At 44.0% G+C, this 288358-nt stretch overlaps 3 protein-coding genes and 1 non-coding gene across 21 annotated transcripts; all 4 read right to left on the reverse strand.

Moving 5' to 3' along the window:
- Positions 1-33470: 33470 nt before the first annotated feature.
- Positions 33471-133086, reverse strand: FBXW11 (F-box and WD repeat domain containing 11). Of its 15 annotated transcripts, none has more exons than XM_084825646.1 (16): positions 132875-133086; positions 123490-123554; positions 114381-114460; positions 96022-96123; positions 71486-71548; positions 68544-68769; positions 59062-59248; positions 58022-58112; positions 47476-47613; positions 46036-46154; positions 44815-45064; positions 43309-43427; positions 41810-41920; positions 41621-41699; positions 38948-39135; positions 33494-35984 (listed from the first exon to the last, which is right to left on the reverse strand). In XM_084825646.1, exons 4-15 carry the CDS (start codon positions 96070-96072, stop codon positions 38974-38976), a joined length of 1596 nt encoding a protein of 531 aa, XP_084681772.1. In that variant the 5' UTR covers positions 96073-96123; positions 114381-114460; positions 123490-123554; positions 132875-133086; the 3' UTR covers positions 33494-35984; positions 38948-38973. The 15 variants fall into 15 exon arrangements, with proteins under 15 accessions (XP_084681753.1, XP_084681772.1, XP_084681721.1 ...); XM_084825595.1 differs by having other exon boundaries at positions 114381-114626; XM_084825610.1 differs by lacking the exon at positions 123490-123554.
- A 19574-nt stretch (positions 133087-152660) lies between these two features.
- On the reverse strand, positions 152661-190026 carry ETF1 (eukaryotic translation termination factor 1). 4 transcript variants are annotated; one of them, XM_084825723.1, is made up of 11 exons: positions 189877-190026; positions 172066-172234; positions 164136-164311; positions 163908-164047; positions 162932-163070; positions 161204-161394; positions 160623-160752; positions 159057-159212; positions 157729-157793; positions 156675-156822; positions 152661-154578 (listed from the first exon to the last, which is right to left on the reverse strand). In XM_084825723.1, the coding sequence occupies exons 2-11, from the start codon at positions 172074-172076 to the stop codon at positions 154496-154498; spliced, it is 1239 nt and encodes a 412-aa protein (XP_084681849.1). In that variant the 5' UTR covers positions 172077-172234; positions 189877-190026; the 3' UTR covers positions 152661-154495. The 4 variants fall into 4 exon arrangements, with proteins under 4 accessions (XP_084681849.1, XP_084681833.1, XP_084681841.1 ...); XM_084825707.1 differs by lacking the exon at positions 172066-172234 and adding an exon at positions 189519-189646; XM_084825715.1 differs by lacking the exon at positions 172066-172234 and adding an exon at positions 189519-189646 and having other exon boundaries at positions 189834-190026.
- A 5563-nt stretch (positions 190027-195589) lies between these two features.
- Positions 195590-221687, reverse strand: HSPA9 (heat shock protein family A (Hsp70) member 9). The gene is made up of 17 exons (XM_084825738.1): positions 221538-221687; positions 219707-219765; positions 217785-217872; positions 217513-217694; positions 216498-216622; positions 214172-214245; positions 213822-213928; positions 212336-212498; positions 210741-210833; positions 209005-209214; positions 207864-208091; positions 205895-205999; positions 204995-205112; positions 203892-203986; positions 202113-202205; positions 199326-199466; positions 195590-196319 (listed from the first exon to the last, which is right to left on the reverse strand). The coding sequence occupies exons 1-17, from the start codon at positions 221598-221600 to the stop codon at positions 196251-196253; spliced, it is 2013 nt and encodes a 670-aa protein (XP_084681864.1). The 5' UTR covers positions 221601-221687; the 3' UTR covers positions 195590-196250.
- On the reverse strand, positions 204652-204717 carry LOC146359013 (small nucleolar RNA SNORD63). The gene has a single exon (XR_014787049.1). It is a non-coding gene; the product is annotated as a small nucleolar RNA SNORD63 (small nucleolar RNA).
- Positions 221688-288358: the final 66671 nt, after the last annotated feature.

Raw genomic sequence — 288358 nt, forward strand, 5'->3', positions numbered from 1 at the left:
CTCCTGAGGTCCTCGGCAGCCTTCCCCAACCTGGGATGTTTTTGGACTACACCTCCCATCACCCCTGACCACTGGTCATGCTGGCTGGGACTGAAGGGAGCTGTAGCCTAAGACATCTGGAGGGCACCAGGTTGGGGAAGGTTGGCCTAGAGACCGTGTTTGGTTTAGGTCAGGGGTAGGCAACCTGGTGATGACTTAGACTACACCTCCCATCACTCCTGACCATTGTGTATACTTACTAAGCCTTATGGGAGTTGAAGTCCAAAACATCTGGAAGGCACAAAGCTGCCTACCCCTGGTTTAGGGGAACAGTGGACAGTTCCTGCTCTGGGAATGCAGGTTTGGCCTCACCCTTTACTTTGCCTGAGGCAACAGCCTCCATGGCTGACGGCAGGGCGATGGTGAACTCCACAAAGACAACGCATTCTCTCTTCTTCCAGTTTGTCTCCAAGTAGTAACGATTAATATTTTTGAACACCTAGAATGTTTAATTTTCAGTGGAACTCCTAACTTCTTTCCTGGCCTTGCTCCCTTGACTTTAACAGTTGCCTGACACGAGTAGGGCAGGGGAACCAGTAGGCCAAGATGTTTTTCATGGCATGGGGCTCAATTGACAGGAAAGGGCTCACCTGCTTAAGTCTGGCTGTCAAGCTGTTCAAGGCACGGGAGCAAGGCCAGTTATGCTAGCTGGCAAACCAAATTATGAGGGGAGCAAACGAACCATTTCAGAACATTATTATATTTATCTCTCCACCACAAAATATGCACCCAACACCTTCTCTCCCATGTGGGGCCCTCAGGGAGGCTAACAATTAGTATCCTCAGTAAGAGTGCAATCCTGTACTTGTTTAGACAGAAAAGCAGTCCAACAACTCCCAGCATTCCCCAGCCAGCCTGTAGTGTGGAGGTAGATGGTCCTTAAGTCATCCAGTTCCCAAACCATTTAAGGCAGGAGTGTTGAACCGCAGGTCAAATCTGGCCTCCCTGGGGGTCAAATCTGGCCTCCCTGGGGGTCAAATCTGGCCTCCCTGGGGGTCAAATCTGGCCTCCCTGGGGGTCAAATCCAGCTTGCTGGGGTTCCCCAGATGGCCATGAACCCTTCCTCTGGCCCCACCCTCTTTCCCCCAACCACCAACTCTCTGGCCCCACCAACTTTTCCCCAACTCTCATCATCCCCGATCATGTGGCAGTTCCAGCTTTGGTACCATTTCTCCCCCCGCCCCCCCTTCTAAAACACTGGCATACTTCTCCTAAGGCTTCACTGCTGGCAGGAAGAGCTTTTAGCTACAATAGGCTGGGATTTTGGCCCCACCCTTTTGCCTTCAGCCCTGCCCACCACTGGAAAGTGGCCCCCAAGAGCTTCTTCAAAACTGAATTTGGCCCTGTGGTTTAAAGAGGGTCAACACCCCTGATTTAAGTCTTTACAAGTAAGAACCTGCACCCAGAGTTGTTCCTGGGAAAAAATGGAAGCCTAAGGTGTTGGTGAAGTACGTATTCTGTGATCAAATAGAAGGGTGCATGTCAGCTTCCTTGCCACAGCATTTTATACCACTTCAAATTTCTGGACAGTTTTCAAGGGCAGGCGCCCATATGGAGTGGATTTCGGTAGTCTAATCTAAATATAACCAGAGCACGTGTATGGCTAGATTCGCTTTTGGTGGGAAAGGCCCCCACTGCTGGTTCTCCAGCCAAAGTGGAGCAAAAGTAGTCTTAGTGTCAGCCTACAGTCGCCACCTGACCATCTCAGAGCAGTGTTGGGGCAAACAGCACTCCCAGACTAAGCACATGCTCCTTTAGGGAGAGAACAATCCCACCCAAGACAGGCTGAACACTATTTCCTGGATTGGCCATCCCTCTTACCAATAATATGTCTGTCTTGTCTGGAAACTTCAGTTTATTAGGCCACACCACCTAGGCATCGTCAGCAAAAGGTGAAATGCCTCACCAACACAGAGGACAAAAGATGACACTGATTTGTGTGAAATTTGTACATGTTAATTTATATGTATAGGTGCAAATTTAGAAATGATTAGAATTTAAACAGAAATACAATTCATCTCACCATGGTGTGGAGGGCTGTGACCTGTGTGCCTGTTTAGTCTATTGTCTAGGTGCTGTTGATGGGTAACATCAAAGCCCCTGATCTCCCTCCTGATGGTTCTTTAACTCAGACGTGGACTGGACAGCCCTTCAAATAGAGGACTCTCCTCTGCAAAGTAGGACACATGGCCTAAATCCAGTCCTCAGAAAAAAGATTCAAGACTTCCCTGGATTCCTTGGAATCAGATGGAAAGGAGAAGTAGAGTTAAGTGTAACAAACCACACCCCATATCTCCAGACAACCTCACCTAGCAGTTTTATATAGATGATAAACAGCATGGGAGACAAGATGGAACCCAGCAGAATCCCACAATGCTAAGGCCATGGGAAAGAGCAGTAGTCCTCTACGGCTATCTTCTGGGGCTTACCCTCCAGGAAAGATTGGGACCACCATAGTAGTGCCCCTGCCTGGTGGCCAGCACCTCCACCATGGTCAATGAGATCAAAAGCTTCTGAGATGTCCAGTAGAACCAATAGGGACATACTTGCTCCATTTAGCGCCTGATATAGATCATCCACCAAGGCAACCAGAAGGTTGTCCAAGGCCATTTCTGTCCCAAAACAAGGCTAAAAGCCAGATTGTACAGCAGCCAAATAATCAGTCATCCAGTGCCATACCATTGTGCAGACTGCACTCAGAATGTAACAAATTCCCTGTTGTAATAGCAGTGGAGCAAGGGGTGGGGGGAAGAGGAAAGAGAGCAGCGAAACACAAGCACTTTAGAGTCTGTTTCTGCTATAATAACTTAATGGTGGTATAACTGCTGCAGATCATCCACTGCAAAGCAGATCATGTGCTAAAAAATAGTCCAGGATGACTGCTAGCTGCAAATCTCTCTCCCAGGTTTCAAGATGATTCCCGTCAGTGCTCAGAAAAGGTGACAGTCTTTCAGCTGAAGGGAGGGGGTGGTGAACAGGTAGCTTAACCCTTCTTGTTGCTGGATTAGGCTTAGTTCAGTGCTGCCTGTGGCACTGAGCTCCCCACTTGGGCAAGCAGTCACAGACCACTCTTACAGGTGCGCACACACAAACACACCTGGTTTTCACAGAGACAAGGACAAAGGTGGGGACTGCTTACTAGAATCACCTTGGATGTATTTGCAGCTGCCTAACTCCCCAGGCCTCATTCAATATGCACAGAAGATGGAGCCCCTCATCAGTAACTTAAGCATCCCACAAATCAATTCAGTCATTTGTGTCCTGCATCAGACAGTATCAGGGCAGAGAGGCTAGAAAACAGCAAAAGTCACTACTGACAACAAGGTCCATACCATCCAAAGACACAGGACACTACAGAGAGCAAGGTCACCAGGGAATGTGAGTCTGGAAACCAAAGAACAGACATTGTTCCAGCAACTCTCTGCCTCCAACTGAAGGCTTTTAAGCTGTCTAGGCACAGCTGCCAGCCAACAGAGTCACCTGAGGGAAGTTCATACTCACAAGGAAAGTCTTACTCATGAGTAACTCTTTACTCACAAGGAGTTGTATTCCTGAGACAGGAATGTCTTCACCTGGAGGCTGACCCAGCCTGCTCCTTTAGGCAGCTGCGCTCCCTTGGACTAGGCGGAAGCTCGGTTTCCCCCTCCAAATCAGAAAGGGGGTGGGGGCAGTTCAGATACTGTCTCTCCTGAGGGCCCAGGATCCTCAAGATGTGGCTCATGGTCCCTGGAACCAAGCTGCTCCTCTATGATGTTCATCTCAGGGAGCGCCTCTAAGTCATCCTCTGAGGGGGATTCCTCCAAAGGGAGCACAACCATTTTATCAACCTCTTTACTAACTTGGGGGGAGATTCCATGAGTAATTTCTTGTGTATGGTGACACTTTGGGTTCATTTTAAAAGAAAGGGACTCCATGGCTTTCACATTGCCTCTGCTAGTTTTAAACACTCCATCACTTCCCATCTAAGCCTCTCTCTTCCCAAGCAAAACAATCCGTAGCTTTTGCAATTTATCCACATACATCAACCCCGCCCAGACCTCTAACCATCCTGTGGCAAACTCTTATCCAATTTCCACGCCAGAAAAGGTTTCCAGAACAAACCTCCAAAACGTCTGAGGTTTCCCCATCTCTGCAAAAGCCACTTTCCAAAAGCACACTCCCTGCAATTTGGGATGCAGCCTTATACACTAACCAGAGTGTAGTCAGGAACATGTCTGGTTATTATATTGTATAATGAACATCTATGTTCTTGGGAAGTATTAAGCAGCGATGGGCAAGCCTCAGACACATTAGATTTTTTTTCTGTTTTGATCTGAAAATCTCAAAATGGCAGTCGGGTGGTGATTGCTTGCACGCAGCGAGACTTTTTCAGTTGACAATACTGGAAGGCTATTCTCAGACACTGCTGCCAACAAGTTCTCCTTAGTTGCTAGTGCCATCACTTCAAATGGTACGGTAGATACATAAAACCATACTCCTTGCGAAATTTTTTAAGGTATGGTGAGGAACCTGTGGCCCTCCAAATGTTATTGGACTACAAATACCATCATCCCTGACCATTGCCCATGCTGGCTGGGGCTGATGGGCATTGGAGTCAGATTCTCCCTCTACCCCCCCCCCCTTTAAGGCAATGTGTGTGTTTTCTTATACTCCTTTCCCACTGGAGGGGTTTCTGTAGCTCAAAACCTTTCCAGCATGAGTTGTGGCTTTGTTATTCGGGAAAAAAACATGCAGATATTGCTATTTGACCTTTGACCTTGCAGAGCAACATTATTTTTCAGGGGACTGTGGGGAGGAGTGGGAATCAACAAAAATTTACTTCCTTCTTCTTGCAGCAGCAGAGAGAGCTGCTGGATCAAAAGCCCTCCCACAAATTGAAGGGCACAATTAATCAATTTCTTTGTTTCTCCATAGCATCCTTGATATAAATATATGAAGCTGCCTTATATCAAGTCAGATACTAGAGCTTATCAACACTGGATTTCCCCCACCCCCCATTCCTGCAATGCTTGGCTCACTCACTTGCCACTTGACCCACTCACCAACCTGTGGTGCTTCCTTGATTTCTGCCTCTAGATTCTGGTGTTTTACAGACCCATTTTATGCCAGCTTTTGTAGTTTATTGTGGTATCGCTCTGCTAGTGATTTGGTGTGGACAAAACCACACAACACACTTTTATGACTGGTATTGGGAGGAGTGACTTCAGCCTGCAGAACTAGTGTGGCAACTTTTCTTCCCTGCCTTCACCTTTCACCTCCAGTAGGGAAGAGAGTGGCTCTGTGACAGGAAATGGGAGTCTGTCCTCCATTTTCGAGCCTCGTGTGGCGCAGAGTGGTAGGTGGCAGTATTGTAACTGAAACTCTCCCCACAACCTGAGTTCGATCCCCGCGGAAGCTGGGTCCCAGGTGGCCGGCTCAGGTCGACTCAGCCTTCCATCCTTCCGAGGTCGGTAAATGAGTACCCAGCTTGCTGGGGGAAAGGTAGTCACGACTGGGGCAGACAATGGCAAACCACCCCACTATAGTCTGCCATGAAAATGCCAGCGTAAGCAGGCGTCCCTCTAGGGGTCAGTAATGACCCGGTGCTTGCATGGGAGGAACCTTTCCTTTCCTTTTTTCCTCCATTTTCTGACTGTTGTTGACCAGGCTAGATGGTCATCCATTCTTTATTTATTTTTGGGATGCTACTTTTAAATGTCCACCTTCATACCTGCACAGCTGTGAGTAACTGTGGAGTGTTTCTTTAATTTTGAGCAAAGAACTGCACCAGCATAGCTGTGCAGCTGCACACAACTGCTGTACTGTCTGTGAGGTTGGCTTGATGCAACAAATCAAAAGGAGAATGAAATTAATCTTAGTTCTTCCTGCCCCCAGGCATTTCTCCTTGAAAGGAAATAAAGTTTAGAGTGTCCATTCAAGCCTTCCCAATTACCCTCTTCCCTCTTTCATTTGCCGCCCTCAAAAAAATACTAGGAATCTGACAATGCAATTGTCTACATGTCTATTTCCTAGCCTTTCTTCTTGATATTCTTTTAAACCAGCCTTCCCCAACCTGGAGACCTCGAGATATTCTGGATTTCAAGTCCCATCAGACACAGCCAGCATTGCCAGTGGTCACGAATGGTGGGAGTTGTAGTCCAAAACACTTGGAGGTTGGGGAAGACTGATTTAAAGTATAGATTGAACCTGGGCTCTTCTCCATGCAAAGCAGGTGCTCCACCACTGAGCGACCCTAAATCGTTGCTTTTTAGAGCCACTTTGCATATTATATTATTTAGATGTACACCTACTTTGCGTGTACACCCTAACAATTTAAATGTGAACTTTTCAAATGGAGATATCACACAGGCCAGGAAGCCAAGGTAGATACGGCTCCTTTTAGAGCAGAGGTGTGGAACGTCTTCCAGGCCAAGGGCTGGACTGAATTTCACAAAAGCTTTTAGGGACTGCATCCCAGTGGTGGACAGGATCCAAGCCAAGAGAAATGGGGATCAAATACTAAAAAATTCCAGTATACTTTAGCTTAAAGCACTGACAACCAGTAAGTAAGCCTGAGGAGAGGCATTGCAACCTTTTAGAATGGGGGGAAAACCTGCAAAAAGCCAGGAAACCATTCAATGATCGGTGGTTGGGGGAAAGGGGTGTGGCCTTCTGGGGAACCCTGGAGGGCCAAATTCAGACCCCCAGAGGGCCAGATTTGACCCCTGGGCCTGAGGTTCTGAACCCCTATTTTAGGAGACTTACACATTACACTCGAAATGGTCACGCTTCCAGCTTTTATCCTTTTTTGCTGGTGCGTTTTGCTCATATTACCTCTTCACATCTTCAAACAAAGATTTCTCACCGTGATTATAGTCATTATATTAAATAGATCTGGCAGCAATTACCCTTTATGTGTCTCATCAGTTGACATGGGCCCAACTGAAGTACACCACGCGTCAGTCCTTATCCAGCATTGAGAAGAACACCAGCTCCCTTGCTATGGTAGCCGATCTCTCTTCATTTTGAGAATCTGAAAACGACTGCATTTAGCAAAACCCACCGATTTAACAAGACACACTGATACCCAAGATCACATTTTAAAATGTGTTTTCTTCATAATAGCGAAATGTACATTCTGACATGCTTCATCATGGTACTAAGCACCATCTGCCCTATTAAGCATGCATGCATAAATAGGCTTGCTGGATCAATAATACTTAGCAGAAGATGCCACAGGCATCCACCTGGGGCTCGAAGCCTGCTGAGAAATCGCTGGCTCGGCCCCCTGGATGCCAGTCCACAAATCCCCCCGCTTGCCCGGCGTGGTGCACACCGAGCTGGGCAAGTGCGCGCAGCTGCCCACTTCAGCGCCAAGCCACCATTTTGCGGAAAAATAGCGGCTTGTCTTTGTTCAGAAATGTCCATTTGTGCAAACGCTGGCCATAAAGGGGGCATTTATGACGATTACAGGCATGAATGGTTGATTTCAGGCTTCATGGCCACCATTTGCACAAGTGGACATTTTATGAGCAAAGACAAGCCACCATTTTTCAGAAAAATGGCGGGTTGGCAAGGAAGGGGGCAGCCACGCACCACAGCACTCACCGACTGGACTGCCCGGTAGCTTGTGCGGCACAGTGAACAGGGGCGGGTGGCCAGCAGGGGTCCAGCAAGCTGCATGCGGCCAGGACCACAGTGAGTTTGCTCATCCCTGCTTAGCAGTTACAGGATTTTTTAATGTTCAAAGCACTGCACATATATAATTTTGGTGTAATCCTTACAACAAACCTATAAGGTTATGTGTTTCCTCCCAAACTATGGAATGCACTCCCTCAAGAACTATGATTGACACACACACCCCGCCTCGGCCTTCAGAAAGTGTGAAGACACACCTTTTCAATTTAGCCTTTTAAAACGTGCCATTTTAATGTTTTTATTGTTTTTAGTGTTCTTGTTCGTATTTTACGATATTATTGTTTTAAACTGTTGTACGCTACCTTGCTGGATTTTTAGCAGATAAGATAGTATACAAATGTAAAATAAATAAATAAATAAATAAATAAATAAATAAATAAGGCCAGTCAGTATTTCAGGGTTTGGCTTGACAGTAGTATGAGTGAAAAGGATCATGGAGTTGGAGTTGATCACAAGCTGAATATGAGTCAGCAGTGTGATGTGGCTGCAAAAACGGCAAATGCAATTTTAGGTTGCATCAATAGAAACATAATTTCTAAATCATGGGAAGTAATAGTTCTACTCTATTGTGCACTAGTCAGACCTCACTTTGAATACTGTGTCCATTTCTGGATACCACAGTTTAGGAAGGATTCAGAGAAACTGGAATGAGTTCAGAGAAGGGGAAGAAAGATGGAGACTAGAAGCAATGAGAAAAAGTTGAAGGAGCTGGGTATGTTTAGCCTTGAAAAGAGAAGACTGGGGTGCCAGGGGGAGATAACACTTTTCAAGGACCTAAAACGTTATCACACAGAAGAGGGCCACAACTTCTTCTCCAGGATTGTAGGACGTGAAATCAAGTTACAGGATGGCAGATTTTGGTTGAACATAAGGAAAAACATCCTAATGTTAGTTAGACAATGGAACCAATTTCCTAGGGAGGTGATGGGCTCTCCATCACTGGAGGTATTCAAGCAAAGATTGGGCAGCCATCTGTCAGGGATGCTATAAACTGGATTGCTGGACTGAGCAAGGGGTTGGACTTGATTGTCTAAATGTCCCCTTCCAGTCTATGATTCTACGGTTGGAGGTTGAGAGAGAGAGAGAGAGAGATATCTTTGCTTAAGGCCACTTGTATCTCTACACACAAGCTGGTGTTCCAAGCTGTTAAGCAAGATCCAGTTTATGAGCAATTTTTTACTATCATGAAGTCCAGCTGAACAATATCTGGTTTCTAATTTTAACTTGGGAGAGGAACTGTTCTGTTTGGCCTGGCCTGGGCAGACAAGCGTTGGCTAGTGACTGGCGGTGGTGTTAATATGTAAGGAATTTGGGCTGGCATCTGACATCCTTCTGAAGGTCTGGTGAGGATTTATTGCTTCTCGATGAACTCTCACTTTTCCTGTCTGCTTCAGGAGGTGGCCTGCAAGAACAGCAAAGAACAGGAGACTTCTAGGGGTCAAGACTTGGCACTATTCCTGAAGTACTGCACATACCCGTGAATGAATTGTTTTGCATGCTGCTAGGCCAGCTCCTGGACCTCAGGTGAAGCCGAGGTCAAGTTGGAACACAGCCATCTGGGTAATGTCATGTTGTTTAATTTTGTCTCAGAGGTCAGGCAAATGTTTATTTGGAGTTTTAGGAAACTCAAATTGAACATTCTCCTTTCGTGATGTGAGGGGAGGGAAGAGAGAAATGTTGGTGTTTGTCATTCTAGCCAGGTGGTTTTTCAACCATGGAAGAGTCTCAAGGTGGATTCTCACAACCACTTTTCTTGAACTTGGGTTAAAACTACACAGGTTTATTTTATTTTATCCATTGATTGATTTACTTATTACATTTCTATACTACCCAATAGCTGAAGCTATGAACCCGTTACACAATGAGAAAGGGTGTGGTTTTCCTTTATAAGGTAAATGCACATGAGGGGAGGGGAGGAGAAATCAGACAAGCCCTCAACCACATGGAAAAATAATGGCTACAGGATGAAGCACTTTAATTTGACCATCCATAGCTACAAATGGAAATACCCTCTCCTTAATCATAGTCGTTTCCACCTATTTCTAGTGCTTTTATTTCTGCTAAGACTAAATGTCTGCCTCGACCAAAAGGAGCAGGATATGCTTGGGCTGGGACTGAGGATGTCATGTGCTAGCTCCTGTCTTTAAAGACAAAGGCAAGACTGTAAGGCCCCTGGGGCAGGGACCTGCCTTTGAAAAAATTCTGCTACTCTGCAAAGTGGTGTGTATATTAATGGTGCTATGAAGATAACCATGGTAATTCTCAGGGCTGCAATATGGTGATGAGGAAACAAGGTTGTCTCTGTCTAGATAAGAGTGGCAGTTGGTTTATCCATCAGCTTAAGCTGCTACTAAAAGGCACTCCAAACCACACAGGCTGCCTGTGTCTAGTGACAATATTGGGTCAGTGAGTACCCTGAAACTGCAAACCTGATCATATGGAGGAGCACAGTGCTCTCCAACACACATTAAATGCCACTTAACTGGGCAGATGAACCACTCATCAACAGTACCCCTGTCTTGTCTGGACTGAGTTTCCATTTCTTGGTCTTCATCCAGTCCATTATTGTGTCCAGAGACTGATTCAGAACCCCCACTGCCTCTCCCGGATGTGATGAAAAAGGAAGATGGAGGTGGGTGTCATCTCGATATCGATGACACCTCCATCAAAATCTCCAGATGACCTCACCCAGTGGCTTCATGTAGATGTTAAATAGCATGGAGGATAAAATAGAACCCTGTAGGATTGAAGTACAATTGCCAAAGGGGTCAAGTGGTGAACCTCCAGCACCACCTTCTGGAATTAGCCATGCAAGAAGGTGCAGAACCATTGTAAAGCAGAACTGCCAACATCTGACTCAGACAGCCTGTACAGAAGGATATCATTGTCAGTGGTACTGAGAGCTGCTGAGAGGGCTAAGAGAATCAACAGGGTCACCCTCCCTTTGTCTTTCGACAGAGGTCATTCCACCGGGCAATCACTGCAGTTTGAGTTCTAAAACCAGACCTAAAATATGATTGAAGTGGATCTAGAAATTCTGCTTCATCCAAGAGTGTCTGAAACCCAAGTTCCTTGTCCAGGAGCTTCTTTACATAAGGCCATCAGTCGCTGTATCTCCTTTCAGTTTCATTGCAGAATTGAGATCTGAGCTCTACACAAAGAGCTTTTCCTTTACTGCTTTTCTACTACATAACCTCTAGGTGGAGCTGAGCCATAGCAGAATAGCGCAAATACACAAGTGGAAACAGTGCTTTTTTCCCCATTCTAAAAAACAAAACGGGAAAGTGCTTTTAAAAAACAGAAGTGAAACTGGAGGATCAAGATGTCATCTAAAGAACTCGTAAACAACCATGAGTAACGAATCACGAGTGCACAATAACTGCCTCATGTAGAAAAGCTCCAAGAAAGGAATATTAGCAAACAGCCTATAGTTTAAGTACGAAGATATACAGAAAACAGAATCTGGTGTTCAAATCCCAGTGCAGTCAAGGACTCTAGGCTACTTTGGACCAAGCAAAATTTCTCCCTCATTTTCTCATGATTCAACTGATACCGTTGTTAACAGTCCAATCCGAGGGTCCTTTCCCCTTCCCAATAAATTTCACAAGGAATCCCTCTTACTGCTTAGTCAGCCTCAGAGTTCAGCAACTACATCCCAATATAACACAGCATGAGATGATTTAGTAGCAATCTTGACCTCACGTAGTATGGTGAGAGGATAGGATCTTGCAATTCTGTGAAATTTGGAGGGTGAATACTTGCACATTAAAAGTGCAACAAAAGTGTCTTGTAATTGCCTTGTCTTGTAATTGGGTCTGGTACTGGCAGCTGAGTGATGCTATCAGCAAGCTCTGGCCACCCTGCACCCTTGCTAGCAGGGATAGGGCTTGGTACAAACCTCTGATGCAGCAGTTGTCCTCTTCAACTGCCACATAGCAGGTACCCGTTCCCTCATTGAATGGAGAAGTCTGCCAAAACAGACAAAGGGAATGAAGCACCCCATTGCAATGAGCATCGAAGCAAATGAGAGGGCAGAAGAGTGATTGTTTGTAGTAGTGCCGTGCTGATCATTCCTTCCACATGTTTTTCCACCGTTCTCATTCAATTTGATAGGAAACAAAATGCTTTTGAAAAGAAATCCAAAAGAGATGGAAATTTCAGGGAATTTCTCATGAGTAGTGCTTGCCTTACGTATGAGGTGCACAGGTGTCCTGTCTTACATTCTACAGTCATCTCTCAAGTCTCAAGGCAGCCAGTAGTCTCCTCAAGTTCCCATACTTCAACTGAAGCCCAGGAGAAGACATCATATAATTCATCCCATAGGGCCTTTTCAGATCAGGAAGCAAGGCGGTCTGGGAGGCTGCAGAGCAACAGAGAGATGTGTATTAGAAAGAAAACACACACCACCCTGGGCTGCCTCGCTGTGATTAGGTGAGCTCAACCAACCAAAATAAATTCAAAATCATTGATAAAAGCCCTGAGAATGAGGCAAAGAAATATGGAAGCCTCTTTAAGGTGTGTGTGTATAGGGGGGAACATTCAAGAAATTGGAGGACAGGTTTTGACACAGCACTAGCTCCAACTCTTCTCTGGAGTTAGACACAGAACTGCCGCCCTCACACCTTCAGCAGGGCTTTCAGGGAAGTAGTGGTATTACAAGTATCTGCATTAGAGACAAGATGCATCCACAATCACCCCTCAGAAATGTAATGTTCGGAAGACTCTAGAAAAGGTGCTGAACCAACTACAGCTGACCCAACATTTCTCAGGAGACATTTTTCTCAGAAACATTCTTAGGTTTTTCTTTTCTTACCCCAAATGCACACCTAGAAATAACAGGACACCACAGAATTTTCTCCAAGTTGTCGTCACCATTTGCCTTCCTCCCCCTCCCCTGCCCCCACAATGCTCTAGGAGGATGCTAGGTGTGGAGCATTGTGGAGAAAGCATACGGTGGGTCATGGTGCCAACCCCGTTGCTGCTGTTGCCACTTACAATGGCAGTGTAAAAAAAAAAAAAACACCTTAGGAAAAAAAGAAAGAACCTGTGCTACAACTGGAATTGTGAACAAAACTGCCAATATCATATTGCCTTTATACAATAGTATATGGTGTGACCACATTTGGAATGCTGTGTACAGTTCTGGTCACCACAAAGGATATTATAGAGCTGGAAAAAGTGCAGAAAAAGGCAACTAAAATGATCAAGGGGCTAGAGCATCTCCCCTGTGAGGGAAGGTTACAATGTCTGGGACTGTTTAGCTTGCAGAAAAGGCGAGTGAGGGGAGACATGATAGAGGTGTACAAAATTATGCTTGGTGTGGAGAATGTGGATAGGGAGACATTTTTCTCCCCGTGTCATAATACTAGAACCCAGGATCATCTCATGAAGCTGATTCGTGGAAGATTAATTGATGGGAGATTCATCCCATGAAGCTGATTGGTGGGAGATTCAGGACAGATAAAAGGAAGTACTTCTTCACACCGCGCATAGTTAAACCATGACATTCACTACCACAGGAAGTAGTGATGGCCACCAGTTTGAATGGCTTTAAAAGGGGGGTAGACAGATTCCTGGAGGAGAAGGCTGTCAATGGCTACTAGTCTTGATGTCTATGTGCTACCTCCAGTACCAGAGGCAGTGAGCCTATGAACACCAGATGCTGAGGAACATGGGGGGGAGGGTGCTGTTGTGCTCATGCCTTGCTTGTGGGTTCCAGGTTGACAGCTGGTCGGCTACTGTGTGACCAGAATCCTGGACTAGATAGACCCTTGGTCTGATCCAGCAGGGCTCTTCTTATGTTCTTATAACTTCTGGCAATGGTGCGCCCTACCTGTGAGGACCTGTTAAGAATTTCTCCTCACACTGAGAAATTCAGTGAAATTGTCTCTGCCCACAAATAGGGTGGAGAATTTTGAGAGACCATCTGCACACAGCTCTAGTTTGTAGAGTGAACAAAGTGGGGGAGGGGAAATGCGGGGGTTGGGGGTGGAAGAGGAAGGAAGAAGGTAAAGAGGTGCTCCCATTACAGCCTCTTGCAACATGCCCCAAAAGAACTCTTTCCATGTTTACCTTGTGGTATCTTAGCCACCATTAACACAGTCCTGGAAAAGCATCTGCCACTCCAAGCCGAGAAACTGTGATGGATCCAGGAAATATTAAATCCAATTGCTGCGGATAAAATGTGTTTTATCAACAACGAAAAAATCCATTTGATTTATCGTCTAGACTCAGAGCCCAGACGAAGGCACTAAGCTCTGCTATCTAATGTGGTCAGACATGGACTTCTGTCTGGGCATTACTCACCATGTTTGCTTTTCTCCCTTCGACTGTCTTACTCATTTGACCCCTCCTTCCTCATTATTGCTCTAGTCTACTTGATAGATCATAATTTATATTTAATGGGATGAGGCTTTTGTGCCTTTGTCTGTAACCTGAGCTGAGAAACCAAGTTATTTTTGCCCGTCCCTTCTTGCCTGTCTGGTGCTCACATCAGCTGGAATCTTACCTACACTCAGAACTTACCACTAGAAAGCAATAGCCAATAACTTCACAGGGTCATCTAACAATTTGCTTAACTTCCATGGACAGAATGTGAATGTGTTAGTATTGGATTCTTCTCATCAGCATGACTTAGCCGCTCTCATCCATAAAGGGGGTGGGGTGGCACACCATGAGTAAAAGACACGCTGCTCGCCCTCCCCTGGCCCCAAGGTGTTACCTCTAGGCACAGACACATAGGGTTGTATTCAGTGTTTGTCTAATTTAACTCCCATTCATTTCAATAGGTCATCTTTACATAGGACGAACCCTGGATATGACCGATAGGAATCTGACTTATTCCAAGTTAAGCCATTGGTCCCTCTAGGCCAGTATTGTGTAGCTGTTTGGCAGTGGCTCTCAAGTGTCACAGGCAAAGCTTTTCTCCATCACCTGATCCTTTAAAAAAAATGGGGGGAGATGCCATGGATTGAACATAGAGGGGACCTTCTCTATGCTATGCATGTGTTCTGCCACTGTGCTATGGCCCCTCCTCCCCCAGGAGTATAGCACAATCTCAGCCTCCTCTACAAAAACACATCATCTTCCAGCTGAAGCCACTATGCTGAAGCAACACCCACAACTGTAAATTATTTCTTCAACCTCCTACAAGTTCCACTACGTCTCATGTAGTTACACTACCAGAGTGTACAATCCAGACTCTTGTGGCCTTACCAAATGGCCAGCAAGGCTTATCCCCTCTTGCGGAGATCCATGCTCCTATTTATTTGCATGGAGACAAGGATTTGGGATGGTGTGACTGTCCCCTTCCTGATTTTCCTCTTAGACCAACCCTTGGCTCTACTGGCTGAGGATGATGAGAGTTGTAGTCCAATACAGTTGGAGGGTGCCAGTTTGGGGAAAGCCATCTTAGAAGATATCATGGAGGGGGTGGGGTTAGCCCACAGGTCAAACTGTGTGCAATCATTTTGCTAGTATGACCAATGCAAAAATAGCGAAGCTTGCAGTGCCAATGATGCACAAAACACAGGCTTAAAAATACCTCTTCCATCTTCAAAACCAGTTTAATGTATAAAGAAAATAGTTCTGTTCTGATAGTGCTTGGAATGCAAAGATATTGTATGGCATACATAGCATGTGTTGACTTATATGTAGTGATGTCCTTGACCTTAGTCTAACACAGAGTGAAACATGACTAATCCTATCCAGATAGGCGGCCACCTCCAAACTCGGAGGCGACCACCTATCTAAAGCAGGGCAGGAGAAGCACAGAGGGGATTATTCCCTCCGCACTTCAGCCGCCCTGCATTTTTGGCTAGACAGCCACAGGAGGGCTGAGCGGGGAAGGAGGCTGCTGTATGACATATAGGATGTGTCATACAGGCATTTCTGCCATCTCCACCCAGAACGCCCCCAGACATGCCCCTTTTCGGCTGCTCCGTGCTCCTCTTGCGAGCACAGAGGACAGGACTGTTCCGCGTTGCCTCTGAGGCACCGCAGAAATGGGGGGAGGTCAGTTCTCTGGGATCCGACCTCAGAGCGTGGGCTCAGACTTTTTTTCTGTCTGAACATGCATAGGATTGCGCCCTAAATCCATTCATTTTAGTGGGCTTAAGTGTGCCACTGTGTTGGATTTAGACCCGTGAGTATATAATTTTACTATCTATTATCTAAGACAGGGGTGGGGGACACGTGGCCCTCCAGATGTTGTTGGAGTCCCAGTTCCCAGTATGGCTAGCCAGAATGGCCAACTGCAAAGTCACCATTTAATTTAATTTTGAAAGCAGTTTCTTTTCTATCAAACTGAATGAAAAAGTTCGGGAAAAATGTGGAAAACATATTTGGCACAGCACTACCTACAAGTGGGCCCTGCAACAAAATGTTGAAGTGTGGAGTGCTCTAGTTCAGGATGCCACCCAGCCATGCCATGCCCTTTTCCAGAATATTCTATAGCGCCACCCCCCACTGCCCCAGTTTTCCATCCTCACCCTCCCAACAGTCAGTGAGTATTCTGTGCCACTGAGCATTTCATTGGGCTGTTTGTGTGGATCCCCCCGACCCTAGTGTTTTCCCCCTAAATATGCTTTTGTGCCCCAAAGCCTGGTGATATTTCCCTCTTGTGCATGGATGGGGCTATTTTGGCTACATAAGGAGCCACACTCAAAGAACGTGTTTGCTGTTAGTAAATACTGTGCCAGTGGCCCTGGACAAGCAAATGTGTCCTTTGGGTTAGCCATTGGGTTAGCTATTCTGATGTCACAATCTCGAGATGATGTCACAGAGGGCCTGTAGAGCTAGACTATATAGCTAAAGGCCTAAGGTAATTGGGCAGACCTTTGATTCAAAATATGTGGCTTGTGAGTAACCCATGAAAAGTTAAACAGACATTTTTAATGACACTTTGTGGGTGAAAATTAGTTCAGCCTGAGAAAAGACAGACAATACTTCCTGCTTAGAAGTATACTGCAATTTACACTAAGTTAATCCTTTTTAATGTTTTCTCCCCCTCCCCAAGGAAATATATATATATATATATATATATATATATATATATATATACATACACACACACACACACACATACATACACACACTACTGTGCAAAAGTCTTAGGCCACCATTAGAACAGGGTGAAAAGGCTAAAATACGCTAAAGCTCACAAAGATTGGAATGAGGATCAATGGAAAAGAGTATTATGGAGTGATGAATCCAAGTTTGAAATTTTGAGGTCCAGTTGTCGACAATATGTGAGAAGAAGAGTTGGAGAGAGATGGATGAATGAGTGCTTGCGGCCTTCAGTGAAACATGGTGGAGAGTCTGTCCTGGTTTGGGGCTGCATTTCTGCCAGTGGTGTTGGCAATCTTGTCCATATTGATGGCATCATGAATGCTGAAAAGTACAGACCGGTTTTAATTCATCATGCCATTCCTTCTGGAAAGCACCTGATTGGGGAATGGTTTCATTTTTCAGCATGATAATGCAGTGAAATCATATTTAGCGAGGAAAACAGCTGATAAAACACTAACAGTCATGGGCTGGCCTTCACAGAGTCCAGACCTGAATATTATAGAGGCAGTATGGAATCACCTGGACAGAGAAAGAAATAAAAGACAACCTACACCTAAAGAAGAACTCTGGGAAGTGCTGAAACAAGCCTGGTATAATATACCAGAAGATTACTTCAGAAAACATCAGGACAGTCTCCCCAAAAGAGTTCAAGATGTGCTTAGAGCCAAGGGAGGTCACACAATACTGACTTTTGCCTGTACATATTTCCTGTATTTTCTGTTTGTATCTTAATACAGAGACCGAAAAATAATCATGGATGGTCATTAAAACTTTGCTAAAACAACAAAGCTGGTGGTGGCCTAAGACTTTTGCACAGTACTATGTGTGTGTGTATACGTATATGTATATGTATAAAGGTAAAGGTGTCCCCAACCAGTCGTGTCCGACTCTAGAGTGTGGTGCTCATCTCCATTTCTAAGCTGAAGAGCCAGCGCTGTCCGAAGACACTTCCGTGGTCATCTGGCCAGCATGACTGAACACCCAGGTGCACGGAACGCTGTTACCTTTCCCGCCGAGGCGGTACCTATTTATCTACTTGCAATTTCTTGCTTTCGAACTGCTAGGTTGGCAGGAGCTGGGACTGAAGACGGGAGCTCACTCCGTCACGCGGCACTCAGGTCTCGAACTGCTGTCCTGCCGACCTTCCGGTCTGCAGTTCAGCGTCTTAACCACTAAGCCACCGCGGCTCCCTATGTGTGTGTGTGTGTGTGTGTGTGTGTATATATATATATATATATATATAATTTCCATCCTCATGCAGGATCAGGTCAAAGGAGAAAAACAAGGTTTGCATTTCTATATCTTTATTCCTAAAAAAAAAAAAAAATGCTCTTTGCTTTATTAAAATCCTATGGGATTGCCTGCTTCTTTTGTGCAATTAATACCTCTTCCTGTGGATAAGTAAGATACAAGTAAGCATTGCTTTGGAACCAGCCCTCCTTTCAGATGCTAGCGAAAAATCTATCCACTTGTTTTGTTTTTGTTGATTGCAATATCTATATCCTGCTTTTCCTATGCCAGGACATGCATACAGAGAAGAAGTGGCAAGCAGATTAATCTTTTAAAAGGCTATAATGACAAACTAAGATTAAATGTAGTTTAAATAATCCCAATAATGGCAGCAGCAACAGTAAAATGGCACTATAAAACACACCAGCAAACAGGATCAAACTGTAGTGCTAATAACTTGAAGCAAAGGAATGCAACAAAACAGTCTAAAGAGCCCACTTAAAATTGGGCAAAGAAGGGCACAGAGGAGCCTCCTTTGAGATTCTATTTCATATTTTACGAACCACGGTTGAAACAGGCCATCTTCTGGTACCCACCAACCGTACTTCAGTTGACAAAGATATAGTTAGTAGATGTAGAGCTTGAGTAGGTTCATATAGGAGGAGGCACTACCTGTGGTAACCTGGTTCCAGGCCATTTAAGGCTTCAAAGGCAAATAAAGGACCTTCAATTGGGCCCAGAAACACATTAGAAGCTGATTAAGCTGATACAAATTTGGCATCATATCCTCTGTCATGCTGACAGAGTTTCCACACTGCATCACATAAAGCACATTATAGCAATATTTTATTTATTCATTTATTGTATTAATTATATTTGTCACCCAATAACCTAGGTTCTCTGGACAATGTATAATTGAACCATTTAAAACAATTAGAACATAGAATCCATAAAGCACAACCACAATACACACTAAAAAGAACAAACAAACACCCAGATAATACAGAAGCCAAACCAGAACAGAGAAAATAACATGATCACAGGGAGCTAAAATAACTTCAAAGGGCAAAACATATCCTAATTGCCAACCCCCCCGAGACTAACATTTTAATATCAATACTTAAATGATGGTAAAAGTATTAATATGATGTTAAAAGGTCTGGGAAAGCAGAGAAATCTTTGTATGGTCCTGGAACAACATTGGTGAAGGCATCAGGCAAGGTTCTCTAGGAGAGCATTACAATAGCAGGGGGCCAGCACTGAAAAGGCCCTCATCCTCACCACTACCCTTCTAACTTCAGATTGAGGGGGCACTGAGAGTAAAGCCTCCATTGATGACCTTAGAACTTGGGCAGGTACATAAGTTGGTATGTAATTCAACACTGAAGACCCATTTACTGCACCGTCCCAAGTGCCCTTTGCATTTGGGGGGCAAACTACATATTACATGGGAATTTTCTTACTGGCTGATGATGGGGAAAGGGTTAAGCAACCTACCACTCTTCCAATCAGATTCATATCCTCCTGAGACTGTCTTTCATTAAAGCAGAAAGAGCAAACACTAGAATTCAGGGCCATCCATTAATATGAATTGACAATAGATCCAGGACACACAAAAGGATATCCTTATTCACACAACATGCAATTCATGTATGGAATTCACTGGAAAAAATTGCTCCTCACCCACACTGTGAATAGCAATAGGAAGACAAACTCCCATTGGTGCTTTTCTTTCTATCACAATTTACAGCAGGGGGTAGTGGTGGTGGTATTTTTCAGGATCGTATTGTGGGAGGGAAGGGTTAAACCCCTCCTCCCTGTACTCAGTGGTTTTACTCCTGATTCCCCCCCCCCAACATACTTGGTATCAATTAAAAAAAAAAAACACCTTGTGTTGCTGCAGGTGATGCATTTCTCATCACATCTAGTTCTGTCCTTAATTATTAGTATTTATATCCTGCACTTACATAGGTCTCTCATGCAAGGTACTGAACAAGTTCAAGCCTGCTTAGCTACACAACCATTATGAGAATTTCAGAAGAGCCTGCATCAGATCAAGCGTCCATCTAGTCCAGCATTCTGTTCACACAGTGGCCAACCAGATGCCCATAAGCAGGTCATGACTGAAACAGCAGCCTCCCACCCATGTTCCTTGTTCATCATGTTCTATGTTCATCAAATATTCCTCGGCCAGCCTTCCCCAGCCTGGTTCCCTCCAGATGTTTTGGACTACAACTCCTGGCATTCCTGACCATTGGCCATGCTGGCTGGGGCTGATGGGAGTTGAAATCCAAAATATTTGGAGTGGAACAAGTTGGAGATGGCTATCCTAGGCCATTCACTGGGCCTGAGCATCAGGCACTGCCCACCCAAGCCTATATATGTGTCAAGGTTCCACTTATGACTTGGACCCCCCTGAGCAACCCCTTAAGGATCTCTTGCCTCCTTAAGAGTCCCACCTTCCTTCTTTTAAAGTTCCCCTTCCCAGTAACATGGGGTTTAGGCTGTCACGGTGGGGTGACTGACACTCTAGACACAGGGCTTAACCACAACAGTTTACTGGTAAATTTAAAGCTAGCAAATCACAATTAAAGGTATTTACACAATAGAACCGAGTGATACAAAAGGCCTTAAGAGAAAAGAAGATTTGCAAAATGCAAGTTCCTTTACCCTAGCTGTCCTTAGACTTTTCTAGGCTGTTTCTTCCTGCTCACTCTTCAGACTCTGCTCTCACTGTCTCTCTCGTTCTCTTTATATACCCTCCTCCCTCAAAACTGAAAGTACTGCTTCAAACCTGAAGAAATGAAACTTAACTGGAGAAATGAAACTGACCCTTAACTGGAGAAATGAAACTGACCCTTAACCAGAGAAATGAAACTACTCCTCTCAGAGTGACCCCCTCCCAACAGAAAACTCCAGGCCTGACTGTTTTTCCCTTTGCCTCTGTAGGCCTCAAACCTTCACTCCATGTTTAATCAGAAGTCCCATTGTGTCCAATGGGGCTTACTCCCAGGTAAGCGTCCATTGGATTGCAGCCTTAATCTGATGGGCCAGAGTTTGAGCTGCTCAGGCATGGAAGAGAAGCCTGGCCTTCCCCTCTGGGTGCTTCTTTTATGTTTTTACTGGCTTAGATGGCAGCCCACCTCTAGATGTCAGAGAGTGGTTGCCTTTGTTGTCCTGGCTGTGGGATCCCTGGAAGCACCTGACTGACCACCATTAAAACAGGATACTGGACTAGATGGACCCAGCAGGGCTCTGCTTATGTCAGGAATGTGGAATGTGTGGCCCTCCAGATGTTATTAGACTGCCACTTCCCCCATCTCTCACCATTGGCTATTCTGGCTTGGGCTGATGGGAGTTGCAGTCCAAAGACATCTGTGGCTACACATTCTCCACCACTGGTTTATGTTCTCGCTTTTGAAGTTTCTCACTAATTTTTACTGCATATTGGCGCATCAGAAATGACAGCCTGTTCTTATGAAAAGATTTTAGGGTCCCTGACCCTTATTTTTAAGGGGAAATGCACTGAGCATTTTATTTATTTCTTTATTTACAAAAAATACTATATATCCATTTGTTAATTTGTTGGTGCACTTCACTTTTAAGACTGAAAGCCTGGTATGCGTTCTTAAAAATATTTCCATATGCTAAAGGTATGCAAGCTTTTGCCAAAAAAACTGGCTATTAGAGCAGCAGGCCAGAGAGTGGGGGGGGGGGGTTAAAGTGGGGGGAGGGAGAGAGACTTCTGCAGAGACTAGGTATTCACAGAGGAACTAAACCAACCCTAACTACAGTCACCTCGAGATGACCTACAAATCCTCAAATTACAAAAATGAAAAGGTTATTAGTAAATCTGAGGCCAATTAGGGGTTCTTTTTCCTGGAGACATGATGAAATTTCCTGAAACAAAAAACTTTTAGCAAACTCTATAAAATATTTCTAACTTTGGTGGAAAAATAAATAATCACCCTTTTTTATCTTCTCATTCCTGAGGTGCAAAGCTAGCCCATTTCTGTTTATGCAGATGGAGGGGAAACACCCCAAGAAAGAGCCAAACTGCAAAAGTTCTTGGCATGAGCAAACCAAAATCTGAACTTATTTTCAGGGCTGCCTATTTGTTGCTAAAGCAGGAATTCTTCTGTGCTGGGCAAGAGAAAGGCACAGGGGGATATAATGGAAGGTTGACAACAAGTTCCACAGCCATTAGTATGTACTCAAATTCAACTATTATTATGTATTCATATTTATATCCTAACTTTCCTCCAAGGAACTGAAGGTAGTGCACACATTTCTCTCCCCCTCCCCATCCCCCGGCCTCCTCTCCCCTGCCCCCCAGCCTCCACCCCATATTATCTTCAATCTATGGAATTTGCTACCACAAGATGTAGTGATGACCACCCACTCAGATGGTTTTAAAAGGAGATTGGACAAATTCATGGGAAGGGGCCATGGCACAGTGGTAGAGTACCTGCTTTGCATGCAGAAGGTCACAGGTTCAATCCCTGGCATCTCTAGGTAGGGCTGGAAAAATCCCCTGCCTGAAACCCTGGAGGGCCACTGCCAGTCACTGTCAACAATACTGGGCTAGATGGACCCAGGGTCTGACTCAGGATAAGGCAGCCTATGAGGAGAAGTCTATCAATGGCTACTAGTCCTGATGGCTGTATGCTACCTCCAGTATCAGAGGCGGTATCTCTATGTGCACCAGTTCTGGGGAACATAGGCAGGAGGGTATTATTGTACTCCTGTCCTGCTTGTGGGCTTCCCATTGGCATCAGGTTGGCATTCTGTGCAAACAAGAAGCTGAACTAGATAAACCTTTGGTCTGATCCAGCAGGGCTCTTCATATTCCTGTGAGCTAGGTTAGATGAAGTCTAAGAGATGGTGACTGGCCCAATATTAACCTCGAAGTTTCACAGCTGAGTGGAGATTCCAGCCTGGGTCTTTAACTACTACATCATACTGGTTCTGTATCTGAGCCATCTGAATTAATCACATGTCATCTGATGTGTGCATGCACAAGCATGAGAGTGTGTGCGTGCACACATGCACACACGCAATACATACCCCAGGGGTGCCATAAGAGGTAAGCAGGCGCAAAGGACAGACATGTTCCATGATGGCCTGCTAAGCAGATATATCCCATCTATGCTCATCTGATCTCCCTGAAGAAATAGCAGGTTATAAATATAACTGAAAACACACACACAAAGTTGTCCGAGGTTCACAATGAGCAGCAGCACTTTACCCCCTTTTGACAGACTGACACCATGGAACTAATTTAAGATGGTGTCATTAAAAAAAAATGCCAAGGAAGAAAGAGGCCGATCTATTAGATGCAAGTTCTGCTTCTGAATGATCATCCTTAGAATTCCTGGGGGTGACTCTACACGAGTGATTTATATTGCATGCTGGTGATTGGCCAGTTATGGAAGTTTGCAGGTCCTTTACACGACACTGCCAACCTACAGGACATCTCCCATGCCTTTTCCTGTTTAACCCACTTTCAAAAGGATCGGACAGAAACTGGAATATTAAAAACGTAGGATATCGGCAGTGTGATATCCAGCACTGCTGCAGGATATCGGCAGTGCTGGTGTAGCGCTATGAACTTGCTGAAGGAGGACTTGCTTCAGTTCAAACCATGTGTCTGCCATGTAAACGCCTGAGCACGTTTCTTGATCAGAGGGAGAAGAGGGTAAAAAGGTCTCCCTGCAACGAAGGGAGCCAGATCTGATCTCCCACCCCACCAAGCACAGAATCAACATCCTCTCTTGATTCAGAGCACCCCATTAAGTTCAGTGGGGCTTCCTCCCAAGTAAATGTGCTGAGGGTTGCGGACTTACAGCATGATCTTATGTCTATGCAGCAATAAGTCGCAGCTTTCCTGGGGGCTGCGAGGAAACCATACAGCACAAGTTAAGCGATAAAAACAAGATCCCCAGCATCATTTCTTTGACTAAGTCCATGGTGTTTAAATACAACCTCACATTTTTAAAGAGGATTTGGAAATCATTCTAGATCAATTCATTGTTCAGGAACATCTTCAAATTCCCTAGGTGAGAGGTTTCCACATCCCTCACAACTCGCACTTCCTCCAAGTCTGAAATCTCACAGAATCCCCTCACCCTTCCTAGCCAGGGAGTAGCACCCTCTACTCAGAACAAGGCAGCTTCCTGTGTTCCTATGCTTCTTGCCTGCATAGTCAGAACTGGAGAAGGTGCTTCACCCATGAATGTTCCTTCTACTTGAATGCCACCCCCTGGTCCAAGCCACAGTGTGTTCTCCCTGTCCGTCCATCTGCTGGGAGTCAGGCTTTTTCAAAGAAAAACTTGGCCAGGGGCTAGACTGGGAGGCAATTCACAATTCCTCCCTCAATGCAGTCCTTCTCCTGCCTCTGCAGGAAATGGGGGCAGGCTCTGGGCCCGGCAAGCCGATTCTGTCTGGTGAAATCTTGTTTCTGCCATATCATGCCAGGCTCATTCAGAACCTACTCACATCTCCTCCCCTCGTACCTGGCAAAAAATGTGGCCAGAACACTGCCCTAATTTGAATAAAAACCCCACACCACTAGTCTAAATGACAACTTCCTCCTCTTGGTCCTATTGAAGGGCAGTCAATGGACAGTCCTCTTTCAAGGCATTATGTACTTCAGGGATGGGTAACTTGTAGCCTTCCAAATGTTTTGGCCTACAATTCCCATCATCCTTCACAACTGACTATGCTGGCTAGGGCAGATGGGAATCGTCGGCCTAAACATCTGAAGGGCTGCAAGTTGCCACCACCCCTTCTCTAGTTGGTCCAATCCAAGTCCAGTTTAAAGAAGAAAAGCCATAAGCTGGCAGAGCAGGGAGGGGGCCTAGAAGTTGTCCATCAACAGGTATCACCTGGACAGCAGACTGAGCAGGCACACAATGGATTGCATTTTTAAACTGCCCAATAACAAATGCTCTTACAAGTCACCTGGCCACAGTCTTTCCCACTATGGGGAGATGTCTCATATTTCTATTTAAATTCTAGTCATTCTTTCTACATTTGTATCCATACATACAAATTAGCTTATGCAGATTTCATGTAAAGTAGTTCCTCTCTTGTCCCCCCACCTTTTTGGGGGGGATGCATTTTACCCAAGTGGCCATCGTACCAGCATGTAGACTTTGGAATATGCATATGGGATCCTACTATACTTGACTCATTTGCAGATCCGCTGGTAGATTTATTTTTGTAAGCCTGAACTGGAGAAGAATCATAAAATAGTAGGGTTGGAAGGGGCCTACAAGACCATCGAGTCCAACCCCCTGCTCAGTGCAAGAATCCAAGTCAGAACATCCCTGAGAGATGGCTGTCCAGCCTCATCTTGAATGCCTCCAGTGTAGGAGAGCCCACCATCTCCCTAGGGAATTGGTTCCATTGACATATTGCTCTAACAGACAGGAAGATTTTCCTGATGTTCAGCCAGTATCTGGCTTCCTGTAATCCCACTCATAACCTGGGCAGGTTTCACTGCATACACTGTCTTTCTCACACCCACCATTTCCTTCATTCCACCAATTATAAAGGTCGGACTGCAGCTATTGAGTTCCATGCACAGTTCACTCAGCCATGCTGCCGTAAAGACTGCAGGATCTTGCCATAAAGACTGAAGGATCTTGCCCTCCAGAAACCCCTTGGTTTCCAGCTCTTGGCACACAGGTTTATCCACAGGTTTCCTGTACTGAGTTTCATGCCCAGCTCTAGTCTCAGAGTTGGCAGCTGAGCCCAAAGTGCTGTAGAGTAGGGGTGCCATTTCAGCCTGGAAGGTTGTGGGAGGGGGACAGGGAGATTTACTGTATGGTTCAAAGGTGTGATCACTGAATTACAGAGCTGGAAGGACAGGTTGTTTGCCTGTAACTGTAGTTCTTTGAGTGTTTATATGTGAACCCACACATACGGGTTATGCACCTTGCAGAACAGTAATTTGGAACATTCGAGAGCTGAGCATAGCTTTAGGTGGGGCCCTTGCCCACTCCCCTCTGCGCACAATCCAGGGCATGGCTCCTGCCTCCCACTCAGTTCCCAATCCACCATTTTGGAGGAACAATTACGAGCAAGGCATTGAAATGGGGAGGAGGATGGGTTGGCTGAGTTCACAGATGACCACTTGAAGAACTACAGTTAGAGGTAAGCAACCTGTCCTCCTTCTTTGTGGTTTCTGTGACTCACACATACGGGTGACTGATCAGCAGAACTCACCAGAAGGAGGGAGATGTCATGCCAAAACTGTAGAGAGAACTGCTCGTCCAAAGGCTGCACCCACACGTGTTCTGGTATCCCAGTGGATGGTTGAGCCCAGGTCGCCATGCTGCATTGTTGTGGGAGCAGGACGCCCTGGATAAATGCAGCAGATGACGCCACAACCATAGTCAAGTGGCTGTGGACATGTTGAGGAGCTGGAAGACAAGCAAGTTGGTATGCCAGGCATATTGTCGACATGACCCATTTGGCAAAGTGTTGCAGTGATACAGGGTGTTCTTTCTTTGGACCAGTATAACACATAAATAAAAGACGGGGGGCCTGAAACAAGCCTGTACATTCGGAAAAAAAGGGAGAGAGCTCTCTGAACATCAAGCAAGTGAAGCCTAAACTCCAGTGGGGAGGTAGGATGAGGGAGAAACATTGGTAGGACAATGTCTTGAAAAAGATGAAACTGTGAGACCACCTTTGGGAGAAAAGAGAAGTCCAGTCGCAGGACCACTTTGTCTCTGTGGAAGATCAGATAAGGCTGGTCATGTCGGAGGGTGCAGAGTTCACCTGCTCTATGCACCAAGTTGATAGTAGTAAGAAAGGCCACCTTCATAGTGAGTAGGCAAAGGTCGGTTGTAGCCATAGACTCAAAAGGCTTGGCCATTCGTTGTGTAAGAACTACCAACAGGCTCCATGTTGGACCAGTGCCACAGCTGGTGGGTAGATGTTGGCCAATCTCTTGAGGAAATGCTTGACATCCAGGTGTGAGTAGGGGGAGAATCCTCAAATCTTGGCATGATTAGCAGAGATTCCAGCCAAGTACGCAGAGAGCAAGGAGAGAGCCAACCCTCTGGTTTTAAGAAAGAGAAGGAAGTCAAGTACCAGGCAGAGGTCATAGGTCTCAGGCCGTTGTCCTGTACTGCCAATGAATGTCAAAAACACTCTCATATCTTGTTCACGAGGCACGTGATGAGAGGCACTGGGGAAAAGGCATAGTTCAGAGCATCTCCCCAATGCAGGAGAAATGCATCACCCAGGGAGTCCAGGCAGTAGCCTGTCCTGTCGGCACAAAGAGGTCCACAGGTTTGATGGTAACTACCAGGGAGAACTCCCATTCATGGGTGTGGTTTGGGATTGATTGAGCGAATTTGAATGGCAATGGGAAAGATAGGGCAAGCTACGCACCCATCCCAAAAGTTCAGGGTCTTTGTACCCCCTTGCTTGTTGATGTAAAAAATGACAGTAGTGTTATTTGTAGTGATTTGGACCATGCATCCAGTGAGGGTGGATTCGAATGCTCAGAAAGCCTTTGCTATGGTGAGAAGTTCAAGGTGATTGATATGCAGTTTACTCCCCGTGGGATTCATGGGCATGCACTCTGAGTGTGCTGCAGTGGTGGCCCCATCCTGAAAGTAAAGCATATGTAAGTTCTTAACAGACAGGCTAGCTGGAAGTGGAATCCCACTAAGAGGTTAAGTTGGTTGGTCCACCAGCTCAAGGATCATCAGATTCAATGAGGGGAGGTCCAAATGACATGAGCGAGGGTCCCTTTCCGGATTGAAGACTCAGAGGAGCCAGGATTGGAGTGGCCTCATGCGGAGGCACACCAGGGGCATTACTGCTGTGGTCATGGCTGTTAAGCCAAGGAGGCACTGTAGGATGTCCACCCATGATCAAGGGTAAGATCCAATGGAACAGCACAAATGTCTCAATGTATCTGTTCTGTCAGTGGGAAAGTAGGCTTGGGCCCATGTGAAATTGAGGAGAGCCACTAAGAATTGTCAAATTTGGGAAGAGGTAAGGCAAAATTTCTTCTCATTGACCTGCAACCCTAGCAACTGAAGAAGGTCCAAGGTGACGTCAAGGTTGGCTCAGAAGTGATGGAATGATGGGCTGATGAAGAGCCAGTCATCTATGTATGGGAAAACAGCAATCCCCTGCAGCCTCAAATGTGCTGCCACTACAGCCATGCATTTCATGAAGATTCTTGGTTCAGTGGCCAAGCCAAAGGGGATAACCTGAATTAGAAGTACCTGTTCCCCCAGGGTAAAGCAGAGGAAATGACGGGAAACTGGATGAATGGTGATATGAGAATAGGTGTCACGGAGGTCTCTTGTAGCAAGCCAGTGTCCACATCGCCATAAAAGAAATATAGAAAAGAAGGTAGTCAATAGAATTTTGGGGTCTTGATATAGCGATTAATGTCTCATAGGACTAAGTATGGGGAGGAGGCCTCTGTCTTTTTGGGGCATGGTGAAATAGTGGGAAAAGAAGCTGGTAAGCTTTGGCAAAAGCTGATCCATTCTTTGGCTCCCTTGTCCAAAAGTATAGCAACTTCCTTGACAAGAACAGGTGCTGGGCAGGTGGTATGGAAGATCTCTGTTGGGGGAGCATGGTTGAACTTGATGGGGTAGTCCTTTTGGATGATCGAGAGTACCCATGTATCTGTCATGATTGATTCTCACATCGGTAGGAAGGGTCTCAGTCGGATGGAGAAGAGGGTCAATGGTCAATCCCCCAGTGTGAGTCAAAGATGGCATTTCAACTGCTCAGGGTGTTTCCTTCTGTTGAGTTGATGGTATTTGTTCTGGAAGGGTCATCTGGGTTGGAAAGAAGTCTGAGATGCAGGCCTGAACACTTCACTCAAGGCCAATTCTGAGGGGTGCTTATAAGAGCACTGGCAGTGCCAGTAAAAGCAAGGACAATTCACCACAGTGGAGGATGATTGGGATCTCATCCCATTTTCCGGGCCGAAGTTTTCATCTTTTGGACATGACCCAACATTTCATCTGTGGAGGCACTAAACAACCCCATCAAACAGGAGATCTTCCACCCTAGATCTGGCCTCTTGGTTGAGTGTTGCGGTTCTCAGCCAAGGGTGACGTCTCAGTGATATGGCCACTGCCATCACCTCCGAGCCACAGTCAGCCATACGGCATGCTGTATCGATCTGATGGCCTGCCAGTCTGTGAGCTTCAGCCTGTGAGATCATCACTAGATTTTTGACATCCTGAGGGAGATGATCAAATGGCCGCTTTCCCCCCCATAGAAATGGCTGGTAGGCCACCATGTAGGCCTTGTAATTCACCACTCAGAGTGCAAGGGCAGCTGTGGAATAAATTCAACAGCCTATGGATTAATGAGAATGGTGCAGGAAACAGCCTGAGGCAGACAGTGCAGTGGAGACTTCTCAGTACTGAGATCAGTAGTGATGTCAGCAGGGAGAGGAGGAGGAGGAGAGATGACAGGAGGGATGCCGAGTTGCCGACACCCTGACTTTAGTGGGGATTTCCCCTTGTTTTCATCTTCTGATACTGATCCAATGCATTGGATCTCATCAGATGAATGTTGATCAGGAGGCGGCTGAAGCTTCTCCGAAATGGGAGTTGGCAACCTCAGCCAAGATGGCAGCACTAGAGCTGGTGGTACAGTCAACTGCGAAGCTAAAGGAGCCAATGAAGGCAAGCTGACAGCTTGTTATCGGATTCAACCCTATGGATCTTTTTCCTTTTGGTTTTCGGTCCAGGCCCTGATGCCATTGGGCACTTATTATAGGACTTTGCTGGCTTAGCCCTGTCGGTCTCGACCAATGGACCTGACATTTCGAGATCGGGCTGGAGCATTGAAGTCGAGGGCAGGCCCTGAGGCACAGATTACTCTGGTGCCATGTGTAGGTGTCAGGTGTGTAGAAATATAATAAATGAAATTAAACAAAGAACCGTGAAACACGGAGAACATTCCAAACGCCGCTATCACTGTGGCAACAAGGAACTGAGTGGGAGGCAGGAGCCACACCCTGGAAGGTGCGCAGCACTCATGCCTAAAGCTCTGCTCAGTTCTAGAATGTTCCGCACAGGTGCAAAACCCGTATGTGTGAGTCACAGAGACCACAAAGAAGGGACCCTGAAAGGTTATGTAGCTGAACCCCCCTGCCAAGGCAGGAAAGCCGCTGCTACAGCACTCTGATAGGTGGCCATCCAGCCTCTGCTTTAGAACCTCCAACAAAGGATAGGCCACCACTTTCTGAAGCTGTCTGTTCCACTGTTGAACAGCTCATAGCGACTTTAGGTCATCCTAACATTTAATCAAAATCTCTTTTCTTCTAATTTGAACTCTACTCTGAGATCCTACCCGCTGGAGTGTCCTTCGCCAACCTGAGGTGGTCCAGATGTTTTGGACATCTCTCATCACACCTATTGGCCATGCTGATTGGGGCTGATGGGAGTTGTAGTTCAAAACATCTGGAAGGCACCAGGTTGGGGAAAGCAAATTTTCTCCATCATCTGTGTTGCAGCCCTTCCAATATTTCTGATCTTAGGTCTGTTCTACATTCAACGTCAAGGCAGCAGTTGCATTTTAAGAACACCTTTGTGGTTATTATGGAGCATAAAAAAGTAACCACATGATAGGGGTGTGCTTAACAAATGATCATGTGTGATCCTTCCCCAGTCTCCCTAAGTCAGTGGTGAGTTTGTGGCTTTACTGATGTTTTGGCCTACAACTCCCATTAGCCCTAGCCAGCATAGCTAATGGTGAGGGATGCTGGAAGTTGTAGGCTACAAGCAGTCCACCCCTGCCCAAAATAGCATTCATGTATGGCTTCTGTGCAAGGCTCAGAGGGGTGGAAAGTTCCACCAGCAGAGCAAGCAGAGGCATAAAAACAGGAAGCAGAACATCCTCTTTCCAGACTGCTTATTCATCTCACTCCAAGTAGCCATTGCCATCTCAGGACATATCCCATTTCTACTGATGTATATATCACCATCATGCTTTTACTCATGATGCTGAGCTCCACCAGCTAGAACAGCTAGAGGCTGCGCTGAAGGATGCCAAAGTCTCAAAGTCCCAATTGCAGCTGAAAAGAGTGCAGGTTAATGCTAGGTGAGAACCTGGCTAGAAAGCAGTTTGTAAATACAAACAGCTAAACTAAGAAGCAAACAGTTCAACTGATTGGCAAAGCTTAGATGGGCTCGAATGCCAGTGAGCACTTTGGCCTCTTCTTCTTCTGCCATTGGCCTGTTAATGTCGTCATGCTACATCCAACATTACGTGAGCAGGCTCCCACTCAGGCAACAGGACTTCCCTTTCCTCTTCTCCCTCCTGCGCTCCCCCTAATTTGTTCTAGAAGGTCCCCCAATCCTCAGGAGCAGGTTTGGGGGCACACAGAGGGCTGCAGCAAGGGGGAATCCATTCCACCAGCAATGTCCACTCCACTGGTGGACAGACACCACTGGATACAACCCACTACTCTAGAGGCAACGTGGTGTTGACAGGCACCAGTAGGCACCCGGGCACCTTCTTTGCCGCCCGCTGAGGTACCTTATCGCTCTCACTTTTAATTTCATTTTCTTCTTTTATAATTGACAGATTTTCTTACCGGCAGCTGGAATCGCTTCAAAGTGAAGCAAAGGCTTCCAGGCACTGCCATCTTCATTTCCCATGAATGCCCTCGGACGCATGTGGGGCTCAGAAAAATTGTTAGGAAATTGAGACGGCAGGCAGCTGCAGCCCAGCAGTTTCCTCTGCAGTGCACAAGCCACAAGAAAAATAAAGGGAAAGGGGAGAAAAAGGGATCCCTGTTGCTGTTGTCTTGTAAACTGGGGAGAGGGGCTAATGAACGCAGCAGGGGACTAGGAAGCACAGCAGCCAGCCAGCTGGGTGTTGAAGAAGCCTGCAAAAGATCAGGGAAGGCAGCAGGAAGCCAGTGGGGGCCTGGGGAGTCAGCTGGGAACAACCTGGGAAGTTGGGGAGAGTTGTGTGCTTATATGTCTGAATGGATGGGGGCTGCATGTGCGTCAGAGAGGGTTTAGGAGTAATCCAGTGAGAAGGCAGATTTTAGAGGGATCCTGAAGAGGTGTGAGTGTGGTTTCTCATGTGCTTACAGTGAGGGGGGGGCACATATTATGCATGATGGGTACACAGTGTGAGAGAGCAAGCACATGTGTATATAGCCGGTGATATGGGGTGAGAAAAACAGCTGGGGGGGTGAGGTCTCCGGAAGAAAGAGGGGAGAGAGAAAATGAGTTTGCCTTCTGTGAAACAGGTTTCTGTTGACACAGAAAAATGTGGGTTTAAAGGAGTTGCTTTGTGGGTTGGGGCTCAAACCCCACCTCTGCCTTATGCTGTCTTTTGGTTAAGTTACTTGTCCTTTGTGACTATCCACCCATGGCACCCATTTTGTGGTAGTGCCTAGGACAGTTTCTCAAATTTCCAAATGTGGTCTGACAAATTAGTCTTGATTCAACACATTTTACATTCCCCTCTCAGATTCAATCCTAAGCTTCTCAGCTTCCATATATTTTCTCTTTTGATCTTCCCTTTGCCCTCCCTCCTTCTTCTCTCCCTCTTTCCTTTCCCCCCAGGTTTTGCCCATTTCAGAGCTCCATTTGTGCTACTCTCCTGAATTGTTCACCAGGTCTTCTTCCTCTTTGATCCCCCACCCTTTATTTACCTCTGCATCACTGAGATAACTTCTCTTTGTGAGTCTTCTAAACTCTGCTTGCCTGTTCACTCAAACCTATTTGCTTCCAACTCTTGCTTTCAATTAGGAAGGTATCTTTTTTCCCCAGTTTGATTCTTTGGGCTCAAAGTTGGTTCCAATTCAAAAATGGAAGATAATCATTTTAGCAATGTATTGATGCATGCAGGATCATGCATCTGCCATTGACTCAGATCCTTCAACTTTATGTCAAGACACAATTATACTTTTAGGGAGCAATCCTATCGCCACTGGACAGCAGCTAGATATGCCGTTTTCCAGGAACCAACCTCGGAGCCCGTGCTCCAAGGTCAGTTCCCAGAGAACTGACCTCCCCACACTTCCGGGCTGCCTTGGAGACAGCACAGAGCAGCCCCATCCTCGCAAGAGGAGCGCGGAGCGGCTGGAAAGGGGTGTGGCTAGGGGTGTTACAGGGCGGGTATAGCTGCGTGTACGACACATCCAATGTATCATACAGTAGCCTCCTTCCCCACTCCACCTTACCGCGGCTACACAGCTGCAATCAGCTGTCTAGCCAAAAAAGCAGGGAAGGAGAAGCACCAAGGGAATGATCCCCTCCGTGCTTCTCCTGTCCTGCTCTGGATAGGCAGTCACATCTGAGTTCGGAGGCGGCCACCTTCTCAATAGGATTGCGCCCTTATACTCATTTACTCCAAAGAACCAGTGCATATTTGGAACAGGGATGCTGAAACCTGCTCAAAACTATACAAGAAACACAAGAAACATCTTATTTCAGCTATTCAGAAGTAGAACAGTCCATTCAATTTGTACTGTTTAATAGTGTTTCCATCTGGCTAGAAATATGGACAATGAAATTTAGAATTTTTTTTATTAAGCACATTCCACAGTACAAAGCCTTATATCATGAACAATATCTGTACAATTCAACAGTTGTCCAATAAGCTGTTCATACACAAACTTTCCAAACAGGTAACTGGCAAACATAATTACAAGTTAGAATAAGACTATCCCAGTGCTTTGAAACATTAATCTAGCAGTAACATACAGCTGCTCAGTTATGATTAGCGAAACAAAGTCCAGAGTACAGCCAGTACTATCATTAATCCCAAGAGCCAAGTTCCTTGGGTGCCAGTCACAAACTCCACGGCTATGTTACACCAAGCACAATCAAAAGTAGTTTAGGCTGCATCTTCAAATACCATTATTTTCCATGGAAAAACATAAATTTAATCTTACACATGCATTAAAAAAGGATAGTTCTCCATAAATACCCATGTCTTCAGGACTGCAATAGAAAGTCTTTCATATTACAGCTATTCGATGACACAGGGGGTGGGGTGGGGTGGGGTGGGGGGAAGTAATCCACTTCCAGAACTGTCAACAGTATTAAAAACTGAGAACATGGGAATGTGTCCTCGTATGGATTTTGTGAGATTTGATAATATCCATGTCATAAGTCTTATTTTTGCAGAGTTCATTCAGAAGGGGAATTTATGAGCTCAAAACAGTAGATTTGTAACTGGTAGAAAGGCAGAGAGTGGAATACCAGAAGCAGCTCAAGTTGCGCCTTTTTCACATCTGATGTGTGCTTTATTTTTAATTTGACTGACAAGCTGGCAGGTGTGCGAGTGAAAAATCCAGCCATAGCTGTTCCACTAAATAAGCAATATTCATTCATTGGTCATTTAAATTGGTTATCAACATTCCTTGACCCCTCAACCAAAAGGGGGGAGGGAGGGGAGAGAGAGAGAAATAAATCGGGAGTGGCAGCAAAGGAAAACAAATACAAAGCCATATGACTAAGGAATGACCGTGTCCATATCCATGCCAACTACAGCTCCTAGACCAATCAGTATTATATTTCATTAGTTAATAATTTCTAAAATGAGCATTAGAAAAAGCCACTAAACCATGTTGTCCAGCAATAACTTAAAAGATACACAGGCAGCATGTCTAGAGAGTATGCTTTCATATAGGGAAAGATATGACTAATAGCCACGGCCAGTCATACTTTTAAAGAGAGAACAAGTTCCAATGATGTGTGCCATTAACTGCTAGGTTTCTCAGAATAAATGGTAAGGAACAGCAATCTTCTCCTACAAGGTCACAATGGAATCACAATTCATCTTCAGTTCAGCATACAAGCATGGTAATCGAGGACTATTTGAATGGATTTTAAAAGATGCTACTAATATCTGCAACTTTGGCCAATGGCTTCAGATGTTTTGCAAACATTGCAGCAATGGGGGTGGGGGTAGAATTTAACTTTTTTTTAAAGAGAAGTTTTAGACGTTAACATTAAGATAATGCATCCCATTTTTTTTAAAGGAAAAAATCCTAATGAATACCAAAATCCTCCTTTTCTCAGAAATATTTCTAAAGTAATACATCCCAACCCCATCTGGTGCCAGTAGTAAGAATGCCTGGATGCTTAAAATCTTATGCCTTGGCATCTGTATACAGTATCAGGAGACCCTGACTCCCAGCACTTGGAGGTTACAATGTTTATGTACATTATATCTACATGCTTATACAGTTACAGTATTGGAAATAATGAGGCAAGCACACATGAAGGATCCAACTATACCAAACATTAGGAGGAGGAAGAGGACGGCTGTGGTACAGAGCACAATTAAAAGAAGAAAAAAACAGTGCTGTACACCTAGTTTAGATAATCTAGCCCAATTTACAATCTTTAAATTAAAGCAAATTACTGGTGCAGAAATAAGTAAACTATCATCCAAAATATTACTGATCCATTCAGAAATATTTCTACCAGTCCAATTGATACTCCTAGCAAACAGAACAGGATCCGCATCAGTCATGAAATGTAAAGTCTACGGGAGGATGATGACTTTGAAAGCAAAGCCCTGTACATTCTGTGTATGTGTTTGGCACCCACATTTCACTGAGAATGTTTTTCTTCTTCAGAGTCAGATAAAAGTGCAAAGCAAATATAAATTAGGTCAAGTCCTTCCTTGACATCTGATTTACTCCTGGAAAAACAAGCCATCAGTTCAGTGTATATGGGCAATTTACTCATGAAGCTTTGGGTCTTGCATTGCGGTGAAGGACAGACTGAATTTCTTCTACCTGGACTCGGTGAATTCCTAGTCAATTCCTTAGAGACCACTGAGTGAAGGAGGACTGGAAAAGGTAAGTTTAGATATAGAATTGTGCTGCTTTGCATCTACACAGCACCTAGAACCACTTCTGACTTTAGCTCTGGCTAATGTCTTCAGGTGTGTAGTCGCCAAATGTCCAGTAGTTCAAAGACTGTGGAATCCTACAAAACAGAAAATGACAAGCTTGGATTAATTTCAACCATGCCCTATTACTGTCAGATATGGGACACACATCTACAAATGCCAATAGCCAAAGTTCCTATTCAAGGCCTTCTCTGTGGCTGTGCCCAGGGTGCAGTACTCCCTGCCCTGGGAGATCAGTCTGACATCCTCTTTAGTGGCCTTCAATGCCTTTTAAAGACATATTTATTTTGACAAGTCTCTTTAAATCAGCCAGATAGATTGGGGATTTGATTTGCCATTCTGTTGCTTCGAACTGATATATTCTGTGACTGGGTGAAATTTTTATTTGATATTGTTAGGTGTTACAGGTATCCTCTGAAAGGTGGGGTTATAAACTCACTAAAAACAACCAAATACCTAATGGGAAAGAAAAGGTATGACACTTTCTGTTCAGAGTTGGTAGAACAAGATTTTCCTAACACAGATGAAATTTCTATTACACCAGCCTTGTATTTAACAAATTGCCTGGTCGCCATAGGTGACAAGGAATTCCATGCAAGCGAATAAGCAATCTGGCAGAGGGGTGGAGGCAGATCTCTCCGTCTGTCCTCTGTCAGTCTGCTTTGTTTCTGTGCTGGCCATGGAGGAAGGGAAGGCTGTTCCTCAGCTCTGTCCATCCTCTGCCAGCCTGCTTGGTAGAGGGCCATTTTTACAACCAGTCCGCTAAGATGCTAGCACCCGGCATTTCTGCTTCCCCTCCCTCAAGCCCAGTATGCAAATACAGGATGCTAGCCTCTGAGCAAGTTGTTTTTTTACAGCCTACAAACTTTTGTGGGCTTATTTGCAGGGGCTGCATTGTACCATACACAAACAGCCTTTCCCCTTAACTCTGCAACACAGAGAAAATAACAGTTATAAGCATTTCTGCAGCTATATGCCATGGGTAACAATTGAAATGTATCTTTCACCGAAAGGTCTCAATCTTCAATCTGCCCCTCACATCCACTAATTATCATATCAAGAAAGATTCAACGTATTGGAAGAATGACCTTTTAAAAGAGGACAGAGTAAGTTTGCTTGGCAATATTACACTGTTGTACAAGCATCATGCTTTGCTAGCCCTCTGAAAACTAATACAACGTTCAGCAATTAAGCACAAAATAATTAAATCTAATCTTATATTTCTTTCTCTCTGAGAAGGGGGGGGCGCGCTTTGGTGTTCAATTATGGCCATGGGAGTTTCACTGCTAAGATGTTAAACATTTTTAGTTTTTGCTTAAATGTTTAAATAAAGGATTATATTAGATTATCATATGGTAACAATTTTGATCTTGTTACAATAAAAAAGGAATTCAACAGAAGGCAATAAAGTCTGCTTATAGCCAAAAGTGCCAGGGTTGTCAGAAATGATAGACTTTAAAAGGCATATTCATTTGGGACACTATTAAAAAAAAAAAAGGTGCAGGGTTTGGCTAAAAATTAGAGACCTATGTTATTTGAGTACAGCATATAAAAACAGTTCCTCTATCATTAGTAATATTGACTGTTTTACAACTTTATGAAACAGAGCAACGTTTCTGCCTGTGATTTGGAAAACACTGTAGAATATATACGAGGCTGCCTTATACAGAGTCTGACCACTGCCATCCAGCCCAGCATAATCCATTGGGACTAGCAATAGCTCTCCAAGCTCAGCCTTTCTATGCCACATCCTTTAAGTAAAGATGCCAAGGACTGGAACCTGGGACCGTCTGCTTGCAGAGGATGCTTTTTTACCAGAGGGCTCTGGACTCTGCCAAGTGAGATACACCTAACAGGCCATGTTCAATGACTTCCCTAATATTACCTGCATCTCTCTATGTCAGGGACACACTGCTTTAAAATTCAGACATAAGCCAGGGTTTGGAAAATACCCAAGCCTTGTAGCAGCAAAAACGTATGGCTCTCCATTAAGGATCACCTCCTGTAGCGATTCATCCCCACACCCATTGCAGATCATGCTTCTCAGCTGACTGGTACTCACTGCAAAAGGAAGGGAATAAAAGCCCTTCATTGCTAATTACTCCCTGCCACGAACACACATATCTATCTTGCAACGTATCATCCAAACAGCACATACCTCAATATGGCTAGGGGTGGGGTTACATGAGAAGGGGATGTTATATCCCCTTTCCCTGCAATTACTGTTCTCCCCAAAGAACAGCCTTCCCAACCTGGTGCCTTCCAGATGTTTTCGACCACAACACCCAGCATTCCTGTGTGTTTCTGCTTCTCCTCCTGATGACTGGCCAGGTTGGCTGGACTGGAAGTCCAAAATATCAGGAGGGCACTAGGCTGGGGAAGGCTGCCATAGAGGTATGCCTCTTACTTGAGGCTTATACTGCTTTTTCAGGGGAAGGGGAGGGGAGTGATTATTACTGGAGATATCAACTCTTATGAATTTGTGAGGACATTAAACATTCTATGTCATATACCCTGGGGTTAATTTATTTTACCCCTGGACAGGGCTTATTCACGTTATGCTAGAGGTAGGTTGCAGTTAATATCTGGCCAATTCAGCCACTCTAACTTCTGGTGGATTACTTCTAGACACTATTAAAAGTGCAGTTATCGAAACACCACCCAGAGAGGTCTATACAAAAGTGTCTACAACACATGGCATGTAATTATAGGTGCTGGAAGATTCATAAACTTGTGTATACATAACAGCATCAGTAGGAGCCCATGAAGACCCCACTTGAAATATATCAAGATGCCACTGTGAGAGAGAGTTACTACAACACAAACCTGGAAAATCCAAACATGAGGATTCAAGCCTAACTCCAATATATATTAAAATTAGCCAATTAATTGGTTACAATGTCAAAGCAATTTGCATTTATTCTACTGGAAAACCACATTAAAAGCATTGACATCAATTCATCTTATTGTCAGGGCAACCACTAGGAATCGATGCAGTAACCGGTACAAAAAGGACATACTTAAGATAATTAAGGCTTACCTTGGTGAGTAGTAAATCGCAGAGTGTTATCTGGAGATGTAAGTGTATGTTCTGGATGGAGAGCGTGTCTCATTTTGTGCATTGGGGGGCACGTTTAAAAAATCCCAAATCAAAATGGTATCATCATGGGAACTACTAATGATCTGAAATTCATCAAACTGGAGTCTAAACACACGACCTGAGTGTTCCTTAAAAAGATGGCAAAGGTTTATAGTTAGTGGGGCAGATGACTCCTTTCACCAGGTGCATACTTGCATTCAGATATTCATTTCTACACAGAGTTGGAGAGAAGTCATGGATTTAGGAGTGGCTTCACAGTTTACATGTCAACAGTGGCTGCTGCAGGCACGCAGGTTTTTCCCCACCGCAAACATGTTTGTAAAGTGGAGACGACAGGTGTGCACCCTTATACATGGAGCTGCTCCAAGTCCATCCCAGGCTTGGGTATACTGATCTGAAGTAGGCCCCAACAATGTTCTGCTTATGGGACTGACAAGACACATCTGAGCCCCAGACACTAGGGCTCTTGAATACATAGAGGCAAACCTAGAAAGACCATCTCTAAGAATTAAAGGGGCCACTCAGAATCCCTAACCCTCTTGGCCTGTTTCCAGAACTGCAAAGCAGCATGTCAGAAACAAACTCTGTAGTGTAGAGTCATTCGTTACTGTAAGAAATGTAAAGACGAGTGTCCTAGATAAACAGATGCCTTCTTGAAGATACAAATATTTTGGAAACCCAGAGACAAAGGACTCAATTTAGAATAACCTATACAATCAGATATTTCAGTGCATCAGGTTGTATCCAGTGTTAGCCCTACTTAGACTTTGTTGTTTATTCAGTCAGTCGCTTCCGACTCTTCGTGACTTCATGGACCAGCCCACGCCGTCGGCTGTCGCCACCCCCAGCTCCCCCAAGGTCGAGCCCGTCACCTCCAGAATATCATCCATCCATCTTGCCCTTGGTCGGCCCCTCTTCCTTTGGCCTTCCACTAGACCCATTGAAATGAATGGGACTTAAGATGGACTAATATTGGATACAGCCCATTAAAAATAAAATAAGAGTGAAACCCATTTGAAAGTGTGCTGCATAAAAAAAATAGCAATCTATGGAGTTCAGCGTTTGAAAACTGTTTTCCTATTGGCAAAATAGGAAAATAAAAGGGATTATCAGGATACACGTTATATGACTGGATTAAGTATGGGTAGCTTTTGCCTCCCACCTTCCCACTGTGAATGGCTCTTGCCACCAAAGACACCCAATTTGTGGAAAGATGCTATCACTAAATACCTACGTGCTCGGCGGCAGCAGCTTTGAAGCACAGTGCTGGCTAGGAGGTCAAGCAGAAATGGAGAGAGGAGAGGACAAGGCCAAAGATGCTGCTGTTGCATAGTTCTGAAGCCTACCTAGGTCCACTATGTCTGGGAACACGTTTCCCCAGGAAGGACTCTGATGTCTCAGAGGTTCCTGCCTGTCCGGGAATACTTTGGGGAGAAGGAAGACTCTCTGTGGCTCTTAAGAGACGATACCTGAAGGATCGTCTCCTCCTGCCCGAACCCTAAGATCATCCTCAGCAGTCCTTCTCCAGGAGCTCCCAACAAAGCTGGGGTGGCTACTAAGAACAGGGCCTTTTCTGTTGTGGCACCCCGGTTGTGGACTGGGCTTCCCAAAGAGGCTCGCCTGGCACCTACGTAGTGCTCTTTTCAGTGTCAAGTGAAGACCTTCTTATTTTCCTAGCATTTTACTCTTTCAGTTTCTGTTTTAAATCTCTGTTACTGTATTTTAAATCTTTGCCCTGCCTTCTAGGTTTTATTTTGGTGTTTATTTTATACTGTAGTTTTAAACTTTTATATTGTATTTTATCATTATATTGTATTTTATCTTTAAACTTTTATATTGTATTTTATAGTTTTAATTGTTGTGAACTGCCCAGACAGCTTCAATTGTTGGACAATATAGAAATGTAATAAATAAATAAAATAATAAAATACAGCCGATGCAGCAATGTAATGAATACAACCAGAAATCAAAGCCATGTTCAGAAACACAAATAGGAATTTATGTAGTGACTCACTTTACATTTTGTACACAAGCAGGCAGAATTAGGGATGTTAAAGAGGGAAATGTGGAACATTTTCTAAAAACCAAGAGGGGCAGTATATAGATTATTATTCAGAGGACAGAATGGCTAGAGTAATCTACCACACCAGTGATGTCTCAGGGCGTTTTAAAACTGATCAGGAGGACTTGAACACACGCACTCTAAATCTTTGCTTTCAGATCTTATTGCACCAGTTTTAAAAAGCACAGAATTTCCACTCTATTACAAGACAATAGATTTGCAAAGAAATTCAGTATGATTAAAAAGTACTACTGTTGAATAACTTTACAAATATATCAATAGCCATCCCAGCAGGCTACACTGAGGGAGGTGAAAGTGGGAAGCAGGGCCATTCCACCAGCTCTGCTGAAGAAAGACTTAAATCTCTCCCCCCCACCCCCACCCCCCAGCCTCTTCCCTCTCCATTCATTTTTCCTTATAAGTCATGTCTTTTTAGATAGACAGGGACTGTCTCGTTTTACTGATTATATGTATGTCGCTCTGGGAGCCTTTATGGCAGAGCAGCAGAATAAAAATACTTTAAATAAATAAATACATAAATATCTACATACCACCAGTGTACGTAAGCATAGTGTACTTGCTGGGGCACGAGGGTCAAGAGCAGCTTGCAAGTCCCAAACTTTGATTTTGCTAGGAAGTAAGGAGAGAAAGTTGATAAGAGCATTGACACACATGCAAGGCTTATGCACCACACAAAACCAACCTCAGAAATAGAGTACAACTTGCTTTAAAGCACATACCCATCATAGGCTCCGCTTACAATCCTCTTGTTATCAAATCGGATGCATCTAACCAGTTCTTCGTGGCCTTCTAGCACTCTTAAACAGGCCCCACATTCGATATCCCAAAGCCTTAAAAGAAAGATCACATGTAGCTGTTTAAAACCACGCATCCCCTCTTCTATACATTGCCATTCCCATCTAAACACAACTGGTTGTTTTCAGAGAAGTCTACACTCAACCCAAAGTTGTCTGTGGAATCCCCCAGGGCCGTTCTGTGCAGATCCCCTGGAAGCATGCTTGCCTCTGCCGCAGTACGTTCAGAGTCAGACTGCAGGAATGGTTCGTTTGATTACTTGGCTCAAAAGAATTTGATGAATCAAGGACAGTTTGCAGTCTTCAGACCATTTTCCAACATTGGCAAACAAACATCCATATAGCCTTGCCAGCAGTTATTTCAGGGGTGTAACTCTCCTCTCTGCCCCGGTCGCTTTTGCTCCTTCCCTTCTCTCCGCTCCTAGCTGATGCTGCATGTGCTTCCCTGAGCACTGTGCCCCAGGGTGCAAGATCCCCTACGTCTCTCCCAGCCCTGAGAGGTCAGCTGGATGCGTGCAACAGGTTGCTTCCTCTTCTAGAAGACAGCCAGAGGAAGAGTGCACTTGGCCTGCCAGGGTTCAGCTGGAGCCAATTGCTCTTTGGACCAGGTGAGTGAGCTTGCAACAAATAGCCATATAAGAAAGCCATATATATTAGATGTCTGTACATCTGGGTTGGGGGGGAAATGAACTTGATCCCAGCCTTTATAGGGATCTTCAGGTCAAAAGTTCTCTTAACACCAGAATTCATACAATTAATTTGTAGTCATCAGTATTATTTTAGAAAACTAGATTTATACCCTGGGTTTTTTTACTATAAGATCCATCATTACTCATTTATTTTATGAACTACAAGGTTGCTTCGGTGGACAATGGAGCTTTGCTTGCTTCAAGTGGCTTGGCTCCTGTCAGCTTGTTTCACCATGACCCCCCTCCCTGGTAGACCATAACCACTACAGCGCACGTAACCACAGGTGTGGAAGGTCAAGGGGAAAGCCAAGGCCCCATCCTGAGCAGCTGGCAGACCAGCTACCCTTCAGAGTTTAAAGCTAAAATCATCCTGGCATTTTGGCCCCACCCCTTTTGTCTTCAGCCCCATCCACCACTGGAACGCGGCCCTGGAAACCTTGTCTGAAATGGAATTCAGCCCTCGGGCTGAAAGAGGTTCGACACTCCTGGCTTAGGGGAAGGGAATGCGTGTTCCTGGGGATCTTCCTTCCCAAAGGGCTAGGACAAGTGCATTCATAGCTGTCCATAAAGGAACTTCAGGGAAGATCGTGGAAGCAAAGGGAGGCACACTACTTGGGAGTGGGGGAAGAGATGACCTTGGGAGGGTGGAAGGCTTTCTTGATCCTCACAACACGTGGAGCATACTTCCATTTATGTCAATACCTTTTCCCTAATACAAGTGAGTCTGCTACCTACCTAATGGTATTGTCTGATGATCCACTCACAACGAGTCGATCCCTGTACTGAAGGCAGGCAATACCCCGCTTGTGCCCGTTAAGAGTGCGAACAAATTCACATGTGCTTGTGCTCCAGACCTGTGGGGAAAATATTTAGCTACAATATATACGTGGGAAATGTGAATATTTTGAAATTCTGCCTTTTGGCTAAAACATGGCTCAGCAGTATTATGAAACACAATATAAATGCTACTGAAGACAAAAAGAGTTTTCATTGCAGAAGGCGACTTCTAACTGCATGGGATGTGTTCCAAGGAGCAAGCCACAAAGTTGTCACATTCAGTATAGCATTTAAGAAGCTGACAGAGGTCAGCATTAGCTCAGAGTATGCACTGAGGTGTTCTCAGCGTTACATGAGCAGAGGGCCCGCTTGTACAACAGGGCTTTCCCACTCCCAGTGCAGTTCCTTTCGCACCCCCCACCCCACCCCCAGCTTCCACTGAGCACCAGGGCTCAAGGGAGTCCGGGGTGGCACAGCGGGAGGGGGAAATCAGTGAAAACTGGATGGAGAGGCAGATTGCCTGACCAGGGAATTGCTTGTGCAAGCCGCCTCTGCCCAATTTTCGGCTATCGCCTCCCCGCAACTGCCCCAATTGCAGCTCCTCCATGTCACATACCTGTCTTTCCTAAGGGTCCCCCCACCCTCAAGCTTTTCAGGGAGCTGCAGTGGGGAGGAGGGAGGCAAGGAAGTGCCCTTGTGTGAGCATCCTTGACCTAACCCTGGTTTGGAAAGCCCTGTTGCAGGAGTAGACTTCTGTTCACTGATATATTTAAAAGTTGTAATCACAAAGTATCTCATAGGTGATTTACCGTATCAGAAGGCAGTATTTGGGGGCAGAACTGCTTTTGGCACATGCTCAGCAGCTCTCTTTCTGGAGGAAGCACCTAAACATGGCCTTTGTGCGCAGCATTTAATTCCTCAAAAGGGAACAACATTTCACATTGCTGCTGAGGAAAGAAGCTGGGAAAAGGCAACTCCATGTATGTTTCATGCCTAGAAGGAGAGTACCAACTGAAATGGTAAAAATGGCATTGGGGGGGGTGGGACGGTGGTGGTGGGGAAAAGCTGTTTTACTTAGCTGCTTTCAAGAGCTAATCAGAGTTTACATGGATCGATCAGGGCCATTAACCCCATGACCATAGTGTGACAGAAGCCACAAACAGAAGTACGAAAGGGTTTAAGTACAAAAGCTTAAACTCTTTTGTACTTCTAAGCATCTGCACAATGATGCTTTAAAAAGCAGAACCTATGCCCCCCCAGACGTTGCTGGACTCCAACTCCCACCAGCCCCAGCCAGCATGGTCAAAGGTCAGGGATGATGGGAGTTGTGATCTGAGAGCATATAGCGGGCCACAGGTTCCTCACTCCTGCTTTACATGAACACTAAGCACATAGCCACAGCATATCCTTAGAAATTACTCCAAAGGGGATTTGGTCATCACCATCCCAGACACACCAACTCACTTTAATGGTCCTATCACCAGAAGCGGATACAATGTACTTGTCATCAAAGTCAACCACATTTACAGCAGCCCGATGGCCAACTAATACACGGCGCAGCGTGATGTCAGTTGGGGAGGCCATATCCCAGACAGCGATTGATCTGTCCTTGGAACACGTTACCATCAAGCCATTACTGAAACGCAAGTGAAGCACTGCCTCATTGTGATGAATCAGTGTGTTCAGGACTTCGCCTGTGTTCACATCCCAAACTCTGCAATAATAATAATAATAATAATAATAATAATAATAATTATCAAATGATACGAAACCAACTGTTAGTCCCCCAGGAGAAAAAGCTCTCAGCTATTTCAAACTCTAGACTGCTATGCTCACACAATTTCTGAAAACATAGTTTGTGATACAGAACAGTTAAATCAGATGTTAGCTGTGGTGGGAACAACATGCTTGCAAAATCACCTTATGGTCAGGGTTTTTACCTTGAAAAGCAGACTATAAATCAGCCTTCTCACCCTGGCAACCCCCAGATGTGTTGGACTACAAGTCCCATAATCCCCAGCCAGCTGTGTTTATGGGAGTTGTAGTCCAACACATCTGGAGGGTGTCAGGTTGGGGAAGGCTGCTGTAATTCCATTTAAAGAATAAAAACTTTCCTCCCATCTCCATACCCAGGGATATGCACCATCAATTTCAGGGATAAGCGCCATGCATTGTACTACACAGTTAGAGGCAGGTCTGGAAAGCAATGCTGTTGTCAAACAGCTGCAGAGTGGCAGGGGGAGGGGAGTGAATTGCCACAGAAAAGTGGCAGGTGGGAGAGGATGCTTAACCCTTCCCCTGCCTACTGCTTTTCTCCCGAAACTGTCTTCTCACAGCTATGTCACCCTCCCCAAATTCCAGATATGTTTGCCATGTTATGGAGAAACATTACTGAAAGAGGAGGGCAGGGGAGGGTGAAGTATCTTTGCCCTGCCTCTCCACTGCAAATCACCCCCATCCCAAGTACTTTCTAGCTGCTGGGTAGAGATCCAGGTCCCCGTCCCCCCGCCCCCGTGCTTGCAAATGTAATGACAGAAGCCACAAAACAGTATTTAATTAAATACTGAAGTGTTAGTAGGTGTAAGACTAGCCAGTACCAGAAATGCCAGAGAGTATGTGGGCAACCCTGCATTTCCTTTACCCCAGTCCTCTTTTTGCCATATTTGTAACTATAAGAATGCTCACCTCACAGTGGAGTCAGATGATCCAGTTACAATGACTCTTTCATCATACTGCAGACAGAGAACGGAGCCAGTATGTCCTGTTAATATTTTCAAACATTCCAATCCATTTTTATCCCAAATCTGCCAAACAGAAACCCAGGTGAGTTACTTAAATGCAGAATCAGTTTCTTGCTCTAGCTGTAAAGTCATGGCAAAGTGAGCCTGCAGTCCATTCTACCAGAAGACACAGATTGTTCCATTTGTTTCTGCACCTTATGTGTTTTGGGAAGAGTAGGAACATATTATGTGACTGAGTACCTGAATTACACTGTAGAGCAGAAGCCAGGACTGGGGGAGAGTCCAAAAATCCAAAAATCATGAAATCCAGGGAAACAAGGTTTGACACTTGATTTGGAAAAAAAAAATGTGACTGGCTAGATTCCTCAATGTCATTTCAACATTTGAAAGAGCTTTTTTTTTTTTTTTTTTAAGCTCTCATGGTTGCAAATAATCTTGAAAACGTATCTCCCCCTTCCCAGTTTTTCCATCAGAAAACTTAAGGAAATGAGTGGGTTGTAAGGATGGAGTATTTTGTCTTGATTTTTTTTTAAAAAAAACTTCTGTTAATATATATTGCATTTATTAGTGTTAAGTTTTAAGGTGTTTTAATACTGACCCAGTTTGCACGTCACAGTGGCAATTCCTGGGTTGTTTAACTTACGAATTGCAGTGATAAGCAGGGCATGCTCATCATGTGCTTGTCACTTCTGCTTTTCATCAACAACCCAGGAATGCACTGTTCCTCGGTTGTTTGGTGATGTACAAACCCAGAAACTCTGCGTTGTTTATGGGTTAAACAACCCAGAATTAACCCAGCAACAAACCAGGGGTGATCCTTAGGTTAACTCTGGGTTGTTTAATACCTAAACAACTCAGAATTCCAGGTTTGGATGTCACGGAATTGAAAATGGAAATGGTTCGTGCACTCCGCTCATCACCACAATTCCTGGATTAAACAACCCAGGAACTGCCACCATGACATGCAAACTGGGTCAATGTGTTAGCTGGCTTGGGTAATTTGTTTTTAAATGGAAAGGTAGGATACAAATGCTTCAGTAATTAAACATACCTCTGGTATACACCAGAAGTTTATTAAATTATGTCCTTTTTTCAGATCATCTCCTTTTTATCCTGAAAAGCAGAGCACAGCAGAGGTTCAATGGATGGCATGTTGTATTCTAGACTATTAGCAAGGGTTTGAGTCTTCCTCAGCTGCAACCAGGCAGATGGTCTACTATGGTGCAGCAATGGACAAATAATCCCACCAGAACCAAGACAAGACAGGAAAATCTCCCAAAACATAAAAATAAAATACAAGCATCCATGCCAGCACAAAGCCAAACTACACTGACCCTCTGAAAGAAAAAGAGAAGGAAAAAAAGTAGTCAATAAATCCCATTACCTTAATGGAGTTGTCCCTTAGGCCACTGATAATCTTCTCATCATCATACTGTAAGCAGTAAACACCTTTACTATTTTCAGAGCGGCACTGAATTCTTTGCAAGTTGTGCCTTCCACATCGCCAGTTAGATTCTATAGTCTACAAGAGACCAAAAGGGGGTTGGGTGATGTACAATCCGATCACATTTTCTTACCACTGGGGTTTAAGTTAAAAATATGTTAATTCGCTCCCCCAAAGAATATTCCATTGGGCTATAGCAGACGGGAGAGATTGGGAGCAGAGTCATTTCATTGTCTTTGCTAAGAAACCAGCTGGCTCCCCTCTCCCTGTTTCCATTGGAGCCGGTCATTATAAGAACTACTATTGAACTTTAAGAATTGGTGGCTGAATTTTCTTGTTTTTCTCTTCCCTCTCCATCCCCTTTTCCTTTTGTGTCATGTCTTTTTAGATCACATCTAAGCTGCCCTGGGAGACTTTTCGGCTGACGAGCAGGTAAAAATGCTTTAAATCAACAAGGGTTTTTTGTTACGTTCTGTAGAGTTCTGTCATATCAAATAGAAAGACCTGCTTGATTCAATGAACCTAGTATCTTTTTTTGATTTAATTAATTTAGCATTATAACTCCGTGGATCTAGTTTGCCTAGTCATTGCCAAAAAAAAAGGGGGGGGCGCACATGACATCACACAATAATTTCTAAATCAGACTGAAATCAAAACACTAATTTAAGGAAAACTTTCTGCTTTGAGTCTTAGTCTTACCCATCTGAAAAGGACAGGTAAATTTTAAAAAATAAAAATATTATATCAAATGAAAAGGACAGGTAAAAACCAATGGGTTCCATTCAATGTCATGTGATCAGACTTCTCCTTTCTCTCCTCCCCACACCCCCGCAAATCCGCTCCAGAGGGGCTGCAGGAGGGATGGAGAATCAATTCTACCAGCAGTTTCTGTTCTGCTCATTGAGCGACAGGACTGGAACCCAATGTTGTTTGTTTTGTTTTAATTCAAATTAATTAGGTTTTAAAAGAAAATCAATTACACTTACGTTTTTAAAGAACAGCTTGGTATAAAACAAAATCTGAATGTGATACAAACATGCTAAATTATGTACCTCTCAAATATCGATTCATGAACCGCTATAGCACAGACACGGAATTAAAACTTGTTTTATTTGACTTCTAAGGCAAACTGTATACATATGACTAGTGGGATGTTGCAATAAAATGGTGCCCTGGGTCCCTGGGTCTGTGGCCAAGGGGACTGACAAAAGAAGCATCACAGACAGGAGTCCCTGCTCTGTTTTTTAAAAAAGTTTGTTGAACATTTAATGTAACCAGTCTGTACACAACTGAGTGCTGGATTTGGCCTGGGAGGAGGTCTGAGGAAACAATTTCATGTTGTACCTTTGCTACAACATGAACAGTATTGGGGATTTCTGACTAAGGCCAGGCTCGTACAATCAGGGAAGGAATATAAGCCACTGTAGCTTATTTTCCTGCCTCACATGTGCTGGTCGTGCACCACATAATTACCCTCACCAGGCCCGGTTTGTTGTGTTGTCCGAACCCAGCAGGAGCATGTGGCAGAGCTGGGTTACAAACCACCCCACAACCCTAGAACAAGTCATAGGTTGTGGGATGGTTTGTAAACCATGCCTGGAGAGGGTAATTATGGTAATGATGCGTCACGCACCTGGTGGGAAAATAAATTATGCTGGCTTATTTTCCTTTTCCAATCATGCAAACCCAGAGTAAGAGTGCAAAACAGCCTCAACCTCACCTCTGACCTGTCATATTAATGGAGGACTACATTGCAGAGCTTCAAGCAAGTGATCTTGCTCAGTGTCTTGCATGTGAGCATACAGCCAAAGAGAAATCCATTCATTTCACAGTTGTCCTTCTTGTCTGCACAGACGTAACTGTGTCATGCAAGAGCCACATGGGTTGTACGACTAAAAGTTTTGGATTATGCTCTCAGTATGAAAATTTTCAGGGAATGCTGATTAAAATCTTCTTGATTTAACATCAGCCTTCCCCAATCCGATGCCCTCCAGGTGTTTTGGACTTCAACTTCCAGCATTCCTGGCCATTGGCCATTATGGTGGGGGCTGATGGAAGTCCAAACATCAGGTAGGTGCCAGGTTGGGGAAGGTTGGTTTAAATCAATCTACCCTGACAATGGATGGGTTCTAATCCAGAAAGACTAATCCAGAAAGGTTGTATTCAATATATGGACCCAGTTAAGAATTTTAACTGGCCAGTGGTTATGCACATGCGCTTTCAGCTATTTACAGCTCCCTGCATCAGTCAAATGGGCATCACTTGAACTGGTCCAAATATTTTGGAACGTCACTAATCCCTGAGGCATTGCATACAAGAGCCAGTTTCACCAAATAAAACCCTAGTCAAAACAATTCTATTTAAGTGTTTAGAGAGAAACATGCTTTCCATTTGGTGCAATTTTCAGGGTTTTTTTTTTTTTAAGCTCCTTTATAAAGTTACCAGAAGTAAATGCGGGCTGCAAATCAAAGCAACTGGAGTGTGTTATTCAACCCTAGGCCAGAGAGCTGTGAATCAGTAAGATCCATGCAGGTGCACAGTTTTAATTCTAGGAGTAGATGTGATTTCAGACACACATTAATGTGGTGTTGCTACTGTGGGAAAATATTTCATATTTTTGAGAATTTGTAAAATCCCTTTTACTGTGTCAGTTGCCAGTATACTGGGAAAGTCGCCACAATACACAAAAAGTATACAGCTGTACAGAAATTGGCAGGAGTAAAAACATATGAGAGTACAAAGTGGGAGGGGGGAGATTTGAGAGAACTAAATATAGCCAAGTGGGTGGGCATTTGCAAGGACCATCAGTAAAAAGGCCAGTAGAACGCAACCCTTTGCAACCTATACGTGGTAGTTTGTTATGACATTTCTCTCCAGCATGTGCAGACTGGATCCAGATACCAGACCTGAACCTGATGGTTTGACCATCAGGAGCACTGTGGCACTTGTGCACGCCTTCCTTCTTATGTGCCCCCCTCCCTTTTCAGTTTTGGAAATTACTATGGTTAGTATTGTGCCATGTCTGAACCGACAATTTTGCTACTATATCTTGCAAAACAGTCTCTTACCCTGGTTTCATAGTTTCTTTCCCTCAGGCAAGGGAAGCTTTTGTGCAATTTAACAGGATGGGCTTAATTGTGCCCCTTGTGGGACAAGGGATTTGCCACACTTGTCATTCATGCCTTGTTAACTCTCTTGGACTGATTACGTCAATGTCTCCTAAATGGTACTGCCCTTGAAGACTGTTCAGAAACTTCAGCTATTATCAAATCCTAACATAGGAACCTGCCTTATACTGAGTCAGACAACTTGTCCACCTAGCCCAGTATTGTCGATACTGACTGGCAGGATTTCTGCCTCTTCAGATTTCTGGCAGGATTCTTTCCCAGCTCCACCTGGAAATTCCGGGGACTGAACCTGAGACCTTCTGCATCCAAAGCAGGTGCTCTACCACTGAGCTATGGCCCCTGTCTTTTGGCTGGGGCTGGGCATAGTTAGCATATTCTGCCAATTCTTGCAACACTGACTACCAGACAACTAAGTTTGATTCTCATTTTAAGGTGTCTATGAAGGCCTAAATGTCTTGGCCTTAGGGCACATGGTAACCTTCCCCTTTCATTAAGATCCGCAGAAGGACCTTAGTGCTCTACATACCCCCTTTGCTCCATTACTCCATGTTAAAAATGGCAGAATTATATCAAAAGGGGGGGGGAAGTATGAAGAAGCTTGCATTTTTTATACAGGTTGTAGAATCCAGCTTTTCTTGGGGCAGAATTTGGATTGACTGAATACAGATTTTAGTTAATTAATTTTAAGTGTGGGGTGCCCACTGCCCTAGCTGTAGCTATAGAAAATGACCATCTTACTTGGAAGCCCTGTCCAAAACCCTAGGGTTGATCAAGCCTAGGATTGATCAGACTATGTTTATTTCAGTCTTATAATTTACAGCTAGTTGGAACAGCTGCCTTCAGAAGGCTAGACCCACTCCCCTGTGGCAGAGCTGAAGACTGCTGGACAGTTACACTCATGAAGCTTTGTTAAAGATTCTAGACCTAGGTCTAACTCTCATGACCTGGTTCAAACATAACAGCAAATCTTGAGCTAATTAACCCAGGATTTGCCATGAATGAGCGGGAGTGAGTGAGCGTGGTGTCTCCTGCACCCTCCCCATTTCTGCTTTTAATCAACAATCTATGATCAGACAGGTTGTAAGTTGTGATTGTGATGTGCAAATCTGGAGTGCTGGCTTTTTTAGGGGCTAAACAATCCAGAGGTTAACCCATGATTTGTTACTGGGTTAACCACTAGGTTGTTTAGCCCCTAACCATCCCAGCGCTCTGGGTTCACATATCACGCTTCACAACCTTCAACCCAGCCGATCGTAGTTGTTGATTAAAAGTGGAAATGCCGGGAGCACAGGAGGCAGTGTGCCCACTCACTCACCCCGCCAACTTGTGGGTTAAATAACCCACAAATTGGCATTACATGCAAACTGGACCACTGAGGTAGAAAGCCTGGATCTGGGGTGACAATTTCAGTAGAAGTGAGTGTTCACAGGATAGAATTCTCCTTCAAAAAATAAAAAACTCCATCAAGAAAGCATGCATATTAGAAAGAAGGATTCTCGCCTAGGCTTTTCCCTGTGATGCTAGTTTTCTATGTGCAGGGAGGGTTGTTGTTGCTGTCATATGGAAAAACATTCAGTCATGTGTACCCTCACCTGCAGACTGAAGGGGGGATGCAATCCAGATAACAGCATGATCACCTCAATGAGGAATACTAGGCCTTAGAGCAAGGGTGGACCCCCCCGGGCTGAATGGGACCCCCCTTCATGGCCGCTTTTGCGAGCCCCCTGCCCCTGCATTTGCCACTGTGGAGATGGTTGTGCAGGGAACACACACTTCATTTGGAAGCAGAATCACACATCCAGAACCAGGATTCTGCTTGCAAACAATGGGTGTGCTCCCTGCACGCCTTATTTCCTTGCAAAGTCACTGGTTTCTTGTTGTTGCTTTTCTGCCAAAGCAGAAATTTTGGTGGGGTGCAGCCCCCAGTAGGTTCTAGGGAGGGCAATGTGGCCCTGACCCCTGTCTTAGAGTTGCCCTCTCCTGCCTTAGAGCCACTGGCATCAGGCTAGAGTGCAGAATGCACCATCCACCATCCTACATAAAAATCATTGTGCTGTGGAACCTGCCTAAGTGGCTTTCATTCTTCCTTCTAGCCTTAGAGTTACTGACACTTTGGTTGGAACGAGATGGGAATATGCAGACTAGCCTCCATAAGAGGTTGCATGTGTGCAGCTCCATGCGCATGTCGGCTCCCAGGTCTAGACAACTCCACAGCAGCTGCAAGCAGCATCTCCCCATACCAAGGGAACTTTGAGAGTAGGTAGAGCCTTACTCTACCTTACTTAAGGTAAGTAAGCCTTAGAGCCTTACTTAAAAGTGCCCAATTAAGCACTTACAAGGCTGCAAAGTTATTTTAGTCTCCTTAAGAAGTATATTACTGCTATCATTTTCTTTCTAGCACAGCTGGAAATAAATATACCTCTTCCAAAATCAGGAATAGGTTTTCCCCAAAAGTCCACATTGTGCAGTGGCAGGCAGCCTGTTGCCCTCCAGGTGTTTTGGACTACAATTCTTATCAGCCCCAGCCAACAAGGCCAATGGTCAGTGATCATGAGAGCTGTAATCCAAAACATCTAGAGGCCACCAAGAACGTAGTGAGCAATGCTCCTATTTCTCTGGCTCCTGTAATTAACTGTGTTTGAACAGGGGGGAAAAATCATGCTTCATCTTCTTTTCTTTTAAAGGAAGCAAATCAAAACTTTCCCCCTACTTGGGATTGAACAGAGGGAATCCATTTGATGGTCTGGTCTCATTTGTGAACCGCCCAGAGAGCTTTGGCTATTGGGCGGTATAGAAATGAAATAAATAAAAATAAATTTTAAAAAAATCATTCACCTCCCCACCACCCAAAAATCTTTTTTGGGGGGGAGGGGGGAGAAATCTCAAAATATAAGCAGAAAGCATCTGCATAGGTTATGTGCATTGTGGGGGGGGGGTCGGCTAGAGAGATGGAGGAAGCTTTTATTTGTTAAAAGATACGAGAGCAGAAAACAGTGTTTGCAACTGCTCATGAGGAATAAATTATATCTTTACTAATTCTAAAGGAATAACTAAGCAGTTGGCCCAGCATCATGGATAATATGGAAAAAGCCCAGGGATTTGGAGTCGGGGGAACAACAGTACACCTGGCAATTTGCCTATTAACACAGTCTGCTAATAAGAGTCAAATTGTACTACACTATTTTGGGACGGTGTCCAAGCACATGATTAACTGAACCAAGTCAGATTTCCACAAAAACAAGTTTTGCATACCTAAATAATATTTCCTGGGAAGAACCCAAAACTAGTCTTCCCTTTAAGGGAATTCCTAAAACACTTAAATCTGGCAGGTCAGCACAATGGATCCAGGCGGGATCAGACGTTACTGGACCACCCTGAATGAAAGAAAGCCTCTTGTTACACAATTGCCCTCAACCACTTGCCGCTACAGAAGTAGAGAAACAACGTACCTATTTCTAAAAACGTTCTCCCCACCCCCACCCCCACGAATGTTATTCTCTTCCTAGTTTCTTTGAGAAGCTTTAGGCACCAACACTGTGTTCTTACAAGATATTTGCTGGGGAGTAAAGACACACTGATGTAAAGTTGCAAGGCAATGTGCCAGTTCATATGACCTTGGAGCAAGTACCAGCTATAGCAGCATCGATTTTGGCCTCAAATTTAAATGCGACTCAAAAAGGCCAGGTTACATTTGATTTTTACTATCTGTAATTTCTCTCTGCCACTGTGTTTTAGAATTACTTTTTAAATTGTATCAATGCATCAATAGATCTAATACATTACAAGAGCTAATCTGTTTCTCTTCACATTAGTAGCGGGGAAAAAATGCGGCTCAGATCACCTCTTTCCCTGTGTCCCATTAGCAATAGCTGCTGCACAATTGTGTGACGTTTGCTTCCTGGAGATCTGCCAAGCCAAGCCTAATCACCTTTTGGAAAACCACTTCTTTTCGGCTAGCTGATAGTAGCGCATGCAAGGGATGGGAGCTAGGTAAAGTTCTTTTTAGCATTTTTTAAATGTCTGATTTATTTTCTATTACTGTTCTTAAAAGAATGATCTGACTGAAGCCGTTGTGACTGAATGCTGGAATGTCAATATATACAATAAAAACTATTTGTATTAGGTTGTGCTTTAATGGCAAACTTTTAATCAGATATTTCTTACTTATGTACAGTTGTGATGCTCTAAAACCCAGGTATCTTCCAGACAAGCAAGGTATGTTAAATTTTCCACAGGCAGTTTTCTACTGATAGTGATGGGAAAATCAAACATCAGATTGAGCTATGGGCAAACCATACCTCCCCACCTCAAAGCATTGCTCTTCAAAGGATTTTTTTTACCAAATTTTGCAGTGTGTTACAACTTTAATAACAATACACACAAAGATGATAATTTTAATCCCCCCCCCAAATGACAGGTACAATCTTCTAAATTTACTAAATTTTTCATTGGGATTAGGAGATCAAACTCTCTTATCTGCAATTTTCTAAAACTTTGGGTACTTGCCCTTTAAAAATCCAAAATGATCACGGGAAAAATGGACAGTAGCTTGGACTGAGTTTTTAAAAAACACATTATTTCCAAAGGATAATAGAAATGTTTAACCCTTGTGACCCCAAATGAGATCAAAGTAATGCCACCTAATTTCAGAGGGGTAGCCTCTAGCCTGTTGCAGCAAACACAAGGAGAGACTTGTGGCACCTTAAAGGCTAAGAAATGTATTGTAACATAAGATTCAGTAGACTAGAGCCTACTTCATGCATCTGACAAAGCAAACTCTGGGCAAGAAAAGCTTATACCATAATGACCTGGTTCACACATTATGCTAACCCATAGTTTACTTAACCCATGGTTTGTTGCCCTACCCAGGGTTTGTCTGGCGGATGACTGAGCAAACCGTCATTTGTTTTCTCAATTCCTGGGTTGTTTCCCTCATCTCACCCCCTTGCTGTATCCCAAATGCCTTTGTGGCACTGTAGTACTGACATGTAGAGTGGCTGGGTTTTTTTTACCACTCTTGCCTGCCACCTCTGTAGCTTGGCAAAACAACCCATGAACAAACTACAGTTCTGGCTTCATATGTTACAACCACCCAAGGTTTAAACAATCCAGAATTCAAAACCCAACAACAAAACATGGGTTGTTCATGGTTAACAAAGCATTGTTTGTTAGCATGGCTCAGTTCGGACATCACAACAACCCAGAATTCCCCAACTCATGGGTTAATTAAACTATGGGTTAGTGTTATGTGCGGACCAGGTCAATAAGTTTATTATTCTTGTAAGGTGCCAGAAGGCTATTGTTTTCTTCCTTAACCTCCGCTGCTGTATTTCATGGCTGGGATTCCAAACGCATGGGCATGCCAATGGAATTTGTGACTTTTTCCTTTGAACAGCAGATCCCAATACCATATCACAGATTGCTTTTGAAGCTCCCCTCCAATTCACAACAGGTTTGCCATGCAGCACTGTGGGCCCAACAAAGGCTTCCTCGAGCATTTGTCATGTAGGTCTCTGGATCCAGCCCTGTGTGCCCTGCTAAAATGAAGGAATTGACCTTCCCATTATGCTTTTTTTGGTTTTTTTAATTTGAGAGTTTCATCAAAAGGTTATTGAGTCGGATACCAATTAAAGTTAGTGAGAGAAAAGGATACACTGCATATCCAAGGTATCGGGATCTAGATGACCCCAACATGGTGAAAAGTCATTTAATACAATAGCTATGTCAACGCAGCAGTTTAGAAGGAGGAGATATTAATGATTTTTAAAATTCATGCCTCAAGGAAGTTGAAAAGAAGTGCACAACTAAGATATCAGGGATCTTTACAGATTCTTGACACCAACCTTGCATAGTTGTACTCTTGTACTATGAACAATAATATACTTTTATACTTTTTCTATTCAACTGGAATCACTGTAAAAAAATTGCTTCTTAAATTTATAATTTGATTAGGGTCTGACTCCAAGCTCTTTTAACAAGCACAGGAGGACTGAAAAATGTCTCTCCAGAAAATAGAGGCAAGATTGCCACTATGAAACAAATATACAAATGCATGCGCCCAACTGCTAAAGGGGTGCCTCCAAAATCTTCCCTGATAAAATATGGCAAAGTCAAACTATTTGAGGAAAGGGGGGGGGGGTAGGATTTAAAGTTTTTCTCTCCCCATATAGAGAAAAAAGGTTCTGTATACAGAAGCCTGGGAGCATATAATATTGCAACATTACTGGTTGCATTATCTAGTCAATCAACAGCATCTTGTGTTAATGCAGTTTTGTATTACAACACTTCTGGCAAGTAACTACAGCTGGGTAACTGGCCAACAGGAGCAGTTCCCTAGGCTGGAAACATGCATGTTAATGTCCCACCTCACCACTGCAGTTTAAACACATTTTGGGAAGATGGGCAAGAGGTGAAAAACAATAGTCCCCCTCCTCCTCCTCCCATTTTTGCACTCTACTGTGTTTTCACCTTCAGAAAAGCACAAAGGGTCGAGGTAGAACAGACATTCTCATGATTTAAAAATTTAAGACCTGCATACTCTGATCATCAGGATTGAAACAAGGAGTATGAGGGGTCATATTACTATATTCTAAATAGAACCTCGAGGAGAAAGGTGATGCTCAAAACTTTTGTTTTTAATACTTGTATTTATTTGTTTTTAACAGAACCAGATAGTTGGCCCTATTCTGATAACAGAGCAGGATTAGTGGCTAAACTGAATTCTCCTGTATTCTGTTTAAGTAGTTGTAATGGAGGAAGGGATTTGAGAATACTGAAGCTTTGCTTTGTTCAGCTTCTTCTAAGGCCTGCGCCCTTATCCTGATACCTCTCCTGGTCACAGAAATGCTGATGCACACACGCTGTTCTCCTGTGTGGCTACAGGAGCAAAGGAATACACACACAGAGACCTTTTGCCTCCACTGAAATGAATGGAGCAACCTGCACGTGCAAAGCAGCTCCCTGGGCACAGCTGATGCATGCAAGCCTCCGAAATGATATGGCATACAATAGCTTCATCTCCTGAAAGTCAGGAAGTTGTTTTGCATATACAATCAGTATTTTTTTATGCTCTGATACTTTCCTATTTCTCAATTATGTATTTTAGAGCACTTACTGAAATTCACACTGTTAGAAATTTTAAATTGACTCCACAGCTGCTGGTTCTCAGGGCTCTTTTTAAATCATTCTACCAGAACAATGGCCTCAATGAAACAGGTAGGACTCCAAGGGTGATTAAAGTTGAGATCCTTATAATACTAAAACACATTTTTAAAAAGCATGGCGAGAGAATAAAGTTGCGTGAAGACGCAGCTTCATCAGACTCAATACAGTTTAAAACAATGTTTTCGAAAACATACCTCTATATCTTGTATTATCTTTGGGTACAGTGACCTGTAAAATGAATTAGGAGGGCCATCTGTGGGTCTGTTTTTAAACAGGTACTGATCCCTATAATAATAAAAAAGAGAGAGGTGAAATTTTGCGTTTAGAAACAAAAAGCCTTGCAAAAAGCACTAAGGATAAGCAGCAGCAGCAGCAGCAGCCATTAAACCCGCTTACTTGGCACAACAATTGCTCCTATGCCAAGAACAAATCAGGAGCGGAGGGAGTGTGCCCAGTTATGCATGCCTACCTTCCTTGGAGCCCCCCCACCCCCTGCTCATAACCTGGAAGCCGAGTCAGCAGCTGCAGCTCCAACTGTACCTCCAGGGTAAGAACATGTGTGACTGCGGCAGACCTGGAGAGGAACAGGCCTGCATAGCTAGATGTATTGCAACACCCCCCATTTTGCTTTTCCTTCCAGCTCCAGCTCTGCTTCCATAGCAAGAGCAAGGGGGAAGTGAAGGGGAACAGTGCTTGGGGGGCCTGTGCCCCGCGTAGTCCCTCACATAACTTGGAGAGTGTGCAAAGGTATGACTGTTATTTTGGTGGACAAGCTCCAATGTTCATGCTGCAGACTAGATACAATGTCCACATTTAGCTGACGATATGCCCCCACCTAATAGAAATGCACACTTGAGGCAGCTGGCAGAGCTGCTATTTACAGATACTTATTTACAGCACGGAAAGATAGTCCAGGCTAAAGACTGAAAAGGGAATTGGAGCACACAAGCACAAGTTTTTAACTAATATTTGCCATGGCCTAGCCCAGCCTTCCTCAACCTGGTCCCCTCCAGATGTGGACTGCAACTCCCATAATTCCCAGTCAGTGGCCATGCTGGCTGGGAATTATGGGAGTTACAGTCCAACACATCTGGAGGGCACCAGGTTGGGGAAGGCTGGATTGGTCTTTCTATTGAGAGTTCAAGAAGATCCCCATTACTGACCAATCCATATTTTGGGAGTACTTCTGTTTTAAAGGAGAAAGAATGTATGCAAATTGTGCACAGATACATACCAGCCCCTTCTTTCTGACAGCCCCTTCCAGAGCGGGTCGGTTCGTACCATTCTCTCAATAAGCTTCTTCCATAGCATGCCTTCTGAAATAACTCGCTGCCATTCCTTACAAACCAGCTCCGCTGCACAGAGTGACCTGGCATCAAGGTAGGATAGGATATTTTCTGCTATATGATCTAAGCCTTGTTCTACGAAACAAAGAACAGAATTGTCAATCTTATCATAGCAAACCACTCTCTAACCTGCAAATGTATTTCCACACTGTGAAGTTGTATTGCCCCTGGGAACCCAGGGGGCGGGGGCAGGGGGGAATATTACAGCTTTAACCTTTTCTCGATATTTTTGTTCAGCCTAATATTGTGCCATTGTGGATAAATGCCAACTAATAGTGTGCATAAAACATACTTCAGAGCACTATGATTCAATATGGCAAACTAAAGACACCCAAATGATGACTTAGAGGAACTCTTTGGCCTCTGAATGAAAAAGTGCTGATAGATCCAAAAAATGTTATCTGAAGTAAATGCCTGGGCTGGGAACCAGAGAGCCATCTTAAGCATGCCAAAAGGCTTTTCCATTTTCTTTTTTTTTTCTGGGAACACACCCTCCCCCCTCCCCCACATATATATATATAAAAAATTGCTTTTGAAAGTGGTTTGCCATATGGCTAGGGGCCTGCTATCCCAATCCAAAGCTTCCCATCTCCCACCCACACTGCCCCCAGGCATGTGGAACTCGTTCCACAGTTCTCTGGATCCTGGCCGTCATTCTTTATGCACACTGATTATCAGGCCTCAGAGACAAAGCCCTTAAAGTAGGGGCTGGATCAGAATAACTTCTACATGTAACTACAAGTATAAGGTCCCTTTTTCAGAGTATCTGTTTTTAAAGTGACTGAACAACCACACCATCCGCATTTGCTGGTCTTTTCTTACATGTCTAACCTTTGGTCAAAAGTTTAGCACATGAATACACTTGCCTTATCAATTGAGTGAAAGTGTCAACAAGATTGTATTGACCACCAATATTGCCTGCTTTTGATTTTGACCCTCCGACTACTCATGGAACCAAGTGGGATTTTCATAGCTTTTCAGACTCCATTACTGATATTTGAAAAAGCCGTGTTTTTAGTGTCTGTGTTTTTTAACTACTCAGAGCAGTAAAATACTGGCTGGCTAGCAAACTGAAATCTAACCTCAATTGTAGAACACAGACCCAAACTTTTAAAAAATTCTCCCATATCCTTCACATCACTAGAAGGGTAAATCTCGGGGGCAGCCCCCAACCATTGTTCCAACAAGGGGTCTTGTGATAAATAACTTGGGCCAAGGGAAGACCATGGTCTTCTCTACTAGAATATGGGGCACAACTTTCCAAGAAGATAGTTTCAGCTGTTATTGCTATTTGATAAAGCACTTAGCATCAAGTTAGACAACTCCCTGCAAAAATAGCTTGCAGTGCAACGGCTGTCTTATTCATATGTAAGTGTCCAGAATTCACCTTGCTCCTTTATTTCTTCTTACGAGATTACTTAATGGATCTCTTTTAGGGATTCTGAAGCTGCATTATACTAAAGGTATCTCCAGCCAAATGGACTGTTTTCCTCTCCAGTCACATAAATGACTCTCTAGCCATAGGGGGCCTCTATATAACATGTACCGCGCCTTTTGGGATATTCTGTTCCAGAATATGGAGGAATGGAGTCATAGCCCGACTTGCTGCGGATTAGAATGTGTAAAATAAATCTGCGGCAAAAAAATAAAACCACAGAAAAGACAGCCGTATAGAAAACACAACACATTTATTTGCGACAAATTTCTGGGGTAACATTCTTCCTCTTCCCCTCCTGAGAAAGATGGGAGTATTCCCCAGATCAGAGTTTTTGTTTAATGTTTTGTATCTTCCTTTGTGCCTCCTGCTTGGCTGGGTACTAATTTTGTGATGCCATCCCTGCAATATGAACACAGTAGCTGGTGCTACCATCTTGAACTAGACAATCCCCTCTAAAAAAAATTCAACATGCACAAGTCTAGCAACCAATGTTGTGCACATTCTGTGCCAGCATAGGAAAACCACCACATAATTTGGCACTGGCTGCAGAATTCAGTAGCCTGAGAATCTCTCCTTTGATGCTTCAAAAAGTTTCAAACCCTCAGGACTGCACAGAGAGGTTTGGGAAGGTGTGGATAAGGCCCCATCGGAAGCCAGAGAAGAAGCAAGAGTCGGATCCCCAGTGGTCAGTAACGGGGCTTCAGATCTATGACCAGCTTTTTTAACACCCCATGCTTAGAAGCAGAATAAATTCTGAAAAACATACGAGCATTTAGTTATACAAATATTTAGTTTGTATAACCTGCCCACAACTTTTCTTGGCATAGAATGTTATGCACAGAGTACATACAAACCTGTCAATACTCTTCAGGCATCTGAAGAGAAAATTTCAACAGGTGGTTCTGCCCACTCAGGAAGCCATTAGAACAGCTTTTCCCAACCCCTAGGTCTCTCCAGATGTTTTAGTCTACTACTCCCATCAACCCTGGGTATTGCCCATGCTGGCTGGGGCTGATGGGAGCTGGAGCTGTATTAGGATGTAAGCTGAGAGTCCTTTCCAAGCTCTTTGGATCGATAGAGTGAGGCGGGATTTGTTCAGTGAACAAGAAGGGGTACAAGTAAAGTCTGAACAAAGAGCAGGCCCTCAAAATAGCAGACTTGGCTTTTTCTAAATGGTTGTGCTGTTATATGAATATGTATATACAGGTGGGGCTAGAACATGGTCCTAGAAACCCAAAGAATATTTGTGGGGTTTAAAACAGCAAAGAGGAACTCACATTCACTTCCCAGGGTATGTTCAGTAAAGGCATCTGAGAGCAGAATATGGAAGTGCCAGTTAAATGTAACTACTTCTGAGGAAAATTCAGATTGGAATCAGCTTGGCCTCTCTTTGGATTAGTTAAATGACATTTCCATGTTACACTTTCAGTGTGATTTAGCTGAGCACTTTCGTGACAGGTAGGAGTAACACAGAGAATAGCCTACTACCACTATCAGCAGTAAGGCCTTATGTTTCCTAAGTATGACTTCTTGAGTACTGTGCTCTTGCACAATATATAGTTCTGCGGCAAGGAAATCAAAGGGCAAAGCTTCCCCCTCAACATCAATGAAAGAAGAAAGCAAAAGTACCAACCACAAAAGCTATTTGTGTTTTAGTGTGCCAGCGGCATGTAACCAGTACAAGTTTCCATGGTGACTTTATTAGATGGAAAGACGGAAGTGGCAATAAGCTTTTGAGAGATGAGAGAAAAATTTAAAAAATGTTAACAGCTTGTGCATTTCAAAAACAGTTTAATTTCCTTCAGACTTCACAAGCATCCTCTCTCCTGTGGTAAAGCAAAACTGGCACTGAGCAGGTCAAAACAATTCTATAATCCAAAGTTAATGGATGAAACTAAGACTTTATAATGGAAGCGAGCAGCAGCTCACGTTCCAATAGCAACAGTAGAGGTTCGAACACTTGGGTTGCTTATATAGGCTGAGATTGCAGCTTATGAGTAATCAGACCCCAAATTAAAATCCTAAATGCTTTAGTTTCTACAATAATAGTACCTAAACACTTTAGTTTCTACAGCTCAAGGTACTCCAATCCATCTCCTATGGATCTAGGCCAGTAGTGGTATCATATGGGATGTTACCTTCTCTAGCCAGTAAGAAGCAAACCTGCCAGAATCCTGACAGGGCAAGACTAGGGAGTTTTATTGATCTCCAGTTAATTATCTGCACCTAGAAAGTTAGGAGTGTGATGGAAGTCAAGACTGCATAAACATACTGGCCAAAGGACCGCAGAACTAGTTCTGTATATTCAATGAAGCTTTGAACTTGGGTTTCTTGAGTACCGGTAAGCCATGAAACATGACAAACTTCTCTGAAATCCAGGAGAGTTTCTAAAGCACTGTAAGATATGGCATAGGTGTTTGCTGTTCTAAGGGTGTGTGAGTTTTTTTGAAAGTCCCATTGGGTTCAACAGAATCCTTGGGTACTTCTAAAGGAGCTCTTTGGAGTACCTTGCCACTGCTTTTAGTCACCTCTGTTGCCCTGGTGTCCTATCAGCAGTTTTGAGAGACATGATACATTGAGTATTAAGAGGCGTTTTTTTGGGTAATGCTTAAAAATATTATAAATATGCTCAGAAGAAGAGTGATGGTCTAGAGCACCAATGGTCAACTCCTTCCAGCGGAAGGGGGGTGTTAGAGAAGAGAACCACCCTGGCCAAGCTGCTGGGGGGGAGGGGCAGGGTTCCCCCAACCCCTACATTTCCAACTCTACCCTGGAACTGAGAAGTGGGATGGATGTTGGTATGGGGCGCCTGCCAGGTCAAAATCAATGCCATATGCTGTGCTTTTGTCCTGGATAGCCCAAGCCCAAGCAAAAATCACCTGCGGAGTGACATTGCACTAGCCAAAAGCAGCATGTGAGGCTCTGCTTCAGACCTGGCAGGTATTTTGTACCAAGCAACATTAAACTCGAGAGATCCATTTCATTCAGGGAGGGTGCTTGCCAGGACAGAAGCAGTGGGCAAGCTCTTGCCTTGATACTTTAGGCCTGGGTAGCACTGTTTCTTGAGCTAATTTGCTCATGGCCAGGAGTGTGTTTTATCAGCTGTGGCAGATAAGCCAGTTGTATCCCTTCATGGTAAAGACAGAGAGAGAGAGAGAGAGAGAGAGAGAGAGAGAGAGAGAGATCTCATCTGCATACCCTGGTCACCTCTTAGTTCTGCTTCTGTAATGCACTGGATGTAGGTCTCCTTTTGAAGAGGTTGGAAACTTCAATCAGTCCAGCATTCAGCAGCCAGACTGATGTTAACCACATGGAATGCAACACAACAATTTTTAAAGAGTTTCACCAGTTACCAGTTTGTATTTCTGTGCTAAATTCAAGGTCCTGATCCTATCCTTTGAAATCCTTATATAGCCTGGGTCTGGGCTATCTGAGGGGGCATTTACTTTTACATGAACCTTCCTGTTCATGAAGGTCTAGCATTGAGAATGTGCAAGTGCTATCAAAGGTAAAGCTGGCCTCAACAGCTAGTACAGTGTTTTCAGTGGTGACCCAGCATGGATATAATTTGCTGCTATCCAGCAATCCAGGACCTTGAGGTGTGCAGTAGATACTTTTGCTAAACAACAGTTAACCTTTTGCATATTTGCATGTTGGCCGTTTTATCTGGCTACATTTCCATTTTCCTGTTTTGCATTAGTTGTCTGAATTGATTTTCATAATGACCTTGCTCTGCCTTGGATTGTAAAACATTATAGATTGTTTCCAGCTCCAGGAACTTGAAAATTGAAAAGCAGGTTATAAATCCCTGAATAAAGTAATGCTTGTTAATCAGGTTTTAGTTAAATCACTTCCTTTCCTACCACCCTCTCCGTGTTTTTATTTTAACTAAAACACTTTAAACAAAATTTAGCAATTGATCTCAAGAGGAAAACAACCAATCACAGGAAATAAATGCTTGATGACTGATCTAGTGTGGTGATGGATCCCATGTGGAATAGAACTAAAGACTGCCTCTCGACAAGGAAGTCGTTTTACTAAGATTACCAATGAATCTGTGTTTGTTGAATCACCACTTCTATGAACACGGACTCTCTCAGTCTCTGTCTCTCTCTGTATGTGTCTGTTTCTTTGTCCTACTGAGAGAAGGGAACATGTATTGCTTTCTGGGTCGAGTATCTATAAACTGATGGTGACATGGCTGGTGTATAGCATTTATCATCTTATCAGTACTAGACATAAAGGAACAAAAGACAGTACTCTACTCCCAAAAATATGTTCTTTTTTTCAAATAAAGCTTACTTCTGTTTAATATAATCATTTGTTTGCCCCTAGATGCTCAAGCATTCTTACTTAACCCACAAAAGCCCATAGCTGCCCAAAACATATTACTTGATACAAAACAGCTAAATAGCAGAGATGGGAAGGCACCAAAGTTAACCGCAACATTGGCCTCAGCATAAAAAAGTCCTACCCTTCCAGCTATAAAGAAAAAAATGGTTGGGGGCAGATGCTTCACGCTGTTACTTAACTTCGATGCACAATACGTTTGGTCACCCATTGCTCTCTCTGGAACCAGGATGCCAAACCCAAGAACAAATGAGCTAACCCATGTCTAGCTGCTCTCCCATACTGAACAAGGCTTTCAGTCCAAGCCTTTCAATCCAAGTCTAGTTGGCTCAAATACGGACCTAAGTCTTGGGAAGTACCCTATCACAAAGCTCTCTAAGCAGTGGAGCCTAGCAGAAAAAAGGTTACAAAGGCACAATTACAAAGCTCCAGCACTCTCATACTTTCTAGCACAGTTCCTTTCTCATGTTCTGTGAAAAAGTACACTGCAATTAAACTTCCAAAAACTAACCCAGCCCTAAGAGGATTTGAGGCCATCTAAATGCAACACCTGCAGGTCCAATTTCATCTTATGGACCATGTGACACTACATCTTGCCTCAAGCCTGAAGCATATGCCTTCATCACTACAAGCTAACCACAAACTACCTTGACAAGAATAGACTATGCAGACTAAACATTCTACTACCATTTTGGGGGGAGGGAAGTTCAGATCATAATTATCACTTTTTCCACTAAAAAAAAGCCAGAGACCACAAATGTTTTCCATTTTGTGTGTATGCGGACAGGTGCAAAATTCAGAATGGATGGTAGCAAGAGGAAGCTACTTGAGCATTCTTTAAGTGATATGAGACTATCTTTTTCAGAACATTATACTTTAATGCAGCATTACCCGATTATGAGATTAATTCAGAACAGCTGACAAGAATAAATTGCCAAGGCCATTTGTGTGTGTCATAAGCAAGACTATGCAAACATATACATACGTACATACATACATACATGTTATTTGTAAGATTTTAAGACTGCACCAGAACATAAATCTTTCTATGCCAATTAGTAGTTGCTCAGAGTGCTAGTAATAAAATACTACTCTTAAGATCACAAAACTAACCAAGCATTTCACAGAAAATGGAAACAGCTCTTCATACATAATGCACTATTTTGTATTACATACTGAGTTTCATGCATCCCAAAGGAATGATAGACCTTTAATTGCTCAGTGAAGATGAACCGAACAAAACCTTTGTAGCAAGTATATTAAAAGGCCAATGGGGCAGCAGTTAAGGTCAAAATCCTGGTATTTCCCCACCCCCTAATAATCTTTAAAAAATGAAATATTAATTGAAAACTTCAATTTCCAAAGTGTAACAAATATTATTAAAGATTCTAAATATTAATGGGAGGTTAAAGAAATCTTTAAGTAATAAGTAGGAAGTAAGTAACTGCTTATTACTTAAGTAAGTAACTGCTTATTACTTAAGTAATAAGTAATAAAGTAATCTTAAGTAACAAGATTATTACTTGAGACAGGTTAAGAGTTAAATAATAAAACAGCACTACAGACAAACTAGGCCTAAGCAATCTCAAGGGCTTCTTGTTCTTGATGGTCTAATATTTCCATTCAAAAAGCTGTGGAGAGGGGTGTAGAAGAACAAATAACTTTGTTGGCTCAGACAAGGTGTAAGGTTTAAGGACTACTGAATTGGTGTGGCCCATATATGTCAAAGGCTCACACACTCAGAATATAGGTTTAGGCAAACTTTATTCCCCTTCACCAATGGGAACATAGTTAAATGTGTCTATTCTAGTACTGGGTTAATGGGTTGATAGTACAAGACAAGCCATTTGAACAAACAAATGTACAATTCAAGTCTTCGATTTGATACTGCTCAAATCATTACATGGTTCAAGCCTAGCAGGGAATGATCTTGGTGGCTTCTGTTGACAAGAAATACTTGTTGAAATGCAGCCCACCTGCAAGAATACACATGAGAACAAACTCAGTTTTGTGTGGATGAGAAATTGTAATGTCTGAACCAGTCCTATGATCAATTTCCTTACAGGACTGGAAGGAAGGAGTTTGTCCTATGGGTGAAACACACTGTTTTGTTTTTATTTTACTCAGGTGTGGTGAATAAAGTAACATTTTTGTGTCAATAGCCCCAGTATACAGAAACCAATTTGCAATTTTATAAGGGGGGTGTTGTTTGTTTTTAGAAGACTAAGATCAGATTCAATTCTGAAGATTTTGCAGACCTCATGGCTATAAAGAAAATCTATATATTCCATACCAAGAGACCATTCAACATGGATAAGACAGAGAAGGCCACACAGATGAAAAGGTCAGGGATTAACAAATGGGTAATGGGGATATAGCAGGGAAAAATCAAAGAGGAGTAGAGGCAGTTCAGAAAAAAAATGATTTAATTAAATGGAAAAGGCTTTTGAAGAACTGAGCACTGAGGAGAGCCTTGAAGGGGGAAGGATGTGGCTTAAGCGTGGGGAGATTTAGTTCCAGGTAAAGGAAAGAAACCCAAGAAAACAGGACTGGGGAAAAGGAGACTTAATAGCAGATGAACTTATTATGTACAGTGGAGAGAATAAGGAAAAGCAAGGGAGGAGATGGGATAGAATAATGGAGAGATTTAGAAGAAGGGAGCAGATGATTAACACTGATGCACACCATAACTGGGAGCCAGTGCATCATCATGGGGGCCGACCCTCTAGCATAGCCCAGTTCAAATTAATTTCTTCAAGTTATCCCATTATCACTCCTATAGAACTGTTCTTGGTCAAACGTTTTAGGAAGATACTTAAGATCTCCCTCAGAGCACCTCCTGAAGATACATTATAAGAACAAACTTCCCTATTTTATCTCTCTCTTTAGAACATCACTGTAGGTACGCAGGAGTCCCAGTAACTTTGGGAATGACAAGCAGATGTTTAGGATGGGCAAAGCAAAAGCAACTTGTTCAAGATCACAGACAGAATTTCTGCAAACTCAACTAAAGCTTGCCAGCCCACTGCCAACCACAAGGCTCCTTTTTTGTCAGTGCATCTAACAGTGATGTTGAATTCCACACTTAACAAATGTATGGGTCATTTCCTTTAAATAAGACATTCAGTTCTGAAACAAAACAGCCAGAAAAGAACATCAATGCGACTAGTTTTTAAATCATGGACCAAAAGCATGAAAACCAAAATAGTAAATTAGCTGAAAGGGCAGGCAGCTTGTTTTCCTCTGAACCAGTTTTTAACAACAGCTAGGAAACATAACAGTGAATAAAATGCAGCAGCAGGCTTTGTATACCAAATGTTGCATGTAGGTTTGTGTACAGGAAGACGCTTAAGGTAAGTTTGCACTACAGATACTCCCATTTAAAACACACACACACATCCCACAGTCTATGTTTAGATGGAACAATACTGGCATCCAGTGGCCACTGCCATTATTCAGACAAAACTGACGAAGGTGCATCAAAATATGCAACATACTGACTCCATTAACAAGTAATATTAGGTCACAGCAGAGCGCACAACCTATGTTTATATTTATTTTCCTAGGTATGATTCAACTTACCTGGTAAAGCAGTGATGAAATCCCTTTGCAACATGGGCTTTAAGTAAGAATTAATATGTCCATGCTGATAGTGACACATTCGTGAAATAAGGTGTTCCACAAATTCAACCTGATCTGATTCAGACCACTGGTCAAAATATTTAATACACAAGTCTTTTTCCTTTTCGTAGTTTCCTTCAGATGGTCGTTTCCTTGAGACTATCACAGATGAAGTTCCATTGCTTATCTGTTTTTTTTAGGAACACAAAATGCAAAATTAAACATTGGCATATCAAGCTTCACTTTAACTTTTAGAACATTAGAGATATGTCTAATGACATTGTGCTGGTATTCAAGTGACAAAATTACTGTACAGAACTTAGGGTGCAATCCTATGCATGCTTGGACAGAAAAAAGTCCTACAACTCCCAGCATGGCTGGCTGGGGAATGCTGAGTGTTGTAGGAGTTTTTTCTGTCTAAACATGCATAGGATCGTGCCCTTAATCATCCTCCAAGTTGCTACTAAACAGCCACTGGTGCACTTTTTCCCTATTCTGGATCAGAGTTTTCCCATCCAACATTAATTTGTACACCACTTGGAACAGTCTTTCTCCATTTCATTTCCATTTGGTTACTATCATGATGTTTAGCATATGAATTACCGTCACTAAATTTATTCTTTTTTTCAATCATAGAACAAAGTTCTGCACTTCACACTAGCAACAGTTTAAGATCAGGGCTTTCTGATGAGAATTAAAATCCTTGCTTATTTATCACTGTGTTTATACAAAAAAACAAAAACAAAAAGCAGCTAGTTAAGAGGCTAGGTAAGCTTCCAGCCATTAACATTTACCACATGAGCAATGTACAAAAGTTCTGCAACAACTTGATCCAATTTCATACAGCCAAGCGACTATAAGAGCCGCAGGTTGTCACAGAAAGAACATGTTTTTGAGTAAAGCTGACCCTGAACAGATCAGGCGAGCTACCAAATGAAACATCTGAGTGCATATGGAAATTGCATTAAGCCAAGCACCAAACGACCATCCTAACTTGACAATCTGTATGTGCAAATTGTTCTAGTCTCTACAAGGGGATCTACAAAAAATGTTATCCAGCAGAGACAGGAGAGCTGTTAATTTATTTTTACAGCTATTAATCTTGGTGCACTAAAAGCAGTGTGTCCGTGTTATTTCCTAATCTTTGTTGAGAATTTCTATCATTGCACTCACAGCACCATCTAGTGACCGCAGAGAACTATGATCACTGATGCAAAGGCATAACAGATACTCAACAATCTGTGAAGGTAAAGGGAAGCCAGAATGTGACACGGTCTGCACAAAACGCCAATTCCTGGGTTAAACAACCCATGAATTGACGGGGCTACACAGGAGTGAGCAAGTGCACTGCCTCCTGCCCACTCACCAGATCTGCTTTTCATCCACTTTGCTAAACAATCGAGGTACAATGAAACAACCCAGAGCTTTAACCCAACAACAAACCATGGGTTCAAACTCTGGGCTGTTTAAGCCGGGTTTGGCCATCACAACTGAAAACCCAGGAATGGGGCAGTCCTGAGCTGTTAGCAAGATGGATGCAAAGAAGTGGTGAGCAGGCGGGAGGCTTGGCCCTGACAACCCGTGGTTTAAACAACCAAAATTCAATGTCTACAGAGAAAAGGTGAATCCACAGTATAGACACACTAGACAGTGTCTTGAATTGCTGAATACCCACAGAGAAATGGGAGATTAGCCCACTGGGGCTTCACAGGTCAAGCAAGAACATTTACTCATTCTGTCCAGTTTTGAACTTGCAGAAAATGCCTCCTAAAGTGTATAAACATGAACCTTACAGCTGCTCCTTGATCCAATGATATACTAAATAAAATCAGCATTATGGAAAACACTTATAAAGCAGCTATGCAATTTACACTTGACTGGGAGAAGTAGCAGTTGTCACCCATGCACACCTTCACCCACCCACTATCCCACCACCATGGCAATAAGCTACACTTCTTGGTCAGGAAAATACAGATCATCTGCTTGCAGCTCTCTCTTTTGGCCTTAAAGAGATACGGTAAAGCACCAAAAATGTAGCTGCTATAGGGTTGCATGTCCTGTGTTGCCCCACTTTCCCGACAAAGCAGCTAGTGTCACATGCACACAACACTACTTCACCCACCCATTGAGAAATGCCAAGTGGTGGCAATGCAATGAATGTACCTGTTTGTTTCCACAGGGGCTGCATTTGTAGCTGAGCCAGCTGTTATTTCTGCCAAAAGCAACAAAAACAAGTATTTTGGCCAAAACAACAGCGATGCTGTGATTAGCAAAAGTCCCAGTTACAAACCTTCCAAAAATAAGATGAAACTCATAATAATTTATCTTATTTGTCTGCATTTCCATAACCCCTATCCTGTAGCCTAGGGCTGCACACCCTGCAGACCTCCAGGTCCTTTACTACAGCCTCCTCCACAAGGATGTCTTGACCCCCTGCCACCACCAAATCCCCCCCCAAATAATTTCCCTGTTGCCTGTACTTTCCACTCCTTCCCCCAGAGATCCTCATACAGATCGCTGTTTCCCTGACACTGCTAGCAGTGAGGAAAGAACGATCTGTATCAGTATTGCTAAGGTGTGGGTGCACGCGAGCCCTTGCTGTAGACTATCAAGAAACCCACAAAGGTTGAATTATAACAACACAGAGCCAGAACTTCAAATGAAGTATTGCTGAAATGTTGAGACAGCTCTCAGTTCTAAGGAAATTATCTGGTAAGCTCTTGCTTATGCTAAAATTCAGAGCGTACCAAGAGCATCTGAAGATACTACACAGCTGGGTAAATGCCCAAGGCAATCGTATCCTTCTTTACTCACTCTTTCAGGAATTTAATGCATTTTACAGCATATACTACAATACTCTATTGGGGATTTGGGGGGAGGGAGAAGAAGAGAAGCAGACCTACCTGCCACAGTGTGTTTTTCTTTGGAGACTCATCTTCATTTTGATCCTCCATTACTGATGTGTTCTAAGGAACAGAAACATAAGCTGAATTTTCTTCTGCATGTATACCTCTGCATGTAAAATCTTGTGCCAATTTCGAAAAGCAAGCCCCCAAATTAGACAGTCCTACTTTTAATAATTATAGGATACACATAATAGTTGAGTTTCTAATTGCTGATACCTAGCTAGTTAGATTCACCATGAATTGAAGGATTGAACAGTAAACCAAAGAATATGGAATAAACAGTAATGGAATTTCTTTGTCCATTTGTCATCTTTTTTTTAGTGGAAAGTCCATTTTGGACTGGATTTCTGGGGACAGGGGAGAAAAATCACTTGATTCAGATTTTCATGCAAACCGACCTAATTTGCACTTCCTATTTATTTATTTATTTCATTTCTATACCTTCTCCGAATTTTGGATACAGTTCTCCGATTTAAAAAATGAGTACAAAAATGCCTACATTATGAGAAATGTACTGAAAAATTAAGAGACCTCCCTTATATGAAAATAAAGGAATTTTTTAAAAAAACCTTAACTTATAATAAAATTACTGAACCTATATAGTACTGTCTCCTTTACACAGATCCTTCCCAGTACCAGATTTAAGATCCACACTTATATTTCAGGCTACACTGTTTAAAATGTGACTATTTTAATAAATCAAATTAGTTCGTAAAGCTGGAGACCAAAGCAAGCGAGTAATAACTTATTTGGGAGTAACAAGTTATTTGGGAAAGTCCATCTTGGCCATTCTACAGAACAGGAGAGATTGTCCTAAAGCCAAATGCATCCCTCCTTGCACCCCTTTTCATGCACTATTTTGACACAAAGTCTCCTCTCCACCCTTGGCTAATCATGTGACTGCTAAGGGCTAAACTCCATGTGACATTACTTGTGTGTTTAAACAAGCGTGCATTATCTAGTTGTTTAGTTGTATTTATTTATTGCAGTTTTAAACCACACAATAACCAAAGTTCTGTGGGTGGTGTACAGATAAAATTTGTTATGGAGAAAAAGCAGCCATGGAACGCCAGTCCAGAACATGCTTTTGATCTGGAGCATGCCCTCCGATCTGGAAATGGAGCATGCACTGCACCACTTGTCTCCTGAAACTAGTCCTTCTTGGTTACTTCCCCCAGCTCCTGAACAGCACCTTTGGGGGCAAATAGCAGCCAGGTAGAGGGCTATTTTCAGCAATCTGGATCAGATGCATGATCGGGATTGGGCTGCTCCCTCCCCCCTCAGCTGCTTCATTTCCAAAAGCAAAGTCACTATGTTACACACGTTTGCTTAAACACGTGATTAATGGCACATGTAGTTTGGCCCTAAGATGGCTTTCAAAGAAGAATCACAGTTCCAAATGGAGATAATTTTTATGATCGAATCTCTACCTCATTTCTTCCTTTTCTCAACAGTGTGGACATTGTTGTTGCAAGTTCATAAATTTGGCCTACTAAGGAAAATCAGCTTCACTGGTGCACACACAAGATATACCAGCCTGCCTACATAAAGCTAATGTGCATGGCTGAGTGCACTCTGTGCTAAAAATAATAATTCTGAACCCAATGTAAGCCAAAAGAACTATGCAGGGCACTAAAACTCCGCCCCCAGTTCACCAGAAATCCTACAAATCCTGATGGCTTTTAAGGTTCCACCAAACATTACCCACACACTTTCAAATCTATCTTCATTTTCACTTGCTGTTGTGGCTGGCAAATTCTCATCAAGTGAGAAAATAAATAACTATTAAGCCTCTTATGCGATATGAACCCAGTCCTCTGCTTAGGCTCACATACTATCTTTTCTTCCTGGCTGTTACTACTGTGACTGAAGGTTTCTCACAATTCCCCAGGAACTTTTCAAAGGTCGTTTTCCCATCTGGAAAGCTTCTACCTTTCCAATTTTCTAATTCAGGTTCCGGAAATATAGTGCATGGATCCTCTTAAGAAGTAAACTTGCCCTTATACTCAGAACCAATTGACACACCTGGTCATGCCATTGACACAAGTGCTCATTCAGAGATGAGGTAGGATAGGAATTAGCAACCTGGTGGCCCGCCCAGAAGCCAAATCCAGCTGAGTGGTGCCAAATGCCAGTCCCAGAGGAAAGAGGGTGTGGACAGGCAGCATCTGTGGCAATGGGGTTTAGCAGCCATCAGGCCCTGTTGGGGAGAAGACCTTGGCGCATTCTCCCTTAAATCCCTGCTCCAGTTGTGGCCCTCCAGCAAGACTTAATGTTGACCAGGAGTTTTAAGATTTCCCACTTTGCTATGCAGTGACTGATGATCTTGAAAAATCCAGGCTGGAGAGATAAGATCCAGCACTCTGCTCATCTAGAACATAGTCCATGGGTAGGCAAACTGATATCATCCAGATGATTTTGACTACAGCTCTCAAAATCCTTGAACATCTGCTATGCTGGCTGGAATGATGGGTTGTAGGGCATCAGGTTGCCGACTCCTGCTGCAGCTCTACATCCAGATCAGTGCTGAGATCTGCTGTTGATACTTTATGCCAGGATTACTCCTGGCCAGACAGCTATGTGGGCACTGATGGAGATAGCCTTAAGAGCTAAAGCAAGTGTAAGTTTGAAGGGCCATGGCTTGGTGGTAGAGCACATGCTATGCAGAAGGTTTGTGGTTCAATTCCCATCATCTCCATGCAGAACTAGGAAAGACTCCTGCAGAAACCTTGGAGAGCTGCTGCCAGTCAGTGTTGACAACACTAGGCTAGACGGACCAATGTTCTGACTCAGGATACGGCAGCTTACTATGTTCCCGCAAGATGGAACACTCTCTTCCACCAAGTGACTCTGAGCAAAGTGCAGGTGTGTGGCTGCTGGTGGTCTATGCTCTGTGCTATACTAAGACTGTGTGTGCTTATGCAGAGACTATTAGTGAGGTACTGCCTGTCTTACTCTTGCACTGTTTCTGGGCCTTGCGGCCCCACTCTTCTTGGAGATATTTTTGGGGAGGTGTTTTTGTTTTTTTTTTAAACAGTAAACTGATCATTAGGTAGTAAGTACACATTTGCCCCTTGAGCAAATTCCACTGGTCCTAAGGCACAGTTGGAGGTGGTAGTTGTGTGAGTGGAAGGTGACAAGGCACTGCATTCTTGCACCAGTGCCTCCGTTGTGGCCAGAACTGAAATTGTCTTTTGAGGTCACACCCGCAGCCTCAACTGCCCTGTGTGGCTTGAAAAGCTGGCTGGAAAGAGATTAGCTAAGCTGAATCATGGGAAGAGGGCCTTTCTGCTGCAGAGCGGCTCAGCTCCCAATGCCAAGGTCTGGGAAACTGAAAGAATGTTGTGAATCAGTCATCACTGCAGTGTATGCTGTGGTACTAAGTGTAGGTGAAATTATCTAGATAGGTAGATGGAACAAAGCTATGATCCTTTTTCCACAGAAAACCAAGCCTTTTATTTTTGCCTCCCAGACCAAATTTCCCAGCAGCAGGGAGATGTTGCTGGGAAGCACCAGCTTGCCTTCATTTTGTCCTCACACTTCCCATCGTGTCTCACCATTTCCATCTTGTCTGTACAAGCCAGCAGACAAGAGCTGGCTATATGCTGTTGTGTTGCCCTGGCCGTGGGCTTCGACCTCTTAATTTAGAGGTGCCAAGATAAATCAGATTCCAAGGTTTACTCACAAGGAGACTTTATTGGGTAACTTACAGCACACAGGCGTATCCAGTGGTTGGATCAGACTGCTTCTCTGAACCACGAACCATTGGGTCAAATGGGTTTTATACAATACATGTTAGCAGTATAACAGCAGCAAGCACCCCTTAGCGTTCATTCCCAGCATAAACTAACAGCACTTGGTTCTTGGCACAGCCATCTGTAAACAAACTTCCCTTCCCAGGAAGAATGCCTGAAAACACTCTCACTCATTAGTATGGAATGTGCTAGGCCGCACTACCCCTTTGAATCATCTTCACATGGTCAGAGGCTTACTAGCAAGGAAATTGCAACAATAATGAACTTAAGCAACCATTATGGATCTCCAGGCCCCTCTAACACTACAAATGACTTGGCTACGCTCCTGGGGCCAATACAGCTGAGTTTGCAGGACCAGTCCCCATCCTTTACTGACTTGGACAAGAGAACATCCTGGCCCTCTATGCCTTGAATGAAGGAGCTTTTGGACACACAAAAGCTAAAGTCCCCCACATCCGAATGCAAACAGGCCATTACTCATGCTACTCATTAATTGTTTATTGAGAGCTCTGATTGAGTTCTTGTGTGATTTTCCAAACACCATAACACACCCAATCCAGAGTCTAGCACTTTCTATTCAGAAAAGTGCAGACAACTGATCTACCCTTTTGTTCCCCTAGAAAATCCCCTTTCAGTTGTCACTCTGATCTTGGACCCCTAAGCTCATTGTTCTTCACTCTTCAAGCATTCTTCATTCTTTCCTGTCTTTCATCATGTGTGTGTTTTTTGTCCCTCATTCTCTGCCTGTTGCTGCCATGCCAGTGAGAGGTCATGCTGGCTCCTACACTGCCCATGACCCTCTCCTCTTTCCAAAGATCCCATTTAGGTCTGGCAGGCAGCTAGTGTGCTGGACCTACTTTAGGGGGAGGCTAGCCAAAGTGGGGGAACAGGGGAGGAAACGGTCTGTTTACTGCTGCCACTGCCTTGCCTTGGAGGGCAGGGGGGAGGAAGCAAGTGTGTGTGAAACTCACACAGCTCTCCTGAACTTTATTTTGAGTGTGGTTCACTTGCTTTTGATGTGTGCAACTCACACTCTAAAACAGGTGCAGGCCTCTTGGCATGCCACCACTGCCCCAGAGCTTTGACCCACATTCCCATCCCCCCCCCCACCTCATGATGCTGCCTGAGAGGGATCTGACTGGCTGGCCCTAAACTGCTCACGCTGCTTCTTCTAGGAGGCAGCTAGAGAGCAAAAGATGCGACTCCTCACTTTTTCTCTTCCCTGCTCCTATACTCTTGCCCAGGCTGCTGCCTGAATTCTCTCTTCCAAGCAGGACAGAGTTCTGCTTGACATGGTGTATTGCCCTGCTACCTCTTCTCTGCAGGTCAGGCAGGCAGTGTAGTTGGGATCCGTTGCCACTTCATAATGGCCCCTCCCTGCTTTGTTGCTGCAGTTTTGAGTGGCCTCCACAGGAGCAAAACAACCATCTCTTGGCACTGGTAGCTGTGCCTGCTCCTCCCCAGCTCTCTCACCAAGAGTTCTGCTGCCTCCTGCAGGGAGGCCATGAGGACTATCTAAGAGATTCCCCTCCTAAACTATAGCATCCACCATGTCAGACAGCTTCTCACCATGCTCCCTCCTCCCCTCAAGATTTTTTTTTTTGTATACTTCTCCAAACTTTGGGGTTTCCCCAAGCTTGATACCTCTGTTTTGCACGTAGATGGTTCTGTTTTGGCAATATAAGGATCCATACTCAGAGAATGAATTCATTACCACTATATATGATGACTGATTTACTGATCCTCCTAAAAGCCATCTGACCGGAAGGTTCTTTGATAATCTTTATCCATGGTGGTTACCGACACAGAGCAATCAAGGGGACATATTTTATTCATAATAAAGAGTCCTGTGGTACTTTAAAGGCTAACAAATTTATTCCAGCATAAGGTTTCGTAGATTACAGCCCACTTCAACAGATGCATGCAGTGTAATAGAAAATGTTTCTGGTTTATATACAGTACATATAGTGGGGGAAGGAGGGGAATTGGAAACAGTGAGGGCAGAGGGAATTAAATGCAGAAAGTACTGACAGTGACAATTACACTGTTAACTATAGTCATTCACAGTGTAGTTGTTGCCAGTAAAACCAACATCGTGGCACTAGGTAAGCCAATTAACAGATGTAGGGTGATTTAAAATATCCTTTAACCCAACCAAGACATCTGGAGGGCACTAGGTTGGAGGAGGCTGCTCTAGGGTGTGGGGTGAATGTTTAATATATTGCAGATCAGAGCCCATCCACAGCTATGAGGGACAGCAGAAATCCAAATGCACAGTCTCCCCTTTACCCTTTACCAAACATACTGATTATTTTTTAAAAAAATGGGGGGGGTCACACACATACCAAGTAAGAGACTAGAGTACTTGATTAACTGTGTATCAGCTTTATATTAGCTGATTTGAAAATGCAGAATTTACTACTACATTTGTGGCATTTCTATCACTGCTTCTCTTCCCTGTACTCAAGCATATCTTTCATACTGCCTCCCAAATCAAATGCTGCTAACCAAATCTTAATAAAAATTCAAGACTGCTCCATATTTTGCCAACCTGCTCACAAATGACAAAGGCATATTATTAGAAGTTTCATATGAATTAGAAGTTTCATATGAATGGAGGTGGGAGTTGTGGTACCCCCCCCCAATATAAATAATGGGCAAGTTGCGCAAGAAGGTACACAGGGTACCAAGATCACCGTTGGTAAGCATAAACAGACTGTCTTCAAATATCAACACATTCCTTTATATATTTCAACGCTGAGAAAACCTTGCTCTGCATCTCCAACTGCTCCAGAACATCTTCCAGAACTAGGTGGATCTATTCTTATTAGCCATCCTAAATATCAGAACAGCAAACAACTAGTATAAATAATGTGACAAGCGGAACAGCTCACACGGAATGACACCCTGTTTTTTTGTTTACTTTAAAGACTGGGTTGTCGCAAACGCGGTGGCATTCTGGTGGACGCTGCCTGATTGCTCCTACTGCAAGCAGGAGCAGCTAAACCACCACTGACGTGCAAATCAGGAACTTTGGCTTGTTGGGGGAGAGACAAGCCAGAATTGGAACTCAGGGTTTCACTCCGTTAAAAGTGGGATAGCCTTTAACTTCACTATAACTTTAACCACGGTTTGTGTAGGGTACACTATAATTGTGTAAGCTAAACTGCACATAACCATGGTTAACACAAATAATGAGAGATGACTTGCATTTGAAAAGGGAGAGGAACATGATCTCACAACATGTCGCTGCTCCCTTAACTATGGTTAAAGGCCAATTGCAGCTATATTTGCACCAACGCTGTACTAGCCAAAATGTTGATTCCCTGTGGAACTGTATATTTAATCTAATTTTGAGCCTTCTCCAGTCCCTCTGCTACAAATGTCCAGGGATCCACATTTTCCGCTCAGCGCCCTCACTGCAGCTAATGTTTCATCGCCCTCTAGTGAGGGCAATTAGAGGAGCCCCAGTTTTCCTCTCTAGCTTGTAGCTGGGGAGGGGATTGCCACACAGTTGCACTGAGCTTCAATGGTGTCGACACAATGACAAGGTCCAAGCTAGAAAGTTGGGGGGTGGGGGGAGAGCTGTTTTGAAGTGAGCAGTTCAGGTGCTCAGACTGCCTGCTACCCAAACAAGAACAAGTGTTTTTTTCCAGCACCAAGCACCTTGGCCACCCACTGCCAAAACTACAGAGGAAGGAAGGCTGATGTTCCCACAACACAATCTAAAGACCTGCTTGCTGTAACGCAAGCCCTTGGAGATGCCCATAATGGAGCCTTATGCATTATCAGCATGATCTAGTCTAGTCACTAGTCCTATTCAGGCATTCAGAATCTGTGCAGCATCAACATGCAAGGAGAAGGAGTGCTCTAGCTACACACCCCTCCCCCCCTGTGCACATGTAGGGCAACTGTCTGAAGAGGAGCGCCTCCTATATCTGTGAAGGCAATCCATAAGTTTAAGAACCCTGGAAAATCAGTTGATGGACAGTTACGTAATCTAAAATTTAGATTCTAAATAATCTGGTCCTGTCAAATATGCCAAGTGCAGCTCATTCAGATGAATTTCACCAACAGAAATGATGATCACGAGTGGGGGAAAGACAGCAGTTTTAATTCCAGTAAGCCGTTTCCAAAACAAATCAGATGTGAACCACACTTTTCTCCCTCCACCCCCTTCCCCCGTTTAGAACTCTTCTAACAAGACGTTGCAGCGAAAAGCCTAAAAACTAGAAGCGAAATACAAAATGATGGTTTGCAAGGCTGGCCACCTTGTGCCACAACCGAGATGGTTCTGCTCCTAACGTAATCAAAGACCGCATTGTTATTAGATTGTTTTTTAAAAGTGGAATTATCAAGACTTTTACACATTGCATGACTGCAGGCTAGACGGGACCAAGGAAGGGACCAACAGATCAGTCCAAACAGGTTAGAAAGGACTGAGTGTACTGTTTATTCCATGCTGGGAATAATTAAGGCAATTCTAAGTTTCTATGGCATTTCCAGAGATCTCAGTCTGAAGACATATGGCTACAAGACAGTAACTCATGTTTATTAACAAAGCAATTTGAAGACAAGCTATGTTTTACTGACATATTCAATGATGCTGTTTTATTTGCAATCACCACAGTTTTGCTAAGCTTTAATTGACAACAAAAAGAGTTAAATTATAAGGAAAGACATCTACTGAAGATGCATTTTCTTATCATATCTTTACAAATTCTATCTTAGTTTTTTTCAAAAGAAGTCTATAGAGTAAATAACTCTCTGATCATTTGTGAAGAGTGAACACTTAGAAATAGGTTCTGTGGAGTGAGGTCACTAAAGTAATGACATGCCATGATTACTGATGTTGCAGCTAATATCTGAAAAACAGCAAAGGTTCACAGCACAATTCTGCTAGTGTAACTTACACAGTGTTTACATTGATGGGAGGTAGTCGGCTCTCCCACACTGGAGGCATTCAAGATGAAGCTGGACAGCCACGCTTTTACTTGGATTCCTGAACTGAGCAGGGGGTTGGACTCGATGGTCTTGTAGGCCCCTTCCAACCCCTACTATTCTATGATTCTATGATGTATTTTGACCATGGATCCAACCAAACGTTGGACTATTGCACATCAGTCCCCAGACAATGAAAACATTTTTAGACATGTTTAAGTATAATCTGCTCAATACCTGGCAACGGGCAACATTCAGTGTTGTGTGAGCAGACTTCGGCTTATGCACAGGCCTAACCTTTCCTCTCCTCCCCCCTGCACTCCCTCCAAATAAGCTCCAGATGGTCCACCAATCCTCCAGAGCAGATTGGGGAGCACAGGAGGATGCAGGGGGAGGGAGAATCCATTCCACTAAAATTGATATCCTCCAAGAATGTCTGTAATTGCCCCACCAGACTATCTTGAGAACCTTCTCCACAAAGGGGGTATTTGTGACCAAGTGGTTGCTGTCAAGTATGATAGGGTCCAGGGTGGATTTCTTAAAGAGCAGTTGCATCAAGGCAGCAAGTATCACCCCCCTCCCACAAGGATGCGTTCACCACACCTAGGACCCATCCGGTCAAACCTCCACGGCTAGCTTTAATCAGCCAAGAAGAGCAATGATTGAGAACGCAAACACCTTGTCCATATCCTCAGGTCAAAAAACCAGAAACTGATTCCATAGAATCTGCCTAGATTCAGCGTGGGATGCCTCAACTGGAATGAAACTAATGCACTGTCAAGGTTGCTGTGAAGATGGGTGATTTCATCCTCAAAGTGCCTAGCAAAAAACTCCCAGTGGGTTTCTAAAGGGGCTAGAGCTCTGCTTATCAGAGCCAATGTCAATAGCTCCTGGACCACCTTAAAAAGCTCCCCTGGACGGCTACTCAGGGACACAATGGAGGCAGTGAAATAAGCTATTTGGGGTGCCCTCACTGCCACACAGAAAAAACACACATGCTCTTAGTTATGTTTGGTCAGCTTTGCCACCAGACTTCTGCCACCTGTGCTCTAACCATCATCCAGCCTGTTTCATTGCCCTCAGCTCCCTGGTTTGCAAATGGGCTCCACCGTGCCAGAAAGGGCAGGCAGGAGTGATCGCATCAATGGCCTGTTTCATCTTGCCATTCCAAAGTAAAATCAGGATCTCGGTAGGATCACCAGCTCTATCCACCATAAAATCCCTCAGAGCATTCAGGAATCCACTGAATTACATTAGTCTCCAGGGGTCATCCTAATTGCTTCCCCATCAATTGGGCCTCCTGCAGGGGTAGACTGGAGACAGAAATCCAAACTTAAACAGAAAGATGTCTCACCACAATAACAGGGTTATGTCAACCCATTCCCCTCCGTGCTACTTCCAGACCACACATCTCTCTGCTCAGACCAAAAACTAAATCAAGTGTAATTCCTGTTCTGTGTGTAGGGCCAATGACAACTACAGACATCCCTATGGTTGCCAGGGAGGCCATGAAGTCCTGAGTTGGTACTCCAGAGGCAGCCTCAGAATGAATGCTGAAGTCACCCAAGACTATTTATCTGGATCCAATCTACTGCTTGTCAGCCAAAATAATGCAACCATCTTGATGATTTATCTAAATGTTGATCCTTTCTATGTCCAACTATAAATCTCTCTATCAAAAACTAGATTGGGGGGGGGGGAGAGGAAGAAAGAAACATTCTGAGAAGAGTTTTTTTCTGTATAGCATGTAAAATAGATGAGATCTTAATGTAAGCATAAAATAAAGGGCCATGCCAAAGTAGTGGCATTGGGTAGTGAGCAGAAGGAGGAAGAAAGGCATCACATACAACATTTGAAGTGTGCATGAAAAAGCACTCTGACAACAGCAAATGAACAATATTCACATGTAGAAGGAATATTGAAGAACAGCATGCATTTATGCCATTATTCATGGACTTTTCAAACATGCTCTGTTAAGTGCAGAATTTTAAGGCATACAAATGTCAGACTTACAAGTAATTATTTGGGAGATGGTCACCCATTGTCCTGCTTATCTGCAACTCCTTGCCTGTCTGCCTGCCTCCCATCCTTCCCTCCACCAAACCTTGCTTTACATCATCATCCCCTCCTTCCAGCACCCTCCCCTGCCTAGCCCAGCCCCACACGCCATGCCCCCAGCGCAACATGTATTCAGCTGAATGCTGCTGCTATATTACAAAGTGCATAGCATTAGGTGCACATGCGGCTGACGCCTCCCTCCTTCTGACTCCTGGCTGCTAGGAGAGAAATCAAGCCCAACATATCCTCTTCCAGTGCATGAACATTATGTGGTCTGAATGCATGCATAACTGGACTCTCCTCCCTTTACTTTAGCTCAGTGGTCAGCTGCCTTCTCCCTTAGCTGCTCCCCAAGATTGCCCGCCAAGCAGGAAAGAGGCAGGAAGTATTGCAAAATTTACTTCCCTTTAAGGCCAAACTTGCTAACATAAGTTCACGAAGGTGGGCTAGTGAAGATGTTTGGTGGACTCGTACCTTATAGACATTTGCAAAGCTCCACTAACAAAAATTAGGGTCTGTACTCTGCCTAGTTATGTGGGGCAGAAACATTTCCTGTGCTTCATTTTTCCTCAGAAAATTTTCCATTTCATAAGTTTAGTAATAACAATGAATGGATGCAAATACAATATTAAGCAAGCTTGGCAGTTTCAAAGTTCAATTAATGTTTTTGTGGCGATTTTTGCTAGTAAGTATGTGAGAGAATACATATGTGTCATTGAAATACATATATGTCTCAGTGTGAAATGGAACTAATAAGTAGTGAAAGCAGAACTGAACGTGCCCCAGCGACATCAGTGGAAGAGAGCTGAACTTTGTTGAAATACATGAGAGGTTGTCAGCATATCATGCACTAAATTTATTACTGTTTTCAGTACCCACCCCCACCCTCACATTTAAACAACGTAAGGGAAGTACATGTGATTGACCTAGTTCGCATGATCAAAATAAGCCATGGGGGCTTATTTAAACTGCTGTGTGTGCCAGGCAAGGCTTGTCACGTTGTCTGAACTTGGACGGCATAGCTTGTTGGAGGGGGAAACAACCCTCCAATAACACATGGGCTGTTGTAGGGTTATTGGAGGATTGTTTCTTTTTCCAACAAGCCATGCTGCTTGGGTTCAGATGACACGACAAGCCATACCTGGGAGGTGATTATGGAAACTGCAGCCAGCACGCATCTCGAATTAAGTAAGCCATGGTGGCTTACTGTGATTGTGAGAACCAACCCACTGTATTTATGTTTAACAACCTACATAATATAACATTTAAATCACAGTAAGTATAATTAATTTTTCCTCAGATATTTTAGGTCAAATACTTGTGGTGTATTGAGACAAAAAAATAACACTGGGTACCTTTTTGAGCATCGCTATTTACAAAAAAGAATTAAAATAAACATGCTAAATTAGATAACTCTCTAGGGCATCAGAACATTTTCCAATGCAAACTGAAAATTTTCCAATGCAAGTTCCCTTACGCAAATTAGCATAGGAAAATTTTAGGGAATGTGAAGTTTTCTGGAAAACCCACTTCAGTAGCTCCGCCTATACACATGGAAAACTACCCTGCTATCACTTCCGCCACCCCGTTTCTGAGTCCAAATATTAAAAACAGTGTTCAGAGTTAGCTAATCTACATTCAATGATCTTGAGTGTACTTCTGGTTCTTCACCTCCCATCCATTGATTCCTCCTCTCTTCCTCACTAGCAGGTACCCTGCTCTTCAAAACCTAATTTTTGACAGTCTTCATCAGATATGGCTCCAAAACAAGGCAAGTAAATTCAATCAGTAATATTAACCAACTAATTTCTCCCCTGCCACCCAGGAATTTGAAATAATTTCCTGGCCATGTGCATGCTTGACCATCCGAATTGTTTTAATTTAACCTCACCTCACAATTAACACACAGCAGCTCCCTAACATCTTAGAGCAAAACAAACACCTTGTGCTTTCAAAGGCCAATGGCCAACACTATCCATTAGATCATCTTTTGCAATTTCATAAGCACCAGGCTTCCTGTAAACCAAGATTAATTAGATATACTGGGGCAGCAACCCTTCCTTACTACGTACACAATTATTCTCCAAAGTCACTTTTTACCAGAAAAGATGCCATCAAGAGAGAGAATGGGTGAGAACCAAATTGCTGTGGATAGCCTTCTGTTCATGCATGAGGTCTTTTAAGCTTCTACCTTCCAACAACAGTTGCCTGCACCCCTTGAAAAGCCTGCAACCTCTCTGGGTGGCACCCCACGAGGTAGGAGGGGCTGCCACCAAAATGAAATGTTCCTCTCCTGTGAAAAAGCACATTCCATACATGCCTGGCGGGTGGGGGGAGGGCAACTGAATCTCAGCCTCTATGTATTTAATCAATACATTTCTAAGGCTAGCAAAGTAACGCTAAAGTATTTTATATTGACAAAGTGCAATGTTAACACAATGTTGGAAAATGCCTAGACAATAGCCCTAAACTCCAAAATCGTGCATGCATTACAGCTCTCTCTTGTTTCAGCAGCTCCCGTGATAATCCATTTTCTGCCTTGCAAAGTTGTTCCCACTCTGCATTGCAGCCACTGGCACTTCCTGTCATATATATAGATGCTACATAGTTGCAGACTGCAATGGTAAAGAACGGAATTTTATTCTCCTGAACATTTCACAAGGCCATTCTATTTCAGTACCAAAAGCATTCATATAGCAGCATCCTTGGTCTTGTGATGTAATGATTGAAATAAAAAAAGATGCTGTCACCATTAGGAGAAACATTTTTAAAAAAGAAGTGGTGTGTGTGTGTGTCTTTCTTAAAAAAGTGAATCTTGCTGTTCTTTAAAGGTCTCCAACATTGAGGGGGGGGGGGGAGAGAGAATCCAGGCTGTCACAACCTTTACAAGTCCAGGTTAGATCACTGTTAAAACAGTGATGTAAATGCTGAACAATCTTTATTATTTGTGTGTGATTATAAGAGGAAGAATGATGTGGAAATGCCTTACCTACAAGTTTCACTCTAAGTATGTATAGTGAATTTCCAGTTTGCAAACCTTTCCTAGCAATCAGAAGGAAAAGATCTCCTGAGAATTATAATGACTGACTCAAAGCAATAAAAATTCCAAAAGCAGGCATAACACTTTTCACCACCCATATTAATCCAAACAGATCCAGTTAAGAGTGTGTGTGTGTGTGTATAGTATAAAAATTTATAAAAATAATTTATTACTGAAAGAATTTCACTGTATATTGACTCTATAATTCAACCACTAGTCCATAAACTTCCTTCATATGTTAAGGACACTACAGATGTCCTCATGAAGATTGAAAAACTAATTCAGGAACGTTGATTTAACAATAACACCATCATCACAATCTTCAATGTTACTTCTTTTTATACTAACATACCCCACAAAACGGCCTCTCTGCCTTAACATGCTGCTTACACAGCAGAACATCCAATGAACCCAGTACTGGAGTCTTAACATTCCTGGCTAAATTGGTACTCACTTGTAACAATTTCATGTTCAGTGGCAATCACTATTTACAACTCCAAAGTACAGCAATGGGAACATGTATGGCCCCATCATATGCTAATCTATTTATAGGACAACTCAAAGAAACTATTGGCAGAACTTCTACTGACAAGCCTAGCATATGGTGGCATTACATAGATGACATTTTTGTCATCTGGGACTAAGGAAGCGACAGTTTGGAAATGTTTACTAAGTTTATCAACACTAACCACCCAACAATAAAATTTGCCAGTATCACCACAACTAAAAACCCAAAATTTACCCTTCCTGGATGTCTTCTTAACCATTGAAAACCATCAAATTGTCACAGACCTGTATTGTAAACCTACAGATTCCCACCTGTATCTCAACTTCAAGTCATGTCATCCGAACCATCTAAAGAAGATTATATATAGCTTGTCTATTAGGGTAAAATGAATTATCTTAGGATAAAACAAAGAAAATTTTCAAGAAGATGTAACAAATTTAAAGAACATCTCCAACAATGTGGTTACCCTAGTCACATTATCGACTACAACATTAATCAAGCATCAATGATATCCAGGGGTACCCTTCTTTATGAAGCAAAGGCTACCTCTTTGAAAGAAAATCACATTCCATTTGTTGTGGACTACCATCCTGCTGCCCCTAATTGCCACAAGATAATTAAAGATAGTTAACCTATTATATCCTATTGTGCTCATTTAATGGAAGCCCTTAATTCTCCACCATATGTTGCATTCAGAAAACCACCGAATCTGCGTAAATCATTTTTTGCACATGTTTGCACTCAAACAAGATATTTGCAACCCAGGATCATACCATTGTAAATCAATCTGTTGCATTACCTGCAGTTACCTCCAAGAAACCACTTCTTTTCAGAGCACAATTACTAGCAAAACGTATTGCATTAGGCAATTGTTAACATACACTTCTACTTGTGTGGTTTACTTAACTGTATGTAAAAAAATGGATGTCATATGCAGTATGTAGGAAATCTACAACGGACCTAAGAACAAGATTCCATAACACAAATCTGCGATTCTCACCAAAAAAAAATGGAGCCGCCTGTTGCAAGACATTTCAACTCTCCTGATTTATAGTTGGTTCCAACAGAACAAACAAAAGACCCTTACACACTTGACAAAAGGGAAACTTTCTAGATATATAGGCTCAGAGTTCTTAGTCCAAATGGCCTTAGTCTGGAGGATAATTTGTAAGTATTATACAACTCATACCTCTGTTTTTTCTCATAAGAAACTTTCATCTCCAGGCATTCCAAGCGGCCACTCCTGATACCCACTTAACAGCTACTGATGAGGGCGGAAGTCAAAACATTTAAGCTTAAAATATATTTTTAATACTCTGGTGTTAGTCTTTCTAACTTTCATATGTCCAAACAAGTCTCCAAAGCACAGGAAAAACCTGTTGCATATAGTGAGTACTACTATGAATACATCAGATTTATAGGGCAGGCAGAAGAGAGACTGGAACTCAAGCTTTCTGTATACAGCACCTCACATGTTTTCTTGCAAACTATCATTAAAAATGAGCCACCTTTGCAGTTGAGAAACAGGTATGGCAAAGAGGCTTCAAAGCCTCTTATCTTCACATAGTAAACTCATATTTTCAACCACAATTCCACTTTCTAGTTTATTACATCTGAATCACAACCCTCCTCCTAGGAGGAGCATACATGGAGCTCTTCTGTTTGATCTTCAGGCTGAAAGGTAGTAGTCATCAGTGTGCTTCATGGCTTAGTGGGGATTTGATCCCATATCTCCCCAGTCTAAGTCTAACACTATCCCAATACCATAGGCCAGGGGTGCAGAACCTCAAGCCCGGAGGCGAAATCTGTCCCTCCTGGGGTACCAATCTGGCCCTCTGGAGTTCCCCAGATAGCCATGCTCTTTTCCTTGGCTCATCCCCTTTCCCTCGACCACCAATCATTTGGTGATTTTCCTGCTTTTAGTTCATTTTTTCCCCATTCTAAGAGGTTGAAATACCTGCCCTAAAGCCTAGTTACTGGCAGTAAGAGCTTTAAGCTAAAATATGCAAAATATTTTTGGCCCCTACCCTTTTGCCCTGCCCACCATGGGAATGTGGCCCCCAAGAGTTTCTCCAAAAGGGAATTTGGCCCTCGGACTGAAAGAGGTTCCATGCCCCTGCCATAATGGCTCAGTAAAGTACAATACAAAGTCCAGAGCATGAAAATGGCTTTATCCCAAAAGTGATTTCTTCTTAATTATTATCAGCTATCTAAGCTTGATTTCATGATGCTGAATTTTATGCTTCTTGAGCTCAAGTTTGAATTTTGAAAGCCAAGAATCAAATCAACACAAATAAACTGTTACATATATTTTAAAAAATAAACACACATCCAGCTGTAGAGAACCATCAGCCTTGATAACATGGCACCAGCAGGCAGTCACATTAAAAAAAAAAAATCCCATTTTTTAATATGTGTACATGGATTTGTACATATCCATAGCAAGGAATACATATAAACGCATGCAATTTTCTAGCAATTATAAATACGCTTCAACAAAAGCGAACCAAATATCCAAATAAGTGTCCATTTGAAGGTGGCATCCACCTGTTCAAATATTAAAATATCCATTGCATTAAAGGAGGTGAGTATTTATCCTTCAAATGTTGTAATATCAGTCTTTTAACTGTCAAAAGGACATGGAGAGTCCATTTATGCTGACCATTTGTTTATTTCCATGAATCAGGTAAATAATTTAAAAGAACATCTACATTAGTGAATATTAAAGACTGTTCCAGTACAACATTTATCTGAGTAATAATCTCATTCCAAAGAGGTAACTACTGGACATTGCCAAAACATATCTTTAAAAGAAGCATGGTGTATTGCACCACCAGCAATTAGTGTATTGCTCCACCAGCAAAGTGGTGTATTGCACCACCAGCAATTAGCTGAATTAAATAATCCCTTATTAAAGAGATGTTGCAGTCTCCAATAGACACGAAACAAAAGATCCATTAGATGCAACAGGTAGACCCCAATGTGTTGATCCACTTATTAGGCATTTTGTGGTGGTGCCCACAACAGTTTCTTAAATTACCAAATGTGCCCATGGGCCCAAAAAGGCTGGGAGCCCCTTCTCTACAGTACAGTCTTAAACAATAAAGCAGGGGATCAGTCCAGATTGCTTCCTGATAATTTAAAGTGAGAAGTTTTTCATCCCTCTGGAGAACAATGTGGGAACTTGGCCATTCAAAAATTCCACTGGCTTTTGAAGGGGGGAAAACCAGTTTTAAGCCGCAATCCTATGCATGTTTAGACAGAAAAAAGTCCTACAACTCCCAGCATTCCCCAGCTAATCATGCTGGTTGGGGAAATGCTGGGATTTATAGGACTTTTTTCTGTCTAAACATGCATAGGATTGCACCCTTAATTACTTTAACCACCTGCAATACACTACAAGCACATGCTTTAATTTATGCTAAATTAGATTAAGTTTAAATATCATGCTTAAAGGCATTGCTAGAATGCTAACACCTGTAAAAGAATGTCTTCTGCTTCCCAATGACAGTAAACACCTTCAAATAAATATCTCTGGAGAGTATTTATATATGTAAGAAGAAAAATCATGAACACAGGAGAGTTCACATAATACTACCCTTTTCCCCACTAACCAAATGGGACAAAATGTAGTAAGAACTGAAACAGAAGTTGACCTAGCTTTGTCATGCAATTACTATGGCAAATGTAGGTCAGTGGAGCACCAAATAAGCTGGCAAGGTAGAATAGCAGGTTATCACACATAACCTCCCAACTCTACTCTGGCATACATTTCAAATTCAAAAATAAAAGCAGGTCTTTACCTCATATTTAACTCCCACTATTTGTTTGTTTGTTTGTTTATTTATTACATTTCTATACCGCCCAATAGCTGAAGCTCTCTGGGCAATTCACAAAAATTAAAACCACAAAGTACAGCATAAATAAAATATAAAAGTGCAGAACTACAGTATAAAAATACAACCAGAATAAAACCTAGCAGCAATGCAGAAATTTAAAACACAGTAACAGTTTTAAAATGGCAAAGCTAAAAGACTAGGTTGCTAAATGCTAAAATGCTAGGAAAATAAAAAGGTCTTCACCTGGCTCTGGAAAGACCACAATGAAGGTGCTAGGCAAACTTCTCTAGAGAGCTCATTCCATAGCTGGGGGTCACAGCAGAAAAGGCCCTCTTCCTGGTAGCCACCCGCCTCACTCCTTTTGGCAAGGGCTCCCGGAGAAGAACCCCTTAAGTCGATCTTAGGTTCCGAGCAAGTACATATGGGAGGAGACGATCCTTCAGATAACCTGTCCCCAAGCCATTTAGGCCTCTGAATGTTAATACCAGCACTTTGAATAGGGCCCGGGCATGGACTGATTTGGATAATGATTTGCTGTTTAAAACACCTGACTATTTTAAAACATGTATTTAGCACCAAGGTGTCCAGCAATGTGCAAAATTACCAAACTGGCATGATTCCTGCCTAAAGGGATTATAAACTACATTTTAAACAGGTCAGAAGAGAGAATGGACAGACCTCAATTAGAGGGGGATGGGAAGAAGAGTATTAACTGGAGTATAAATTAATGAAAAGTGAAACTATGGTGGCCTTGGAAAGTCTTTATGGAAACAGGTTTTCTAATGCTGAAATCACACATGCATTTTAAAGTTTCCATAACTACTCAAGGAATCTTTCCGCAATTCTGTCAGTGCATAACATCACAGTTCACAATGTATTTATCTTCCCCACTTTAGATATCAGATCCTTCCAGCTAATGAAGAAAAAAACACTCACCTGTTTGCCTCCTGGCCCAATATGCCCTGGGACTGGAATAATGAAATCCCTCAGTTATCTTTCTACCCCACCCCAGGGCTGTTTTCTTTACTGACCCTCTTCTGCTCTCCGAAGAAACTGACATAGTCGGGAGCAACCCAGTCAGTTTTACCAATGCCTTCTTGATTTTGTTTTTCTTTTCTAAGTATTACTGTGCAATAGTGCTGGTACATATGCATGCCTTTTTCCTTTTAGAAAATGAAAAGAATTCTTCTCCATTGCAGAGTAATGCCAATGGTGGCAGGAAGAGGGGGTGGGTAAACTTTTCGCAACATCAATAAAACTGAGAACACGGTTCCCCCAACGTTGACAGTTTCATAGAAGAATGGAGGTGGGTGCCCTAAGAAAACCTGCATTGGTGAAAATGACAAGATTTTCCAACCGCATTTCTATGCAGGGAGACGAGGTTAAGAATGAGAAAAGGCCCATTCCAAACATGTACAAGACTATGGAAAAATGGTTGAACTAAAAAATGTGGTTCAGATAGAACTCGTCTATTCATCACAGATCTCTCTCTCTCTTTGACACACACACACACACACACACACACACACCACAGAAAGGTTGAAATATGATCCACCTTCCGGCATGGCCATCAATCAATTTAAAAGCCAGATACAAGCTCATTTAAAACTGCATTTCTGTCTTTCACCTATGCACAGAACAGCAGGGGAGAGAGATTCAAAAGCACTTCAAGTGACACATGTGAAATCTGTCTAAGAGGAATTTAAATCAGATGACGGTGCTGCTTAATAAAAAAAGGTGGCGGCACAGGAAGCTAGCAGTTTGATGAGTTTTCATAGAGATGAAGGTGAGAGGAGTAGACTAAGATTTTGGAGATGAATAAGAATGTTGCTCTAGTTCACATGTAATTGACAACCCATGGTTTAATTAATCCATGGTTTGTTGTTGGCTTAATCACTAGGTTGTTTAGCACATAAACAACCCAGTAGTCTGGCTTCAGACATCATGCTCCACAACCTATGAAGGAGCACATCGTGGGTTGTGGAGTAAAAGCGGAAGAGGCAGGAGCACTGCAGGCAGCACATCCACTCTCTCCCACTTGTGCACAACTCATTGCTGTAAAACCTATGGATTGTTGTTGTGTGCAAACTTTGCCCATAGAGTCCTGGGCAAAGAACCTTAAAACAGCATTGCAATTACCTCCTTATCTGGGGAAACATCCAAACCTATCACCTCAAGCCACAGCATGACCCCTATGATAAGGGCAGACAGTAAAATGGAGGGGGGGGGCGACATCTTTGCAAAGCTGTTTTTAATTAAAGGGCTTGGAGGAAATGCAGAACTAGCAGAAAATCCAGTGCAGTGATTAATAGGTTGACAACAGGATCAGAGGCAGAACAAGAGACAGGATTATAGGAGGTTATAAGTCTAACTTAAAGCCCGAAATGGCTTGGGACCCAAATACCTTAAGGAGTGCCTCTTCCCATACCAACCCGCCCATACATTGAGATCATCAGATAAGGCCCTTCTCAAGTGCCTTTGGCAAGAGAAGCACATTATAAAGGCATGGAGGAGGGGGCATTTTCTGTGGTGGCATTCAAATTCTGGAATGCCCTCCCAAGGGAGATTCGGCTGGTGCCAATGTTGTACTCTTTCAGGCACCAGGTTAAGATGTTTTTATTTGCCCAGGCACTTTGTTTACAGGCTAATGTTGTTCATGTGGTGTGTTGCTGGTTGACTAGGCGATTCATCCCTCCCAGTTACAGGCTTGTTGTTTATTGCCTTTTATTATATAACCAGTGTTTATTTTCTTTGCACCACCAAGCCCCCCACTAGACCCCACTTTTGTAGGTGAAGGGCAGCCTAGATTTTAAGCAAATAAATAAATTCCCCATTAAATCCCAGCCAACAATATACCGAGCACAGATGTCAACACGTTTGACTGTCATAGCTAGGAAGCCCTAAGTAAAACTATCCTCTAGTTATGTACTACAGTATTCACCATTGCAAATAGTAAGCAAGAGAGCAGCGAACTGTCCCTCCAATTAGCCACCTAGCTACTCATGTCTGTCACCACACAGCTACTGAACATATGTGAATGTGAAGATGCTTTATAGCAGGTCAGCCACTAGCCCATTACCATATACTTGGATTAGAGGCAACTGTCCGGGGTCTCAAGCAACTGTATTTTACAGCCCTGCTGCTCGAGATTCTTTTTTGAACCTCAGATGCCAGAGATAAAGGTCTGGTCATCCGCTGGCTCCCAGTGTCAGGGAAGGTGGGCCTGAACCCAGGGCCTGTAAGCACAAGCTTAAGGTATTGGTGCAACTACACCACTGTGCAAAACACATCTGGTACTTCCCCAAGTCACTGAAAGCCAGCGCTGACTGTTTTCTCAGTGTTGCAGTTATGTAGTAGTACTTCTTTTCGTTTTCTTTTTTAAACACACAAAACAAAACACTCCTGACCTTAAAAGTTGCACGTGCAGCAACACAGCATTATCCCAGCCTGGCCCTCCCTCTTTTCTGCAATGTTAAACCTGGATGACAAAGAGGATAACACAGGAACAGCTGCATGAATGCTGTGCTACAGAAACAGAGCACAGTGCTATAGGGGCTGCCTGACCTGGCACTGGGTAGCTGGTAGCAGAGGAATGAAAGAGCAAATGGGGGGGGGGGAGGTATCTGCCTCCTGATTAATTATTCACAAAGGTAATATCTTCTATCGTTTCATGGAATCCTTTTAATAGCTGTTTCTGCTGATATCTACCACAGCATCTGACGACAGTGAAGTACCTTGTTCGGTTGTTCCCATCCACTATCAGTCAACGATTCTTGTGGATGACCCTGAATGCTTGTGTTTTGCAACAACCAGTTCTCCCATATTCACTTTCTTCATATCACTCCATGTTATAAGCATTCTGATGTTCTGGAAACAGGGATGGGGAATGGCTGGCCCTCCAGATGTTGCTGGACCGCAACTCCCATCAGCTTTCACCACTGGCTATACTGGCTACGGCTGATGGGAGTTGCAGTCCAAAATCACCTGGGAGGCCATACATTCCCCATCTCTATCTTAAAAGAGAAACATGCCACTATTTTAAGCTTTTCTTCATCATATGACAGATGATCCATTTTATTTGCCTCTTTTATTGTTTCCCCCATCTGTTATATATTTTGTATATAAAATATATACAAAATATACACCAATGTCAATTGCATCTAATATTCTAAATATAGATGTATCTATCCATAGGCATAAAACTGGATTGACAATTCCTGGGTATTTATCCATTTCCAAGTAATTCTTAATGCCTTGTTAAAGCTGGCGCTTTCAGTGAATTTTGTACTGTGACCCTGAGATCTGTCTTTCACATAGTTAAAGCAAATTAAGAACTTGGTGTACACAGAAGGGCAGGGAGGGATAAGAAATAAATGAATCTAATCCAGCATTATTTTGCCCACCTAGTTTGGAGAGATCCTTCTGGGAGCAGTCTGCTTTGAATGCTACTTCCCGGAATAGTTTGATATCATCTGAAAAGGTTGGCCATCTCACAATTTACCCCACTCCACAGATCATTTATATTTAACACACGCTGGAAAAGGTTTGAAACCCCTTTGATGCTACACAACAGAGAATGACACCATAAAACCTCTGATTCTGTAGATTTCTCTCAATCAAATGACATCCTCTCCCTTGTCTCTCTATCATAGGGCTACACTTGCTCCCTGTCTACCATGTTCAAATATTATTTCTGCCATACACAAGCATCATATGAGTTCAGAGATAAGCATGATGATGAAAGTTAAAAGATACAAAGCTAAACAATCTGAATGAGAAGAAAATCATTTACAAAGGAGACTGAAAATGTAAGGCTGTTTTTCATGCATACAATCTCCCATTGCCAAACAAATTCTGTATTGTCATCCATAGCTTCCCAACTTGGGAAGCATGCTAACAATAGTCTCCCAGGGTTTTAACATATCCACACTGATTTCAAGGACAAACTCATTCATTTTCAGGCAGCGATCAAGGGTGGACTTATCCCATAGCAAGATCTGTATGAAACTACCAAGTGTTTCACACATCAGTTTCCCTGTGTATACAATGATTCACTTTTTGAGGATTGCTGACTTTATGATGGTCACAGAAACCATGTATGTGAGAAACCCCCACACATGAGCAGAAGTCTTCAGAGATTTGGCCATCAGGCTGAATGAAAAACAATTACCTCACAGAGGAAGAAATAATTGTGCTCGTGGACACTAAAACTGATCCTCAGATTACCATTTACATTGTTGTTACCTGAAGATACAGGAAGTTCTCTCTCAAGATATCTAAAAACTTTATAAATAAGTTTATTAACTGATGTTTAACAGGGGTTCAAATCAGTCATCAGGTCCCGACTCCTGTGTCACTATGATGTAAGTTCCATATAACATGCACTTTTTAGTACCGATGTATAAGAACTAATTAGTTTTAGTGTTGATACAATAAATGAAGTAGATACAAAAACTCTCTTGTGTACTTTCAAGAGATACTGTGGTATCAAATTTATACCATAGCTCTCTTGATACACAGCATAAATACAATATCGAGATACCAAAGGATGGATTATGGGCATTTATGTAACACTTATGATTTAATTGACTGCTCTGACACACACTATAGCAAGTATAGCATCACGATAGGATCATTTTTTGTACCATGACTGGTTGCTTTAACATTTTTGTAAAGCTTATTGCACAAGAGAGATTAATCTGAAGCAGAAACTCTATAGAAGGAAATATATTGTATTTGTAGATAATATAATAAATGACTTAGTTCAGCTATTTTGTCAAGTAACGTCCTCAGAAATTAAGGATATATTTGCCACCACACACTGCCTATACAAAGCTTAATTTACAACTGTTAGGAATTAGAGCTAGTAACCTTGTTATTTGCACATATTTTTCCTCTCTCAGTTAAAAATAAATGCATCCATTTGAAAGAAACTCAGGCCAAAGAGCCACTTATCTTTCTTCTCTAAACATTACTAAAACCTTCTCAAGAATATTTGGTGTGAACATTGAGAAGTCACATTCCTGTCAAAATGGAATTAATCTGGTTTATATATGAGTTTGTTTGCTTATTTACATTTAAGGATTTTGATACCACCCCCCATAAATTATCCAATGATTTCAAGTGTATAAACTCAAAATGAAAACAGGCAACATGCAACCCTCATTTGCATCACAACTTGAAAAAAACAGGTAGCGTAAAATGCTTGCCACTTTCAGATTAGGATGGCTTGTGTCATACAGAGCCCTCTTAAGGAGGACTCCTACACAAACAAATGAGGATCATACAGAAAACATTTAGGAGACTATACAATTTAAATTGAATCCAGAGAGGTTTTAACAATGACCACAGCATACGCATAACACATTTACAACAAGAAAGAAGAAAGGCACCTGGAGACATCTGACACTGGGCATGCTCTGCAGGCATCTCAGTGCGCACATGCTCTCTACCAGGTTGGAGCAGCCTAGCCACAAAGACCTTGGCACAGAACACTGCAGGATGACAAAAAGGAAGGAAGAGAAGAAGCAGTTAGATGCCACAAGTTACTGAACGCAGGTAACTTATTAGTATGTTAAAGTGGATATGTAATTAACCAATGGTAAGCAACCAACAACATCACATCCCATTCTTAACTGCTTAGCCAGGTGATCAATCAAAGGCTCAATCCACTAAATACTACTACTGCATATATAACCTACACATTCTGAACCATACTTTGGATTGGGTCTAGACTAAATTAGTCACACATAAATCCTCTGAGATCAATGGGACTTCACTAAGTCATGACCAGCCATTCATACTGATTTCAATGGGACCCAGGTGCAACTATATTTGCATCCAACCCACTGGAGCTTGCAACAAACCCTAACAAAATATAGATGGACAAGTAGCAGTTCTTAGTGGATTGTGCTCCAAATTATCTAACTGGTCTAACTACTTCACCATTAGTGAGCTCAGAAAGGAAATAAATGGGAACTGTGCATTGGAAAGTAGAGACAAGAGTACCCTCTTGAATACTAATTAGCTTTTTATACAAAGCCACTCCATAAAAGCAGGCCTGGCATTGGGATACAAGTTAGGGACTTGATTTAGTGTTTTATTAGTAAGTTTTTTGCTACTAATTTAGACTTATACTAAGAAATAACTTGCTGTTGTATTGACTGTAAACTTGACATTAAATCAGTTCATTTCTCTGCAACTATTTCTAATGATACATTCCAAATTTCATATACTTCACCAGGAATGAAACTAGGCCCAGTATCGTAAGCATTTATGCTCAGACTACTACATGGGTCTTCTGTTAATATGGGCAAAAAGGTGCTCAGAAATGACACCTTTTAAGTAACTATGCCGGGTATCAGGAATTTCTCTTCATTTTGAGGGAGTGTTCCGTTTTAAAGAAAAATAGGGAATTGTCAACAATTGACAATGAGGGCAATAAATAATTAACAACTTATGCTGCACAGACTCCCTATCAATTGTAAATAGGCAAAACATTTTAACACCATCAGATAATAATACTCGACTGGCCTATGCAAGTCCAACCAGGTCACACCTCTTGTTACTATTAAATTCATACAAAGGAGGGTATTTGATAGAATCTATACCATCTCTCACCACATTAAAAAGGGCAGGTACAGGATCTATAACCATCCAGATCATCCACTTTCAAACCATAAGACTTTAAAGTTTTAAAGTGGGTCTTGGGCTTCCCAATTAATCTAAAGACAAAATTATTCAATGATAAGCAGCAGGTAAGCTTTGAGCAGATTTCCCCCCAACTCTCAACTAAATATATCCACTCACTTCCACTATATTTAGCATTTCCTACACCTCCGAAATGAAGAAATATCTAAAGGTTAAAGCCATAATACAAAAAGCTACTTTACATCAGGCCCAAAGGACAGCACATGTTCAATGTGGCATTTGTTTGCATTGCAAAAGGCAAATCACTATATATATAGTAAGCTGCTTTTGAAACTCCCTTGAGATTCAAAAGCAGTTTGTTGTGCTGGAATGGTGAGGGTTGCAGTTTGAGAAACACAAATCTAAAGCTGCACTGTACACAAACTAGCCAAACAGTTCTCTGGGACTGTAGCCAAAGATGGCATGGCTATACTCCTCAGTACACATGCATCAGATGCCTCAAAGCTTCTCTGCCTCCCAATTATTTCCCTTTCATCAATGTTCCCCAACTTGATTCCTATACCTAGTTTTAGAAGTTCCTGCGGAAAAAAATCTGATGTCTACACAGGGAAAATGGCTCTACAGAAGGGATGGATAACTTGTGGCCCTCCAGATGTTCTGGCCTACCACTCCCATCAGCATGGTCAATGGTGAAGGATCATGGGAAGTGTAGGCCAAAACATCTAGAGGGCCACAAGTTGCTCACCCCTGCTCTAGAAATAGCAGCAGATAGATATAACCTTAAGAGTTCCATAAAACTATTTCTGTACTGAAACAAAAGAGAAGGATCTGGTACCAGTGGTAAAAGTATGCCTCTGGATTTTTTTTATCAGTTCTCTTGAAATTTCCAGAATTAAAATGGCAGGGGGGAATGTTGATATAAAAGTTACTGAGGTTCTCTCCAAATATATTTAGAGACAGGGCTGGAAAATCTCAGGTACATAGTCACCTTGGCTCCTAAAACATTTGAACCTGGCTTCTAGAAATACAAATTATTTTCTAGACCACCACAATAACTGGATTCATTCAGAGGTGTAATGCAGCAGCACGTATTTCACTGGTAGAGCACATGATTTTATATATAGAATATCTCAGGTTCAATACCTGGCATCTCTAGTTTAAAAAGATTTCAGGTAGAAAGGCTGGAAAAGGCCTCTGCCTAAAACCTTGGAGAACCACTGTCAGTCAGAATGGACAAGATGAGCCAATGACCTGAATCTGTATAACACAGCTTTATATCTGTATATGAACTCTGCTATATATATATAGTGGACTACATCCAAACGTGACCTTCAACAAACAGAAGGGCTCTTTCTCTTTGCAGAAGGGACCAAGATCCAGTAGAGACGGCCCGCTAAATGGGTGGAAGGTTATTTTTGCCAATTCCTGCTTTCACCTGAGGTACCTGGCGCTACATTCCAAGCTATTCCAGAGGGTCCTGTGAACCTCTGGAGAGCTGGGGTGGGGGTTGTAGGGAGAAGAGGGAACTGGTGAAACTTGCCTACAACCCTTGAGCAGAGTTCCACTCATGGGTAGTCTGGAACCAACCCAGTTTCTTCATACCAACAGTCACAAATAAATAATGTTATTACAATATTAAAATAATGCTTTCGCTATGCACAGATATGCTTGTATTTCAGTATTACGTAGCTTTGACTCATGAATCAAGTATTGAATTACACCACCTTGTATTTCAATCTAAGGCCATAATACATATTGTGACACATGGCTTTGGTCGCTACCACTGGCCTATCACAGAATAACCAAGTGAACAAGAACTTCAGGAACAAAGCATAGTTTTTTAAGTCCATGCACAATTTGAGCCTGTCCTCAAAAAATAAGTAAAGAAGTCAGGTAACTTCTTCCTAGTTAAAGAAAAGCTGTAACCTAAACAGGAGAATTTAATTTCTGGAAGAATTCAAACTTGGTGATCCTCTTAAAAAAAAAAAAAACTTAATTACTTTTTTAAAATGTTCCAGAGAATCAGCTTTGGGAGAGTTCAAAGGCATATCTACTCGAAAGAAACAGGACCATTCACCTACCAGTCCCTCCCCCAATTAATCCAGATCACAGTGGACCAAAAAACAAAGGTAGTGCTTGCACAGATGTCAAGGCAAGAAAGTCAAAACAACACTTCAAGGGAAAACAAAAAGGACACCACTCCACTCCTGCCAGCATTACTGGTCTGTTTGACCTGGGGGGAAATGCCTTCCCAGACAAAAATATGGCGGTCAGCTAGCACATATGTATGTATTTATGTAAGCTGCTATTGGCATACATTTCACCTTCATGTATAATATAGTGAACTGGGTGCTTCAGTGTGCTTGTAAGCATTCTTGGCAAACATCCCTCTAAGCACCATATTTCTCTTAGTGTGTAAGGAAAAGTAGGGTAGCTTGCCTTGAGTAAATTTGAGTTGAGCAGCAGGAATCAAAAATACTAGAGAATACATGCATAGGTTAAGTCCAAAAGAAACAAATTTAGTTCTAAAGCATTAAACATGATCATTTCATGCCACATTTAAGGAACATAGGAATGTTTTGAACAGTGGTATGTGATTACAGAATTTGCGGAATTCGTTATTGCCACAAACTGGACCTGCTTCAATGCAGTGAAACATGCAACTTAGCACAACTTGATGCATTCTTATCAGTGCAGAACATGACCCAATGACCCAACATTCTGTCATAAGCAATTTGATTCAAATGAAGTCAGAATGACAAAAAAAGTAATAAGGAAAGATGGCTTATGTATGGCTTTGCTTTCCAAGGATTAACTTAAGAGCTAATGCTCTCTGAAAAGTTAAGACAACATTATGCTACCCTCCTTTTCCATCTTTTTCTTTGTAATGCGACCACTAGGGACTCATATAAACTGTATTCATTCATGTTTTGCAGACCGCTTTAGTCTTTATGCTCAGCAAGCTCTTTTAATGTGTAAGGACTGGGCCCAACATCTCTGCAGGAGCACTCCAAGAAGGCGTGGGAACAGATTCAGAGTCAAATGAGGAAGAGGGGGAAGGGGAAGGGGTGGTAGAGCTACCAAGGTTGCAGGAGACAGGGAACAGTAACAGCAGCAGAGAGGATTCTCTCCAAATGCTGGCTAATCTGTTGGATCAAAGCCAGCCAGAGACCTCTCCATCTGTGGGAATGCAAGATCTTATGGTAGGGGAGGAGTTGGGAGCGAGGGACCCAAGAATCAGATGTCGGGTTAGGAGGGAGGGGCAACTTCAGGAAGTGAGACGTTCTCCCTGAGGGCGGGACTGGAAAAACTAGTCAGGTTTCGCACTGTTGGCTGGGGCCAGTTTCATTGCAACTTCCTATCACAGTGTACTCATGAAAGGGAGCTTCTTGTAGCTTAATTAGTATTGTGCAAAGCTGACTAGAAAACTTAGCTCTGTGTTGCTGTATGCAGATTACGTCTGTAACCTGAATTGTGGCTGGCCTGGCTCTGGCTTGCATAATAAAATCTATTTACTAAGAGATCATCTTCACTGTGTGACTACAAAGACAACTGGAGGCATGGCACTTCACAGAATGGTAGTGCTACTACAAAATGAACACATGGAGTTGCCTTAGAGACCACTGATCCACCTAGCCCAGGACTGTTGACTCCAGTGAAAGCCCTCCTAGGTGGACTCTCTCACTTTGACTTCCAAAGATCCTTGAGCTCGAGATGCTGGGGACTGAGCCAGAGATCTTCTATACACTAAGCAGGTGCTCTCATGGTGTAGGATGACCTTTCTCCAAAATGAATAAAAGGAGGGATAAAGAAAGTGCAAGCCTTCAAACATGCTGCCTCCTGAGGACAAGGATGAACAATTTGTGAACCCTTTTGATATTTTCATTATAGCTAAGGTGCTTGCATAAAACTTAAAAAACCAAACAGACAAGGTCGGCTTCTTAAAGCTAAGTAAGAGCCTGTTTGGATGTTACCTTTAAGGACAGGGAAAAGGTCCCCTCTACAAAAGATCCCCTCTAGATCCTGTGGTCAGCAAGAGACCACAGGATCTCTTGCCCGAGACAGGAGATCCTGTGGTCAGGATTCAAATGATCACAGAATCTCCTGGGTCCAGCATTCACTGCTCCCTGAATACATCTAAGATCCAGAGAATCTTAGCACATTGTTAAAGCTGTGAAGGAATTCATTTCACTGGACTCTTCAAAGAACAAGTCTCTCAAATAATAGATGGAATGTTATGGGTTGATGAGATACACAGATGATGTTAGTTCACTTTTACTAGAAGTTATGTTACATATATAATCCATTTGTGATTCTCACTGTTGCATTATTTATTGTAATAATAATAATAATAATTGTTATTATAAGGCAGTATCCAATGTTGACTGTGTGCTAGTGGGACCAACCTCCAGCACAATGAGATGCTAATGCTGCCTAAAGTAACTGGAAACAAGCTGAAATGTTTGTTTCCAGAATGGAGCAGGTCAGCAGAAGTAGCAGAAGAAAGCTCTGCTGCCCTGTGCTGTTTCAGAGTTTCAGCTCACTTCCAGAGTTGCTCTCAGAAGCGTCAGCTTCCAGTTGTGCTGGGTTCTGCTGGCACAGCATAACCAGTGGAGGGGTACCGGCAGTATTGGATATTGCCCATTATTACTACTAGATAGTGTCATCAGTGTACAGGGCACTTTAAAGAGTAACATACACAAAAGAGGCAGGTCCTCGCCCACAGGACCTCACAATCTACATTCCTGAGAACGGCAAAGAGAGGGGGGAAGATAGGGAGAGGCAGCCGTAACAAGGGATGAATGCAAAGAGTTACACTGTATGGAGGCACAGTGCAAATATAGACACCTACCCATAGTGGGGTAAGGACTAAAGAAGTTAAGTCGCACACTTCAGGGAAAAGGTGGATTTTGGTGAGGGATGTGGGGGTGGGGGAAAGAGATGACACCACACAAGAGTTCTGGGAGGAAGCTCCACCCATGGGGAACTAGCAAGGGAGAATGAGCAAAGACATTTAAAGGGTCCCCCAATCCTCCGGAGCAGGTTTGGAGGGTGTTTGGGTGGGGGGGCAGTTCCATCAGTGGTAGAACATAATGGGATACTATCCAATAAGAAGAGACTTTTGGACAGCTGAGTGTAGAAATCCTGAACAGGCTAATCAAATCACACATGCAAGCACATAAGTGTGCAAGACAAAAGGTTTTCTACACACCTAAAGTTCTGTGTCCTAGTCAAATGAGCCTTTCTTTGGTAGTAGAAAGACAACTTCCTGCCCTCCCCGCATCCTCCTAACCTTCCTTAAAGAAAAATCATCTTGAGAATGAGATAAAATTGATGGATCACATCTGTGACAACAAATTCTGAACTGCCATCATTCTGGCCATTTTAAAAGGATTGTATGCGTTATTTCATGGCCCTGAGGAAAAATGCTTCCCTTTCAGGCTTTAGCTGCTTATGCTCAGTAATTCAATGGAGTCCTCACCCCAACTATATTTGTCAAGCTACTCTGGATAAAAGACATCATGATGTTTTAGGTTAGGAAAACTACTTCTAAAACTTTATGCTCTAGAAATTAGAGCATTAAAGGATAAGGGCATCACCAAAGATCTTGTAAAATTCCTCTGAGATATACAAATCAAATCCCTTCTCAAAAGGATGTCAAAAAGGACTTGGACAGTAGCAAGGCATGCTACTCTTTTTAAGGGCGAGTATGTATGCATACTTCCCTCCCCCTGCTCCCAGGTTACTAAGAAAATGTCCATCAGTTTGAAGGGTGACAAAACATGCATTTTACTGCTTTTGTTGTAATAATACTTATTATTTTATGCAGTTTTTATATTGTTTTTCATATTGTATGTGTGTGTTTTTTATGTAAACCACTTGGAAATCCTGGGATGTCAAGCAGTATACAAGCAGTTTAAATAAAATAACATAAATAATAAAAACGAGGGCTCTCAGCTCTTGACACAGTTTGGTTGGTCTCTTAGCAGCAGCAACAGGACTGCACTTGATGTGAACCTTGCAGGGGACAGAGGCACTGGCCAGGATCTAAAGTAGTTTGCACTAGCCCCCTGGGATTTTAGCCCCACCCCTGCACTCCGCCCTTTATTATTTTATTTATATTATTTTATTTAAAATCCCCCTGGGATTTTAGCCCCACCCCTGCACTCCGCCCTTTATTATTTTATTTATTAAGGCTGCAATCCTATGCATGTTTAGACAAAAAAAAGTCTTACAACTCCATGCTGGCTGGGAAATGCTGGGAGCTATAGGAGTTTTTTCTACCTAAGTATGCATAAGACTGAGCCCTTAATGTATTTCTTAACTGCCTTTCAAGACTAGTCTTCCCAAGGCACTAACAATATATAACATACAATTTAATATCTATAACTAATTCATAACATCCTAACTGATTTTTAAATCAATTTAAAATAAACCTTTAGCAAAAGCAGCATGTATAATTAACAAAAACCTTTCAATTGAAAGCTAAAGGAAACAAGTATGTTTTAAAAACTTAATAGCAACAGATGGGGCCAGGCATACAACTCTCAGGAGGGAGTTCCACAGAGCACTGGTTACCACTGAGAAGATCCCATCTCTAGTGCCCACCAACCTTATAGATCTCAGGGGAGGGCCACCAAGTAGGGCCTCAGACAATTATCTTAATAAATGGGCAAGTTCATCAGGGCACAGGTGGCCCTTCGAATAACTGGGACCCAAGCCATTTAAGGCTTTACATGTCAAAACCAGCACCTAGAATTTGGCCAAGAAACACACCCGCAACCAGTGCAGCGGGTGTAACATGATCCAACAGTCTAGCCGTAAAGGGACTCAAGTGGCCCTGTTCTTCACCAGCTGAAGTTTCCAAATCATCTTCAAAGGCAGCCCCACATAAAGCACATTACACTGGTCCAGTCTGGATGTAACTAGGACATGAATAACTAAGGATAGGTCTGCTTTCCCTAGATAGGGTTGCAGCTAACATACCAATCGAAGTTGGTAAAATACATTCCTGGCTACTGGCACCATAAGTGCTTCCACAGACAGCATCGAATCCAGAAGCATTCCCCAAGCTACAAATGTGCTCCTTCAGGGGAGTCCAAGCCTGTCAAACAGTGTTGAACCCTTCCATCCAGATTGGCAGTTTCCCCACACACAGAACTACCACCTTGTCCTGATTAAGCTTCAGCTTGTTCACCCTCATCCATCCCAAATCCGCCTCCAAGCACCCATTAAGGAGTTCCACAGTCTCCCTGGGATTAATAGGTAGAAAACAGTGGTAGAGCTGTATGCCATCCACATATCGGTGACACTGCAACCCAAACCTCCATAACTTCCCCCAGGCCATTTCATGTAGATGTTAAATAGAATGAGGGACAAGATGGAACAATGTGGCACCCCTCAGGCCAAAGGACACGGAGCAGAAGAAAAGTCCCCCAGCACCATCTTCTGAAACCGACCTGCCAGGTATGATCAGAGCCACCATGACATCATGGCCCCTAAACCCAACTCAGTCAGGCAAGTCAGATTACCATGGTAAATGTTATCAGAATGCATTGAGAGGTCCAGGAGAACTAAAAAGTTTGTGCTCCTTCTGTGCATTCCCTGACATAAGTCATTCAACCAGGCCTAGCAAGGCTGTTTTGATCCCCAAACCAGACCTAAACCCAGACTGGAATAGTTCCAAATAATCACTATGCTCCAACACTTCCTAGATTTGAGAAGCCACTACCCGTTCCAGAACCCTGTTCAAAAATAGAAAATAAGATAAAGGGCAATAATTGTTTTAGCACAGATTGTAGACCCTAACCCCTGCCCCCTGCCCCTTTTAGGGGTTTTAAAAAATTAAATATAATCATACTACAAGATCAATAATATAACAGTACATTTCATAACAGAGTTACATATTTGCATTTGTAAACTTACAATCTTGAATCTCAGGTACAGGACTACATTTTACATAAAGTCTGAAAACGTTAAGCATCTTCTTTTAGGGTGCTGGCACCATTTCCTCCCTCAAACAAGCATTTATCACTTCTGAAGTCCAACATCTAGCCCTGCCCTGGCAGACTTTAATAAAAGCCAAGATGGGCAAGGATGTAGAACATCGGTGGTTGGCCTCAGTTTTCCAAGAAGCTTGTCCACATTCTAAGTTGCACAAGCTGAAAAGTATTTATAACAACAGGACCAGACTGTGTCCTAGCTACACCCACCTCATAATCTATCAAAAACATGGCATCCAAGTCAGCATGGATGTGAGCGATTTTATCCAAAAATGAAAGCAAATTGGTCATAGTGAGTCGAGGGTTCTACAACGTGAGCCGCATGATCTACATTAAGCAGGCCTCTCGCCACTCAAAATAGCTCTGCTGGACAGCACTGTGTGGATGCAATGGTGGTGGGAAAGTAAGATGACTTCACTGCCATCATTGTCACAATGTAGGCCCCAAAGTGGGCTCTCACTTGTGTGCAGTTGTATTCACTGTGGGCTTTTCACCGTTTGTGCTTTAGTCGCAAGTTCGCAACCCAACTATTCCATTGCCTTCAGCTTTTCCAAACACCAAGGAGCTGACACAAGCTGACATCTCCCCTGCCCACCCATGCCATATCCTGAATTGCTTTCAAAACCCAATTGGTTTCAAAAGCTCAGCCATGCAGAATGGTGGACTGTCACTGGAGAAAAAGTCTAAAGCCCCCTTGAGCTTGTGGAATTAGTTCTACCATTATTTGCTTCCTGCCAACAGCTCCCCCCATCATCTTCTACTGAGCCTCTTACAGCTGCAACACCATTGCCACAGGGAGAGAATGGGAAGGCCTTCCCCCTGCTCATCCTGTAGCAAGCATTGCCATAGCTGATGGAGAGCCCCATAAGGAACAGGAGGACACAGAACTCCTGGAGTTGCGTTGTCCCTTCCTGGTCTTGCTCGCACCAAACTTCCAGTAGGTTGGTATAGATGGCCACAGGCCAGATTCAGCCTCAGAAAATTTTAATCGGCCCCTAGTGAAATTTTAATCAAGTTGTGGCAAAAAAGACAAGAAAAAAACCCCTGCTTACTGTGTCACTCATAAGAGGGGGAGGGGAAAATAAGATATGAGAGATTCCACACCTTAATTCTGCAGCTTTCTTCTAAATTTTGTATGCAATATATAAGCGCAGGTATTTGTATGCAATACTACACCCAAGCACATGTGCTTGCACAACTGGGAAGCCTTGAATGTTAAATAAGGCCAACTTTGTCACAGAGTTGACCACTTTTTTTGGGGGGGGGCACTTTATAAACCCCAATCTCCTGCATCTGAGGTAGTTCATAACAATTAAAAACAAAAACATCACAAAATTTTGAAAAACCAGCAGTAAGACTAACAAAGACACACAAAACAACCCAATTTAGCAACAGCAGTTTTATTTAATTGATTTGTGTAGGAAAATATGCTTCTGGAAGGCATATCACTGACTGAATAGAGTGCCCACCTGCAATTAAAGCAGGGGTGCAGAAACCAAGGCCCAGGGGCCCAACCTTGCCCATCTAGGGGCCCAAATTGGCCCACTGGAGTTTCCTAGAAGGCCACACCCACTTCTCTTGACTCCACTTCTTTTCCCTCAGCCACCAATCATGTGGTGGTTTCCTGGATTTTGTGCACTCCCCCATTCTAAAAGGTTGAAATACTTCTACTTACAGTTAGTTACTGGCAGTAATAGCTTTAAGCCACAATATGCTGGTATTTTGCTTCTCCAACATGGAATTTGGCCCTTGGGCTAAAAGAGATTTTGCACCCCTGAACTAGAGGATATACCACATTGGAAGTCAAGCATGACAGGTGGGAGAGAAGTACCAAACAGGCTGTGTGTGTCTATGTGTACACGCGCATAACGCAAGCCTATTCACTCTGCCACTTCTGCCATATTGTACCAATTTAAAATTTATATTTTCACCTGTTGAAATGTTGCAAAAGTGCAGAAGGTTATTATGGTTCACAGGCACATTGTTCTCAGGTCACAAAGGACTGTTTTCTTCTTCAAAGTGGGGCTGTCATTTACAAATAGTGGAAAACTACAGCAAATAAAGTGAGACACAGAACCATCTCAGTTTGCTTCTGTTTTCTCTTTAGCTTCCGGTCTATCTACACTCAGTGCACAATGCGGGAGAGTTTCTAGGATAGTAATTTTATACTAAACTAAAATTCATTTAAACTTCAGTATCTAGAAGTATTTCTTCATGAATTCTCTCTTGCACCAATGAATTTGTCAGATTAGCTAATATTTCTAGGGCCTGCTTGCCGATGTCCCAGAAGGGGAAAATGACCTGTTCTGCCATCTTATTTACTTGGGTTTCAAGATCACCCTATCCCTTGCATTGATGGAACAGCAGATCCATACGTCCCCCACTTCTGTGCAAAAAAGATCACCAGCAAAATTTACGTGTTAGGACTCGCAGCACTGCACATACTGAGGACTCCAAGAAAGCTCAACAGAGTCCTTCTCTCCCCCACCCCGCCACCATCTATGCATGCACAGGCAGAGCAACAAACTGAAATGGATGAAGATTTGAGAGGCATTCACAGACCTCCCACTCCCCCAATGTTCTATTGCATGCACACACTGGGGGGGCAGGGACAAAATTCTATTGAGCCCTGTTTGAATCCTGAGTTCTCAGATGCTGGACCTGCTATGCAAAGGATCACACCACTAATATTTGCAAGTATTATATATTATGTTGCAAGTATTATATACTCCCAACAAGTAATTGCACATTTACATTAAGTGGAAAGACAATATATAGGAGCAGAGCATCTAAAATGTAGTATAACATGCTCCGAGTCATTTATTTGTCAAACCAACACTTCAGTTTTGTTATATCAAAATCATCTTAATCCCTTCACTGCAAGCAACAGGACAGTGTGTGTATATTTCTAAACTGCTTAGAACACCAAAAAGCCCCTAAAGTATGTGAAGTCCAACAGTCAAAATCTCTGCAAAGATATTGGGCTGGTCTGAACATAATATTAAACCACAGTTCAGAGTTAACAGAACGAGCCTAGCCTCTTCCTGGGTTCACACACTCCCCTCCTCCTCTGGTATTCAAGGAGATGTTTGGAAACTTTCATTTCTGTTTTAGATTATCCAAAGCTTGCTGTGTCATCCAAACTCAGATGAACTGTGCTTAATGGAAACAAGCCAACTTCAAACCATAGCTTATGAAGCTGGCTTGTTTTCACGAAACATAGTTAAGATTAACCACAGTTTAAGTTTCAGACAGCATGCTAAACTGCAGTTAATCAAGAATGAAAGTTTTCTATCTCCTCCTTGCAGCTGCACCAGAAGAGAAGGGAGTGTAAGAGCCCAGGGGAAAGCTAGGTTCATTGTTGTAATGCTAAACAATCGTTTAGTGTCATATCCAAATGCAGCCATTATTTGGTTTCCCTTTAAGTACTTAGGAACTAATAAGAAACTTCATGGGAATCAGTTTACACTTCCCATTGCAAACAATTTATTATGAAAACTTCTAGATCACAGGTTGGTAACCTGATGCCCTCCAGATGTTTTGGACTATAGCTCCCATCAGCCCCAGCCAGCATGGCCAATGATAAGGGATTATTGGAGTTGTAATCCAAAATGTCGGAGGACACCAATCTGCCTACCCCTTTTCTAGACCATTTCTTCAAGCCGGTATTTTAAAAAGCGTATTGTTCTCTTTAGCCACTAGAATGTCAACAAGTGACAATGTTAGAAGAAATATTCCAGGAAACATTGTGCTTGACTTCCATTTGTAAAAGACTCAGTTATATCCCTCAGCTTTAATGTGTACTTCTGCTCTTTTTAAAGACCCTTCTATTACCAGCCGTTCTATGTGGCCAGGAGTGGGCAACTTGTGGCCCTCCAGATGTTTGGGCCTACAACTCAGCCCTAGCAAGCAAAACCAGTGTTGAGGAATGATAGGGATTGTAGGCCAAAATATCTGGAGGGCCACAAGATCCCCAGTCCTGCTATATAAAAGGTAAAGGTGTCCCCAACCAGTCGTGTCCGACTCTAGGGTGCGGTGCTCATCCCCGTTTCTAAGCCGAAGAGCCAGCGCTGTCCGAAGACGCTTCCGTGGTCATGTGGCCGACATGACTGAACACCGAGGTGCACGGAACGCTGTTACCTTTCCCGCCGAAGCGGTACCTATTTATCTACTTGCAATTTCTTGCTTTCGAACTGCTAGGTTGGCAGAAGCCTAGGTTGGCAGAAGCATACCTGCTATATGCCATATAGCATACCTGCTATATGGGGTGCCATAAATTCACAACAAGGGACTCAACAATGCAATGCTATTCCGCTTTCATAATCTTCATCTATGCTTTATGCAATGCAAATCCAGGGCAACGAAGGGACGATACCTCTCAATATGGAAGATATTACATATATCAACCCAAGAAGAAGATAGAAACGAGAAGGTATACTCCAGTGAATAAAATAGGCATATTAAGTCTTCAACTTCTCAAAGTTACAGCTTATTTAAGAAGAGCTTATTAAAGAATAATATTTTATAAGCACCAGAGCTTGTCTCTCTTTTTGTGCACGCAATCTAAGAGCCCCAGGTACAACAGAGGTCTCTTTCTCCCTGGTGCATCCAGGCTCCCTGTAGCACAGGAATGCCAGACTACACATGGAAAGGAGGCAATGTGAGCCCTTTTAGTTTGCACCTTGTAAACAAACAAAATGCTACAGAACAATACATTTATTTAAGCCAGGCTTCCTGAGTTCCCCAAGGGGCAGCTGATCCATTTGTTTAAACCCAGGCCAAGCCCCACTACCTATAAAGCAGGGGCATCCAATCTGAAAAACAAATGAGTTGTGCAGGTGAGGGGAGTAGAACACTCCCCATATCTGTCCCTTGTCCCCCATCCCTTCAACTGCTTTTGCCCCAAGCTGAGCTCATTTTTTAGTAACAGAGCTTGGCTGAAGAGAACACTGCCCAAGACAGACAGACTGCAGGGAGGTAAGCCATGAGAGGGTTTAGCACACTAACACCCACCAATGCATCCCTTTGGCTCTAAATGTCATATTCCTACTGTCTGTATGCATGGTTGAGGCAGACCAAGGTTTAAACAAAATGGGCCTGCCACCAACATGTCTAGTTTTGTCCTAAGCCCAGTCTGACCTAAGAGTTCTTTCACAAGTGTGCCTCCTGATGTCACTACATAGGGAATACACACACACACATGAAGAGGAGGGTGAAGTTGGACAATGTAAGCCAGAGATGGGGAACATCTGGCCCTCCAGATGTTGCTGGACTGCAACTTCCATCAGCACTTACCATTAGCTTTGCTAGCTAGGGCTGATGGGAGTTGTAGTCCACCGACATCTGGAGGCCACACATTCCCCACCCCTGACCTAAGTCCACACCTGGTAGCCAGATTCCCAAGGCATGAGAGGCATTCCACCCATCCCCATCCCAGACTGCATGGTGACCACCATAAGAGCAGCCTCTGACCTTTACCTCTGCTTTAAGGTTTTACAATAAGAACGTGAAATGATTCAGCTTGTGTAAATAAGGATTATCTTATTTGCTATTATACAGTTTCATAATACTGCATATCGATACTGGTATATCATGGTCAACGAACTTACACTGCTCTCAGCCACTTCATTCAGGGGTTTGGTGCTAAAATAGCTTATTCTCCAAACAGAATGATGTTTCCCCGATTGCAAAATTAATTTCTTTACTGGTGCTTAATTGGCATGTATACATCTGCAGTCTCAGATTTTTTAACAGAGCAATTCCATCCAATTTAAAATCTAATTCTGGGGATACAAACAGCTACTCAACTGAGTTAAGCAGATCTTGACCCCAACTTATCAGATGCTGGCTGTAATGACAATACTAGCATTTATACAATACTTTAGACACTCCAACTGCTTCACAAACATTATGCTGTTGCAATCATGACAGGTCAACAATCCTGTAAGACAGCCACTGTTATTATCTCTTACAGCAAAGCGGGGGGCGGGGGGGGAGGCTGAGGGAGAATGGCTTGACAAATGACTTCATGGCAGCAGCAAGGTTCAAACAGGCAACTTTCTGATTCACAGCTTGGCATCTTATGAAATGAGCAGAACCAGTTGTAGTCATCTAAGAAACAAAGAAATCAGCTGCATGTGTTGCATTCAGCAATCAATGTGTTCATTTCCCAGAAAACAGCAGCAGCGCATCTGTGTTGAGACATTCCCTTTAAAGAAAAAATTCACAAGTGCAATCTAAAAAAAGTAGATCTACTCTCCAGTTCAAAACCCTAAATGATTCTGTAATATGCTGTCCCCTGCATGTACTGGCCCTTATATTTTTAAAAATTTAAAGAATTTTGTTCCACCTTACAATGTGGAAAACAAGCTAATGGCATGTTCTTTAAGCATGAACAGTTAATAGGTTGGATCTAGAGTTCAGCAGAGACGAACTCCAGAAAATGGTTGCTCCCACAGGTGGAAGGAGGGGAAGTGATTTTCAATTTCCCATAGGCAGACCCCTCTGGCCCCTCCCAAAAATCTGCACCGGAGGGTCTAGGAACCTACTGGAACAGTGTGGGAGATAGTTCTGGGGACAGCAAGGGGAAGGAGGCCACCTCACCTCCTTTCTCCAGTGGGGAGCCTCTATGGATTTCAGTTCCCTCTACGAAAGGAAGGAGCCCTTTCATTCATTCGTGGATGGGCAAGTCTGGATCTAGCCCAATGTTTTCAACCAAGAAACAGCTAGATCCACTGGTTTGCAGAGCAAGGATTTGAGTTTAAAGAAACCTTGCCTATATGATTACTGTAGACACTTGGGCAAAACCTGATTAACATTTAAAATAACATTCAAAAGCTTGTCCACAGGCAGTGTCCCCCCCGCCCCTGCTGCTTAAGAAATTAGAGCTGTGTATGGGCCTATGTCCAATCCTCATTCTAGGCAGGACAGTTACTTGCAATTCATATGGGATGCATTTGACTGTAATTGCATTATTATTATTATTATTACTATTATTATTTGTATTAATTGAAGATATTTATTGATCTGATTTTCCTACAGCTTCTGCCATTATAATGTCAGTTTAGCTTGAGAGGTGGGGTAAAAATCACTAAATAGAATTTCTACCTAGAAGCTAGGTGTGTTGCCATTCTGGAAAACCAGCTCAATGCATTTGATTTCCAATATGTCCAGGAATGTAGCAAATAAAGGATAACCTTGGAAATACAGCTTAAAAAAAAAAAAAAAGTAACAGAAAGGGAAGGACAAGTTCAAGGCCAGCAGTGAATTTAGAATTATCAAGGACAACAGGAATGCAAAAGGTCCTGCAGTAAACACTGATAATTCAAGATGAGAACTTCCTTGCAATAAAAGTGATGTAGATGGGACTAGTACTGCTAAAACAAAGGGAGGCAACATGGTGTTAACTGTGTCCATAGACTCAGAGAAGGCATCTGTAGAAGTTATCTAGAAGGCATCTGTATGAACAAAAGTCATAGCATAGCAGCCGATATGCCATTCACATAGGGTTTTAGAGCCTATCTACAAAAATACAGCCAGTAAGCAGCAACTTTTAGGCAGCCTTGTGATTGATGATATAGAAAGGGGAAATCACTGAATCAGCCTTTATCCAGCTATTACAGGAAATATTTAGCTCTCAGCACCAAGACATGGAATGGAAGAACTCCAAATACAGACTTTTCTCATCCTATTGTTATCAGAACATGTAACTAAGAAAGACCCTAGCCTATCATATTCTCTGTGGGAATGGGGCAGCACTTCTTAACTTCTAAAATGACCAGTACCAGAGTCAAATCCCAAAACTAATAACAAAATAACAGAGTCAAATCCCAAAACTAAAACATCAGTCGATAAAACTGATTTCTATCATCTCATTTTGGATTTTCCCATTTCGTTTACAAAGCAACCACAAGTGGATTCAGTGCAAAATAAGTAACTCCACCACCCCCCACCTCCCAAAGGGGGCTTGAAAAAATATTTCAAAAATCCTCAAGTGCTAGCACAGTCTTCCAAATGCTTTGACATGGCATCAGCATCAACCCTCTAAGTTGGCAATGCACGTTCACTCAATTTGTCACTTTGTTAAAGGGAACTGTTTGCATTTTAGATGCATCAGTGTTCTTAAGTCTCAAATGAAGACCAATGTGGAATGCATACATTGTACAGAGACCAGGAGCAGGGAATGTTTGGTAAACCAGAAGGAAATCTCTCAAAACACTATTATTGCGGAGGTAATCCATAGCTTCTCCTTGTAAAAAAACAAAAAATGAAAAAATTCGGCAGAAGCAGTAAGGTTTGGTCTGGAGGCAGCAGAATTGGAGACTTTGTACTTTCAAAGTGGGGGCCTGTTGCAGTGAAAACAGAGTTTTATGATGGCACATGACTCTTTATTGTTTTAGACTTTGGAGTGTGCATCTGACTTTGCAGTGAAAAATTCATTTTGCATAAATAGGGTCAAATTTCAAATGGGTGTGTATGTGTGTTTATCACACACATATGAAAATTAATGACAGGGCTAGTTACCATATGTATGCAATGAATATGAACTTGAGCACGCTCCGGGAGAGAGCGCAGGACAGGAAGGCCTGGCGTGCTATGGTCCATGGGGTCACGAAGAGTCGGACACGACTGAAGGACTGAACAACAACAACAACAAAGTTACCATATGTAGTCCTTTCAAAGATGTTTCCACACTCCTTACTTCAGTCAAAACATGTCACATCCCTATACTTCAAGCTGCTTTATGTTGGCTATGAGTTGCTGTAAAAGCCAACTACCCCCATTGTTGGTTTATGAACAATTCACAACCATTATAGTAAAAGCTAGCCCTCACACTACATAAAGCCATAAATCAGACATTTGTCAATTTCCCTCTGTTCCTTTACCAAGAGAACCATATATTTTACTCAGAACCTACAACCAACTTTTCATTTCATCAGGAGATAAGTAATTCAGAAACCCTATCCAGCAGGAAAGGGGTGTAGTGCATTAGGAAGTGGCAGGTCTATACAGTATAAGCTTTAATGTTTTGTGAACTTTATGCAACAAAACTTTTTTGGTTAACCAAGTAACACTATTTAGTACAGGGAATTTCTTACCTGAAACTCTGTTTCTGTGCTTCAGATCCACCAATCCAGAATGAATGGGAATTCGAATGGGATTTCCTTTTCACACTTGTCTGTCAAAAGAGAGCAGCCAATCATCTTCAGCTTGGTGTATCTACTTCTTTTCTTGAACGAAATTCCAATATGCACTTCCTAATGCTGTTAGAAAGACAAGGAAACCTGTACAGCTAGCAGGGTTCCAGTAGCCATTAAATCAGATGGGTCACCGGATTGGTGGATCTAAGACAAGAAACTAAATTAAAGACAAGAAATTGCACTTTCCCATACCTGAATCAACCAATCCAGAGCAAATGATCTTGATTATTTGCTATCCACATGTATCGGCACAAACAACTATGACACCTCAAACATCACTTTAGACCTAGGGAAGGCATTAGCTACAATTTTTAAAGGATTACATATGTAAATGTTTCTCCCTAAAATACAAGGTACCAATAAATATTCTGTTGTAGCAGACTTGCAGGCTATGGCCAGGATCCAAAGAGTTTATTTGGGTTTGCATAAGGACTTAGACACGACCAATGGGATTTCTTTGAAGAACAGTCCCCCATGGCAAAAATTACAAAGTGCTTCTGAAAATCCCCCCAGTTTCAAAAGAGGGTTGAGGGAGGGGGATGCTCTTCATGACCCACCACTCCAAAGTTCCCTTCATGGAACTAGTTGCTGTCCTTTGGATCGTAGCCTATTTGGCCTGTTTTTCTGGTCACCGTGTCAAGTATACCCCACATAGACCTTACTGGTTGATACAAGAACAAGGCTGTATTCAGAATAATGCCCAAACCAAGGTTTGGCATTATGTCCTAAGGTAACCTATGATGGTTATCGTTCTCAAAAATAAGCAGAGATGAAGAAGAGGCTGCATGTCTCTTTTAGCCAAAGTGACCAATGGCAATTTCACTGGAGAAGAAAATAGTCAATTCGCACCACCAGAAACTAAAGTAATGGAGGAAGCAGTCCTATTGCATTCCTGGATTGAAGCAAGCTAGAACTTCAAGCTAGGACTTTGAGAACTTAGGAGGGGTATAAATACTCCAAAATGAATCAATGATGCTAATTCTGTTTCAACTAAGAGGGATTCTTATATGTATCCTTACTTGTCTTTTATGCAACTAGATAGCAAGACCTAGCTACCTCTTGACAGACCTTCTGATGCTCTTGTTTTTTTAACTGCCAGTACAGACGCATACCTATGGTCTACATGGGGGGAAAAACACATCCTTATCATGGCTATATTCCAATACCAATGGTGCTAAAATGCATAATATAAAACGTTATTATTTTAACAGGATATAATTATGATTTACTCTAATCACAAAGGCCGGTCCATAATCATGTATAACTCATCATATACTTCTTTGTGTCACATTTATGTATAAGTGTACTTTTATATGAATAAAATGATAAAACAAATAATATTCCAATACAGAACAGGTCAACTGTTCTCACTGCACTAGAAACCTATCGGTGCACCAAACCCTTGATCAAATCTAGCATTCTTCCTGAATAATGCAGAGCCTTAGACTATACAGTTGTAACATTTGTTATTATGCTGCCCAATAGGCTGAAGATGACAACATTCATGTGGTGTGCAAGGAAACCTCAAGGAAACTCCTTAAGACACAACTACTCCAAGAATGAAGGGAAAACACTGAGACTAGCAGGAGATGTCACTAACTGCACTGTGTGTGCAATCAGTCATTTTAGATACTCCCTAGAGCTAGCAGTAGGGATGATCCTTCCTTCTTTACCTGTACCTGATGTCATGATTCTAGCACGGCAGCATTTAAGAGAAACAGATGTCATGTCAACTTCTATCTGATTCAAAACATAAAATTCAGGAGATTCAATCTGAGCATGTGCCTCCCAGTTAGAGAGAGACAGACTGACAGATTCACCAGACAAGAAAGAACAACAATCATGTAATTTAAGTTATACTGACATTAGTCCAAATGTCTGTTCTCACAAGCTGAAGTTCCTAGCAAATGTGGCCTCTTTCTTAATGAGATGAATAACAGAAATAAAACCAGACTGGAAGGTTATTTTCTGGCTAGTTCCTCTGATACTTGAATAGATGGTCCAGCACAGCTAGCCACTTACAGTCAACCAATATACACTGGTCATTTAAAGTCAAAAGTAAAAATAAGACATAGCGGGTAAAGCTAGCATACAAGACTGAATGGATGGATACTGGATCACTAGAGAGACTGTTGAAGCAAATGGTACTTTTATTATCATGGATAACTAAAGTTAGGAAATGTGTTATATCATTCTTCACTTTCTTCCCATTGGTCCTTCTATAAAATTATAGGAAGCCAAAAAGCCTACTCAATTCTATTAAAAGGGAGGGGGGGAAGGCATATGAAGTGCATGGAAACAACAGCTCTCCATACCTCAGCTGGGTGCAGTGTTGATAAAAATCAATGATTTTCTAAAAAATAAATACTCAGATTTTTTGTATTTAAATTGGATTTTTAAAAATTTAAATCAGATTTTGAAATTTTCTTCAAAATCAAAATTGAAATTGTTTTTACTGAAATAATTACTAAAAAAAGAGCCTAGATCAAAGATATCATCATGAACACTAATTATACAACAGCCATTTATGGAGATGGGAGATAACCTGATCAGCCCCATTCTGCACTGCAGGTGGTGTACAGACCTGCGTAGTCGCACGCTCTCTCTCTCTCTTTCTCTAGGCCTTGCCTCTCTCTAACTGCAAAGATACAGAAGGTCAATAAATAGAGAATTTGGGGAGATGGAGTAGATCTGAATGAGGAATCTGGGTATAAATGCAAGGGATAAGGGAGGGGAATAGAAAGTGAAATCAAAAGTGAACAGAGCATACTCAAGCAGCCCTTCTGCATTGTATACCTGCCTTCTAATGAAACCTACATCTCTGAATATACTTCTACTAAAAATGATTAAATAGGATCTTCCTCACTAGTGATTTAAACTATGATTTAAATCATTAAATGTGAGTCCTTCAGCGAAGCAATTTAAATCAATTTGATTTAAATCAAATCAACCCTGGCTAGGTGTGGAGAATATTTTTCATCTATTTCCCCTTATTTCTCAGTTGCATGTAGTCTTGCCATGTGTACATATAGAACAGTTTTCCCCAACCTGGTGCCCTCCAGGTGTTTTGGACCAAAACTTCCATCAGTCCTAGGCAGCACAGCCAATGATTAGGAATGCTGGAAGTTGTAATTCAAACCATCTGGAGGGCACTAGGCTGGGGAAGGCTGATACAGAGACATACAGTTAACTTCAGAATGATGGCACAACTGACTTCCACATTTTACAACACTATTCCAAGTATTATGTACTGGACAGATAGCAGGTAGCAATGATAAAGGAAACAGAGGCCTGGTGTGAACCCTGCACTATGGTTTAACTATGGGTTGTTAACCACAAACAACCCAGGAAGAGAAACCATGATTTGTTGCGCAGGGTTCGCACATAACATCAACCCATGATTCAACAACAATCCACACTCAACCCATACTCAGGGTTGTCATTATGTGCAAATCAGGTCAGAGACAGATGCATCTAAGTCTCCTGCAGGCTCCCCACAAACCCCGTCAAGGCAACATTTGCAGAATCTGCATAAGATCAGGCCCCACTGGATGAAACCAGGAGGCCCATCTGACTCAGCATCCTGCTTCCAACCAGATGCTTCTACAAGGCCCATCAGGATGGCATGAACACAATAGCCCTACCCCACTGATCCTGTCCCAGCAGCAAATGGTTTCATTTAGCTACTATGGCTAACAGTTAATAAATGTCTTTTCCTCCCTGAATATGTTTAATCTGCTTTTAAAGACACTAAGGGCGCAATCCTAAGTAGATAGGCGGCTGCCTCCGACCTTGGAGGTGGCCGCCTATCCAAAACAAGGCAGGAGAGGCACGGGGGGATCGTTCCTTCTGCGCCTCTCCTGCCTTGCTCTTTTTCACTGGACAGCAGTTTTTGGCTGTCAAGAGGCAGGGGGGGCCCGACCGGGAGTGGAAGCGGCCGTACGACACATAGGACATGTCTTACATGCAGCTCTGCTCTCTCTACCCTGGAACGCTCCCCTCCCCGCCCCTTTTCAGTCGCTCTGTGCTTGTCTTCCGAGCAGAGGTCGGGGCTTCTCCACACTGCCTCAGAGGCAGCGTGGACGAGCGGGAAGTCAGATTTCCAGGAACCGACCTCAGAGTGCAGGCTCTGAGGTCGGTTCCCAGAATAAAGCATATCCTATGGCCCTCTAGACAGTGTCTAGTGGCCATAGGATTGCTCTCTAAGTTTGTGGCTCTCATCCCATTTATTAACAATGAATTCCAAAGGCTAATTATGCACAGTGTGAAGAACTTTCTTTTGTCTATCTTGAATCTACTACCAATCTCATTGACTGACCACAATTTGTAGCATTTTGAGAAGTGGGGGCATCTCAATTCACTTTCACCACAAACATGAGTAGCTGTATAAACCTCAATCAGGCTTCCCCTTAGGCACCTTTTAGACTAAGAAGCCTCAAATACTTTAGCCCAGCATAGGCCAACTGGTGTTTTTGGACTACAGGTGTCTTTGGACTACAAATCTCAATGCCAGCAGCCAGGGGTTATGGGCACTGCAGTCCAGAACAACTAGAGGACCCCAGATTGCCTACCTGTGCTTTAGCCTTTCCACATGGAAAAACTGCAGTAAATCTTTGTTGAAACAAGCCAGCTTTAAACCACAGTTTATGGGTCTGGCTTGTTTAACAAACCATAGTTAATATTAATCAAAATTTAGGGTTTAGATGCCCCTTCATGGATCACTGCCTTGTTGTGGCGAAGGGGCTTGCGTAACTCAGTGAAGCCATAAGCTATGCCGTGCAGGGCCACCCAAGACGGACAGGTCATGGCAGAGAGTTCTGACAAAATGTGGTCCACTGGAGAAGGAAATGGCAACCCACTCCAGTATTCTTGCCAAGAAAACCCCATGGAACGGATCACAAGGCTAAAAGAGATGACGCCGGAAGATGAGCCCCTCAGGTCGGAAGGTGTCCAATATGCTACTGGGGAAGAGCAGAGGGTATTTCCAAGTAGCGCCAGAAAGAGTGAAGCGGCTGGGCCAAACCCGAAAGGACACTCAGCTGTGGATGTGTCTGGTGGTGAAAAGAAAATCCGATGCTGTAAAGAACAATATTGTTTAGGAACCTGGAATGTCAGATCAATGAATCAAGGTAAGCTGGAGGTGGTCAAACATGAGATGGCAAGATTGAACATCGACATCTTGGGAATCAGCGAACTAAAATGGACAGGCATGGGCGAATTTAATTCAGGTGACTATCATATCTACTATTGTGGGCAAGAATCCCTTAGAAGAAATGGAGTAGCACTCATAGTCAACAAAAGGGTGGGAAAAGCAGTACTGGGGTACAATCTTAAAAATGATAGAATGATCTCAGTACGAATCCAAGGCAAACCATTCAACATCACAGTAATTCAAGTCTATGCCCCAACCACTGAGGCCGAAGAAGCTGAGGTTGATCGGTTCTATGAAGACCTACAACACCTTCTAGAACTAACACCAAAAAAAGATGTCCTCTTCATCATAGGGGATTGGAATGCTAAAGTAGGAAGTCAAGAAATCACCGGGATAACAGGCAGGCATGGCCTTGGTGTACAAAATGAAGCAGGACAAAAGCTAATAGAGTTTTGCCAAGAGAACATGCTGATCATAGCAAACACTCTTTTCCAACAGCACAAGAGGCGACTCTACACATGGACGTCACCAGATTGTCAATATCGAAATCAGATTGATTATGTCCTTTGCAGCCAAAGATGGAGAAGCTCCATACAGTCAGTAAAAACAAGACCTGGAGCTGACTGTGGCTCAGATCATGAGCTGCTTCTTGCAAAATTTCGGCTGAAATTGAAGAACGTCGGGAAAACCACTAAACCGTTCAGGTATGACCTAAATCATATCCCTGATGAATATACAGTGGAGGTGAGGAATAGATTTCAGGGATTAGACCTGATAGACAGAGTGCCTGAGGAACTATGGACGGAGGTCTGTAACATTGTTCAGGAGGCAGCAACGAAATCCATCCCAAAGAAAAAGAAATGCAAGAAAGCAAAGTGGCTGTCTGATGAGGCTTTACAAGTAGCTGAGGAAAGAAGGGAAGCAAAAAGCAAGGGAGAAAGGGGAAGATATACCCAACTGAATGCAGAGTTCCAGAGAATAGCAAGGAGAGACAAGAAGGCCTTCTTAAATGAACAATGCAAAGAAATCGAGGAAAACAACAGAATGGAAAAGACTAGAGATCTCTTCAAGAAAATTGGAGATCTCAAGGGAACGTTTTGTGCAAAGACGGGCATGATAAAGGACAAAGAAGGCAGGGACCTAACAGAAGCAGATGAGATTAAGAAGAGGTGGCAAGAATACACAGAAGAACTCTACAGGAAAGATCTGAATGTCCCTGATAGCCATGATAGTGCGGTCACTGAACTTGAGCCGGACATCCTCGAGAGTGAAGTCAAGTGGGCCTTAGGAAGCATTAGTAACAACAAAGCTAGCGGAGATGACAGTATTCCAGCCGAGCTATTTAAAATCCTAAAAGATGATGCTGTTAAAGTGCTGCATTCAATATGCCAACAAATCTGGAACACTCAACAGTGGCCACAAGACTGGAAAAGGTCAGTTTACATTCCAATTCCAAAGAAGGGCAACGCCAAAGAGTGTTCAAACTACCGCACAATTGCGCTCATTTCACCATGCCAGCAAGGTGATGCTCAAAATCCTACAAGCTAGGCTTCAGCAGTATGCGAACCGAGAACTACCGGAAGTACAAGCTGGGTTTCGAAGAGGCAGAGGAACTAGAGATCAAATCGCCAACATTTGCTGCATCATGGAGAAAGCAAGAGAATTCCAGAAAAACGTCTATTTCTGCTTCATTGACTACGCTAAAGCCTTTGATTGTGTGGATCACAACAAACTGTGGCCAATTCTTAAAGTGATGGGAGTACCAGACCACCTTACCTGTCTCCTGAGAAACCTGTACGAGGGTCAAGAAGCAACAGTAAGAACCAGACATGGAACAACCGATTGGTTCAAAATTGGGAAAGGAGTACGACAAGGCTGCATATTGTCACCCTGCTTATTTAACTTATATGCAGAGTACATCATGAGAAATGCCGGGTTGGATGAATCACAGGTCGGAATTAAGATTGCCGGGAGAATTATCAACAACCTCCGATATGCAGACGATACCACCCTAATGGCAGAAAGCGAAGAGGATCTCAAGAGCCTCTTGTTGAGGGTGAAAGAGGAGAGTGCAAAAGCTGGTTTGAAACTCAACATTAAAAAAACTAAGATCATGGCATCTGGCCCCATCACTTCCTGGCATATAGAAGGGGAAGAAATGGCAGCAGTGACAGATTTTACTTTCTTGGGCTCCAAGATCACCGCAGACGGTGACTGTAGCCATGAAATTAAAAGACGCTTGCTCCTTGGGAGGAAAGCTATGGCCAACCTAGACAGCATAGTAAGAAGCAGAGACATCACCTTGCCGACAAAGGTCCGTCTAATCAAAGCTATGGTTTTCTCAGTAGTAATGTATGGCTGTGAGAGCTGGACTATAAGGAAGGCTGAGCGCCGAAGAATTGATACTTTCGAACTGTGGTGCTGGAGAAGACTCTTACGAGTGCCCTGGACTGCAAGGAGGTCAAATCAGTCCATCCTAAAGGAAATCAACCCTGAGTGCTCATTGGAAGGACAGATAATGAAGCTGAAGCTCCAATATTTTGGCCACCTAATGCGAAGAGAAAACTCCCTGGAAAAGACCCTGATGCTGGGAAAGACTGAAGGCAAAAGGAGAAGGGGACGGCAGAGGATGAGATGGCTAGATAGCATCACGGATGCAATGAATATGAACTTGAGCACGCTCCGGGAGAGAGCGCAGGACAGGAAGGCCTGGCGTGCTATGGTCCATGGGGTCACGAAGAGTCGGACACGACTGAACGACTGAACAACAACAACAAAGGGTTTAGATGACACACTCAACTACAATTAACCTATAATGGAAGGAGATGCTTCGGATCTCCTCCTCATGGCCACACTGGAAAGGAGAGGAGGAAATGCACAAGCCTGAGGCTCACTGTAGCTTATTCTCATAACACTAAGCCATGGTTTAGCATTATCTCCGATATTGCTATCGGAGGCACAGAAACACAGGCACCAGAAACTGAAATTGTTTTTCCTAACTTCAAGGGACTAATAAAGAAATAGAAATAAAAGAATGTGGGAAAGAATCAAGCAGAAGCAGGATATTTCTCTCCTTTTCCTACTTCAAACTAGCAGTTTAAATGGTAACATTTGTTTTGTCAGATTGCTTGCATTCTAATTAAAACCTGAAGGTTGCATTTCAACTGACTGAAGATCCTTGTTAAAGCTCAATGGGTGAAAGCCAATGGTGTCCATCCATCAACAGAATTTATTCCCCTTCCTTCCATACAGCACCCCCAAAACAAGCCAGACTTCATAAGCCAACAACAAACTATGGGTTCTGTTTGTGGTTTACAGCTGGTTAACAAGCCATGGTTTGTTTGCAGGGATTGGTTCAGACACAATGTCAAGCTAATTTCAACAAACCACACAATAGATTACCATTATGTGTGAGCCAGGCCATTATCAAGATTTTAAGAAGAAAAATGATGAAGGCACTGAAATCTTATCATATTAATCTTAGCATGCTTAAAGGGCATGGTGCATAAAGATATGTATTACATAGTCCCTGGAAAAAAATAATTACATCTTTGATTTTAGATTTGACTGGTATTGTATCCATTCCAATTGCCCAATTTGATGGATATTTTACCTATTCATAATGATACAAATTAATTTCATGAAACCATGCACTTCTACAAATGGAACATTTTCAGTGGGAAAATACTGCAATAGAAAAGTTTTCCATCTCACATCACTGGATATGATTGGGCATCCCAGTTCAAAATACATTCAACTGCTAAGTAAATCTCATTGATTTCACTAAAACATGCCTCCAAGTGAACATTCCTAGGATTGTAGGCTAAGAGAAGATGCCAGGTAGCTTGAACCCACCTGCACTCCATATGGATACCAGTCATTTGTGACAAGGAAACTTCAGAGCCACGCACTTCAAGAACCTGTAGTGATGCAATAACATACAGCAACTATAATTTGCAATGAGACACAAAGCCACGTTGCTTAAGGAAACTGCTGGAGCCTGTTCATTTTGCAGGACATTTTAGCTAGAGAAATTACAAAAAATATGGTTGACTGGCAGTAGGCTCACAACAAATAAGAGGAAGCATCTCTTTATAATTAGGTTGTGGAATTCACTCACAATGTGATTATGGTAAGTAGCTTAGATGACTTTTTAAAAAAGATAACCCAAATTACAGAGGATAGATATGCTTATAGCTATTGCTGATAGATCTAGGTGGAACCATCAAGTACGAACACAGTATACCTCTGAAAACTACAAGCTGGGGGCAAAGAAAGGGATCTATTGCCCTCCTGCCTTTTTTCTGGGCTTCCTGGAAGCATATGGATCCAGAATACTGGACTAGATTCACCTATCCAGCATGGCTCTTACATTGGAAATACAGATTTTAACTGCTAAGTAAATCTCACTGATTTCACTAATACAAGCTTCCAAATATCCTAGTGTATAGTTCAAATAGCAAGACTATGCCACCCATCAAACCTGAAACTATGACTATACAATTCTCACAGGATATGACCACAAATGCCGAATACATAAGAACAGCTTTGCTGAAGTAATCCAGTCATAATTTACAAATCAAATTTCTATATGTTGCATTTTTGTTCTCTTTCATTGCACCACTGTCAAAGATACTATTTATTTATTTATTATTAAATTTATTAATCGCCCATCTGGCTGGTCACCCAGCCACACTGGGTGATGTACAACATACAATAAAACAGTTTAAAACAATAAAATTCTACAATAAAAACATTTTCTAAAATACCCTAACCCACCCCAAATGCCTGCCTGAACAACCACGTTTTTAATGCATGATGGAAGCTCATTAAAGAGGGGGCATGACGGAGTTCCCCAGGGAGGGAGTTCCACAGACTGGGGGCCACCACAGAAAAGGTCCTCTCCCTCGTCCCCACCAGTCTAGCTGTCCTGGCTGATGGGACAGAGAGAAGGCCATCCGAGGCTGATCTTGTTAAGCGGCCTGTCTGATCTTGTTAAGCGGCCTACTACAAAAACAATAAGCCATCCTTTTCCTCTAAATATCTCAATATCAGACTCCCCTGTTCATTCCAACACCAATAGCTTCTGAAAAAGAGCCCGGTCTCATCCTCATTTATTGCACTAGTTCACACATCACGATAAGCTACCATGGATGAATTCACCTGTGGGGTCTCAGAAGTGCAATGCCTGCCATTTTGAATATGTAAGTCACAGCAGGGGCACACCATGGTGTGCAGTATTCTAGGGTTACCTGAGGGCTGTTTAACCCTCAAATAACCCATGACGCCCAGGTTCGCACGACATGACAAGCTACGATGCACTCCTGCTGCAACCTGCATATTCAAAATGGTGGCTGGCATGTGTCTTGGAGCCCTGAGTGGGTGGCTTAACCCAAGGTGGCTTATCATGCATGTAAACCAAGTCACTGTCTCATACCAATAAATATTTAAGTCCTAAACCCAAGTTATTTTGTATCTAACCAGAAATTAATCTGAACTCTTAATTGCAACAACAAAATGAACCATCAAATATGCTGCCATCTCATATAACTAAATACAACCATCCTGGACATGATTAAATTTTACTATAACATGAAACCTGAATTAGAACTTCATATGAGACAAGTGCAAATGTTTCAAATACCCTGACTCCAAACAAATTTAATCTTAACAGAGATCATCCAAGAAAATAAACCCACTGATTGTTTGATACTTCACAACATCGATTGGTTTCCCATCTGCTTCTGGATTTCCAAGTAATGGCTTGCCATAATTACTTATAAGAATTAAAGATAGCAACGAAAGATTAATCTTTTCTCTCAGAGGCACACAACACAATTAACATCAATTACATTTATACTTGACTACCTGCAAAATCCCACATGGGATTAGACATAACAAATAGTTAAAAAGGTGATATAGAATGCAGCAGGCAACTTTTTAGGACAACTTTATCAAAGGCAGCCCTATTCACCAGTTTGAGAAACCTACAAAATGGCAGTCTAGCTGCAAAGTGGATTATATGTGTAGACAAACGTGTGTGCGCGCGCACGCACACGCACACAGTCAGCTCTCTCCCATAGTTGTTAACCAGGCAGGTGCTATTCCATGATGTTCAATGTACAGAAGCAAGGTATTTCATAATAGATTTATCTTTAAAATCCAGCCCCCTTCTGGACTCCAGTTACATTTAGTACACAAGGCAAAATAAAAAAAGTTATAGATCTCAGATAGCTAAAGAGGGAGGGGCAATGATGCTGGGTACTGGGGTGAAGGCAGTTCAGTTATTGTTCTTCATTTGTTTACAGTGGACCTTTAAACATTTCTGCCTGTTTCACTTTTGATGTGCAACAGATCTACACAATTTAAGGACATTATATGATTAGTGTAAGTGGACACACCGTCAACTATCAAGTAAATAAGAACTTTAGGGAGTATAGTTTTACATATCCTTCCAAAGTCTTCATTCTCCAGTACTGTATTTTGTATACTTTCAGGACAAGACATTCAGACAAACTACGGGATTCCTTTCACTGAATTCTGTTGAATTGTCCTGACAAAATGGAGACCTGGAGATCTCCAAGCCCTGAGATTAAAATGGAAACACACATTACCACATTCAGTTCGTTTTCTCTATTTGCTGAAGTATATATTGATGCAAATTATGAAACTGCCAACACATCTTTCTGCCAGTTAGAGAATCTTCATGCAGAATGAGCTACAAACTTGCAGAATAAGAAGGAAAATGAAAATTTTAGAAAAGATACAAGCTGTTGCAAAGCATGACAAATATGAGTGAAAATTGGTACTTAATAGGTTTTGCTAAATGACAAAAGCAACCAAATACCATACAACCTCTGAGTTAGTCCAATTCAAAATCTGGAACTGGGAAATCGCTCAAAATGAGAGAGTCTTCATAACTTCGTAAAATCAAAACTTATACGTTATATAAGTAAGTCACTCAGTCCATCTAGTTAGTCCTCTTTCAACCTCTGGGTCACTTTATTTGTGCTTTCTCTCATAGCCAACAGGATCAGTTTTGCTAAGAGCAAGCACTTATTTGGGAGAGTAAGAAGAATGAATATAGGCCCTCCCCTGGTGGATCAGCAATATCAAAGCTAACAATTTGCTGCTAAACTGTGTGGAGTTAAAATCATTCATCCTTCACCCACCTAGACAGAAAATGTAAGACTGCCTTTTCTCATTTTGTCTCCTTTCTTCATGCTTTGTATTTTAATATTAGAGGGAGGGGGTTAAGCTAACCATTTCCTTAGGAGTGTGCATGCACAAACATAGATCCGTGGGGTTCTATGGGTTGGGGTCTGTGAGTGTATATATTTTATTATATATATAACATTAAAAGCCAAACATAGATTAATTTAGAATTCTAGCTCAATCAAAATGGGGGGGGATTAACAGACTCAGCTGTGCACACCCCTCCAAATGTCCAAACTGCTGAACCAGCTTTGAACCCCTGAAAGTTTCTCTCACTCTCTGCAGCTAAGCATCTGTAACAGGAACTCAAGTTTTAGCAGCTAAGTGCTTTCATTCCAAGATGGATAATGGCAACAGATCAGGGGTCTCTCTCTGTTGGTACTATACTAGGAGTGCTAGGTAGGAAGGCTGCTGGAGAGAGCACAGCATGCCTATCAGGGGCCTGGAGCAACCCCCGATGTCTTGACAGGAGCATCAGGTGGCAGAGGAGCACATTCACATGAGCTAAAAGAAGCACGAGAGTGCTGCACTTCATCCCCATCAGTGCCCCTCCAATTTTCAAATTGGAGAAGCTCTAGACAGTGGATGGGAAGGGATTTGCATGGATAAGAACTACAACAAGGATGTTCTTAAGACATGGGGGTGGGGAGGGGGAAGTCACATCTGTGCTGGAACAGGATACTAGCAGTTCCTCTGTACTTTATTGAGGGTGGGTTGTGGCTGGCCACAGTTGGAAACACAAATGTTTGGTGCAACCCAGCAAGGCACCCAGCAGTTCTTTGCATGTTTGGGGGGGTCAGATGGAAACTCCATGTATAGATACATCTATAGATGCAGAGGTGCCTCTGATTTTTGTTTGATTAGCCTACAAAGAGCTTGGCCATTGCTCTCAAGTAATAAAGGATAGATAAGGATGACAGCTCAGTGTAAACTTATGTTGTGTTTATTCTCTCTCTTTTTGCAGTTTTTTGTGTTTCAGTACTGCAACAACTTTTCTAAAAAGGTTTCCGTCCTTTCCTGGAAAGTATGCCTAAGAACAGAAAATATATAGAAAGGAAATTTTAATATAAACATAATATGTAAATATAATCGATTAATCGAGTGACAAGCCTTTAAATAACTTTCATCGTAAAATCTGGAGAAAGACAATAGGCAAAAGCACTTCAAGTAAGCTAGTATATATTGCAACCAATAATGCTTGATCTTTACATTCAGAATGTATGCTTTTCACCTTTTTTCATGTACAAACTAATCTCTAAAATGCAAAGACAGTGAAACAATGCCTATACTTGTTTGCACTTTTAATGTCTTGACATCAATGCTTAAGATTAGCTATGGTTAAAAATATGCTGGCCGAAACTGTCTGCTTGATTCATCATACCTGTCTGTGCTTATTTTTATAGTAAATATTTCAACAGAGTGCTGTGACGTCTAAGATGCTTTAAAAAGTACTAGTACATTCTCAAAGTTATTGAACACAGTGCTTAACATTTGCACAGGTTCATGCTGGCACCACGCTGTCATATTCCAAACACTTACACAAATTATTTTTCATATCATTCAATTACTGAAAGCAAATGCTTGAGCTAACCGACAAATTCGGAAAAAAACAATGCCTTGATTCAGTGTCATGTTTCATATTGCGAAGAGTTTTTGCTCCTTGGAGAAACGCTAACGGGGGTTGGACTTGATGGCCTTGTAGGCCCCTTCCAACCCTACTATTCTATGATTCTATGAAACTCAGTGTAAGTACATTACTGATGTTAATATTCTCTAATTGTTCTGAATTTGGACTCTAATATACGTTGAAAGCAGTCTGAAGCAAGTGGCAGAAATCACAAGAGGTCTGTCGAAAGAAGGCCACATTACTATATTCTTACAGGCAACATCTATGTAGCTTAAACTGATTTGAACCGAACAGCAGAAGAGGCTGTGAACATTCTGTACACTACCTGAAGTCAACTCACTTATTTTGAACTTGCAGTGCTATTTGTGAGGGTTTATTTGCACAATCTTTTTTTACTTCTCAAAGGGCTATGCCTTTCCAGATATGATGCACAGGAAAGACTATTAAGGTTTTCAGAGCAGGACAACCCTACAAACTTCCTCCTCCCCATAGCATTGCCATGACTCACTTACTGGGTTTTCCCCATATTCAAAACATTTAATAATGTACCTGCCTGGTGGTGGCGGCAGCAGCTGGTGGGGACACATCTGTACAGAATCACTTGAGAGTGGGGAAGAACTATCACCCTGCTGGGAAATCCAATCCATCCAATCTGCCTCTAGCCTGCTCCAGCTGAGGCTGGAGGGAGAACTGGATCTTATGAAATGATTATTGCTCCACCCCAGGAGTTCTTGTACTAGCACACAGATCCTAAAGCAAGGGTGGACAACCTGGACCCTCTGGCTGCTTACAACCCTCAGTCTAATTTCAAAAGCCCTCTGCAAGCTATTAGATCAGGCCTCCGGTAAGAGCAACCTGATCTTTCCTTAGCAGCCCACTGGGCAGGAAAGGAGAAAAAAGGTGGTAGGAGAAAGTGAGAGAAAAGGCGTGACCCCCACACACACCTTTGGATGTGGCCCACCACTGGCTTTGGCCCCACCCACTGCTGACATGAAGGCCCCCAACAGATTAGCAAGATTGTTAACAGGGACTGGCCAATGAGCTCATATTATGCCAGTACTTTTCCAGCTGCACTGGCTGCCAGTCCATTTCCAGGCCCGATTCAAAGTCCTGGTATTAACATTCAAAGCCCTTAATGGCTTGGGGCCAGGTTATCTGAAGGATCGCCTCCACCCATATGTGCCTGCCTGGACCTTAAGATAATCTTCAGAGGCCCTTCTCCATGAGCCCCTGCCAAAGGAAGTGAGGCGGGTGGCTACTAGGAGGAGGGCCTTTTCTGCTGTGGCACCCCGGCTGCGGAATGAGCTCCCTAGTGAGGTTCTCCTGGCACCTACATTGTATTCTTGCTGGCGCCAGGTGAAGACCGTTTTATTTTCCCAGGCATTTTAGCTCTTTAGACTTTTAGCTTTGCTGTTTTAAATCTGTACTTTAAATCCCTGCACTGCTGCTAGGTTTTATTCTGGTTGTATTGTTTACTGTGGTTTTAATGTTTTATATATTTTGTATTGTTTTATTGTGTGCCATTTGATTTTAATTTTTGTGAACCGCCCAGAGAGCTTCGGCTATTGGGAGGTATAGAAATGAAATGAATACAGCCCTTGCCACAGCCACCTGGACAGGAGAGAAGCTTAAACCATGTCCTTCAAGTCACTCCCTCACTGCTGGAGCTTGCAGGGGTATCCGGCAGAGGTCTTTCCCAATCCTGCTACCAATGATCCTTGAACTGGATGCCAGACACTGAAATGGGTACCTTGTGTGTGCAAAGCACGTACTCTACTACTGAACTGTGGCCCTTGCACTACTGTAGCAGTGACTGGTCCATGAACCTTGAAAGGTGACACAACGAGATCAACGGAGATCATAGCAACCAGTGATAATGGATGAAGAAATGCAAAAACAGCACTCATCATGGCTTATATTGCTGGACCATGATGAGAAGACGTAAGACCGTTACATGTTTCTGAAAACTGGCCATTTGCTTGATGGCATAAACAAATCCCAATTGCTGTCATGTTGTAATAGAAAGTAGTGTTCAGTCAATCATTCAGCAAAACATTCATCACGCAGAAGGCTACATAAAACATCACACATATAATTCAGCTCCACCTCCTGATCATTGCCAAACAACTTAATAGTATTTTTTTTAGTTTTCAAAAGCTTTTATGTAACCTCATTTTACTATTGGGCCTACTGGTTTGCTATAGCAATGTCACCCCTTTCATTCACCCTGTGGCCATTTTGTCCGCTGTGTGCTTTTCCAACAATGCAGAGTTCAGCAGTATTGCACTTGGACCTTTACTAAATTATATGAACTATGGAAAAACAAAATGCTGTACTGTGTAAAATGCAGGACATTCTTGTAAAACAAAGACAAGTTGATTTAACATTTTACATTGGTGTTGCATACTTTCTGAAGTACAAAAACAAGCTTAAGATATTGGTATTCAAACACTCATACAGAAAAGGAATAAAAATTACAGAGAATAACTCAACAGATATGTATGCTTCAGATCCTTCACATTATAAATATCGCTTGTATATATGACAACAGGAAAGGGGCTGAAAAAATCAGGTTCAGGCCTTGCCCCCAATTTGAGATCTCCAGAACATATATGGAGAGTTGTCCCCCTCCACTGCAACAAATGGGAAGTCCCCTCATGAGCAGATCCCCCACACTGAAGCAATGATTCTAAGCACTTGTTTTCATTCTAATCCATACTTCAGATTTTTTAAGGCCAGGATGATCTCAAGAGAATCTCCATGAGCAATAATGATAAAAATAGTAAATTTCACTGTTTTATATCAAATTGGTCAGTTCAACAGAGATCCATCTAAAAGCCCTTTGAAAGCACATCATTGCATTATTCTAGTTATCTGCTAATAAAATAAAATAATCCCAGAGTCTCTCAGTGATGTTTAAATGGCATACACATGATGCTATGGATTCATATTTAGAAGGATATGAGTGGAATTAACTCATTTGGACATCCTCCTCTGGGCACAGGAATATTATGCAAGGGCTAGGGGTACCTCATTCCATAGTACATGCCTACATTTCCCCATTTCAGGCTACTGTATATCCAAAGATGCATATATCAAAGCTCCACAATATCCTATGATTGACAGTTCCATTCTCCATCCAGAAGTGTCAAAAGTGTTGTGTGCAGGTTAGCCTTTTGCTCTCAAAAAAGAGCTTTCAGTACAAAAAAGTAAGAAGCATCTTAGCTTATTATATTTACACCTGCAGGGCTGAATTGATGGCCAGAAACTACCATACCTAAAACCTAAGGCTATCAACTGATACTAAGAATTTTCAAAAATCAATTCAGCATCTCCATCACAGTATTTCCATACTTATCCATTTTAATTCATCAGTTATCTTTGATTGTGCACTCATATTGCGTTCAACAAAGATGCGCTAAAGGAAGGGGGCCGCTTCTCTTGAAGGTGGTCACTGTGATGATGAAATCTTAAGTTACCACACTGCAAGGAGGAAACGCCATCTTTAACCAGTGCATCTGTGCAAGCTTGCTTGGGGAGTAGGCCATCCTACAGTCCTGAGGCCCAAAGTCTTTGCTAGTTGTCCACCCGGGGTGGGGGTGGGAGGGGGGAATGCATCTAACACACTACAAAAGCTGTAAATGTTTAATCACCCCGATTGATCGATCAGAATGTGCAGTCCTGAAGGGCCTGGAAATTGAAGAAACCCGTTTCGGCCAACACAGCTGCTCCCCAAGCCTTTGGTGAAGCTAGGATCTTGTACCACAAGGTTAACTGCGAGCCAGAGCATCCCTAAGGCGAGTTTAGAAAAATCCGGCGAATGTCACCTTCACTCTGGGGTGAAAAGTGGGGAGAAGGGGGGGGGACGACACACAGCCCCTGCACCTCCATGGCCCCAACACCTGCGCCGCTTTGTCCTGGCTGCCTGGGATGCGGCCAGGATGGGCGTAGAGGACAGCGAGCGAGGCCGACCCCGACCCTTCCCGATCCAAACGTGCACGTAATGGGCACCGGGAAATGGGGGTCGGGGAGAGAAGGGGAGGCGTTTTCGGTGCGGCTCCTTTAAGAAGGAAAACGGATTTATTCCTTTCAGTAAAAGTGTGTGGGGCCGGGCGGGGGGGAGAGGAGGAGAAGAGAGAAGCGCCTCAAGTGCAAGGCCCGCCCCCTCCTCGCCCACTGCGGGCCGGGAGAGAAAGAGGTGGGGAGGCGACGCTGCCGAGATCCTGGCCTACAAAGACCAGCTCCCACCGCGCCGGCGCCTCCCCTTCCTTTTTCTCTTCTGTCTCTCCCCCCACCCCCGTTGTGGCGTCTCCTCTTCACTAAAGGCCTCGCTCGCCCTCCCTCCCTCTTTCTGGGGCGGAGGGGAGGAGTGGCGGCCTCCGAGCCCCTCACACTCACCATCAACTCGATGGTCTTGTCCTCGATCACCGATTCCGGCTCCATCGCGGCGGCTGTGGCCGTAGTGGCGGCGGCGGCTCCTCCTCGGCGGGGGGAAGAAAACCCTGTAGCGACCCCCCTCTGCCCAGGGAGGAGGAGGAGGAGGAGGAGGCCGGCTCCGACAGATCGACCGACTGACCCGCCGCCGCCGCCGCCTCCTCGGCCGCGCGCCCGGAAGAGGAAGTGAGGTAGTTGGCCGACGTAGTGGCGGTTGCAACAGCGGCGGTGGCGGCAGCAACAACGTCGTCGTCGCTGCTTCCCTCTCAGCCGCAGCGGAACGGCAACCACTACCACAGAGGAAGCGCAGCTCCCGACAAGCTTTGCGGTAACCGGCGGGAAAAGACTACGAAGGCCGGCATGCTCGGCGGCCGCGCTGGAAAGAGGCCGAAAGTACTCTCCGTCCTCCACGGCAACGGCATCAAACGAACTTCGGTGCCCAGCATGCAAAGCGCCGCTCCCCCCGCCTTTTCCTTTTTGGAACTTGCTCGAAGGAGGAAGCGGCGGCGTGTTTCTTTCAGGGTCCGTTCCTTACTCCGATGAGGCCTGCTGGCCTAGACGTTAGCAATAGGGACCTGCTGGAGGAGGAGGCCTGGAGGAGGCCTGCTGGCCTAGACTTTAGCAATAGGGACCTATGGAGCCGGCTCTTGCCGAGAGCACTGGCCCGGCCTGGATACAGCCCTAAGACTGCATTCCTAAGCACACGTACAAGGGGCGGGGTGGGGAACCTTCCCCCCCCCCCCGTGAGGATGAGGCATCCTAACAAGGAAGTACTGCAGTAATGGGTGATCTCAACTGTCTGGATAAATGCATGTTCCAGTCATGATACAGAAGTTAAATTTCTCAGTACCCTAAATGAGTGCACCCTAAAGCAGTTGGTCATGGAGCTGACCAGATGGGAGGCAACCCTGGGTTTAATCCTTAATAGTGCCACCCAGAGCCTAGTGTAAGATACGAGTGTTGTTGAACTGATTAGAAACAATGACCACAGTGTTACCACATTTAGGGAGCAACCCTGTGGCCCCTAGAAGTTGTGTGAGGGGCCATAGGATAGTGAGGATTTCCCCCTCCTCACTATCCTATGTGAGGAGCTCTGACCTCGGAAGTGGGAAGTCAGGAGATCCACCACCACCCCTTGCAGCCAGCGTGGAAAGAACTGTGCTGGCTGGCTTCTGAGGTTGGAAAAGCGACCTCCGAGAGGGTGGAAAAGGGGGCATTTCAGGGAGAGGGGAGGAGACCAGAGAGGCCAGGATATGAGCTAACCTGAGACCTCTCCAGCTTCCTTCCCTCCCCCTCTGAAGCACAACTGCTACATAGGCAAAAAAGCCCAGCTAGCAAAAACAGGACAGGAGGATGGGGAGGCGAAGATTGCTTCTGCCACTCCTCCCGCCCTGCACAGGATGATTAGAAGCCTTAGAGTTTGGAGGCTTGATCATTGTTGCAATTGAAAGGATTGCGCCCGTCATTTATATTTAAGTGGGAAATTGCCAAGGAAGCCCAACACAGTTATATTTTACTTCAAAAGACACAAAATGAGGGAACTGGTAAGAAGGAATTTGAAAGGAGGAGTCAAGAGAGTTAAATCTCTCCACCTGCTTGGAGGTTACTCAAAATCACAGTAATAGAAGCTCAGCTAGAATGTATACCACAGATCAGGAAAGGTAGCACTAAGTCCAAGAGGTCATCAGCATGATTATCAAGCAGTGTCAAGTAAGCTATTGGCTAAAAAGAGGGCTTCCTTCAGAAACTGGACATCTTATTTATTTATTTATTGCATTTATTCCCCGCCTTTTTTCTTTTTGCAAGGAACCCAAGGCGGCTTACATTATCCTCCTCCTCTCCATTTTATCCTCACAACAACAACCCTGTGAGGTGGGTTGGGCTGAGAGTCTATGACTGGCCCAAAGTCACCCAGTGAGCTTCCATAGCTGAGTGGGGACTAGAACCCAGATCTCCCAGCTCCTAGTCCAACACTCTTGCTACTACACCACACTGGCTCTTGCCCAAATGAGGAGAGGAAAAAAGGGAAACAAACTTGCACAAAGGAAATGCAGGCAGAAAACAGATGTAAAAAAGTATTTTGAGGAGCTTATTGCTAATAACATCAAGGCAAACAATGTTTAAATACATCAGAAGCAGGAAACCGACTAGGGAGGCAATTGAGCCATTGGATAAAAGAGGATAAGATTTTAGAGAAGGTGAATAGGTTCTTGCCTGTCTTCACTGCAGAAGACATACAGCAGATATCTGTACCTAAATATATATATTCAGGAAGGGAATACTGAGGAACTGAGTTAAATAGCGGTGACAAGAGATGACAGTTGAAAGCTAGTAAATCACTGGATCCACTCTATCCTAGAGTTCTTAAAATAACTCAAATGTGAAAATGCTGATCTAACAAAAACATGTAACGTCCCTAAGATTAGGCTCTGTACTTGAGGACTGGACAGTGGCCAATGTAACACCAGTTTTTTAAAAGGGATCCAAGAAATTACAGGCCAGTTAGCTTAATGTGTGTTCCAGGTAAATTGGTAGAATGTAATATTAAAGATAAAACTGTCAAACATAATAGAACCCAGGGTCATCCCATGAAGCTGAATCGCAGGAAGATTCAGAACAGATTGAAGGAAGTGCTTATGCACCCAGCACATGGTTAAACTACGGAATTTGCTACTACAGGATGTGATGGCCACCAACTTGGACAGCTTAAAAGGGGATTAGACGACACATTCATGGAGGATAAGGTTATCAACGGCTACTAATATGCCTATATATTACATCCAATATTAGATGTGGTATGCCGATGTACACCATTTTCTGGGGAACATGAGCAGGATGGTGCTATTGCCTACTTGTGGGTTTCCCATGGGCAGCTGGGTGGCCACTGTGTGAACACAATGCTAGACAAGATGGATCTTTGGTCCAATTAAGCTCTTACATTCTTAAATTGCTTTGTAGTAATATGCCTAAAATGTCATCTCCACTCTGGAAATTTAAATTACTATGTATGGTAATGATGGCTATTAGAAATTTGCAACCTGTTTTTAAATTCCACATGTAATCATTAAAATTAAGCATTGGTATTAGATACCCACTGTTAGACTTTGTTGCATTCAATCCCTAGGAAGTTACATGCATTTTGCTCACTAACATATTGAGTGTCTGGACTGTCCATAATTTGCCAATTTAAAACATGAAATTAATCTCCATGTCAGAAAAGTATTTCTTGTTATAGAGGAATTCTAGATCACCCCTGTATAGAATTAAATAGTTATAGAAATATGATTGTCTGGTATACCACGAGAATCACAGCAGCCATGATCTGGTGCATCCGCCTCAGAACAGTGGGGGGTGGAGGGAGAGCTTGCTATAGGAAAAATGTAGGTTAGAATTTAATTAACATCCTTTCTATGATTTTTGCCAAGTGTAAAAAGGTTCTTCCTGGTTATTACAATGACTCCTTTACCCAAATCAATGGCCCATAAAATTCAGAGCCCTTCTTTTGTGGAAGTCTTGGTAGCTAAACCTGCCACCCAGAGTGTTCCTGTTTACCTCTTTGTTAGAGATGTAATCCTATTACCTATGAAGTTCCTTCAGGAAATTACTTCCAGAGGGGTAGCCAAGTTAGCCGGTTACAGCAGCAACAATAGAGAGTCTTGTGGTATCTTAAAGGCCTAGGCTTTCATGGACCAGAGCCCCCTTCAGATGCACCAGATAAAAGCTTATGCCACAATAAACGTGTAAGTATTTAAAGTGCCACAATACTCTTTATTGTTCAAGAAATCAGTTTGCATCTTAAGAGTTCTGAAAGGTAGATGCTCAAGTTACACTGTGGGGCTCCCTGAGAAAGGGCATCTGGGTTTGGTTTAAAATTATGTCACCAGTCCCTCACCTTGACCTTTTGTTTTCTTTCTTTCAAGTTTGTCTTTCAACTTTGGCCTTTAATCTGTGTTTTAAAAATTTTTCTTTGACTAGGCTGAAATATCACTTATCTCAGACATCCATGCTGAATTTGTGGAATGAGGGCAGAGACAGTCCCAGCTTTGCATCCGTGTGGGAAAAGCTGAATGTTACTTTACTGTATTATTATAATTCTTTGATCAAAGGCAGCCCTTTACCCACTTAACTGGGAGTAAGCCCCATTGAACTCTTTGGGACTTACTTTTGAGTAGACATGAATAGGCTTGCACTGTCAGGATTTGTATCTTTCCTTTAGTGAACATCATCAGTGCTCAGCTAATGTTTAGTTTAAATATCTTACATTTACTTTCTGTATCTTAATTCTGAGCCCACATTTCTGTTTACTTAAGAAAATACCTAATTTAAAGTATTTTGCCTGGGGTTCTAAATTCACTTTCTTTAAATTTTTTATTTATTATTTATACCTCTTCTATCCTGCCTTTCATCATATAGTTCATTATACCTCTCAATCTTAAAATACTGCTTGTTAGACTACTAGTGGGTGGCTTTATAATATTTAAGAGGTAATCCAAGAGTAATTTTGCTGTAGGAGCAAAAGAGGGCACAGATAAGTCATTCAACAGCTGGTAAATTCAGATTGTGTTGTTCCTTTTGGCTTAAAAGAGAGGGGTTGGGTGGCACTGGCAGCAAACTGTCACACCCGTGTGTAATGACCTGAGTTCCTTGGAAGATAGGCAGGCTACTCATGTGAATAACAAGCTAGATTAGATAAGATACAATACCCAGGGACAGGCGATCTGTTTACATTCTGTTTATCTATTCATAACTTCTTGTGACTATCCTGTGATCTCAGAGCCCAAGTCTGATGGGAAAAGAGAGATCAGCTGTGGTCTCATCACACTGTATATGGCAGCGGTAGGGAAGCTGTGGCCTCCAGATATTGGACTACAACTCCTGTCAGCCCCAAGCAGCTCCTTTTAATTTGAACGCTACCCTCCTGCTCCTTTGCATGTTAACGCATGTGCTCTAACACTGAATGATAGGCCTCAACCCCTGGTGCTCTATTGCGGAACTTTGGCCCCATCTCCAGTATCGTTCATATGTAGCAAAACATGAGTGTGACTTGTTTCAGGTACACACACTATTGTGAGTATTGTCGACTTGAAGTATGGGCCTAAAGCAAAAAAAAAGGCATTTGGGCTACCCACAGATGAACTAATTCCTGTGCTAGAAAATTAATGCGTGAGGCTGCCTTTACACTTGCTGAAAGATGTTCTTTGCAGTACAAATTCCTCCTTTAAAAAAAAGGGGTGATCTAATATGTCATTACTATTGCTTCAGAGTTGGGTATCTCCTTCACCATTTTCATCCAGTTACACTGTGTATAGGTATCAGAGCTAAATTAGCCCCTTGCTGTTGGAGGGCTGCCTCAAAATACTAAAATTGAAAGAAAAAAAACTTACTGGAAAATGTTGTTCCCCAAAAGGAATTCAAGTCTGCCAGACATTCTTTGTTTCCATGTATTGTCTGGATTAACTTCCCCAATTGTCACTAGCAAAGCATCTGGATGTGTTAGCTAGCTTCTCAAAGAGTATCTCCTAATCTTTTAAAGCCACCTAAGCAAGTAGCAGACATCTTGTGGTAGTGAATACCACAGCTAAGTTATGCACTATGTGAAGTACTTCCTTTTGTCTGTCCCATTCCTAGGCCTTGGGGATTGCTGTCAAAGGCCTCACTGTGACATCATTTCTAATTTTCCCAACTTATTTTTATCTGGGAAGTACCTACTACCTCTCCTTGAGTCTCATAGCAGAGGTATATACTCTACTTTTCCTCTTATATAATTGTTTAAGCAATACCCCTTCATATACTTCATGCAGGGGTGTTGAACCTCAGGCTCGTGGGTCAAAGCTGGCCCACCTGCGGACCTAATCCAGCTCTTGGGGATTCCCCAGATAGCCACACCCCTTTCCCTAGCCCCAACCCCTTTCCCCCAACTGATGATTGATTGGTGGTTGCCTGGCATTTGCAGTTTTTCCCATTCTAAAAGGTTGACATGTCTCTCCTAAGGCTTTATTACTGGCGGTCAGAGGATTAAGCCAATGTGTGCTGTCATTTTTGTATCTTGGCCCCTCCCCTTTTACCTTTGGCCCTGCCCACCACAGGAATGTGACTCCAAGAGCTTCTCTGAAATGGAATTCAGCCCTTGGGCTGAAAACAGTTCAACACCCCTGACTCCATTCTTACAAATAATCCCACCCATTCTCTGTCCTGGCCATAAATTCACAGTTTATTTCACTGATTATGGACTCAGTGTTGAATATTTCAGTTCTCATTCAAGCTAGCGTAATACATTGTCTGCTAGAGCATACCAATGAAAAAATGGGCCTGTAAGATAGCATCTCAGAAAGGTTTCTGTTTAGTGCATGCGCATGCGCACACACACGTAGGTGCCCTGCCCTAGCTTATCAAGCTGTTACTGCTCTAAGTACAAATCCAGGGCCAGGCTGATGGTAAAGGGAACCAGCAACAACCTAACATGAGACAAAAGAGGGAAAACTATCCTGTCTGTTAGGATCGCTTGAGCTTGGATTATGCATAAGAATACAATTGCAAAACAGCCAACCACAATAACTGTGATTAGCATGCGGAGGACAAAAGTCAGTATTTCTATGTTGTTGCTGTTGTTCAGTTGTTCAGTCATGTCCGACTCTTCGTGACCCCATGGACCATAGCACGCCAGGCTTTCCTGTCCTGCGCTCTCTCCTGGAGTGTGCTCAAGTCCATATTCATTGCATCAGTGATGCTATCTAGCCATCTCATCCTCTGCCGTCCCCTTCTCCTTTTGCCTTCAATATTTCCCATCATCAGGGTCTTTTCCAGTGACTTTTATCTTCGCATTAGGTGGCCAAAATATTTGAGCTTCAGCTTCAGTATCTGTCCTTCCATTGAGCACTCAGGGTTGATTTCCTTTAGGATGGACTGATTTGACCTCTTTGCAGTCCAGGGGACTCGTAAGAGTCTTCTCCAGCACCACAGTTCGAAAGCATCAATTCTTCGGCGCTCAGCCTTCCTTATAGTCCAGCTCTCACAGCCATACGTTGCTACTGGGAAAACCATAGCTTTGATTATACGAACCTTTGTTGGCAAGGTGATGTCTCTGCTTCTTACTATGCTTTTTAGGTATGCCATAGCTTTCCTCCCAAGGAGCAAGTGTCTTTTAATTTCATGGCTACAGTCACCGTCTGCAGTGGTCTTGGAGCCCAAGAAAGTAAAATCTGTCACTGCTTCCATTTCTTCCCCTTCTATATGCCAGGAAGTGATAGGGCCAGATGCCATGATCTTAGTTTTTTTAATGTTGAGTTTCAAACCAGCTTTTGCACTCTCCACTTTCACCCTCAACAAGAGGCTCTTTAGATCCTCTTCGCTTTCTGCCATTAGGGTGGTATCGTCTGCATATCTGAGGTTGTTGAGAATTCTCCCGGCAATCTTAATTCCGACCTGTGATTCATCCAACCCGGTGTTTCTCATGATGTACTCTGCATATAAGTTAAATAAGCAGGGTGACAATATACAGCCTTGTCGTACTCCTTTCCCAATTTTGAACTAATCGGTTGTTCCATGTCTGGTTCTTACTGTTGCTTCTTGACCCTCGTACAGGTTTCTCAGGAGACAGGTAAGGTGGTCTGCTACTCCCTTCTCTTTAAGAATTTGCCACAGTTTGTTATGATCCACACAATCAAAGGCTTTAGCGTAGTCAATGAAGCAGAAATAGACATTTTTCTGGAATTCTCTTGCTTTCTCCATGATCCAGCGAATGTTGGCGATTTGATCTCTAGTTCCTCTGCCTCTTCGAAACCCAGTTTGTACTTCCAGTAGTTCTTGGTTCATATACTGCTGAAGCCTAGCTTGTAGGATTTTGAGCATCACCTTGCTGGCATGTGAAATGAGCGCAATTGTACGGTAGTGTGAGCACTCTTTGGAATTGGAATGTAAACTGACGTTTTCCAGTCTTGTGGCCACTGTTGAGTGTTCCAAATTTGTTGGCATATTGAGTGCAGCACTTTAACAGCATCATCTTTTAGGATTTTAAATAGCGCAGCTGGAATACTGTCATCTCCGTTAGCTTTGTTGTTAGTAATGCTTCCTAGGGCCCACTTGACTTCACTCACTGGAGAAGGAAATGGCAACCCACTCCAGTATTCCTGCCAAGAAAACCCCATGGAACGTATCACAAGTCTAAAAGATATGATGCCGGAAGATGAGCCCCTTAGGTCGGAAGGTGTCCAATATATTACTGGGTAAGAGCAGAGGGAATTTCCAAGTAATGCCAGAAAGAGTGAAGCGGCTGGGCCAAAGCCAAAAGGACACTCAGCTGTGGATGTGTCTGGTGATGAAAAGAAAATCCGATGCTATAAAGAACAATATTGTTTAGGAACCAGGAATTTAAGACCAATGAATCAAGGTAAGCTGGAGGTGGTCGAACATGAGATGGCAAGATTGAACATCGATATCTTGGAAATCAGCGAACTAAAATGGACAAGCATGGGCGAATTTAATTCAGGTGACCATTATATCTATTACTGTGGGCAAGAATCCCTTAGAAGAAATGGAGTAGCACTCATAGTCAATAAAAGGGTGGGAAAAGCAGTACTGGGGTACAATCTCAAAAACGACAGAATGATCTCAATACGAATCCAAGGCAAACCATTCAACATCACAGTAATTCAAGTCTATGCCCCAACCACTGAGGCCAAAGAAGCTGAGGTTGATCGGTTCTGTGAAGACCTTCTAGAACTAACACCAAAAAAAGTTGTCCTTTTCATCATAGGGGATTGGAATGCTAAAGTAGGAAGTCAAGAAATCACCGGGATAACAGGCAGGCATGGCCTTGGTGTACAAAATGAAGCAGGACAAAGGCTAATAGAGTTCTGCCAAGAGAACACGCTGATCATAGCAAACACTCTTTTCCAACAGCACAAGAGGTGACTCTACACATGGCCATCACCAGATGGTCAATATCGAAATCAGATGGATTATGTCCTTTGCAGCCAAAGATGGAGAAGCTGTATACAGTCAGTAAAAACAAGACCTGGAGCTGACTGTGGCTCCGATCATGAGCTGCTTCTTGCAAAATTTCGGCTTAAATTGAAGAACGTAGGGAAAACCACTACACCATTCAGGTATGACCTAAATCATATCCCTTATGAATATACAGTGGAGATAAGGAATAGATTTAAGGGATTAGACCTGATAGACAGAGTGCCTGAGGAACTATGGACAGAAGTCTGTAACGTTGTTCAGGAGGCAGCAACTCAATCCATCGCAAAGAAAAAATGCAAGAAAGCAAAGTGGCTGTCTGATGAGGCTTTACAAGTAGCTCACGAAAGAAGGGAAGCGAAAAGCAAGGGAGAAAGGGGAAGATATAGCCAACTGAATGCAGAGTTCCAGAGAATAGCAAGGAGACAAGAAGGCCTTAAATGAACAATGCAAAGAAATCGAGGAAAACAATAGAATGGGAAAGACTAGAGATCTTTCCAAGAAAATTGGAGATCTCAAGGGAATGTTTTGTGCAAAGATGGGCATGATAAAGGACAAAGAAGGCAGGGACCTAACAGAAGCAGATGAGATTAAGAAGAGGTGGCAAGAATACACAGAAGAACTCTACAGGAAAGATCTTCATGTCCCTGATAGCCATGATAGTGCGGTCACTGAACTTGAGACTATGGATAGGGTGCCATTTTTATTATTCCTTCCCCATATGAAATATGTCCTGCAAATTAAGAAGTACATGAGCATATCCAGAGCAGTAGGAGGAGGTTCTAACCCACCCGATTCCCTGCTTTGTTAGTTTGCTGGTGGCAGGAGGTGTGGTTTTTGGTTTTAATTTTTTTTTTTACATTCAAAATATGACCTCCCCCAGATCCTTGCCATTGGTACAGTCCATTTTACCTCCTCAGGTCTTTGCCACTTCGTTTTGCTGAATGTGTAAACTAGACCCCAGACTCCTTAATGATGCCAAATGGTGACATGCAAGAACAGCGCTGAGAGATGAGTATAGCAGAAGGTTAATGCGCCCTTATTATATCCATTCAAATATGGTGCTTCAAGTTTCAGAGAGGCTTCACCATCTAGGTCAGCATCTGGAGGGCACCACATTGCGGAAGGTTGAACTAGGTTAAAGTAGAAGCGGGATGCCTTTGGAAGAACAAAAGCCCACTCACCAAGGAATTCTGACACACAGATGGACAGGGGCAGGCAGACCCCGCCCGGCCTCAACTGCTGCAAAGGGTATTGTTAGCAGAGAGCTGCTCTCCCAAACATCCATCAGCTTCCATAGTTGTCAGCTCCTGCCCTCAGCCTGCTAGTCATTGGCCTTTATCAGTCCCATCACTGCGACGCAGGCTGACAGATTCGATTGCCTCCTCTGAGGATCCTGGCACAGACAGACAGAGAGAGAGAGTGGGAGGAGTGGCTGGATGGATATTTGTGTTAATAAGCAGAGGGATAGAAATGGGTGACTGACAATTAACTTTTCAGGTACTACTCTAGAGGATCAAGGTCATTCGGGATGCAATGTGGTGACTCAGCAGATGCTGATAAGGGCCTGGAGAATGGCTGGGGATTCTTGGCACACATCCTTACAAGCAGAGCTTCCCTGTCTCCAACTAGCACCAGGCAATCCAGGAAGAGGAGACAAGAAACTTACTAAGCACTTTTCTAATAATGATTTAGTGGTTAGAGCAGAGGCATGCATTCTACAATGCTCACAGCCCCACTCATTGACCATGCTGGCTGGGGCTGATGGGAGTTGTCCAAAACTTCTGGAGGGCACCAGGTTGCCTGCCTCTGGGTCAGAGTGTGCCCTCCACGCCACTGCTGTGGTCACAATTGTGCTAGGGAAGAGGGAGTGCAGGAATTGCTCTCTTCCCTGGCATAATCACACTCCTGACAGTCTGCCAAACAACTGTTTGGTGGGCTCTGAGGAGGAGTGTGATTTAAATGGGGAAGATGTTGCATGGGGAGCACCTGGACAAGAGACTGAACAGGTACACAGGTCACCTGGTCTCAGTCGACCTGCCTATGGTGCAACCATAGTCTACTTAAGTAGACCATTTCTATTTAAATTATACCAATTAGATCTAAATTTTAACCTATACATATAAATTAGCATATGTATTTGTTACATTTATATCCCACTTTTCTTCCAAGGAGCCCAAGGCAGCATACTTGATCCTCCTCCTCTCCTTTTTTCCCTCACAACCACCCTGTGAGGTAGGTACAGCTAAGAGTAATTGTCCAGGTTCGGACAATCCTGGGGGGGGAAGAAGCCATCATGGCTTCTCCCCACACCCATCTCAGCACATGCCACATGCCCCCGTCGCATATGTAATTACCTGTGCTGTAGCGCAGGTTGGTGTGTCATCCAAACCTGGCACATAATGTGATGGGCATGGCTTCATACCCACCCTACAACCCATGACTTGCAGTCGGGGTTTGGGACGGGTACAAAGCCACCCCCACCATACCGTGCACCAGGTTTGGACGACAAAGCAATCCGTGCTGCAGTGCAGGTAATTATGCAAACAACAGGCATGCTCGTGGAGGAGGGGGGAGAAGCCAAGATGGCTTCTTTATCCCTTGCAGTCATCTGAATACCCCCAGTGACTGGCCCAAAGTCACCAAGTGAACCTCATGGCAGAGTGGGAAGTTGAACAAGGGTCTCCCCAATCCTAATCAAACATGCTAACCACTACAAGTAGTACCCTCTTTTGCCCCCCTTTGGGGGGGTTGATGGCCCTTTTTTGGCAATCCATGAGTGGCCAACCTTTGCAGACCATAAAGAATGACTTTGAGCGGGCACATCATGAAGAAATCGAAGAGGAGAGCAAGATCATGCTCTGTAAGAAAGACTTTTTTTGTTTTCATGAACGCAGGCAGGAAAAGGTAGCCAGTGAAAAGAAAAATAAAGAAGTGATACATGACCAAGTATGATGAGAGTAGAAAGCAAAATGAGAAGCAGACTTGAGGATCAAAATGAGAAAGAAAGACAAGGAGGACCTGAGGAGAAGAAAACATAAGGATAAACAATGGTGAAGAGAAATGGCCCTGAAATTTGGAACATGTTAATCCACTCAATGCCAAAGTACCCTGTTCATTCAGGGGTGGGCAATTTGTGGCCCTCCAGATGTTTTGGCCTACAACTCCCAGCTTTCCTACCCAGCAAAGCCAACTGAGGGATGTTAGGAGTTATAGGCTAAAACATCTGGAGGGCCACAAATTGCCCACCCCGGCTGATCATTATGGCTTGTCTTTATGGGAGTTTTCGGACTGCAATTTCCAGCATGAGGTATTCAGTTGGTGGACAGGCGCACCTCACTCACCCTCGCACACACATTCCATTAACTGCCAAGCACAGGTGCATCTCCCTTTCCATAGAAGACTCCGGGAAAGCCACAGGGACTGTATGTATGTACCTATCTGGTCTTTGGGATTGTGGCTTCGCTCCCATTTAGTGTGAGCAGCAAGCAAACTTACTGTTCCGGCACTATTCACCTATGTCTGAATAATGAGAAATAAAGGATGAACCAAGCAAAAGCTAAAAAATGCTTCTAAACTGGACTTTCTCAGCCTTCCAAGAGGTAGGTGGGGATTAATCAAAGTGGATTTCACTCTTTCCTCCTGAAGATTTATCTAGCATCTCAGAGTCATTGTGGATTCTAAAAAACACCCCGAACTTAATTGCCATGTACCGCCTCTGCAATTTTGTGTCACCTATTTTGACTTGGGAATCATAGAATCATATCACAGAATCATAGAATAGTAAAGTTGGAAGGGGCCTATAAGACCATCAAGGCCAACCCCCTGCTCAATGCAGGAGAAGTAGGTTCACCTCAAACAACAAAATGCTTTCACCAGCCAAGTCTGGTACAATAATAAGCATCATGCTAGACTTCCTTCATCTCTAATTTTAAGAAAATCAGCCATGCAATCCTATACATGTCTATTCCAAAGGAAGTCCTATTGAGTCCAAGGGAAGCGAGTTAGGATGGCAGCCTATTTTCATGATTTCCAACATAAAATATTGGCTTATACATATATAAGCATATATAAGAATAAGCAATTCCAACCTCTGAAAATTCCCAGAGTTCTCATACTGTAATTACTATGTTATGTGATGTTTGTATTGGTATCTAGTATTTTTTATTAAATGTTTGTGATGGTCTGATGACTGTATACAAATACACATCTGATCTAAACTGCAATTGTAAATGCAAGTTTTTAAACTGATAGTTCAGTGCACTGCCAAACATCCTTGGAAAGTATAGAACTGCCACTCAGTTTGACACATATGTTGTGAATGGCTTGTTTCACTGTGCATGAACTGAGCCCTCACACCAGTTCTTTCAGAAGAGTATTGCACCACTTGCAATTCTATGGCACTATTGGGAGGTAGAGGAGGGGGAGGTAGGTTTAAAGCCTTCATGTAAGCATTGGACCAGGATCAAGGAGGCTTGAGTTCAAATCCCCACCCAGCCAAGAAGCTCACAGGGTGACCTTTTGCCAGTCGCTCTCTTTCAGCCTAACCTACCTTGCAGGGTTGGATAAAAGGAGGGGAGAACCACGTGTGCCACTTTGATCTTGCAGGAAGGGTGGGATGTACACGCAAGACCAACTATCCTTGCTAGCATTGGCTGTTGGAGGGGCTCTGGGTTGTAGCGTGTGTGTGTGTGTGGAGGACTCTCAGGGAGCAAGCAAGGTTATGCAGAACTCCTAAAAATGCCCCCACCCCCAAAAGTTTCAATGCAAGCTGCACCCTCTCACTGGAGTTTGTTCAGTTTTCTCTCCCCGTCAAACCTCCTTCAAAACTATGTTCCATACAGTCCCCCACTCCCCTTTCATAATACTTTTCAAGAGCTGTACCTGCTTCTCTCCAGGTTATGGGAATGGAAAAAAACAACTGGGCCACTTATGAAACAACTACAGAAGGGAATTTCTTGCAGGTTGGTCCTTAGACTATTACGGACGGCATGCTATATCCAAAGAAACACATTGCTTTTGTTTAAAGACAAAAGAACTGCGTATAAAGGTAAGGGGATTGGACCCAGACTTTGACATACTTGAGCAGAACACATTGAAATCAATGGGACTTAAGTTACTCACGACTAACTGAAGTCCAGCTGATTTCAATGGGTTGGATCCAGATTTACAATGGATCAACTGCGCTGGTGGAAGGAACTTTCCTGCCCCCTCCTTCCCACATTTCCCAGCCCCCTGAAAATGCTACGCAGGCAGTGAGAAGGCCCTGCTGAATGGCGACAGCTATGGTGGGGGGGGAGACCCCCCAAACTGGCCAAACCTGACGTGAGCAGAGCCCTTTATGGAAGGCTGTTCCTGGATCCAACCCACTGAGTCTACTCTGAGTATGACTATGGGTTGCATCCAATGGTGTCATTCTGTCAGTGCAAAGCTTCTGCTGCTTATGGAACCGTTTTCGCCCTTGTGCAAGTGTCAAATCCAAGACTTCGATTCCCCTTGCGCAAGGGCATTGCTCAAGACATTCCACAAGCTTGTTGTACAAGGTGTTCCAAAACTTATACCATCATTAGGTCAAGTATTGCTTGCACTAGTTGTGCTAGTGGTTCTGCTAACAGTTGTGCAACTGCTACCCAAATGCCAACTCTTTTCATTTTTCTGCTAGCATGACCTTGGATATAACCCAATAGCTAGATCCAACCCAAGCTCTTTAAACATACAGCAGTGTAATTGCTGACGAGAAACCCATCCAAAGTTCTGGTATGCTGGGGACTTGAGACCACAATTCAACAAGCTTGATTATACCTTCCAAAAGTGTAAGCCGTTATCCATCCTCTCTCATCAGATCTTGGGGAGGCGGGATGGAGAGACAATTCCTTGTATGGTAGGTTGTTCTAGAAACTGTGGCTAGCACCCTTTTGAAAAGACATCCAAACTCACCACCACCACCACCACCACAATACCTGACCCACCACACCTTTATCCCAAAAACACCTACCCGGCTTTAGGGCAGCAACCTGGTCCCTTCCTTCAGAAAGTACTCGGTACTACTGAGCAAGAACAGAGGCTGCCTTCCATCATAAGCCTTCCACTATGACATCATGACACTTGGTTTTATTGTGAAACCCTTGGAGAAGGAGAGGAAGAAGGAAGTCTAGTGAGAGTTCTGCTTTTATTTTTTCTTGACTGATTTGGAAGGGAAGGATACATGGGAGGCTAAGTGAACACAGTTGCCAACTGGCTGTATTTTCCCAATCTGCTGGACCAGTAGGATTCTTGCAGATGGCCAAAATAATGGCTCTTCATCTTGGAAATGGTGACCTTTTTTCCTGTGTGCGCATACACTAAGGCTGTATTGTTGCCAGCCCTTTTCCATGGGTCTTTACAAATTAAATACTCAGACTGGTTTGGGGGTGTGGGGACATCTGCATTCTTAGTTCTAGAGCACATAAAAATGTAAGAAGAGCTATGCTGGATTAGGGCAAAGGTCCATTTAGTCCAGCATTCTGTTCACAGTGGCCAACCAGGTGCCTGTGGGAAACCTGCAAGTAGGACATGAGTGTATAGCACCCTTTCACTTGTGTTCCCCAGCAACTGGTGTACATAGGCATACTGCCTCTGATACTGGAGATAGCATATAGCCATCAGGACTAGTAGCCGTTAACAGCCTTTGTTGTTGTTGTTGTTGTTCAGTCGTGTCCGACTCTTCGTGACCCCATGGACCATAGCATGCCAGGCCTTCCTGTCCTGCGCTCTCTCCCGGAGCGTGCTCAAGTTCATATTCATTGCATCCGTGATGCTATCTAGCCATCTCATCCTCTGCCGTCCCCTTCTCCTTTTGCCTTCAGTCTTTCCCAGCATCAGGGTCTTTTCCAGGGAGTTTTCTCTTCGCATTAGGTGGCCAAAATATTGGAGCTTCAGCTTCATTATCTGTCCTTCCAATGAGCACTCAGGGTTGATTTCCTTTAGGATGGACTGATTTGACCTCCTTGCAGTCCAGGGGACTCGTAAGAGTCTTCTCCAGCACCACAGTTCGAAAGCATCAATTCTTCGGCGCTCAGCCTTCCTTATAGTCCAGCTCTCACAGCCATACATTACTACTGGGAAAACCATAGCTTTGATTAGACGGACCTTTGTCGGCAAGGTGATGTCTCTGCTTCTTACTATGCTGTCTAGGTTGGCCATAGCTTTCCTCCCAAGGAGCAAGCGTCTTTTAATTTCATGGCTACACTCACCGTCTGCGGTGATCTTGGAGCCCAAGAAAATAAAATCTGTCACTGCTTCCATTTCTTCCCCTTCTATATGCCAGGAAGTGATAGGGCCAGATGCCATGATCTTAGTTTTTTTAATGTTGAGTTTCAAACCAGCTTTTGCACTCTCCTCTTTCACCCTCAACAAGAGGCTCTTTAGATCCTCTTCGCTTTCTGCCATTAGGGTGGTATCGTCTGCATATCGGAGGTTGTTGATAATTCTCCCAGCAATCTTAATTCCGACCTGTGATTCATCCAACCCGGCATTTCTCATGATGTACTCTGCATATAAGTTAAATAAGCAGGGTGACAATATGCAGCCTTGTCGTACTCCTTTCCCAATTTTGAACCAATCGGTTGTTCCATGTCTGGTTCTTACTGTTGCTTCTTGACCCTCGTACAGGTTTCTCAGGAGACAGGTAAGGTGGTCTGGTACTCCCATCACTTTAAGAATTTGCCACAGTTTGTTGTGATCCACACAATCAAAGGCTTTAGCGTAGTCAATGAAGCAGAAATAGACGTTTTTCTGGAATTCTCTTGCTTTCTCCATGATGCAGCGAATGTTGGCGATTTGATCTCTAGTTCCTCTGCCTCTTCTAAACCCAGCTTGTACTTCTGGTAGTTCTCGGTTCGCATACTGCTGAAGCCTTGCTTGTAGGATTTTGAGCATCACCTTGCTGGCATGTGAAATGAGCGCAATGGTGCGGTAGTTTGAACACTCTTTGGCGTTGCCCTTCTTTGGAATTGGAATGTAAACTGACCTTTTCCAGTCTTGTGGCCACTGTTGAGTGTTCCAGATTTGTTGGCATATTGAATGCAGCACTTTAACAGCATCATCTTTTAGGATTTTAAATAGCTCGGCTGGAAAACTATCATCTCCGCTAGCTTTGTTGTTACTGATGCTTCCTAAGGCCCACTTGACTTCACTCTCTAGGATGTCCGGCTCAAGTTCAGTGACCGCACTATCATGGCTATCAGGGACAGCCTTAACAGCCTTATTAACATAATTAATTATTAATAAGGTTAACAGCCTTATCCTCCATTTATTTGTCTAATCCTTTTAGAGCCACCCAAATTGGTGGCCATCACTACATCTTGTGAAAGTGAATTGCATAATTTAACTATGCGCTGTGTGAAGTAGTTCCTTTTACCTGTTCTGAATCTCCCACCAATCAGCTTCATGGGATGACCCCGGGTTCTAGTTTTATAAAAGAGGGAGAAAAAGTCTCCCTAACCACTTTCCCCACACCATGCATAATTTTGTACACCTCTATAATGTCTCCCCTTACCCATCTTTTCTCTAAGCTAAACAATCCCAGTTGTTGTAACCTTCTCTCATAGGGGAGATGTTCCATCCCCTTGATCATTTTAGTTGCCCTTTTCTGCACTTTTCCAACTCGACAGTATTTTTTAGATGCAGGCACCAGAACTGTACAAGATATTCCAAGTGTGGTCACACCATAGATTTGTATAAGAGCAGTATGACAGTGGCAGTGTTATTTTCCATTCCTTACTTACTTATGCCTAACATGGAATTTGCCTTTTTCACAGCAGCAGCACACTGGGTTGACATTTTCATCAAGCTGTCCATCACAAGCCCAAGGTATCTTTGTCACAGTCACTGTTAGTTCAGATCCCATCAGCTTATGTGTGAAGTTGGGATTTTTTTGCCCCAAAGTGCATCATTTTACACTTCCTTATATTGAACATTCGCCATTTGGATGCTCATTCTCTGTTTGGAGAGATCTTTTGGAGCTCTTCCCAATTACTTTGTTTTAACCACCCTAAATAATTTGGTTCATAAGCAAACTTGTCCACCTCATTGCTCACTCTTAACTCCAGGTCATTTATGAGTAAGTTGAAAAGCATTGGCCCCAATACAGATCCCTGTGGGACCCCACCATTTATATCCCTCCATTGGGAGAATTACCATTTATTCCTACTCTGATTTCTGTTCTGGAGGGAGCAATCCTATGGCTGCTAGACAGCAGCTAGACAGCCATAGGATATGGTGTTTTCCAGGAACCAACCTCAGAGCCTGCGCTCCAAGGTTGGTTCCCGGAGAACCAACCTCTCCCCACTTCTGCACTGCCTTGGAGGCAGCGTGGAACAGCCCTCCACGCTCGCAAGAGGAGCGTGGAGCAGCCGGAAAGGGGCGTGGCTTGGGGCGTTCTGGGGCGGGGAGAGTGTAGCTGTGTGTACAACACATCCAATGTGTCATATAGCAGCCTCCTTCCCAGCTCCTGCGGCTAGACAGACACAATTGGCTGTCTAGCCAAAAAAGCAGGGCAGGAGAAGAGCGGAGGGAACGATCTCCTCCATGCTTCTCCTGCCCTGCTTTGGCTAGGCAGTAGTCTCCGAGTTCGGAGGCAGCCACCTATCTAGTTAGGATTGCACCCTTAATCAGTTACTGATCCATAAGAGGATCTCTCCTCTTATTCCATGACTGCTACGTTTGCTCAGGAGTGTTTGGTGAAGGATTTAGTCAAAAACCTTTTGGAAGTTCAAGTAAACAATTGCTGAATTTTTCAGGAAAAAAAATGAAAAAGACATAGAAAGAAACCCAGGGAAAACATCACCCCCAACCCTTCACTCCTCTAGGCTTCCACTTCTGGGGTCCTGTTGCTTAGCCCATATTGTCTGGAGCATCCTCTGCCCAAGTTTCCCATTCCTTGGCATACATCTCCACCAAGCACCCCACCACCTTCCTTCCAACAGCGCAGCTCCTGTGCTTGAGAAAATCTCAAGGGGGTTTAACTTTCCATATCTGTGATAGCTAGAGATCTGCTATCTTAAAAACAGGACTCAGTGGTTGAACAGAAGTGCCTATACATATGAATGCAGTCAAGGGCCCAGATATTACTGCCCATAAATAATCTGGACATTCAGAAAAGCATGGACAAAGGTAATCACTGAGATGGATTATGCTTTTATGTCTCAAGTCAAATTATCTATTTTCACTCACGTGCTCTTAGACTAATACAGCAGTAATTCTCTACCAAACTCCTATCAAGCAGAGCATCTGAAAATATGTCAACATGACCTAGAAAACAACACAGTAACAAATAAAAGAGCTAGTGGGAAGCACTACTGTGAAGCTTTTAGGCCCCATACTTGAGAAAAATTACCAAAAAGGGTAGCCATATTAGTCAACTGCAGCAAAAACGTGGAGACCCTTGCAGCACCTTAAAGGGCAACCAATGTATTGTGGTATAACCTTTGGTGAGTCAGAGTCCACTTTGTCAGATGCATACGTAAATTGGTTATTCCGTTGGGAGGACTAAGACATGAAAGTGCTCTTTTAGGAAGCATTTGCTCTGGAGATGAAATCCAGCCTTTAGTGATGTTGAACTTGGTAGCAAGCTATATGCTGGTGTTTTAAGGCATCACTGACATATGCTGGTGCGCTTGTTTAGAATCAGGTACCAGTCAACTGTGAGAAAGTATAAGTGTTCTGTTCCGAACAATTCAAAGTTATTTGATGAGAGGAAGCCAATGCTGCAACCCTCCCCCAAGTAAAATAAAATCAAGAATCCAGGATATATTCTTAAATATGGTTTAATACTCTTCTCCATTTCTGTACATCACAACACCAAGATATCACTGCTTGGGAGCTCTCTGAAGAGGCTATGTAGTATGCAAAAGGCTAGGATTCTCACCCTTTTAATGTGTCTAAGTGTAATACATATCAGTATATATTGATATATACATCAATATATAATGCAATATATATCACCAGAGATAACACATTGATTAAAGAGATACAAAAATTTGGCATCATTTCCAAACTTAAATAGTAAAAATAAAACTACAAAAAAAAGGAGCTGCATACCCTAAATGTGAAACAAGCAGTATATTCAAAAATGTAAATTTACACCCAATTTTTCTGCTCTTGTCATGTCATAGCAGACCCATTTACAATGGCAAAATCAAATTGTGCTGCTTTGAAGAGCACACAGATGCTTGTGATCAGGCGTTCTGCAAATCAAATTGCATACTCAGACTCACAAAGGGCTTCTGTAAGAGACTCCACCCAATGTGGACACATCTTGTGGACAATCATACACACTGCCTGCTTGCTGAGTTATAAAAAGATACAAATTCTATTGCTCACATTGACAGAAAGTCATTTTGGACCTCTTTTAAGTATACACTGTGATGAGAAGGCTTAGTTAAGACAAACTCTCCCTTCAATTCAAGTGAGACAGGATTACTGGAACGATATGCAAAATTTGCAAGTCGGGGAGCGTTTGACCAATAGAAGAATGACAAGAGGAAAATGAACAGAGCTAGGCACTAAAATATCAGAGTATTCTTAAGAAAATCAGCCAGTCCCAGGGGAATACAGGAAAGTGAGCTAAATGCCTTGCATGAGCTATGCCACAGTGTTGAATGTGAACCTTTGGCACCAAACTCCTAAAAAACCTTGCTGATTCCTACAGAAGCTTCGCAGCCACCAGTGCCAAGGGTTACGTCAATCACATTTTTTGCTAGCTAACTTGCATTTAAAGCAGTTTGCGGAATTTTGATGCTGGTTCACCAAGGCAGCTTATGCAGTCCCAAAACAAAACTAAAAACCCCAAACAACAGTAAAGAATAGAACCAAGCGTAATTACTATTAGCTTGCTTGTGGAAACTGTTTATTATTGACTGACAGGAGAGAAAAGTGAAGGCCACACAATTCATAATCCCAATCACGTTTGCCAAGACCCTGGCATTTCAATTGCCATTCATGAAAGATACTTCCTGATTTATACAAGCAGTGTTTTTGCAGTCTAAGGATGAAATGGGTGGACTTCCCAGACTGTCTGAATTTGTAAGTCACACCTTCCAAGCAGGCATGCCATAGAGTTCAATTCCTTTTACTTCCACCATTGTAGTCTGAGAACAATGGGAGTAACATCTCCCTAAGGTTCTTCTTGTGCAGTCTAAGCCAAGAACGCCATGTAAATGGGTCATGTCACTGCAAAATGCAGCAATAAATTGCCTCCAATCAAAAAAAACAAACCAGTATAATCTTTCTATTAATTTTTTCAAATGAAGGTTGACAGCAGTTAATGTAGCATGAAGGTTAAAAAAATCATTTTCATAAAATACAAGAGCAACCAATTTCACCATTAAGTAAAAGTAAAAACTGGGATCTTTTTTAAATTAGTCCAAAATGGCATTATAGAAACTTAGTAGATTGCTGCTGAACTGACACTATGACAAATCAGTAGGGTTTGCTTCTTTCTTTTTTTTAAACCCGGTATTCTGGATAAAGTTCTGGAAATACTCCAATTCTAAGGCAGGGATCTGTTTTTTTCCATCGTGAGTTTTCTCCTTGGGTTGGATGCTGGAGGGGTGAGGCACGTTTTGCCAGACCCAGGTCGACTACCTAGTAGTCATCAAGGTCAAAAAATTCATCATCTCCTCCTTGGTATTCCATTCCCTGGAAGTCCACTCGGTACCGCAAGATACCTTTGGAAATAAATGTTTAAAGGAAGATATTATAAACACTTCTCATTTATGAAAATGGTTTAGCTCAAAATTCATTTTATCTGTACCCCAATATTGAACCAGACTGCATACATTTCCTTCCTGCTTCTACTGAGTAGCTTTGATTCATATTAACAGATATTTAAAATGGTTAGTAACAGATGAGGGCAGGCAGGTGCGTCAATTCCTGTTTCTGGGAAAGATCTATTTAAAGCTGCAAGGCAGAAAGAGGCATATGCACAAAATGGGAGCTACATTCTTCACGGAGTTCAGGCATTTACCTGACACAACCAACCTAAAGTCAGAAGTGGTGAGGAATTAGCCCAGCCTGGACAAGCAAGTGGCCACAATCCAATGCGAATTATGCTGAAATTCTGTGTTCCATTCTGAAGGGGAGACAGAGCCCCCTATGTGCAGCAAAAGAGGCAGCAGTAAAAAGAAGAGGAACCTAGTGTAGTTCAACAGATCTGAACTACAGATCTCACTACTGAGCTCCCCAGTCCCAGCCAACATGACCAATGCTAAGGGGCGACTGGAGTTGGTCGAAAAGATCTGGAGGGGACCAGGTTGGCACCAGGATATACATTATGATATACATAATATTAGCCTATCCCATGAGTCCTGAGTATGCTGCTGACTTGATATGCTTGATCTCTTTAACACACTGATCAGTGTCTTACCTATTTGACAACAATGAAAGGCATCAACTAAAGATGTAGCTTTTTTCAATGAGAACACTGAATTCTGTACACTGCCCTGTGATTTTCTAATGAAGGGTGGCATAGAAATATTTTAAATAAATAAATAATCATGGAGAATACAGAAACAATACACTGCCTACTCCAACATTCCTATCCATAACCTTATTTACTTGGAAGCAAGTCTCACTGATCTCAGTGGAACCTACTTCAGAGTGAGCATAACCTGAGTCAAAGCCCATAGCCAGGAAGAAGCTTCTTTGCTCTAAAGATCAAATCCAGAGTAAGCCTAGATTTTCTGTCTGAAATACTGGAGCAATCGCCTTCTTTTTAGGGACTTCTTGCATGTTTAAATTGGGCTTCTATGTAGTGCTATCTCTGATGCCACACGTAAATCGGGGATTCTCTCACTCAAATGGAAGAAGGGAGTCATGTGCCACTCTTCTTTTTTCTTCTCTGTACAGACAAGCTCATTTGTGAGCAGCAATCCAATAGAATCCTGAAAAGCTTGAAGCATGTTAGAGCAACTTGGGGGAGGAACAAAGACTACAGGAAGCATCCACTAGAGTGTGGACATCATGGACCACAATCATCTCAAAGCATGCAGGAAAATTTGTATAAACTGATATCTAGAAGATATTTAACAATGGTAAGTATTTACCAAACTAATGTAGGATGTTGGAATTATGGGTTGCAAGGCACAGATCACCATTGTTTGTAGTCATGTCAAAGAACTAAAAACTTCTGGAGGAAAGTCTTGAATTAACTCTAGAAGTGATTTTTTACTGATGCTAAATGAAGAACTCTTGCACAACATTCAAAAGATATGGAAAATACTTAAGATGTATGTAGACTGAGAAGGAAGGTGGATGGAAAACCTCTCAGAAAATGAAAAATAACCATTAGATATGGGAATTAAGTTATGGAACAGGTTGCATTATTAGGGTTCTCCTCTATTTGATGAATTTATATTATCATAAAAGAAATATGATGGACCAGTTCCAGTAAAATGCTTGTCTTCCTCACATATTCCACAACATAAAAGCATTTTCCAATTTAAGGTAGGCCACGATAAAAATGTACTAGAGATCCTTCTTCATTTCAGCAGTGTGAAACACTTGTATATCACCAGGGCTCTGTACATGGAGGAACACCTTTTGGAGAGTTGTAGAGTGTACCATCCCCAAGACCTTCAGGGAGGAGGAGGAGAGGAAGCAGGTCACAAATGAGCAAAGTTGCACAACTGTTGCCATGCCCATCACTGAGTTCATGTTACCAAATGATTCCTGTCCTTTTGAATAAGTTTTCCTCTTCTTTGGCACCACATCAATGCAAGGCATAAAGCAGTCATACACACTGCCATTTGCCCTTTCCATTTACCTCCAATTCCTCCAAATCCTTTCACAAACTGAGATCCTTCCTGTGACTTGTCTGTCACAATTTCCAACGTGGCTCCAAATTTCTTGTAGTTGTTAGCAAACCACTCAAGCAGAGGCATGCTTTCTATCAGCTCATGTTCCTGTCCAGTCTAAAGGTGAAAATTGAAGAAAAAATTAAGCAATTCTGTTTTCTGTACCTCACATCAGTAGTTAATCTGCCACCTTTTTTATTCCACTAGGAACTAAATAACCTGTTGCCAATATAGTCATGCACATGAAATGTGGCTGGCATGATAATGCCTTTCACTCACTTTGCACAATAGCATCTTATCAAGATGAATTTTTAGACAGTCTGCTGTGTACACCTAACTCATCCATGTATGTTTCAGAGCCAGCCCAATTCAGAGTACTGTCTATCACCTTTAAAGCCTTAAATGGTTTGGGACCATAGTATTTAAAAGGACACCTTCTCCCACAAGATCACAGAACAGTAATGAAACCAGGGCCAAAGCTGCTAGGTTGGTCCTCTTTGCTAACTATTGTTTTCCAAAGCAACTCACTCCATGTTCTTGCCTACTGGGGCAAGAGTGAAGAACAGAAACTTCCCTTCTGCTTCATTGCATTGCCACCAGCTGGAAGGACTGTGTGACCATATGAGCATTTCAAAGGAAGTAACGGTGGTGGATGTGCATGCTCATGTAGGGGTGCCTATGATCTCCCTGATTTCTGAATTGCTCCCACTGCTGCTGTAGCATGAAGACAGTCAGCAGATTCCATGAAATGTAGCCAACTACTCAATAATTTAGCTACTGTATTTGAATATCAAGGAGAATTAATATTCCTTGCACTGTTGAGCTCTGAACATCAAATGTCTAAGAAATGTATCCTATTAGTGCCCTGCACATCTTCCAAAGCGCCCAGGGTAACATATATGCATTAGTTCATTTTCTCCTCACAATGAAGCTGAGAGGCAGGTTAACTGAATAGTGACTTGCTCCAATCCACCTAGGTTTCTTCATGGCTAACATAAGAAAAATGTGGCTTTTTATAAATACCTCTTTATCTGTGAAGTGGGATTTATCTTTTTCTTGTTCTGGTGTCAAATAGAGAATCTTCTCCTCTGTGGGTGGGGAAAAAGCATAAGAGGCATAATAATACAATTTCCCAAAGACAAATTAGATTGCTTAAGTACATAAACTAGTGCAAAGCCAGACGTTACTAAGACTAGAAATTCTATTTATTTTTGTGGGGAAGCATGAACTTCAGCCCAAACATCACACACAGTTCTGTGGAAAAAAAGAGTGACTAGAATGTTGTCTTGGCCAAACAAGACTGCAGATGGGGCAGAAAACTACTGGCTAAATGCAAGCAGTTTTAAGTCAGGGCCAACCTGAGGAAGGAGCATGTGTTCACTTTCTCCTTCACCCATTTGGGGATCTAGGAGAGACCAGAATACTTTCCATCAATGCCTAGTTCAGAAGGCAGTTGGCAAGGTTGCAGAGCTCACTTAGTATTACTAAGACTTGCACCCTGCCAACCATTGGATTGTTTAAAAATGCAGAATGCTGTTGTTGCCCAAGGCAGGCAACTCATTCTGACAGCTGCTTCTCTTCCTTTTTGCTTGCTCATGGAAGAACTGCTACTGCTCAATACAGGTGAGTGGGAGATAGTGGGAGTGGCTCATCTTTCTCTGGGAACATGGGTCAAAAGTGAGGAATAACCCCACCTTGCATTTCTCTCCTCCTACTGCCACTTGTCATGGCTAATTGAAAAGAGCCTGTTCCTTTCTAGATTTCAGTACAGATGGAAAGGAAACATGTTAATAAGTCCCTTTTTCTTCCTGTATTATGAACAGAGACTACACATTTACATGAATGCAACATTATAGTTATATCCTTGAAGACTACTCAGCTAGACCACCTTAGAACAGCAAATGTAGGTACTCACCCTGTACAGAGTGAGATCATAGCCCCTACACCCATTACAGTAAAGTCAGGTCTACTTGCAGATATTACATTTTATAAGTCTAGATACAAGTAAATTCAAATAATACAAAAATGTGTCTTAAGGATGGTTAAACACTCATCTTACTACTTTATTCAAGGTGTTTTTTAAACAACGATCTAGGGGGCATACCCAGGCATATCTATAAAACCAATTATTTAGTGACCTTTCTTGTGTTTTTCAAAACACTGGTCTTCCGATGCAGGTCTGTAAAAACTAATGTCAGAGGATGGCTTTTGTGACTATAAATTTCCGTAAATACCATCAGCAAGAGCATTTCTAAGAACAAAATTGCTTTAGAATGATCTACATCAATCCATACAAATAAATGAATGCTAATCCATCAAATCCCATTATCTGGGCATGGGGAACTACGTACCTTCTGTGCCTTGGCAATGGAGAACATATCTCATTATATCCAGGTTCTCATAAACTATCAGGATCTCTACTGCTCCCATTTCTAAGGCTTTTAGAGTGTCTTCAACACCAAAACAATACTTCCCTGTGTCCTGACTGATTTCATCAAAGTATCGGCCTAAATTTAGAGCAAACCAGAGAGATGGAAATGAACATGCCATGCATAATCAATGCTATTTTCAACACAAAGGTAACTTAATTTAGTTACTCTGATATGAGGGAGACATTATTGGTTACATTCAGGAAGATGGAGATTAATCATCCTGACAAGATGCGGACAGCTGATTCACTGGCAATGACACACTCATAGTTATCACATCTGTGAACATTATGTAAGAAGGGAAGGCTCTGACAAATGACCAGTCACTTCAGAAACCGTCTCTGATACGCCTGCTCAATGGAAACAAACAGGACTCTATTTTAATGGTATCTAATTCAGGAATAGTACACCCACAAACTTCCATTTTTCAAGCAGTAGGGTGGTTATGGATGACGATTTTCACTGGTAGCTTTGAGTGACCGGATTAAACAAGTAGCCCAGGTGAAAGATAATATAAGGGCTGTTCACATGACACGACAGCCCATGATGGATTAACACACATGGTAAAGCTGCAGCATGTGCGGACTGCATTCAGGCGCCATCTTGAATATGCAACCCCTGCTCAGAGGTTGTTGTGGGATCTAGGCAAGCATGGCTTATGTGATGGATAAACAACCCTTGCATAACCCATGGTCTGTTTTAACTCAAGTTAAACAACCCTCACATAACCCACGCTCACCGGATTTGCACAACACAACAACCCCCAAGTGGGGGTCGCATATGCAACCTGGCACTTACAGGCACTGCAGCTCACCGTGTGTTAAATAACCCACAACAGCCCACAGCGTGTCATCTGAACCCAGTGACAGAAAAAAGGAGACTGCTTTTTATGTCTCCCGACTTAGCATTTTTGCAGGTTTCATCACTTCCTAGAATCTGATTCAGAATTACTGTGGGTATATCCCTAATTGCTAATGAAATTCAATTGCAATTTCTTTCCTGGTAAACAGATATGGTTACCAACTAACACAGGCAATCAAGCTTTCTGTGGGTAAGCTCAAGGTACCATGAGGAATCGACAGATGAGAACACAATAATCCAATAAAACTCCTAAAAGTTTATACTTGCTTGCATGTGCAATCAAAATATTCACTCCAATTTAATTTAGTACTGAGCTACATAAAAGTGTATTTTCAGCAAGAATTTTCACATAAGTAGCTAATTTCTAAAGGGTGTTTCAACTGGAGAACTGGTATGCAGCAGCACCTTTAAAAGCAAGGTCTAATGAACATCTTGAGACATGAAGGTTTATATTTATAGCAATTGATGGCCAATAATACAGACACCACATCCTTGTTTAAAATATTTTCTCCTGCAATACTGTGGAAGAATACTTTGTGGCTTACGTAACAACGCTTCTACAAAATTTTGGGGACACATTTATTGTGCTTGTAACACAGAATGGTTGGATGAGCATTTTATTCATACCTATTAGTTTCTTTTCTTGAATGAATTTCACATTAGACAGGACCTCAGTGGACAATTCAATTGCTTGATTGAATCCATTTTCACCACCATATGAGATGTCAACTAGCTTTAGTACTTTGGACTGCAACCGCTATAAACACAAAGAAGTGATGTTTTAGAAGAGTTTTAGAAGGGTTTTTATATAAACATACTAGATTAGAAGCTTGAAAAATGCTGAATTCAGATCCACTGGATACAAATAAGGACACTACATATGAAACCTTTTTGATGAAGGTTGGTAGTGTCTCCAAACAATGGCGACTCCTAACTGATGAAAGTATACCTTCTTTGTTGTGAATAGAAATATGAAGTATTTGGTGAACATCCAGACTCTAGATGGAAACTATCCAAATTATTTCAGTGGTCAATGGGTTGGACTTTAATGCCTGCACAGATCCTTCCCTTTCCCCCTCCCAGAAGTATTTCTCTTCTACTCCAGTAGCTATGGATTGCAGCCACTCTCACCAACTTGCTACTGCAGGGGCATTAGGTGTACAAGTTTTACATAACTACATAGTGCCAACAAGATCACTTCTATTTACCTGATCAAACATGTCTGACTGACTTAGTTCAGTTTTAAAGTCAGCTGACCCAGCTAACACGAGACCAGCCACGTTCACCTTGTCGCCAGAAATGAACAGCTGTACGGCCGTTTCTGCTACCTTTCTTACATAGTTGTGCCGCTTCTCCATTCTCAAACGAGCAAAACGCAAGGCCGACTGACCTCCTCTTCCTTTGAGAGACAGAGGTAAAATGTAGCAATATTAGATGGGACAGTTTCATGAAAAGGGGTTTCCATCCCCAAGTATCCCCCCCAGCACTACACCAATTTAAATGAATACTTATAGTATTCTTCTCTCTCTTAAGTGCCTGAACCACATATGTTTGTCAAATCACAGCCAAGTCCACACAAAAATAACTCTCATATTAAAATTCACAGGCACCTGTTTCAATGCAGAATATGATTTGTGACTCAGCTGCAATTATTACAACTGCATTGTTAGGTGAAGCCACCACAAATCACATGAAACGAAGCTAATCTTCTTATCTGCAAAGAATATGAACTAGGCTTGTTAATTTGGTCTCAGGCTTTCTGCTCTAGTACACTGTTTAACTGGTGCAATGGCAGCATCCTTCAGAATCACACCCCTACAACTACTGAAAGGTCTTAACTTAATGCAGAATTAAGGCTAGCCCATTGATCTCAATGGACTTAAGCATGCCTTATAGGACTGTGGCCAAAGATATCGAACAGGTAAATTATTCAGCACAATAACTAACCAAAATCATTCAGGAAAGATTATTACATTTTATGTGTGCTGGCATGTAACAATGACATCAACTTAATTTTTTTTCTCGCAAAAGTAGGATGGGTGCCCTACTAGGTATTCTGAAAATCATTTTCATTCAGTTGTTCGGTTATCATTCTTGCTTCTCTTACTACAGAAACTAGCTCAAGTCCAAAGTTACAGATTCTCATACTACTGTACAGCAGTGTTTTCGCTGGGACTTAAGGGAGGAATTCAAGGGGACATTTTACAGCTCCCCTGCTGATTCTCTTCTGCCCCCCCAATTCCCTTCCACACGCGGCCCCCACTGCATGTGCAATGCTGATTTAGCACTTCTGGAGCAACTCAAAATAAGCATTTCTGGAAGGAGGCAAGTTGGTGGAGTTCACATAAGGGAGCTCCACCGACTTGCCACCTTCCAGAAACCAGCATTTCTGCTCATTTGGGGGCTTCCTCTAGGAAGGACTAAATCTCCCTTGTGTAAGTGGTGGGTCCTGCTTCTGCAACAGAATCGATGGGACCCACCACTTGTGGGAGGGAATTGGTGGGGACATCGCTCCATTGGATTCTGCCCTAAGAAGAGCTTTCAGTTGCATTCTTTGAAAAAAACCTAATTATTTGAAGGCAAAGCCTGTGCTTCTTTAAACAATGAAAAGTTGGTCCACACTACTTTAACCAACATCTTGCTGCAGGGATGGGCAACTTGTGGCCCTCCAGAGATTGTTGGACTGTAACTTCCATTATCCCTCACAACTGGCTGTGCTGGCTAGGGCTGATGGGAGTTGCAGTCAAAGAACATCTGGAAGGCGACATGTTGTCCACCCCATCTTACTCTACTGCGGTTACCCAGATAAAATATCCAACAAAAACTTTAGGTACATAGCCTCTCAGCCCTCAAATCACAAAGGTGCTTACAAACTACACCTCCCCCAAATTCTCTTTTCTGGAGACACACTGATCTGTCTCATTTTTATACATTACCGTGTTTCTTTGGGAGATCCACTGTGAACTTGTGCAGCACCTCTCTGGTGTTTCCTTGAAGAGTTCCAAAGAGTGCACCACTACCATCTATTACAATAAAGCCAAACTTGCTGTCATCTGACAGTAGTGCCGTAAGGGCCTGAAAATCAACATGGAAGATTTATTTATTTACAGTATTTATATACCACTCCACATCAGAAGATTGTGGAGCAATGAACAACAGAGGTAAAAGAATAAAATACCAGGTTAAAATACCAGGTTAAAGGAGCGGGAACAGTTTTTCACATTTGTGCACATCTTCCCTACAACAGTTGTTAATGGAGGTTTCCTCTAGAGATGGAGACGACTCTTGCTAGACCAACCCATAAATTGATCAGAAGATCACTGACATATCAACCTGAACTGGCATCTCCAGCCAATACCCAGGCCTAGTAAGGGCTAGTGTGCCCTTGCTATTACTGTCCTAATCTACAACAATCCTAAACAAAACAGATATACTCATCAGGAAAAATAATCTAATACAAGCCCCCCAAATCTGCTCTAGAGGATCCCCCAACTCTCCAGAGCAGATTTGGGAGGCTGCAGGGGGATGGGGGTGCACATTATTCCTCTAGCAAATGATCAGCACTGGATTCAACCCTCGTATAACCCCTGCCACCCAGATTCACTCATGACAAGCCACAGCAAGTGTGCATCCTCCCCACAGCAACACACTTGTCCACCATGATCACCTGGCCAATGTGTATTCATGAGACTGGTTATTTAATTAGTTTACTAGTTTTGGCTGCATGCATTGGGTGTTAATTATGTACACAATACATGGTATTTCATTTCAAAATCTGAATTCCTGTTCATGTACAGTGATACTGAGCATGACCACTGACTTGTAGAATGGATGTGGTTTTTAAACTCTCCATATCTGCATACACATCTTCTCATGTACCAAAGTTACCAGTTAGATAGAAATGTCACTTACCTCTGTATGGAATTTATTATCACACAGATACAATGATGTATTTATTGGTTTGAAAGGTTCAAAATCAATGTTGACTTTCTTTTCTTTTCCTTCTTCTGTCACAATTGTTCCACAGTAAACAACCAGACCATTTGGAGGTACTGTAAAAAAAACAAATCAGGGTGTAACTTCAGGTGATATCTAAGCATGCATCAAATTATTCACAGTGAAACCAGCATAACCCTTTACCTTTGTTATAAAGTTTTAGCCGTTGCTGTACAGATGTAATGGCGCCAAGGACTGAAAGGCGATTCACTCGAGATTTAATGTTTGATGCTGTGCCAAACTCATCGGCTAGCATTTTTGCCACTCGTGAAATCTGGTCTTTGGGGGGAATGATCAATGATATCATGCTGGTGCCATTGCTAAGAGGAAAAGAAATGAAACTAAATTTAGGAAAACAAATTAACACATGTGTGGCTTCAAGTATGGAAAAGAAAACACGTGTCCAAAACCAACCACACAACTTGGGAGCCTCCCTCCATATTGGTTATTCTCTTTCCTCTATTTGCAACGTCCCTTGGGAATAAATGGGGAGGGTGTGTTGAAATCCATGGAATACTTACCAAACTTAAATTTACCACTTTAAGAAAAAAAAATGCATCATAACTGACCATATAAAATTGTACTATATGGCATATCTATAAAATTTACAGAGCAATCCTATGTAGACCCACCGAGTTGAATCCAGACTTAGTAAGACTTAGGGTAGACACATGGAAATCAATGGGACTTAAGTCATGATTTTTTGGCTGGAGAAGTTGAAGAAAAGTCCTTGGGGAAAAAAACTTTTTGTCCAAGTTGTTCTGGCCTTCATGACTCTAGGCATGGGCAGAGCCCAAAGTTGGCAGAGGTAAGACTCCTACCATTGCTCAGTACGCAATAGGGAAACGACACTTGCATCAAGGCATTTTCCTTCCTCAACTTGTGCAAGGTTCCCTCCTCCAGCTTTGTAGCTGGGGAACAGAGCAGGATTGAGTAGATATCAACAACCCGGAGCAGGGCCAGGGAGGGGACATGGCCTGAGGAGAGTCCAAAGGCCCTGGACATCTGCGTTTAGCCCACTGCCCGAAGGCTCCGCACCCCTGCTATATGGCTTAGGCATTATGCTCCTATCACTGCTGCCCTTGAATTTAAAGCAGGGGAAGCAAAAGCATACTTCTTAGAACATACTAACCTAGCTGTTATAAAGATTTGAGATCCAAGTTAACTCTGACTGTTTTCCTTTGTGCTTCTTATCGTGGTAAGAATGATCTGCCAATTATCAGTAAGTTTCTAATCGTTTTTATGGCAAGAATATTTTTAACCTTTCATCACCACTTCAGAAATGTAGAAGCAGCACATTTTTATTCCCAGTCATTCTGACCCAACAAGACCGTTTCAATCTACACCTGTTGTTCAGAGATGGCTTTTTTACCTTTGAAATCTTATCAGAAGCAACTGAGAAGACTTGCTCAGTAAGTTATCTCCCTAAAGGGGTCTCCAAAAGCCACCATAGCTTTAAAGCCACTGCAGCTTTTTTCTCCAGGTATTTACCTCACTGAAATATGCATGCTTTTGGAGGCATTAACAACTTAAATTCCTAACTGGTTCCTTTCAAAGGAAAAGGCAGAAGAAAGCGGACAACTCAAACAGCCCTGGGAGGCAGCATATTTCTATGAACGTTATTTTCTGAAAACTTACCATTTTGAAAAACATTATATCCTATCAACTAGCAAGCTTCCAGGGACACACAGAGGGGAGATTTATATTACACAACTTTTAAGGGAACCTCCATAGCCTAAGACAAAATTTGACACGCATAGACCTGGTTCACACGTAATGATGACGCATGGTTTAAGCAACCCATGCATTCTGTATGAGAAGGAGAGAGCGAGCGTGCTGCTTCCTGTGCACTCACCACTTCTACTTTTACTCAACAACCTATGATCGGCCTGTTTGTAAGTTGTTGAGCATGATGTGAGAACCTGACCTATGGGTTGTTTAGGGCTAAACAAGCCAATGGTTTGGTTAACCAATTGGCGTTGTTACGTGCCCCATAGTTTAAGCACTCCAAATACTAGAACAATTTGAAAATGGGATATTTACACCTCTCTGCCTTGAAACTTAGGACAGGAAACCCATTAACAGCAGCTTGTACTCCAGCAGAGAGCAAGCCCATACACAAGTAGGATGAGAATGTTGGCACCTAGGAATTCCATGGTGACACATCTGGGGGAAGATTTGCAGTGGCAGCAAGGAATCCAAGGCTCAAAATGGGACAAGCCCTCCATATCCTTTAACAATCCTTACTTTAAAATACCATCAACCATGGTACCCCTCTGGGATAACTGAGCTGGGAGAGAGAGGCACTGTGCCGCAGTGGTTTCGCACCTACTCGGATGGTTGGCTCCAGAAGGTGGTACTTGAGGAATACTGCTCGGCCCTGTGGATTCTCCAGTACGGGGTTCCGCAGGAGTTCGTTTTGTCCTCCATGTTACTCAGCATCTACATGAAACTATTGAGTCTGGTCATCTGGAGTTTTGGAATGCGCTGTCATCAGTATGCTGATGACACACAGCTCTCTTTCTCCTTTTCATCTTCTTCAGGTGAGGCTGCTTAATCAGTGTCTAGTCGTGACAATGAACTGGATGAGAGCTAATAAACTGAAGCTCAATCCAGACCAGACTGAGATGCTATAAGCGGGTGGTTCTCCTGAACAGATGGGGTTGCATTCCCCCTGAAAGAGCAGGTTCATATAGCTTGGGTGTACTCCTGGAGCCATCTTTATCACTTCAGGCTCAAGTAGCCTCGGTGTCATGGAGTGCCTTCTACTAACTTCAGTTGGTGGCCCAGCTATGCCCCTATCTGGACAGGGATAACCTGGCTTCAAATGTCTATGCTCTGGTAACCTCCATGTTAGATGACTGCAATGCACTTTATGTGGGACTGCCTTTAAAGACGGTTCAGAAGCTGCAGCTTGTGCAAAATGCAGCAGCCAGACTGATAACAGGGACAAGACGGTCCAAACATATAACACCAATTCTGGCCTGCTTGCACTGGCTGCCTGTATGTATCTGAGCTTGATTCAAGGTGGTGGTTTTGACCTATAAAGCCTTACACAGCTTGGGACCACAATAACTGATGGAATGCCTCTCCTGGCATGAATTGACCCACACACTATGCCGTGCATCGAAGACCCTCCTTCAGGTGCCTCCTCCGAGGAAGGCCCAGAGGGTGACAACAGGGGGGAGGGCCTTTGCAGTGGTGGCCCCCCATTTATGGAATGATCTCCCCGATGAGGCCCACCTGGTGCCAACATTGTCATCTTTTTGGTGCCAGGTTAAATCTGCCCTCTTCTCTCAGGCATTTGGCAACATATAACAAGTTATTTTGATCAGGTCCTGGATTGTCTCTGGCTGTTTGTTTTAAATGGTTTTAGATATGTTGTTGTTGTGTGTGCTATCTTATGTCCTTACATGAATGGAAATTTTATTTTATTTTGAAAGGAAGTAAAAACAAAACAAAAGTGATACACAACAAGATTCCTAAAGAAATTCACTAGTACTCTGCCTCTGTCACAGAAGGTAGGCAACCAAGAATCCCTGCTTCTTTCAGCTTTGTTCTCCCACCCCCCACTGTTACCATGGACAGAGAAAAGGGAAGGCCTGCTCCTCCAGATCCTGGAGTGTGGATTTTCGCCTGTAGCATGAAAGCTGCATTTTCACTAGTAGATGCAAAACACTCAACAGTAGAAAAGAATTCCACCATCATCTTCACTCCTGCATCTGGCCAATCTCCTCAGGCCTACAGTTCCTGGTGCAGTGATTTGTAGCAGCAATTTGTTTGTACACCTTGTGAAAATAGTTCAAATTTCCTGAGCCACCATTACATTTTTAGGTGCCCAAGAGACCAAACATCAGCGATTTTTCCTGTCCTGCACATAATCCTCTCTACTGGAAACTATTATAGAAGCCCAGTTATACAGAACCATGCCCCAACGGAAATTCAGGAGAGGTTCCATCTACAATTCTATGCCTCCCAAAGTGGTCAAAGGACCCTTCTATATCTGGCAAAAAGTTCTGTTCTATTAACCTTACCAACCATGTAACCTCTGGTAAGTAACAATGGTCCCCAGGCAACTGGCAGCACCAGCTCCTGCAGATGGGAGAAGTACCATGACGCTTTCAAACCCAACGGAAAACATGTACAGTATCTTTGGAGCTGCATCCACCATCTCCCCCAACATTTTTATAAAGCTCAGAGAGGTAAAACAGGCAGCCACAACAGCACCACATCCCTCCTTCTCAGGATAAAGAATATTAAGGTAATATCGCCTTAATATTCCTAAACTTCCTAAACTTTCAAGAGGCAGCAGCAAGAGTGTTTCTGGCACTACATCAACCTCAACAAATGATCACCTCAACACCACTGCAGCTGCTTTTCCTAGTTTATAACAGCTAGAAGAGGCACCCATAGTAATGCTCCAGCATTCTTGCCAGCAGCATGGGATGAATGGCTGAATGGAGAAGCAAATATGAATGAGGGCATGTATGTAGTCTTAAGAACATATTTGCAAAGATGATCTATTCTATCACCCCAACCTCCAGGAAAGTGCTTCTTGTTAACATCTCTCATTACTTCAGAGACATTCATTCGATGCTCTCGTCTAAAGATATTTGAGTCAGGTGTTATCAACATGTATTATATTGTCGGCAGATGGAACTTCCTCCTGCTCTCCTCCCTGCAGCCCTCCACCATAATCTGCTCCAGAGTCTACCAACCCTCTACAGCAGATTTTGAAGGTGCACACGGAGCTGCAGGGGTGAAGAGGAATCACCCTTCTCCTGGTTCTACTGACAGAAGCAGTTCCATTTCCAAAGACCTAAATGGATTTCACCCTGTGAAACTGGAAACCGATTTAACTGTGTCCAGGCATCTGATGTCAATATATTGGTGTGGGAGGTAGGTATCATCTGTGATTGCTTATTACGTAAGATGTCCCTGCCTGTACAGTCAACCAAATATTGATTTATACTGCAGTGTTAAAATGTGTTTTGCATTTCAGATAATGTACAGAACACATTACATACTAAATGGTAATGCATCACTGGTGCCAATTAGATCAGACCCTAAGAGGGTTCAGTGACTTTCTGAGCTGCTAATTCTCAATACAAACTTTTCAGCTGTACTATTTTGCTTTACATCTGGACTGTTTGCATAGCTTTTGAGAAATTCCAAATCTACCCATATAATTCAGTGGAAAGAATCCTGTATCCAATTCACATTTCCACTCAGATATAGCATGCCTTACTAACTACATCACGTTACAGCTACTTCACACATAAGCCCATTTCCACATCACTAATAGCACAAGGGTGCAGTGCAAATAGCCTTGATTATACAAGACAGTCTGCTCGATTCTTCAAAGATTTTTTTTTTTTTAAATACCAACTAACAGATTGTAGAGCATACTGCTGCCACCTGCTGGTTAAATAAGTAAGCAGTCAAGAGAAATTGCAATCAAGAGGACTGGTATCAGATCTGTACTGCCTTAATCAAGATTCAGATTAACTTTCAGCATGCTGTAGTTTCACCGCTCTAGAAATTGATCTCTGGATACTGTCAATTATTCAGAAGATTTTGAATCCTCAACTGACTTCAGTAATCAAACACTACGGGTTGATAACTAGAGCTCAGGATATCTGGATTCAGCCATGTTAAAATAGCTGAAGAGATGTGCAACTACAACATTGGCTAATGGAAAAAATATTTGGAGGCCACCACTAACAATACATTTCACTTATCTAGGTCCAAAAAATATGTTTTTAGGCAAAATATGAGTCTGCAAATTGAAAATAATTTAAATTTTTTTGAACGTACAAAACTCTTTGTAGTTTTTGGTACAGCATGGTGGCTAGAAACATGAATCAGGACAGGCCTACCTTGGCCATTATATGGATTATCAAGATGTGGCTATGAAGCACTTTGAAGGATAAAATCACCCTGTGAAGTAACTCACTATTCTTATCACTTCACAAATGAGGACGTACCTACAACCACCCAAGAAGCTTCATGATGGGACATTTAAACCTATGCCTCCTTCAAACCCACTTTTATTACAGCATACTAATATTTCAATGAAGTACATGCATTCAGGAGTTCTCTTACACAAAATAACAGTATGGTCGTTAGGTCAGCCTCCCACAACCTGGAACCCTCCAAATGTTTTGGACTTCAACTCCCATCAGCCATAGCTAGTATGGTCAATAGTCAGGAATGCTGGGAGTTGTAGTCCAAAACATTTGAAGGGCACCAGGTTGAGGAAGGCTGCACTAGGCCATCTGTTGTTTCAATCCATGCAAGCTGGGTTATGAAGTATCATTAGACTCTCAGAACAAAGGCCAGTTACTAGCCAAACAGGAAGCCTGTATAAACAGCAGATGCAGCAACATCTCCATCCATTTTGGCTACTAGACCACTATAGCAGGTGCACAGCTGCAGGGAAAAACTCTCTGGTGTTTTGCACTCCATTCTGAGTAAAGCATGATGTCAAGTTGGGCTTTGCTAAGGGATAAGCCTAGATCAGAAACAGCCAACTTCTGTATTATTTGGAGTGACTCTGTCCTCTGAAAAGTGCAGTGGTAGCTAAGTTATTTTGACACACCAACTGACCCCTTCACAAGTGAAGGGGTGAAATCCAATGAAGCAGTTCCAGTGACACAACCACTTCTGTTGGTGGAACCAGGAATGGGGGCAATTCCCCATGCAGCACTCAGTCAAAATCTGTTCTGGAGGGCTGGGAGACCCTTGAGAGAAGATATTTAGGGGGGAAAGAGGGAGAAAGTCTCATCACACAAGCAAACGTTCACTTGCACAATGTTAGATTCCATCCATAGTTTGTATCTGCCAGAAAATGCAACTTCTCCAATGCTTGCTTTCCTCCCCATTCATTTTCCCCTTCAAATTGTGTGTACTAGATTGAGAGTCTGCAAGCAGAGACTGGCTTATTTTTTAATATCTTTAGACTACTTATAACATTTTTTTGTGGTTTGTAAGTGTTAATAAAAACAATCTAGCAGCAAGTGTCTCCAGGGATATGCTAAAATTTCCTAGAAGTTTGGATTGGCCCACCCTGGTCTACCTGACTGTAGTAAAGATGCGCCCATACCGGTGACAGAGCACAGAATGCTTTGTTTTGCCTCCAGCATAGATTTATTGTTCCCTTGGCTTTTTAACTGTACAATCCCACAGCAGAACAGACTCCTAAATACTCTTCATTCTTAACAGATTCTCTGACATAATTGAAAAATGTATTGTATGATAACTCAGATTATATTGTGACACAAAGAAGCAAGATGCATTCATGTAATTTCTATATCGGGGGTGGGCAACCTGTGACCCTCCAGATCTTTTGGCCTACAGCCCACATCAGCCCTAGCCAGCATAGCTAATGGTGAGGGATGATGGGAGTTGTATGCCAAAACATCTGGAGTGCCACAAGTTGTCCACCTCCGTTCTATAATATATCACAGGTGTATGACAAGAAATATGTTTGGAATAAGATACCCATGTACTTTCAGCTTCCTTCCACATGAAAAAAATCTTGGCGTTTTAGCACCAGCACTCCTGATACACCAAGATTCAGACATGGCTCTCTGACTCTTCAGGGAAGAAGAAAAATTGGGGTTAAATGAATCCCACCTATCTCAAGGAGCTATTTACTGAATGATATTAAATTAAGAACATGCAGTAACCCTCAATTATTTTACTCCATTTTAAAATGAACGGTTTTATAAAATTTAAGCGAAGTTTTATTGCATGACACTATCAATTCAGACAGCAAACATTTTACTGAGCTGAGAGCTAACCAGTGTGGTCTTGCACTCCTATTTTGGCTCAAAACCCATGAGGAATACTTAAGACTCAACACCCACAGTGAAAATCCCACTCTAGACCAGACGTAGGCAATCTTTCACTAACATAGGATCAAGTCTACATACCTGATGTCTAACTTGGGCTGACATATGATTTACTGTGATATTTATCTCCTCAGTGCCACAATGTGTCTGAGAATAAGGGAAAGACATTAGGGTGTAATTTTTCTATACTTTTGTCAGCCCTGTATTAAACAACTCACCTGGTGGCCATAGGCAACACTGAATTTCACGCAGGCAAGTGAATAGGCTGGTAGCGTCTTCTGCTAGTCCACTTGGCTTCCATGGTGGCTGCAGAGAAAGAGGAGCCCTTCCTCCATGGCCAGCATGGAAACTGGGAGGGATGGAGCAATCTCTCTCTCCTCTAACAACCTGTGTGGTAGAAGGAAATTTTACTAGCTTGCTAGTATCCTGCATTTCTGTGCTGGCTGCAGAGAAGGGGGCTTTCTCTCCTCTTCCACCAACAAGGGAATGCAGGCTACTAGCCTTTCATCCAGCTAAGAAGAAAATGTGCAGGTTAGTAACTTTTGTGGACTTTTGTTCACATCAATTACATTACAGAATTTACTTCGAACGCCTGGGGCAAGCAATCTGGATTGAAATTTAGATAGCTTAAAAAAAAAAAACTGAAGTGACTCTCAAGTTTATACGTTCCTCAAAATGCACTGGGTGTCATGGCAGACAGTGTAGCACAGACCAGTTTACAGCAATAGGGTGACAGCCCAGGAATGCACAGGCCAAGGGAAAAGCTCTGATTGGCTAGGTGAGTCAGACTGTCCATGACCTAATCACAAAAAGAGTTCCCAACCATGCAACTGCCACCCAATGCTTCTTCATGGTTCTGGGCAACTCAAGAAAATTAGCACCCACCTTTGTCTAATGCAGGGCATAAGCGTCTTCCCTGGAAGTACTCTTCCAGTTGGAGAACATGCGTTTTGTCAGTTTACAGAACAGGCAGGCATTCTCCTTGCGACTCTAATATAGTCATTCATTATTGTCCTCCAGCGTCCCACTTGCTCCTTCCCCACTCCATCAGGGCACAGTGAGGAGACCATGCTTTTTGAACAATGGCGATACTTCGGGCATTTCCTATGTCTGTGTCAAGTAACCCTGGGACATCCTTAGTCCCTCCCTTGAGGATATTACTACCCCATATATTGGCAGAGAGAAGGTGGGACCAATGCAGCACAGACCTCCCCATCTTGTCAGAGTTGTGGATGCATCCAACATGGTGGCTTAATTTTTCCAACGCATGCTTCAGCCCCGCTCACTGTAGAGTAGTGTATCCTGGCCCACAATAACCATGTTTTTGTAAGTATCAAATCTACACAATTTGAATACAAGCCTAAGAAACTGAGTACTGAATTCTCCAACTGGTCAGATGCATGCAGCACACCATCCCAGGCAATAAGATGACTTAACAGATGCCCCAATATTTCATCTGCAAGATCCATTCTAAGATTTAAATTTTCCTCATCCAAGGCAGTGGAGACCCAGTATGCCATCTAAATGCCAAGCAACCCACTGCATTACATGCAACATCTTTGTTTAACATACTTTAAATCTCTGACTTAGGCTCAGAAATGTAAAGGCCCGGAAAAAAAACAGGGAAAAATTGTGGGGGAGCCCTTTCCCCCCGTTTTTTCCCCCTGAGGACCATTTTTATTTTTTTCCAGAAAACTGAACAGCTTTGGATTATGAAATATTTCCTTTTAGAATTTAAAACAAAGTATTTATATATTGTTACCCAGCCTTTATTCCCCCCTAAAATGATTCCTAAAAACTATGTAATAACAACACTTTTATAGAAAGACTAGCAACATAAAATGTCTGGATATAATGAAGCCATGGATGCCCAACATAGTTAGTTCTTTATTCCTTATTAAAATTATTGATCTCAAATATATTTTACTGATAGACATTTATGCTCAATTTCACAACATGTGAGTAGAGTCACCACTGTGCATTCTTGACAATAAATGTGCATTCTTGACAGCTTGGGTTTTGTTCTACAGAGTCCTGTGTTCTGATGCTGTTGTTCTTGTTCAGTCATGTCCGACTCTTTGTGACCCCATGGACCATAGCACGCCAGGCCTTCCTGTCCTGCACTCTCTCCCGGAGTGTGCTCAAGTCCATATTCACTGCATCGGTGATGCTATCTAGCCATCTCATCCTCTGCCGTCCCCTTCAATCTTTCCCAGCATCAGGGTCTTTTCCAGGGAGTTTTCCCTTCGCTTTAGGTGGCCAAAATATTTGAGCTTCAGCTTCAGTATCTGTCCTTTTAATGAGCACTCAGGGTTGATCTCCTTTAGGATGGACTGATTTGACCTCCTTGCAATCCAGGGGACTCCTAAGCGTCTTCTCCAGCACCACAGTTCGAAAGCATCAATTCTTCTGCACTCAGCCTTCCTTATAGTCCAGCTTTCACAGCCATACGTTGCTACTGGGAAAACCATAGCTTTGATTAGACGGACCTTTGTCGGCAAGGTGATGTCTCTGCTTCTTACTATGCTGTCTAGGATTGCCATAGCTTTCCTCCCAAGGAGCAAGCGTCTTTTAATTTCATGGCTACAGTTACCGTCTGCGGTGATCTTAGAGCCCAAGAAAATAAAATCTGTCACTGCTTCCATTTCTTCCCCTTCTATATGCCAGGAAGTGATGGGGCCAGATGCCATGATCTGAGTTTTTTTAATGTTGAGTTTCAAACCAGCTTTTGCACTCTCCTCTTTCACCCTCAACAAGAGGCTCTTGAGATCCTCTTCGCTTTCTGCCATTAGGGCGGTATCGTCTGCGTATCTGAGGTTGTTGAGAATTCTCCCAGCAATCTCAATTCCAACCTGTGATTCATCCAACTTGGCATTTCTCATGATGTACTCTGCATATAAGTTAAATAAGCAGGACGACAATATGCAGCCTTGTCGTACTCCTTTCCCAATTTTGAACCAATCGGTTGTTCCATGTCCGGTTCTTACTGTTGCTTCTTGACCCTCGTACAGGTTTCTCAGGAGACAGGTAAGGTGGTCTGCTACTCCCATCTCTTTAAGAATTTGCCACAGTTTGTTGTGATCCACACAATCAAAGGCTTTAGCGTAGTCAATGAAGCAGAAATTGATGCTTTTCTGGAATTCTCTTGCTTTCTCCATGATCCAGGTAGTTCTCGGTTTACTGCTGAAGCCTAGTTTGTAGGATTTTGAGCATAACCTTGCTGCCAGGTGAAATGAGCGCAATTGTACGGTAGTTTGAACACCCTTTGGCATTGCCCTTCTTTGGAATTGGAATGTAAACTGACCTTTTCCAGTCTTGTGGCCACTGTTGAGTGTTCCAAATTTGTTGGCATATTGAGTGCAGCACTTTAACAGCATCATCTTTTAGGATTTTAAATAGCTCAGCTGGAATACTGTCATCTCCGCTAGCTTTGTTGTTAGTCATGCTTCCTAAGGCCCACTTGACTTTGCTCTCTAGGATGTCGGGCTCCAGTTCAGTGAGCGCACTATCATGGCTATCAGGGACATTCAGATCTTTCCTGTAGAGTTCTTCTGTGTATTCTTTCCACCTCTTCTTAATTTCATCTGCTTCTGTTAGGTTCCTGCCTTCTTTGTCCTTTATCATGCCCGTCTTTGCACAAAACGTTCCCTTGATATCTCCAATTTTCTTGAAGAGATCTCTAGTCTTTCCCATTCTATTGTTTTCTTCGATTTATTTGCATTGTTCATTTAAGAAGGCCTTCTTGTCTCTCCTTGCTATTCTCTGGAACTCTGCATTCAGTTGGATATATCTTCCCCTTTCTCTCTTGCTTTTCACTTTCCTTCTTTCCTCAGCTACTTTGTAAAGCCTCATCAGAAAGCCACTTTGCTTTCTTGCATTTCTTTTTCTTTGGGATGGATTTAGTTGCTGCCTCCTGAACAGTGTTACGGACCTCCGTCCATAGTTCCTCAGGCACTCTGTCTACCAGGTCTAATCCCTGAAATCTATTCCTCACCTCCACTGTATATTCATAAGGGATATGATTTAGGTCATACCTGAATGTTTTAGTGGTTTTCCCTACATTGTTCAATTTAAGCCGAAATTTTGCAATAAGAAGCTCATGATCTGAGCCACACCTCCACTGTATATTCATAAGGGATATGATTTAGGTCATACCTGAATGGTGTAGTGGTTTTCCCTACGTTGTTCAATTTAAGCCGAAATTTTGCAATAAGAAGCTCATGATCTGAGCCACAGTCAGCTCCAGGTCTTGTTTTTACTGACTGTATACAGCTTCTCCATCTTTGGCTGCAAAGTACATAATCTATCTGGTTTCGATATTGACCATCTTGGTGATGTCTATGTGTAGAGTCGCCTCTTGTGCTGTTGGAAAAGAGTGTTTGCTATGATCAGCGTGTTCTCTTGGCAAAACTCTATTAGCCTTTGTCCTGTTTTGTACACCAAGGCCATACTTGCCTGTTATCCCACTTATTTCTTGACTTCCTACTTTAGCATTCCAATCCCCTATGATGAAGAAGACATCTTTTTTTGGTGTTAGTTCTAGAAGGTGTTGTAGGTCTTCATAGAACCGATCAACCTCAGCTTCTTCGGCCTCAGTGGTTGGGGCATAGACTTGAATTACTGTGATGCTGAATGGTTTGCCTTGGATTCGTACTGAGATCATTCTGTCCTTTTTGAGATTGTACCCGAGTACTGCTTTTCCCACCCTTTTGTTGACTATGAGTGCTACTCCGTTTCTTGCCCACAGTAGTAGATATAATGGTCACCTGAATTAAATTCGCCCATGCTTGTCCATTTTAGTTCGCTGATTCCCAAGATGTCGATGTTCAATCTTGCCATATCATGTTTGATCACCTCCAGCTTACCTTGATTCATTGATCTGACATTCCAGGTTCCTAAACAATATTGTTCTTTACAGCATCGGACTTTCTTTTCACCACCAGATACATCCACAGCTGGTCATTTAATGTACCTCTAATCTATTCAGACAAGAATTACAAATTTAACTGAGTTTACTTTAATTTTTAAATGTAATGATAATTTTATGAGCAAACTAAGTTACACATAAAATACATGAGCAAACAAGCAAACATAAAATAACCTTAGGAACAGAAAGGGCGCTTCATGTTCCTAAAGCAGCCCTCCCCAACTGGGTGCCCTCCGGATGTTTTGCACTACAGTGCCCAGCATTCCTGACCATTGGCCATGCTGCCTGATGCTGATGGGACCTGAAGTCTGGAGGGCACCAGGTTCTAGAAGGCTATCTTTAAGCAACAACATGACTTTAGATCTGTAAAGAGCTCTAAAAAATAAGTATTACTTATTTTTCATTTCCTCTAAATTGGTTTTTTCCCCAAAAAACATTGAAAAAAGGCTTTTTTTCCCTCATGGACTCAAAATTTCCAGAAAATTTACATCTCTACTTAGGCTGCAATTATAGGGGCAGCCTAAACACAGAACTGCACGTCCAAACCCCTCAGAGGAGTCTCCCTCACTCAAATCGACTAAGTCTTTTCACTTAATTTAGAAAAGCTCAGCATCAAAAAATGCAGACATACATGTCACAGACACAGAAGGGGATACACAGCAAATACGCAGAGGAAAGATGTACAAAGATGGGAAGCAAGTAACAGATAATCACGAAAGAGTAAAAGCAACATAAATTGCCATCTAGAAAGCAGCAGACACAAGGTACACACTGAAGACATATTTTGAGGGCAACACTTCAGAGAAAATTGAGATATAATTTGAACAGAAATCATTGGTTGGTACCCTCCATATGTTCTGAATGACAACTCCCATCGTTTCTGACTATTGGCTATGCTGGCTGGGCTTATATGAGTTGCAGTTTAAAACATGTGGAGGGCAACAGGTTGTCTTCCCAGCTTCTGGGAAACACTTATTGAGGTCAGACTTTTTTTTACAAAACTGCTGCTGCACAAATGGAAGTGCTGCATGTAAATGTAGATAACCAATTAAAAACAGAAACACAGGGCCTGTCTCTGAAGTAGCTCTATCAAGTGCCCACTAAAATGAGGCCTCGTTTATCCCACCCCCGCCCAACATACACAAGTAAACTATCAATTCATAATACTTTGGGTTTTCTAGTCCAGGAGTGAGCAGACTGAGCTTGCAGGAGATCTACTTTATTTTATACTAGAACCCCAAGATCCAACTAACAGAATGTGGTGCAAAAGACATACATTTAGAATTAAAGCATTCTGAGCCCAGGAATTTGTTTTGAGTGTCAGAACTGAATGGAGCCAACAGTCCTCCCACACAAAAATCCACTTCTGGTTATACCCCCGCCCTACCCCTTTCTTCATGTCAGCACTAAAATTTAGGAGGAAAGGAGACATTTTGTTGTTGCCACTGTTAAAAGAACTGGGAATCAGAAATACTTACATATCCACTGCAAATCACTATGAGATCTGCCAGCACATCCCAATCTACCTTTTGCTAAACCCTGTTCCAGCCTATTGCCCACAAAAAGGTGAAACAAGGACTACTTATATAAAAGAAAACATTTTAAGGAACACATCAAAGAATGGAGCAGAAGAATGGCTAGGCAACTGGTTGTGAAGGATCACTTTGGAAAATGTATTCTGAAAGCTCTTACAGCGCGGTGCCAGATAGACTCCTGCCATCAGCATTGACAAAACAGGTAGAGAACCAACAGGCAACACAGCACCCCTATGGAATAGTAAAGAAGCAACTACATCAGCTGGTGAGACTGGGCTCTCAGAAGGCAGATAGTATATAAGTGTGGAGCCCTAATAAGACAGGATGAAGTGGCACTTAATGGGGAAATACATACCAGCTTGTTCAACCACCCTGCAACTTCTACTCCAAGCAGTCGCATGGCTGATTGAAATACAGGTTGCCTTTCTCCTCACCACGTTAACACCACATTCTGAGTTATGCCCAGAAGTGAATCAACAACTAGTAGAACGCCTTTAGAAAAGATGTTACGTGCCTCTATAGCTAATCCTGGCAGCACATTTTGCGTTCATTGTATCTTCCAAACAGTTTTCACAAGCAATTCCATGTAAAGCACACTGTGATAGTTATCCAGACAAGTTACCAAAGTGTGTATTATAATTACTGGTTTATGTAACAGTTTAAGCTGGGAAAAGGTACCACGGCTATAGATGCAGTTTGCCTACATGGAAAGAAATCCAACTGTGAAATACTTATTGCCAGCTCCTTCATATATATAAAATATTTTGCCCGTAATTTCAGTGACCCATTACCCTATTATCCAGGGCCGCAGAAATCAGCTAGCTGGATACTGATGGTTTCTTTAAAATAGTACTTTTAATTGGTGTCTCGAATTACCAGTTACAGCAAAAAGGTTACCATGGGTATGCAATCAGGAATAAGATTTTTCATGCTGTATCAGTTTCAGCAGATTTTGAGTCTGAAAAATAGAAGGAAGTTTAGCCACAGAACACCCATTGTTTTTTTTTTAAAAAAAGATCTATGAACTGAAGGAGGAAGAACTGATATGCCTGTTAGGCTCTAATAACAATTGAGAACAAATATGAGTTGGGAACTTTAAGAGTGTGTATGCAGATGAATTTATGGCTGCCCCTTTAATATATTTAAAGGAATGCTTTTGTTTGTTGGGGATGCAAATGCATTGTTAATTTTCCCTGATATTGGTGAATTTAAAAAATCAGCCTTGTATTGTGGAGGATAAGTAGGAAAGACAATGAGTGGGTATTTTGGGGGGGGGGAACAGTTTAACAGGAAAAGTTGGAAGTTTCATTTAAGTCAATGGGATAATTCTAACTAAACATCTTAACGTAAAATAATGTTGTTCTCATAGTTCACAAAAAAACCACCCACCCATCCCTGATGTAGACCAAGTTTTAAGTATACAGTGCCTATTTTTCAAAAAGCTAGGTTTAGTTCTGAAAGTTATAACGCAGATGTTTCAGGCTGTCTCAACTGCTTATGCACATATGTATTTAAAGGGGAAAGATTTCCAATGCTTACAAAATGCCTGTAAATTTTACATCTCTGAGCTATGTAGGAAGTCTCAAAGTATCTCAGAAAAACTGAGCACTGGCAGGAAGACTGGTAGGAACATACAAAGGACCTGATCATGCTCCCTCCATGCTAGAACTGAATTAACAGTTTTGCATAACACAACTGCATTATGGGGCAATGGAAAGAAAGAGCTGCTGGTACAGGAGCTATTCCTGCAATGGTGAGGCTAGTCTCAGTATCTGGCCCTGCTATATGGGATGCTATGCTTGTAGAACTAGGCTACTAAACTTTTTAAAAATTACAGTGTGCCATCTTCTAAAATTGGGACTGATAACTGTTAGCCTGCAGACAGAATCTAACCCATGGAAAGCTGCCAGTTGATTTCAGAAAACGTGTCTCCTCTTCTGCCACCATTTTAAAATCAAGGGCTAAAGGATAGCAGTTCCTAACGTTCCATCCAGCTTCACTCCAGTTGGGCTTCAAAACAGTTAACCTTGGATTCAAGAGGAAGGAGAAGCAAGGCTACCACAATACCTCTATTACTTCTAGACTACAAAGTTGACTTAGTTACTGATTGGGGCCTTAAAGCCAAGACAGTGAGAGAGAGAGAGAGAGAGAGAGAGAGAGAGAGTCTATCTATCTATCTATCTGATAACACTGAGCTTTTCCTTGTTTCCCTGGGGCTTGAAGCCTGAGGCAGTGACGCAGAGTGGAAAATCACAACGAAAAAGTTTTCATTCCTAAAAATGCACTGTTTAACCATTCCATATGTAATAAATGGATACCAGTCACTAGCTTCACATTAGCAATTTACTTTTTTTCCAGTGACTATCTCCAGGAAGCATATATATTAAATGTGTCTCTTTCTCTAACATATACACTCTAACTATTCATTTGTAAATGGTGAGGAGAGGGCAGAAGGGGGAAATAAAGCAAAGGCCAAAGTACACATAGTCCGAAACATACTAAGATCCCAGCTGATTTAGGATATAATAATTTTTTCCAATACAAAAAATTCCAGAAAACTTGTATCACTTTAGGATCAAAGTATTTAGGCATCCCCTTCATGGATCACTGCCTTGTTGTGGCGAAGGGGCTTGCGTAACTCAGTGAAGCCATAAGCTAAGCCGTGCAGGGCCACCCAAGACGGACAGGTCATGGCAGAGAGTTCTGACAAAATGTGGTCCACTGGAGAAGGAAATGGCAACCCACTCCAGTATTCTTGCCAAGAAAACCCCATGGAACGTATCACAAGGCTAAAAGAGATGACGCCGGAAGATGAGCCCCTCAGGTCGGAAGGTGTCCAATATGCTACTGGGGAAGAGCAGAGGGTATTTCCAAGTAGTGCCAGAAAGAGTGAAGCAGCTGGGCCAAACCCGAAAGGACACTCAGCTGTGGATGTGTCTGGTGGTGAAAAGAAAATCCGATGCTGTAAAGAACAATATTGTTTAGGAACCTGGAATGTCAGATCAATGAATCAAGGTAAGCTGGAGGTGGTCAAACATGAGATGGCAAGATTGAACATTGACATCTTGGGAATCAGCAAACTAAAATGGACAGGCATGGGCGAATTTAATTCAGGTGACCATCATATCTACTATTGTGGGCAAGAATCCCTTAGAAGAAATGGAGTAGCACTCATAGTCAACAAAAGGGTGGGAAAAGCAGTACTGGGGTACAATCTTAAAAATGATAGAATGATCTCAGTACGAATCCAAGGCAAACCATTCAACATCACAGTAATTCAAGTCTATGCCCCAACCACTGAGGCCGAAGAAGCTGAGGTTGATCGGTTCTATGAAGACCTACAACACCTTCTAGAACTAACACCAAAAAAAGATGTCCTCTTCATCATAGGGGATTGGAATGCTAAAGTAGGAAGTCAAGAAATCACCGGGATAACAGGCAGGCATGGCCTTGGTGTACAAAATGAAGCAGGACAAAAGCTAATAGTTTTGCCAAGAGAACACGCTGATCATAGCAAACACTCTTTTCCAACAGCACAAGAGGCGACTCTACACATGGACGTCACCAGATGGTCAATATCGAAATCAGATTGATTATGTCCTTTGCAGCCAAAGATGGAGAAGCTCCATACAGTCAGTAAAAACAAGACCTGGAGCTGACTGTGGCTCCGATCATGAGCTGCTTCTTGCAAAATTTCGGCTTAAATGGAAGAATGTAGGGAAAACCACTAAACCATTCAGGTATGACCTAAATCATATCCCTTATGAATATACAGTGGAGGTGAGGAATAGATTTCAGGGATTAGACCTGATAGACAGAGTGCCTGAGGAACTATGGACGGAGGTCCGTAACATTGTTCAGGAGGCAGCAACGAAATCCATCCCAAAGAAAAAGAAATGCAAGAAAGCCAAGTGGCTGTCTGATGAGGCTTTACAAGTAGCTGACGAAAGAAGGGAAGCGAAAAGCAAGGGAGAAAGGGGAAGATATACCCAACTGAATGCAGAGTTCCAGAGAATAGCAAGGAGAGACAAGAAGGCCTTCTTAAATGAACAATGCAAAGAAATCGAGGAAAACAACAGAATGGGAAAGACTAGAGATCTCTTCAAGAAAATTGGAGATCTCAAGGGAACGTTTTGTGCAAAGACGGGCATGATAAAGGACAAAGAAGGCAGGGACCTAACAGAAGCAGATGAGATTAAGAAGAGGTGGAAAGAATACACAGAAGAACTATACAGGAAAGATCTGAATGTCCCTGATAGCCATGATAGTGCGGTCACTGAACTTGAGCCGGACATCCTCGAGAGTGAAGTCAAGTGGGCCTTAGGAAGCATTAGTAACAACAAAGCTAGCGGAGATGACAGTATTCCAGCCGAGCTATTTAAAATCCTAAAAGATGATGCTGTTAAAGTGCTGCATTCAATATGCCAACAAATCTGGAACACTCAACAGTGGCCACAAGACTGGAAAAGGTCAGTTTACATTCCAATTCCAAAGAAGGGCAACGCCAAAGAGTGTTCAAACTACCGCACAATTGCGCTCATTTCACATGCCAGCAAGGTGATGCTCAAAATCCTACAAGCTAGGCTTCAGCAGTATGCGAACCGAGAACTACCAGAAGTACAAGCTGGGTTTAGAAGAGGCAGAGGAACTAGAGATCAAATCGCCAACATTCGCTGCATCATAGAGAAAGCAAGAGAATTCCAGAAAAATGTCTATTTCTGCTTCATTGACTACGCTAAAGCCTTTGATTGTGTGGATCACAACAAACTGTGGCAAATTCTTAAATTGATGGGAGTACCAGACCACCTTACCTGTCTCCTGAGAAACCTGTACGAGGGTCTAGAAGCAACAGTAAGAACCAGACATGGAACAACTGATTGGTTCAAAATTGGGAAAGGAGTACGACAAGGCTGCATATTGTCACCCTGCTTATTTAACTTATATGCAGAGTACATCATGAGAAATGCCGGGTTGGATGAATCAGAGGTCGGAATTAAGATTGCTGGGAGAATTATCAACAACCTCCGATATGCAGACGATACCACCCTAATGGCAGAAAGCGAAGAGGATCTCAAGAGCCTCTTGTTGAGGGTGAAAGAGGAGAGTGCAAAAGCTGGTTTGAAACTCAACATTAAAAAAACTAAGATCATGGCATCTGGCCCTATCACTTCCTGGCATATAGAAGGGGAAGAAATGGAAGCAGTGACAGATTTTACTTTCTTGGGCTCCAAGATCACCGCAGACGGTGAGTGTAGCCATGAAATTAAAAGACGCTTGCTCCTTGGGAGGAAAGCTATGGCAAACCTAGACAGCATAGTAAGAAGCAGAGACATCACCTTGCCGACAAAGGTCCGTCTAATCAAAGCTATGGTTTTCCCAGTAGTAATGTATGGCTGTGAGAGCTGGACTATAAGGAAGGCTGAGCGCTGAAGAATTGATGCTTTCGAACTGTGGTGCTGGAGAAGACTCTTACGAGTCCCCTGGACTGCAAGGAGGTCAAATCAGTCCATCCTAAAGGAAATCAACCCTGAGTGCTCATTGGAAGGACAGATACTGAAGCTGAAGCTGAAATATTTTGGCCACCTAATGCGAAGAGAAAACTCTCTGGAAAAGACCCTGATGCTGGGAAAGACTGAAGGCAAAAGGAGAAGGGGACGGCAGAGGATGAGATGGCTAGATAGCATCACGGATGCAATGAATATGAACTTGAGCACGCTCCGGGAGAGAGCGCAGGACAGGAAGGCCTGGCGTGCTATGGTCCATGGGGTCACGAAGAGTCGGACACGACTGAACGACTGAACAACAACAACATATAGGCATATCTTTCTGCTAGGAACAAATGTTGAAAATGGAAACACGCTGTGATAAGAACACAGGAATATGATAATATTTGGACTTAGAAATGGTGGGTTGGCTCCAGAGATGCCTTTCTGTGAATGGAAAGGCTCCTTCCATTTACAGAAGGAACTAAGATCCAGCAGAGGCTCCCACTGGGGGAATGGAAGGGGAGACAATTTTTGCAAATTCCCCATTCCCTAGTGCCACCTCCCACAGTTTGAGGATCCTCCAGAGCAGATTTTTAGGGGACACAGGGGAATGCAAGGTGGAAGAAGGGATCTGTGAAAATTTTCTTTTCCCATTCTTCCAGCAGAAGCATCTTCGGAACTCTGGACCCAGACAGTATGTGGAAGCAAATGTAATGAAAAAAGAGGAGAAAATCATGTTTCTAGAGAAAAGCTTAGAAAGTGAACAACAGATTAAAAATAGCAGTAAATGTGGTTATTTAAAATTAATTATGAAGGGCAGTATCTAATACTGCTGCTGCACCTCTGTTCATTCTGTGGCACCAGCAGGAACCACCAGTAGTGCAACAGGAAGCTAGCTCATCCTGAAGCAGCCCTGGAAATGAGCCGAAACTTCTGTGAGCTCTGCTGACCTTCTCTGTTCCAGAAACTGGTGTTTCAGCTCATTTCTGATTGTTTTAGGAACTGCTAGCTTCCCGCTAGCAGCAGGTCTTGCTAGTGCATGGGCAGCATTGGATGCTGCCCAAACTACTGCAGCCCCCAGCTGATCCTGAGGTTCAGAGATCCTCAGAAGTTGCACATGATGTGATGATGTAGGAGACTGCAGCTGGAGGAGAGAACTGAAAAAAAATCAGGGATACCAGCCTATTATGTTCCTGAATACAGCACACTGCTAATTTCTTTAATATACATTTTCCAGACCATCCAGTTCTAAATCCAAGAGTTCTCTTCAATTTTTTCACATTGTCTCTCAAAAAACAAACTTCCCCAGGAGAGGGGAAAAGAGAATTTCTAGTCTTGTTTGTTACAATTCATGCTGATTTCAAAGAAAACCTGCAATGCTATTCTGCTTACCCAACAGCTTAAGATGACAGAAGTTAAAACATCAGTATGGTATGATAATTATCCAATGCTGCACATACGGCCTGATGATGTTGAGTACTGTTTTGGCCTGTCTGGGGTGGATGACTTCATAAAGCAGATTAAAAGGAATCTCTACTCACCTATAATGGTCTACGTTTCCTATTTAATCAAAACCTCCACATTTAGACACATGGCTATGTTGTGAGACCATTTTGCTTTTGTAGTGATCTATACCCTAACACAAATTGCTAGGCATTAGAAAATTATATGGTAAGAAGACAAGAGCACACAAGACACAGCAGACTCAACAATGTGTGTTCTTAGCTAAACTTCAGATGCTACAGTCCTGATATGCATTTACTTGGAACTGTCAAATACAACTCTAAAACAAGGCATAGAGGCACAGTTCCTCAAACTCAAAGCGGGTCTCAGTTTTTTGACAAACTCATCCCTGGTAATACAAATACGCATGGCTTTTAAAAAGCCACAGAGTTGGAAAAGTTAATATTAGTATCTGCAGAGCGTTCTTAGGAACATAGCTTTAAAAAACACGCAATGCCAGAGACTGAATGTTTACTGTCCAGTTGCTACTTTTTAAGCTTGCCAAATATATGGGTGAATTTGTCTATACTTTTAGAACAATCCATGAGGAGAGGGTATAGCTGTAATGATATGAAGGAACAATCTTGCAAATAGCAGTCACTACAGCTCAAAATAATATTTTAAAACTCAGGCCTCACTCTAAAGCATTACCCTGCCTATTCCCTATACTACCAGTAGAATCTAACCTTGCACATTACTGGAATGTGACATTATCAAGAGCTTGACACATGGCAACTGGGCCAAATGGTGTTAGCAATGCCGCACCCAAGAGGGATGGGATTCATAGATGGAACGCCCATAGGGCATTTTGGAAGCTGTTACTACCCGAGATCTGTCCTGGTGCTGTGGCACATTTTGCTTACTGAAACACAGCACCTCTGATTGCTACTTCTTGACATACCACTTTTCACAGTTACCTTGTATTTTGAACACATACATACATCCCTACTACCCTATCTTATTTGCTTGTGTTAACACCATTCTCCAGAAATGTGAAGCTTCAGCTGCCTAAAATACTGTATGGCAACCATTAGCAGTGAGACCTCTCCTGTTGCTTTTTGACTGCTATCGAAGTTTACTATCTGGAAGGAGTATCCAAACTACTGGCAGTGCCTTAATTCTCATATCAGCAATTACGCACAGTGGGTGGGAATCCAGACAGAAAAGTACACACTCAGAAAGCATTTCAACCTTCAGCAAGGCTTTTTAGATGGCTGCCATGAGAAGACTGAGCTCACCTATGCAAAACAATGCCCACGGCACTTTGAATCCTGACCTCTTTCACTGCACTCAAACAGAATCTCCACTCGTAACTTCGTGTGCTGCACGCACATAAAGTTTTTAAACAACTCAAATTTCTTACCTTTCTGCCCTATGTTCAACAGCAAACAGATCTTTTCAGCTGCAGCACATAAAGTGCCAGCAGAAATCAGGAACGGGAGGTTAAAGGTTGCCCTTCAATATGGGAAAGGGTTGCCTATAAACTATTTTCCTCATTCTCTATATGAAGGATAAATGCTAGTATACTGAAAGGAACCATAATGAGGTTCTAATTAGACATAAGGAGTTGCCACTGAATTGGACTACTGGATCACATTTACCACTGGGATTTAACTGCAGGCTTCAAACAAGTCACAAGAAATCCATAATGAAGTGTTACAGGGTGACCAGCTCCCTTAGCAAATATTCCAGCGTCCCAAGTCTCGGAAGCTATGAGGCTGTACATGTACTAAATAGAATCCCAAGAAAGACATTCTCAGTGACATGTTTAATTCAGCCTTCACCAACCTGATGCCTGCAAATGTGCTGGACTGCAACTCCCATCACTCCCAGAATGGAAATGATGGGAGGTGTAGTCTAACATATCTTCAGGGCACCAAGTTGGCAAAGGCTGGTCTAATGAGAGATATAATTTTTAGTACGTTTCCCCTACAGCAAGTCAGCCCTTAATTTAGATTTCTAAAAATCTCAAAAGTCACATATCAAACACTAACTTTAAAAAGTTCTAAAATGAGAGCAAGAGTGTAATACAGCATAGCACACAAGTTGCGTATGGTTCATATGCCTTTTCCTAAACCCTAACTACCCGCCATATTAAATGCTTCCAGCTTATTACATAGAAGCCTACAAGGGACAAACAAAATTAGTAGCAAATTTAATTATATAATGTAAGACACAAAATGGCAAATATAAAATTTCCACATGAATCTAGGACACTACCTAGTCAGTCAGCAATTTCATCATGCCTGTTTGGCAACTGAGGCATTTATAGATAGGTAGTCTCTTTGACAGGGCACACAAGTTTTGATTGGCATTTGTAGTGAGCAATTATTTATGATCACCACTGAAGTTACACCTCTCACAAATCCTTTGGCACACACATATGGTTTAGGAAAAGAGAGGTCATTTTCACTTCATACCAGGCTTTGTAGACACTCAGGAGGAACAGGTCTTACTGCTGCCAAGTACCTCCAAAGCCCACTACAAAGTGAGGATTCCTCCCCTTTCCCAAGTCTTCTGCATACAAAGAGGACAGATGCAAGATCTGTGTCTCCCAGCCAGATGAAGACCCCCCTCCCTATGCCCTTCAACACATGGAGACCCCCCCTCCCTATGCCCTTCAACACATGGAGAAAGTAGGTAAGTGGCCACTTGGCAATCGCATTTGTAGACACCTGGTCTCTCTATTGTTCTTCAAGGGACTACTGATAAAAATCACCTCTGCCTTTATTAGGATAGGTTAGGCTAAAAAATACTCCTCTGTACACAGAAAATTCATTTAGAATAGAAACCAACTTCATAGGGGAAAGGGTTCACATGTATAACCAGAATGCTCCATTTTTGGCCCAAATTTGATCTCTATATAAACAAAAGGCACTACTTTTTCTTAACTCGCACCCCCTTCACAGATGAGAGTGACTGCCAAGCAAGCCCTAGCATGTCATTCAGTAAAGGTGGAACAAGCCAGCCAGACACACAAGGCTAAGGAAATGAAGGAGAGCTGCCCCACCTATACATTTTGCACTGTTATGCACAAAGAGTGGAAAATATTTGTGTGGTAACAGGGAAGCTCTGGGAAATGCCTACTTCATATAGCAGAATACAGAGAAGTGGGGGGAGAGAGAAGTGTTAGATATCAAGGGATTAAGACAAATACAATATTTGAACTGGAGTGGAAGCAGTCTGAACCCATATTCACTGCATTCCAAGGTATTCATTTTCAGAACTAAGAATGAGTGCTCAAGCACTCACTGCTACACTTAAAATATTACCTCTGTCTTCAGCTAAGAACTGGTGGCAACCCTACTTCATGGGAAGAAGAAAACAGGGCTGGCTAAGGTGTGTGTGTGTGTGCGCGTGTGTGTGTGTGTGTGTGTGTGTGTGAGACAGAGAGAGAGAGGTATGGGTATAACCTAGCTCAGGCCTAGTTGTCATTGAGAGTGTCCAATTTGTGTCTGAGATGTACCACACCCAACTACAGGTGGGGACTTATTAGAAGAGCCATGCTGGATCAGGCCAAGGGTCCATCTTGTCCAGCATTTTGTTCACATAGTGGCCAACAAGTTGTTGACCAGGAACCCACAAACAGGACACAAGTGCAACAACATCCTCCCACCCATGTTCCCGAGCAACTGGTGTACATAGGCATACTGCCCCGGCTACTGGAGGTAGCACGTAGCCATCAGGACTAGTAGCCAATGATGGCCTTCTCCTCCAGGTAGGAGCACATGGAATACTCTGCTATACAGAGAAAGGAAGTCTCTCACACACAGAAAACTACCATGAGAGAAAAGACTAGACTTCTCCTTGACATGCTTGCTTTCTGCTCCATATGGGCACTGTCTCCCCAAACAACCCTCAACAGGAACTAAAGCCGAGCTCTCACCAAAGGGGCCCCAACTTCATCACTGGATCGTATCACTTCGGATTTTAGGTGCGTGTGCGGGGGGCTCACACGGCTCAATACTCCTCTATACAGGAACAACACGTTACACGGGGAAAACTACGGAGTCGGGGGAGACGGAGTCTAGCCTGGCCACCACCCTGGTATTCTGGGTCCCAATGCTGGAGGGTTGGGGAGGGACGTGGAAATGAGAGCGGCCCCCGCCACCCCTCACAGCCCACTGCACAAGGCGGCTCCCCGCTCGCTCGCTCGCTCCCTGCCCCCGCGCGTGAGAAAGCGGCCCTGCGCCCGCCGCCACCCCGAGGGCTTTCCTCACCCGCGCGCCGCCTCGAGGCTCTTGATGAGCTTCTTGATCTTCCAGATCTCCACGTTCCTGTCGGCAGCGCTGGGATCGTCCGCCATCTTCTCCCTCCTCCTCCTCCTCCTCCACCGCCCCTCCTGCGGCTGCAGTCAACCACCAAGGCCGCCACACAGACAGAAAGACACGGAGACGGGAGGGGGATGAAAAAAGGACAAGCAGGGGGAGAAAGCGAAGCCGTTAGTCCCGGCCGGGCCCGCACCGCCTTGCTCACGCCCTCGCCCCAGAGCGTGAGCGGCAGCGCGGCCACCCTCCCTCCGCGCGGCCACTCACGGGCTGCCGGGCTGGGCGGACTGGCTGGCGCGCGCGCGCTCACCTCAGGCCTCGCCGCCGCCGCCTCGCGTCCCTTCCTTCTCCGGACGGCAGCGAAGGGCTCCTCGCGACGGCGCTTGTGACGTCGTTAACCGGCTTCTTCCTTCCTTTCCTTCCCCCCTCCGCCTCTCCTGCTCTTCCCCCTCCCTCTCTCGTCTCCTCCGCGCTGCATGTGTTGCAATCGCCTCACATGGGGCTCCTGACCTCATTTCCGGTCCTCCGCCAAAAAAAAAAAAAACAGGAAACGCGCGTGTGTGAGGCGGCGAATTAAGCGTTCCGACACTTCTCCTTCTCTCATTGGCTACGGTCTCTCCGGAGCTTCCTCTCCATTGGATGGCTTCTCCGAGCGACGCCGAAGTGCCCCATCACGCCTTTACGGGGCCTTGCATGCCGGGAAGTGTAGTTTCCTGCAAGGGTCACCCAGGGCGGATGTGCGGCTCTCGCGTTGCAGCGCTATTCGCGTCCGGGTGCGAATTCTTTAAAGGGGACGCGCGCGCTCTTCCGGGGAATGTGCGGAGGAGCCGTGAGTCCAAGAGTTCTGCAGGGCGCGGTGCCTCGGGCATCTCGGGCCGGGCGCTTGCGTTGGGTGTGCGTCCGCGGAGACCAATACTCGATGCCAGCCTAGCGCGCGAAGCTGGAATTAGGCCCTTCCCGCAGTTCCTCCCGCTAAACCAAGACGCTGTAACTATTGGTTGGACGTTGGTTGGTTGGCCTAGTACTTACTACCGCGCTCCCAACTCAGCGAAGGCGAATTACACGATCAGGTGGTTGTTTTAAGATGGTGAGGTCACCAGGAGGGGGTGGGCAACCTCTGGCCCTCCAGATGCGGGTGGACTACAGTCCCTATCATCCCCCACCATTGACTACTGGTCGAGGCTAATAGGAATTGGAGCCCAACAACATCTGGAGGGCCACAAATTCCCCATCTGTAGAGGTTTCGTTCCTACTTAGCACGGGCATAAGAATTACCTTGCTAGAGCAGATCAAGCACTGAGCCCAAATATCCCATTTCCAACAATGTCCAACCAGTTGCTTCTGGGAAACCCACAAGCAGGACAACATGGAGATATCCTTCCCCTATGTCTCCAGCCTCTAGCAATCAAGAGGTACACTGCCTCTGAATATGGAGGCTTGGTTATTTATTTCAAATATTTATATTTTATCTTTCTGCCTTAACTTTGTGAAGGGTAGCTTACATTACAATGAAGAAAATGCAGAATAGCAAGGCACATTAAAATAACAGCACACACTGCACAATCTTGCCCACTGGTTTCATGAAGATCAAAGTTAGCACAGGACAAAATAGAGCCTTGGTCACGTGCCATGGAGCAGAGCAAATGTTCCCCCTGCATCACCAGATTGAAATGAGTCCAGGTAATCTGTGCCATCCAGGAATGGCTGGTGCTGAGCCAGCAACACATATCTAGCTTCCATCTAGCTCTCAAGGCTAATAGCTGCTGCTGGTTGTGCCATGAATTTATATAAGAAAACAATATAAGGGGGTTATATTGATCATTTAGTTTCCCTTTTCTGCACCTGTTCCAGCTCTCCAGTATCCTCTTTGGCAGTGCTGGCGCAAGACATCCTACCGCCCAAGATGGAAGAACACAACACCGCCTCCACCTACCCATTTTTTATTTGCGGGGGGGGGGGGGGGCTTGCCATGGTGGAACCGTGAGAAATCTTGCCCATCAATGCCTGTTTGTCCTGTAATAATGGATACTTTTCCATTTGTATAGTCTGAGGAAGTGGATCCTTGGAGAAGTGAGACCTGCCATTTGTGTCCTGGACCCTCGCCCTTCCTGGCTTATAAAAGTGGCCACTAAGGGACTGTCAGAGTGGGTAAGAGTAGTAGTGAATGCCCCTTTACAACAAGGTGTGATTCCATCTTATCTAACATAGGCAGTAGTGAGACCTTTGCTTAAAAATCCTTCTCTCAACCCACCATTACTGGATAATTTCTGGTTGGTCTCCAATATTCCATTCTTGGGCAAGGTGCTGGAGTGTGGTGGCTTCTCAGCGCCACGGATTTGTGGATGAGGCAGATTATCTAGATCTATTTTAATCTGGCTTCAGGCCTGGTTATGGGGCAGAAACCACTTTGGTCACCAATCTGCGCTGGAAACTGCACAGGGGGAGTGCATTTCTTGGTTCTGCTGGACTTCTTGGCAGCGTTTGATACCATCAACCATAGTATCCATCTGGGATGTCTCTCTGAGACAAGACTTTCAGAAAGTGGTGCTGGGGGACTCCTGTTCTACACCCTGGCTCTTGGCCTATGGCATCCCTCAGGGTTCTTGTCCCTCATGCTATTTAATGTATATATGAAACCCCTGGAGTAGTTTGTCCAGAGTTTTTGGGTTGAGTGCCACCAGTATGCTGATGACACCCAACTCTCTCTCCTTTCCATTTAAATCAGGGTTAGGCAACATGTGGCCAGCCATAGCCATTTGTGGTGGCAGACTCAGGAGTGCAACTCTGCTGGGAAACAGGGCACACAGGGATGACTCCCCTATCATGCTGGCTGCAGAACGGGGCTCCTAACAGCCTACAAACCATTTATTAGCAGGTTATCAGGAGCCCCATGCTCCAGCGAGGCAGGGCACCCCTACGCGCGCGCACACGCACACACACTCTTCCCCCCCGGCAGAATTACTGGGATTTTGACAGCCGCTTGGGTGACAGTGCTGTGGCCCCTGCAAGATTCTGGGGGCAGCAATGTGCTTCCCCAAACCCTGGAATTTGCTCACCCCTGATCTAAATCCAAGAGAGCTGTTATAGTTCTAAGTCATTTTATGATGTTGGTAGCAGACTAGATGAGGGCAAACAAACAGAAGCTTAATCCAGACAAGACAGAGGAGCTCTGGGTTAGTCAAATGGCAGATCAGGGAATAGGGATTCAACCTGTGCTCAGTGGAGTTAAACTCCCATAGAAGACTCAGGTGCAGTGTTTCGGTGTGCTGCTGAATTCAGCCCTGAACCTGGATGCCCAAGGTCTCAGCAGTGGCCAGGACTGTTTTCACAGCTGAGGCTAGTGTTCCAATTCCCTCAGTTTCTTGAGATGTCTGATCTGGCCACAGTAACCATTTCCTACTCATATACAAATCACATTTGATAGCGCTATGGTCAGTGTTTCCAGTTGGGAAGACACCCATAGATGGCCCTGCCCACGTGTTAGCAACTCTTTCAGGGCTAAAACAGATGCTATGAGGGCTATGGGTAGAGCACTGAATTATGTAAAAAGGCCACATCAGCCTCATCAGTTAAATGAACTTACAGTGTGCATTAGCTTGTTTGGGTGTAGCATTCACAATACACCTACCTGCATGTCACTTGCCTGTTTCACTGTTGAATGGTGCAGGAGTGCCATGAAATAAATTCCATGGATACATAAGCTCCCAGAGTGTTCTGGTCATTCAAAACCAGCTGGATTCAAGGTGCTGGTTTTGACCTGTAATGCCTTATATGGCTTGGGACTACAATACCTGACAGAGCGCCACTCCCACCATGAACATACACTACACTCATCCTCCAAGGGCCTTCTCTGAGGGAGGCTCAGAGTGTGGCAAGAGAAGGGGCCTTCTCAGTGGTGGCCCCCCAATTATGGAATGAACTCCCCAGCAAAGTCCACCTGGTGCCAACATTATCTTTTTGGCACCAAGTTAAGGCCTTCCACTACTCCCAGGCACTTGGCAGTGTATGACAGACTTTGACTATTCTGTTTATATTTGTCACTAAACTGTTATTATGCATAATACTGCATTTTAAACGTTTTTAATCTTTGTAAACCACCCAGAGAGCTTTGACTTTTGGGCAGTACAGAAATGTAATCAATGAAATGATTTTTCTGTGTGCTGAATCTCCATTTGCCAGAGCAAGTCTCAAGAACTGGCTTAACCAAAATCCACTGTATTGACTTTATCACATTAGAAAGGCATGCATATAGCACCAATTGCTGGTTATAAGACAATATAGTGCAACAAGTCAAGCATTGGGCACAGATGCAGGAAACTCAGGTTTGACCTCCCGTTGAATGAAAAGGTTATTGATTGGCCTGGAGCAAATCCTCAGCTCCAATCTATACCTTCCTCTCATGGATGAGGTGAAGCCAAACTGTGCTGAGAACTCCTTGGAAGAAGCATGGGCATTGCTGATTAGACTCCTAGTTTAGATGGCAATTTTTACAAACCAACTGGTTGTTGCTCAAAATATTTAATCTAAAAGAGCTTAATATGAATTTGGCCTATTTTTCTCATCTTTCAGGTTAGGGTCTGCTTTATTAAGGAACTAGAAACAAGAAAAAATGCTAGGTGTTCCACAATTGCTAGCTAATAAGATGCTTCTGAAGGTCTACGGATATATGTATTATTTCAATCTGAACACTTTTTAAGCCTCACAGCCTTCCAAGGTGGGCAAACCTGAGACATACTACCTAGAATCCAGCAGAGAGATAGGCACATCTTTCACCTATCTGGCATAAGTTCCATTGATTTCAGCAAGCATGCCTAAGACCAGCTTGCATGGCTGCCCAAACACATACATAAGTCACCCACTTCCTTAACAAGTAGCTTCTTTTTGAAAGGGAAAAAAATTGTGGCCATTCTCCTGTCATTTTTGCTCCTGCTTTGGAATAGGAGGATAAGGTGCACCTGCTCAAAAGCCCGGAGAAATTATGTATCTTTAAGGACAAGAAATCCAGTGTCTGATAGCATCTTCTTTTGCCCTAGTGTGTACGGTAAAAATATTAGGGGTGTTACACAATTAAGATCTTAGCCAATCCTGCAAGTTTTAGTAGATCAGATCTGCACACATTTGCATGGGAATATATATATTTTAAAAAGCACGCTTTTAGACACACCCATATCATAACAGGGAACTAATTGTTTAACATTGTTATTTGTCTCATTCATTAGGTATGGAGCAGTGAGGCAGCACTCACCTTCTGTAACTTGAAGGTGAGCTGCAAGTGCCTTTTATGTCAGAAGTCAGGCATGTCTTATTAACGAAGCCAACTACCAACGATAATTTCTTCATTGTTTTGTTTAATTCAGCTCACTTAATACAGTTCTTGGAATGGCATGACTGCAGCAAAGAAACCAAACCGTGTAGGACCAGATCCACATGGTAAACCACTTGGTGTGAAACACCTGCATACTTACAACCAGAGAAAATCCTCAAGTACCTTAAGGTGTAAATCCATGGGGCAGCACCCAACACTGACTGCTGCTGTGCCTCTGCTGAGCATGTTGCACCAGTGGGACCTAATGTTGACACAAAAGGAAGTGGCTGCTTCCTAGAAAAACCCTCTAGGAAGCCAAATTGCTAGTTTCCGGAATGCAACAGGGTCAGCAGAGCTCACTTCTGCTAGCTCTGCTGACCTGTTGTTCCAGAAATGAGTGACTGGCTCATTTCTGGTTGCTTTAAGGAAGTGCTTGCTTCCTGTTGTGCCAGCGGTGGGTTTTGCTGGTACACGAGCAGCATCAGATGCTGCCTTTGGATGACACCTGGCTTCCCCAGGAGCAAGTTATCTAAGCGGAATGAGATGAGCAGAAAGTTAAAAGGGTATGAACTGTACAGCTGAAGGGATCCTCCCAATACGTGACCTGAGTGGGAAGTCTCTAGTATGTGCAATGTCTCACAGAGTCAGTAGCAGGTAGCATCACCATGGGGTGGGAGGAAAGAGATGGAAATTGAGCTTTGAAAACATACAGGCTAGATCAAGTAAGAACAATTTTATTAATAGGGAAGCAGTTTTTCTGCAAGGAGAAAATGACACTGGGCAGAGCAGAACAGCCTAGACAAGCAGTGCATGGAGCTTCAGAGTAGCCTTATTTATAGTTACAGCTACGTTAAAACAACCCACCTCCTTTGAGACAAGGATACTAAGCCCTAAGGTGCAGATCTGCACATTCTCTACCCAAGTAGATAGCCTGGCCTCTGCTGAGCCCATGCCCCATTAAAATCCCCTCACTGAAGCAGAAACCTCTTCTTCAAAGGAGCATCCATTATTAAAGATGGAACTTACACAATTGTGGCATCAGGAATCCTAGCCCCTCCCTGAATTTGTGACATGGTTTCTAAACCTTCAGAGGTTACTGCTGTGCTTACCCAGATCTACTCGGAAGAGCTCCACGAATCCTCAGGATGCACTTGAAAATGTCACTGACCATCAGGAGCTGTCTTGCATTAATTTTTTTCTTTTAAATCAGCTGATAATTTCACTAGTAGACACCATCACTAAATGCATACATTTAGGAAGTTATGTATAGAATACTGCAAAAACACAGTAAGACATAAATTTGCCAACAGCTGCTCAGGAAGGTCCTTTGGCTCCCAAGCTTTGGAACATTGTCCTCTTCCTGCTCCAATCTACAGAAGTTATTGCTTTTCCTCCTTCTGATCTCCAGAGCTTCCAGAGCTCCCAGAACTCTCCCGTTCTGATGCCATCTGTAGGGGAGAAAAGAAGTAAACTGTCAGCTCAGCAAGGCACAGTCCCTTGAAACTGCTTCTACTCTAGCAAGTTTTTTGGGACCAGATTCTCCCCCCCACCCTCCCCCCACACCTTTTCTTGTGTCAAGTGCCACCCCAGCTGACTGCTCTCTTCTGAAAACCACTTCACTTATTTTAATTGTGATCCTCTGACCCCAGTTTGAAGACGCTCGAATCAAGAGATCCTGTTACCACCATCATGCAAGAATGCCACATTCACAGAACAGGACCTCAGGCCCTTGAAGATAAATGGGCATATCACCCTTCAGATTTGACTTATGCCAGTGGTCAAACAGAAGGGGAAGACCATTACATAAGTTGAGGGGGAAGGATGCACGGTTCATTCAGGCACAAAAGGGCAGGGGGGTCATGTTCTAGAACTCCATGAAGGATGGGAGATATCAAGGGACCTGCAAGCATGCAACAAAATGTCAGCTGAGGGAACACGGTGCATAAGGAGAGACACCATACCAGCTAGAGTCCACAAATATTATCACCAGTGATGACCAGAAACGTTAAGTTTTGGTGACCAGCATAGGAAACCTCCAGTGTACTCACCCACAGGGGTAATATCTTTTAAAAAACTAAAATGATCAAGGGGCCGGAGCATCTCCCCTATGAGGGAAGGTTACAACAGCCTGGATTGTTTAACTTGGGAAAAAGGAAGGCAAGGGGAGACATGGCAGACGTGTACAAAATTATGCATGGTGTCGAGAATGTGGATAGGGAGACATTTTTCTCCCTCATATAATACTAGAACCCGGGGTCATCCCATGAAGCTGATTGGTGGGAGATTCAGGACAAAGAAAAGGAAGTACTTCTTCACACAGCGCATAGTAAAACTATTGAATTCGCTACAAAGTGTAGCTTTAACTTGGATGTTAAACTTTAATGGATGGCTTTAAAGGGTTGTTAGACAAATACTGGAGGAGAAGTCTATCAATAGCTACTAGGCTTGATGGCTATGTGCTACCTCCAGTACCAGAGGCAGCAAGCCTATGTACACCAGTTTCTGGGGAACATGGGCGGGAGGGTGCTGTTGCACTTGTGTCCTGCTTGTGGTTTCCTGGTCAACAGCTGGCTGGTCACTGTGTGAACAGAATGCTGGACTAGATGGACCCTTGGTCTGATCAAGCATGGCTCTTATGTTCCTAAAAAGCCACCAGCAATGCAGGAAGACAGAGTGCACCTCTGTCAAATTATGTCAATCTACTAATGAAATTTGCAAGTTAATATGATCAATTCCCACCAATAAACCAGTTTTTTTTAAAAAGGTGTTATTATTAAGTAGAGACACTTTATAGGCTTTTACTTCCTAATAAAGGACATTAGACATTAGAGCAACTTAGCCTCAATTAACAGGCTTCTTAGTTCAACAGTTTTACAGTGGCCAGCAAGAAGCAATCCCCTTCATACTTCATCTACTTGTAATAAAATGGCTTGGCTTGCCTGATGTCTTCTGCCCACCTTCTGGTGTTTGAAACCATAAATGTGATTTGGCATCAGCATAATTTAAAGGATGTGGATTAACATTTAACAGACTTCTAAACCTGTGTTTCCCCAGCTGTTGGTTTTTGAGTTGTCCCACTGTTCCCCTTTCTCTCTCCCTCCCTCCTCTCTCCAGTGTTGAAAAATACAGAGTGCAGTGAGGGGCTCTGTTGGTTTACTCCTCTAATGGAGCCAGCTGTCCTGTCCCTTCCTGCCTCCCTTCAGAAACAAACAAAACAAATGAGCTGATAGGCTCCAGACTTGTATATAAATGATCTCTCCCTCCACTACACATCATGCCAGAATCAAGCAGATTAACAGGAGGCCAGAAGCAGTGCTTCCCCCAACCCTTACTTCTAGCTGAGCCACAGAAAAGGTGTCCTGAGTGTCAAGGGTTTGGGGGGGGGTAGTTTTAAAGAAGGGAGCAATCAGGTTTTGATTGACCCTCACAAATTAAATAAAATCATTAGTTCAAAACATGTTGCAGCCTTAGCGTTTTCCCCAGCAGGGGATAAACGACTGACTTCGAGTACTAATGGCAAGAGTTGTTCATCTCCACCACCTATGGGACCCAGCACCACCTAACTTCCAAGTACGGGCAAGCAATTTAATTCACAAGAGAATTAAGCCAGAGTCACAGCAGTCCTGTGATGCTATGTGAGCAGGGGGCAACGGGCTGCAGGAGCCCAACTGCTCCATTGGATGGCACTATGGCGAAGCCAAGGTAGCTGCTGGGGCAAAAAGGTTTCTGAATTACCCCACTCAACTTAGCTGAGGAGCCTGGAGTTCTCAACCAGCACTCAAGATGCGCACATATAAGACGTGGGTGGGGAACTTCTTTCAGCCCGAGGGCCAAATTCCATTTTGGAGAAACTGTCTTCCAGTGGTGGGTGGGACCAAAGGCAAAGGGGGTGGAGCCAAAGGCAAAAGGGATGGGCATACGTCAGCTGAAAGCTCTTATTGCCAGTAACTAAACCTTAGCAGAGGCATTTTAATGTTGGGGGGGGGGGGGGAGACTGTTCAAACCCTAGGAAACCACCAACCAATTGGTGGTTGTAGGAAAATGGTGGGGCCAGAGGAAGGGAACATGGCCTTCTGAGGAATGCTGGAGGGCCAGATTTGGCCCCTGGGCCTGACAACCCCCACTCAACTTGAGGTGTTTTGCATAGGATAAAGAAAAATTATGCCGAAATTTAAACACATGGCGAGTACTTAGGTGGTGAGTTACCCAGCAATCTGAAACTGGTCAGTGTAAGCACACATCCAGTAACAACCACTTTTCATTTCTGAGATCAGCTAGGGTCTCTTTTAATATGTGCACAGGAGTATTCAGCAATGCCCAGCAATCGTTCTCTCACATTTTTCACCCAGTGATTGGATTTAGTAACCTTGCACACATAGTTCTAGGGTTTCAAGCCAGCTCCCTCCTCCCCTGCCCACCCCCTCCCCAAAGTCTCCAGCATGCTGCCCTCCTACCTTTTTGTAGGCCATTTCAAAAAGTTTCAGGGATGCTTGCTGCAGGGTGGAGGCTGCCTGCCTGATGTTCTCACCCGTTTCGCTATCTTTACGAGCGAGCAGCTCCCGCATTTTCGCAATTTCTTCTCTCAGCTTGTTGCACTATAAAAAGCAATTGCAGAAAAAACACATCTGTCGCCATTTCAGCTTTTTGTGAAAGGTAGTAGATCTTGACCACAATAACGCCCTGTGGCAATTAGCAAGGCATGGTCAGCTCCCAGTGGGTAGATCCACATATTAGGAGGCCGCATCACTCACATTAGATTTTATTGGTAACTTCACCGGGGGTGGGGGGGTGAAACCAAACTGCCCTCCTTCACCCCAATGCATTAGACCTGGTAAATCGCAATTCCAGAAACAAGCTGCTCTTCATCTAGCTCTTCCTGCAGATAACTGACATCTAAAGTTGTGAGTTATTCCAAAATAGCATCCCCTTGCTGCTTGCAGATGAAATTAGAATACGGTTCTGCATCAGCCTCTGTACCATCTGTCAATACCTCACCCCAATTCCTAATCCTGGCAGCCAGAACAGGCTGTATATAAGATGCTATTGTAGTACAGATACCTTCATAAACTGGAGGGGGGGGGGGGAGAGCCAACTGTTCCGAATAGACTACAATGCTACAGAAGCCTTTGATGTCAGCTTGAAGGGTAGAAACATGACAACTGAGGCATGCTATCACTGCACAGTTGTCTCATCTAAGCCAGCCACATGCTGCACACCCCTGCAGTCAAATTTCCCCATGGCTTCTAAATTTCTGGAAATATTACATCTCTACCCTGGACTAGGAAAACCATGCTTTCTTCCAAGCTTAAATACAAGCCAGACTATGCCATGCCCCCAATGACATCACCAGGAGCTCCGCCATGTCAGATTCCTCCTGCCACCCACTTACCTAGCTGCTGCTCTACTGGCAGCAGGGAGGTCTCCCTCCACCCTGGTGTAGCAGCAACAAGCAAAGGGCATGGGGAAGTTATGTTTTCCACTGTGCCCGGCTTGGGGAAAGACGAAAAGAACCTCTCCCCACCAGTAGGGCAGCAGCAAAAGAAGCAGGTGGGAGGTTGGAAAGTGGGCAGGTGGGAGTAAAACAGTACAAATTTTAAGCCTATTTATGCAGACCATTCACAGAATGATGACATTTAGGTTATGAGAAAAGGGCAGTTTAATCTGTATTTGGGCTAGGCCACGAGTAGGCAACTGGTACCCTCCAGATGTTCTGGACTAGCAGTTCCAATAAACCCAAGCCAGCATGGCCAACGGTGAGGGATTATGGGAGTTGTAGCCCAAACCATCTGGAGGGCACCTGGTTTCCTGCCCCTGGACTAGAAATGTGAAGACCAATTAAAAAATGGACACATTGGGGTGGGGGGGGGGTGCGGGGGTGGACAGGTTTTCGATTCCCACCCCAAGGATCTTTGGTTCCCCCCCAATTTAGAAAAAATGAATGATTCTGGATTATGAAATATTTTCTTCTAAGAGGAGATGTTCATATATGGCTACCCATTCTTCATTAAAATTATTTCTAAAAATAATGTGATGTGGCTGAAAAAAGGCAAATACTATTTTGGGCTGCATTAATAGAAGTATAGCTTCCTAATCACATGAAGTACTAGTTCCCCGCTACTCAGCAGTGGTTAGGCCTCATCTTGAGTACTGTGTCCAGTTCTGGGCACCACACTTTAAGAAGGATGCAGACAAACTGGAGAGGGTTCAGAGGAGGGCAACAAAGATGATCAGGGGACTGGAAACAAAGTCCTATGAGGAGACACTGAAAGAACTGGGCATGTCTAGCCTGTGGAGAGGAAGGCCAGGATCGCTTCTCAATCATCCCAGACTGCAGGACACGGAATCATGGGCTGAAGTTACAGGAAGCCAAATTCTGGCTGAACATCAGGAAAAACCTCCTGTTAGAGCAATACGACAATGGAACCAATTACCTAGGCAGGTGGTGGGTTCCCCCACACTGGAGGCATTCAAGATGAGGCTGGACAGCCATCTGTCAGGGATGCTTTGACTTGGATTCCTGCACTGAGCAGGGGGTTGGTCTCAGTGCTCTTATAGGCCCCTTCCAACCCTACTATTCTATGATTCTATGAACTAAGTAATAGGAAGACTCAAGATGTAAAATTTCTGGAAATTTTGAAGCCACGGGAGTGGGATGGGGAATGCTTTTTTAAATCCTCTGTAAGATTACCAGCACAATAATTTCTTCCATTCCTTATTTGGAGGTCTCACAATTCACTGAGATTTATTATTTCAAGACAGGGACTATGAATTTAAGTGACATTCCTAGTTATCAACAGAACAGCATCCCCACTCCCAGTAATTTGAACATTCTGTAATACAGCCCCTTTGTGCCTTTTCCAGCACTTCAGCACATATGGAATACTACTCCCATACACCAAAGATCGTAAGTTTATTTTCTCCTTAGTTCCTTAGAAGGAAGCTGGCATTTATCTTCTCTGCTAAAAGCTTTCTGGGATTGAAATAAAGGCCATGAATTGTTTAAAAGCCTCTCCTCATCATCATCATCAGCTGCTTAATATCTTCAAGTGATAAGATAGCACAAACAGGAAATTGCTATGAAGGATTATATAGTTTAGGAGGAATTAATTTTATATGTTCTGAACAAACTGAGAAGGCAAGCAAATTCAGCACATGCCCAGGCTTACTGTCAAATCCATATGCATTAATTTTAAATTAGGACAAAGGAAAACAATTACCACAAGGCAGCAGGGGACACCTACCTCATCAACAGGCAACTGATCTTTAAACTCTTCCATCTTGGATTCTGTATCATGGATGATTCCTTCTGCCATGTTTACAGCTTCGACACGTTCCTGAATAAAACAACTTTGATCAGGTAGAATACAAACCCAGTTTGTGCCCATAAAGCCCCCATGGCAACGGGATCACAAAAGTGACAAAGAAGTTGGCATCACTTCCATGCCTAAAGGAAGACATGCCCCACAAGTGACTCTTGCCAAATCTTAGGATATTTTTTCAAACATCAGTTTGGATGCGAGGAAAGGCTCCAATTTGATTGGATTTGAATTCTAACGTTCTCCATAATCCTAATCATGCAGCTGTATGCACAAATGTGCAAAGTGAACGGACTCCTAAAAGAGAGGCCAGTACCTAGCTAAACACAGCAGGTACATCTCCCACCTATGATAATGTTTACATGCTACCAGCTTTATCTATAAGAAACATATCTTCTCCAACCTTATGCCCCCTGATGTGTTGGACCACAACTCCATCACCACAGCCAGCAAGGCCAATAGCCTGCTGGCTTGGGAGAATGGGAGTTGTAGTCCCAAACATCTGGAAGACACCATGTTGGGGACATCTAATATAATGAGATTATGAAATCACAACCTTCAGTTAATTAGTTCAGTGTCTTAGCCATTTGGTTGATGTGAAAAAATTAGATCTTATGAACTTATTTCTGTTTCCCCAGACTTAATATGCACTACTTTTAGCATTTTAACTTGGATATAGGCTGCTGCTATTTTGTTTGTATGCTTTTATTTTATTATTTTCTTTTTTGTGTGTGGTCCTTTTATTGTCTCAAATGACTTTGCTAGCCGGCCTGTGAACATACATTTATGTTGAAGCTGCATAATAATAGTTATGTAAACAAACCTATAAACAAACAGAATTTTCAATGTTAAGGACAACTATTTTGCCACTGAATGCCAGAAAATTACCCAGTGCATGGGTGAGAGACTCACACTAACGTATATGAGCAACACCAATTTCCCCAACGATTTGTCTATTTTACAGTTTTGTTCTGCTCTTGGCTAATTTAAAATGCAGTGACCATATTAAACAGTAAACTCTATGGCAAGACTGATACATAGTTTGCTTGTGCCCAACTACTCAACTGCATATATTTTCCAGTCAAGTTTTGAGATTCTGTAGATGTCAAGTGAAATTATATCACAGTCTAAACATCCTACAATATTTGCAATTTACATAATACCATGCAACAGCTGGGAAACGTGTTTGCCAGGTTTTCTGTAGTTATACAAAAGAGATGGAGATAATGGGACAGAAGTAATGAATGAAAGTACCCTTCAATTCTAAAAATGTTCCCATTTAGGGAAAACTGTCCATTTATAAAGCTATACATTCTAGTATAGTATCTATGTATGTTTGGAAGGCTTTCTCAAAGATTAGTTATTGCAAAATGCAGTTGCACCTGAAAATGTGAAGGCCTGTGGGAAAATGGGGGAGGGGGGGGTCAGAAAAATTCAAGGAAAGCTGTTCTCCCTTCTGCCTCAGTTTTCCAAAAATCCCAGGGAAAACGTGAGTTTTTTTAAAAAAATTATCTTCCCACCCCATTTTTTCCTGTTTTTTCCCCTAGGCTTTCACATCGCCTGTTGCACCTGGTATTAACACAAAAATAGTAGACTGATTTTTGCTTGGCACCCTAGATGCCTGCTCCAAAGTTCTAAAGGCACAGTTGCACTGGGAATGAAGATCTCAGACTGGTGAGCTAGAAACAATCACTGCAATGTTACCTTTCTTCGCCTGTCTTCTTCTGCATATTTCTCTGCATTCTTCACCATATTCTCAATATCATCTTTGCTAAGACCACCAGAAGACTGGATCACAACTAAATAAATTTGAGAAGATATTCTGTTTTCAGAATGCTATCTGTACCTGACCCAACACACACATATCAGGGATACAAGACTACACACCAAGGATCACTTCGTGGTAAGAATACATTCCAAACTTTACTGAGACAACTAGCCCCTTCTGATAAGGTTTATTCTAGAACAGCCTTATTCTACCTGGCGCTCCCCAGATGTGTTGGACTACAACTTCTATCATCCCCAGCTATCACAGCCATTGTGTTGGCTGGGGATGATGGATGATGTAGTCCAACACATCTGGGGGGCGCCAAGTGGAATAAGGCTGTTTTAGGTTTTAACTAATCAGCATTCATTAACAGTGGTGTGTACTCTCATTTAAATTTCTCTAACGAGATAACATTCATCTTTCAATACATTCTGAGCATACCAATCAGCTTAGGACTAGTTCCACAGCATTCTAATTCATTATGCAGATGATATGGCCACTTGATCTTCACTGTACTACTATTTCTAGCATTTATAATCCACCTTTTAGGGTTCTTTTTTTTTTTTTAAGAGCTACATGCCTCTCACATAATTGGCATTTTCTACTACCTCTAATGTTTTGTTGCCATCTTTAGGAACAAATTCTATATCCCCTAACAGATCTCAAAGCCAAGGGAGGCCAGTTTCCCAGCTGTGTTGTGCTCAGACAGAAATCTTCCACACAAGTTTTCAGAATGATGTGTTGATAATTGCATCACAGCACACATCGCCCGGTTCTGGAAAAGAACCAAGGCTCAGAGATCATCCAGAAAAATTAAAGCTCAGGTGGACAATATTATTCTAAATTAGAGTCATGTTTTAGGTTGATAGATGTTATTTGCTTGTATCACTTTTATTTCAGATTTACCCTCCTACCAAGGTTTTTGGGGTTAGTACGTCCCAGAATCCCTTTACTGTTCTCAAACATCACACACTGCAGCAACAATTTGGCTCATCCAGCCTTCCCTTCCCTTGAAAGCAGCAACTATCCATGCACTCACTCTGTTGTTCCCGTCCTGTGCCTTTATCTTTTGCAGACACATGAACAATTCCATTGGCATCAATGTCAAAGGTGACCTCGATCTGGGGTACTCCCCTTGGAGCTGGAGGAATCCCAACCTGGAATCACAAAGTGCTTTGCTGATAACTCAGAGGATGGCTCAATTACAAATTAAGCTTTGGCACAGTAAGTATTCTAGAATTCAACTGCTGATTCGACTAGGTATTCATTAAAGCAGCCTCACACAAAAGCTGTCTTTCTTTACACAAACGTTTTTACAAGACTTCAGGCAGGTTTATGAAAGATGCTTTCCTAATAGCTCTGGGCAGCTGCCACAAATGCAACAAGCTGACCCCAACACTATTATGGCTGACAGAAAACCCATTTGTAGATCACTGCTGTAACTCAGTGGTAGAGCACCTGCATTGCATGCAAGAGGTCCCAGATTCAATCCCTAGCATTCTACAGGTAAGGCTAGGAAAGAATCCTGCCTGCAACCCTGGAGAGCTGCTAGTGAAGTAGGACAAAACTGAATGACATGGACCAGCAGCTTCCTGTGCACACTACACACTCCCTCCCTACAAATTTAGTATAGTAGATCCTGTACAGATACAGTGCTTGCACAGAGATTCTACACTTTGCATTAGGAAAACAAAATGGATGTAACTTTCTAGAGCAGTTTCAAGTATCTGCATTCTTTAGCAAAATTAACACTACAGCAATTCATTTTTTCAAACGTGAGTGAGTAAAAATATGATGAACTGTAATAAACTGTTTTCCTCTCCAGGAAAGGTTTGTGTTGCTGCGTAGAAATGTCTTTTGAAGCTAGCATACAGTGTGAATGACTTTCCATAGCTATTGCCACAGACAGAAATATGCATATGTCAGACATCCAACATACCAAAGTAAATTGGCCAAGTAGTTTATTGTCACCAGCCATTTCCCTCTCACCCTGATGGACTTTGATCTCCACCTGAGTCTGTCCATCAGCAGCTGTAGAAAACACCTGTGGACATGAATCATATTTTTATTTATTTGTGGCATTTATATACCACTGAATAAAATCTCTCAGCGGTTCATAATATTAAAATATTAAAAACGCAACATTAAAACACAGCATAAAAAACACTTCCAACTACAGTAAATGAGCAGTGTTATGTTATATAACTAACTAGCAGTTGTGGGGAAAGAAAAAGACATAAGGTAGTCAAGCCCAAAGGGGCAAAGTAATTTCTTGCAAGTAGTACTAAACGGCCTCAGTCTCTGCCCTATTAACTCTTGGAAAGCAAAACACAGACTAGTGCATTGGCTGCCTATTTGCTTCTGGGCCAGGTTTAAAGTTCTGGTACTAGTGTATAATGCCCTAAGTAACTTAGGACCAGGATACCTGAGAGAGCACCTTCTCCGCTATCACCCTGCCTGGTCACTGCAGTCAGAGGGCAAGCAAGCTCCTGGTGGTTCTGTATGGACCTATGATCCGACTGGAGTTCACCCAGAGAAGACCCTTCAGTATGGTAACCCCCTTTCTATGGAACTCCCTGCATCTGGAGGTCAGGTAGGCTCCAACACTGTGTTGTTTCTGGCACCTCAAGACTTCTTTATTTCAGGAAACCTTCCTTGACTGACCAGCCACGTTTTTTATTGGTACTCCGTTTTTAAAAATAAAAAATTGTAATATGGTATTTTATTTCTTTTATCTTCATATCATTTTATCTTTTATTGTTCAGTGCACTGGAATCTGATTAGATATGCAGCAATATATAAATGCTGTAAATAAAATACATAAATTCCAGAAAAAGTTCCGTATGTGCTATTAGAGGCATAAGACAAATCAATGCTCCCAATGGATCTTCAACCTTGCCCCTGCCCCACAGCTTATGTATATGGCTGGCCACTATCTACCAGTTTCACCATGAACAGGAGTCACTTCCACAGCCATAACGGAGCAGCAGCTTAGCCCTGCAGTCTGATTCACTGAAAGGATTTTTTTCTGGTTGCATGTAAGCTGCTCTGGGAGCCTTTTTGGCTGAGGAGTGGGATAAAAATACTTTCAATAAATCAACAAAAAATCCTCAGCCCTTTCAGATCATCCTAGAGCTCAAGTCGCCTACAAGTGCCAGTGGTCACCTCTCTTGGTGACCACCAGGCTCTCTGCCCCTCCTGATTTTTATTTTATTGGGGGGGGGGGTTAATTAAAAAAATGGGAGGTTGGCATGCTACGAAGTGAAGTTCCTCCTGGAAATTGAGTATCCTGTGACCAGCCATGACCATCATGGCATTCATTTTATGAATGGGCAACCCCCCATGGCAGCCATGTTGTGAAAGCACCCAAACACACTCTCAAAATTCCAAATGTGTCTTCTGGCCCCAAAAGGTTGAGGAACCCTGCTCTAAAGGCTCTGAGCAAAACCATGTCACCAGGCAGCAGTCATTCCTTCAGCTCTGCTGAAAGCCAGCTTCATTGGGCTCCTCTCCCTGAACTGATTCCACTTGATCATTGAAAGATCTACTCTGTAACCTTAAGAACTGGTGCCTGAGTTCCCCCCACCACACACACACACACACACACACACACACACACACACACATTTCTTCCCTCCCCATCCCTTTTTCCTTTTGAGTCCTGGCCTTAAGCCTGTAAGCCTGTGGCACGGTCTGTCTGGTTTTTATTGATGGTATGTAAGCTGCGCTGGGAACCTTTCTGTCTGAAAAGTGGGGTAGAAATGCTTTAAATGAATAAAGCAGCAGATAATGCTCTGGTCATAGGCAAAGAGGAATAGGATTATAGGTAGGAATATTGTTTGGGGTAACACCATAAGGGGACAAAAAGGAATATTTCAGATAAAGCAACATCCGGAATGCTCTCTCACCTGGCTCTTCTTGGTTGGAATCGTAGTATTCCTGTTGATGAGCTTAGTGAACACTCCTCCTAGTGTTTCAATTCCCAGGGAAAGGGGAGTTACATCCAGCAGCAGTACATCAGTAACATCACCAGCCAACACACCTCCTTGGATGGCAGCACCAATGGCAACAGCCTCATCAGGATTAACTGCTTTGCTAGGAGCACGACCAAACATATCCTGTACAGTCTGTTGCACCTGAACAGACACACACAGTTACGTATGGGGGTAAGTGAGAAATGATCACACAGCAGTGAATACTGTAGCTGCAGTTCTCCTTACAGTAGACAGATTGTACATTGCTAGAACTGGAAAATTCTGGCAATCTACGCTGCTGTCCAGCAGAAATAAGGAGCAGAAGCTCTGAGATTCATATACATTATTCTAAAGATCCACAAGACCACCACCATATCTTACAGGAGACAAAGAGCCATAAGAAAACCTATGGCATGTTTGCCCTTTGGCCTTGCAGCATGACATTTATATAATCGTCATTCTTAGAAAAGTACTACCCCTGAACATCGTATGGCAGACTTGTGGCAACAGCAGTCTAGTCAAAGCATTTATCCACAACAGCAGACCCGGAGATGCAGGAAAATCTGCAAACAGAAGGCAGCTCCTTGAAAATAGGTGTCTATCATGCCATGACATTATTGCTCTTCTTTTCACCCCACAATCTGCGGAAAGGGCCCTGCCCTTCAGGCTGAAACACCCTGCCCATGCCTCAGTACTAAAGGGGGTTATATTCTAGAGCCTTCAGCAATCATAGAGAAGCCTTTTGGGGTGCCCACACTCAGCACTGGGAGAAGTGCTGGCAAGATGGGAGGGATGCATGAGAACAGCTGAAACGCCTCAAATAACTGCTAAATCTGAGAAAGCATCTTAACTATCTAGACTTCAGATTTAGCAAACAATATGCGCATGAGCTGCAAAGGCGGCAGAATATCCTGTGTCAAGGGCAATGTTTAGTTTTACACCAGCTCTCTCCACTGATTAACACATCTGTTCACTTTTGCTGTTTTTAAAAGAGCTACGGAAGGTCCAAAGGGCACTTGCCCAGTCCCGAGACAATGGGGTCCAAGTCTATCAAGTCACAAGGAATCTATTCTACCTTTGGCATTCTGGTCATGCCGCCAACCAAGAGAACTTCTCCAATGTCACTCTTGCTGACTTCAGCATCCTGCATGGCTTTCTGGCAAGGTGCTATTGTCCTGCGAATCAGATCAGCCACAATCCCCTCAAACTGAGAGCGAGACAGCTTCATGTTCAAATGCTTTGGTCCCGAAGCATCCATTGTAAGGTATGGCAAGTTAATGTCTGTCTGCAATACAAAGAAGTTTAATATCAAGCATTAGAAATTAGGCAAGAACGAACACCACCCAACTTGACCTGAATGACACTGGACTCTTCCCAAAGGCTTTCAAAGCAACTAAGTTGCTGCTCATATTTCTTCCATCCAGACAAGCACCAAGATGGACTTCCTCCAACCAATCCTTGTAACATGCACGAGCAACACAAACATGCATGCAGTCAACATGTATTAGAAATGTTAAAGGGGAAGAAATCCTTCTTTATGATCAGAAAGAACAATGACAGATGTTTGTTACAATATAGCAAAGCTTGACTGAAAAATATGGTACTCGCCACACAACATCTTGTAGCCATCATGAGCTTCAAGTACATGATGTGCCACATGTTCTTTGTTACATTTTTGGCTAGAGAAATACATATCCAATAATCACTTGCTGCCCTTCCCCTCAGTAACAAGGAGTTTCCTTGGAGCTGTGAAAAAGGGCAGATCTGGCAGCAGCCAACATTCAATGCCTTTTCAGGTAATCATTTTATCGTATAGTCAATGCCTAGTTACGACTCATTTGAACAGAGGCTCTAGGAATCTTTCCCAAAGCAATGCTTCTATTGTAGGGCTATCACATTTTCCCAGGATTCAAAACTACAGGACTTCTGTTACAGGGAAAAGACGATGCTTCCTGCCAAACCCACAGCTAGTATTGTAGTAGAAAACAAAACATGGCTACAAGTATCAGAGACACCTATTAACGAGTTCCTATGTCTGCACATGATGAGATGCTTCCCCTACCGCCCTCCGCCCAATACCACTTATTCATTCTGAAGATTTATGTTTAATTCCATGCTGGAGCGCTGCAACAGACATCAGCCTCAAAAACGTGGTGCGTTCAGTAGTTCATCTTGCCAGTGAAGAGAGCGTCAAACCTGGTAAACATCAGTGAGATGGCAGCCTTATCCACAAAATGGCCTGCTATGTTAAAACATCTTCTGTCTTTAACTCAAGCTCTGTATATTGGCTCTAGGGAGATACATCCTACCACCCTCTGCAGGATCCTTAGGGGTGGAAGGCAGGTTTCGCTTTACTTTTCCCTTCTTTAGTTCTAAGCTCTGTATATTGGACTCGGTGCACCGAGAAATTCTGGTAACCATTCACTTCTATGGGAGAAAGGACATGGGTGTTCTTAGGGACACCACTTAGGTGGGAGCCAAATCTGCTCCTTGCCGATGGTGACCTGAATGACCCACTGAGAATCAAGCCTGTCACATTCTGGGTTCTGAATTTGACGGCTATTTCTTAATCAGAAGCAGCACTTACGGTGGAAGTCCAACCTAATTGCCCCATGTTACAGATATAATAGGGAGAGCCAAAGCACCAGCCACAACAAGGTAATTACTGGTCATATTTAAGTTTGCATTCCTGATGCTGAAGTTATATTAACCTGAAGTTTTGCATTAGCTCTCATCAACTAATAAATAAGGTGCCCAAGCTGGTAATGGCAATGACCCACATACCATGTGAAATCATTTTCAGTTCCTTACCTGGACTGAAGAAGAGAGTTCACACTTCGCTTTTTCTGAGGCTTCCCTCACCCTCTGTAGAGCCATGTTATCTTTAGTTAAATCAACACCCGTCTGAAAGAGAAAAGGACAAGTGTACACATTTCACAGTCTTCTATAACCCGGGTAAACACTAGGTATGAAAAATCCGTAACTCTCTGCAAACTCAATATTCAAACCAACTGTTCAGGTTCCTCTGCACTATAGCACTCATAGTATTAATATATGTGACTGTATCAGCACTTAGTACAGAACTACCAACAATCTTGTGTGATTTAAGACAGAAGACAAATTCCTGATTCACATATTAAAGGATCTTTGAAACGTCATGCTGAGAATTTTTTTTAAAAAAATGCACATTTGAGGAAATGTATTTGTGCTTCACTCCAGCTTCTGATCCCAGACTGTAGTTCCATGTTGGTATATAAGTGCCTCCTCAAGGTGCCAAGCAACCATTTTCAGTCACACCCCAGCTGCAATTAAATTACATCACTCCTTACCTAAGTCCAGCAGTAACTGTATTAACAGCTAAATGTCAACATATACTTAGCAACATGCAATCCATTAATTGAACATCGCATTAATGAGTTCCCAGTCTTTATATATATAGTCCCACTAAGTAATTCTTATGAATTATCTGAATTTGGCACTTCTAACTTTTTCTGACATGAACCTTTTTCTGACCATCCACTGAACTTATAAAGAAAGACACCTAACTCTCTGGACTGCTTCACATAAATGCGCAAAAGCAGTGTGTGCTCAGGGATGTGCCTTTGCTCTACATCAGGAGTGGGCAACTGTGGGAGGCCTGGGGGCCATTTTCACCCCCTGGACCCTCCCTGCCAAAAGGCTTCACTGGGAGGGGGGAGAATTGTTGTTTTTAAAATCACCAATTTGCTGCCAAAATGGAGTAGGAGAACTCTCCATAGCACTCAATAGTAATAAAACAAACAAATTTAGCTTGTTTGCAAGCTAAATTTGTTAATTTTAGCACTCTGTAGCTGCTACGATGCGCCATTTTGTTTTTGTTCCCCCCTCCCCTTTTCAGGATGTATCAGGGGCCATGCCGAGGATGGCAGGGACCACATGAGGCCGCTTTTTGCCCGCCCCTGCCACCATGCCAGGGAGCCATTGCCAAACAACTCTTCAGCATGTGTTTACCATGTGCCCCGAAGTATTCAGAGACATACATCTCCCCATTACACTTTCCGTAAAGGAATGCGGCAAACATGCCTACCACCATAAAATGTGCACTGGCCCTCAGATAATTAAACTGTGCTAAAGACTCATGTCAAGTTCATTTTACTGATGCTGCCATCTCCATGTTACATTCATGAGATGAAGATGCGCTTCACAGAAGAGTTATTTGAAATATGATCTTAATGATCTCAGTAAGACCAGCATCAAGGGAGCACAAGGAGTGTCCCTTTACTGTTTTGAAAACCAACCAAGCATGCAGCTATTTAACTCAAATACTGTGTCAGAGTCTTCTCTTTTTCAAATTAGATTAAACTTACACACAAAATAAATGCTTGGAGGTTGCTTCTTGAACAGTATATGAAACACTAACTGCTTACCTCTCTCTTGAACTCTTTTACAATATGCTGCAACAAGGCCTGGTCAAAATCTTCACCACCCAAAAAAGTGTCACCGTTGGTGGATTTGACCTCGAAGACTCCCTTCTGAATTTCCAAGACAGAGATATCAAAAGTGCCACCACCCAAGTCATAGACTGCAATACTAGAGGAAAAGAAAAGCACTTAGACTAAGTATCATGGGGACCTCCAATTCCTTATATTAACCAAAGCCTATCATCGAGTGCAGTGTTAATTGCCCCACTCAACTACTTTTAATCTTAGAATTTCAGAGTGGATCCTTTATCTGTCTAACCTTATTTCTGATAAGTAACTAGCCAAAACTGGAAGAAGCCTCATAAAAACGGTATCAGGAATAATGCGTTCATTTCTAATAGGGATAGCCAACTTTTTGGCATCAAGGCTTTTGTTGCAGTTACACGGAAGAGGGAATGCTGCGAGGTCTGACGTTGCTGCATATCTCTGGCAAGAGATTATCCTTTCCTATGTTAAGCACAGAGGACTTCATTTGTGCTTAATTTTAAACTTCACTTGAAAGTCTTCCAATTCCACAGTTTGTCTCAAAATAGCAGAAAGTAGCCCTGTTATTGAAATAATCTCAGCTCGCAGCTATGCTCTGAAGCTGCCAGCTAAGGAATCAAAATTATTTATGCCACACATTGTTAGTCTTGTGTCTACTAAAGACAGGGGCATTTAGCATAGCTGCAACAAGCTTATTTATTAATTTAATTTATACCCTGCCTTTCTACCAAAAATGGCACTCAATGTGGCTTACAGAAGCAATTAAACTGGATTAAAACAATACATTAAAATGCAAAAAAAAATCACAGAAAAAATATTATTAAAAACAGCACCCAACTCAACAGACCCACTTACAGGCTAAAGGCCTTCTTAGATAAAGTGATCTTTGCCTGCTGGCAGAAGGACAGCAGAGAGGGAGCAAATCTAGCCTCCCTTAGGAGTTCCATAGCCTGAGAGCCACCACTAAGGCCCTCTCTCAGGTGGCCACCAAACACGCCTCTGAAGGCTGTGGTCCTGAAAGAAGGGCCTCTGCTGAAGATCTTAGGACCCGGGCAGGCTCGTATGGGAGAACGCAGTCTTTCGGGTAGCCTGGTTCCAAGCCATAAACTCTCTTATGGAACTCTCTATCAACTAGTATCAAGCAAGCACCATCACTGGTGAGTTTCCATCGCTTGCTCAAAATATTTCTTTTCATGCAAACTTTCCCTGATCTGTGAACTAGTCTATATGTGTACCAATATTTTTAAGACTGGTTTTAGTGTTGCCTTGTCTGTATTGCATTGCATCTGCTTGTGTTCAATGCTCAGATATTTATGAATTGAGTGGCATAGACATTTAATAAAATATAAAATATTTGATTTACTAGGAAATGAAAAGTAATGGAGTTCAAGTTTCCAGAAGATATAAAGCAGCATTGGTGAATTGCTTGAGATTGCCATTTGCTTACATTTTGTCTTCAGCTTTGTCTAAGCCATAGGCCAGTGCTGCAGCTGTGGGCTCATTTATCACTCTCAAAACATTCAATCCAGCAATCTGCCCAGCATCTTTAGTAGCCTTGGAACAAAAGAGCAGCATGTTAAACATCGTTTGTGCATACAAAGGACCAGATTTGATACAATATTTTGCCTCCACAGAATTGCTTTTGGGCTAACTCTTTGCCAAGCACAGTAAGGTATGATACATTTTGAGTTCTGGCGTTAGCATTTACACAGAGGAACATATATGGAAAATTATTTTAAACATACCCCTGCTAAAGAATGTAAGAGATGAAGGAAACCCAGATTTCAGCAACCTTACCTGTCGTTGAGAATCATTGAAATAAGCAGGGACTGTGATGACAGCATTTTTTGCTGGATGCCCCAGGTAGTTTTCTAGGAAACAAGCAGAAAATATTTATTAAAATAAGCCAATTCAAGCCAGATTTCAATCTGGGTGGGTTCCTACTATTGAAATATGAGTAGCACTTCAGACCACACAAAGATTTCCAGTAGATTTGTTTTGGAATTATTTGGGTTAATTATTTGCATGTTTTATTATTACTATTATTTATTCATGGTGTTTTTAGGGTGCAATCCTATGGCCATTAGACAGCGGCTAGACAGCCATAAGATTTTTCAGTTTTCGGGAACTAACTTCACATCACTAACCAGTGATCCGAGGCCAGTTCCCAGAAAACTGCCTCCCCGCCCCTGTAGGCAGCACAGTTCATCCTCCCCAGCACCACGCCCGGAAGAGCAGCATGGAGCAGGGGAAAAGGGGGTGTTCCTGGGGGCGGGGGAAGCACCAGTACAACACTTCCTATGCACTGTCTGGCCTCCCTCCACCCTTGCACCGCTCCAACTAGACAGCCGAAATCGGCTGTCTAGACGCAAATGCAGGGTGGCTGGAGAACAGAGGAGATCCCCTCTGTATTCCGCCTGCCCTGCACCGAATAGCTGGTTGCCTCCAAGTTTGGAGGCAGTGGTCTATCCCCATAGGATTGCGCCCCCCATCACTTCTTAGGGTACAAAACGGTGTACAAACAGCAAAGAGCCACATTGGCAGGCACACAGAATACTTTGAGAAGTTTGTCTGAAACGCATAAGCTAATTACTATCTCAGTTAAAGACACAACTGAAGAGGAAGGTCTTCAAGGCTTGCCTGAATTCATGTGCAGAAGGGTCAAGATACAAGTCAATAGGAAGACCACAGTTTTGGGGCCACCACCAAGAAGGCCATATCGCTTGGCCATACCAATCTTAACGGTAGGCACTCAAATAGGATCCATACAGATCTTAATGTACAGGCAGGATTGTACAGATATAGGTGGACCTTCACATAAGACAGCCTGAACAGTTTAGGTTCTTAAAGGTAAAGACCAGCTCTCTGAAGTGGGACCAGAAGCTTACTGGCAGCCAGCGCTGGCACAAAATCAGAGTTATCTGATTGTAGACTTCCTGGCCGCAGCATGCAGGTGGCCGCATTTTGAGGCAGGTGCAGCTTCTGGAACATCTTCAAAGACAGTCCCACATAAAGTGCATTGCAGCAGTCCAGTTTGGTGGTAAGCAGTGCATGGGTAACTGAGGCCAGGTCCAGCAATTCCAAATAGAGTCAACTGCTGGTGTACAAGCTGAAACTTATAAAAAGCACTCCAGACCACAGCTGTCACCTACAAGTCCAGGAGCACTCCCAACAAGCTGGATGTCTGGCCCTTTAAGAGGAATGCAACCCCTCCAGGACTGGATTCGCACCACTGTCCAGATCTGCCAACTTCCCAACCCACCAAACTTCTATCTTTGGGTCTTTCAGCTTGTTCTCCCTTATCCAGCCCAGTTTCTCGTCCAGACACTTGCTCAAGCGTCCCACTGCCTTCCTTAGGTAGAAACAAAGTAGAGCTGTGTGCATACTGCTGACACTGAAGGCCAAACCTCCAGGTGACTTCTCCCAGTAGCTTCATACAGATGTTACAGAGCACGGGGATAAAAGAGAGCTCTGTGGCATCCCACAAGCCAAAGGCCATGGGGCAGAACAGAAACTACCCAGCACTACCTTCTGATACCAACTACTGAGAAAGGACTGGCGCCATCATAATACTGTGTCTCCTAAGCTCAGGCCAGACAGTGCAGACTGGATCAGAACCACCGTAATACTGTGTACCTCAGGCCACCATAATAGTGTGCCTCCTAAGCCCAGGCCAGACAGTTGGAACAGAAGGATGCCATGATCAGTGGTGTCAAATGCCACTAAGGACACAATCCTATGCATGTTTAGACAGAAAAAAGGCCTACAGCTCCCAGCATTCCTCCCAGCAAGGCTGGCTAGGGAATGTTGGGAGTTGTAGGCCTTTTCTCTGTCTAAACATGCGTAGGATTGTGCCCTAAAAGGCCCAGAAGAGCCAAGAGGATTGCACCCCCCTAACCAGACCTTGGTGCAAATCATCCAGTACAGCAACCAAGCCAGTTTCCATCCAGACGCTGGACTGGAATGAATGTGAGTAAGCTAAGTAATTTGCCCTTCCTCCAAGGAGTTTAGAGTGGCACAGAAGAAACTGTCACATTTTTCCTCTCACAACCACCCTTCATGTAAGGTTAGGCTGAGATATTGTGGTTGGCCAATGGCCATTCAAACATTGTGCTGTACAAACCTGCAGTCTCTTTCATCTTCATTAATATGAAGGCACCAATTTGGCTTGGGGAATACAGCTTTCCGTGAGATTCTACCCAGGCATCGCCATTAGAAGCACGGACTATTTTAAAAGGAACGTTCTTGCTGAAAGTGTAAGTATTTTCAGAAGGTCAGCATCTGTATCAACAAACTCTTATCACAGGCATCATTCCAAACACTTCAATGGCATTTCTCCTTTGTGAAATACCAAAGTTAGCATGTGCAGAATATTAAAGTATAAGGATTCTGTTACTACAAAGCCATGCCCAAACCCTTATATTAAAACTTTGCATTAATAAACCTCACTGATGAAGTAGGGGTGGCTGCCATTATAATACTGCACTGTGTTTCCATGGCACCGCATTAATGGTAGCTGTTCTCTGTTCCCCCTTCCAGCTGTAGAGCCTTTAGATCTGAAGCTGGATGACACAGCCTACTCATGAAAGCTTAGGAAAGGAGCCCTGCTTAACAGAAAGCTCTGTAAGGAAGGCAGCACTGGCAGCCATTTTATTCTCTCCCCTTCAGAGAGATAACAGAGAATCATCACACAGCCTCTAGAGCAGCCTCCCCGAACCTGGTGGCCTCCAGATGTGCTGGGGACTGAGCATGATGGGAGTTGCAGTCCAACAAATCTGGGGGGCACCAGGTTGGGGGAGGCTGCTCTAGACTTATGGAAGTTATACACACCACCATCTCACATGAACCCACCCACACTTGTTTTCTTTTTACTCAACCCAGGCGAATATTCATGTGGTTATTTACAAACTTGTCTACTCTCTACACCTCCCCTAGCAATACTTGCAAGTTCTACTTTCACAGTTACACTCACAAATTAGCACCTAGACCAGCCTTAAGGTATTTCAATGAGGTTTTAGTCCACCTCTGGAATGATACTACAAGTCTAAAGACACCTGGAGTTAACATAGCTCAAGAAGCACAAATATGTTTCGGTTTGAAGCTCATATAATCTATTTCCATTAAAAAAAAATCCTTACATATCTTTCTGCACTTCCGAATCATCATATCGCCGCCCAATTAGCCGCTTGGTAGCATAGAAGGTATTGTGGGGATTCGTTACGGACTGCCGTTTAGCAGGCATGCCAACCAGTCGCTCACCATCACTTGAAAATGCTACAACAGAAGGGGTGGTCCTGGCACCTTCGGCGTTCTCCAGCACCTATGCAAGAGAAAAGAATCCACAGGTAAGAGCAGCAGTAGTTGGAACAGCAGGTGTCATATGCTGCATCAACAATGACTTCTTACTCACTTTGGCTTGTTTTCCTTCCATGACTGCCACACAAGAGTTGGTCGTGCCAAGATCAATACCAATGACAGCACCTTTGATCGCTTCAGAGCTGAAAGGTAAATTTAGGATGGATTAAAAGAGAAAACTTTAAAAGCAGGTCAGCATCTCAGCCAGTGCCTATTTTCAATTGCGCAACACGCGACAAAGAGCATAACCATCCTGCTTCCAAAGCATTCAGCTAATATAATGCACACATTTGTCTGGTACCCTGAAAGGAGCACGGCACACTGCAACATTTTATTGCTGGTACTTCTGAATACCACTCTGGGAACAAACAGAGGAGTCTCATTGCCTTCATGCTTTGCTTGTGGAGGGATTTAGCTGTTCACTGTTAGAAACAGAATGCTGAATTAGATAGACGCTTGGTGTGATACAGCAGGGCTCTTCCTATGTTCCAGTTTCACCTACTGTACATACTGAGTAGAATGGTTTGCTTTTACCCTTTAGCTAGAGAAGGAACACTCCATATTTTGAAACCCATGGGGAATCCCCAGTAGTAGTTGTAACTCAGCCTTCTCCAACCTGGTGCCCTCCAGATGTTTTGGACTATAATTCCCAAAATTTCTGACCACTCATCATGATGACTGAAACTGGTAGGAGTTGCAGCCCAAAACATCTGTAGGGTGCTCAGTTGGGGAAGGCTGACGCTAACTGTACACAAAACAAACCATCCATAACTATGTCATTTAAATCGGGGGGGGGGGGGACTTGCGGCCCTCCAGATGTTTTGGTCTACAACTCCCATCAGCCCTAGCCAGAAGAGCCAGCAGTTGTAGGCCAAAACTTCTGGAGGGTTATAAGTTGCCCACCCCTGATTTAAATAGTCAATTACAACATTGCAAAAATACAGCCACTCTTCTCTGACTCCTCAGCTGATGTTCTGGTTCACCTTGATTCTTGCAGCCTACTCCCTGCTGGTTTTCTGTTGTCTCACTTCAGTTCCCTCACTTGTATAAAGCACTTTACTGTCAAAGCAATTCATCTCACTCACTCTGACCATGCAGTGCCTCCCCTTAAACCCCCACGCTGGTTTCCTGTCTGCTCTCAGATCCAACACAAGCTCCTCGCCTTCGAAGTCATCCACGCCCCCTCCCGCCCCCCGGCCACATCTCTCTGTTCTTATCCCAATACATTCCCTGCCTTTGACCTTTGCTTGTCCAGCTCCAACACCCCCAACCGTCCAAAGGTTTCCTGCTCCCTCACAACAGTCCACCTTCTCTCTCTCCCACTATCTCTTACACACAAAACTATCTCTCAGAACATCTGCATGATGCCCACCTCTTACTTCATTCCCTTCTCAAAACCTACCTTTTCAATTAAGCCTTTGGCACAGCCCCCATACCCTACTGTAGCTATTATCCCCTTGTTTATGTTTGCCTCCATTTCCCTTACCTTCCTCTTCCTCCTCCTTTGTGTTGAATTATAGAGTGTAAGCCCCTTGTGCTTTATAAAGTCTGTGGATGTAGGTGATGCTATACACGTAATAACATTACTGAAAGTACTAGTATCTCTCAGATTTTTCTCTAATCAAAAGAGCCACAACTTCCAATCTTACACCTTCATGCCAGTCTTCCTGGATTTCAGAAAACTGAAAGTCTGCACACATAGAAATGGTATTCTTGTCTTTTCTTGCTTGTGTGTATGTGTGTACTTGCATATTTCCCAACAGTGACTTATTTCATTTCAAGTGATGCAGAAGACAGGGTCAACTAGTACAGGTGCAAATACATGTTTGGTATCCCTCAAAATGTCCGATTCACACCTCCCTGTTTTTATTTACTGTCCTTTATCTCTGGTGGAAGATATTCTTTCAGAACTCTAAAGAAGCCATTTCAACAGCAAGAGGACGAGTAATTGCTCGTTTGTTCAGCTGCATTACTTACGCATATTTCCTGCTTGTTACAGTTCTGAGGCTATCTTGACTTAAACCATTCCAGATAACCTATAAAACAAATAAAGCTGATAAAATGCATTTGTAAATAACTACTGTAGTCTCCAATGGGGGCAACACATCTACCACCATCCTTAATACTCTTAAGCCTTAGAAACATGCCCTCCTGCAAAGAGAGTAATATTAGGAAAATACTTCAGTTAAGCAAAAGCACTTTTGCTTGGCAAACATCCTGGGCAAGGGCATAAAGCTGCTAGATTTATATCCTGTCCATATGTGTACTTACTTAGAATTAAGTTTTAGCTGGTTCAGTGGGACTTATTCTGAACATACACAGCATTGCACCTGTTGCCCTCCAGATGTGCTGGGACTACAACTCCCATTACTCTCAACCAGCCATTGGACATGCTTGCTCAGGGTGATGGTAGTTGTAGTCCTACACATCTGGAAGGCCCCAGGGTGGGGATCCCTTAGAGATTTATCCAGGAAGCACCGCTGAATAACTCTGCATTTCAGGGACAGTTTTCTTATTGGTACAGGCAACATACTCAAAGGAGTATTTAACTCAGGTGTGTTACTTTTCAGTTCCAGGGAGATCTCCCTTTACTGCTTCAACAGAAGCCAGTCTCATCATACAAACTGTAGGTGTCAATCATTCTAATGCAAATTAACTTCGCTGCCTTTACCATTCTCATTTTCTGAAAAACATGGAACTGGAATTAAAATAGCTTTTACGGCTTTTATTTCTTGGGGTAGTTAAAAGCTGTATTTACCAACTAAAGTATGGAAGTTCTTCAACTTGTTTTAATGGGGATCAAAAGAGAATCCCACCCCCCATTTAATCCAGTGATCCCAGGATTACCTCACAGGCATGCCAAATTAACAGTTCACGGAAACAAACGCATCGGAATTCAAAACTGGCAGAGGGACATGTGCTCCCCTGCAAAATGCTTAGTTGTACAGGAATCTGCAAGTCACTAGTGCTGACTGAGGCCTCAAGTCAGGGAAGAATCCGTCCATTCCAATTAAATCTATAGTCCATCTGACCTGCTGCCCTTCCCACACTCCCAAAGAATTCAGATCTCAGGTTTTATCAATCAAATCAAAAAAATAAAACACTTTTATTTAAATTTAATTTGTTTCACACCTCCCTCTAGAACACGTGTTCTTGTACATGGCTTTCAAGGGGAATTTGACAAATTAATGGGAAAAAAGAGACCCACCCACCCACAGATATTGACCATGCTAACAAAATGGAGCGCCTACGTTCAAAGTCAAGTTACCTCCGAATATCAGACGCCTGAAAAGAGAACAAACAGAGGAAAAGCCTGTTGCCTTCCTACTTTTGCTTGTGGGCCGAGGAACATCAGATTGGCCACCGCCAGAATCACGATGCTGGACTTGATGGACCTTTAGCCCGAACAGCGCAAAAGTCCCTTATAAAGGAGAGATGGAGAACGTGGGCCCTCCAGACGTGTTGGACTACAGATCCCATCACCCCGACCACTGGTCATGCTGACAGAGGCTGATGGGAGTTGCAGTCCAAAAACATCTGGCGGCCGCCCGGTTGCCTCCGTTGTAAGAGTCAGGCGAATTCATGGCACACACGCCCGTCAGCAGCGGCAGCTCCTCCACCTGAGAGCGAGGTGGGCCCCCACGCTTAGAGGCAGTCTACCTCGACGTGCCGGACGCTGAAGGGCAGATAACGAGGCTCTCTGTACGGGGGCTCCCAACGTCCTTGACTCTTCCTGCCTGGGAAGGGGCCAACAGCTCCCTCCGGCCGGGCAGCCTCCGCTTCCCTCCCGCCGTCCCGCGAGTCTCACCTGGGCAGGCCCGGGGGCGGCCCCTCCGCGGCGCAGAACCAGCAGGCGGGCGGCGCTCAGCATGGCGGCAGCTAGTGGCAGGCCGCAGACGGAAAAGAGATGCGTGCGGCGGCGGCGGCGGCTTTCTGGAAGTCTCCAACCCACGTGGGCACGACGAGGCGCGTGCGGAGGGGGCCTCGCTCTTCTGTATAGCTGCCCACACAAAGCGCCCGAACCGAACGACAGCGTCAGAGCAGTCTCCGCAAAAATATCCCCCCCCGGTACCGATTTCCAATGCGCGACTTCCCAATTTTAGAGCTATTTACAGATTCCCCCCAACACACACAGTTCTTGCAGTTGACAATGAGAACAAAACGGTTCTTCCCGAACAGGCGGGTTCCCAGAACAGCCTTTTTGGTCCTTGGACGGCAACCGCACGGTCCAAGGTCAAAGAGTGGAGGTTGATGGATGGATGGATGGCGTCAGCAAGGAGGCGGGACGTGGCCGCGCGTGCGCACTGTGGCCTTCACGCAGGTTTGACGGCGGTTTCCAGAAATGCCCGGCCGCGCGCGCTTCCCAAGTGGCTTATGAAACGGGCTGTAATAGCGCGCGCGCGGCAGGGAGCGTCGTTGAGCACGGTGGGGCCCAATAAGCAGGCGTAGGCAGATCATCTCTGTAGGAGAATAAGCCGCTGTGGAAGCGGGAGCATGCGAAGGGGTGAAATCCTCCCTGTCTGTTGGCCATGGCTTTGCCAGCGTGTCTCAAGCTCTGTCTTTGAACTCCGCAACGGTGTAATAATCAGCAGAACGATTAGGATAAATGGCAAATTCAGATGGCGTAAGCCAGGGATAGGGAACCTTTTTCAGTCCAAGGACCAAATTCCAATATGGGAAAGGGGTGTGTGTGCGTGGGGCCAAAATGTTACCACTTTAAAGCCTACTCTGAAATAAGCAAGACGGAGCTGTGTGTCTACTCAGGAGCAAGTAGGGCCATCATGGCCTTGTAGGCCCCTTCCATCCCTACTATTCTATGATTCTATGATCATGCCTGTTCAAAAGTAAGCAGAGCAGCCTCTGCATGACTGCTCAGAAGTAAGCAGGCCTGAATCACTCGGCAGTACTTTAAAACAGCATCACAAATGCCAAGGCTCCACATGTCGACTCACAAGCAGGACTAAAACACTCCACAGCACTTTCAAGCAGCTTCCTAAGTCCCAAGCCTCTGCACGTGCATTCAGAAACAAGCATGAGCAACATACCTTCTCACAGGTAAGCAGGGCAAGCCTCAAAAGTATGGTGAGTGATTTAATCCTGCTGTTTCCTCCCCGGGCCCCATCCATTCTTCCCTGCAAAAAAAAGCCCTTCTCTTCAATCAGCAGCTGATCAAAGAGTTTCCCCCTACTGCACTGTGACAAAGGCTCCCTTGTTCACTGCAATGCAGGGAACACTCTTATCTCTCTAGTCAGTTGCTGACTGGAGACATGAGCTTTTCACCACTAGGAGAAGATGCAGACCTTCTGTAAACAAATTTATGTTCTTTACCATTGAGCAAAACAAATAAATTGATACCACACATCTCCATGTGATTTTCCTATTTTTAACCTCCATCTTGATATACAGGACATAATCCAGTCAAAGTTAAGCATTTTTATTCCAATATAATATATATTGCATTAGAATAAAAAGACTAAAGCAGGAACGTCAATTCCACAATGATACCTTCATCATAACTTCTGATGTTACTTCTTTATATGCTAATGTACCCCACAAAGACGGCCTCCCTGCCTTAACACACTTCTTAAACAGCAGAATATCAAATTAACCCAATACTGCAGTCAGAGGGAGCAATCCAATGGCTGCTAGACGCTGTCTAGAGGGCCGTAGGATTTTTCAGTTTCTGGGAACTGAAGTCAGAGCCAGAGCACCGAACACAGTTCCCAGAAACCATGCTTCCCTTCCAGCCAGTGCGGTTCTCTCTGCGCCAGCTATGTCTCCACGCTTGGAGCGGAGCATGGAGGCAAGGAAAAGGGGGGTGGACCCAGAGGAGGGGAGAGGCTTCCTATGTGCTGTGTGGCCTCCTTCCCTCCCCCTGAAATCGGGGAGGGAACACATTTTTCCCGAATAATTTTTCTCAGGGCACATTTTTCCTATGTGCTGCGTGGCCTCCAGCTGAAATTGGCCATCTAGCCAAAAATGCAGGGCGGCTGTAGCACAGAGGCTCTGCATCGGATACTCAGCAGCTTCTGACTTCAGAGGTTGCTGACTATCTCAATAGGATTGTGCCCTTAACATTCCTGACTAAGTTGGTATTCACTTGTAACAATTTCATGTTCCGTGGCAATCACTATTTACAACGCAATGGGAACACGTATGGCCCCATCATATGCTGATCTACTTATGGAACAACTCGAAGAAACTATCTGCAGAACTTCTACCTAAAAGCCTAGCATGGATGTTATACGCAATATGGAGGGAAAACTACAAGAGACCTAAGAACAAGATTCTGTAACCACAAATCTGCCATTCTAACCAAAAAACTGGAGCAGCCTGTTGCAAGATATTTCAAATCTGCATATAGTCTCTCAGATTTACAGTTGATTCCTATAGAACAACCAAAATATCCGATTTGCTTGACAAAAAGGAAAATTTCTGGATCTGTAGACTGAGAACTCTTAGTCCAAATGGCTTTAATCCGGAGGACAATTCGTAAGTGTTACACCACTCATACCTCTGTTTTTTCTCCTAAGGAACTTTCATCTCCAGGCATTCCAAACGTCTACTCCTGATACCCATTTAACAGCGCAGCTATTGATGAGGGCAGAAGCCAGAACGTTTAGCTTAAGATATATGTTTAATACTCTGTTGTTAGTCTTTCTATCTTTCTTACATGTGTGTGCATGCCTAACATATGCCGAACTTTCTCAGTGATATCAGTGGGACTTTGATGTTTTTGTTTGACTGGATCATGCCCACAGGGTTTAATTTGTTGTACCAGTGGGACCTGTTTGGAGTTTCAGCCAGCAAGGTATATACTTTTTCCTGGATAGTCCATTCCATTCCTCTCCTCCCTCCAGTTTTCCATTACCCACCCACCCTGCAACAGATACCAAGCATTCTGTGGCTACTGAGCATGCTCAGTCATCCTTGGGCTGCTCGTTAGGGCTTTCCCCCTCAGTTTTCAAAATACATTTCTATAAACCATGTAGTTCCCCTGAGCCTGCTAATATCTCCCTCTTATGAGTAGACAGTGCCATGTTGGCTGCATAAGGATCCACAGTAACAGAATGAGTTTGCTGTTAGTACACAGGATTTCTCTGGGAAATGATAGCTAGTCAAGTTGCATCGCAACAGTCCTTGAGCTTCAAGGGAATGGATAATGCTTGCCAGCCTTGCAAATAAGTCCAAAAATGTGAGTAGTCTATCTGCCCACACATACAGGGTAGTATTCAACAGGGCACAACTGCTAATGTAAATAACATTATGCTAGCGTAAACGACATCTAGCGCAACGTCAATAGCATTAGCTGGTCACCATGTTGCCTCAGAAAACTCAGCACACCACCTAACACTACTGGCATTGAGCTAGATGTAGTTTACACTAGTGCAGCATAATTTACATTAGCGGTTGTGCCCTGCTGGATGCTGCCCATAATGTGTTAGCCATCTATGGCTTTAAAGAAAATAGAACCAGTTATTCTAAAGCTACCCGGGCCTATAATTTTGGAGGGCATTCTTTGTTGCCATGCAGCCAGGCAAATGGTTACTTACAAGCCTGGAATATCCTAAATATCCACAATATTTATAAATTACTGTTTGTTGGCTTATCATGAATATACCTCATCAACAAGCAGCTGAATGCTTTTACTGGGAAACAGCATTAGACTGTTTCCCAATTAGACTATATGGGTTTGGAGAACAAACTAGCAAAACCTCTCTGTTAAAAAGGATGAAACAGCTGAATTCTCAAGTTTAATCCTTTTTATGGAGCAGTTTTCTAAGCATGCTCTCCAAACCCATATAGTTGGGGAAACAGAAGGCCACTGAGCCAAACGACCGTGGCCTTATCAAAAGAGGAAGAATTTGGCAAACATCCATTTCCTTGTAAACTCAAGGACTACTGCAGTGCATCCTTCACAGAGTTGCTTTGAAAAATGTCCAGAGGCTGCAGTTGGTGCAGAATGGGGCCCCCGTGGGGGGGCTTCTTTGGAGGGTTAGAAAGGATATTCACCCCATGCCTTTCAGTTTCAGTGGCTTCTGGGACCAATTTAAGGTGCTTGTTATTAAACCTGAATGGCTTTAAGGCTGAAATCCTAAACACACGTAACTTGGGAGTAAGCCCACTGAACACAAGGGGACTTATTTCTGAGCCAACATGCATAGATTGTGCTGTTTGCCTTGCAAACAGATAATTCATCCAGGCCTTCATCTCTCTCTATTGTTTGTGGTAATGTGAGGAAGCCTGCCCCAGCTCAGTTTGGCATGTACAGCTGGGAGGAGTACAGTGGTCTCTGTAGCAGGGGTGGGCACACTACAGGCTTGCAGGATCTACTTTGCTTCTTTTTTTCCTTTTTTCCCCTTTTTTACTAGAGCCCCAGGCTCCACCAGCTGAAGCCTGGTGCATAAGACATTGGTTTAATTCTTAGGGTTAAAGAATTCTGAGCCCATGAATTTGGTCTGACTACCAGAACTGGGCAGACACAGTCCTTCCACACAAAAATCCTCTCCTGGGACCTGACTTCATGGGTGATTTGCTGTGCATTGGGACCATTTGAAGGTCATTTGCAGCACATGATGTCATGGCCAGTCCGCAGCCACCCTGGAGTTTACCTGTGGGAAAGCCGCATTTTTGCAGAGTATTTTTACTCCATTGTTTTTTCTTTAATACAGCTCCCCTGAAGTTTAGCTGCTGTGTGCCCATCTGTCCACTTTAAATTCGGTATGATCAGGCATTCCTGGGGGTGTATTGTTCACCTGGCCATGACCTCAGTAACCTAGGTAACTAGCCTGCCTTTAAGAACATAAGAGCCATGCTGGATCAGACCAAGGTCCATCTAGTCCAGCATTCTGTTCATACAGTGGCCAACCAGCTGTCGACCAGGAATCCACAAGCAGGGCATGAGCACAACAGCACCCTCCCAACCATGTTCCCCAGCAACTGGTGTACATTGGCTCACTGCCTCTGGTACTGGAGGTAGCACATAACCATCAGGACTAGTAGCCATTGATAGCCTTTTTTCCAGGAATTTGTGCAACCCCTTTTTAAAGGCATCCAAATTGGTGGCCATCACTACATCCTGTGGTAGTGAATTCTGTAGTTTAACTATGCGCTGTATGAAGAAGTACTTCCTTTTATCCTTTCCAACTCATCAAAGCGCTAGAGCACTCTTCCGTGCCTTCAGAATCGCGAATTTGTCCAACCCCTTTTTAAAGGCATCCAAATTGGTGGCCATCACTACATCCTGTGGTAGTGAATTCTGTAGTTTAACTATGCACTGTATGAAGAAGTACTTCCTTTTATCCTTTCCAACTCATCAAAGCGCTAGAGCACTCTTCCGTGCCTTCAGAATCGTGCTGTACTTCCTTCACGCCAGTGGGAGTAACTAGCCTCCATTTTCCAGCCCGTCCCCCTTGAGAGCCTTCTGTGATGCCTGTGTAACTTTGCTTCTCCGATGCTTGGGTTACTTCACTGCTTCTCTGCACAGGGGGAAAGGGCTGGCTGGAGTTGCATCCCTCTGCTAGCACTGCTGCTGCCTCGGCCTCTGCTGCCCGCCTCCTCTCCTCCCTCTCCACATTCTTTAGTTTTCACTGTATCACCTTATCGATACAGCAAAATACTGGGGCTGCAGGCTCCCACTCCTGGCCACCTCCCCTCGCTAGATAGCTAGTACTTGAAACGGCGCAGCTCCGATTTTCTCAATGGGAAAAAGACGCTACAATTTCTCAACAGGGGGAAAGCAGGCAACAGAAGCTGAAGACTGAGAATGGGTGAGGCAGCTAGATCACTGTATTTACTCCCTGGAAGTGTGCAACTGGGGTTTTTTGACTGGGCAACACAGGCTGCAGACTGTCAGTGGTGAAGCAGCTAGGTCCCTGTATTTACTCCCTGGAACAGGAGAAAGAGGCTCGCATGATCACAGCTCTAACTCCCTGAGTGTTGGCTGTAATGGGGTGAAACTGCGCTGGTGGGGTGCTCTCATGGGGAGCCTTCAGATGCTGTCAGGGATAACAATGTATTAGCTGGTGGGAGCCTGGACAGGGGTGGGAAACAAGCCTCTCTCATTGGTTGAGCAGCACCTTGATGATGTTCAGTTCTACTCCCCGCACCCAACCCAGAAGTATGTTGCTTTTAAGCATTGTGTGACCCGTGAAAAGTGGATTTTTAAGGTACGTTCTTGCTTCGTGTGTTCCTGATGGACCAAAGCCAATTCCATGAAAATCCAGATAATACCCCAATGCGCTTCTCATTCCGTTGTCGTGAAGATCCCCCTGCCCCCCCGTTGCCTCAGGTTTTCCTCATTTCAGCAGTATAATTTAGGGCAGGGGTTCCCAAGCCTTTTAGACCCATGGGCACATTTGGGAATTTGAGAAACTGGTGGACACCACCACAAAATTGCTGCCGTGGAGGATCTGGCTAGTGAAAAGAGGTGTGTGGGGGAGAAATAGTGAGGCTAGAGGCTGGGAAGGAGGAGGAAATAGCAAGGCAAACGGGTGAGTGGGAGAGAAAAAGTAAAGCTGGGGCTAGGAAGGGAGAGAAAGAAGGCAGCTAAGGATGGAGAAGGGAGAGAAAGCACAGAAAGGGGCTGGATTGAGAGAAATAGCAAGGCTAGAGTAGGAGTGGAGAGAGAGAGCAAAGGGGAAAGGTCTGCGGGAAAAGTAGATTGGGTGGGACCAGGAAGCAACTCTTCTTACCTGCTCAACAGCTGATCAGCAGCAGGTTCAGAAACAGGAAGGAGAAACTGGCACCTTAATGTTTTTCAAGTGTTATATTAAAAATAATTTTTTGAAGGGGCAGGGAGTGGAGAGCTTTGCAGGTACCACTGGGGGTCCCTGGGGGCGCTGGGTTGGGGACTCCTGATTTAGGGTATCATTTTCTTGCTGCTAGCGTTAAATAAATGGCAATTGAAGACCATTGTCAATCTACTGCAAATCACCCAAAAATCTACTAGCAGATCCAGATCTACCTTCTGACCATTGCTGCTCTATGGTTCCCCAGATCTTTGAAACATTCTACCTAAAGCGTCTGCCTGCAGCCTCCTGAGTCAGCTTTTTTTAGATATCACTGTAAGATGTTTTCGTTTAACCATGTTTCTAAGGGCTGGTGTTACTACCTATGCAGAATTAGGCTCTCCTAAGCTCTTTGAAATCAATTAGCTTAGGTGTGTTTAAATCTCCCTCAGATCAGGCCAGCAAAATGTTCTTACTCTGTTTTGTGTATTCAAATTATTTCATTGTTGGCTTTTACACAATTATATTTTTGGATTTTTAATGGTTAGCTACCTTGAAGGTTGTCCAGCAAAGATGAGTTAAATACTTGGGGGATGGGGGGGGGGGCGGAAGAGTCACACCCAACACAGCACACATTTCTTACTGAGAAACTGAGACCGGGTTCACATGATCACGGAGGGAAAATAAGCCACTGTGGTTTATTTTCCCTCCCCATGCGTGCAGGACAGAGCCGCCTAATTAACATAATTACCCTCACGGGGTGCAGGTTGTCATGATGTCCGAACCCGGCAAGTGTGGGTGGCTGGGGTGGTTTACAAACCATCATGAAACCCTTGGCTTGTTCAGGGGTTTTTTTTTGGGGGGGGGGTGTAAACCACCCCAGCCACTCACCTTCGCTTGGGTTCAGCCGTCATGAGAACTCACGCCCAGTGAGGGTAATTAGGCAGCTCACCTTCAGCACACATGGGGAGGGAAAATAAGCCACCATGGCTTATTTTCCCTCTGTAATCATGCAAGCCCATCCTGGGGGTGCAATCCTATGCATGTTTAGACTTCTAAGACCTTTTTTGGCCTAAACATGCATACGTTTAGATCTTGAGTCATTTTATATAATGAAGTTAGAGTGCAATCCTATGCATGTTTAGACTAAAAAAAGTCCTACAATTCCCAGTATTCCTCAGACAGCCATGCTCGCTGAGGACTGCTGGGAGTTGTGGGACTTTTTCCTGTCTAAACATGCATAAGGTTGTACCTTTAGTTGCTAATCTATGGATTAAAAAATATTAAATTTATTAAACACCTCATAAAATGAATTTCCATAGGCATTTAATAAATTTCTCTAGTGGATGCAAGTGGGCTACTCACATGAACAGTGTCCCGTTAGTAAGGGAATCCACTGAATATCACAGTTGCACTTTCTGTAAACTGACGTCTTGCTTGAGTTCTTCTCTCCTTATGTTACACTGCTAAAGAGAGAAGGCCCCTTTATGTGAACTGTGGCTTGCATATATACAATTAAATGCACAACTGCAATTTGTCATGTAGGATTCAGTCCTGAGATATGGATGTTCACAGAGACCAGCCTCCCCAAACTGGTGCCCTCCAGATGGGTTGGATCACATCTCCCATCATCCCCAGCCAGCACAGGCATTATAGTCCAACACATCTGGGCACCAGGTTGGGGACAGCTGACCTAGACCGACATGGAATGAAATACTTTTGCACCAGAGAGGGGCAGCAAAGAGCTATGGAGAATTTTGTTTCTTCTGACTGCTCTTGTGAATAATGAGCAAGGCCCAGAAAGACAGCTCAATCCAAATCACTGACAAATAGCATGCAAGTATTGGCAGACTGTAATTAAGGCAAAAGCATGCTCAAGGGGGGAGCTATTCCCAAAGCTTTGTTTATAACAACTCCCCTTTGTCGACATTCCATTTGCAGAGTCAATGCTAGAAAGAATGGATGTCAAATCTTTCAGAAAACGAAGCTTTAATTCTTGGCTCAGTCATGCTAACAGCCAAGATTGCTATCAACAGAGCAGCAGGGGAAAATCCATTTCCATGCTCTCAGGAAAACCTGCAATAAAAAATGCAAGAAAAAGTAGTTGATCTTTTCCCCCACTCTCCTTCTCCAAATAGCTGCATTTAGGCAGGCCTGATCCCCGCGTGCTGTTGCTGCCCTCATGATCGTTTTGCTTTATGTCCTGGTTGCTTTCAGAGTAGAGTAAATTCCAGGAGAGTAGCAGTTATCGTCTTTCCAACAAAAACTGTGTATTCAGGCCCTGAGAATTAACTGGGAATTGTCCACTTAAATACAGCCCAACCTGGAGCGAGCTCCCAATTTGTGCTCTCCAGCACCCTCCCTGCACGCAGAATATCTGCCAAGTAGGATAAAGGAAGGGCTACCCTCGCCTGCCCGCTTGTCGAAGGTGGCCCATCAGATTTAACAGGCATTTGCATGGCCTAACAAAACAGAAGGGCAAATAACAGAAAAAGCTGACAAAAAGCGGGACGAAGACCACAGCAAAAGGGACATCACAGCAGATTCTTCAGCCGCAATGTGAGCCCAGCTTCTTCCCAGGTTCATAATTTGTGTGAATGTCATACGCGGCAGTGAATCAAATGCTTGTTTAGCAGTAGGGCTGGCCCAAGACATTTTGCTGCCTGCACAGGGTGCCGCTGGGTAATTTTAGACTCCGGACTTAATGGTCTTATGGGGGGGTGGGGCACTTTAGACAGCCATTTTGTATTCTGTTGTGAAGCACACAAATATTTCTCTTCTTCTACACCCCCCATTCCATGCTTTACATCTGTTTCTGCATTCCTGACATGTTAGAATGTTTCTCAGCCCTGATACATACATACATACACACACACACACACACACACACACGAGAGAGAGAGGGAGAGCATGTGCAGTTTTGTATTTTAAACCCACTTAAATCATAGTACCATCCTGACGACAGGAATCAAATGGCATTTGCTTTTGCTGCCCTAATGGCCTCATCATCTGCCACTCTCTGGTAGTCAATTGGGGCTCCCCTGGACTTTGGCTCCAAGGTCCAGCCCTAACTGTACCACGGTGCCTGAGGTGAAGACACCCCCCCCCTTCCATGGGCAAAAACCAACTGGACCAGCATTGAAGCTTGTTTCAACGTTGGCAATGGGACTGCTCACACTTCGCTGCACCTGAGGGTTACAAGCTAGCTGAGGCAGCATTGGCGGGCCAGGCTATTTTGGACACATAACTCTGCCCTCTAACACTTTGCTGTTGCTCCCCAGCATCTGCCACTTGATGTGGTTCCCTCACACTGCCCTGGGCTGGCCCTGTTTAGGTGACAGTCTTGACCCTCCTCTGCATGCTTCAGGCGGGCTTCCTGTTCGGTTTGGAGCTGGAGATGGTGTATACATAACATACATTCACACACACACAATGTTATTTTCATAAGGATGAACCTGTTGGTGGTGGAATACGGAGAAGGGGGTTGTAATTTAGAAAGTGCCATAAGGCTATTCCTTTTCATTCTTTGCCTTAAACAAGCTTTGCAAATATTTCATGGATGGTGGTGATGGTGGATTCATGACAACGCAGCTCCAACTAATAAAGACCTTGCACAAACAGATTTTCCCCAGTCGAATCAAACCTGCAAAAAAGAACTTGCACTGGAAGAAAGTACATGATGTATTATAACAGCCTTCCTCCCTTCAGCCCCACCCAGCATGACTAATAGTCAATGTTGATGGGAGTTGCCATCCGAAACATTTAGAGGGCACCACGTTGGGGAAGGCTGTATTATTGTGAAGATATTTTGCCACTCTCAGAAATGGCATGTTTGTAAACACCCGTGGAGACCTGACTGAGAAACTTCAGGAACAGTCTTTGAAGGTGAGAAGAAGGAAATTGTGTCCCATTGTTGATCCTTTGAGAGGTGGATGGGAGGCTGAAATGATACCTCAATTTTTCTGCATCTTTCCTAAATTTCTACTTGAGGTAGAATCAATATGCTCACCCTCTTTTCAACTAACCACACTTCTCTAGGTTTTGATAGAACTTCACACCTCATAAATGGAACAATGCCCCCAAAGGTAGGGCTTTTTCAGCTCACAAATAATATTCAAATTTTCAAATATTCAGATTTGCGCCGTACGAACTAGCTAAATTAGATGGGCATCAATATTGCTGTTCCAAAAATATTGTTCACTTCTAAATTCCGTGTCTTACAATAATTGATTTTATACTTATACCTAGGGTGCTTCCGAACAGATGGTTTCTACCACTACCAGTGAAAAGACATTGTAGAATCACAGAATAGTAGGGTGAAAGAGGCCTATAAGGCCATCGAGTCCAACCCCCTGCTCAATGCAGGAATCCAAGTCAGAGCATCCCTGACAGATGGCTGTCCAGTCCAGCCTCCTCTTGAACGCCTCCAGTGTAGGAGAGCCCACCACCTCCCTAGGTAATTGGTTCCATTGTTGTATTGCTCTAACGGTCAGGAAGTTTTTCCTGATGTTCAGCCGGAATCTGGCTTCCTGTAACTTGAGCCCATTATTCCTTGTCCTGCACTCTGGGATGATCGAGAAGAGATCCTGGCTTTCCTCTCGGTGACAACCTTTCAAGTACTTGAAGAGCGCTATCATATCTCCCCTCAGTCTTCTCAAGGCTAAACGTGCCCAGTTCTTTCAGTCTCTCTTCATAGGGCTTTGTTTCCAGTCCCCTGATCATCTTTGTTGCCCTCCTCTGAACCCTCTCCAGTTTGTCTGCATCCTTCTTAAAGTGTGGTACCCAGAACTGGACACAGTACTCCAGATGAGGCCTAATCAGTGGTGAGTAGAGGGGAACCAGTACTTCCCAGGATTTGGAAGCTATGCTTCTATTAATGCAGCCCAAAATAGCATTTGCCTTTTTTGCAGCCATATCACATTGTTGGCTCATATTCAGCTTGTGATCAACAACAATTCCAAGATCCTTCCCGCTTGTAGTGTTGCTGAGCCAAGTATCCCCCATCTTGTAACTGTGCATTTGGTTTCTTTTTCCTAGGTGCAGAACTTGGCATTTCTCCCTATTAAATGTCATTCTGTTGTTTTCTGCCCAGCGCTCCAGTCTATCCAGATCGCTTTGAATTTTGTTTCTGTCTTCCAAAGTATTAGCTATCCCGCCCAATTTTGTGTCATCTGCAAATTTTATCAGCATTCTCTGCACCTCCTCCTCCAAGTCATTAATAAAAATGTTGAAGAGCACTGGGCCCAGGACTGAGCCCTGCGGTACCCCACTCTTTACCTCTCCCCAGTTTGAGAAAATCCCACTGATAAGCACTCTTTGAGTCCGATTCTGTAGCCAACCGTGGATCCACCAGATCGTTGTTTCATCTAGCCCACTTTGAGCTAGTTTGCTCATCAGGAGATCATGGGGCACTTTGTTGAAAGCTTTGCTGAAGTCGAGGTATATGATGTCCACAGCATTCCCACAGTCCACAAGGGAGGTTACTTGATCAAAAAATGAGATCAGATTCGTCTGGCAGGACTTGTTTTTGACAAATCCATGTTGGCTTCGAGTAATCACTGCATTGTTTTCAAGGTGCTTACACATAGATTGCTTTATGATCTGCTCCAGAATTTTCCCAGGGATTGATGTCAGACTCACTGGTCTGTAGTTCCCAGGTTCCTCCTTTTTGCCCTTTTTGAAGACGAGGACAACATTAGCCCTCCTCCAGTCATCTGGCACTTTCCCCATCCTCCATAATTTCTCAACGAGAATAGACAGCGGTTCTGAGAGTTCTTCTGCCAGTTCCTTATTACTCTAGGATGCAGTTCATCTGGCCCTGGAGATTTGAACTCATTCAAAGTAATTAGGTGTTCCTTGCCCATATGCCTATCGACCTCAAGCTGCAATCCTGCCCCTTCAGCCTGTACTTCGCCTTTGCCAGGGGGGTCATAGACCCTCTTTTGAGAGAAGACTGAGCCAAAGTAGGAATTGAGCACCTCTGCCTTTTCTTTGTCATCTGTTGTCGTTTTGCCATCCTTATTTCATAGCTGAACAACCATTTCTTTCCTCTGCCTTTTACTATGCACGTAGCTGAAGAAAGCCTTTTTGTTGTTTTTAGCATCCCTCGCTAACCTCAGCTCGTTCTCAGCTTTAGCCTTCCTGACACCATCCCTGCAATTCTGTGCTACCTGCCTGTACTCTTCCTTTGTTACTTGGCCTTCTTTCCACTTCCTACATGTGTCCTTTTTTTGTTTTCAGGTAATCCCTAGGCTTTTTGTGAAGCCACACTGGCTTTTTCTGTTGTCTTCCACCTTTTCTTCTTGTTGGAATTGTTTGTGATTGTGCCTTGAGAATTTCCTTTTTTAAAAGCTCCCACCCATCTTGGACTCCTTTTCTCGTAAGCGTCGCTTGCCATGGGACCTTACTGATCATTGTTCTGAGTTTATTAAAATCAGGTTTCCTAAAATCCAGGGTATGCGTTTGACTACACTCGGCTTTTGCTTCCCTTAGAACCAAGAACTCAAGTAAAACATGGTCGCTTACCCCCAGAGTTACTGTAAATGCTACTTTATCCACTAAGTCATCTCTGTTGGTTAGGATCAAGTCAAGGATAGCCAACCCTCTAGTTCCTCTACTTTCTGTAGGAGGAAGTTATCCGCCACACAAGTCAGGAATTTCTGGAGGGGCCATGTTTTGCAGAATTTGTCTCCCAACAAATATTGGGGAAATTGAAGTCCCCCATTACTACTACATCATGCTTCCTTAAAACGTTGGCTATTTGCTTTTCAAAAGTTTAATCCTCGTCTTCTCCTTGATTGGGTGGTCGGTAGTAGACTCTGACCACCATGTTCCTTTTATTCTTTGCTCCATTTATTTTGATCCAGATGCTCTCGATGGGGCTACCAAGCTCATCCTCCTGTATTTCTGTGCAGAGATATGTATTTTTCACATATAGTGCAACCCCACCTCCCTTTCTGTTCCTCCTGTTCTTTCTGAACAAGTTATATTCTTCAATTGCTGTATTCCAATCATGAGAGTCATCCCACCAAGTCTCAGTTATACCTATCAAGTCATAATTTCCCTCTTGTATTAAGAGTTCAAGTTCGTTCTGTTTGTTTCCCATACTCTGGGCATTAGTATATAGACATTAAAGACCACGTGCTTCATAGTCTGGCTTTCTTCCTACATGTGTCTGAAGACTATTATTGGGTGCTATCAGAGCTGTTCTCTCCGTTGCGGTGCATGCGCCTACGTCCATTGTTACCCCCAACATTACATCTCCCTTCCCCGTAGGATTCAGTTTAAAGCCCTCCTGATGAAGTTATTCATGCTGTAGCCAAACACATTCTTCCCATCCTTTGTGATTGTGCAGCTATTCAATCTTTTCTGCCTTAACAGATTGAGGGGGCGGGGGAGAGACAGAAGAAGCGGTGAGAAAAGATGGGAGGGTTCCAAGTGGAAAAGGATGACATCTAGACTCTCCATAAAGTTCAATGAAAGGTGCAGGGCACAAAAAAAAAAGCCTTGTCTGGGGAAGAGCCTTTGGTAAGAGGCAGTCACACATTTGCACATGCAACTGTTGTAAGGTAGTCACTTTATATTTCTGAGCAGGGACATCAGTGTGCTGTTTGTAAAGCCCTGCTCTTTCCAACAGGAATTTTGAATCCATATGAGAACACTATTCTGAGAACACTGTGACCCTCATTATTTTAGCTAAAATCTGGGATCTAAGCCAACAGTAATGGGGGCTCCCCTCCATTAACTAGCTGTAGCAATGTGCATTTCTAATGAATTGCACTTTGCTGACCACCACCCAGAGACACTTGGTTCGCTATATTGAGTGATCTGTAAATGATGTATTGCGCCCAGAGAGTAAACAATTTCTGAAAATAATTATAGCATTTTATACATAGAATAGCCTTGTGTAGCAGATGCATGTATAATTCACAGAAAAAATAAATTTAGATACAATTTAAGAGTTTTAAAAAAACAAACACATACCATACAACAGACTTGTTTTCAGAAGCTTCACAGATGATGAGGACGACGAGGATAAATAGATTACAATTTTAGAGAGGCTTCTCATTTAGAATATAGTCAACAGAAAATATCTCCAGTTACGAGTGTTACAAACCCATCCATAGTCATTACTAGTGATTCTAATTTCTACACGCACACACACACACACACACCATGGAGCAAAGGTATATTTTGAAATGTTGAGAGGGAAACATCCTATTCTAAACATAAAACTACCAAGACTCTTCAAAAGTCATGGGGTGGGATTTAGGTCTGGGAGGTAGGCTGTTGAAAACTCTTTGTAACAATCACATCCTGGTCAGTGACTTTCTGCCACAGCCATCTATGTGTTGCAATGCTATATCAGTGCACAGGGGAGGAGAAAGGGTGGACAAGGCAAAGGAAAATTAGACAAGCACAGTGTTGGAGGTGTCAAGAAACGCAGCCTTGCCAGGGAACCCCTTGATATCAGAACCCAAAATAGCTTAAGATGTGACCAACCTAGACAGACATCACTGTATGGCTTTTCTGCAGGAAAATATAAGTAAGGGCTTAGTTCAGCCTTCCTCAGCCTGGTGTCCTCCAGATTCAGTGGTGGTGCAAATCAGAGGGCAGGGGGTTTGGTGCCCTGTCCCTGTTACACACCCAGAAGACAGAAAACCTCTGAAAGTCCATGCCACACCATGCCAGCTTCTTCTATCCAGCTGGCTGCTTCTGGGCTGTGCTATGGCTGCAGCCAGGAAGGAATTCCAGGTCTGTCAGCATCTAACTGCGTGGGCATGCACCCTCCCCTGCTCACCCAGCCAGTATAAGAAAGAAAATGGCTTCCTTCCTGGAGGGCTTGCTCTTCTGAAACTGGATCTTTTAAAAAGCAAATAAACATCAAAGGCACAGCCTTTGTGGTCCAGGGACCCAGCTGGATTTGACCGTGATCCAAAGGGATGGATCAGCAGGGTGCCAGTGAGGGCCCCCAATTCTCCCCTCCTTCCATTGCTGTGTTGCAGTTTCTACTCTCTCAGCCCGGGGGGGGGGGGGGGGGCGGGGTGGTAGAGGCAGCAGTAGACTGGATGGGTGTGAGGGGAAAAGCCTCTCTCTCCCTGGCCTTTTGCTTTATTTAAGCAGCAGAGCCGTTTGGTGACTTTAATATATAGCATCTCTGTCTGGGGGTGGGGGAACCATTTAAAATCTATTTGAATGAATTTAATACTATATTGCATCTCTGCCTGGGAGTGTGTGTGTGTGTGGGGGGATCCTCTCATGACCCCTTGGCTCTGCCCTCTGTTCCACCGACCACAATGGCCACCAGCTGCCACTACAACTTCCATCTGTCCCAGCCAAAATGACCAGTGGTCAGGGGTGATGGGAACTGTAGTCCAAAAATCTGGAGGGCACCAGGTTCGGGAAGGCTGGCTTAGCTCCTGCTTACAGATTCACTGTACCTACCACTGTAGTGATGATAACTGGGACGTAGACAAAGAGTCTTGCATGGTAACTCCCTATCTAGCCCAGTAGTGGCAGCTGTGACTGGCAGCAGCTCTCCAAAATCTCAGGAAGAGATTTCTCCCATCTGCTATCCAATCCTTTTAAGTGGAGATGCCAGGAACAGAACAGGACATCTGCATGCAAAGCCTGTGCTTTGCCACTGAGCTCTGTCCCCTCCCCAGCTGAATTAGCTAGATAAGTTCCTTCCCATGTCTTGATTTAGGTTTATGAAAGACACTAGTGAAATGCTTTATATAGTATTATTTATTTGTTACATTTATATCCTGCCTTTCTTCCAAGAAGCCCAATGTGGCATACATGATCCTCCTCCCTTTGAGGTAGGTTAAGCTGAGAGTAGTGGCTGGCCCAAAGCCACCCAGTGAGCTTCATGGCAGAGTGGGTACTTGATCCCAGATCTCCACAGGCCTAGTCCACCACTCTAACCCAGCGATGGGCAACATGCAGTCCACAAGCCACATGCAGTTTTTGCAGCCCACCCCCAGTGTGGCCCCCACCCCACCCAAATTCAAATATCTGTTTAAAAAAGTTTTACAAAGAAAATGGTGTCCAGTGCTGCTACAGTGAACCCAAAGAGTACTGAGTACTTTGGGCACTCCATATCAGCTCCGGACACCATTTTGTTTTTATCTCCCCTCCCCCATTTTTGGCACTCACGTGGCGGTGGGGTGTGCTGCCCTTGGAGGCAGGTCCCAGGGTGAAAATGACCCTTGGACCTCCGAAAGTTGCCCACCCCTGTTCTAACTACTACACCACAGTGGCTCTCAATCTGTGTAGAGCTTCATGGAGAAGACGGTATAACAATCCTTTATATCCCTGCCGTAGGGTCTATGATCTGTGAGCCCACAGGCAGGAAACCAGCCCAAGAGGGAAATGAGAAATTTTGACTGACCCAGCTCTAACTATATTTGAAAAGTTACTGAGGTTGCTATCAATTCAAAGACATTAAAAACAGGGGCCGACTTTGGAGCCCTCCTTTGGACCTCTTTAAAGTGATCTTTGCTGCATTAGCCTTGACAGGCTCTTCCCATTTGTTATTATTTTGTTTTAGCTATTCCAGGTCCTGTCTTTGGGAAGGCAGAGCGCATTGACAGGAGGTCCAGTCAGTAGCCTGGGTTGGCTGGTGCAAACCAGAACCAATGAAGCAGGCAGTAGAGCAGGGTGTTGAACCTCAGGCCTGCAGGCCAAATCCAGCCTACTGGGTGTCCAAATCCAGCCCTCCAGGGTTCCCTAGATGGCCACACCGCATTTCCTTGGCCAGGCCAGATCCCTTTTCCCTGACCACCAGATTGAAATGCCTCTCCCAAAGCTTGGTTACTGGCAGGAAAAGCTCCAAGCTAAAATATGCTGGCATTTTTGTTGTTCTGGCCACGCCCTTTTGCCTTTGATCCCACCCACTGTCAGAATGAGGCCCCCGAGCTTCTCAGTGATTGAATTAGGCCCTTGGGCTGAAAGTGGGTTGGCACTCCTGCATTAGAGTCTAGGACTCAAAATCTTGAGGACAAAGTCAGTAGACATCTTAGGTCGTAGGTGGGCAGAAGTTGGATTGGGATCTACTGGTATATCAACAAGGATTTCTGACTCCCAATTATCTAATAACAGCAACAACTAAAAAGCCTCCCCTCCCTACAATTACACTGCTGAAGAAGAACTGGGAGAGGGGGACCAGGGGTGGATTATTGTGTGAAAGGATCTGTGGGCTTGGTTCTGGTCCCGATTGCACATTTCTAGGCTGAGCAAGTGCACTTTGTTCCTCACATCTTTGTCCACCTTCCTGCAGTCCACCCACTCACTCCTGGTTTAAGAGACAGGGATGCACATAGGAGATGGACCCAAGTTCCAGGCCTGGAAAACAAAAACACAAGGCTTTCACGACCGCAAAACACTGAGAACTAGCTACTTGCCCCTAGACGGTCTCAGCTCCAACTAAGCATTTATAACTCTCCTGGCCCTGACTAGCCCTCCCAGGCTCCACTCACTTGCTAAAAAGTGAAGGTCCTTAAAGTGGCAGCCCTCACGCCTGGGAGTCAAATGCTCCATTGACTCACCATTACTTCCTGCCTGGAATGCTGCCGGCATCAGTCCCTCAGAGGGGTCAGGCTCAGGAGGACTGGTCCCTGAAGGTCCTAATTTTGGGGCCTTGGGCTCCAGAGACTCCTAGCTGTCAGTCAGCCTCAGGCTCACTTTCAGGGCCTGTATCCCACACCTCTGCAGGTAGTACTGCTGACCTGGATACGACCAGCTCCTTCCCCTCCACTTCTGAGTCCTAGACACCGCCGGAGGCCAGGGATGACACATTTAGGGTTGAAGAAAGATATTCTTTTAAAATTTCTTACAAATGACTACTAATATGGGGTTGAATTCAGTGGTGTCATTCCACTGACAGATGCAGTTCTGTCAGCGGAACATGGAGGGGTGATTCCCCCTCCACTCTGCAGCTCCCCACATGCTCTCAAAATCTGCTCCAGGGGGCTGAGAATCCTTCCAGAGTGGTGCAGAGGACTGCAGGGGAGGGAGAGAGGGAGAAAGTCCCATTGTGGTGGCAGATATTGCCACTAGCGAGACATTGGACTGAAGCCCAGCGTCACACTTATTTCTCTCCCCACCCCATGCAAACTTCAAACAGCATTAATACATAAATCCTGTGACACTGCTGTCTTTTTCATGTGTCCAGGGACTTATCTACTGCATGCATTAGATAATTCATGCATCTCTGCATAATGAGGTGAGGTGTGTATGTAGGTTTATATACATCATAAATCTTCACTTAATATGCAGGTTGTGTTGCATGCCCACTTCGGGGGCGGGGTGGGGGGAGACCTGATGTAGTTGCCAGGTTCATGAGTGTCATAAATCATTCATGCTAAGGTAGACTGCAATTGCTTGGACTTCTAAGGCAGATCAATTTCAAGGTGGTTGCTTAGCACAAAAACACAATCCTTGTTGATTGTTTATAAAAATATGTATTTGCATTCAGGACTTTTCTCCCCCCACCTCGCCTCCTTTCTTCCTCTTGAACAGCTCCTCTGTCCTGGGGAAGAATCTGTAACTGATTTTCTTTCCCTTTCTAGTCTCCAAATTCCATCAGAAAATAAATTACTAAGCTATCGGTTTGTGATAAAATGAACCTTGTAATGCTTTGTTAATGTGATTTGGCTATCTCAATAAATCTTGAGACAGGTGATTATAAAAAGTGAAGGACTTATTTTTCAACATACTGGCATTTATCTGTCATTGACCTTAATTAAATGTTTCATGTCTCCAAGAAGATTTTCCTTCCTGTTTGAACTGTCATTCTTCTGAGAAGGAGTAGCAATGCAACAGCCTCGGGCCTGAGGAGCATGTCACCACAAGTTTCCGTCCAGCTGCTAGCACGACCATGTAGAAACTCCACTTTTTAGTTTACACTTAGTCCCAAGAGCAACCTAGCATGCTGGGCTGGTAGGGGCTGAGCGTGGTGTAAATCGAGTTGGGGAACATAGGGCCCAAGGACCGAAACTGGTCCTCCTAGGGTCCCAATCCTGCCTTCTGGGGTTTCCCGGAAGGCCATGCCATATTTCCCATGCCCCACTTCCTTTCCCCAACCACCAATCGTTTGGTGGTTTCCTAACTTTTGTGCAGTCCCCCTCCCCGCATTCTAAAAGGTTGAAGTGCCTTTGCTAAGGCTTACTTACTGGCAGTAAAAGCTTTAAGCTACAATGTGCTGGTATTTTGTTGTACTTTGGGCCTTTCACCTTTGGCCCCTTTGCCTTTGGCCCTGCCCGCTACTGGAATGCAGTCCCTGAAAGCTTCTCCAAAATTGAATATGGGCCTCAGGAGGAAAGAGGTCCAACACCCCTGGTGTAAATGGAGAGAGGAGCAGATGTGGATTCCATTTTGGGACTCTACATTTAGCAGGTTGAACTGTAGAAGATGGCAGGCAGAAGGTAGACTGGGATCTACTAGTAGATGTCTCAGTGATTTGTAGTAGATTAGCAAGGGTTTCTCACTACCAGTAGTTTAACAGTAGCAAGAAAAACTGAAAGTTAATACAATCCTCTCCTATGGCTGGCTGTGTTCTAATCACTTCCAAATCCCCAGAAGTACTAGTTCCCCTCTACTCAGCACTGGTTAGGCCTCATCTGGAGTACTGTGTCCAGTTCTGGGCACCACACTTTAAGAAGGATGCAGACAAACTGGAGAGGGTTCAGAGGAGGGCAACAAAGATGATCAGGGGACTGGAAACAAAGCCCTGTCAAGAGCGACTGAAAGAACTGGGCATGTTTAGCCTTGAGAAGAGAAGACTGAGGGGAGATATGATAGCGCTCTTCAAGTACTTGAAAGGTTGTCACAGAGAGGAGGGCCAGGATCTTGTCTTGATCATCCCAGAGTGCAGGACACGGAATAATGGGCTCAAGTGAGAGGAAGCCAGATTCCGGCTGAACATCAAGAGAAACTTCCTGACTGTTAGAGCAACACGACAATGGAACCAATTACCTAGGGAGGTGGTGGGCTCTCCCGCACTGGAGGCATTCAAGAGGAGGCTGGACAGCCATCTGTTGGGGATGCTCTGACTTGGATTCCTGCACTGAGCAGGGGGTTGGACTTTATGGCCTTATAGGCCCCTTCCAACCCTACTATTCTATGATTCTATGACTTATCTCTTAGCCTCAGGGCTTCTTTACACAGAGCTTTTAGCTTGCTATTGAGACTGGTTATTCACAGAAGTGTGTGGGTCCTTTAGATCAGGGGTCCCCAACTGGTCCATGGCCCATTAGGAACCAGGCTGCAGTAGGGGTGTGGGAACCCCACTTACCTTGGGTCCATGGGGGGGGGAGGCGATCTGTCCCTCCCCCTGCCCCTGGAATCCTCACCAGCCCTGGCCGACTCCACACTGCAGCGAGTCTGTGGAGCTGCCAGCCAGCTGTTCTTCAAGTAACAGGCTACATAAATCTTTATGTAGCTGATTACTTGAAGAGCAGGGATGCAAATGGTGTCCGCTATGCAGATGCCATTTGCATCCCAGCGGCCAGAGCCGGCCGGCAGCTCCACGGACTCGCCAAGGAGCGGAGCCGGCCAGGGCCAGCGAGGATTCCGGGGGGAGGGATGGATCACCTCCCCCCCCCCGTGGACTCAAGGTAAGAGGGGTTCCCACACCCCTACTGTGGCCCAGTCCCATCCCCCCCCCGGTCCGTGGAAAAATTGTTTTCCACGAGACCAGTTCCTGGTCCCAAAAAGGTTGGGGACCGCTGCTTTAGATTACATTGTCAACCTCCAGGGCATCTCCCGCACTAAATGACCTTTACTCCATTTTTTAAAAGATCAGAGATAATGATCTTATCAAACTACTTCACTTGAGTTCCGCTTGAGTTCTCTCGTGAAAAGAAGAAAAGCCTCAATAAGAGCCAGTGTGGTGTAGTGGCTAGAGTGTTGGACTGGGAGCCAGCAGATACGGGTTCAAGTCCCCACTTGGCCATGGAGGCTCACTGGGTGACTTTGGGCCAGTCACAGACTCTCAACCCAACCTACCTCACAGGGCTGTTGTTGTGAGGATAAAATGGAGAGGAGGAGGATTACGTACACTGCCTTGGGTTTCTTAAAGAGGAAAAATGGCGGGATATAAATGTAATAAAATAAAATAAATAAGAGGCGCTAGACCACAGCATCATCTTGGAGCTGTAGAAGGAAACATAAGGGCAACTCAGATAAGGGGAAAAAGGAGGGGGAATGGGGGGCAGGGAAGAAGCACATGTAAAGGAGTCCATCGTGATCATGCATTTAAAATGGAAGCAGAAAGCCCTGTTTTAAATGTGGGATTTTAGGGTGTAGAGATGCTCTCCATATTCCTCACCAGTAACAAGGGGGGTGGGGAAAAGAGAGAGATGAATCAGTTGCTTCTGACCAGGTCTTTGTGCAGCTCTACAGGACACTTTGAGAGTTTTGTGTTAAGATGCCTTGCTCTATAGTAACTCAGATGCTCATAGGGTGCAGTAGATAATTGAAATAAAAGATTTTATTGTGGTCAAGCAACACTTAATTACTTTGAATGAGTTCAAATCTCCAGGGCCAGATAAACTGCACCCTAGACTGGCAGAAGAGCTCTCAGAACCGCTGTCTATTATCCTTGAGAAATCATGGAGGATGGGTGAAGTGCCAGATGACTGGAGGAGGGCTAATGTTGTCCCCATCTTCAAAAAGGGCAGAAAGGAGGAACCTGGGAACTACAGACCAGTGAGTCTGACATCAATCCCTGGGAAAATTCTGGAGCAGATGATAAAGCAATCCATCTGGAAGCACCTTGAAAATGATGTAGTGATTACTCGAAGCCAACATGGTTTTGTCAAAAACAAGTCCTGCCAGATGAATCTGATCTCAGTTTTTGATCAGGTAACCTCCCTTGTCTACAGCATTCCCACGGTCTACATCATATACCTCGACTTCAGCAAAGCTTTCAACAAAGTGCCCCATGATCTCCTGATGAGCAAACTAGCTCAAAGTGGGCTAGATGAAACAATGATCCGGTGGATCTACGGTTGGCTACAGAATCGGACTCAAAGAGTGCTTATCAATGGGACCTTCTCAAACTGGAGAGAGGTAACGAGTGGGGTACCGCAGGGCTCACTCCCAGGCCCAGTGCTCTTCAACATTTTTATTAATGACTTGGATGAGGAGGTGCAGGGAATGCTGATAAAATTTGCAGATGACACAAAATTGGGCGGGATAGCTAATACCCTGGAAGACAGAAACAAAATTCAAAGTGATCTTGATAGACTGGAGCTCTGGGCAGAAAACAGAATGACAATTAATAGGGATAAACGCCAAGTTTTGCACCTAGGAAAAAGAAACCAAATGCGTTAGGGATGTATGAATCCCCCTTACCTTTGTTTCGCCTGGGGTTGGCCGGGGGGGGGGGGGAGGCAATCCATTCCTCCCTCCAGAATCCTCTACGGGGGGAGGCGATCCATTCCACCACCCTGGAATCCTCTTCGGCCGGCTCCGCAGCAATTCCACAGAACCACCGGCCGGCTCCAAAGCCCCAGCAATACGGCCGCCATGGCCATATTGCTGGGGTAGGTAGAGTGAGTCTTCGGACACAAATGGTGTCCAGGATGCCATTTGCAGCCATAAAGGCCTTAGTTTAAGGCAAATGCAGCCATGGCTGCATTTTCCTTAAACTAAGGCCTTTACGGCCACAAATGGCATCCCGGATGCCATTTGTGTCCTCAGTCAATCCGCACAGCCAGCAATAAAGCCATGGCGGTCGTATTGCTGGGGCTTCAGAGCCAGTGGCGAGGAGGATCTGCCGGCGAGGACTTCGCCCTGCAGGAGAAGGTAGGAGATCCGATCCTCCACAGACTTCAGGGGGCTGGATTCAATGGAATCCGGCCTCATTGGGGTCCGTGGAGGATTTCTCCAACATCCCTAGCACAGTTACAAGATGGGGGATTCGTGGCTCAACACACAAGCGAGAAGGATCTTGTAATTGTTGTAGATCACAAGCTGAATATGAGCCAACAATGTGATGTGGCTGCAAAAAAGGCAATGCTATTTGGGGCTATATTAATAGAAGCATAGCTTCCAAATTCCGGGAAGTACTAATTTCCCTCTGCTCAGCACTGGTTAGGCCTCATCTGGAGTACTGTGTCCAGTTCTGGGCACCACACTTTAAGAAGGATGCAGACAAACTGGAGAGGGTTCAGAGGAGGGCAGTAAAGATGATCAAGGGACTGGAAGCAAAGCCCTATGAAGAGAGACTGAAAGAACTGGGCATGTTTAGCCTTGAGAAGAGAAGACTGAGGGGAGATATGATAGCGCTCTTCAAGTAAAGGTTGTCACAGAGAGGAAGGCCAGGATCTCTTCTTGATCCTCCCAGAGTGCAGGACACAGAATAATGGGCTCAAGTTAGAGGAAGCCAGATTCCAGCTGAACATCAGGAGAAACTTCCTGACTGTTAGAGCAATACAACAATGGAAGCAATTACCTAGGGAGGTGGTGGGCTCTCCCACACTGGAGGCATTCAAGACGGGGCTGGACAGCCATCTGTCAGAGATACTCTGACTTGGATTCCTGCATTAAGCAGGGGGGGGTTATTTATTTATTTATTGCTTTTATACCCCGCCTTTTTTCCTCTTGCAAGGAGCCCAAGGCGGCTTACATTATCCTCCTCCTCTCCATTTTATCCTAACAACAACCCCGTGAGGTGGGTTGGGCTGAGAGTCTGTGACTGGCCCAAAGTCACCCAGTGAGCTTCCATGGCCAAATGGGGACTAGAACCCGGATCTCCCAGCTCCTAGTCCAACACTCTTGCCACTACACCACACTGGTTCCACACTGGTTGGACTCGATGGTCTTGTAGGCCCCTTCTAATCTTACTATTCTATGATTCTATGGTTAATTTTCCAAATACAAGGACAAACATATAAATAAGTAAAAAAAGAAAATTACATGTTTAAATCTTGTTGTTAACAGAGAGTAGTACATTTACAGTACAATCCTATATGTCTACTCAGAAGTAAGTCCTAGTAGGACTTACTCCCAGGGTTAGTGGGCATAGGACTGCAACCTTAACATATATTTTCTTTTTACTTTATGGGTGGGATCCACTGGCTGGTTGGAGATTTTCTTTATGATTCTTCATAATCTTGACATATTCAGTCTCTTTTCCATAATCTGAAGAAAAGTTTTGATAGATGTTGCTGCATTTGTCCCCGATTTCTATATGAAATAATTGCCTTAAGGAGCTGCTAGTCAGCAGCTAGACAGTCATAGGATATGTCGGTTTCCAGGAACCTACCTTCCCCCCCTCCCGCGCTGTCTTGCAGGCAGCTCGGAACGGCCCCGCGCTCAGGAGTGCAGAGCAGTGAAAACGGGGTGTTCCAGGGCCATTCTGGTGCGGGGAAGGCAGAAATGCCCGTGTGTCATCCAGCAGCCACTTCTCCCACTCCGCCTTCCCCCGGCTGGACTACTGAAATCAGCTGTCTAGCCACAAATGCAGCGCAGCTGAAGTGTGGAGGGGATGATCCCCTCCATGCTTCTACTGCCCTGCATTGGATAGGTGGCAGCCTCCAAGTTCAGAGGCAGTCGCCTATCCCCATAGGATTGCACCCTTAGAGTGCAATCCTATAGATGTCTCCTCAGGAGTAAGCCCATTCAGTTCTTTGGCACTTACTCCTAGGTAAGTAGGGGTAGAAGTGCAACATTCGTCATGCATAAGCACTATTAGTGTTGAATCAGGGTGACAGGCAGTATTGATGATCAATAAGCTTTTTAATAATAGTTATTAATATTATTATTAATACAATATTAAAATCAGGCCTCCAAGGAAGATAATCCAAGTGTGTACTGGGAAAACGTGTACAGGCAATGGCCTCGGAATGCATACCTGAACATTTTAGTTTCAATCAGAAAACAGAACAAAAGCTGATGCCCAGTCAAAACAACTTGAATGTCAAATATTGAATACTAAATCCTTGCAAGAAGCTGCTAGAAAATTATCATAACTTAAGTATTTCTTGAGGTGCACACACAAGAATATTACACATTGCAAACAGAAAATATCAAAGTAGTTGAAAAGATGGTTCTGCCTAAAACTATGCAACCATATTCAACCAATTCATAATGTATCTCATTATAAACATGGGGTGGCTGGGGGCAGACCTTATTTACTCTTCCAAATGATAAAGTAATGGTGAAACTCTATGCATATTCAGACAGAAAAACTCCTAGAGCTCCCAACATTCCCCAGCCAGCAATGCCATGGAATAAAGTAATGGAATGAAGTGCAGACATTTAAGCCAAATAGGTTTTCAAATTTTGATACTCTAGAGTAGAATATATAAATTATTTACTGCTATGTATGTTTTGATATAAATAGCCCTCAGTGTCCTTGGTAATTTTAAGCTAAATAATAGAAATGACATAAGGGCAGAAATAAGTAAAAAATAAGGGACACAAAAAAGGATTTTAAAGCGCATGTCACTAATAACATTAAGACCAAGAATGAATTTTTAAAAAAATACATCAGAAGCAGAAAGCCGGCTAGAGAGCTGGTTGGACTGTTGGATGACAAGAAAGTTAAAAGAGTACTAAAGGAGGATAAAGAGATTGCCTAGAAGCTGAATGAATTATTTTCATCTGTCTTCACTGCAGAAGATATAGGGCAGATACCCGTGCCTGAACTGACATTTTCAGGAAGGAAGATTGAGGAACTGAGGCAGATAATGGTGACAAGAGATGAAGTTCTAGACCTTGCAGACAATTGAAAACAAACAAATCACCAAACCTAGATGGTATCTGAGAGTTCTTAAAGAACTCAATGTGAAACTGCTGATCTTCTAACAAAAATATGAACCATGTTCCTAAGATCAGTCTCTGTACTGGAAGACTGGAGAATGGACAATGCCACACCAGTTTTTTAAAAGGGATCCAGGAAATTGCAAACTAAATTACCTTAATGTCTGTTTGGGGTAAACTGGTGGAAAGTGTTATTCAAGATAAAATGATAAAGCATATATAAGGACAAGTCTCGCTGAAGAAGGATCAACATGGCTTCTGGAACATTCATCCCACCTCACTATCCTTTTAGTTTTTTTGAGGTGTCAACAGATATGTGGATGGGATGATCTAGTTGGCAATGTTTACTTGGGCTTTCAAATGGCTTTGGACCAGGTTCCTCACCAAAGTCTCCTGACCAAACCTAGCAGTCAGAATCACTGTTAATCAACTTAGGGAGCAATCCTATGGCCACTAGACAGTATAGTGGATTTTTTGGCTATAGGATTTTTTGGTTCCCAGAAACCATGCTCCCTGCTCCCTCCCCCTCATCCGTGGCATGGATCTTCCCCATCTCTGCGCTCGTAGCTACAGCATGGAGCTGGTGAAAGGGGGGCATTCCCGGGGGTGGGGAGGGGACCACGGAAGTATTATTAAGACAATGCTTCCTATGCACCATCTGTCTCCCCCCCCCCCCCGGTCACTCCAATGTCCCCAGCTAGGCAGCCAAAATCGGCTGTCCAGCTGCAAATGCAGGGCAGCTGGACTGCAGAGGAGAGGATCCCCTGTGAGCTCCACCTGCCCTGCACTGGATAGTCAGCCGCCTCCGAGTTCAGAAGTGGTCAACTGCCCCGATAGGACTGCGCTCTTAACTAATTAACTGGTCAGTTTAAACTGATGATAGATCAGTCAAAAAACAATCACATATTCTCAGGGCCAGATGGGATCTCCATCTTTTTAAAACTTAGCAACAGCTGAAGGACCAAATTGGATTTGGACCATGGTGTAAATGGAAGGGGGGGGGCCTAACCCTTCTTCCCTGTGCATTCCCCCAATTAGAATGGCCTTCCCGCCAAAGCTATATTTGCACCACAGGGAAAAACATGCAAGCAGGTACCTATATGCAGCCAACAGCAGCTTGGTATTGTGCAGCTTAGATGGGGAAATCGCACAGGGCAAAAAGGTTTGATGCACTCTCGCAGTTCCAATCAAAATAAGGGGCTCTGGGCTGTTTAAAAAAATAAAATAAAAGGGGAATCCAACATCCTCAAAAAGCCACCAATTGTGAACCAACCCCAGGCCCGAAGGCACATGAAAAACAAATAAATCTGGAAAGAGATACCAGGTATTTGCCTCACTCTCTCTAGATCAGGATATTAACTCCTGAAACTGTCTATTCACATAATCACTGTATTTACTTTTGGTTTTGTTGCACAATTGAGATCCGTACTCTACACAAAGAGCTTTTCCTTTCCTGTTTTTCTGCTACATAACCTCTAGGTAGCAGTGTGCTATTGCGGAATATCACAATTACACAAGTAGGAAAATGCCTTTTCTTTCATTTTCAGAAATGATACTCCATTCTCCCCACTCTAAAAAAAAGGACAGGAAAGTACTCTTTGAAAAATGGGAGGAAAACTGGATGATCACAACATCGTCTAAAGAACCTGTAAGCAACTGTTAATAAGAAGTCACAAGCACACAATAAATGCGCTTGTGTAGAAAAGCTCACAGTATTTCAGAGAGTATGAAAAATTCACTCCGTTCATGAGGATACTCACTCCCGAATATAAAAATACTTACCCCACTCCACTAGTTTACGCCAAAAGCAAACAATACAGTTTTGGGGTAATCAGCAAAAAATGGAGTAAGTTCTATTGAACTCTGTGGACCTTGCTAAGAAAAACCCCATAGAATTGGCTGCAAGATTACTTACATAGATTATGACAATACTGGAGGTAGATGTGAAGGCATGGGAAACACATTTCTCCTGGCATTCGTTTGTTCAGTAGAAAATCTTTTGCTGAAAGAGTAAGACTTCGCTTCCTTCCTAGTTTAATTTCGTATCACCAAGAATTCATTTCGTTCTCCCCCTTTGTATGAGCTTATATTTGCCCATCTGTAACGCTTGGATAAGGCTTTTAACAATCCTTCTGTTCTGGTCCTCTTCCCTCCGAAGCTCCTCATTTATTACTTCATAAGAGGATTGGTTTCTACAAATGAACAATTTTTAAAGACATCTGAGTTTGTAGCATCTGAAACTTTCAAACTACTCCAAGGTGAGAAATAAAATTGACATCTGAAGTCACAGAATTTTAATGTGGCATTTAAGGCAGAAAGCTGCTGTTTCAGATGTAGTAAGAAATGCTTATGGATTTGAAATTTAAGAGGCTCACTGGATTTTGAGGAACAACTGAAACAAAGCATTCAGAGAGACTACAGGTTATGTCTATATACAATTCTGCCTGTCCTTTCAGAAGTTCTTCAAGGTTGGATCGAAATCTGCAAATCTGGATATTCTAGACATCAACAAAGGAATGGTGTGGTCAAATGCAAGTTTATTTATATTTAATAAATTTATATCCTGCCTTTCCACCAAAAATAGCACTCAAGTCAGCTAATGATAAGTAGAGAATAAAACACAATCTTGACAAAAACACAACATACAAACAAGTTTAAAACCACAGTTAAAAACACAACAATAGAAGATGCAGGCAGCACCCCACCAGCTAAACCCCCTTTAAAAGCAAAGCAGCTTACATGCTGCCAAACACTTCCCTGTATAAAAACATATTTGTCTGCCAGCAGAAGGACAACCAAGAGGAAGCCAACCTGGCCTCCCTCAGCCTGGAAGCAGCCACCAAGAAGGCCTGCTCTTGCATCCCCGCCAAACATGCCTCCAGATGGCAGTGGGATAGAGGGAAGGGCTTCCCCCAAAGGTCTTAAAGTTCATTTCCTCCTGCTTTCTGATTATGGTTATACTGTAGATTTTTTAGTTGCTCTATGGCTGATGAACACATCTGGAGGGCACCAGGTTGGGGAAGGCTGCTCTATGGGGTACTGATGAGTGGAGGGTCCCCTCCTGCTGTGGCTGGATCAGACAGCATTAGGGCAAATTGAGGGGCAAATCCAACGGTGAGTCAGTAACAGGCAAAAAGTTGAGCACAGTATTACTAGTCCAGCAAGAAGGAAGTTCAAGGCAGGAACAGTCAGTAAGTGAGTAAACAGACAATGGTCAAAGGCTCAGTATTACCAGGCAAGAAGAGGAGTTCACAGAGACAGGTCTGAGGTGCGGCCAAGGTCTGAACACAAGTCAGCAGCCAACCCCAAATGCAATCCAAGAAGCAGAGTCAAGCAGGAGTTCAAACACCAGTAGCACAGAGGTTCAGTCACAGAGCAGTCAGGAAAACTAGCTCTCAAGGCAACAGAGCCATCAGTGAGACGTTGTTCCAGCAGCTCTCCCAGCCTGGTACTGAGGCTTATAAGCAGGAGCTGCCAGAACCCCACCCAAGGTTCACCTGTGCTCTTTCTCGAGATGTCCTCCTTGTGAGGAGAACCCCTGCACACAAGGAGCCCTTGATTCATGAGGAGCCTTTTCCTGTAATGGAGCACTTCTTCTGAGTGTAAGGACTTGAGCCGACCTCTTCAGGCATCATCGCTCCTGGGGGCTGGGTGGTCACTCTGGCTCAGCTTCTGAAGCGGAGCTTGCTTCATCCTGGGGGGGCAGGTGGACTCTAGGCAGTTTCCCCAGAGGACTCAGGTTCCTCCTGCAATGCTGGTATAGGCAGTTCTTGGGCATTGTCAGCTACGGAGGCCTCTGGGTTCTCATCTGAGGAAGAATCCCCTAGTTGGAGCATGACAGGCCCTCTCTTGGTGTATGCAGAAATTGGAGTTGATGACCCTCCAGTTGCAGGGGAGCCTTCTTTGCTCCTGTGTCAGATCAGACAAAATGGCTCAGGCCACCTGTGCTGCAAGGGATCGGAGTTTCATCAAGCCTCACAAAGCCCAGCTTGTAAAAAGCCTGCCTGGGATCTGTGCTCCCACAAAGCCACAGCCTTTTCTGCCCTATCAGGGCCTGGCAATTGTCATTGGTAGCTTCAATAACCTCAAGGCTAGACTACTGTAAGACATGGGATGTGCAGGTGCCCCTTGACAGTGTGGATGCTTCAGATGGTACAGAAAGCTATGGGCCACCTCCTCACATGGGTGGCTCACAGAAATTACACTGCCGCAAGCATCTTGGACTGGCTCTGTCTTTATTATACCCTACAATACAATGTAATTATAAGGCTAGGGGAAAGTGAGCTGACTGAACTCAGGACATGTGACCGAAATCACGGAATCGTGCATGGCCGCACATCAGGCTACAGCTCCACCCACTGCATCCAGCTTTAAAGAGCCTCCTTTGCTGCTCAGCTGTTTGTGTAGCAGGCAGGGCAGGCTCGATAATCTTTACCAGCCTTCCCCAACCTGATGCCCTCCAGATGTTTTGGACTGCAACTTCCAGCCAGCATGGTCAGGGATGATGGGTGTTGCAGCACAAAACACCTGGCAGGTATCAGGTTGGGGAAGGCTGATCTTTACAAGCAAAGTTGGGAATGGAGCAGTTGACCTGCCAAACAGCTGCTTTTGTAGGGTCTCCAGGTCCTAAGGTTGGAAGTCCTTGAAGACTTTGAAGCTTTGGGAAGGAAACTCAAGAACTTTGGGGCCCAGATAGTTTTCTCATCCATCCTTCCAGTAGTTAGAAGAGGGATAGAAAGGGAAAGAAAAATACTCCGGGTGAATGACTGGCTATGAAGGTGGTGCCGGTGCGAGAGATTTGGATTCTGGGACCACGGGCTATACCTCCTGGAAGATGGACTGTTGGCAAGGGACGGGTTGCAACTCACAAAGGCTGGGAAGAATGTGTTTGGCCACAGCATGAAGACCTTCATCAAGAGGACTTTAAACTGAATCCTACGGGGAAGGGAGATGTAAAGTTGGGGGTAACAATGGACAAAGGCTCATGCACCGCAACAGAGAGAACAGCTCTAATAGCACCCAATAATAGTCTTCAGAAACATGTAGGAAGAAAGCCAGACTATAAAGTACATGGTCTTCCATGTCTATATACCGCAGAGTATGGGAAACAAACAGAACGAACTTGAACTCTTAATACCACAGGGAAATTATGTCTTGATAGGTGTAACTGAGATTTGGTGGGATGACTTTCATGACTGGAATACAGCAATTGAAGGATATAACTTGTTCAAAAAGAATGGGAGGAACAGAAAGGGAAGTGAGGTTGCACTATATGTTAAAAATACATATCTCTGCGCAAAAATACAGGAGAATGAGCTTGGTAGCCCCATCGAGAGCATCTGGGTTAAAATAAATGGAGCAAAGAATAAAAGGAACATGGTGGTTGGAGTCTATTACCAGCCACTCAATCATGGAGAAGACAAGGATGAAACTTTTGAAAAGCAAATAGCCAATGTTTCAAGGAAGCATGATGTAGTAGTAATGGGGGACTTCAATTTCCCTGATATTTGATAGGAGACAAATTCTGCAAACCATGGCCCCTCCAGGAAATTCCTTACTTGTGTGGTGGATAACTTCCTCCTACAGAAAGTAGAGGAAGGAACTAGAGGGTTGGCTATCCTTGACTTGATCCTAACCAACAGAGATGACTTAGTGGATAAAGTAGCAGTTACAGGAACTCTGGGGGAAAGCGACCATGTTATACTTGAGTTCTTGGTTCTAAGGGAAGCAAAAGCCGAGTGTAGTCAAATGCGTACCCTGGATTTTAGGAAAGCTGATTTTAATAAACTCAGAACAATGATCAGTAAGGTCCCATGGCAATTTTTCTAACGAGAAAAGGAGTCCAAGATGGGTGGGAGCTTTTAAAAAAGGAAATACTCAAGGCACAATTACAAACAATTCCAACAAGAAGAAAAGGTGGAAGACAACAGAAGAAGGCAGTGTGGCTTCACAAAAAGCTTAGAGATGACCTGAAAACAAAAAAAGACACATATAGGAAGTGGAAGGAAGGCCAAGCAACAAAGGAAGAATATAGGCAGTTAGCACAGAATTGCAGGGATGGCGTCAGGAAGACTAGAGCTGAGAATGAGCTGAGGTTAGCGAGGGATGCTAAAAGCAACAAAAAGGCTTTCTTCAGCTAGGTGCATAGTAAAAGGCAGAGGAAAGAAATGGTGGCTCAGCTATTAAATAAGGATAGCAATATGATAACAGATGACAAAGGCTGGATCTACACTTACTACCTTTTTTTGCTTCCAATGAGGTTTCACCGCCCGCCTTTCACACTACACAGTAGCTACCTCAAATTGGAACCAGAATTTCCCACTTCCGTACTCCTGCTTTCAATACCCTAATATCCTGGTATTTCCCCTTAATGTGCTCTGATTTTCTGCCTTCGCTACCGTATCCAGTCATAGACTCGTAGTCCCCTCCCCCGCCTGTCCATATGCGGCGGTGTTTGTATTTTCCTCCTGTCCAATCACAGCTCTCGATGGCCCCATGTTTTCTCCCAGCTACCTATCATATAGCTTCCTTAGCAGCCCCTGTTTCCTCAGCAACAAGCAAAGGTCTGGATGTGCGTGCGCTTGTCTGATCACGGAAGCTAAGTGGGGTCGGTCCCAGTCAGTGCTTGGATGGGAGACCGGGAAAGAGCAAGAAAACAGCACAGAGCTCGAGTGTGAACTGAGCTTGCGCATTCGATGAAGCTCTGCAATGGGGAAAATGGGTGAGTGTGAATAATCACGTTTTAATGCGAGAGCATTTAACCCGATGGGACACCAAATTAATTGCGATGGTGGGCGCAATATAGATCGGCCCAAATTTAAAAAAAAAACATCCGGAGCGGGGGATAGGAGGGGGTAAAACTTAGTCTCATTTGAAGGGATACAACAACCCCCTGCTCAGTGCAGGAAGCCTGATTCCCAAGCAGTCGCCCATCTAACTACTGACCGGGGCTGACCCCGCTTAGCATCTGAGATCAGACAAGCGCGCGCAGGAAAAGAGTAGGAAAACAGCACAGCGCTCGAGTGTGAACTGAGCTTGCGCATTCGATGAAGCTCTGCAACGGGGAAAATGGGTGAGTGTGAATAATCACGTTTTAATGCGAGAGCATTTAACCCGATGGGACACCAAATTAATTGCGATGGTGGGCGCAATATATATCGGCCCAAAGAAAAGGCAGAAGTGCTCAATTCCTACTTTGCCTCAGTCTTCTCCCAAAAGAGGGTCTATGACCCCCCTGGCAAAGGTGAAGTACAGGCTGAAGGGGCAGGATTGCAGCTTGACATCAATAGGCATATGGTCAAGGAACACCTAATTGCTTTGAATGAGTTCAAATCTCCAGGGCCAGATGCAACCTAGAGTAATAAACCAAATGCACAGTTACAAGAAGGAGGCATATGTGGCTTAACAACACTACAAGCGAGAAGGATCTTGGAATTGTTGTAGATCACAAGCTGAATATGAGCCAACAATGTGATGTGGCTTCAAAAAAGGCAATGCTATTTGGGCTGCATTAATAGAAGCATCGCTTCCAAATCCCGGGAAGTACTAGTTCACCTCTACTCAGCACTGGTTAGGCCTCATCTGGAGTACTGTGTCCAGTTCTGGGCACCACACTTTAAGAAGGATGCAGACAAACTGGAGAGGGTTCAGAGGAGGGCAACAAAGATGATCAGGGGACTGGAAACAAAGCCCTATGAAGAGAGACCGAAAGAACTGGGCATGTTTAGCCTTGAGAAGAGAAGACTGAGGGGAGATATGATAGCGCTCTTCAAGTACTTGAAAGGTTGTCACAGAGAGGAGGGCCAGGATCTCTTCTCGATCATCCCAGAGTGCAGGACACGGAATAATGGGCTCAAGTTACAGGAAGCCAGATTCCGGCTGAACATCAGGAAAAACCTCCTGACTGTTAGAACAAAACAACAATGGAACCAATTACCTAGGGAGGTGGTGGGCTCTCCCACACTGGAGGCATTCAAGAGGAGGCTGGACAGCCATCTGTCAGGGATGCTCTGACTTGGATTCCTGCACTGAGCAGGGGGTTGGACTTGTAGGCCCCTTCCAACCCTACTATTCTATGATTCTAAGTCTTAGGGGGGTTCAGCTTCCTTCTTAAGGCTGCCAGAGGAAGGAGTAACATCTCATGGCAAAGGGTCAAGAAATGAGGTTGTTTTATGTTCCACATGGCTTGCAAAGTTTTGCCGCTCACATTGCCCCACTTCCCCATGTCCACCGGGCTCCACCTTGAAGTACTAGGGGCAGAGCCAGGTGTCATCGTCTCTGGCCCACCAGGTCTCACTGTTAGTAGGCTCTGCCCCTATCCTACCAAGCCCCATCTCCTGATCTGGCAGACACATCACCCTTAGCTTCCAGGCTCTGTCTTCTGCATCTCAGGGTTTGAGCATCAACATGAGACCTGGCGAGTGGCGAATTTGCTGCACAGTCCTCATCCACCATCCTGAAAGAGGCACAGTTGCACATTCCTGAACCCACCTCTAAGCTTGCACTAAAAACACAGAAGTGAGCGCAGGGGGTCGGCCGGTCAGAAGCTAGCTCCATAGGAAAGTCATTCACAACTGATATTATGCCAGATCCCAGCTGTACGAATGAAGTGATGATTACCCTAGTTTAGCATTTAGATGCCCTGGTCCAGTAGCAGATTGGCAAAATAGCTAATGCACGACTAACCTGCAATTTGATGCGCATCTCACATGGATTTGTTGAACATTGTCCTGAAAATAATAAATAGCCAATCTCTCATTTAACATGCAGGTAGGTGAGCCCTTACCTCTGAAGTATCTAGGGTACAGTATAGTAGAAGCCTATTCAAATAATTCCAAGGTGGCCTGAGTCCCTGTTTGCCTGAGACTGTGATGTATGCCATTCTTGGTATAATGGTTAAACCTGCTGCCCTCTATATTGATTCCCCTCCCCAACATACCCAGCAACAATTGAACCTGACACCTTGAAATGTGATTCAATGATTCTGCCTTGGAAACCTGATTAAAGGATTCTGCTTCTTTGCAACTGGTTCCCAAACATTTCAAAAGAAATCATGGAACCTGGGCCTCATCTACATGGCATCAATTTCATTATTTGCTCAGTAGGAGCTGGGCAGTATTAGCGCTGCGAATTAACAACTGGGGCGGTAGATGGGAGGGTTAAAGCGGGCTTCCCAAGCCAGGAAGAGCAGAGAGCGCAGAGCTGGGGAGGAGGAGAGAGCATGTAGTCTATTAACTGCCCAATCAACAGCCCCCCCCCCCCCCGCCCGCCGCACAAACACAGGCTGAATGAAGTGCTTCTGAGGACATGTTTATGAAAATCATCTGCCCTGGCACCCACCCTTTCTCAACTGCATAGCTGCAAACCCACAGGCATCTGGCGTTTCTCAGCTGTGTTCCTTTGGAGCTGAACGTCTCCACTCTTAAGCTTGATACTTAAAGTGGGAGAGGCAGCAACGTGGAACTGAAGGCAATGAGTTACTTCCTGGTAGACATGTTTGCCCCTCTGTTCTCCCCCCACCCCAGGCTCCTTTCCCTTCCACCTATCAGCGCTGCTTCCACCTGCCCGCTTCTTCGTGCCTCTGTAACTGCGGAGCTGCGGAGGAGGAGGAGCATCGCTAACGATGCTGCGATTTCAATCCGAGGAAGGGACAGACAGCTCAACCCTTGCAGTGAACCTGAAGCAAGTGAAAACTTCGCAGCAAATGGACTCTGAGAAAACCCAAAACCCATGATAGGGCTGCGAAGCAGGGACTGCATCATCTGTCGCAAAGATCTTCCCTTCGAAGCAGCACCGGGGCAAATGGCTCATGTAGATGGGGCCCTAGTTAAAGGACATTTTCTTTTGCATATTTATTTGTTCATTGATACTAATATTTTGGTTGTTCTTCTCACCTTGGGCATTCAAATTGGCTCACAAACCTAACAAATCAGAATAAAAATATATCATCAAATAAAAATAAAAGCAAATAATCAAGCAGAGGCTGCGATCCTATAAAAGTTTACCTGGATGTATGTCCCACTGAAGTCAATAGGACTTACTTCTGAGTAGACATGCATAGGATTGCAGTGTAAAACAGCAAGCATAATGCTGCAGAGAAACACTTGGTCAAATATAAAAGATCCAACAGAAAGCCCAAATAAAACCAGGTCAGTCAAGATCAAAATCCCAAGGAAAGGAAACATTCTTAACAGCTCACTGGAAAACTTTCAGCATGGAGGCCGGGTCGCCAAAGAGAGGGAGTTCCACAACCCAGATGCTTGTACCACGCACTGTATTGAGAGCTAGGAGGTTGCTGATAAATCACAGGAACTGATTACATTTATAGGGTAAACTGCAATTTTGATAGGACAAAAAAACAGGTTTATGGGAATTTTCAGCAGAGCCATTTCTGACAGGCCTGAAGGAGTGATCTTTAGCATGGATTTTTGGAGTCATGGGAATAAGCTCCAGTAGTCAGGAACTGGCATTGTTTGTAACTCCCATTTTGGCTGGCTGCTCTCCTCTCCATTCCATTCCACAACACTCAGTAATAGATGGAAGATCAGCCCTTAATATCAGTACTGCAGACACTGAAAAATGGGATTTACAGTTTACCCTTTACAGATCATTTAAATGTTCTGATGAGATTCCTTCAAAATATGAAAGAGATGCCTGAAATATTGCCAGATTTGAAAGCAATGCCTCCCAGCCTGTGGTTTTGGGGTTGTTGTTGTTGTTTCAAAAGCACACACACCAGCTTCTCATGTTTGACTGCCGAGAGCTTTGACAGAGAATTTATTGCATTTTGTCCCAATAAAATGTGATGTTTTTATTGTCCTTTTATATAAATGTACTTTTATTTTTGAATTATGCCAAGTGACAAGCGCTAGTCATGGCTGAATAGAGAATAAATAATCTCTCTCTCTCTCTCTAGTTTTATAGGCCTAATTCCTGTGCCAGAAAGTAACTATATTACTTTTATCAGGAAAGCTGCTTATGTCCCCTGGTGAAAGAAAATTATCTAGTAGTTAATCTGCTTTGATTAAAAGCTTGAATATAATAGTAATAGACATAGCGTTGGGTGTGCAAGCATTCCAAATATCCCCCCCCCCGCTTCTCTTACACATGCGGCTCCAATTATGTATTTATTGGTTTTTCCAAAGTCCAGAGATTCCTAGATCAGCCTTCAAGCCACTTATACATTCCACTGAAGTGAGATGGGACTTCTCCAAAACTATTCTGTAGTAAGCGACTTGAGGGCTGTAGCCACAAGATCAGAGCCAGCTCCAGATTTCTGTGAGCCCTTGGCAAAAAAACAATCCTGCAGGATGGGCCCTGTCCTCACAGCACCACCACAAACATACACATAGTCAGCAGGGTTGATCAGCAAGGAGCTCACTTCTTTCCTGGCCAGGTGGTTTAGGGAAATGGCAGTGCAGACTGCTGGAGGATAAGACTATCAGTGGCTACTAATCCTGATGGCTATACATATATGCTACCTCCAGGATCAAAGGCAGTAAGCTTATGTACACCAGTTGTTGGGGAATATGAGTGGGAGGGTGCTATTGCACTTGTGCCCTACTTGTGGGCTTCCCAATGGGGCATCTGACTGGCCACTGTGTGAAGAGAATGCTGGACCAGATGGACCTTGGTCTGATCCAGCGGGGCTCTCCTTAAGTTATTATTCTCCTTTTCTTCCTCGCTGCTATCATCACTTTGGCTCAGATGTAGAGTGCGAGAAGCATAGCCAAGGGAGCGGGCAACTGTGGCAATTAGGAGCAACAGCAGCTGCTGTCTGGCAGCCATTTCTGAAGGCTCCGATTGGCAATGGATGCCAACCCGGTCAGGGTGAGTACACTGGCACATGCCTGATGATGACGCCAAACCCTGATCCTGGGCCTGCTCAAGATCTTCAGCCATAAGAGTTCAACCCTAATCCATTTCTGCTGTTGTCATGCCCTCCTTGTTTTGTCATCTTAGTAGCTTCTCCTCACCAACAGGCTTCCTGGGGAGTTGGAGCCAGTGTTGATGCTTTTAGACACTGGAGGAGGAGGAGGAGGCAGGGTTGGGGGGAAGATGGAGAAAGAGAGAGAACAAGCAGATTGGCAGCCAGGGATGCATGGTACAGTATACCATGATATGCATCGCTATACAGAACGTGTCACATTTTTTTCAGCACAATTGTCAATATCACGGGAGGGACATGCATATAAATGTGTAGTATCTCCACACTTCATTTTCATGTGGCATCAAAGGATACTTTTTACCTCTTGTTTGTGAGCATTATTATATCTTGGGATGATATGCTTACATGCTACCTTTATAGAATTAAAGCCACCCTTCCCCAACCTGTTGTCCTCCAGATGAGTTGGACTACAACTTCCATTATCCACATCCCGGCCAGGGATGATGCAAGCTGAAGTCAAATACATCTGGAGGCACCAAGTTGGGGAAGGCTGGATTAGGAAAATATTATTTAGATGTGGACGCAGATACTCTTATGGCTGATGGCTGAGGATTCCTTTGTTAAGAAGTGGAGGCTGGTGGCTCCAATTTCGGTGGGGCTGTAATTCCACTACAGGTTTCAGTCGGAGCCAGCCAGAACCCTAAGGGAGCTATCCAAGGTGCTGAAACCATTTTGGAGGATGGGTTTCAGCACCTTGGATAGTCCCTTTAGGGCTAGGGTTCTAGCTAGTTCTGACTTAAACCAAGAATGCATTTACAGCCTCACTGAGATTGGAGTCACCAGCCTACACTTTTGTTAAGTAAATTGCTGGTTAATAGACCACAGGGTGGTTGCCTGATATTTATATACTGCTTACCATTTTTTAAAAAATCTAGCAGTAGTAGTAGTCTGGGGCTAATTCTTTTTCTTTATTTGGGGGCTGTGGCGCAGAGTGGTAGGCGGCATATTGCAACCGAAACTCTCCCCATGACCTGAGTAGGGGTGCACGAAAGCCACTTACCTGGTCTCACAGCTTGCTTTGCGGTGGGGGGGAGGCGCTTCGCTGCTCCCCCCGAAGTTCAGGCCGGGGGGGGGAGGCTTCCCGCCTCGCCCGGCCGAAATTCAGGCCGGGGGGGGAGGCTTCCCGCCTCGCCCGGCCGAAATTCAGGCCGGGGAGGAGGCGCCTCGCCTCGCCCGGCCGCAAAATTAAAAGTTAAAAAAAAAACCACGCCCCCGTGATAGGCTACGTGACGATTTACGTAGCCTATCACGGCTAGATCTGCAAAGTCAGCCGTGATAGGCTACGTTAATCGTCACGTAGCCTATCACGGGTGACTTAAAAAAAAAGCGCATACGCAAATGGCGGCCCCCATAGGGAGCCGCCATTCGTGTTCCTTATTTGGTCGCTGTAGTCTACGTAAATCTTTACGTAGACTACAGCGACCAAATAAGGAACATGAATGGCGGCTCCCTATGGGGGCTGCCATTAGCCGTACACGCTTTTTTTTTTTTTTAAGTCACCCGTGATAGGCTATGTGACGATTTACATAGCCTATCATGGCTGACTTTGCAAATCTAGCCGTGATAGGCTACGTTAATCGTCACGTAGCCTATCACGGGGGCGTTTTGTTTTTTTTTACTTTTATTGGAATGGCGGCGGCGGCAGCACGTTGGCACTCGGCCCCCCGAAGTTTCGGGGAGAAATTCTCCCCCATCCCTAGACCTGAGTTCGATCCCAGCGGAAGCCGGCTCTCAGGTAGCCGGCTCAGGTCGACTCAGCCCTCCATCCTTCCGAGGTCGGTAAAATGAGTACCCAGCGTGCTGGGGAAAGGTAGTCATGACTGGGGAAGGCAATGGCAAACCACCCCGCTTTAGTCTGCCATGAAAACGCCGGCATAAGCGGCGTCCCTCTAGGGGTCACTAATGACCCACTGCTTGCACAGGACCTTTCCTTTTCCTTTCTTTAAGAGCTCCAAAACTGCTATGCGGGAATGCATGGCCAGGCAATGATAGACAGACAGACAGACTGACAGACAGGCAGACTGACAGACAGGCAGAGATATATATGGGGGAAAAAGCAGCTTAACTTTTCTTGCCACCCCAATAGCAAGGCTGTTCCCCATCCTTTATGTGCAAAAGGGACATTGTGCTATTGTCACTGCAAAGGCACTGGCAAGAATATTGCATAATGAATAAAATGATATCATGGTACTCTTTCAGGGATCAGGCAGGAAGGCCCTAAGAGATAAAGGGAGCAAAAGGAGTTTAACTTTAAAAGGGACTGACAGTTTATGGAATTTATCTTCCACTGAAAGTCAACATATTCCCCTGGGCTGTTTTGAAAGTGCTTGCCTTGTACAAGGCTGCAAGGAAAATATATGCCAGCACTAGCAATTAATTCCCAAACATGCAACTCCTGACTAAACCTAGTGGCTGTAGTATATCCTCTTCTTTATTTGACTGAGCAGGCAAAGTTTTTGCGAGGGACAAATGGTACAGAAGACCTTAGGAGTGGAGGAGTACAAGATCAGCATAATTATAGATGCTCTCTAGGGATGCAGAGAGGCAACAGAATATGGAACAATGATGGCTAGTGATGGAAAAGAACCAGATGGTCTTCCTAAAAGATTGCAAAGAGGACTATAACTGCAGGAGGCAAAAAAGAAAAAGAAAAAAAGGAGAATGACTGGTATCTTTACAAGAAAATTACGTTCACCTTTCCAAATGGAAGTACTTCCTTGTGCGATACCAAGGTTCAGTGTACAGGTTTTTTTCATACTGCCCTGAAGCTCTGTGTAGGAACATACTCACCCTGGAGCAGAATATTACATATCAGGAGCAGCTGATTTCTGTGTGCAGACAGGATGGAGCCCCTCTTGCCTGTTCAACTCAGGCCTCGGAGCCTGAGAGATGCTGGACCCAGTGGGCACCAGCCGCCAATGCTTGAGGGCTCCAACTTGAGGAAGGCTGCCATAGAGACTGAGGTCACTCACAAAGTACTGTTCCAAAGATTTCCTGGGGAATAGAACAAGGGCTAAACTGGTTTAAATATGGAGTACAGACACACACAGATGGGTAAAGCGAAATAAATTCCTTTCTGGTTATACTGCTGCCCTTTCAGTAGCTGTCAAAGATCAATCATTGAGGGAGAAGAAGATATCGGCATTCTCTCGGGTTGAGAATAGCAGCAATCTTGAGTGCTGATGGGAAACTGGAAAAGAAGAAACAGGTTGGTTTGGTTCAGTATAATCCTGACCTCCCAAACATTGGTCCCCATCTGAGACGCTCCTCCAATGAATAAAATCATAGTACCATTACCCAGATGATCTGGAAGATGATGCCTTTGCTTTGTTGTTCAGTTGTTAAGTCGTGTCCGACTCTTCGTGACCCCACGGACCATAGCACACCAGGCCTTCTTGTCCTCCGCTGTCTCCCGGAGTGTACTCAAGTTCATATTCATTGCATCGGTGATGCTATCTAGCCATCTCATCCTCTGCCGTCCCCTTCTCCTTTTGCCTTCAATCTTTCCCAGCATCAGGGTCTTTTCCAATGGCTGGTTGCCATAATCTTGGTTTTTTTGAGGTTTAATTGCAACCCAGCTTTTGCACTTTCTTCTTTCACCTTCGTCATGAGGTTCCTCAGCTCCTCCTCGCTTTCAACCATCAAAGTGGTATCATCTGCATATCTGAGATTGTTAATGTTTCTTCCAGCGATTTTAACTCCAGCCTTGGTTTCATCAAGCCCAGCACGTCGCATGATGTGTTCTGCGTACAGGTTGAATAGGTAGGGTGAGAATATACAACCCTGCCGTACTCCTTTCCCAATCTTAAACCAGTCCATTGTTCCATGGTCTGTTCTTACCGTTGCTACTTGGTCGTTATACAGATTCCTCAGGAGGCAGACAAGATGACTTGGTAAGTATCCCCATACCACCAAGAACTTGCCACAATTTGTTATGATCCACACAGTCAAAGGCTTTGGAATAGTCAATAAAACAGAAATAGATGTTTTTCTGAAACTCCCTGGCTTTCTCCATTATCCAGCAGATATTGGCAATTTGGTCTCTAGTTCTTCTGCCTTTTCTAAACCCAGCTTGTACATCTGGCAATTCTCATTCCATGAATTGCTGGAGTCTACCTTGCAAGATCTTGAGCATTACCTTACTGGCATGTGAAAGAAGTGCCACTGTTCGATAGTTTGAACATTCTTTGGTGCTTCCCTTTGTTGGTATGGGGATATAAGTTGATTTTTTCCAATCTGTTGGCCATTCTTGTGTTTTCCAAATTTGCTGGCATATGGCATGCATCACCTTGACAGCATCATCTTGCAAGATTTTTAACAGTTCACCTGGGATACCGTCATCTCCTGCTGCCTTGTTATTAGCAATGCTTCTTAAGGCCCATTCAACCTCACTCTTCAGGATGTCTGGCTCTAACTCACTGACCACACCGTCAAATCTATCCCCGATATTATTATCCTTCCTATACAGATCTTCCATATATTCTTGCCACCTTTTCTTGATCTCTTCTGCTTCTGTTAGGTCCTTGCCATCTTTGTTTTTGATCATACCCATTTTTGCCTGGAATTTACCTCCGATGTTTCTAATTTTCTGGAAGAGGTCTCTTGTCCTTACTATTCTATTATCTTCTTCTGCTTCCGCGCATTGCTTGTTTAAAAATAATTCCTTCTCTCTTCTGGCTAACCTCTGGAATTTTGCATTTAATTGGGCATATCTCCCCGTATCACTGTTGCCTTTTGCTTTCCTTCTTTCTTGGGCGGCTTCCAGTGTCTCAGCAGACAGCCATCTTGCCTTCTTGGTTTTCTTTTTCTTTGGGACGTTTTTTGTTGCCGCCTCATGAACAATGTTGCGAACTTCTGTCCATAGTTCTTCCGGGACCCTATCTACTAAATCTAGTCCCTTCGATCTATTCTTCACCTCCACTGCATATTCATTAGGAGTATTAGTGAGCTCATATCTAACTGATCTGTGGGTCTTCCCTATTCTCTTGAGTCTGATTCTAAACTGTGCAATAAGAAGTTTGTGATCTGAACTACAATCAGCTCCAGGTCTTGTTTTTACCGACTGCATAGATGTCCGCCACCTTTGAGTGGCTACAAAGGATGTAGTCAATCTGATTTCGGTGTCGACCGTCTGGTGAAGTCCATGTATAAAGTCGTCTCTTAGGTTGTTGGAAGAAAATGTTTGTTATGCACAGTGAGTTGTCTTGGCAAAATTCTATCAGCCTATGTCCTGCTTCATTTTGTTCTCCCAGACTATGCTTGCCTGTAATTCCAGGTGTCGTTTGACTACCCACCTTAGCATTCCAGTCTCCTGTAATGAAAATAACATCTCTTTTTAGCGTCTTTTTGGCAGTAGGTGCTGCAGATCCGCATAGAACTGATCTACTTCTGCTTCTTCAGCATCTGTGGTTGGGGTGTATATTTGGATCACTGTGATGTTAGATGGCTTACCCTGAATTCAAATTGAGATCATTCTGTCATTTTTTGGATTGTATCCAAGCACTGCTTTAGCCACTTTATTATTAATTATGAAGGCTACTCCATTTCTTCTGTGGTCCTCTTGTTCACAGTAGTAGATCTGGTGGTCATTTGATGTGAAATGGCCCATTCCAGTCCATTTCAGTTCACTGACACCCAAAATGTCTATATTTAATCTTGACATCTCCCCAATAACCACATCCAATTTGCCCTGGCTCATAGATCTTACATTCCAGGTTCCTATGGTGTATTGATCTTTAGAACATCGGATTCGTCGTTAACCACCAGCACCATTGGCTGCTAGCCGTCCTTTCGGCTTTGAGCTAGCTGCGTCATCACATCTGGGGCTAGTTGAACTTATCCTCTGTTCCTCCCCAGTAGCATTTTGACCATCTTCCGACCTGGGAGTCCCATCTTCCGATGGTATACTGACATATCTCTGGTTGTACTGATCCATTTAGTTTTCATGGCAAGAATACTGGGGGGGGGGTTGCCATTTCCTTCCCCAGGGATTGTATTTAGTCTGACCTCTCTGCCATGACCTTCCCGTCTTGGGTGTCCCTTCACGGTTTAGCTCATGACGTCATTGAGGTGCTCAAGCTCCAGCACCACGACAAGGTAACAATCTCCTTTGCTGAAGTCTCTTCATATTAGGTGGCCAAAATATTTGAGCTTCAGCTTCAGTATCTGTCCTTTCAATGAGCAGTCAGGGTTGATTTCCTTTAGGATGCCTTTGTTCCTCCTCTGTAAAAAAAAAAAAAAAAAGTCCCGAGAGCTGCATGCCCCCCCCCCTTCATTTTCCACTGTTGGGCAAGATCCATCTATTGGAGGTATTGGACAGCTGTTGGTGAAACGTTTCCATGACTGTTTTCCTGCAGAAAAAGTTTCCCCTTTGAGAAATGCATGGTTTCATACAATATAATTGGTAACATAATGAATGAAGACAATGCAGGTCAAATTGAGCAACAGAAAGAGAGACAATATGAATCAAATCTACAATCAACGTTGTAATTAACTCTTCAGGTGGCTGTCTGTAAAATGTACATATATTTATGCTCACAGCTCTTCAGGCACACTAAACGTAGTATGTGGACAATGTTCAGTGCTTTCATTTTTCTCTCTTCAAATTTAACCAGCGTCAAGGAAGTGTACGCTATCGCATTATCAGGTCTTAAAGTATTCACAAGTATTCCAATAAAAATAATTTCCATGTAGAGCTTTGCAATTGTTTGAATGTAACATTTAAACCACATTAACAGTGCAATCCTATATATGTCTATTCAGAATTAAGTCCCATTGAGTTCAATGGGGCTTACTCCCAGGCAGGTCTGTATTGGATTGCAGCATTAATGCATTTGATTGAATGCCACCCCCCTTCAAACACACATCAAATATTTCAGTTCAACTACTTTTCGTTATTGGAAAACGTTTTTGTGATATTTTTATGTAGCTCATCAAATTAACGCAGTGTACTTTGATTTCTTTGCTTCCTCTGTGCAATACAGTGGCAGCCATCTGGGCCCCAGGATATACCTGAGGGTGCATGATGCTGATGTGGGCTGCCTGCTGGAGCTAAGCAGCTGTGAGCCTGGTCAATGCTTAGATGGGAGACCGTCTGGGATGCCCACATCTACTTTTTCTGATTTTGATTTCTGATTTTTCAGGATTAAAATGTATTTCTTTCACTTATTTCTTTTAGTTATATTTTTACCCTGCTTTTCAGTCAAGATTGGTGCTCAGAGTAGCTTGCAATTAAAACTCGACACAAAGGGACATAAGAATAGCCCTCCTGGATCAGACCAAGGGTCCATCTAGTCCAGCATTCTGTTCAAACAGTGGCCAACCAGCTATAGACCGAGAAACCACAAGCAGGATACGAGAGCAACAGCACACCACCGCCGCCGCCGCTGCCACCCATGTTCCCAGCAACTCACTTGGCATACTTCTTCTGGTACTGGAGGCAGCACATAGCCATCAGGACTAGTAACCATTGATAGCCCTCTCCTCCAGGAATTTGTCTAACCCCCTTTTAAAGCCATCCAAATTGACGGGCATCGCTACATCTTCTGGTAGCAAATTCTACAGTTTAACTATGCATTTTGTGAAGAAGGACTTCCTTGTATCTGTCCTGAATCTCCCACCAATCAGCTTCATGGGATGACCTCAGGTTCTAGTATTATGAGAGAGGGAGAAAAGGTCTCCCTATCCAGATGCATAACTTTGTACTCCTCTGTCATGTCTCCCCTTACCCTCCTTTTTTCCAGGCTAAACAATCCCACCTGTTGTAACCTTCCCTCACAGGGGAAATGCTCCAGCCCCTTGATCATTTTAGTTGCCCCTTTCTGCACTTTTTCCAGCTCTACAGTGTCTTTTTTTAGGTGTGGTGACCAGCACAGTACACAGTATTCCAAATGTGATTGCACCATAGATTTGTATAAAGGCAGTATGATATTGGCAGTTTAATTCCCAACTCCTTTTCTAACTATGCCTAACATGGAGTTTGCTTTTTTTACAGCGGCCACACACTGGGTTGACATTTTCATCGAACTGTCCACCAAAACCCCAAGATCTCTTTCTTGGTTGGTCATCACTAGCTCAGATCCCATCAGGTTATACTTGAAGTTGGGATTTTTTGCCCCAACATGCATCACTTTATGCTTGCTTACACTGAACTGCATTTGACATTTGGATGCCCATTGTTCCAGTTTGGAGATATCCTTTTGGAGCTCCTCACAATCCCTTTTCATTTAACCACCCTGAATAGTTTGGTGTCATCAGTGAACCTGAATAGTTTGGTGTCATCAGCATTCCCTGCTCACTCCTAGTTCCAGATCTATGAACAAGTTGAAAAGTATTGGTCCCAATACAGATCCCTATGGGATCCCTAACATTGTCCCTATCTTCAAAAAGGGTAAAAAGGAGGAACCTGGGAACTACAGACCAGTCAGTCTGACATCAATCCCTGGGAAAATTCTGGAGCAGATCATAAAGCAATCCATCTGGAAGCACCTTGACAACAATGCCATGATTACTCGAAGCCAACATGGATTTGTCAAAAACAAGTCCTGCCAGACAAATCTGATCTCATTTTTTGATCAAGTAACCTCCCTTGTAGACCGTGGGAATGCTGTAGACATCATATACCTCGACTTCAGCAAAGCTTTCGACAAAGTGCCCCATGATATCCTGATGAGCAAACTAGCTCAAAGTGGGCTAGATGAAACAACGATCCGGTGGATCCACAGTTGGCTACAGAATCGGACTCAAAGAGTGCTTATCAATGGGACCTTCTCAAACTGGGGAGAGGTAAAGAGTGGGGTACCGCAGGGCTCAGTCCTGGGCCCAGTGCTCTTCAACATTTTTATTAATGACTTGGAGGAGGAGGTGCAGGGAATGCTGATCAATTTTGCAGATGACACAAAATTGGGCGGGATAGCTAATACCCTGGAAGACAGAAACAAAATTCAAAGTGATCTGGATAGACTGGAGCGCTGGGCAGAAAACAACAGAATGGCATTTAATAGGGACAAATGCCAAGTTCTGCACCTAGGAAAAAGAAGCCAAATGCACAGTTACAAGATGGGGGATACGTGGCTCAACCACACTACAAGCGAGAAGGATCTTGGAATTGTTGTCGATCATAAGCTGAATATGAGCCAACAATGTGATGTGGCTGCAAAAAAGGCAATGCTATTTGGGGCTGCATTCATAGAAGCATCGCTTCCAAATCCCGGGAAGTACTAGTTCCCCTCTACTCAGCACTGGTTAGGCCTCATCTGGAGTACTGTGTCCAGTTCTGGGCACCACACTTTAAGAAGGATGCAGACAAACTGGAGAGGGTTCAGAGGAGGGCAACAAAGATGATCAGGGGACTGGAAACAAAGCCCTATGAAGAGAGACTGAAAGAACTGGGCATGTTTAGCCTTGAGAAGAGAAGACTGGGGGAGATATGATAGCACTCTTCAAGTACTTGAAAGGTTGTCACAGAGAAGAAGGCCAGGATCTCTTCTCAATCATCCCAGAGTGCAGGACACGGAATAATGGGCTCAAGTTACAGGAAGCCAGATTCCGGCTGAAAATCAGGAAAAACGTCCTGACTGTAAGAGCAATATGACAATGGAACCAATTACCTGGGGAGGCGGTGGGCTCTCCCACACTGGAGGCCTTCAAGACGAGGCTGGACAGCCATTTGTCAGGGATGCTCTGACTTGGATTCCTGCATTGAGCAGGGGGTTGTACTCGATGGCCTTGTAGGCCCCTTCCAACCCCACTATTCTATGCTTCTATGATTCTATGACCCCACTATTTACTTCCCTCCATTGGGAGAATTTACCATTTATTCCTACTCTGCTTTCTGTGCTTTAATCAGGTACTGATCCATAAGAGGATCTCTCCTCTTATTCCATGACTGATAAGTTTGCTCAGGAGTCTTTGGTGAGGGAATTGGTCAAAAGCCTTTTGGAAGTCCAAGTAAACAATGTCTACCGGATCATTCCCATCTACACATTTATTGAAACTTTCAAAGAACTCTAAAATGTTAGTGAAACAGGACTTACCTTTGTGAAAGCCATGTTGATTATTTTTTAGTAGGGCTTATCCTACTATATGGTTACTAATTTTATCTTTAATAATGCTTTCAAACAATTTACTCGGAGCAGAAGTTAAGCTAACCGGCCTGTAACTTCCCAGATCCCCCTGGATCCCTTTTTGAAAATTTGTAATACATTGGCCATCTTCCATTCCTCTGGTACAGAGGCTGATCTTAGGGACATGTTGCATATTTTGGTTAGAAGATCAGCAATTTCATATTTGAGTTCTTTAAGAACTCTAGGATGAATACCATCGGGGCCTGGTGATATATTTACTTTCAATTTGTCAATAAGACTGAGAACTTCAACTTTTGCCACAACTACTGGTGTCAGTTTCTCATACTCCCTTCCTGTGGCTGTGGCAGTCTGGCCTGGGCCGTGGCAGTTTGTGAGCTCATAGGCAAGTTCTAGGCTCCTCTCCAGAGGGATGAGGAAGAAGGAACTAGCTGCAGAGGGACTGCTGGAGGGGTGTGTGTGTGACTGCTGACGAAGATGCCAGCCCATAGAAACAGCCCTTCTGTAGCTCTGCAGCATCTACTGGATTCAAGAGCTGCTTCGTGGGAAATGTAATATTTACAGATTTAAATTTTAAAAATCCAATCAGGACCGGCATCAGGGGCAGGCATTTGGGGTTGCCTGTCAAGGCCCATGTCCCAGTAATGCTCCCCTGCCAACTTCTGGAGGATCCTGCCCCTGCTGCTTCTGGTCTCCTGCCTTCTCCAAGTGACCATGCAGTGAGAGGTGTGAGGATGAGCAGTAAGCTCTGCGTGTCTCTGGAAGCTGTTGCAGACTGGGTCCACAGGGCAGAGGCAAGCGAATGGGCAGAGGCAACAGAGGTGAGGAGGAGATGGGCTGCATACTCAGGGAGGGGGCAACCAGAGGTTGGCATAGCTGGGCTCCTGCCAGGGCCCATTTCCCAGTAGGGGGGCCACTGCTGACCCCAGAGGCTCCTGGCCTTGCTCTGCATCCCCCTTGCTGCTGCATGGTGTCCACCTCTTCTATCTGAGCATGCAAGCAATGAGGAGAGTAAAGAAACGCAGCAGCAGCTGGGCCCCAGAGGAAGACGGCAAGCCACTAGGGGGCTGCTGTGACAGTGGTGAGGGTCCCCTGAGGGCATCTTGCCTGAGTGGCCCCCCAAAACCTGGGCCTGGAAATAGAGCCCACTGAGAGCATCTTTTCCAAGCCCCCTTTCTCCCTGAAGCCTGGAACCAGCCCTGAATTGGACCCCCAATGGATTTAAAGCACTGCACAATCTTCTGATGCAAAATTTCCCAGCAAACCCACAGAACAAATGTGAGGCAAAAACAGTCTTGTCATCAAAGAGGGAAGCAATCAATCAATCAATCAAATAAGCCCCTTCCCTGACAGCACAGCAGGAGACAGAACTGAACAATAAAAATGCACCCAATCTAATCCTGCTGAGCCCCCCAAAACCTTTTGTTTGGCACCAAAATGTTAGCAACCATTACACTTCTCCCTCACTGCTCCATACAGAATCACAGGATTTTAGAATGGGAAGCAGCCTGGGAGGTCATCTAGTCCTACCCCCTGCTCGGTTCAGGAAGCAACTGCGGCATCCCTGAGGGCTGTCTGCTCTCTGTTTAAAGACCTCTAGTGAATGAGAGCCCACCAACTTAAAGCAGACTGTTCCACCGTTGAAGAGCTCTTAAGTTAGGAAGCGTCCCCTTACAGTGATCCAAAATCTGCTCCCCTACAATTTCCACCTAGTGCTTCTAGTCCTGCCCCCTGGAGCAACAGAGGAGAAGTCTGCTCCATCTTCTGCATCACAGCCATTCAGATATTTGGGAACTGCTATCATGTTTCTCCTTAATTTTTCTCTTTTTTGGCTAAACGTATTGAGCTCTTCAGGGGTGATTTCATATTAAAGTGGGGGGTGGAACAGAAGATACAGCATTTCCACCCTGAGTATGTGGTGTGTGTTTTGGGGTTACTCTGTGAGTGGTTCTGTGGGTGAATCACAGAATCATAGACTAGTAGGGCATCTCTTTGACGTGTGTGTGTGAGTTTGTGTGTAGATGAGATTGTGTGTGGTTTTGTTTGTTGCAGTGGGCTGGAATGAACTGGAGTCTCCTGGAAAAGGACATGGGTTGTTTTCTGGCACCCTGGCCTGAACAGGAATACTCCACACTGCAACCTATTGCAACTCCCACTTGTCTCTGTATATCGACCAACCATTAGACCCTTTAAGGAAACATGCTCCTGGGCATCCCTGACCATTACATGTAATCTCCCTAACAAAGGAAGGTTGCCTAGTCATCGTAAAAAATCATACTTCCTTACCTACCTTTTTCATGATATTTGGGCCACACATGTTTGCATTGTGCTGGTAATTCCAAATGCATATTTACCAAGGAATTAACTGTACTACCTCTCATATTAGCGCCATTCGCTGTGTCTTTCACTGACACGGTCTTGAGGTTTTCTTCTTTTCATAAATACAGTATCCCAAGATAGGGATAGACTGCATATGAACTGAAAGAGTGGTTCTAAAGAATCCCATAGCCAAGGCTGGAGCTTAGAAGGAGGCCCTGTTTGCCACAGGAAGTGAGGAAAGGTAGGAGGGGCTTATAGTTGGCGCTTGGGGATAGTTTGGTATGTGTTAATTGCTTTGTATTTTAAAAATGGCGCCTCTGTGTGCAGCGTAAAGAGAACTCCATTCTGGCAGAAGAGCAACAGCCTTACAAGTCAGAGAAATAGGGATGTATGAAAGTCATTTACCTTTTCGCAGCTTTGATTCGTGGGGGGGGGGAGGCGCTCCGTCCCTCCCCCCGGAATCCTCCCAGGGCTAGCTCTACTCTGCAGCAGCTCCGCAGAGCCGCCAGCCAGGGATGTCTGCAGCTGGAGTTCCGGCCACGGCCGGCTGCTGTGGCCGCAAATGGCGGCCGCCGTAGCGGCCGCCATTTGCATCCTGCCAGGCTGCCGTGATAGGCTACATAAGTATTTACGTAGCCTATCATGGCAAAGAGCAGGGGCGCAAACGGCGGCCACTACGCCGTTTGTGCCGCTGCTCTTTCTGTGATATGCTATGTAAGTATTTACGTAGCCTATCACGGTAAAGGCAGCTACGCAAATGGCGTAGTAGCCGCCATTTGCATGGCTGCCTTTGCCGTGATAGGCTATGTAAATACTTACGTAGCCTATCATGGCAGCTTGGCAGGACACAAATGGCGGCCGCAGCAGCCAGCCAAGAGACCAGCTGCCGCCGCCAGAGCCGCCAGAGCCGCCGCCATCGGAACATCCACCCCAGGTAAGCTTCGTCCCAGGGGGGATTCCATGGGGTGGCGGGGGGTGGGAGGCCATTCAGCCTCACTGAAATCCATGGCGGAATTCTCCACCATCCCTACAGAGAAATGCCTTCAAGGATAAATTAGCCGCCCTTGAAGACAAAGTTAAACAGCTGGAGCTGGTCACATAAGACACAGCAACCCCATCTGTTTCCAACAAATCCTTTGACAAAAAAATGGCAAATGAATTAATTTAAACGTATCTGGAGGAGTTGAGCTGTTTTGCAGAACAAGCATAGTCATTACCAAGGAGGTGGTTGAAAGGGCAGGGAAATGAGTACATTTGCTTGGAAATTATGAAGATTTTAACAACTATCTTTTTTTTATTAATTCCTGTTTATAAAACAGTTCACAATTCCAATGCAAAGTAATAAGAAAAATGAACACAACACATATTACAGTAACCCATTACAATACTTTAGAATCACCTGAAATATGTTTACATTTCCTTCTTGCAACACCACAGAGGGCCTCACGTGACTCCCCCCCTTCCGATGTGTACACGCACTGCACCCGTTGGCCAGGCCCCCTGCACGCTAATGCATATTTTAGCCGCACACCCTCCAACTGTGTGTTCGGTGTCTGTGTGTATGGATGTAATAGTAGTGGTACCACTCAGGGCCGGCACTGGGTCCAAGCTCCCCTCCAGCCACGTGCTGTCTGGTGGTGGGACGCTAGATGTCTGCAGTCTTACCCCAAGATCATCAGTCCCCTCCCCTCACCCCATCCCAGCTAACCAGCAGCAGTGGCAGGCAGCAGCAATGCCATCATGTGCAGTGGACAGTGGGAGGCGCCCTTAATGTTAGGTTTCACACAGCGCCCCGATATAGCATCACTCCAGGGCATCGTGAGGGAATGTAGAATGGTGAAAGCAAAAATGGGGAGAATCGGGGGGACAATTTGGCACAAGCATCAGTGCTCAAGGGCCCTCAACACCTGCCTGAGGATGCTGACGCTGGGCCTGCTGCTACTAGTGCAATCCATGTTAGGGTGGGGCGCAACCCACTTGCATTTTCCATGTCAACCCTTTATTTTCTGCAAAAGTGACAAAATTCCTCAGCCAGGCAATTCTTCCTCAGATGAAGTCCCCCTGGAGTAGGGTTGGCACAGGCGCCCAATTCAGTCTGGGAATCTGGCAGTCCCACTCCCTCCTGGACCCCGAGCTCCACTCGCTGAGCCCCTGCCCTGCTCGCCCCCAGCCTTTGCTCAGCTAATGGCCTGCACTCACCCTGGCCAACTCGTCGAGCTTCATGGTCACCACTTTTTGAGAAATAAAATGGCGATTGCAAAAATGCGCATATTTGTGCACATGCGGAAATGCGCATTTTGTATATGCACATATTCGCATATGTGAAATGCGCAGTTTGTGAATGCGCATATTCGCATCTGCGTGAAAATGTGCATTTTCCAAAAATGTGCATTTTGCACATGACAATATGAACATTCACAAATATGCACATTTTCGCTCATACAAAAACATGCGCATTTTTGCAATCACCATTTTGTTTTCAAAAAATGGTGACTGCCGAGCTCAACGAGACTGCTGGGGTGAGTGCGGGTTGCTCACTGAGCATGGGAAGGGCTTGAGCTCAGTCTGGGGACCAGCAAGTGTGGGCAGGGACTGGGCGGGAGTCCAGAGTAGGGGTGTATGGATTCCCCAACGTCTGTTCCGGTGGGGAATCTGTAGTGGGGGGAGGCGATCTGTTCCTCCCCCCCCCGGAATCCTCCGGAGCGGCTCTGCTCCATGAGGATTCAGGGGGCGGAACCGGCTTGGGGGCCGCTTACCTTCCCTCCTGCCAGCCAGAGGAGTTCACCTCCTCCCTGTCCCTGCCGATTGCCATGTCTTTTCTTTAAAAAAAAAAAAAGGCGATCGGCAGGGTGTGCCCATAGACTTATACGCAAAATAGAGCCGTGAATCTTGCGTATAAGCCTATAGACTTAGACTCAAGATTCATGACTCTATTTGCATCTAAGTCTATGGTCACATCCTGCCGATCACCATTTTTTTAAAGAAAAGACATGGCAATCAGCAGGGACAGGGAGGAGGCGAACAGCTCTGGCTGGCAAGAAGCAGCCGAGTGCCATTCCGCCTCCAGTCCTCCTGGGGCGGAGATAAGTGGTCCCGATCCGCTGCGGATTCCTGAGGCTGGATTCCAAAGAATCCAGCCTCATTTGAATCCGCAGCAGATTTCTCAGACATCCCTAGTCCAGAGAAACCGAACGGGGGTGAGTTTGCACATCCCTAACCTGGAGTCATGTTCCGGCTGGAGCCTGACAAATAGCCAGCTTGGGCAGGTAGGGCTCACCACACGGGGCAGCCATACACAGGTCTGAAGGTTCCTCCTAATCGTGGGAGTCCAGGCAGCTCCTGACAAAGAGAGCAATGGGACAAGAGCCAGGCTGGGAGGAGCAGTTGACAACCTTTTCCTAGAAATCACAAGAGGCGTGTGGGAAAGTTAGCTGAGGCTTAGTTCTCATTGAGGTCTACATCTACATTCCGGGTGTGGAATGAGCTCCCTAGAGAGGTTCGCCTGGCACCTACGTTGTACTCCTTTCAGCGCCAGGTGAAAACCTTTTTATTCTCCCAGTCCCAGTATTTTAGCATTTTAGCTTCCTAGTCTTTTAGCTTTGGTGGTTTAAATCTGTATTTTAAATCTCTGCATTGCTGCTAGGTTTAATTCTGGCTATACTGTTACATTGTGGTTTTAAGCTTTCATATTTATATTGTTTTATGCTGTGCTTTGTGGTTTTAATTTTTGTGAACCGCCCAGGGAGCTTCGGCTATTGGGCGGTATAGAAATGAAATGAAATAAATAAATAAAATCTGGGCTGTGTTACATCAGGCTTCAGGTAGAGCTTATAAGACTGAATGCTCCTACCCACACACACACATATAGAAGACTAATATGCCAAGGAAACGGCTAGACTAGAGCTCTTCCCCCTGTCATGTTAGCTTCCTAGGGGCAGGGAATTGTTGATATGGCACAGAGCTCAACTGTGTGCCTTCTGAAGAGGTACAGACAATTGAGATAGGTTGACCCACCACTTCAGTGAAGAACCAGGCATGAGGTGGGAGGCTGGCTGGGAGATGGATGGGCTTGTTCCAGCTCAGCACTGTTGCCTTGAAGGGAGCAGTTGACACATGCAAAAAGATGGCAGAATCAGAATACCTCCCCCCCCACAGTGCCTCAGGTCTTCCTGCCCATACAGCAGGAAGGCAACATCTGCCCTCCAAATGTTTTGGACTACAGCTCCCACAATACCTGGCCATTGGCCATGCTGTCTGGGGCTGATGGGAGTTGTAGTCCAAAACATCGGGAGGGCCCCAGGTTGCCTGAACTAGGACTTAGCAGAGTGTGGATCGGGGACGGGAAACTGAAGGAAGCACAGTGGCAAACGATGGGAAAATGCGCTAGTGCAGATATACACTAAAGAACGCCTCCTTATGTGCTTGGGACCACCATGTCAGGCAATTCCCTGTTCAATGGAATAACGTCTTCTGCATTACAAAACTCCTCTGCTGGCCTATTTGCATTTCAACAGGAAGTGATTTAGTTTTTCAGCCCTGACCAGAGACCAGCTGCTGCCAAGCCCCAAACAATGCTGTGCTTAACAGTCAAAACAAGAAGAACATTTCATGTGCTTTGCTGCTAACGAAGGCAATTTTCAGTGCCTGCTTTGGCAGGTATGCTTTTATTTGATTCCCCCCTGATTGGCCTACATCTCTCCTCTGCCCACCAGCCCCCACAAATAACCTTGCCTCCACAGGCATAATTTCAACAGCATCAAATGGAATGAGCCGTGCGTATCTCATAAAGACCATCATTTTCCACGATGTATGCAGCCACAAACTTGCTGTATTCCCCGGTTTCACTTTATAGTCTGGGCTCCAGATAATGCAAGCAAGATCAATAAACTCTCACGCATTGGTCATGTCACTTCTTTATGGTGTGAATAAATTCTTCCCCTATTCCCTTTGTCTCAGGTCCTGTTGCTCTAAGGTATAAATGTTGGTATAAGGCAAGCCTCTGTATCTGAGAGGCATCTGCAGGCATCTTCTGATTGTGGTCAGACCAGCAGAGGGAGCAGCGTCAACGTAGTGTCTCTCTCGCTCTCACTCTCACACACACCCACACCTGGTAATAGGGATGTTGGAGAACTCCGCAGCAGAATCAAATGAGTTTGGATTTCTATAAATCCAACCAGCTTTTCCCGAGTTGCATGGATTCCATGGACTTGTGGACTGTTTTTTTTTTTTTTTTTTACTTTCTGGAATTTTACACAAATTTAGTCATAGAAAAATATGTAAAATTTTAAAAGCAGTTGCCAAAAATGCTCATTTCCCCCAAGCTAAAGCATGAAAATATGCATGAGGGGATTTGCACGGGGGGGGGGATTCACACATTTTTACAAGTGTACATTTGCACAAATTTGGGAAGTTGGAAAAAAATCTGATTCCACCAATGAGTGGATGACAGAATGAAAGGCACAAAACGCAGACAGAATGGATTTTACAAAATCCTTACATCCCTACCTGGTAAGTGTTGTGTGCAGATATAGATGGTCATCGCTAGTGAAAAGAAAATTAAAGATGTACAGCAGGTTTGCCTGACAAAATGTTGGGTGTGTGTGGGGGGGGGTGTTGGTCATTTAAAAGCTTAGGGGCAATTCACAGAATCTACAAAATTAAGTCTCAGAAAAACAATTTTATATTTTCTTTGCAGCAACTTATTCAGCATCCCTCACCAGCATGCTTTAGAAGCTCTATAAGAAGCTCTGGTCAAGCTTTCCTTGGACTGTACCACTTCAGGTTGCAGGTGGGAGATTACATGTTTGAATGCTGTCCCATCTTGACAGCTCTACATCTTCAAAACTAGCACACCAAAAAGGAGGGTTCATTTCCCTGACATGGAATTTTCCTATTTGCAGGGAGTCCACACATACCCCTCTCCTTAGGAACATTCAAGCATACAGCCTCCTCCCCTGCAGCTTGAAATGGTATAGTCCATGAAAATATTGACCACTGGATTCTGTTGAAAGTATAACTTGGTCCATATACTGTTTGAGTAGTGCTGGAACACGCAGCCAGATCCAAATCTTGCATGGGAAGAAACAGGCCAAGCTCCAGATTTTGGGAGGGGGGCTGGGCAAGCTGCCCTCAGTGGTCCCCCCAGTGCTGCCCCCCCCCCAGTGCTAACCCCTCACACAACACCAGCACCACCTACCACTTGGGCCCCTGGCAGTGATGCTGCTGCAGCCACCAATCTCCCCCTCATGTTCATTTGCTCATGGACTTATCTGGTGGCAGTACGGTAATGGGCCAGGGACCAAATGGCTTCTCAGCTTCCAGCCCATTGCCACACCACTGCTGCCCCCACCAGGTAAGTCTGGGAGGAGGAGGGGTGGGGCAGCCACAAGCACCCTTGTGAGCAAGCTTGGTTGGTGGTAGCAGCACTGTCATGGGCAGGGAACGAAGTGGCCCGTTACAGCATGTTGGCACCGCTGCTGCCACTAGATAAACCTGCAAGCAAGGAGAGGGGGAGGCTGCTGCCGGGGCCCAAGTGTCGGTGGGATGGGGGGGAGCCCATATGTGGGGGGGGCAGCTGTGCCAACATGTGTGGGTCCTGGGAAGGAGGACCTGTGGATCCGATCCCACAGATGTCTCATGTATGTTAATAGTAACCCTGACACTGGCCTCCACACAATCATCGCAATGCAGAGTTAGGCAAGGTCTGAAGGCATATGAGACAGCTACCTTGCTGAAGCTAAGTAGGTCTAGGTCTGGTCAGTGCTTGGAGGGGAGACCACCTGGGAACTGCATCTAGCCACCTTGAATTCCACAATGGAAGAAAGGTGGGATATAAATGAAATAAATAACAAAATAAGAAATAAAATAAATAATAGCTTCATGGCGAGTTTCTTGAATATTTGTGATCTCCGTGATGGGAAAGATCCCGTTCTTCTTAGGGCTGTGCAGGGACCCCCCAATCCGACTCAGAAGCCACTTCGTGGCTTCAGAGGTGGGTCCAATTCAGCTCGGGCTGATTCGAGGGCCTTCCGACCTGACTTGGCCCCGAACCCAAAGAGGGATTCAGCTATCCGAATCTTGCTTTGGGCCCCCTGATGCCCTTGTGCAACCCCACAGCCCCTTACCTGGGCCTCTGCCACCTCCATTGCCGCCACTATTGCTGCCACCCCCATCATCGCTGCCCGCCACTGCCAGCTCCAGAGTCCTGGATGCACGCCAGCTCTTGTTGCAGGGAGCAGCCATTTTTAAAATGGCAGCTGCCACCAAAAAGAGCCAGCACGTGTCCAGGGCTCAGGAGCTGGCGGCGGCGGGTGCTGATGACAGTGGTGGCAATGGTGGTGAGGGCGGCGATGGCAGCAGCAGCCATGGAGGCGACGGTGGTGATGGCAACTCCTGTGAGTCACCTGAGGTAAGGAGCTGGAGGCGCTGGCATGGCTGGGCCGGGGTGCCAAAGCTCTGAAGCTGTCAGGATTCCTTTAGCCCCCACATTATTTCAGCGCCGAAAACAAACACAGATGAGAGGCTTCAGTCTACAGCTTTTAATCTATTACTTCACAGGGTCATACAGATTCAAATTCTCAATGACTCTCAGTCTACAAAGGAATGCCTTCAGGGGAATTCAAAAGGAATTTAAGAGAATTGCCTGCCTTTTGAAGAGGAAGGCGGTCTCACTTGCCTAACTTAAGGGTGGCAAGTCCCTCTCTCTTGTGAGGCTCCTGAGCGCAGCTTTTCATGCAAGGCCAATCAGGTAGACCATCTGAGTTCCACCTTTGCCTTCTCTTTCTTTGCTCTGCGCCTGCACCTGGCATCTGTTAGATCAGACTCCCCAAACAGCATTCATGTGATCCGTAATGGCATGAGAAACTGGTCTTCCACTCATCCCCCTCCTGGATGCGAATCAGATTGTAGGCACCATGCAGGTCCAACTTAATGAAATCTTGGCTTGCCCCAGGCGCTCCAGCATCTCAGGGATAAGGGGGAGGGGGTATTTGTCAGGGATAGTAAGGACATTGAGGTTTCTGTAGTCATGGATGGGATGAAGCTCCCCCGTTTTCTTCTTCACGAACATAGTTGGAGCGTTGGCAGGGGAGGTGGAGGGGCGAATGAAACCGCGCTGCAAGTTAGTGTCCAAAAACTCCCTGAGAGCTCAAAGTTCTGGCTCTGACATGGAGTATAGTCAGCCATCCAGGATGGTAGCTCCAGGATCAGTTCAATGGCGCAATCATGAGGGGGGCAGTCGGTCGGCTTCCTTGTTGAAAACATCCTGGAAGGCCACATGTTTTTCTGGTAGGTTCACTGGAGCAGAAAAATTGCTTGAAGAAGATGAAGAGGGAGAGGAAAGGGTTAATGCTTGAGCCAGGGCCATCTTAGCTCCCAGGAAACAATGCTGTTGACAGTAGGGGGATGAAAACTGCACTTGATGAAGCTTCCAAGAAATCTGAGGATGGTGTTTAGAGAGCCAGGATATGCCCAGCACAGTTGGGTATTGGGGCACCTTGGCCAGGTGAAATTGGATTTGCTCGACGTGCCCCTGGGAACATAGGGTGACCGGAGTTGTAATCCAAGTGACTGCTCCAGAAGAGAGAGGACGCCTGTCGATAGTCTCCACTTTCAATGGGGCGGAGCTCAGGAACAGAGCAGAAATGTTGTGTTGCCGAGCAAATGTTTCATCCATAAAACTGGTAGTATCCCCAGAATTCACCAGTGCCATGCCATGTCCCCCCCACACACACACACACTGGGAAGAATGGAGGTGCACAGGAAGCAGCAGATGGGACAGGGGAGAGATGTGTGGGAGGCATACCCCAGTTGCAGATCGTCCCTCCTCACTGGAGACCCCCAACAGACTTGGGGGGTGGCCTAGTCAGGCTTAGGGGACAGGAGGTGGAGAGAGAGGTGGTGCTGTTTGTCAGGGCCAGCAGAATCTAGCAAAGTTACCCTTCTTTCCACACCTGAAGCACTGACGTTCAGCGTGCCACCAGTCCAGTTCTTCTGGTGACATTGTGGATTGGGTTGCTCCCAGTTGCATAGGGGTCTCCTCCGCCCCTGCAGCAGGGCTGTGGGGGTGAGGGGGCAACAGCCGTGGGGGAATGGGAGGGGGGAAATCCCAGCTAACAGAGCTCTTCTTGGATTGGCAGCGCCCCTCCAGCCAGCTGTTGATCTGCAGGCACAACTGGATGAGCTCAGCCAGAGTCGGTGGGCATGGTGCCCGCGCTAGCTCATCTAAGATCTCGTCATTCAAGCCATCCAAAAATTGAGCCACCAGAGCTGCATCATTCCACTGTAAATCCTGCATCAACAAGTGAAAACTGGTCACATAACCAGAAACAGAGTCCTTGCCTTGCTTGAGGCGGCAAATATCCTGAGTCGCCGTCTCTGCACAAAGGGGGTCACCAACCCCCCCCCCATAGCATTCATGAAGCCCTGGTAGTCCGCCAGCAGGGGGTCATTAGCGAGGAGAATTGCCAAGGCCTATTTAGCTGCCACGCCGGAAAGCAGGTTAATGATAAACCCCACATGAATCTGGTCCATTTGGAAACCCTCTGGCCAGAGGCATATATACAGTTCTGATTAGGCGCGGAAAATTTGAAACAGTCCTTTGTCTCCAGAAAATTTCTCCAGCAGTGCTGCCGGGCATTTTCAATGGGGAGGGATCGGGGGTGGAGGGGGTTGAGCGGCCACTTGTAAGGCTTGAACAGCACCCGTCAATTGATTGACCTGATCGCGAAGAGCCTGGTTCTCCTGCGTCAAGGTGTTCAAAGCCTGTTCCATGGTGCCATCCAAGAGCACAGGCACTGGAAGAGACCGATGAAGGGAGGAGAGAGAAAAAAAGAGGAGACGGTGGGCAAGCTGTCAGGATTCTTTTAGCCCCCACATTATTTCAGTGCCGAGAACAAACACAGATGAGAGGCTTCAGTCTACAGCTTTTAATCCATTATTTCACAGGGTCATACAGATGCAAATTCTCAGTGACTCTCAGTCTACAAAGGAATGCCTTCAGGGGACAAAAAGGAAGTTACAAGAGTTGCGCGCCATTTGAAGAGGAAGGCGGTCTCACTTGCCTAACTTAAGGGGGGGAGGTCTCTCTCTCTTGTGAGGCTTCTGAGCACAGCTTTTCATGCAAGGCCAATTGGGTAGACTGTCTGAGTTCAGCCCCAGCCTTCTCTCTCTTTGCTCTGCGCCTGCGCCTGGCATCTATTAGATCAGACTCCCCAAAGCCCACCTCCCCCTGTTCGCTGTCTCTCACAGGGGTGTGTGAAGAGGGACCCTCATCCTCAGCGAGCTGGGCATTTGTAACCTGAGAAGCTGGCCCAGTCATGTCTGGACTAGCCTGGGAAAACACCTCCCCCATGTCTGGCAGTTCTCCTTCAGAATCTGAAGTGCTATCCCATTCCCTGTGCTCGGAAACACCCCTGACAGAAGCTCACCAAGTGCTTCGGAGAGCCCCTCACCTGCTTCAGGCCACTTCGTGCCCCCTCCGCTTTGCCTCAGAAGGGCCCAAAACAGCCCAAAGTGGCCCGCTTCAACTTGGGGTTTGGGCCTCAGGCTGAAGCACTGCACAGCCCTAGTTCTTCTGCCAAAGGGCAGCTAACTACCATCCACTTTCACTGTAGGGCTGCTGTACACCACTCACTTTTTCATGACCTTCACCTTCCATGGCATGTAGGCCTCTACTGTGATTAAGGGAGGGAGTAGTGGCAGGCATCATCCTTAGAACAGGAGCTCCCCAGAGCCACTGAGGTGTTAAGGCTACCACAGGCCTTTCAGCCTATAATCTTATTTATTTGATTGATTGATTGATTGATTGATTGATTGATTGTTTTCTACACCAGCCAGTAGCTGAATCTCTCAGGGTGGTTCACAAAACAAAACTTAAAACCATAAAATATAAACAGAATATAAAAACCCTCAAGTTGAAAACGAAAGTAAAAGCCAGGGAAAACGCCAGCAAGCAGCGCAAAGCAAGTTCTAAAAATGCATGAATGCATTTTTTAAACAAAATGAAGGACTAAAAAGCATAGGAGAATAAAAGGTCTTTAGCTGGCACTAAAAAGACCACAACATAGATGCTGGGCAAGAGTCTCTGGGGAGAGCATTCCACACCTGGGGTACCAGAGGACTGAAAAGACCCTGTCCTAAGTAGCCATCCATCTTCCACATTTGGTGGGGGGTACCTGTAAAAGGGCTTCTGAAGCCCATCTTGGTGTCCAGACAGGTACATAGTGACCCTGTGAAAAGCAATGATACCACAAAGTCCATAACCCTGCAGCAATGTACCGTGGAGACTAGTCTTATGATACCATTTCTGGCATACAAAATTAAATATATTTTTTACTTCAAGGATTTCATATCAAAATTGAAAAAGAAAATAAACCTTAATTACCATTTCAAACTATCTCACCCTTTAAGTAACAGTGAGATTCCTTTTACTGGCTAATTTTCATACCCCCTTATTGTTGTTACTTTTTAAATGCACAAATCCTGTTTGCTTGCCCCTGTCCCTGCACTGCTCCTTAGGGATAGGTGTTGTTGTTGATGTAAGGTGAATTTCAAAAACACACTAACACAGATCCTGCAAACAGTACCTGGCCCTCCCTGTCCTGATTCTTCTAATTGAGCATATCCAAAACATCCCACTTCGATAATGAAGATAACTATTATATGACACTTCATCTTACAACATATCCACCATCTTCCGCTTGTCTGGTTTTGTACATTTTTGCTTGCAATTCTCCAGATGGCTTAAAAATGGGACTCCTGTTTTCCAAGAATGTGCTCTTCTTCTGAAATCCTCTGGCTGTGCACATTGCGTCTGTCAATTTCTGCATCACTGCAATCCCCCGACGCTTACTTCGCCATTGAGTTATTGTGCACGCCTGAGCACTCTTCTAGGTTTCAGCTGCACATAGGATGGTAGCAAGCAACAAACTGATTATAAAGTCTATGTGGCCAAGGCTGCAATTCCACACACCCTTACGTGAGAATAAAGCTTTTATTGCGCTATTGCACAGAAGAGGCTTTTATTGCGCTATTGCACAGAAGAGGCTTTTATTGCGCTATTGTGTCCTGCCTCAGTCACAGAATTTTATGGGGGTCCAGACAACATTCTTGACACGAAGCCCTCCTGTGTTTTCCCACTGCTTCTTTTGTCTTTTTTCTCACTAGCTGGGGGAAAATCCATTAAGTAAGAAATGATGGAAGAACTGCACGGTGCCTTCTGACTGCTAGCACTAGGACTGCTCCATCTGGAAGCACCCTAATCCCATGGAACTCAGTGGGAAATATTTTTGAATAGACACAGCGATGTAGTGCTGGGGGGTCGCACTGGGGCTTTGCTCCTGCACTTTTATTGGAGCTGGCTCCCGGCCGGGTGATCATCTGCTGCTGCTGCTGCTATTGCTGCTGCTGGCAGATGTGGCAGGAGGAGGAGGGAGCCGAGGAAGGGAGTGCGGGTGACTGGCAGCTGCCTCTCGTTTACCACGCAGAGCTGGCCAGTCAAAGGGGGCAAGAGAGGGAGCCTGAGGGAGCTCTGCAGCCTCCTCTCAGTGCCCCCTATTCTCCTCCTCAGCTCTTGGCTTCTCCACCTTCCACCCCCTGAACAGCTACCACGCCTCACAACTCGACTGTCCCCAGCAGCCCTTCGGCTTCCTGACCCTTCTCCCACCCTGCTGCCCATCCCCTCTCCGTGCCTGCACACCCAGGGATGCCCTCATCGTCCTGCAGCACCAGCCACCCATTCAGGGCTGCTGCTGCTGGCCACGGCAGGAGCAGGCGCGCGGGGGGGGGGGGCACCGCCGCCACCACTGTCTGTTGCTCGTGCTTATGCGTGGGGTTTGTTGTGTGTGGGAGCGGGATTCTAGTGGGCTTGATGTGCAGACGTTAGCAGGGGATTACGTTTTAGCACCATGCAGTGAAAAATTGTCGCATGCTGTTTGTCTGCACATCAGGTTTGTCCTTCAAAGCACAGGAGGAGGCCTGGGGTTGGATCCAACCCCTCTGGTTGACTGTAGGATCCTAGGCTTGTTTACTCGGAAGTAAGTCCTATTGTGTTCAGTGGAGTTTATGTTGGAGGGAATAGGGCCATGAGTCACTTAACCTGAACTTGAAGGGTTAATGTAAGGTGGGAGGGGATCTCTGAGAGGTCATTCTGCCTTTTCCTTGTATCCTCCCTTTTACTCTGTTTTATTCTGTTTGTATTGTTATATTGTGGCTTTAATATTTTTATATTTTATATTGTTTTACTGTGTGCTTTTTGGTTTTAATTTTTGTGAACTGCCCAGAGAGCTTCGGCTACTGGGCGGTATAGAAATTAAATAAATACTTTCCTATCTTCTTCTTTCTTCATCCTGCAAGTGATGCTGACCTCAGCCAGCTTACCTTGAGATGTAAGTTTGTTATATCTCCAGTAAAAGTCTGTTCCTAACCCACCACTCGAGTGTGTTTTGTCTACTTCTGTGGCTGACGGGGGGCTGATTCAGACTTCAGTTTACTCCCCTAGTGAGTGTAGTTGTGCTTGTAGCCTTGTAGGGCAATCCTACTTGTCTATTCGGAAGTAAGTACCATTATGTTCAATGGGATTTACTCCCAACTAAGTGTGTATAGGATTGCAGCCTTAAAGGGGTTGTGGGTCACCATGGACTAAGTTCCATTTATTTTAATGGGGCATTGCTTCGCACCTGGTTGCAATGGCTCTTCTTAATTAATAATATACTATGATATTACTACTACTACTACTACATGTTTCTTGAATTAAAAAGGACTAGCCTTTTTAGTCTACACTGGAGGCATTCAAGATGAAGCTGGACCACCATCTGCCAGGGATGCTTTGACTTGGATTCCTGCATTGAGCAGGGGGTTGACCTCTATGGTCTTACAGGCCCCTTCCAACCCTATGATTCTATGATTAACCAAATAATATTTTCTAGCAAGTTGCTGGACATGACTTTGTGTGTGTGTGTTTTCTTTTCAAATGGATCTTTTAATAATTGTGAATTAGGGTGACCAGATACTCCAAACAAAGTGACTGAAAGCTCATTTGTACTGTATAATCTTACAAGGTTGCATATTTTTAGAAGGGGTGTGGCTGTGAGGGGGTGTGGCTGTGATTCTCATGAAGGGACCCTGCACTTCTGAATTTGCCACTACACTACTGAATAGACATGTCCAGGATTGTGGTGTAAGAAACTCAAGGTCTTTCCACCCACCATTTTGTAGTATGAGCAGGGATTGTGTGGAATAGTATGCCCTTGATTTCCTGCATCTTATTTATTATCTGTTCCCCAATCCTGGGAATAAAAGGACAGGAGCACCAAGCATGTACATATGTGCCCTTTTCATTACTCCTCTTCCAAGACATTCCCTATCCCCACTTCCATATATACCAGCCTTCCCCAACATGATGCCTTCCAGATGTTGTGGACTTCAATTCCCAATCTTTTTCTGGATTTTGGCCTTTCTCGTCGATGCTGAATTTTACCCCTTCTCCATTAAAATAGAGGTGTCTCCTCCAAGGATGGTGGAATTTGCCTCCTGCCCATTGAACAGGATAACCAACCAAAGAGTTAATTGCTGTCTAAAAGACCTATAAAACCCAGCCAACATGCTCTCATCTCTGGGAGATTTGCCATTCCCAAACCGTTTAATAACATCACCTTTCTCCTTATCTGTGATTGGAGCACTAATCTTTGCCATGTCTTCTCTGGCTGAGTCCAAATAAGCCTTCATTTTGCTGTTATCCAAATTCTTTCCAGTGTAAAAGCTCAGCATAAAACCTGGCATATTCATCACAAATTCCATTAGGGAATCTGTGGGAATAGACCCTAACTTAGTCCAAGGCACAAAACCTTTCTCTCCAACTGTTAGGCGTTCAGTCTTCTATCTAATATTTGGTCCTTCCTGTTCCCACACTCAAAATTTTGCCTGACATAGACTAGCAATATTTATATCTCGTTAATTTTCAACAATTCACCTTTTTAAAAAATGAATGGTTGTAAGATGTTGCCTTTTAAATCTGGAGTTTGCTTTTATGCAGCTGACATGTTACCTCTCTAAGCCCAGTTTGCCTCTTTTTTCTTCAAACCCCAAGTCAAAAAACTAACTGGATTAAGGATGGGCGGATCAGTCTGTTTCCAGTCTCTGTCAGATTTGCACTTCTTCACAAGTCTGTTCCATCCTGTTTCTGCACCAGTCTGTGAACTGGTTTTTAAAACAAAACAAACACAAACCTGTACAACAAAGGCATTTTTTATTTTTTTGCCACAAAACACAAACTTTTGTATGCATTTTAACCTAAAATATACCTTTTTGACATATTTTAACAAAAAATATGCATTTATATATGCACTTTTTAAAAGAAATTCAGCTGAGAAGTGTATCACAACATTCAGAGAACTGTGAAAACCAAAGGATAACTGCGTTCTGGTCCAAATATTAGTCCAGGGAAGTGCAAATCAGGTCAGTTTGCTTAAAAATCTGGATCGAACAAAATCCTCGAGCATCCCTCCTCCGTATGTCATATGGAAAGCATCACACATAATATCCTCCTGCAGTCTCCTTTAATCTTGCATTCTTTTTTTTTTTTTTTTTCAAAGCAACAAGAGAAGATTTTGCTTCCATTTCTGGAACTGCTCAGCTGTACATATTGAACGTCCCTTTGAGCATGTCATGGTCCAACAAAGGTACTGGAAATAATAGAATTCCAGCTATTGGGCGGTATAGAAATGAAATGAAATGAATACATAAATAAAATATGTCCATAGTTATATAAAGGCTGCTGTTC

This window comes from Heloderma suspectum, chromosome 1, assembly GCF_057233095.1.
Source record: "Heloderma suspectum isolate Gila_16-S chromosome 1, 16-S_ref, whole genome shotgun sequence".
NCBI lineage: Eukaryota > Metazoa > Chordata > Lepidosauria > Squamata > Helodermatidae > Heloderma > Heloderma suspectum.

Bases quoted from the DNA above. Each gene is read 5' to 3' on its own strand.
- ETF1 (XM_084825707.1), bottom strand. From the start codon at position 189,604: ATGGCGGACGATCCCAGCGCTGCCGACAGGAACGTGGAGATCTGGAAG. The intron at 160,753-161,203 runs GTAAATAGAAGT...TTGTGTTTATAG, and splicing joins AGTCAGACATGTTTGATCAG to CGGTTGCAGTCCAAAGTACT. The intron at 154,579-156,674 runs GTAAATGGAAAG...TTATTTCCAAAG, and splicing joins AGGATTTGGAGGAATTGGAG to GTATCTTGCGGTACCGAGTG.
- FBXW11 (XM_084825576.1), bottom strand. From the start codon at position 132,919: ATGGAGCCGGAATCGGTGATCGAGGACAAGACCATCGAGTTGATG. The intron at 43,428-44,814 runs GTGAGTTGGTGT...TTTTCCCCACAG, and splicing joins CTGGTGATAGGACCATTAAA to GTCTGGAGCACAAGCACATG. The intron at 39,136-41,620 runs GTATGTAGATAT...CATCTTTTTAAG, and splicing joins TATGCTTACGTACACTGGTG to GAACACTCAGGTCGTGTGTT.
- HSPA9 (XM_084825738.1), bottom strand. From the start codon at position 221,600: ATGCTGAGCGCCGCCCGCCTGCTGGTTCTGCGCCGCGGAGGGGCCGCC. The intron at 217,873-219,706 runs GTAAGTAATGCA...TTTACCTTTCAG, and splicing joins GTAACAAGCAGGAAATATGC to CTCTGAAGCGATCAAAGGTG. The intron at 213,929-214,171 runs GTAAGGTTGCTG...TTTTGTTCCAAG, and splicing joins TCAATGATTCTCAACGACAG to GCTACTAAAGATGCTGGGCA.